This window comes from Antechinus flavipes, chromosome 4 (assembly GCF_016432865.1).
Source record: "Antechinus flavipes isolate AdamAnt ecotype Samford, QLD, Australia chromosome 4, AdamAnt_v2, whole genome shotgun sequence".
Taxonomy (NCBI): Eukaryota; Metazoa; Chordata; class Mammalia; order Dasyuromorphia; family Dasyuridae; genus Antechinus; species Antechinus flavipes.
In genome coordinates, this window is record NC_067401.1 from 395,514,615 (window position 1) to 395,802,972 (window position 288,358).

A 288,358-nucleotide genomic window follows, 5' to 3' on the forward strand; every position below is an offset into this window, starting at 1 on the left:
TGGTGATAGTGGGCAACCTTGCTTCACTCCAGATTTTATTGGGAAAGGTTCCAGTTTTTCCCCATTGCATATGATGCTTACTGACAGTTTTAAATATATGTTCCTAACTATTTTAAGGAAAAGTCCATTTATTCCTATGCTCTCAAGTGTTTTTATTAGGAATGGATGTTAGATTTTATCAAATGCTTTTTCTGCATCTATTGAGGTAATCATATGTTTTTTGTTTGTTTGGTTATTGATGTAGTCGATTATTTTAATAGTTTTCCTAATATTGAACCAGCCCTCCATTCCTGGTATGAATCCTACTTGGTCATATTGTATTATCCTGGGGATAATTTTCTGTAATCTTTTTGCTAATATTTTATTTAAGATTTTAGCATCAATATTCACTAGGGAGATTGGTCTATAATTTTCTTTTTCTGTTTTCAGCCTACCTGGTTTAGGTATCAGTACCATGTCTGTGTTGTAAAAGGAGTTTGGTAGGACTCCTTCAATCCCTATTTTTTCAAATAGTTTATATAGCATTGGAGTTAATTGTTCTTTAAATGTTTGGTAGAATTCACTTGTAAATCCATCTGGTCCTGGGGATTTTTTCTTAGGGATTTGGTTAATAGCTTGTTCTATTTCTTTTTCTGAGATGGGACTGTTTAGAATATTTACTTCTTTCTCTGTTAGTTTGAGCAAGCTATATTTTTGAAGGTATTCTTCCATTTCATTTAAGTTGTCAAATTTATTGGCATAAAGTTGTCACTTTCATTTTTTAGCCAAAATGGGGCAAGTGTTAATAAAAGAGCCCCCCTCTGAGGGAAGTATTGAAAATACTTATTTAGATAGATAAAGGAGCAAGCTTTTTTGGTGACTCAAAAGCAGATCATTGAGTTTTTGGCCATTGTGGAGTGCATGTCTCTGTGGCTCTTTGGGGAGGAGAGGTTAGAGCCAGAGATGGGAAAGGTAGTAGGAGAACAACTAACTGAATATTACAAGGCAATGGGTCCTGAATCAATCCACAGCATGCATTCTTTATACAATGTGATAAAGATGAAATTGAATTTAAAAAATCTCACATATTAGAAAAAGAAAGTTTTTAGCATAGGGTGCCCAGCAAGGAAGAACAAGAACAGGTAGGGGGATGTCCTCCACAGACCCTGGAGATACAGCATGGAGGGCAGGGCAGAGCTAAGGAATTGTTTTATAGCATCTTATTTATTCATAGTGTTTGTTACTGTGCTGGGAGGTTTGAGGGGCTTGACTCTTCTTAGTTTCTCAGCATGCCTTCATTTCCACCTAAAACTGTGCATGCATCCTTGGGGTATCCTCTGCTTCCTGATCCTCCTCCCTCAAGTCTGCCCTTGCAGGTGGGAGGAGGAGCTGGAGGGACAGTGACACTAGCAGCACTGTTTTGCCCTCATTTTGTGTCCTGATTACAAAAGGCATTAATTAAAGCAAGGGAAGAGGGATGGGATACATTTGGATTGCGATGGAAATTTGAAGATAAAATAGGAATATTTACTCCTTTTGTAGTAAAAAACAAAACAAAACAAAACCAAAAATATCAATCTGTAGGGAAGAGGCATTTTACAGTAATTTGGATTACAATTGAGTACTTCAGCTTTTTAGGCAGGGCTGCTGTTGAACACCAACCAGTCCTTGCACCTATCCTCATCCAATGGAAAGTTAATATATTGGTGTGGGTGGAACAGTGGCCCTTAACTAGTGAAAAAAACCCAGGCCTTATTAGATATACTGCAAGAGCAGCTTGACTAAGGATACCTACAACCTTCTCTAAGTCCTTGGAATTCCCCTATATTTGATATAAAAAAGAAATCTGGAAAATGAAGAATGTTTACTAATTTGAGGAAAGTGAATGAATAAATGGAAACAATGGGAACTCTTCAGTCTGGGTTTCCATCTCCTCCTCAGTTGCTTAAGGAATGGCCTCTTTGGGTTATGAACATTAAGAATTGTTTCTCCTCTATCCCTTTTGATAGGGAGGTTATAAAAAGATTTGCCTTTTCAGTGCCCAGGATTAATTTATAGATTTGAATTGACAGTTTTGCCACAGGGAATAAAAAATAGCCTTGCCATGTGTCAGATGTATGTGGCTACTGCTCCTACTCCAGTAAGAAAAGCATTTCTAAAAGTTATGATATTACATTACATGGATTATAACTTGGGGTGTGCACCTGAGGAGCAGAAGTTAGAAGCATGCATAGAAACACTAAGGAACTGCCAATTTCATATAGCCCCAGAAAAAATTCAAAAGCATGCTTCTTTTCAATATTTAGGATATGAAGTATATTCCAATATACTTACAGTACAAAAACTTTCTTTAAGAACAAAGAAGTTGAATACCTTGAATGACTTTCAGAAATTGATAGGAGATATCCAATGGATAGGTCCAGTGTGTTAGGCTTACCTACTTATCATTTAAAACCATTGTATGACATCTTAAGTGTAGACAGTGTTTTAAACTCACCATGACAGATTGCAAAAGAAGCTCAAGAGGCTCTGAGAGAGATTGAACTGGCTTTATCCAATGTCGTTGAAAGAATCACTCAAAAAACCTTTATCAATTTTTACTACAAAAGAGACAACTACAGCAGTCCTTCATCAAGAGACAGTGTGATTGAGTGGTGACCCTCCCAGCCCAAACAGACCAAAGTCTTACTCCTTACCTAGTACTTGTGGCTAGAATTCTATTAAAGGCCATTAAACGATAATACAATTATCTGGTATAGAACCTAACAAGATATACACCTTTTATAGTAACAACAAATTAATGTATGCTGTGAAACCATCCCAGAGTGGCAAATTTTATTAGCCACAGCTCCAAATTTTATCATTTTTAAAGATAGTCTGGTTAATACGTAATTGGCCGTGGATTTTTGAAGAAAAGGTTTCTAAGATTCCTCTTAAAGGACCAATTATCTATACAGATGCATCCAAACACAACACTTATGCTGTATATTCTTCTGACTTAGCTATAAAAAGAGTAGTCATAACTTCTTTTCAGTCCACTCAACAGAAGGAGTTGTATGCAATTATGCTAGCTCTTAATTATCACCCAGAAGATGTATATATAATATCTGATTCAGCTTATTCAATAGGTGGGTATAAAGAATTGCCACAGCCCAAATAAAATTTGTTTCCTCTAACATCATGTCAGCTTTTTAAGGAATTTCAGGAGCAAGTGTGAAACTGCCCAGTTAGGTATTACTTCTTGCATGTCCACTCTCATACTGGTCTTCTAGGACCTATTTTTGGTGGAAACCCAAAGGCATATCACCTTCCCACCATGTTAGCCAATAGTCCCCTATTTCAGGCTGCTCAAGAATCTCATTCTAAATATCATCAGGCTGCACAAGCTTTGCATCTGCATTTTGGAATAACAAAAGAAAAAACTAAAAGCAAAGTAAAAGCCTGGTTAGCTTGCCTCCCTTTCCATGCTCCTACATCTTGCTAGGGAAGAACTTTTAAGGTCTGAGGTCCAAGGAAATTTGGCAGATGGATGTGACCAATTATAAATCTTTTGGGTATCTGTCTTTTATCCATGTTGCCATGGATACCTTCTCAGGATTTACTTTTGTATTAGAGTATATAAGGCTGAGGGAATTTTGAATAAATAGTGTCCTACTTCACCATCTTCATGAGTTCAGCACCTTCACTCCTCACCATGATCAGGATTTGGGCTGGTACTGAAATCCTCCAGCTAGCCATTATGTGAACAGATATATGTTAGGAAATGAAATCTAGGAAATTTCTGCCAATAAACAGAACCAACTATTATGGGATATGAAGTCTGCAGACTTTTTTCTTCAAAGTGTATGCAATGCTTATAGCATTTTTTTATTGCCATGCAAAGAAAAAAAGAAAAAAGCAACATGGTGTTTTAGAAAAGTGCTAGGCTTATAACCAGATGACCCAAATATAAACCTTCTGAAGAAGTTTCTTACTACCCATGGGATTGAAGTAAAAATATTTCTATCTGGACCTCAAATAAATTATATGTTAAATGATATTAATGTTACTTGCAACCCTTTATCAGTTTCAAAAGGATTATAATCTATTTTTTTCGTAATACATTTTTTAAATAAAGAACTTTAAATGCTACAGAAAAAGATTTTATTTCCAGTGTTGCCATTAACTCTCAGCTGACATATAGCAGAACTCCTTAAAATTTTTCTATCTGTGATCCCTTTTTACCTTAGAAATTTTTATATGATTCCAGGCTTTTAGGTATATAAATAGGTATACAAATCAAACCTTTGCTGATAATAAGTCATAAAAAATTATTTTAAAACAATTTTTGCATACATATATTTTTATCATTTGTTAAAGATGAAAACAAATTTGAAAAATAATGTGATATGTTTATTTTTAAATAAAAAAATAAAACTTGTTGGAATATTTAAAAAAATATATTGAGAAGTATGCTAAATAACAATTTTTTTTGAGGTAGGGCTGATCAAATACTAAGTTGAAAAGGAATTGAAACTTTTCAGTTCAATGAAATGGTGATCCTGATGTTGGCTACAATTGCTAAATTATAATAAATGTATTCTTAGCACAATAGATTTAGAAATGGAAGTAGTCTTCAAAGTCATTTAGTCAGGACACTTCAAGGTCCAGAAATTTTTTGGCTCAAGTAATACAGTTGAGAAGTATCATCAGATCAGATTATGAACTCTATTTCTCTAACTACAAATCTGTTGTCCTGCTGAGACACAGCAAAACTTTTAGGTGTTTGGAGTTTGCATTTTATAGGAACTGAATCCAACATTTTAGAGAAAGCACATAGAAATATAGCTCACTGATATGTGAACTTCCTTGCAAAATAGCAGCATATACAAAATGTCCAATTGATCTAGAATCTCTATTGGGACCATCTTTGTCTCTTGTCAAAAGCAGTTTTTCCTAAACTTTAGATTAATCCAAGGCAAATCCTACCTGTCTTTAAGTCCTGTCATTTCCCTTCCTAAAACTCCATGACCACTAAGGAAGTTCAAGGAAGTGAATAGCTAACCTTTGTGAATGCAGTAATGCCCCTGCTGTACTATGTAAGAACATAGTCACATATTTTCTCCTTGAATGTTGCTCTTAATCACACATATTTAATTTATGTCTTTGGATGTTTTCTTCAGTTTCTGTTCATTACATCTTGTTTGGTTAAGATTCTTGTGTTTCATGTGATTCTTCTAATCATATATATTATAGGTTTAAAACAAGGGGTCCATGGATACACTTCATATAATTTCATGGAAGAATAAATTTGAATTTTTATTTTTCCTAATCTTACCTTGAAGTTTAATATCACTTTTGATTATTTTAAATTCAATTTTTAAAAAAGTCATTCTAAAAATAGATCCAAATGAGAAAGGGTCCATCTTTCTCATTATCATCAGAAATAGTTATCTGCCCCAACTGGCAGACAGATACAGAAGCCTTGGAAAGGATAACACTATTCTATATTACTAGTTCTGTTTTCAGTCTAGTCCTTATAACTATCCTTGGGGGAAAACTTTTGTGGAAGAGTTAAACATCCCAATGAGTTGTGAATCAGTTGGCTCACACAAAGCAGATAAATCAGGCTAGGTGAAGCAGTAACCTCTCCCTGTGGGAAAGAAAAGATGCAGCATATTCTAAGCAAGTAAAACTACTACCACTTTGACCACCATCTTCTCTCAGATCTTGATAGTTAGAGCCCAAGACCATGAACCCCCAAGCCTCGGGAATAGCATTGTTTTCAACTCAATGTCCTCAGCACTCACCTTGGGAGGTAACCGCTTTTGAGTTACAGTTTGACAACTGCTATGGAAGGCATTATAGGTATGCTTACTCAAGTCCCTGAAAGGAAAGTTCTTGTCCTCAAAGTCCTTGACATTGTTAAATAGTTCAAAAGCAGAAAATGATATGCTTGTATTTATGGATACAACATTAAAGAAGAAACATTAACAAGTTTTGACACAATACTCTAAGGACCATAGAATCTTTCCATCTTGCAGTTGTAACCTTCTTTATGTGTTATCAATTTTGCATTAGAAGTATGCTTGTGAAGAACTGCAAGAACAGGGACTGTCTTGCTTTTGTATTTATATCACCAGTGCTCAGCACAGTGTTTTGCATACAGTAAATGATTAATAAAAAAGTTTATTTATTCATAGGATTCATCAAAGTGCTAAAAGAGCACATGGCACCAAAAAAAGGTGTTAGCCTCTCTTCTAATGCTAGAATTAATCAGCTAGAAATTATCTGGGTGAAGTTCAATTTAAAGCATATATTAAGTTTTTTTTTTGATAGGATAAGTGGTAGCGATATGGAAACAAAAATTGTAAAACTTGCCAGAAGTTACATAGGTAGAAAATAGCACAGTCAGGATATGAAATCAGACCTTACTCTAGGTTCTGCCTGTTTTCAAAAACTACGTTACCCCATGCTATCTCTTGATTTTAAGACAATGAAATAAAAAGGGCCAAATCTGCCTATGAAGTTTCAGGTTTGGATTTAGCAGGGTAATGGATAACATTATTTTGCAAATGGGAGAGATTCTAATTACACTTTTATTCAAACTATAGACCATACTTAACTGCTGACCTATAAAGCTAGAATTGAAAGTTAATTATCTTTCTCAGAATTTATATTGTAATCATATTGTACCATGACCTCCGGTTACAACTATGCCACTCTGAGAAGTAGATCTTTAGCTGTTCTCTAGGAATTGGAGAATCTTTTTTCTTTCCCCTTATCTTTCTGGACCATGAAATTGTACAGAATTTGTTTGACCTAACAGGAATTTTGAGAGAGACAAAGAAATTAAGAATGAAGAGAAAATAAGGACATTCTTCATTTTTTTCTAACTTTTTAACCTCCCCACTCTCTATGTATTACCACTTTGTCATTTTTAAATGTATATTTCCCTGAACAGATTACACACTCCATCATTTATCCTATCTTCCTTCTCCTTATTTACTATGTAAATTAACCTGCTCCTGGTTTTCAAGTGCCTCTCCTTTGCATTTTGAGTGTTGGCAATTTTTAATTCTTCATTTAGATTTGAAGTGTTGATTAATAGCTTGTTATATTTCTTTTTTTTCTAAAATGATACTATTTAAATAATTTATTTCTTCTTCTGTTAACCTGGGCAATATATAATTTTGTAAATATTCATCCATTTCATTTAGATTATCAAATTTATTGACTTATAGTTGGGCCAAATATCTCCTAATTATTGCTCTAATTTCCTCTTCATTGGTGAAAAGTTCTCTCTTTTCATTTTTGAGACTAACAGCTGATTTTCTTCTTTCCTTTTTTCTAATCAAATTACCTAAAGGTTTACCTACTTTGTTGTTTTTTTCATAAAATCAACTCTTAATTTTATTTATTAGTTCAATAGTTTTCTTATTTTCATTTTTATTAATCTCCCCTTTTATTTTCAGAATTTTAAATTTGGTATTTGAGAATTTTTAATTTGTTCTTTTTCTAGCTTTTTTAATTGTAAGCCCAATTCATTGATCTTCTCTTTCTCTATTTTATTCAAGTAAGCATCTAGGTTAGATACAATTTCCCTTTATAACCATTTTGGCTGCATCCATCCCACAATTGTTGATATGTTATCTCATTGTTATTTTCTTGGATGAAGTTGTTGATTGTGTCTATGATTTGTTGTTTCACTCATTCATTCTTTAGGATTAGATTAATTTTTGGTCTATTTTCTCCTAGCCTTATTTTGCATGTGATTTTTATGGCATCATGATCTGAAAAAATGCATTTCCTACTTTTGCCTTTCTGAATTTGATTTTGAGGCTTGGTCAATTTTTGTGTAGATTGCAAGAACCACCAAGAAAAAAATAAACTTATTTTTATCTACATTCAATTTTCTCCAAAGGTCTAGCATACCTAAGTTTTCTAACATTCTGTTTAACTCCTTAACTTCTTTCTTATTTATTTTGTGGTTCCATTTATGCATTTCTGAGAAAGCAAAGTTGAAATCCCTCACAAGTATAGTTTTGCTGTCTATTTCTTCTTGCATCTTTTTTAACTTTTCAAGGAATTTGGATGCTATACAACTCTGTGCATATGCGTTTTGTATTTATATTGCTTCATTATCTATTATTATTCTTTAGAAAAATATAGTTTCCTTCTTTATCTCTTTTAATTAGATCTTCCTTTGCTTTTACTTGATATGAGATCAGGATCACTAGCCTTGCTTTTTTTACTTCACCTGAAGTATAATGGATTCTGATCCAACCCTTTTCCTCCATCCTATGTATCACTCTGCTTTAAATGTGTTTCTTATAAACAATATATTGTTCCATTCTGCTTTTTAATCAATCTACTATCCATTTCTATTTTAAGAGAGAGTTCATCCCATTCACATTAACAGTTAAAATAATTAATTCTGTATTTCCTGCCATCTTATTTACCCTGTTATGCTTTTTTCTTTCTCCCTTTCCTCCTCCCCAATATTTTGCTTTTGATGACCACCTCCTTCAAATAGGCCTCCCACCTTAGAGCCCTTCCCCCTTTTTTATACCTTTCACCTAATACTTCTGTTTTACCTTCTCTTAGTCCTTCCTTTCTTTTCCCCTTTTAACTCCCACTTCCCTATAAGACAAGTTTCTCTGTGAAGATACCTATGGCTGATATTCTCTCTTTGAATCAAATCTGATGAGAGTAAGATTCACACAATGCTCATCCTTCTCCCTTTTTTCCCTCAATTATAACAAGCATTCTTTACCTCTATGGGAGATGTCATTTCCCTTATTTTACCTCCTTTTTCATTTTTTTCCAGTACAATCTTCTTTCCACCTTTAGTTTCTTTTTCATATTATCATAATAAAATCAAATTATACCTGCACTCTCTAAGTATACCCATAACAGAAATATAGTTCTCAAGAGTGCTTTCCTTTTTACTTTTTTATGCTTTTCTTAAGTTCTGTGTTTGGAGATAAAATTTTTTGTTGTTGTTGTTCAGTTCCGGTCTTTTCCTTAGAAATAGGAGAAATTCAGCTATATCATTGAATTCCATATTCTCCTCTGAAAGATAATGCTCATTTTAGCTGGGCAGCTTATTTCTGCCCATTATCCAAGTTCCTTTGCTTTTTGGAATATCAGATTCAAGGCCCTTCAATCATTTTAAGGTGGAAGCTGCTAGGTCCTGGGTAATCCTAATTGTGGCTCCTAGGTTATTAAATTGTTTCTTTCTGGCTGTTTGCAGTGTCTTTTGCTTGGTGCAATAGTTCTGAAATTTAGCCATGATACTCTTTAGAGTTTTCATTTTGGGGTCTCTTTCAGAAGGTGATCAGTGAATTCTTTCAATGGCTATTTTACCTTTTGATTCTAAGACATCAAGGCTGTTTTCCTTTATGATTTCCTGTAAAATAATGTCTAGGTCATTTTTTTCATCATGGCTTTCAGGAAGTCTAATAATTCTTAGATTGTCTCTCGTAGATCTACTTTCCAGGTCAATTGTGTTTCCTATGAGGTATTTCATATTTTCTTGTATTTTTTCATTGTCTTGTTTTTGTTTGACTGATCAACTAATCTATTTCTAAGCCAATACCAGATGGTTTTGGTGACTGCTGCTTTATAATATAATTTTAGATCAGGTACAGCTAGACCACCTTCATTTGATTTTTTTTTTCATTAATTCCCTTGAGATTCTCGACTTTTTATTGTTCCATATGAATTTTGTTGTTATTTTTTCTAAATCATTAAAATATTTTCTTGGAAGTCTGATTGGTATAGCACTAAATAAATAGATTAGTTTAGGGAGTATTGTCATCTTTATTATATTTGCTCGGCCTATCCAAGAGCACTTAATATTTTTCCAATTATTTAAGTCTGACTTTATTTGTGTGAAAACTTTTTTGTAATTTTGCTCATATAATTCCTGACTTTCCTTTGGTAGGTAGATTCCCAAATATTTTATGCTATCAACAGTTATTTTGAATGGAATTTCTCTTTGTATCTCTTGCTCTTGGATTTTGTTGGTGGTGTATAAGAATGCTGAGGATTTATGGGGATTTATTTTGTATCCTGCTACTTTGCTAAAATTATGAATTATTTCTAATAGCTTTTTAGTAGAATCTCTGGGGTTTTCTAGGTATACCATCATATCATCTGCAAAGAGTGATAGTTTGGTTTCCTCATTGCCTACTCTAATTCCTTTAATCTCTTTCTCGACTCTTATTGCAGAGGCCAGTGTTTCTAATACAATATTGAATAATAATGGTGATAGTGGGCAACCTTGCTTCACTCCAGATCTTACCGGGAAAGGTTCCAGTTTTTCCCCATTGCATATGATGCTTACTGAAGGTTTAAAATATATGCTCCTAACTATTTTAAGGAAAAGTCCTTTTATTCCTATGCTCTCAAGTGTTTTTATTAGGAATGGCTGTTGGATTTTATCAAATGCTTTTTCTGCATCTATTGAAATGATCATATGGTTTTTGTTTGGTTGGTTGTTGATATAGTCAATTATGTTAATAGTTTTCCTAATATTGAACCAGCCCTGCATTCCTGGTATAAATCCTACTTGGTCATAGTGTATTATCCTGGGGATGATTTTCTGTAATCTTTTTGCTAATATTTTATTTAAGATTTTAGCATCAATATTCATTAGGGAGATTGGTCTATAATTTTCTTTCTCTGTTTTCAGCCTACCTGGTTTAGGTATCAGTACCATATCTGTGTCATAAAAGGAGTTTGGTAGGACTCCTTCAATCCCTACTTCTTCAAATAGTTTATTTAGCATTGGAGTTAATTGATCTTTAAATGTTTGATAGAATTCAGATGTAAATCCATCTGGTCCTGGGGTTTTTTTCTTAGGGAGTTGATTGATAGTTTGTTCTATTTCTTTTTCTGAGATAGGAGTGTTTAGGATATTTACTTCTTCCTCTGTTAGTTTAGGTAAGCTATATTTTTGGAGGTATTCTTCTATTTCATTTAAGTTGTCGAATTTATTGGCGTAAAGTTGGGCAAAGTAACTCCTAATTATTGCTCTAATTTCCTCTTCGTTAGTGGTGAGTTCTCCCTTTTCATTTTTAAGACTAACAATTTGATTTTCCTCTTTCCTTTTTTTAATCAGATTTACTAAGGGTTTGTCTATTTTGTTGGTTTTTTCATAGAACCAACTCTTAGTTTTATTAATCAATTCAATAGTTTTTTTACTTTCAATTTTATTGATCTCTCCTTTTATTTTTTGAATTTCAAGTTTAGTGTTTGATGGGGGTTTTTAATTTGTTCCTTTTCTAGCATTTTTAGTTGCAAGCCCAATTCATTGACCTTCTCTTTCTCTATTTTATACAAATAGGCCTCTAGAGATATGAGATTTCCCCTTATTACCGCTTTGGCTGCATCCCATACATTTTGGTATGATGTCTCATTATTATCATTTTCTTGGATGAAGTTATTAATTATGTCTATAATTTGCTGTTTCACCCAATCATTCTTTAGTATGAGATTATTTAGTTTCCAATTATTTTTTGGTCTACTTTCCTGTGGCTTTTTATTGAATGTAATTTTCAATGCATCATGGTCTGAAAAGGATGCATTCACTATTTCTGCCTTACTGCATTTGAGTTTGAGGTTTTTATGTCCTAATATATGATCAATTTTTGTATAAGTTCCATGAACTGCTGAAAAGAAGGTGTACTCCTTTCTGTCCCCATTACATTTTCTCCAGAGATCTATCATATCTAATTTTTCTAGTATTCTATTTATCTCTTTGACTTCTTTCTTATTTATTTTGTGGTTTGATTTATCTAATTCTGAGAGTGCAAGGTTGAGATCTCCCACTATTATAGTTTTACTGTCTATTTCTTCTTGCAGCTCTCTTAATTTCTCTTTTAGGAATTTAGATGCTACACTACTTGGTGCATATATATTTAATATAGATACTTCTTCATTATTCATTCTACCCTTTAGCAAGATATAGTGCCCTTCCTTATCTCTTTTGATTAGATCAATTTTTGCTTTAGCTTGATCTGAGATCAGGATGGCTACCCCTGCTTTTTTGGCTTCACCTGAAGCATAGTAGATTTTGCTCCAACCTTTTACCTTTAACCTGCATGTATCACCCTGCTTCAGGTGTGTTTCCTGTATACAACATATTGTAGGATTCTGGCTTTTAATCCATTCTGCTAACCGCTTCCTCTTTATAGAGGAGTTTACCCCGTTCACATTTATGGTTAAAATGACCAATTCTGTATTACTTGCCATCTTGTTAACCCCGGTTTATGCTTTTCTCCCTCTTACTCCCTTACCCCCTCCCTTACCCCCCTTCCCAGTATTAAGCTTGTGAGCTCCCCTTGCTTCTCACAGCCCTCCCTTTTTCAGTATCCCTCCCCCCCCGTTAGAGTTCCCCCCCCCCAACTTACCCCTTTCCCTCCCAGTTACCGTATTCCCTTCCACTTAGCTTATTCCTTCCTTTTTCACTTTTCCCTTCTCACTTTTCAATGAGGTGGGAGAAGTTTCACCATAGATTGAATATGTCTAAAATTCTTCTCTTACTGCCAATTCTGAAAGCAGTAAAATACTCACTATTTTCATTCCTCTCCATTCTTTCTCTCAGATTTACTAGGTTTTCTTTGCCTCTTCATGAAATGTAGTACCCCCACTTTCCCTTTTTTCTAGTACAATGTCCTTTCCACAACTAGTTTCTAGAACAAGGTATACATGTATTCTTTATACATCTTTACAGCCGAAATATAGTTCCCAAGATTAATCTTTACCTTTTTAGATTTCTCTTGAGTTCTGTGCTTGTAGATCAAATTTTTTGTTAAGTTCTGGCTTTTTCATCAGAAATAGATGAAATTCGCTTATTTCGTTGAATGTCCATCTTCTTCCCTGGAAAAAGATGCTCAATCTCGCTGGGTAAGTTATTTTTGGTTGCATACCAAGTTCCTTAGCCTTTCGGAATATCATATTCCAGGCCCTTCGATCCTTTAATGTGGATGCTGCCAGATCCTGGGTGATCCTTATTGTGGCTCCTTGATACTTGAATTGGGTTTTTCTAGCCGCTTGCAGTATTTTTTCCTTTGCCTGAGGGTTCTGGCATTTGGCCACTATATTCCTTGGTGTTTTGATTTTAGGATCCCTTTCAGTAGGGGATCGATGAATTCTTTCAATGTCTATTTTACCTTCTGTTTCTATGACTTCTGGGCAGTTCTCTTTGATAATTTCCTGGAAGATAGTGTTCAGGCTTTTTTTTTTCATCATACTTTTCTGGAAGTCCGATGATTCTCAGGTTGTCTCTCCTGGATCTGTTTTCCAGGTCTGTTGTCTTCCCCAGAAGGTATTTCACATCCTTTTCCATTGTTTGATTTTTTTTGGATTTGCTTGACTGATTCTTCTTGTCTCCTCGAGTCATTCAATTCCAATTGTTCGACCCTGATTTTCAGTGAGGTATTTTCTTCACTCACTTTTTTAAGATCTTTTTCTAATTGTCCAATTGAGTTCTTTTGTTCTGTGGAATTTTTTTCCATTTCGCCAATTTTGTTTTTTAGAGAGCTGTTTTCTGTTTCCAGTTCACTAATCCTATTTTTCAAGGATTTGGTTTCTTTATCCACTCTCTCTTTAACTGACTTCTCCAGGCTCTTTTGCCAAGCCTCCCTCTCCTTTTGCAGAGCCTCCCTCTCCTTTTCCCATTTTTCTTCTAGCTCCCTTGTGAGAGCCTTTTTAATTTCCTCCATGAGATTCATCTGTGCTGAGGGACATAAGGTCTCTTCCTTCGGGGATTCACCTGGGGACTGTTTGTTTTTAGTCTCCTCAGGGTTTGGAGTCTGCTCTTTATCTGTATAAAAGCTGTCCAGGGTTAAATTCTTTTTCAGTTTCTTGCTCATTCTGTCTATTTATCAAAGACAAACTATCAAAGAAACAGAAGGAAAAAAAACCCCTTGAATGGAGGCTGCTTTCTTTGGGGAGGGGCAGGGTATTCGTGAGGCACAGGTCCTACTGTGCTATGGCGCCTGCGCACTGAGATCCGAGCGCTCTGAGATCCGAGCGGGCTAAGACACTGTGGGGGAGGGGTGGCCAGGTCCCGAGAAACTCCAGCTGTTTGGGATTGTATTCTTCACCCCCGGTGTTTTTAGCTTCTCTGCTGGGCTGCTGACTTGCTCCTATAGCAAAGCTCTCACCGCAGAGACGGCTGCGATCGCGTCCTACCCCCTCTCCGCTCCACCCGGTTCTGAGCTGCTATCTGTGCTCTGGTTGCCGCTGCTGCCCGCAGACTGCTTCCAAATACCGTCCCTGCCCTCGCGCAAAAACAGACCTTTCTTGACGAGTCTCAAGGATGGTTTCTCTTGGTAAGTAATTGTATGGTTTTTTTTTTCAGTCGAGCATTAATTCAGAGGCATGAAATGAAATGAATAGTGAGAGAAAAACACGGAGATTACACAGAAGTGTATTTCCTCTCCGCCATCTTGGCCGGAAGTCCCTTTGCTTTTACTTGATATGAGATCAGGATCACTAGCCTTGCTTTTTTTACTTCACCTGAAGTATAATGGATTCTGATCCAAACCTTTTCCTCCATCCTATGTATCACTCTGCTTTAAATGTGTTTCTTATAAACAATATATTGTTCCATTCTGCTTTTTAATCAATCTACTATCCATTTCTATTTTAAGAGAGAGTTCATCCCATTCACATTAACAGTTAAAATAATTAATTCTGTATTTCCTGCCATCTTATTTACCCTGTTATGCTTTTTTCTTTCTCCCTTTCCTCCTCCCCAATATTTTGCTTTTGATGACCACCTCCTTCAAATAGGCCTCCCACCTTAGAGCCCTTCCCCCCTTTTTTATACCTTTCACCTAATACTTCTGTTTTACCTTCTCTTAGTCCTTCCTTTCTTTTCCCCTTTTAACTCCCACTTCCCTATAAGACAAGTTTCTCTGTGAAGACACATATGGCTGATATTCTCTCTTTGAATCAAATCTGATGAGAGTAAGATTCACACAATGCTCATCCTTCTCCCTTCTTTCCCTCAATTATAACAAGCATTCTTTACCTCTATGGGAGATGTCATTTCCCTTATTTTACCTCCTTTTTCATTTTTTTCCAGTACAATCTTCTTTCCACCTTTAGTTTCTTTTTCATATTATCATAATAAAATCAAATTATACCTGCACTCTCTAAGTATACCCATAACAGAAATATAGTTCTCAAGAGTGCTTTCCTTTTTACTTTTTTATGCTTTTCTTAAGTTCTGTGTTTGGAGATAAAATTTTTTGTTGTTGTTGTTCAGTTCCGGTCTTTGCCTTAGAAATAGGAGAAATTCAGCTATATCATTGAATTCCATATTCTTCTCTGAAAGATAATGCTCATTTTAGCTGGGCAGCTTATTTCTGCCCATTATCCAAGTTCCTTTGCTTTTTGGAATATCAGATTCAAGGCCCTTCAATCATTTTAAGGTGGAAGCTGCTAGGTCCTGGGTAATCCTAATTGTGGCTCCTAGGTTATTAAATTGTTTCTTTCTGGCTGTTTGCAGTGTCTTTTGCTTGGTGCAATAGTTCTGAAATTTAGCCATGATACTCTTTAGAGTTTTCATTTTGGGGTCTCTTTCAGAAGGTGATCAGTGAATTCTTTCAATGGCTATTTTACCTTTTGATTCTAAGACATCAAGGCTGTTTTCCTTTATGATTTCCTGTAAAATAATGTCTAGGTCATTTTTTTCATCATGGCTTTCAGGAAGTCTAATAATTCTTAGATTGTCTCTCGTAGATCTACTTTCCAGGTCAATTGTGTTTCCTATGAGGTATTTCATATTTTCTTGTATTTTTTCATTGTCTTGTTTTTGTTTGACTGATTCTTGAAGTCTTATTGAGTTTTTCACTTCCTTTTGTTCAATTCTAATTTTTAGAATATTATTTTCTTCAGTTATCTTTTTTAGCTCCTTTTGTATTTGGCCAATTGAATTATTTTGTTGCATTTTTTTTCATTTCACAAATTTTGCTTTTTCAATGAATTGGTATCCTTTTCATATCTATTTTGTAGGGAGTTATATGCTTTTCCCATCCCTTTTTGAAAAGATCTTATATCCTTTCCCCATTTTTCTTCTCTCTTTTAAGATGCTTAAATGAAATCTTCAAAGAAAGTCTTATAAAATAGGATCAGCTCATATTTCCCTTTGGGGCTTCATCTGGAGTTGATTTGCCTTTATGATCCTCAAAATTTGAGGTCTGTTCTTTTTTCTCTCCATAAAAGCTATCCATGGTGAAAGTTCTTTTGGGGGATTTTTTTTTTTTTTAAGGTTTGAGATCTGCTCTTGACAAAAAGGAGTGATAGCTGCTTTGGCGTGCCATGGCGCAGTTCTGCTGATTGACTTCTAGTGCTGGCTAATTCCAGGACTCAGTGCTTTACAATTTTCCTTTTATAACAAATATGCCAATCCCCTGTTTGCAAACAAGACAGAATAGCCTGAAAGGTTTACAGAAGATTCCCAGGTGTGTGGAAGCTGCAACATTCTGATTCTTTGCCCCAGCTCCTTGCTCCAGCCTCTCTGTGCTGTGGTCTAGGCATGGCAGATTTTCCCCCTGCCTATTTGAAACAGACCTGTTCTGATGTTCTTCCAAGGTCTCTTCTTCTGGGAATGTGTTGTACTCCAGATATTCATGGATTCTGTGACTCCAAAACTATTTTAGAGGCTAAATCTACTGTTAGTTTGAGAGAAAGTCAGAGGAGATGACAGAAAGTCATGTCTACTCTATGCCATCTTGATTCCTTCCCTCTCCTCAGAAAGTTCAAGTGAGAAGCCTTGGAGCTAGTTGGTTTGGTTGCAGACTCAGTAAGAACCACAGGAAATTTCACTTCCTAGACTGTTTGTGGAGTTGAGGTCTGTGTCTACAAAAACTATGGGAATCTTGGTTGAACTCTGTACTGCAGTAACCTGACCCTGGTGGAGAAGTAACCAATACACTTGTGGGTATAGAGGTAGTGGGGCAGGGACATTGCTGGCTGCAGGCACTTGCTGAAGAGTTGAGCTCTTGGTTTGGGGATCCTGATCAGAGAGGAGAGTTGAGATGAAGCCAGAGGCACCATCCCCTCACTCCATGATTCAAAGTGTTTATACTAATATCTTTATTTTAAAAATGCACCAGCAAAGAAGGAAGAACCCCACCATAGAAACATACTATGGGAACAGGGAAGACCAGGGTTCTTCTTCAGAGGAGGACACTGAAGTAAAAGAAGCTCTGCCCCAAAGAGTAATACAAAATGGCTCCCTGCCCAGCGAGAATTCATAGAAGAACTTTAAAAAAATTAAAAATCAAGTGAGGAAAAACTAAAAGTATAAATTAAAGACCATCCAAGAAAAACAATAAGATTATGAAAAAAGTTAACCAAATAAAAAAGGAGATACAGTCTCAAAAATGAATATAATTCTTTGAAAATTAAAATTGGGCAAGGGGAAGCCAATGACATATGAGAGACCAAGAAATAGTAAATAATAAATAATTTTTATTTATTTATCACATTATTTATTTAATTAAATATTTATTATATTTATTTATATATAATTATATATATTTAATTTATACATATTTATCACATTATTCATTCTTATTTTTCATTTATTTAAATATTTGTCATATTTATTTATATATAAATTATGTATATATTTAATTTATGCATAATATGATATATTACTTTAATAAACATAAATTTATATATAAATATTTATTTATTATGTATAATAAATAAATAGATAAATAAAGAACAAAGAATGAAAAAAATATACAGAATGCGAAACAGAAGAAAATCTACAGATCTACAATACAAATCAAGAAGAAAAAAAATATAAGAATAATTGGACTATCTGAAAGTTGTGACCAAAAAAAGGATCTTGACACAATAATGCAAGAAATAATCCAAGAAAATTTTCCTGGAGTGAGTCAAATAATATTGAGTAAGAAAAAAATGGATATTCAATGAATTTGCAGGTTTTCCTTACTTTCTATGAACTAAACAGAACTTAATAAAAATTAACATATAAAAGCCAATATCAAAGATCAAATGCAAGGAACTGAATATGGACTAATTTTTTTTTTTTTAACATGGAAAACAAATACCATGTTTGAGATTGATAGCAACAAAAGTGCATCTCAAAAGAAAGATTAGAGCAGAGTTTTAGGTAAAAATTGTAATCATGTCATCAAATGGGGTACAGAGGAAGAATAAGACGCGGAAGCAATAGAAGGGGGAGAAGAGCTTGTAGTTCTGAAAACCTACTCATATCGGGAATGGGTTAAATAGACAATATGACCATGCATACCATGAAGGATATAGCACTCTCTAAAATCCAAAAAGAAATAAGGGGGTAGAAAAGGCAGACTAGGAAGCAAAGGGTATGAGAAGAAGACACCCACATGACTGGGAAGATATTATGTAATTGCAAAGCAAGTTAGGAATAGAATTAAAGCAAAGAGTCAACAGAGATCAGAAAGAAGTTTGTGTGTGTGTGTGTGTGTGTGTGTGTGTATGTGTGTGTGTGTGTATGTGGATGGATATATCTACATATGTATACATAAATATATTCTTTTTTTAAAACTACTTGGGTGTGGTGGGGGATAAAAGGAGGAAAAATAATAACATTTAAAAGATGTCCAGCGGAGAACAAAGAACAATTTACCAGGAAGTAAAGAAAAGATGGATACTCATAAATATAATTTTTTCTACTAATATAAGTATCTTCTTGATCTGGTAATTTGTTGTTATATATTTTGAATGTTTCCAGAGGTTCTGCTGAGGACATGAACATGTTTTCTTTTGTTTTGTATTTTTTTTCTGTTTTTCTATTTTTATTCTGTTTTTAAAAATAAAACAAACAAATATATATATATATATGTATACATATATGTATATATGTATACATATGATTCATTTGATCCATCATTCTGTATCTTTGAAAGATCAGTATTTCAGTTAACATCTTACAATTTACATAATTGGGCAATGTGATAAATAAGACAACTACAACTTTAAGTCATTGTTATGATAATGCTGAATAGCAGATGGCCATGGATGATTTTTTGGCATCCTCCAATAGTAACTTTCCTCCAAGATGACACCACAAACACTGAATTTAACATCATTGTGATCTAAGATCTGTGCCCAATTATGTTCATAATAATATAGAGATTTTAGTATATATAAGAGTATATATACGTATAATATACAAGATTTTCAAGTGGTATAGTAAAATATCCATTACATGAATTCTTGGGCTTTATTCTGAGTGGTTTAGTAAAAGATCCATTACATGAATTCTTGGGCTTTATTTTGAACAATTAATTGAAACAACAAAAACATCAGCAAAGCACTTCATACATATTATTTCATTTCATCCTTATATCCCTGGAATATAGATGTCATTTAACAGTTTATGTCTAATATCACTATCACAACTTAAAGTACTGTATTCCCAGCTTCTATTATCAAAATGCCAATCAGGTTCAATCTAGTTTTGTTTCTAAGATAGATCACATTCAGGATAGGATGGCTGCAGACATGTTTATGATCATATTTTTGAGGTGAAGTTGAATACTGCACTTTCATTTTGCGAATTTGTACAAATGGAATGAATGTACTTTGAATTTTCTAGAAATGTCCAAAGCTGATTTACTATATCCAATCAATGGCTTTCTCAAAAGCTTTGACTTTGGACATAAGAGATCATTTTTTTTTTTTCTAAAAGCAAAGAGAATTAAACTCTATTGAATAAATTTGTTAAGAGTTGTCCCTTATTTATAGTCATTAGCTTAAGCTTGATCTTCAATCTTCATATATATATAACTCAGAGCTTTTTTTTCCTGAAATCTAATCAGCAGCAATAATCAATTTAGGAATTTCATATTAAGAATTTCCTACTAAGCAATTAATCAAATAACAATGTATTGATAAAACTCATTTTGTTAAATGATAAAATTATAATATATATTAAATATCCTTTTAAGGAAAAGACCATTTGATCTTACATTTATTTTTTTAAATTAAAATAATTAGACTGTTCAATCACCGATATTATTATATATTATTTGTTTCTCTAATTATGACTTACAATTTACATTTAAACTTTGCAATATTTTCTACTTATTAATTTGATATTTTTAATGAATTTTAAGTAAATGCATTTCTATTTTAGTGTGAATAATATACATAAAATTAAGAGCTGTGAAAAAGAATTCTTCTCCCCCATCAAATACATACATTTAATTATCAATATAATTTTGAAAAAAATAGCTGTAAATTTTCCCTTTAATAATATTTCTTGCTCATTTAATCAGGACCTTTAGCAGGAGACTAATATCATTTTTTTTTACCTGCAAGAAACCCACATTTAGTTGTTTGTCAGTCACTCCTCTCCTTGTAGGACCATCATAGAGTTAGCCAAGATATGCCACCTAGATTAGCCATAGAGCACAATAAAATGTCTGACAATGTGAGCTATTACTCAGGATTTGATTTACTTCTCCCTCTTGCCTTACAAAAGAGGAAGGCCCCAGCATCTTAAAGTTAAGCAGTTTAATTTGGAATAAAATGAAATGAACCTTTTAATAATAAATATAGTATCTCACTTGTGGAAGGTGATTTCTTTCACCCGTGCAAAAGACCTATGAATCATTGATGTCTAAAGAATGAATTATGCTTCTTTGCATGGTACTTGCAAAAGAAACACAGTATAATTTCTTCATGGTTAAGATAGCTAACTTTAAATCACAAAATCTTTAGACTTAATAAGTTCAAAGAGAAAATAAGCATGTTTAATGGAAATTAACAGTAAACAATGTATACCTGTATAACACGTGTATATGTGTATGTGTGTATATATACACACACATACATGCATTGTTTTGTAGACTAAGGAATTGTATTTTAAAACATACAAATCAGAAGAATCATTCAGGATCTGCATTGTGAAAACAAATTTGACAAAATTTTCTCTTTTTCATCACACACTTTAATGTTTTTCCCCATTATCTTATTCACTATGACTTTATTCTAATAATACTGTTATCCCATTTATTATTTATAAATTTAAAGTTTTTACTTTAAAGTATTTGTATTTAAAGTACTTGCATAAATGAAGCCTTCTCTCTTTTGCCAAAGTAAATTTTCAATTTAAAAATCTATATTTAAAAAAAAAATTAGGACACATGTTCTGAGCTTAAATGAAAGGCAAAAAAATGGAGAGATGATAAAAAAGAAATTAATATAGTATGTTACAATTCAAGATCATGGAAAGGATTCAACATCCTTTAAGTACCTACTGTATGTAAAACACTGTTCTAGATACTAGTGATAGAAAGATAATGAGGAAAAACATTCCTATTCTCCTACTGAGAACATACAGATAAATAAATACTTATCCTCCACAGATAAGTAAATACAAGAGAGTTAACCAAGCATATCATACTCTTTCAGGTAAAACTGAGAGAAAAGACCAGAATTTCAAGGAATAAGAAAAACTTTAAAAATCAGGTAAAACTTGGTGTGACAGTCATTTTAATAAATTATATAAACAACCTTTAGATTATTATATAGTAGGTAAATAAAATTATGTGATTTGTTTAGCATTAACCAATTATTTTATTTATAGTCAAGAGTTTGAACAAGAATTTTCTAAGATATTGTTAATTGGAATTTTTTTTTTGAGGGGTAAGATTGTTTCAATTTCCTCATTTCTAATCTGACTATTCCCCTAAGGTCTTTTCCACCTCTCATATTTAAGGATTTAAGATTCTTTAGCTTTATGGCATGTGTGTTCATATTTACAAATGACTGCTTGACCTTAGGTAAATAATTACCCTTCTTTGTTTCTTATTTTTCCTAGGTCCAAAATAGAGATGGGACTAAATAGTATTTAAGATCCTTTCTAAATTTTCTAATCATGTGTTTATGTATATGCCTATATCTTTCACTCTCATTAGAGTATAAATTCTTTGAGGTAAGAAATTATATGTCCCATCAGTGTCCTAAGAAACTTGAAAATTTGGAATATTTTGCAGAGTATAAAGGGAAAGAATCTTAGCTTCCAATGAACATCTTTTGTTTCAAGTTTGAGCAAGGAATTGGAGATGAAAGATTTATCATGTCAAAAATTTTATTATGTCAGAATTCTGTGGAATGTTAGGAGCCTTTCCTGGAAGTTAAAAGGAGAAGTGTAGCAAGATCATTGTAAGATTAATTTAATACTTGTACTTGGCAATACATATATTCAATACTCAATACTTGTAGATGGCAAATAAATATTTATAGAATTGAATTGATTATAAATTTAGAATTCAGATACTTTAATAATAACAATTTGATAGTTGATAATCATTAGAAGAGAAAGACCAAAAGAGTGGAAACCAACTATGATATTGTTGCCATAATCCAAATAACATATGATGAATACCTGAATTAAAGTGGTAGACATGTGAGTGTAAGAACAAGATGAATATAAAGTGCACCTCGGTAACTAGGGTTGATTTGGATATGGCACATGGCATGCAGTAGGCACTAGAGCCACTTCCAATCCATTTACTAGAGATGATTGTTAAACTTCTAGTGTGAGAATTTATACTTCAGAAACAGCTAGTCATTTCAGAAGGAAAACCCTGAGAAGCCAGTATGCTTGGGATTCAGTCCAAGGTTACTTTGTATTTAGGGTTTGGAATTGTTCTATTTGGAGACTAAATTAGAATCTAATTCCCTTCACTCCAGAGTATGAAGTGTTTTATATGGGAGAAGGTGATTCCTCTAATGTGTTGGTGAGAATGTTTTTTATGTAGAAAGCCAGAATTCTGGAGAAGTATACTTGAAAGAATTATACTTGAAACAAGATGTTAACTCAGAGAAATTAATGAGATAATGGTTATCTAGTATATATATTTAGTATTCAGCATGGTGATGTAATAGCTCTGTAGTTCACACATAATCAGTATGCTGTAATGATGTAATTGCAATAGGGTATTTCAGAAGTCAGACTGGCAGACTGGCAAACTTTTGGATGAGACTGGGTCAGACTATGACAGACACAGACTGTGGAGGAGACAATAAAGACTTTGGACTCTATTCTTGTCCATTCCCATGGTGTCTATCCTGCTGAGATCAAGGCCCTTCTGGAGGACCTCCAGAAAACTAGCCCGAGCATTATACTTTTATATTTGCTATTATACTTTTGAAATATTCTTTTATAAAAACAAACCAAATGTTATTGATTAATGGAACTAGACAAAGAGGTACCACTCTTTAATTTGGACAACATCATTAATGGTGTGTATAGCCAAAGGCAGAAAACCCAGATACTTCCAAATCCATTTAAGGCTACCAGATAATCCTAAGGAAGTAGGAAAATGTAGAACATTTGGCTTTCAGGTTTTGGAGGCCAGGGCAGTAATTGTTATACTAGATTTAACAAAGAAATGGACAATAATAATTCTAATTAAAACTATGTTGTGCATGGATGTTTTAAAAGAGATCTGGTTGCTTAACATTTTTCAACACACATAAAAGATATATGGGAGCATAAAGGAGAGTGAAGAATCAAGGATGATCAGAGATTATGAATATAAGCAGCTAGAATAATGGTAGTACTCTAGTAAAAATGTAAAAAAAATAAAAAAGGAGTGATTTTTAAGGTATAAGATATTGTGTTCTATTTTAGACATTATGAGTTTGAAAAGACTTATGGGATGAAGATGACCTTTAAAGTAATATTAGATGTCTGAAGAACCTTCAAACTCAAAATCCTATCAGTATAAAAAAGTAAAAACATCTTTTTTTTTTTTTTCTTAGCCAACTTGGAACTTAGATGAAAGAAGGAAAATACATTTTCTCACAGGGAAACATGGATTTTCAAAAAAAAAAAAAGAAGAAGAAGAAGAATAAGAAGAAAAAAAAATAAGTCCCCTAGCTTACTGAAATCTTGAGAATATCACCTGAATGCCTTTTCCCATGGCTGCACTTCCTGTAGATATTGTCATGTAGACTCCCACACAAATTACTTGATTAATTTTCTTTATATTCTGGTCATATAACTCCCTGCTTCAAAACTTAATACAGAGTCTCATGCATAAGAAATGCTTAATAAATATTTTTGACAGAATATTAGCTCACTATCCAGTTTCCATGACCTGATCTCAGGACAATCTAAATCTGAACTTGTCTAATGGCTACTTCTTTTCTGTTGTTTATCCCTTTCTTAATTCACAGACTTCACCGTTGGATTTTTCCTGTTTTTCTCAATAAGACTATCAACCCATCCGTATAGATATATCAATACAATAAATTAACATTTATACTGCATTAAGATGGCTATGAAGTATTTTAATACAATATTTATTTTTTTAAGTACATATTGTAATACACATCCTATTATTCAGTATCTCCATTCAATCCCACATAATTTGATAAGGAAGGAATTTTTTTCCCAAAAAGGGTAGAATAGAAAATCTAAAATGGATGGGATCTGGCAAAGTTAAATATTAGTATGCAAGTTTGTTCATTTTCTTTTTTTGGAAAAATCTGATCAAATTCATGAAGACAAGTCATTTCTATAAAGGATCAGCAAACAAATTGGAACAGAATGCAATGCCCAAGAAACTGAGGCAAGACAGAGATTAAAGAGTTTTTAATATTTTATTTGGATTTCTGAGAGGGAGAGATTGTGCTGGAGACATGATGCCCCAAGGGCTGATATCCAAAGGATCCAGCCCCGATTGTGAGTTCTCAATGACATATATATGCACATGTAGTTCCAAGCTGGGGTAGCTAAATAAAGGTGGGAGGGTGGAGTCCAAACTTTGGTGAGCAGGAATTTCCAGGCAGGGACCATCAATCCAGTTCTGCCAGGATGGGGGGTAGGACAATAAATTATTGATGACTTAGTAGAAGTTAGGAGCCAGGAAGTTTGAACTCTCCCTTCTCCTAAGTTTACACATTTACAATTTATAACCTTAGAGTAACTAGCCCTAAGCTATATCAGTCCTATTGATCAGGAGAGGGGTTGTAACCCAGGGGGATTAAGGCTGAACAATTCAGGGAAACTGAAGAAGAACAATTGGGGAAACTGAGGCAGAAAAATTTAGGGAAACTGAGGCAGGACAATTAGGGAAACGGAGGCAGAACAATTAGGGAAACCAAGGCAGGACAATAAAAGGGAACTATGGCACAACATTTCAGAAATTATGGACTCTAACATAACAAATTCTCTACTTCTACGTTACTTTAAGATTTTCATATTGCTTTTCTCACAATTATAGGGTTAATGAGGTAGCACAAGTTTCATCATTACCAATCTATAGATAATGAAGCTCAGGCTTAAAGTCTAAATTAATTAATTCAACCTGGTTTATTGATCTGACACTAATGGGATCAAAAACTAGAATTGGAATTTAAGTTTTCTAACCAACATTACCATTTATCCTATGTCATGATGCCAACCAAATGTGTCAGAACTTTCTTTGACCTGTAAAAAATGCAAGCAGACACATTTGTTTAAAGAGATGATCTAGCATCAATTGGAAATGTTTCTTCTTTTACCTGTTGAATTTAAGTCTGTCAGGCACTACCACCATTAATGAGAATCAGCAATTTTTGAAATCATCACTTTTATTCTTCCCCATATCCTCAATAATTACATCATTTTAAGAACAAATGCAAAAGGACTGAAAAATGGGGAGAAAAAATAGTTGGGGGTTTTTTGGTCACCAAAGCACCTGAGTCTGATAATATATGCTTTTTTTTTTTAAATCATAGTTCCCCAAACTTTCTGATGAAGGAAAGAAAATGTATTTTCTCACAAGAAAAACACTGATTTAAATAAATAAATAAGTCCCCTAGCTTACAGAAATCTTGGTAATATCTCTTGAATGCCTTTTCCCATGGTTGCCACAAATATAAAACTTTGAATCACCTCAGTTCAAATTTGTATGCATAAACTTTCATAATGATAAAACTTTGAGAGAATCAGGAGTCCCCATTTTTGAAACATCTCAGTTAAACTGACCTCCAAGGATACCTCCAACTTATTTCTGCCTTAGGGGCAAATGAACAGCACATAATAGAGCTTTTTCTTAAAAAGCCTTAAGGGACAAAAGACAAATGTTAAGAGAGACTTATAGATTCTACAAAGAGGAGTTATCATGGTTATATTTTGCTTCTAAATGCAGCAAGTCTAGAATATAATAGTCTAGAATAAAGAAGAAAAATAAACCTTTTTTTTTTCTTATTTGAATATAAGTGCTCTCTTTTTATCTAGAAGGCATAATTTTATAGTAATATATGAAATCTATTTTATTCCAAATTTCTTCTCTTCCAAATATACATGAGGAGTTCTGATTTGTGGAGCAATTTAATTTTAAAACCACTGGGAAAAGATTAAGAAAGCACATCTAGATTTAATAAATGCTAGTCTCAGAGATTGACATTATGTTGGTTATAAATATTTCCATGTTCTACAAATTTAACTCCTACATTAAATAACAATAAAATATTGAAGAGATTGAATCTATTTATTTGAATTAAGTGTCTACATTATTTAATAAATCTTAAACAGATCATTGCTAACATTTCATAAAAATTTGATTAACTTTATGAATAATACAATTTAAAATGGGTAATATTTAAAATATAATTTAACCTGGAAAAAATCACATTGGTGGAAGCTGAGAAAATCAGCAAGTAATCATTGAAGGCAAAAAAACATTTATATAATATAATATCATGCAACATTTTAAATTGCATTTTAGAGAAATGATGTTTAAATGCTTACTTCGTTCTAACCTTTTAAAATAAAAGGTTTTCCCACTAATACACCAATCAAAGCATTCAATTTTAATATCTGATAAGAATGAAGCAATTGAAATCCTGGTTTAGTTCCTTTTTTTTTTTTTTTTTTTTTTTTTTTTGGTTTGGCATTCTGTCGTTTAACCAAAATAGTTTGCTTAGGGAAATTTTAAATTTGAGGGAACATAAATGTGATCCTATACTCATTCCACAATTTTATTGTGTATAGGATTCCCAAACTTTAAAAAAGTACTGTTTGTTCCAAGGCCTCCGTGAGATATGTAGGTGACTGAATTTTCTAAAGTTATGATAATAATAATTACCATAATTATGTTTTTTCTCAGTTTTAAGGAGACAAAAAAATTTCCAGATGACTATGCTTTCCAATTCTCTTCCTTTCATGCCCTCTTTTCACTTATACCTATTCAGTAAACTGATTGGTCTTAATAGTAGTGAAAGGAGAAGGAAAAGGAAAAAAAAAAAGGAGAAAAAGGAAAAGAAGAAAAAAAAGAAGAGAACTGAGGAAATTTTTGTCCCAGTAAGTAGTTATTTCATCTTAAATACTTAATCTCTCTTGGCATTAGTTTCCATATTTATAAAATAAAAGGTTTGGATTGTAAATCACTTTGACTTTTTTAAGTTCTAAAGACTCTAAAATGTTTGATGTGTAAGGAATATTCCAGTGGCTGAGAATCTAGTCTTAATTGAAAGACTGGAAGAACAATGGTGAAGCTGGAACCAAGGCTGATAAAACCAGAAAACAGAACAAGAGATTGACAAAAATTTTTAAATGTACTCCATACTGAGCCAGTCTCTAACTTATGGCTGGCTAGATCTGAACAAAACAGATCAGAAGCAGTAGTCAGGAACCAAATAGTACTTTAATTTCAGAGTGATGAAAACAGGCTTGCATGCAAAGTCCTCCTGAGAAGAAGGGCTTAAAGTCTTATGATAAAAGTAGGATTTTTCAGCATTGAAACCAAAAAAGGCAGAAGCACAACACAGTTAAGTAAACAGTTTCCATAGCATTTGGGGGATAATAAAGGTATTATTTATTTTATAACTTAGAGACTCTCTAAATTATAAAATAATTGAGCCTTTTGATTGTCTCAAGTCATTAGGGTGATTGAAACTTGTAATTGTTCAATGGGGTACAAACTAGAGTTAGCTCAAAAGGAGCAGGATTGAAGTAATTACTTGAGTTCACTTAGCAGTTGCAAGCACAGGAGTTGTTAGCATGTCAGGAGATTTCATTGGTCACTTTCTGATCCACCATATTGGCTATAACCCCACCCTCTCTGGAAAGAGAGATTAATATGAAAGTCATAAATTACAATTCTGGGATCTTGCTGTGGCTGAAACCATTCAGAGTGCAAAGGATTGTTGTTATGCCAGACTCAGGGCACATCCTGCTTTCTGGGCCTTAGAACTGGAAAACAGCTTGTTACCTAATATTTTGACACGACCTTGCAATAAATCAAGGCTACTGGTTCACTAATCATTGAAAGAAAACATCTGGACTCTGTTCCTTTGGAAGACAAGTTTTGTTTTGTTTTAATTTAAAGAAGCACCTAATTATTTTTATTTTCTAAAAAGTACCTACATTCTTATCTAGCAGATTAAGGAATTTATAGTTCCTAAACTTGTATTTATACATGTCTTTATCGAGAAAATAATCCATCTGGCATTTTTTACAGACAAATGAAGGTTTTATTTTTAATAATATGACCATAGTTAAAATTATCAAGTTTGTGTTCAATTTCTCCACCTTCCCAGTGAAGCATTATTTTAATTTATTCTGGTTCTGCTTGTTTCAAGTATCCTTATGTTCTCATTTCTTATCAAAACTTATTATCAAAAAAGAGCATTAATATTACTTAAATAGATTACAACTCAGTGAAATTGCTCTCTCCAAAGTTAATAATGATTTCTTAGTTGCCAAACTAATGACCTTTTCTTAATCCTCATTTGTCTTGACCTCTAAGAAGTTTTGACAGTGTTGATCACTGTCTTCTGCTTGATTTTCTCTCTTGGGTTTTGAGAAATAACTCCTGATTCTCCTACTACCTATCTGACCACCTTTTTCTCTATCCCCTTTACTGTATCCTCTTCCAAATCACACTTTCTAATCATAATTATTCCTTAGGGTTCTGTCATGGATTTGCTTCCTTTCTCCCTCTATATAACTTCATTTGATGATCTCATAAGCTCCTATGGATTTAATTATCACCTCTATATTGATAATTCTCAGATATTCCTATCCTGTCCCAGACTCTCTGCTGTCCTTCCATTTCACATACCAACTGCCATTAAGACATTTTAAACTGTATGCCTAATAGGTATTTTAAATTCAACATGCTTAAAATGGAAATCATTATTTCTCTATCTTTCCCTATCAGTATAGAGGATAACATTATCCTCTCACAACACTATCCTCAGGTTCACAATTTAGGAGTTATCCTGAATTTCTCACATTTCCTCATTCTCTCTCCATATCAAATCTGTTACCAAGGTTTATATATTTGCTCTTTGCAGAATCACTTGAATGCTCCGCATTCTCTCCTCTGACCATGACACAAGCACTTATCACTTCCCATCTGGACTTTTGCAAAAACTTGCTAGTAATTTTGCCTGTTCTAAGACTCTACTTACTCCAATACATTTTCCATTGATCCACTGATGTGATTTTTCTAAAGTGCAGGTCTGATCTTATTATCCTCCTACTCAATAACCTCTACTGTCTTCCTATTGCCACTAGAAACAATTACATAATGCTCTGTTCAAAGCTTTTTATAATGTAACATTCTCTTATATTTCCTACCTTCTTACACTTTACTCCCCTATAAGCATATTTTGATTTAGTAGCACTGGCCTCCTGGCTGTTCCAAAAATAAAATATTCTAAATCTTGACTCTGAGCATTTTCTTTGATTGTCCCCATTTCCTAGAATGCTATTCTTCCTCTGCTCAGAAAAAACTGACATGCCTGTCTTTTTTTTTTTTAAGTCCCCGTTAAAATCCCTTCATTTTACAGAATGTGTCCCCTAATTCCTCAATTCTAGTGACTATCCTCTGTTAATTATTTCCTATTCATCCTATATATAGTTGCTTTACTTTGCTTTGCTTTATTTATTTGCTTTGTTTTCTCCCCTATTAGATTGTAAGTTTCTTGAGGGTAGGAACTTGCTTGTACCTCTTTTTGTATTTTTAGTAAAGGTACATTGCCTAGCACTGAGTAGGTTCTTAACACATGTTTATTGATTGAGGGCTGAATGACTGATTGAAATGACATATGATAATTTAAAGTACTGTCCAACTACCACCAAATTTAAGTATTTTGATAATGATTAAAACCTTAAAGGGGTGATTTTCTGACAAATTTTACACATCAGCAAATGATTGGGGGAATACTTGTATGAGGCAAGTGGCTCCCTAAAATCAAATCAAGCTTTTCACAAGCCTGTAAGGCAGTTTGACTATGGAGACAGAGAGCTTTTATGTATATATATATATATATAATTTGCCACCTCTTTTTAGAATGTAAGAAAATCTTTTGTCTATGGAAGGGAATTTTGTAGATTTATTAAGAATATTTATCAAGTCAACCTTTTTAGAAATTAAACAACTAAGAAATAGAGAATGTCATCTGAACACAAAGCACTTAGAGATAATAAGCAATCAGAACAAAGCAAACCTCTTAATTTTCATCCAGAATGCACCTACTAGACATGTCTCTCCTGAATCTTTCCTGGATCCTTTTCTTTTATCTTTCTGTATTGTTTCACTTGGTGATCTCATTAGCTTACATGGTTTCAGTGATCATGTCTATGTATATAATTCTCAGATCTATTTATCCAACTACATCTTTCTACTGACTTTGTCTTACATCACCAGTTATTTATTGGAAATCTTAAATTGCATGTCCTTTAGAAATCAGCAAGACCAAAAGAATTCATTATCTTTTCTCTAAAACCCTCCTTCTTTATAGTTTACTCATTATTGTCAAGGGCACAGCCATACTCCTAGTCACCCAGGTTTACAATTTGGGTATCATTTTCAATTCTTCACACTTTCTTACTCTCATCCCCACCTATCCAAAGCTCTTAATGAATCTTTTGCCAAGTTCTAGTTATTTTATCTTTGCAATATCATATGCATATCCACTACACACACAATACATATGTATACAATACATATATAAAAACACACACACATATATATCCATGCATATACATATATACAACAGTATACATACACATAACCATATTCACACATGCATAATGCACACACGTATACACATGCACATACACATATATACATGTACACATACATTCATTGTATGTACAAACACACATAAAATATCCCCTTTTTTCCTCCAACATTGCCACTTCTCTGGTTTAGGATTTCAATCCTAGCTTATTGCAATAGCCTTCTGTTTGTTTTTTCTGCCACAAATCTCTTCCTATTCCAATCTATCCTCTTCTAATAATTCAAAGTGTTTTTCCTAAAATGAAGTTCTGATCATATGACACCTTACCTTTCCCCACAGCCTCCCACTCAATTGACTCTACTGGTTCTTTGTTACCTTCAGGATCAAATATAGCACCCTCTGACATTTAAGTCACTTTAATACCTAGTCTACTTCAACCAATCCAATCTTCTTACATTTTATTCATAGCAGCATTTGCCTTTATGCTGTTCGTCACATAAAACATTCAATCTCACTACTCCAGGTCCTCTTAATGACTTCCCCCATGCCTAAAATGTTCTCATTATCAAACTTCACCTCTTGTTTTCTTTGGATGTTTTTAAAATTTCAGCTAAAGTCATATTTTTTGTAAGAATCATTTACAAGCCACTCAGTGCTTTTCCCTTCACATTAAAATTATTTTAAATTCTCTCTCTCTCTCTCTCTCTCTCTCTCTCTCTCTCTCTCTCTCTATATATATATATATATATATATATATATATATGAGTATACACACATAGAAACCTAAATATATGTATATACCTGTGTGCATATATAGATCTTATATCTTTCTTGGGTGGGTTTATGAATACATGTATTTATGTATAGGTATATATATATATATATATGTGTGTGTGTGTGTGTGTGTGTGTGTGTGTGTGTTTGTTTAATCATTTTGTCATGTTTCAATAGTTGTGACCCCATTTGGAGTTTTTGTCAGAGATACTGTAGTGGTTTGACATTTGCTTCTCCAGATCATTTTACAGATTAAAAAAAATAATAATAAAAGTAGGATGAAGTAACTTGTCCTAATAAGTCCCTAAGATTGAATTTGATGAATCTTCCTTTCTTCAATACTCTATTCACTGTATGTTGTAGCTACCCTTGTATATTTCTTTTGTATGTACCATTTAGCAGTGAACTCTGAAGGCGGAGACTTGTGCTTTATTTAGTTAGTTGTTTGTTTATTTATTTGTTTTGTTTTGGTATTCCCAGCTCTTCACAATGCCTGCCATATAATAAGAAGTTAATAAATATTTGTTGAGTGACTGACTGTGTCATATGATGCCTTGATGGAAACATTCAAGCTGGAAGGAAAAAAAGAAACAAATATGTAAAAGCTGTCCTGTAGTATCCCTGCTGATAATATCACACATTTCCTCTAAATAGTTCTTCCTGAAAATGTCTTGTATCTATTACACCTTGAGTTTCATTTACTGATTTTTGACTTAACTCTTAATTCCATATTACTCCCAGCTATTTAGCATGGTATTCTGCACAAAGTGTTTGAGATACGTTTAAGTTGAATTAACAAAAAATAGCAGACAATAATAGCTAATTCACTTACATCTGCCTGGCATTTTATTTCTATGAATAATTTATTTTCTTTACTTGACTGCACATTGCTATAGGAAAAGTGCTAGATTTTTTTTTTTTTTTTCGTTTTCTTTTTTGGTGTGTGTGTGTGTGTGTGTGTGTGTGTGTGTGTGTATGTATTCCTGACATATATACAGGTAATTCAGTGGTAGAGATGAAATAATGCTCTGCCTGGAGTCAGGAAGACCTAAATTCAAATTTAGCCTCAGACATTTATTTTCTGTGTCCTCAGGCAAGTCATTTTACAGAGACAGAGAGAATCTGTGAGGCAATCTCAAGTCATTGTGAAAGGTATGAGACACACATCTTGGCTCATCATATGGCTCAAAAGAAGTCAGAAATAGATTAGATTCCAAATCTAATCTAATTAAGAAATGAGGGTTAGAATTCAGGAACACTGGATCCAAAACTGAGGGGTTCTCATGTAGAAAAGTCTTGGGAAAAACATAAGGTGGCCTCGAATAAGGATAACTTGTTTCTGTGAAAAAATCAAACAGCATTATAGTTTTATTATACCAGTTTCTGTGTTATTCTCCCCCTGTTCTTTTTGTCTCAGATTGCCCCTGAATTCCCCTCAATGCTACACCCACATACAGCTCACTCAGCTAAATCTGATACAACCAATCTAGATAGTAGTTACTCTATAAAATATTATGAGCTGAATTAATGAATGAATTTACCATATACGAAGAATTCATTCAATTAGATGCCATTCTATGACATTTTCCAGTTCATTGGCTCTTATGTCAAATCCTTTGAAAATATCAGCTATCTGATCATTTTCTTCCTAACCTAATTTTGTCTCTACCCATCTAACTTGCTGTTAAAAAAAAAAATCTGTTTAGAGATTCTAAGCAATACTTAGTAAATCACACCTATTCAGCATGTCCTTAATTGAACAAAGGTCATAGCAACATTACAAGGTTATGCATTAACAATTTCTCATGAATGTCTTTGAGATGATTAATATAATTAGTTTGGGTAATTATGGGATTGATTCATTCACAGATTGTGCCAATTAGCCTTTTAATAGTCTAATGCCAAAGATGAAGGACTAATAAATTGCCTGACTGATCTTCATGAACTGCTTTTTTTTTTTTTTTTAAATATACTTGGGTTGATTAATAGATGGTCTTCTGCATTGGAAACCAGTTTTTTTTGTTGTTTGTTTTATTTTGTTTTCCCCAATCAATATTCAATAATCATGCTGAACTAAGGAATACTTTAAAAAAAATTCTACTTATTGTGAATTTTTGTTGTTTCAGTACTTTTCCAATTGTATTCAACCTTTACTGGCCCCTTTGAGACTTCTCATTTTCTTCTTTACTTAATTTTAGAGAATGAAGAATAGAGGTACAGGGTTAAGTGCCTTTTCCAGGCTCGCACAACTAATAAGTATCTCACTTTGGACTTGAACTCACAAAGAAGAGTCTTCCTGACTCCTGGCCCTGTATTCTACTTTATCAATAATTGAATGTATTATTTAAAATTTTAAATGTCCATGGTGTCAGCCAGCAGGAATTTTGTGTACTTTGAGACTTTGTTTATAACTATAAAAGTCCAGCAGTAATTCTGAAATTCTGGTGAATTGAACTCTAGTAATTTGACTGAATTAGTAAGCTGTGACTTTTCATAAAATTTAAATAGTTATAGGTGGCATATTATTAAAGCTAGAGCTTCTATAAACAATAGTGATGATCAGCTTTACTTGGAGGCCTACAGCTGTATTCCTTTCTGTTCTAGAGCCACAAAAAAGCAAGATGCACCAGAAGAAATCAGAAATACTAATAAACCAACAGATGAAAATGTGCCAGTGACTCTAACCCCTAAGTTAGGCAAACTACAAAAGCTCTGAAAATGGAATAAATTTTAATACTTTTATTAAATGTCAGTATTAAATAAATGGATAGATGGAAAGGTGAATGAATAAATTAGTGAATGAGAAAGCACTTACTCTGTCAAATACTTTGCTAAATGATGGAATTGCAAAAAAGGTAAGATAATTTATGTAGCCAAAAAAGTTGCATTCTAATAGAGGAATTTGAAACCAGGAGGGCAATGGTGACCAGAAAGGAATATCAAATGGTAGTGTTCTCCAAGATAGAGTTGAAAAACAAAGATAGGGCTGCCTCCACCTGAAATAAAAGTCCCTTAGGACTTCTTGGAGATGAAACTAGAAGAAGAGACCATGAAGTCTCATGGAGAGACCCCTATCTAAGGGACAACTGGTTCTCAGCTTCAATGTTTGTTTTGGCTAATTCTCTCAGCTTCTACAGCCATTTCTCCAGACCCAGGCTGTGTCTTCTGTTTAGGGCAACATCCCTCCAACTCTACTTTGCCTTCCTTTGGATATATTGCCCTTGTTCTTTTTTTTTTTTAATAATAGCTTTTTGTTTTTAAAATATATGCAAAGTATATAGGACTGCTTGCCATCTTGGGGGGGGGAGGAGGGAGGGAGGGGAAAAGATGAAACATAAGTGATTGCAAGGGATAATGCTGTGTAAAAATTATCCTGGCATGGATTCTGTCAATACAAAGTTATTATTAAATAAAATTAAATTTTCAAAAAAAAATAAAATAAAATATATGCAAAGATAGTTTTCAACATTTACTTTGCAAAAACTAGTGTTCCAAATGTATTCTCTCTCCCTTTCCCCAGCCCCTCCCTTAGATAATAAATAATCTAACATATGCTAAACATGTATTGCCCCTGATTTTAATATCGATTTGGAGCAAAAAGAAACTGGAAGCAGAGTGTCCAGAGCTTGAAATGTGGTTGTGGTTGTGTGAATGGAAGGAATTAGACATATAAGATAGTCTGGGAAGATAGAAATAATATGACTTGGCAATGGATTAGGTTTATGGGAGAGAAAATGAGGAAATGAGCATGACACTGAGTTTTTAATCCTGGGTCCTTGACTGTAATAAAGAAGTTGGAAAGATAAGAGGTTTGTTTATTTATTGTTATTTTGGAATTTTTTTTGGTTGGGGGAATATAATGAGTTCTATTTCAGTCAGGTTGACTTTGAAATTTTAAAAATGAAAATTTCTGATATATTATTTCAAGAAAATAGAATGAAATGATGTAGTGCAGCACAATGTTGGAGTTGGAAGTGTTCTGTGACAAAGCAAGCCATTGGTCACAAGGATCCGGGAGTGTCAACTACTTTGACTTGAAAATAATTTCATATAAATTCTACCTGACCTTCTGCAGCATCTGTTTTGTTCAATTCTATAGAATGCTTACAGGAGTCAATTTCCCCATCGTTCATATAATGTTTGGAGAGTGAATATTGAATTGTTGAATTCAGAAGGAATATGGACTTTTCTCATATCTTTATATTTATAAGGAAAGAAAATATTAATTTCAGTATGATTTAATGATGTTAAACAAGATAAACAAAGAGAAAACAAAGATACAACATGGCACAATAGATATATAGCTGAGTTCAAGTCAGCTAACAGCAAGATTAAAATGCCACACAGTCACATCATCTGCATGACACTAAATAAAGTCACAGATCTCAGGCAGTTCTCAAAGACTGAGTTCTGGACCAGTTACAACCAATCTGGATGAATATTTTCCTATAACAATGAAATCTCAGATCCAAAACAAAGTAATAAATTTGATAGAAACATCTGTTCTAAAGACATCTGGCTTTAATCCTTCAATTATTCTTCCTTAAGACTCACCACAGTATAAGCCTTCCTTTGTGATTATAACCCTTGGGACATTGAACTATTTAAATTCTTAATGATGAAATTATTATGTGTCAGTTGGACTCATAAAGAGTAACCTACAAACTCAAATGAGCGTTACTGAAAATTCTAAGTTTCTAGAGCACTAAACATCACTCAAGAGCACATGAAGTTTCCTCTCATTCTACATTCCACCCTGTGATCTTTGTCCCAGTTCGTTCATGTCCAGATCTTTTTCCAGTTTACAGTAACTTGGAGATCAAATCCCTTGGGGATCAACCTGGGAATTTTATGAAATTAAAATTTTTCAGTCATTCATTACATGCTACTTTTTTATAGGATAAATAAGTATCTTCAGAATTAATTTTCCCACAAATCATGGATTTTCCAGCCAATTAAGGTATTCTGCTAAACTATTTCCTTTGATAAATTTATCATTAAATACTTTGTGAGTTCATAGGTCATCCCTTCCTGACAGAAGCAAGGGGAAAAAAAATCAAACCAAACCAAACCAAAACCTAAACCAAACCAAAACAACCCAAAATAACAATAACAACAAAAATTCTGAATCTATTTATAATCCTTTTCCTTTCACCTATTAAGGGGCTTTTTTCCCTCTCTCTCTCTTTACTTTTGAGGTTGCTAATCTGTCCTTTGTAATGTTACATAGTCTCATCCTTAATTCCATCTAGTTCAATGACTTTATGCAGTCCCTAGAAAGGATGAGTAAATAAATCTTTTACATTTGAACAAACTTCCTCTTGAACCTCTGGTTTCCCAGGGTTTATTTGCATCTCTTGAACACTTGAGATGTTCTCAACTGACCTATGATGGGGTATGATACTATCTCCTTTATTTTAGATAGGGTTGAAGTCATTTGATTGATTAATTCTACCAATCTTCACCCTTACCCACTATTCATTACATAGACTATCTTTTGCATTAAATTTTCCTTAATATAGTAAATTTATTTTTCTACCTAAAAAGGAGTGAAAGAACCAAGCCTCCTTGAGCCAGAGATTAATTAGATTTTCATCCTTCTATAACCACACTTGCCTATGGTCAGATACAATCTATATTTTTACTTTCTTTATTCTTCAATTCTTTTTAGCTCTCTGCTTTCTAACTTCTGATTTCAACCTTCAGCTGAAACTGCACTCATTAAAATTATCAACTTTTTTTTGAATGGCTAACTGCATCTTTATTATGAGTATTGTTTCTGTGTTTTTGGACATTGTTTCCTCTAATACTCTAGAAACTTGCCTAGGATTTAAGTTTCTACTTTTTTTTTTTGTTGGCTTATTTGTTTTTTAGTTTCTATGATGAGATAAAGTGTGAATAAATTTTGAATTTTAACTTTCTCTTTTATCTATTTTTGTTCATTTGCTTCATATGAATAAGTGGCTTTTCTATCCCATTATATCCCAACTTTTCCAGTAGAATGACTTATTATCTCTAGTCTCACTAATCTTCAATCACTCTTTGTCTACTGCGTCTTCTTCACTGCTTATAAACCACTTATAATTCAACTGTTATATTCTTCTTTTGCAAAATTAGAAGACCTTCTTTACCATTTCTCTCCTATGCAATTTGTATGTGCTCATCTCCCTTGTTAGGTTTTCATTTACCTTTCTCTTAATTATAATTTTGATTATTGAGAGGTCATTTTGTTTCATCATTTAAAGACATATAACATTTCTCAGGACATGTTATGGAAAAAAGGATTTCTGACCAGTAAACATTTTTATATTATGTTTCTCTGTCACACCGGTAAATATGGAAATGACTCTATACGTTCATATGATAGTCCTTACTCACTACCCTTTCCTCTCTGTCTCCTTTTGTCTCAAGAAATGTAATAAGTCTGATGTCTCCTTGACATCTCTTGATGTCAGAGACTGATGTTTCTACTCTCCTCAAAATCCCTCACGTAAATATCTATACTATTATTTTCCTATAATTCTTCATGCTTTTGTGGCTCTTGAGAAGATGATTTGACAAAAAGTGCCTCCATTTTTCTCTCACTCTTTTTAACTCTTTATAATCTGATTTCTCACCTCATTATTCAGCTATCTTCCAAGACATTAATAATCTAATAATTGACAAATGAAATGGCCTTTTCCCTATTCCCATACTTCTTATCCTGTCAAGTGTACAATTCCTCACTCTCACACCCCATCCCTAGCCCTCTTCAACATGTGCTGTTCTATCTTCTGACACTACCACTATTGTCTTTGACTTTTCCTTGATATTTTCTCTTCATTAAGAGTTCATGATTACTCCCTTCTAGTTTTCCTTCCATCTGTCTGCCTGTTCCTTTTCTGTCTCCTTTGCTGGATCATCATCAAAGTCATGCTGGCTAAATGTAGGTATCTTCCAAGATTCTGTCCTGGCTTTATTCCCTTCTATATTGTTTCATTTGGTGATCTCATCAGCTCCCATGAATTCAATTGTCATCTCTTTGTATATAATTCTCAGATCTACTTATTTAGCCCTATATCTTTCTCCCAAACTCCATCCTCACAACTCCAACAGCATCTTGACTATCTCAAACTGGATCAGATATCTGAAACAACATGTCCAAAACTAAATTCATTTCCCTCATGCCTCCCACACCCCCTGAACCCTTCCCTTCTGCTAACTTTCTTAATCCTGTCAAGTGTACAATTCCTCACTCTCACACCCCATCCCTAGCCCTCTTCAACATGTGCTGTTACGTCTTCTGACACTACTATTACCTTGGTGTGCAGGTCTTCACCTTCTCACTCCTAGACTATTAGAATAGCCTTCTCATTGGTCTACCTCATTCAAGTCTTTTCCCACTCCAGCTCAACTTCCTATACCTCTCAAATTGATCTTCCTAAAACAAAATCTAATTAAGAGATCCCTCTATTCAAAATCCAGTAGCTATTACCTCTATAACCCAATATAAAATATTCCATTTCACTTTTAAAATACCTTTATAACCTGGATTCTTCCCAACTCCCCATGCTTTCTTTATTTTTCTCTCCTCCATGTATTCTGTAGTCCTCTGAAATTGGCCTACTTACCATTCCTTATACATTAAAATCCATTTTCCTCCTCCATACCTTTTCAGTAAACTGACTCTCATATCTGCCATGGTTTCTCTCCTTATGTTTACCTCTTAGCTTCCCTGACTTCCTTCAGATGTCAGCTAATTTAGTAATTTCTGCAAAATTTCTCTTCTAATCTTTGTTAATCTCATTACCTTTCTTCTGAAACTACACACAATTTATCCAATATGTTGATTGTATATAGCTGTTTGCATTCTGTCATCCATATTAGATGGTGAGCTCCTTGAGAACAAGGTCAGTTTTTGCTTCTTTTTATGATCAGTACTTAACGCTATCCCTGGAATATAGTAGGTGTTTAATAAATGCTAGTGGATAACTTTCTATCTATTGCTGATCTAAATTATTTATTGATTTTTTTCTGAATAAAGTCATCTTGAAAAATATGCAGAAATATAGATCACTGTGACAAAAGTAACATTTCTCTGACACCCTTCTTTTTTGTCACTCACAACATGAAGAGTCTTTACATTAAAGGAGATGAAACTGTCCCTGGGACTTGACTTAGATAAGTTTTTGTTTCCTAGTTGTTGCAGGACATAAAATGCTCCAGCTACATGGAGTCTCAGACTATGGGACTTAGAAATTTCCTTAATGACTGGTACAACAAGAGAAGACAAATGTCATTGTGTCCTTAATGCATATCATAGTTTTATTAAGGCAAAATAAATGCCCTTTATTAAAGATTCAATGAGCCAAGAATGCTTCTTTTCCAATATCATACCTCAAATGAATGCAGACATTAAAATCACACCTCCAATAATTCTGCCATCTATAATACTTTTTTAGATTTTTGTTTCTAGAATATTATTAACTTCTGATGAATTTTTACTATCTAAATATTCTTACTATCCCTTCATGGTTTCCTTTGATAGCTTCTAATCTTATTTTTATTTTGTAAATGTAGGCATCATCTATTTTTTTACCTTCCCCTTGGAAAATTTATTCATTCGTATTATTTGACTTATCTACAGCCCTGGAGTCATCACTATCCTAAAATAAATCACTTTTAAATCATGAATACATATATCTGCCCTTGAAAATCCAACATCACTCAACTTATCCAATATAAATACATGCAGCATAATGGCCTGCCTCTACAAGCAATGTACTTCCTTACAGAAGATTGTAAATCAAGGATTTATAAGTACTTTTCTTCTGTACTATAGAAGGAAATTTTTGCTCAGGAAAAGGTTGATCTAGATGGCCTTCTAAAATTCTGCAGCTCCATGAAATATAAAACTGAAAAATTTATCTTTCCTCCAAAAACCTTTCTTGTAGCCTTTCTTAGTTCTATTAATGACATTCACATTCTTCCAGACAAGTAGGCTCAAACACTTACTTTATTATAAGCTTTTCATAACCTTTACTTATATGAATAATTTTTGAATGATCCATTTTTTAAAAAGCCTAATTTCTGTTGAATATACTTTTGAATCATTTCTTTAAACTATCACTTACTTTCTACTTCTTTATGCCACCAATCTAGTTCCAGATTATTATTATTTATGTAATTATTGAAATGCTCTCCTGATTGGCATTCTCATCTACAATTTCACTTTATTTTCATTTGTCCTTTTCACATCTTCCTATACAATCTCTTAATTACAATGTTTTAAACGGATAATTTCAGTGCCTTCCTATTCTTTGCCAGATAAACCTCAAACATCTATCAATGGTGTCTACAACCTCTTTTTAATTCCCATATCTTGTTTATCCCATATTACTTCTTTTCTTGCATTTCATTTTTTTTATTCAGACAAACTGAACAATTCAATGTTCCCCACCCTTCTTCAATCCCTCTTAATTACCCATGTTTGCTTATATTCCTTTCCTTCTTACTCCTACGTGAATCTTTATTGAAATCCCCAATTTTGTTTAAGATTGAAATCAGATGTCACTTTTTATTTCAGTTGTCCCTGAAATTATAACACTATTAGTAATTTTTGCCTCTACACAGTATATGAATTTCTTGTTCAAAATCTTTTAGTCTACAAATAAAATTTTAGAGCAGATTGGAGATTTCAAGATTATATAGTCTAACTCAATCATTTTCTTTACAGGGAAAATGAGGTCCTAGTTTGTAGAAAATTGATTATTTGTTATAATTAGGATGTTCTCAATAGATTTTCATAAATAATATGGGAATTATGCCTGCAATATAAAATCTGAATCAGCTTCTAATATTAAAGTTTCTATAATGCTTTATTTAAAATATTTGCAAACTCTAAACAATTCTCAAACTCAAATGAATTCAGCATGTATTTTTCTTCTCACTCCCCTTCCCCCCCCTCCAGCCTTCGCCCCGGACATACTTCATAGAAAGCACAATGCTTTATAAATTCTTTTGGCCTGACCAGGTATCTCCATTTGAAAATGCCATCATGCAGAGCAAGCTAAAGTACTTTACGGCTGTTTCTGTGTATTCTTTTACCATGACATTTAAGTGTCTCTAGTAAGAAAATTCACTTTATCAACATGACAGCTTGATGGTCCATAAATACCTTGACTCTTTGACTATGATGTCAGATTTGCTGACTTTGCTATTAACATAATTCTTTATTACTCATAACAATGGCTGGTCCATGAAAAGCAAATCACTCTCTGTTACTGCACTATCATCAAATATAGTCAGCTATGAACATTGTTAGAGAACAACTATTTTTATTTTATTTTTCAAATTAGGTAGGTTTTTTTTTTTAATGGTTGAGCAACTAATATATTTACCTGACAATTCATATTATATATTTTCCATCATTCATTATGCCATTATATAAGATTTAGATTACTTACATGGATTATTTTCCTCAATCTGAATTTGTCTCCAATATGATATTTGACATGTTATTTAGAGAATTATTTTTAATTAGAAGTGTGGTTAAATTGTAAATGGCAAAATCAGAGAGATCTGTAATTTGAGAAATTTAAATTTTAAAAGTTACTTACTGTGACTATTGTTATTAAAATGCTATAAGAATGACAAAATGTGCCTTTAAAGTAAAACTAAAATATGTGAAAATCAATTTTCTTTGTGATAAGATAAGCTATCTGGCAATTCCTAGTATTCTGGAAGATATAATTTGAAAGTCTTTTATTCCCAAAGATTCTATTATTTATTTGAAATGAGCTGTCAGGAGGTAGAACTTAAACATTTGAGAGACTTATAAGAACCCAGAGATATTAGAAATATAAAATGAATATGGGAGAAAAGTGTATAGACTATTTTTGATACTTGAGAACTACTAGAAAGTAAACCTTCAGTGATTACTGGATGATAATAAAAATAAGTGTAAATCAAACAGGATATTAAATCATAAAAATAAAAAATGTAGCTACCACATAATTTATGTAAAAATATGGTTAGTTTGGAATCTTGTACATCAAGTGTTCAATAATGGTTGTTTCACAGTTTCTCCCATAAAACTATGATTAAAATTTAAATGAATTTATCTTTTTCTATTTATTTATTGAAAAAGAATTTAATAAATGAGTATTGTGATATGATAAAATCTTAAGAAAATAATATCTATACTAGACAAAAACTTATGAGAACAATAAATAAGCAATAAAGAAAATTGTAATTTTTACAAAATTTCTCATATTGATATGTTTTTTAAATGCCATAAGAAAAAATAGTCAGAGGAAAAACTAACAAACAACAAATATTAAAGCACAAATTCATGAAAAACACAAAATATTGTATGATTTTGATTTAAAAAATTATATATCCTTGTCTTTATGCATTGTCTGAAAAGTAAATAGAAAGACAAGAACACAATAAGTTGGACTAAATAGTCTTTTTCATCGAGGAGCTGTTACTTAAGTTGGGTATTAAGGATAGTTATTATTTAGGTGATTATATAAAAGAGGATAGTATAATCCGGTACAAAAAAGAGCGAAAAATATTTTCTGTCTTTTGGTTTCTAATCAATCAACAAACTAACCATTTAATTCCATAATTTTAGATCTTAATATTTAACTTCATCTATCCCTCATAAGAGAGCTGAGTTAAGAATAGTTCAGTATTACATATGGTCATGCATTGGCAGACACAGAATTAAAATCCAGATCTTACTCTAAGTCCAACAAGCTTTTTCTCCAAAATACAAAATTCCTTCTTGGATTGATATTTGTTCTCTTCATTTTTTTCATAAGATGAAATAAATAGAACCAAAATAATTATGACTAGTATAAGGCAAATTTTAAAAAAAATGAAATAGCATTGTATAATTTATAATGATTAGTCATGTCCCCAGAGAAGAGGAAATATACAATCCTCTTTTTTCGTGAGGGAGTTCTCTATTGATATAAGGTATTGAATAGATCATCTGACTTGATGATTCTGTTGAATGGTTTTGTTTAAGAGATTTTTTGTTTGTTGTTTTTGGTCCTTGCAAGGGTAGATTCAAAAGAATCTTTGAAAAAGGTGAGAAAACAGATGTTACGTTTAGAAATTATGAAAGTATAAAACAAAACAATAAATGATGAATCTATGAACTGCAAATGAATATGGAGAAAATATTATGATTGGATCAAAGACAATAAAAACTGGATAATTATATAATTAATGACCTAGAGGATATGTTTAATTAATAATAAAATAAAACAACACCCAGATTAATTGTAATGACCAATGTACCTAAATCCCTAGTGGGGAGGGAAATCAGGAAATTCAATTCCCTCAACTTAATGGAAAGTTGGGGGCCTAAAGTTGCAGAATGGCATAAGCTTTAAGATGTGTTAATTGTTTCTTTGAATTGCTAAATGTTTTTTCTTTGTTTCTTTGATTGAAAATGAAAAGCATAGAACAATGAATGGCATACATGTAGGTGTGTAGAGAGGAGATAGGAGTCAGACATGACTGCATAACATCAAAATTGTTTTAAAGATGATTTAACCATCTCATCATTTGGATAGTACAAATTTTATTATATTAATTTTTACAGATTAGAAAAATGAAGCACAGAATGGTAAAAATTGCTTGCCCTTACAATAAATTATCAATGATTGGAATCAGCATATGAACCCATGACTTTTTATAGATTACAGCTTCATTTCCAGTAAATCATGCCTCCAACATATTAATCTCACAAAAATGAATATTTCTTTTTTCTTTACATAAAACTTTATTATTGTACATTTGGCAAGGGGGATAGGTGGATAATGTGAAATCTGAGATAAACTCTTAAAAATTATTTTGGTCAACTCTCTAGAGGAACAATATAATAACTACCCCTATGTCTCCCTTTCTTTACTCTTTTCTATAATTTGTAGGTGCAGGAAAATATATTGTAGACATCAACTCTACATGAAAAAAGTTATTTATTCATAGTGAGAAGCATTTTAAATAATCTTAATGAAGTTAGCAATTTTTATGTCTTAGAAAACATACTCTGAACTCTAACCTTGTCATGTCTATAATAATTTAAAAAGAAAGATCTTACTAATTTCCCAATAAACACCAAAAAATTGTAATGATAATATTACACTCTGATATCTCTGCAAAGTGCTCTATGTTTCATGATAGAAAAACATTTTGAACTGAGATTTAAGATTTGACGATAATACCAGTCATTATAGGACAAGTGGATTTTATATAGCAAGAAAGTTATGTAAATTTAGATTATTAATGACTATATTTAACTAATATTTCAATATACCAAGTACAACTGCCTGTGTATATTAAATAGATTGAAATAGTGGATTTTTTTTTAATGTACTGTGGAAAACCTGCTATAAAATGCAGAAATCATAACCAGGTGGTAGTTTTTTTTTTTTTTCTTAACTGTTTACATCATTATTCCTTTGTTTCTTGCCTTTAGCCACTGTTTTCTACCAGATGTGCTTTTTATCTTTCCTTTTAATTAAAAAAAAATCTTAATATTATCTATATCAGAGCTGGGATTTCATGTGTCTGAGAAAAGCATCAAAGGTTTATGAACTATTTAATCATAATCTAAAATGTTGGAAAATTATGAAATAATCTTTATAAACCTTGTTAAATGTGATTAGTGTTACATGTATAAAATGTTTATCCAATAAATATCACATTATTTGTGGTATGTGCTTTTCTACAACTGTAACAATCTCTTGGTAAAAAAGAAAAAAGAACATGTGACATTTTATGGGAAAATAAAAGTTTTTTTAAGGTCAAATATCTTATTAATTTTTACTAAAATAATAATTTTGACATATGCCAACCTGACATATGCCAACACAAATAGAATAGATCTCCACGTTAAATATTTTCAGATCAATTCTATGAAATGTGAGTAAAAATATAGATTTTTTTGTATTAATAATCATGTTACTCCTGTGTTTAAAAACTCAAATCCTCCCTTAGGATCACCTACCAAGTAATAATTAAATTATTTTATAGCTATTCAGTGATATCCACGATTTAATCTTACTCTACATTTCCAATTTTTCATATACTTATAACTCTTCCTTAATTCTCTAGTCAAATTATGCTATCTGCTCTCAAAAATATATCCTTTACTCATACTTCCTAAAGTCTCCTGTTCTAATATCCTTACAATCACATTTCTTATCTATATTTACTGATCATACTGCGTCAACAGTTACAAGTAACTTTCTGTTTGTAAACAAAAGAAAACAAAAAATTTCTCCCTTTCCTTTCTTCTTCCCTTCCTTCCTTCCTCCCTCTCTTTCTTCCTTCATCCTTCCCTTTCTTTTCCCTCCCTTCCCTCGCTCTCTTTCTTGCTTCCTCACTGCCTCCTTCCCTTCCTTCTTTCCTCCCTTTCTTCCTCCTTTCATCCCTCCTTTCCTTCCTTCTTTCCTTTTTTCTTCCTTCCTTCCTTCCTTCCTTCCTTCCTTTCTTTCTTCTTTCCTTTCCTTCCTTCCTTCTCTCCCTTCTTTATCCTTTTTTCTCCCTCTCCCTTCCATCTCTATGTATATCACCCTTTTTAGTTTCTATGATTCACTTCATATTGTTATGCCACTTTTCTGATGTGATTCAGCTCCCCTCAATTCCTGGTCAAGGAGCCAAAAATGATGAGGTTTAGCCCAGAGCAGGGAGTTGTGGGAACCCCCTTCTGGTAAATGCAGGTACTTTGTAAACTGACCTGAAAAGTTAAACTGGCAAAATAAATTTATTATTATAACTGAGAAGTCAGCTTTTGCAGGCTGACTTCCTTAGTGGCAGGGTCCTGACAAAGAAGTAAAGATCTAGCAAAGAAATCCTCTAGCTGAGAAAGTTTCTAGCAGAGAAATCCTGGCAGAGAGGTGAATAATGTCCTGTTAGGGAAATAGGTGAGATAGATAAAGAGAATTGTCTTTTCAGCAGGCAGAGGGATACAGCTATGCAAAAGAGAGAGAGAGAGGTTCCTTGGCATAATTCCTGTTTTTAGGTCCTCTGCAAAGAATTGAGTTGAAGGAAGCTTGTCATATGGGTAGTACTTGGTGGGGGCTGGGAACAGTTTGAGTTGGAATCAGAATAGAGAATCTTCTAATTGAATGAGTGTCCCTGGACTAATCTCCAACTCAATATAGTTGGTCCTGGAATCAACTAGTCTCACCCTGATAACAGAATGAAACCACTTTATCTTGATTCCCTGGAACTGGTCTCTCAGAGGAGAGCTTCTCTGAGGGAGTTTCCCAAGTTTCCACCCAAAGTCCAAGAGAGAGAGTTTCAAGGCTCACCTTGTCATTACTACACATGTTCACTTCTCTTGGCATCAGAGGCACACTATTGAACATGTTCTTATTTTATGTCTTTAACTTTGTCCTTTCCTCTTTTTACTGATTCATAGTCCTATTTCCACACCTTTAATATGCATGTTTTCCAAAGATTCTTTTTTCTTTTACTTTTATCTCTGTGTGTATGTGTGTGTGTGTGTGTGTATATATATATATATATATATATATATATATATATATATATATATATATATAGAGAGAGAGAGAGAGAGAGAGAGAGAGAGAGAGAGAGAGAAAGAGAGAAAGAGAGAGAGTAATTACAAATCACTTATTTCCATTTAATAACTGGCATGATTTCCCTTGTTGCCTTAATCAGATTAGAACACCATCAAATCAACTGATAAATTTAATAATCAATGGCTCCACAGTAACTTTAAATATTCTTTGATTAATTTATATGATGTTGATAATGAAATATATTTGAATTGTTTGAAGGATTTGGTCATGTCCTGTGGAGCTCATACAATACTAAAAAACTAGTTTGAAACCAGAGATTCAAGCTTCTGGAAATGTAGTTGTTGAAGCCTTCCAAAAAAGCCCCAAATAAAGAATCACCTAAGGGACAAGGTAAGCATAGCTTGGCTTTCTTCTTCCACTTTTGAGTGCCTCGTAATCTTTGGAGTATCAGGGGACTTTTGTTCCTTCATTTAGCATCTTTAACCTAGCAACATATTCAGGATGGCTGGCTATTTATATTGGGAGCCAATGACAAACTAGACATACTATGAAAAGATAGCTCTAAGAAACTACAAAAATGTAATGGAATATTATTGTTTTATAAGAAATGAGATTAGACTGATTTCAAAAAATCATTGAAAGACTCATATGAACTGATGCTGAGTGGAGTGAGCAGAACCAAGAGAATAATGTACACAGTAATCAAAACTTTATGTGAGGATCAACTCTGATGAACTAGACTTTTAGCAATGTGATAATTCAAGACTATTCAAATATACTTGAGATGGAAAATACTATCTGCATCCAGAAAAAGAACTATGAAGACTGAATGTGGATGGAAGCATAATATTTTCACTTTTGTTCATTTGCTTGCTTTTCTTTCTCTTATTTGTTTTTTTTTTTCCCTTTTCGTTTGTTTTTTTTTTGTTTTTTTTTTTTTTTTTGGTTGTACAATATATCAGATATGGAAATATGTTTAAAAGGATTGTTCATCTTTAAACTAGATTAATTTTTTTTGTCTTGGGGATGGTGAATGTATGAGAGGGAAAGAAAAATTTTGGAACACAAAACATTTTAGAAATGAATGTTGAAAACTTAAAAAAAAGAAGTAAAAAAAAAAAAAAAGAAACTATAGGAATATCGACAGTGACATTGCATTATGCCACCATGAATATATCATGAAGAAGAGAACAGATTTCCAGAAACCAGGGAATGTACTTTGCAATATATGCTCTATAAGACTCTGTATGTATTGTTGGGGAAAAATGTGTTGTAGATTTTTGAGGGAATGTTTTGCAGCAATTGTTCTCATATCACCTTAGTAAAAAGTCCTTTCTAAAAGTTAATTACAGCTATCTGATTAGCTAATATCAACAGATATTTTGGGGGAAATATATACTCATGTGGGCTTATGAGTTATAGCATTTAAAAGTCACTTCCAACAACTCTCAAGGGATATTAAAAATGTTATTTTACATCTTGAATATAATTTATATGACTTCCAAAGTAATCTGTTTTTATATTCAGAATGTACTTTGAGTTTCACTGCTTTCATGAGTTTGAAAATACCTGGGATATTCTATTCTGTTCTTTCTCTGTTGAATTCATTGCCACCTTTTAAAATTCAAATCATTCTACCTACATATTTGATTCTTATATAATTGGGGCTAAACCTATTTTGTTTTTAAATATCATAAGGACTCTCCTCTTTTTCTTCATCTAACATAACATTATGTTAGAGCATAGTAGAGTTTTCTGTGTTTGTTTCTAATCTAACCATCACCAGAAATTTGTATTATCCTTTAGCACCTACCAAAGTGCTTTATAAACACTTTAATTTGTGTATATTATTGAAATAAATTTTGAAAAATGAAAGAAAATATCTCAAAATGGTAGCAGATAAATAAATTTTAGTGACAGATGGAAAATTGGAGCCATTAGTTCTCAAAAATATTCTCATATGACTCAGATTTTATAGACACACATATAATTCTTAACAATAAATGATAATATTCTATTATATTTCTATGCCACAATTTTCTTAGTCATTTCCCAGTTAAAGGACCCCAAACTCAATAGTCAGGTATTTACTACTTGAAAAGTGTTATCATAAATAGTTTTCATTAATTTTTTTGTTTTATTTCTTCAGTAAATAAGGAAAGTTGTTTTATCTGCATATAAAATATATTTTTAGATTAAAGAGCTATATCAGAATTTGTCATTTTCTTTCTATTCATTTCTTCTTATTGTGGTTTTTGTTTTTATTTATATTGTTTTCTTTTTTTTTTTCATAATCTGAAGGTAGACTTTGCACCAAAGGGAACATCAGTGTGGGAGATACACAGAAGGACATGAAAAGGAATTTACACTATAAGTAGTAGCAGATAAGTTGTAATATGCATCATTGGAAGTATCGACATGGATGAGATTATAGATCCATTGGAGTAGTAGCCAAATTTTAGTAAAGCTGAGGCCATTTTCTCTCTCTTCACCTTTCTCAATGAATTCTGTTTCCTTTTAATAAAATACAGACTATATATATATATATAGATATATAGATATATACATATCTATATATCTATATATATATATATATCTTCTCTTCTCTTTCTGAAGCACCGATCCTGCATCAACTTGCTTGTCATATGCACCTGAATATCTCAAAGAAGTCCCTAAAGAGGTACTCATTATTTTCTCCTCAATCTTCAACGTATATTTTTTCCTAAATCCACTATTTCTTTTGAAACTCTCATCCACCTTCTAAATATTTCAGAAATATTTTGTAATAAAAATAACTATTTTTCAAAGCAGAAGTAAATGAGTATCAGCCAATAGTATCATCAAATTTAATCAAAACAATTTTTCTCTCCAATTCTCCCTGTGCAACAGGAGAACTGTTCGATTCTGCAAATATGCATTATATCTAGGATAAACTGCAACATACTTAACATATCTAGGACTGCTTGCCATCTTGGGGGGTGGGGGTGGAGGGAGGGAGGGAAAAAAAACGAAACATAAGCGAGTGCAAGGGATAATGTTGTAAAAAATTACCCTGGCATGGATTCTGTCAATACAAAGTTATTATTAAATAAAATAAAATTTAAATTAAAAAAAAACAATTTTTCTCTAGAGGAGACTATAAAGCAACTAAGAGTTGACTCAAAAGGTTCACCATAGTGATACTTATCTGACTAAGTAAATACTTAAAAAAAATTAAAAAGCAGTAAATCATGAAAATTTGTTAATAGAAATGAATGATTTTATTGTAGGGATTCCACTTTATTGCCAATAGATTAAAGTAAGCTGGTCCTAAAGGACTCCAAATATATTGCTAGATCTATCTTAATTGAAATTATAGAATTTGATCAACATGTTAACTCAGATAACCAAAACAGCAGGTAAGGGGATATTCAAGAAGTTTTGGTGATTAGAATTTCATAACAGAAATTCACTATAATTTATAAAATAACAGATGAAAAATCCTGATGCAAATAAAACCTTTTAAATATGCTTGAAAATGCAGAAAATAAGTTGCACTGAACCAGCACACCACTATGAACAGAATTTTCCATAATTGCCTGAAAAACATCATTTTTCCATAAAAAATTGACGTTTTGAAGAGATGCAAATACCATGAACTCCATATACTAAGTATGTTAACTAGTATGTTAATTGCAAAAAAGGTAATATCAGGGTAGTAACAATAACATATTACTTCTATCTGATTCCATGAAAAAGTAAAAGAAGAATGAGATAGTATTAGTATCCCAAAATTTCCCATTGATCCTTTAAGAAGTCTACAGAAGACAGCCTTATATACCTATATTCTGTTCAGTTATAAAAAAAAACATCATCTTATTCACCTTTGCAATAGTGTAAATACAATTAAATATCAGTAAAAAGTAAATTTTTTTTTTTTTTTACTATTCAGGGCATCTAAAACAACATGAGAATAATAAGATAGCAACAGCAGCTTGTGGTCTTATCATTTAATAAAATGTAAAATTGTACATATTAGCTCATTTTCTCCCATAACAAAGCCTTGTGGGGTTGCTAATATAAATATATAAGCTCCATTTTAGAAAGGAGGAAATAAAGTCTCAAAGAATTATAGTGACTTGTTCAAGTATACATAGGAATAAGTAGCACACCTGAGATTTGAGCTTAATCTGATTTCAAATTGAGGAATCTTTTCATTTTTCTATGCAAAGTAGTAATATCGCACTGATATGCAACTTTTAATAATATAAGATCATTTACCTATAAATAATTGATATTTTACTTTCATTTTATTATTTTTCAATTTCTGTGTAATAAATCACTTATAAAACTTATATAATGGGAGTTAACTTTATACAATACTGTATATATACAATATAATATTTGAGTTACACATATTATATCATTTTATAATTATAATGAACCAGATAGGTAAGTGTTCTTATCATTCTCATTTTACAGAAAAGGAAACTGAAGCAGATAGATACGAGATGATTTATCCAGTCAGTAAGTTTCAGAGGCAATATTTGAACCATGTGGAAAAGATGAAGAACTCACAGATCAAGCACATATATTGATCAGTGACTGTTAGCTACATTAATTGAAACTTTAAGGCCTCAATTTCGGCTTTTCCAGAGTCATGTGATTTTAGATAAGGCCTGGACAATTGCCCAAAGAAGGGATTAAAAAGTATATGTGGCCAAAGAAGCTATGCAATCACCTTATCTACTGCATTCCACTTAACAAATAGGGTAATAGAGACTTATGTAACCAATCACAACATATAGAAGATGGGATTTGGGGGATTCTTTGTATGAAATATATAAAAATTGTGAGCACTCTCAAGGGAGAAATCCTCCTGTTGTGAGCATCTTTATTGTCCTTTCCAACTCACAGAACAGGATGTCTGCTTCTCAAGATTCTAATAAATTGTCTGTACTTCACTTGGAGCGACTCCTAAATAGTCCAAACAGTTTGGGAGCTTGTCCAAGATTGATGTCTTTTGGGGAGACAAGAGTGCATCTCGAGTGGAGGCGGGTACCTATGGAGGAATTTCTCCAGTGGTCTCTGAACTCAAGAGTGTACGTCTTTCCTCCCTATCAGACAATGAACCAAAGCAGGAGGACTCAGTGAGATGCAGAAACTGATGCCTTGGAAGAAACGAATGTCCTGACTGGCTGGCTCAGTTTAGAATCTACATGTGTGGCTCAGTAAGTTCTTGGAATAGTTTGGGGGGCTTATTGGCAGGGTTTTAGGGAATGCAAGGGAATAGACCTTGCTAAATTTTATTGAGTGCTGGACTGTGATTGGCCCCAGTGTTAAAGAACTGCCTAGAGAAGCTTCCATGAAACTGCTGAACTTAGTTTGGGAACTAAGTAAGGATGAGAAAGACACAGGGAATCCCAGTCGATAGGCCCTTGGGAAGTTGACTTAAGGACTGGGAGGAACTTCCCAGATATAAAGGAAAGGACAAAAGAAAGACAGTTAACTATTACTGCTTCATTTGGAGTGGCCAAAATATTGGTGGGGGATACCTTTATGCCCTTGTGGAGTGTCTCAAATATCTGGTGGTCATAGTGGACCATCTGACCTCTTGAGTGGAGGATTTTCCCCTCAAACAGACTATGGACCCTACTGTAGTGAAGGTCCTCCTTGAATAAATAATTCTGAGATATGGGATGGTGGAACACATTGATTCAGACCAGGATATACATTTTACAGCCAAACTGCTACAAGCTCTAGTTAGGGCCTTAGAAAAATCTTGGGAGTTTCATACTCCCTGGCACCCTCCTTCCTCAGGAAAAGTGGAAAGGATGAATCAGGAAATAAAAAAAAATAACTTATGATTAACATTACAAACTCAGTTACCTTGGACTGTGCCTTTCTCTTGCTTTGCTGAGAATTAGGACGAAGTCTCACAGGGACATTGGTCTCTCTCCCTATGAATTACTGTTTGGCCATGCTTACCCTGGGATAATTAATCCAGAAAAATTAGACCCAATTTTTGAGATCAAAGTCCTATTCCTTAGAAAATACATTATGATTCTGATGAAACATCTAAAAGCATTGCAACTAAAAGGTTTCATTGCTCAGACTCCCCCTAGGACTTGCAGTGCACCCATTTAAATCAGAGGACAAGCTGATTCCAAGTTGGGATGGGTCTTCCAGATCTTGTTGACTTCAGATACTGTGATACCCATTAAAGAGAAAGGTTGGACACACCACACTTGAGGCAAAGGACCTGTGGATGTGCCAAAGAAGTGGGCAGTAGAGAGTGATCAAGGAAAACTGAAAGTGTGGCTGAAATTACAGGAAGCTTAGCGAAGGCTGATGAATCGTGCATGTAAAATCCTTTTGATCTGTCTCATTTGGGGACTCTCTTGGGACTTTTCTTGTTTGTATTAGATATAATATTTTATTGGACTGTATTGTTAGGAATTAGGGATATTATATGTTATCAGGAAGAATGGGGTGTGAACCAAACCCAAAGAGTTGGAGACTGTGTCTTGTATATGCATGTGTAATTTATATGTATATGCATATGTAATGTATGTGTAATATGCATGTGGGTACACCATTTGTACTGATACATCAGAGTATCAGGGCATGAAAATACCTTTCAAACCTCCATCCAAACAATAGCCATTAGCTTTAGATTGACTGACTGTTGGATATGTGGGGGACCTGATCAACTTACCCAGTGGCCCTGGGTTCCTGTTCCTTTGTCTCCAGCTTGGATCTTGAGCAATAGGTAAGTAATACACAATGAAACAGGTTTCTGGTCAGCCAAAGAAAGGTATCACTGGACCATGACCTGTACAATGTTAGGGAAATATTGCTTAAATCAGACTGGTACAGGGCCATGGAGGGGGGAGAGTGAATGTACATGGACATTTACCCAAAGGCCGGAGAAGGGAGCTATCATAGATTGCAGTAGGTATGTGAATAGATGGAATCAAACCATTATAACTTGTTATGATGGATCAGTAGTTTGCTGTATTCAACCTTCTGATAGTAGTGAAGGGCAAGAAAATTGCCACCCACCTGTTCATTCCCTGATCTAAAGAGACCCAAGTTATGGACATGTATAACCTTGAATAGCATAGCAGCAAGTTCAACTTACCTTTCAATGGAATGGAATGGGAGAATAGAGAAGGTACTGTTAGGAAAATGTTTAACAACTTTTGGAGCCATCAGAATCTAACTGGGGAAAATGGTTGCAACTGCCAATGGGTAGTTGAAAATCATCTTTGGAGATGTAATTCTAATATGAGAGGAGGACACTTAGGTCCCTGGGATGTCAGGTATTTTCCACCTTCAAAGGGACCTTTTATATTTTGGTATGAGGATAATCCTGTCCTGAGGGTGCATTATTGGATCTGTGGTCAAATGGCTTATACCCATCTATCCAAAAATTGGACTGGGGTTTGTTATGTAGGTATAACTAGACCGATTTTTTTTTTCTTTCTTCCATCAAGCAGTGGTAGACAATTGGGGATATGATTATATGAAAATTTAGAAAGGGAAAGAAGGATAGTGGACTGCTCCCTAACCCTCATTGATACTTCTTTGACCCAGACAAATGATGCCAATGGGTGGGGAGATGCCTGGCCTCCAGAGAAAATTATAAAAGAATACGGACCAGCAACATGAGCCCAGAATGGTATTTGGGGGTACCAAACACCAATATATGTGTTAAATTGGTTGATTAGGCTACAGGCAGTTCTGGAGGTAATAACTAACCAAACCACTCAAGCCTTAGACTTACTGGCAACTCAGACAAGGGAAACAGTGTTACAACATCGGCTAGTCTTGGACTATTATAGCAAAGGAAGGAGAGGTCTGTGGGAAACTGAATTTGTCCACATGATGCATGTAGATTGATGATAATGGGCAAATTGTTTTTTTTTTTTTTATGGATGGGAATTGTTTTTTTTTATTATTATTATTATTTTTTTTTAAATTTTATTTAATAATAACTTTGTATTGACAGAATCCATGCCAGGATAATTTTTACACAGCATTATCCCTTGCAATCACTTATGTTTCGTTTTTTCCCTTCCCTCCCTCCTCCCCCCCCCAAGATGGCAAGCAGTCCTATATATGTTAAATATGTTGCAGTATATCCTAGATACAATACATATTTGCAGAACCGAACAGTTCTCCCGCTGCACAGGGAGAATTGGATTCAGAAGGTAAAAATAACTCGGGAAGAAAATCAAAAATCAAATAGTTCACATTCATTTCCCAGTATTCCTTCTTTGGGTGTAGCTGTTTCTGTCCATCATTTATCCAATGAAACTCAGTTAAGTCTCTTTGTCAGAGAAATCCACTTCCATCAGAATACATCCTCATACAATATCGTTGTCGAAGTGTATAATGATCTCCTGGTTCTGCTCATCTCACTTAGCATCAGCCCATGTAGGTCTCTCCAAGCCTCTCTGTATTCATCCTGCTGGTCATTCCTTACAGAGCAATAATGTTCCATAACATTCATATACCACAATTTACCCAGCCATTCTCCAATTGATGGGCATCCATTCATTTTCCAGTTTCTAGCCACTACAAACAGGGCTGCTACAAACATTTTGGCACATACAGGTCCCTTTCCCTTTTTTAGTATCTCTTTGGGGTATAAGCGATAATGGGCAAATTGTTAAGGAAATCATGAAAAACATGCGTAAGATTGCCTGGAAAAACTCTAGATTTTTTATTAGAATGAACAAATGTGGAATAGATTTCACTGAATAAAAAGTTCAATTGCCCAAAGAAGTGAGTAAAAAGTATACGTGGCCGAAGAAGCTATAAGATCACATTATCTACTGCATTCCACTGACCAAATATGCAAAAAAAAAAAAAAAAAAAAAAAGAACCTAAATACTTAGGGGATACACGGATAGAGAAGTGTGGAGCCTAAAAAGCGTATTAGGGTTTCAGTATTCTCCCTCTACAAGACACCAAATATTGGAGCTCAAGGATTGAAACCCCCAAATATATTGGGCATGAAGATCAGTGTGACAAGATGTGTCAAAAGAATATTTAAGCTTAGACCATATCCAAATCAAGAGGCAAAGGTTTTATTATGTTGCTGCAGTGTCCTGTTTTTGAAAAGGAAGTTTGACCCATTAACAAGAGGAAAGATGCTGCTAAGTTTCCTGAAAGAACTGGCCATTATTAAGGAAGATGACTTCATAAAGTGGGCTAAATTCCTTAAGAAATTAGTCATTGTGACATTTAGTAAGTGGAGTAAAAAGAATTGGTGAAGAAGGTTCTTTCATAGGAGAAAAATTACTTCTGGAATTAACATCATCATTTGATCTTCTAATTGTCTACAATAAATGTGGGCTCATAATTTGTCAATGCAAGGAATTCAACAAGGGCCCATTACAACAAAGGTTTACTTTTTGACAATAAAAAGTCAACAAAAGGACAACAAAGGGGCCACTTAAGGACCAAAAAAATCAATTCCTCTCCCTGCCTGTCTCTGGGGGTAGCTGTGGGTGTTCAAGTAAGTCCCATTTTGCAACAAAGACTCACTTAAATTCCACTTAAATATAATAAAAGCCTTCTCTTGTTAACACCTCTTCTTATGGCCCAACTACACAGGCTAGCAGGGACAAGGCTTTTGCTGGAGCTCTTTTAATAACCAAAAACTATTGTCCTTTATTCCTCTCTAAATTAAGTAGTTATTTACAAATAACTGACCATTAATCTAAATCTTCCTTTTATAATTTTACAATGTTTTTATTTTTAATTGAACTTTTAAAAAATATGCTAATATAGTGTTTCATAAAGAGAGTTGTTCTTGTTTCCCTTCTCTTTCCAGAAGCAAATGATAATTTTATTTTGACAGACAAATGCATTGGGAATAAGAATACATATTTGTATAATCATCAAACCATTGGAGAGTCCACAATGATAATCCAAGCACTAAACAAAAGTGAATTACATTTTGAAAATTAGTTTGATGAAACAAGATCTCCTAAGAACAAATACATTTAGATAACACTAGATATAAATTCTATTTGATTAATGTTTGTCAGATGGGAAAGGTATTTCTTTTAGGGATTTATAAAACAAAAGAACAGAGAACTGATTCCTATAAACTATTACATTTGTTAATTCAATGTGAAGAGGTCTCCAGAGTTGTTATTGAAACTGAAATGCTGACAGCTTATTACTAAATGCTGTTAAGATATAAATGTAGGCTTGAGGAATTTTATATTCAGTTTATTTATCCTCTAGAGTCAAGATGATTCATAGTTCAATTTCACAAGGCAAAAAAAAAAAAAAAAAACTCTAGATTTTTTATTAGAATGAACAAATGTGGAATAGATTTCACTGAATAAAAAGTTAAAGTCAGAATAATTTATTTTATGATTTCTGTATTAATTCAATAACATTTAAGCATTCCCACATAAAGTCAGCAAAAATGTAGAAGATATCTGGCCTTCAAGGCTTAAATTTTTATATTTCTTTTGTTCCTTAGTTTTATGAAGATAAAGGTCATTCATTCAACATTATTGAGCACCTACATAGCAAGGAACTATACAGGGAGTAAAAGGATACACAACGTAGTGCCTTCCTTGTAGAAGCTTACCATATAGTAAGAAAGATTAAAAGTTACTGTAGAATGAATGTTAATACTTTATAGAAATTAGGAAAATTAAGCTCTAATGTCCAACTTCTATTACCTTTTTTTTTTTTTTTGCTTTTGCTAATGACAAATCACTTTATCTCTTAAGATTTCAACTTCCTCATCTGTAAAATTAAGTAGGATCGTGAGGGAATGGATTAAAATGCCTCCAAAGATCCAACCTTCTAATTCTAATATTCTGTTTAATTTTCTTTGTTGGTGATAAAAAAGGGCATAAAAAAAAAAAAAAACAGAGGAGATCACTGTGTACTTGATACTCTCTCCTTTTTGGGTGGATACTTTTTTCTCTTGGTTCCCCTCTTACTTGTTAGGACATTGCTTCTTTGTTACCTTCCCTGGATCAGTACCTATATCCTGTGGAGGCACCTTCCTGATGATCCCTGTTCTCTTCCGTCTCTACCTTTTTTTCCTGTTTGTTTTGTTAGCTTCCACAAGTTTAACTATCATCTTTATGTAGTTAATTTAAAAATCTATATATCCTAATCTAGTCTCTGATTTAAAGTCCACTGACACAACCTTACCTGCCAATTAGATATTATGAACCAAATATCCATTCAGATAACAAAAACTCAATATATGTAAAGCAGAACTCACATAATACCCACTTCTTCATATCCCTTTGTCTATTGTCGATTATCTGTTTTAGCATCCAGATAAAATAAAAGTCATCTTAAACTTTTTACTCCCATATCCAGTAATTACCAAGTATGATTATTTCTACTTCTGTGATATTTCTTTCTTTCTCAGGTACTCACAATCTTAGTTGAGACTCTCACTTGATTATTATAATGATCTCCTAATTGACCTCCTTCCCTGAAGCCTATACTTTCTACAATTAATTGGTTACATAGCTGCTATATTGTTATATCTAATGCACAAGTCTGAACACATGACACTTCTACTCAAGAGACTTTAGTGGATCCCAACATTTCCCAAATGATTTTCCTCTCTGAGGTTGTGGACTACAGGAAATCTCTGTAAAAACACTTCAAAGAATCCCAGGGTAAGAACTGCTATTGTAGCCAAATTGTTCTAATTGTTGTCCTAAGTATCTCTATATATTCTGCTTCCATGTCTTTGTAAAGCCTCCCATCCTCACCCCCATTTTCTCATTGACCCATCAGACTGAGGAAACTTTATATTTATTTTGTGTGTGTTTGCAATCCAGGAATAACAGACACCAAAGTAAATAAGCAATAATTCTCTATAAAGAGACATCTAAAAAAATGAATTTTCCAGAATAGCTCAAATATGGTTTTTACATTGGGACTAATACAAAGATAAATAAGGGCCACACAAAAGAGTTCTTTTACCACCAGATTTAGTACTATCAGTTCTTTAGTAGGCAACATGGAGTGCATGTAAAATTGCTTTATTTTTTTTCTTCTGTAGCTTTCATTGTGCTTTGACATTCAAAATTAATCATTCAGAAGTTGTATGATAGACCTCTATGTATGAATTTGGCTTTTCAAGTCCATTTTGCTATGAAAGTGTTTTAACCATATAAAGGATTAAGAATTTTTTTTGCTATGTTTTTATTAAAAATTATACTTAAAAATATCACCTGTGACATAATTTTGCTACTAAGTATTCTGTGTAAAATAAATGAAATATACAAATAGTTACATAAGTATCTGGTAAGTTATACACAAATTTCATAGCAATTTAGAAAATTAAGAGGTAAAAGTAAGCTATTTTTATTGGAAATAATTGATTAATTATGAGTTGTTTGACCACAAAACCCCTTTCTATGTATAATAAATTATCAGATATAACCATACTTATTCAGCTTTAAACCTGATGAACATAAGATGAATCTGTTCAAAAAAGGATTTATATGAATGAAACCACAAGTATTTAAACTTTCTAGGACACATTGATTCATAATATCCAACAGTTTCTGTTGTTGCAGATAATCAACCCAGTTAATATATTTGAGAATATGGCCCTGTCCACACTGCCAAAATAAAACAGATGTTTGGGGAAACATTCATTTCATCTTACTGGATGCTAATGGAGCAAGCAGAGAATTAAATTCCAAACAGATGTTTCACTAGGAGCCATATCAATATAGATATGCAGTTTTCAATTATTGTAAGAAATGGCAACAAAGCACTCATTTTTACAATTTGGATAGGCCTAAAAGGAAACATCCAAAAGGACAACTGTCTGTTGTATCCCCTCACTGAAAGTTTTATGATTGTACTAATCCTGGATAATGGAGCTATTTGCCAAAAAATTGTCTATGCCTTCAGGGGAGCATACCCACATTTACTAACACTAGCATTGCAAGAATGTTCCACTTTTGGGATCAATCTTTCTGTGTAGATATGTGTATACTTTAAAATGTAGAATCTTTGAGCTAGAAGAGAATTTAGAGATAATGAAGACCAGTCCTGTTCCTGAATTTAACACAATAGAAACTGAGGTCAAAAATAAATTAAATATTTTGCTCATAATCAAAAAGCTAATCATTGAGACACAGTGTTTGAATGCTAATTCCAAGACCTCTGCTATAAATCTCTCGATAGATAAATATTCTATAAATATTCTGAATATCCACATATATATGGATATATCTATATCCACATATATGTCATGTATATGCATTATCTATATTTATGTGTATATGTATACATACATATAAATATATATATATATATATATATATATCATACACAGGAAAAATCAGAACTCTTTTTTTTTTTTATCTTAGCATAATCTATTTCCAATCATGTCTAATCCTTCTCATATCTCCAGTGAAAAATTTCTTATAATAATGAGGAAATAAATTTGTGGAACAGCAATGCAATTCCTTACTCAAAATAATTATTTAGAGATGTCTCAAAGTGAAGATAAGAATGTTTATCAGAATCTCACAAGAAGTGGGCAGTCCACTCTCAGAGAGAGGATGCTGCAGATCACAGAGTTAGAAGTGATTAAATAGTCATGGGAATGCACGACCCCCTCTCCTTATCTGGTTCATTTTCACTGCCTGCTCAGATGGAAGTATGAAAGGTTTGCTAAATTCTAGTCAAGCCAATATAATTGACTTCTTGCAGATGTATTTGTAACAATTTGACTACAGTAAACTTAGGCAATGTTTGCAAATGCTTGCTTGAGCTGATATGAACACTCTATTATAATATTTGTACAAAGAATTTCATTTTGCCCAAACCTATCATATCTTTATAAAGTAAAATTTAGGTTATAGGTTCAATCTATCTTAGTTAATGATTTTATAAGAAACTACATAATCCCTCACAATAAGGAGAGTTATTTAGAGGTGAGTAATCAATTAAGCCAGAGGGGTTAAAGGTTTCTAGAATAATTTAGGAGATTCAATTTACCTCAGGCTTTCTCAATCAACAAATAGAGATGGCTGGTTTGGAGGCTTCTGGAACATCTCCAGGCCATTAAACTATTAGTCAGGTTCTTCTCTAAGAAGTTAAGGAAAGATCAAGAGGGTTATCTCAGGTATTTCTGTTAGAAGAGCAAGTCTTTAGCTCTTCTTCCTGGAGCCTTAAAGATTAACAGATCGTTGGTGCTGAATCTTGAATTACTCAAAGTTATTATTCTGAAAAGTCCTCAGTTTCTCATTTCACTCAGAAAGAAAAAAAAAAGAAAAAATCTTAAATAAGTCAACCAAGTCTGATAGTGTCTGAAATTTCCCATAACTATGGTACAAAGAAGAGAGGTAGGTACATTTTATTATCTCTTTTCAGAGCTAAATTCATTACTGTTCTTCTTATACCAACTAATTCCCTCCTAAACTTATTTGCAAATAGAGACTGGTTGTAAATTAATAATGTATAACATATCCAACTTTTATCATACCTAAAAATAACAATTAAATGTCCAAATTTTAATTCAATGACTAATCTTGACTCCAGATAAGGAATAAGGAAAGGCATTATTAGTTGATCCTTGGAGAAGGGATAGCCTAAGTGCATAATGTTGCATTCTAAATGAAGCAAGAAGATTATATTGGTTGGATTTGTTTAACTTTTTTTTTTCTCTTTGTTATAAGACAAAGCTTATTGGTTAAGGTATGATAATGCTGAAATTTCAAATAATGTTAAAAAATCAATCACTAAAATTTCATGTTTGAAAGGGGGAAATATATATATACAATAAAATAGTGATATATCTTATGTGTGTATATATATATATGTGTGTGTGTGTGTGTGTATGTGTGTGTGTGTGTGTTGTGTCCAGTTACAATAAATTTCCCATTCTAATTCTATTTTTAAACTCTCTTAATGGACAATTGCAAAAACAGATTAAATTGTACTCTCTGTGAAATAGCTGGTTAAAATTTAATAAGAATTTTTCCCTCCTTAAATAAGTAAATAAAAAAGAAAGCATTTAAATGATACTGGTCAAAATTTTGTGGATGTAAATTATACTTTTTCTAAAAATGGGGTTTCTTTAAAAATCATTGTTTTTGGCAAAAATATTGATTACTTTTTAAACCATTTAATTATTCCCAGAAATAATCCATTTAAAAAATCATAAAGCAGTAAGTAGTTTATAAAAGATTAGAGGAGGGTTGTTAGAAAGTATAGTAGTAGCAGTAGTAGTAGTAGTAGTAGGAGTAGTAGTAGTAGTAGTAATAAAAAGAAAAAGTAGGAGGAGGAGCAAGGGTTCTAGAAAATCTTTTTCCCATGAAAAGATTTAAAAAAAAACTGTAATTGTTGTAGGGAGGATTCTAGTATTCCCTAAAATTTTGCTGAATATTATGACTACTAAGTTCAAAATCAAGAGTAATAATAACAGCACTGGGAAAAATGTCAAATAAGGACAGGGACAGGAATCAACTAAGAGATTGTGTTTCAGATCTTAAGGTTCACCAACAAAAGGCAAGAAAAGAGAAGGGATGCCTAAAAAATCATTAATGAAGATGGGTTTTTGCTTCTTTGATTTTTATTAATCATCCATTCAAGTACTTATTTATCTATTTATTCATATGCTTATTCTTTAAATTATTTAAAGAAAGGCTCATTGGGTCAATAATCTATTTTCCTTTATTCTCCTGTTTCCTTCTTTCTTTAAATTTTCTAGTTATTATACACTTCCATGATCTTTATGTATGAGAAGTGGGTCTCCATATGCTTGAGATGTAATGTCCATGGACGAGTGCTGAAACCTTTTCACTTGTATTATTTTAAACAACCTAGGGTGCATCTATGGCTCAGTGTAAGGAGTATGAGCCCTGGAGTCAAGAATATTGTTTTTCCTGAATTCAATTTTGGGCTCAAACATGTACTAACTGTGTGATCCTGAAAAAGTCACTTAACTGTTTGTCACAGTTTCTTCTTCTGCAAAATGAACTAGAGAAAGAAATGGCAAATTATTTCAAAATCTTTACTTTAGAAAATCCCAAATGAAATTTAAAAAAAGAGTAAGATATAACTGAAAATAACTGGGTAACAGAAAATAAATTTTGTGACTACAAGAAGTTAACTGCTTTTATTAAAAAAAATTGAAAATGAGGTAAAGAAAAAATGAGATGGAAGGTGAGAAATAGAGCCACAGATTTTCATATTTTAGTGATCCTGAGTAATATAAAATATTAATTGGTAGCCTAAATTTTAGAACAAAGGCAGCTTTTTAAAGACCTTTTCTTTTTTTTTTTTTTTTTCCTATTTCAACTGCTCAGTTCCATTGCCCAGAGCTCTATGACCCAGCTATGCAGTTGGTGCTAATTTGTATGCATATCAAAGGGACTTTAAAGAGGCAACTACTTAGCTTTTGGCCAAAAAATGACACCTGATGGGAAAGTAATACATTTCTTCATTGAATAATAAATATAGCTTTTTTGTATTATTCTGAACTTGATAAGCATTCTAAACATTAAACATTTCTAAACAAAAAGATCCAGAGATTTGAATATAAGTCTGCAAATCTCTATTATATTCACCTTATTTGTTTTTAAGGTACAAGTATAATAAGTTGAGATACAATAAATATTAAGACATAAATATCAAGTTAATAAATATTAAGGTATAATAAATGTGATGTTATTCTAAAAGTTGGCATGCTTCTTTGTATCTCCCTCTGAATTTCCTTCCACTCTCTTCTGTGAATTTAAGTGCTTAAATATCCTTCTTCTTCATTTATTTTCTTTCAGAAGAGGAAACTCTCTCCTAGTACTAAATTTGTCTCATTAAGCAATCAATAAGCATTTATAAGGTGTCTACCATGTGCTGCTATCTATTGTGTTCATTTCTGGCGATATAGCATGAGACAAAAGACAATTTTTTGTAATCCAATAAGAGAGAACACATGCAAATATATACAAAAAAGCAATATGTAGGATAAACAGGAAATAATAGAGGGAAGGAAGTAGAATTAAGTGTTTTTGGATAAGGCTCCACATAGAGACAGAATTTTATATGGGACTGAAAGGAATTCAGAGAAGTAGGTAGTCAGTGAAGAAGTGCTATGGGAAAGCATTCCTAAAAGTAGGTACAGCAGGAAATATTGCCCAGAGATGGAGGAGTTTGATGGTAGAATAGCAGGAAAGCCAAAGTTGCAAAAATAATTGAGAAGTAAGCCAAAAAAAAAAAAAAAGAAAAGAAAGAAAGAAAAAGAAAAAAAGGAAAAATCTAACATAACAAATAAACATAATCTAGCTGAACAAATCAACACATTAGCTTCTTCTGAAATATTTCTTTGATTCATTATCTCTTGTGCATCATCTCCCAGGACATAGGTAACATAACATACTTCATCATTGATCTGTTGGATTTATATTTAATTGTTGAAAGTCTCTTTTCTTTAGACTATTGTAGTGATTATGTATATTGTTTATCCTTGTACTTTTGGGGAAGGTAGCAATCAAGGTGGTAGATATCTCACTGTTATTACAGCCCCAAATAATCAAAAGCAGCCCATACTAGTATTGATGATGTACAAAGAATGACTTTCTAAGTATAGTTATTTCTAAGTTATTTTCATAAATATTTCATTTCATTGACAAAGACTTCTCTGATAAATGTTTTGAAAATATCTTTTCTAGTTGTGATTCAGATAACTTTATTGTACAACTCTCTAAGTCATTGATAATAATATTTCATTTTATTGGACTCTAAGTTCTATGAAGGCATTAATTGCATTTTCTTTAAACTTTTTGTCTATCTCATCACCCAGCACAATTCTCTACATGCTATAGACACAAAATCATTGCTATGTATTGAGCTCCTGTGCTTCCTTATTACGGAAAAGGATGTATAATTATATAAAAGATAATTCATATTCTTTACTTTTTTAATCATTATGAAATAAATGGCAAAATAAGGATCTTTCATTTATTCATGTAATTTGGGTAGGCATATATTTTATTGAAGTATATTCTTATTTATAAAAATCTAGTTTACAGTATTATATAAAGCAGCCCATTACTGAAGAAGCAGCAGATCTAAATCAAGGTTACTTTTTGCCACTCTGTAGCTACGTGACTTTTCCAAGTCACCTCCTTTCTCTGAGCGATACTTTCTTCATTTTTAAAACTGGGAGTCACATTAGGTGATCTTTAAAGTTTCATCTAATTTGATAAATTTTATGCTTTAATTAATAATAACCATGAATAATAATGATACATCTATTAAAATTAAAGCATTAAAATATTGGATGCACTTATTGATAGCTTTGGCTATCAATTTCTGCAAATTGGAATGTCTGAAAATTATTCAACTGATTTCATTATGTTACATTAGTGAACTCTGATTTTCCTAAATGATACACTGGACACCATTGGAATTTCATGTTCAAAGAAGTCTAAAACTCAAGTTTCATTTGGTCTGAACAGAACACTAAAAATCTTAAAAAAAAAAAAAAATCCAGTTTCTGAAACAGCATTTCAGGATTGGAGTAATTCTAGCTATTAAAGTCAAATAAAGATAATATCAATACTGGTAGACCCATTTCATCTGTAAAATTAGGTATCTGATGAAATGATGTCAAAGTCTCTTCCCACTCTTATTATGCCACAGTTCTCTTTAACTGTCTTGACTTAGTTTCCCTGCACTAGTTTTCCTTGTCTCAGTTTCTTTAACTGTTCTGTGTCAATCCCCTAAGTTATAAAAAAAAAAAACCCCTCTGGTCTGACTGAGGACCAATTGCTCTTATAAATTGTTAGCAAGATAAACAAGAGAGTAGACCTCCTGACTCTTTTCTGTGCTCAAGAATTTACAATATCCCTCTAAAATATTCCAAGATATCTCTGGGTATTCAGACCATCCTGTCTCCGGTTTTTTTTTTTAGGATTTATGGCTTCCCCCATCCTGACAGCTTCTCACCCCTTCCTTTGTTTAGAGAAAAGGTATTTAAGAAGTTGGGGTTCCTCCATTTATGGCTGAAGGCTGGCAGCTGGAGGATGGCGGCTGGTGGCTGGATGCTAGATGCTGGATTCTTTGAGATGACAGTCTCCTCCAGCCCTGGGACCAATATGGATTCTTTGGTCCCAGTATACTTATCTCTGTCTGACTGGATAATTTGAGATGAGAATCCTGTCCAGTCAATTTTACTCTCCCATTAATAAAATATTAAAAACTCTCTAATCTCTCTCCTGCCTCAGTTTCTCCGGCATTACACTCTTAACTTTTTATAATTTTTTTCAGACTATGACACCACTCCCACTCTTTCTAAAATTTTTATTTAGTTTTTTCTCCACCAAAATAAGGAACAAGAAAATAAAACTACTACATGCACTGTAAAGTGTCTACAAAATACTGTTTTAGACTCTGGTGAGTGGAAAACATCCTTGGAGAAAACTAACAACAAATACAAATATAAGTAAATATGAAATATTGAGGTAATTATCACAGGACCTATTGATTAAATACTGCTTTCAATCACTGAATTGACAATCCACATATTTTTTAAAGTTTCTATTATTATATTCAATTATATGCAATTAGTATTTAATCAGAGTTCAGGATCAAGTGATTATAAACAAATCTCAGTAAGTCCAGAGTCTCAGATTCAGCACTCATATAGAATGTAAAAAAATGTGAATTTCACAGAAAACAGGAAGGGAAGACAAAGTTATTCAATAGAAAGAGTGTGAAGATTAAAACAAACAAACAAACAAAAAAACAGCCCTGCAAGTTGGTTTGAACAGTAGCTTTTGAATTGTTTCCCACTCTTGATTGGGCAGATGATATGACCTTCTAATTCCCAAGAACAACGGGTGGAAGCTCAAAATAGAGAACTGGCAATGTTCTCCTTTTAGCATGATAGAGTAAGAAATTTAACACAGAATTTTTTCCCTAATAATTTCTCTTTTCACAGAGGCATTATAAGTAATTTATATACATACATACATATATATATTTAATTTTGTGGATTACATTGCTATTGAGTTACATACTTTCTTGCTTTCCATTGTCTAGGTTGTTCCATTGATTTACCTCTATTTTTTTTTAACTATCGCCAAATAGTTTTGATGGTTGCTACTTTAAAATATAATTAGAGATCTGGAAATGATAGTCATTCTTATCCCCATATCTTTTCATATTTTCCCTTAATATTCCACATTTTCCCAAAAATCATTTTTTATAATTTTGCTGAGTTCTACAAATTATGATTTTGATAATTTGATTGGTATACAGTAAAATGTAAACTAACTTTGGTAGTATTATCATTATATAGTCATGGTCAATGCCTAAGACTAAGAAGTTCTATATTTCTTTTAGGAGCACTTTGTTACAATATAAATATTCTGTGTATGTTGGTAGATTGATCCCTGACTATGTTTTTATATGAAATACCTATTTATTTGGAATGAGTTTTCCCTTTTTGGTAGAATTTATGATAATTATGTATACACATTATATATATATATATATATATATATATATATATATATATATATATATATATATATATATATGTAATTGGTGGACACACACATATATATATACATATAAATTACATATATGTGTGTGTAAATAATAAAACAATTATTTTTTTAATATAGTGGAATAGGGGGAAAAGATTGTAATGAAACTACAAATCTCTTATATACAACTTGCTGTTTCTTTTAAATATATTATGGGGTAACTTTATTTTTTTCCTCTTTCTTTCTCTACCCTAAAGAAAGAATACATTATACCAGGAATGCAGGGCTGGTTCAATATTAGGAAAACTATTAGCATAATTGACTATATCAATAACCAAACAGATAAAAACCATATGATCATCTCAATAGATGCAGAAAAAGCATTTGATAAAATCTAACATCCATTCCTAATAAAAACACTTGAGAGCATAGGAATAAATGGACTTTTCCTTAAAATAGTCAGGAGCATATATTTAAAACCATCAGTAAGCATCATATGCAATGGGGAAAAACTGGAACCTTTCCCAGTAAGATCTGGAGTGAAGCAAGGTTGCCCACTATCACCATTATTATTTAATATCGTATTAGAAACACTAGCCTCGGCAATAAGAGTCGAGAAAGAAATTAAAGGAATTAGAGTAGGCAATGAGGAAACCAAACTATCACTCTTTGCAGATGATATGATGGTATACCTAGAGAACCCCAGAGATTCTACTAAAAAGCTATTGGAAATAATTCATAATTTTAGCAAAGTAGCTGGCTACAAAATAAATCCCCATAAATCCTCAGCATTTTTATATATCACCAACAAAACCCAACAGCAAGAGATACAAAGAGAAATTCCATTCAGAATAACTGTTGATACCATAAAATATTTGGGAATCTATCTACCAAAGGAAAGTCAGGAATTATATGAGCAAAATTATAAAAAAGTCTCCACACAAATAAAGTCAGACTTAAATAATTGGAAAAATATTAAGTGCTCTTGGATCGGCCGAGCGAACATAATAAAGATGACAATACTCCCTAAACTAATCTATTTATTTAGTGCTATACCAATCAGACTTCCAAGAAAATATTTTATTGATCTAGAAAAAATAACAACAAAATTCATATGGAACAATAAAAAGTCGAGAATCTCAAGGGAATTAATGAAAAAAAAAATCAAACGAAGGTGGCCTAGCTGTACCTGATCTAAAATTATATTATAAAGCAGCAGTCACCAAAACCATTTGGTATTGGCTAAGAAATAGATTAGTGGATCAGTGGAAAAGGCTAGGTTCACAAGACAGAATAGTCAATTATAGCAATCTAGTGTTTGACAAACCCAAAGCCCCTAACTTCTGGGAAAAGAATTCATTATTTGATAAAAACTGCTGGGATAATTGGAAATTAGTATGGCAGAAATTAGGCATGGACCCACACTTAACACCATATACCAAGATAAGATCAAAATGGGTCTATGACCTAGGCATAAAGAACGAGATTATAAATAAATTAGAGGAACATAGAATAGTTTATCTCTCAGACTTGTGGAGGAGAAAGAAATTTGTGACCAAAGATGAACTAGAGACCATTACTGATCACAAAATAGAAAATTTCGATTACATCAAATTAAAAAGCCTTTGTACAAATAAAACTAATGCAAACAAGATTAGAAGGGAAGCAACAAACTGGGAAAACATCTTCACAGTTAAAGGTTCTGATAAAGGCCTCATTTCCAAAATATATAGAGAACTGACTCAAATTTATAAGAAATCAAGCCATTCTCCAATTGATAAATGGTCAAAGGATATGAACAGACAATTTTCAGAGGATGAAATTGAAACTATTACCACTCATATGAAAGAGTGTTCCAAATCATTATTGATCAGAGAAATGCAAATTAAGACAACTCTGAGATACCACTACACACCTGTCAGATTGGCTAAGATGACAGGAAAAAATAATGATGAATGTTGGAGGGGATGCGGGAAAACTGGGACACTATTGCATTGTTGGTGGAGTTGTGAACGAATCCAACCATTCTGGAGAGCAATCTGGAATTATGCCCAAAAAATTATCAAATTGTGCATACCCTTTGATCCAGCAGTGTTTCTATTGGGCTTATATCCCAAAGAAATACTAAAGAAGGGAAAGGGACCTGTATGTGCCAAAATGTTTGTAGCAGCCCTGTTTGTAGTGGCTAGAAACTGGAAAATGAATGGATGCCCATCAATTGGAGAATGGCTGGGTAAATTATGGTATATGAATGTTATGGAATATTATTGTTCTGTAAGAAATGACCAGCAGGATGAATACAGAGAGGACTGGCGAGACTTACATGAACTGATGCTAAGTGAAATGAGCAGAACCAGGAGATCATTATACACTTCGACAACGATATTGTATGAGGACATATTTTGATGGAAGGGGATTTCTTTGACAAAGAGATCTGAGTTTCAATTGATAAATGACGGACAAAAGCAGCTACACCCAAAGAAAGAACACTGGGAAACGAATGTGAACTATCTGCATGTTTGTTTTTCTTCCCGGGTTATTTATACCTTCTGAATCCAATTCTCCCTATGCAACAAGAGAACTGTTCGGTTCTGCAAACATATATTGTATCTAGGATATACTGCAACATATCCAACATATAAAGGACTGCTTGCCATCTAGGGGAGGGGGTGGAGGGAGGGAGGGAAAAAAAAATTGGAACAGAAACGAGTGTCAATATAAAGTAATTATTAAATTAAAAAAAAAAGAAAGAATACATATATGTGTGTATATGGTTTTACATATGTGAACACACACAGACACAGACACACACACACACATATATATGTAAAACCATTTTATATATACTTCTATATTTCAGCTCTTTCTCTTGATGCAGGTAGGGTCTTCCTTCATAGGGTCTTTATGGTTAATTTGGTTATTTATACAATGGTCAAAATTACTTCTTTGCTTAAAGTTTTTCTTAAAAGAATGTTGCTGTTACTATATACTACCTTTTCTTGCTTCCAAGCATGCTCTAAGTTATTTTCTGCAAGCCAATCCATGTTTTTCTAAGACTATAGAGATTATCATTTCTTATACCACTCTAGTATCCTGTTATTATCATATATACAACTTGTTCATCCATTCCCCAATTGATGGACATGCCCGAAATTCCCAGTTCTTTGCCACTACAAAGAGAGCTGACTAAATATTTTTGAATGTGTAAATTCTTACCTTTTCCTCCAATCATCTTGGGGAAAAGACCTAGTAGTTATATTGCTAGATCAAAGGGTATAATTAGTTTAATTTCTCTTAGGGCATAATTCCAGCTTGCTCTCCAAAATAGCTAGATCAGTTCACAGTTCCATAAGCTGTGAATTAGTGTCCCAATTCTTCCACATTTCCTGCAATATTTATTGTTTTCTCCTTTAATTATTTTAGCCCATATATTAAGTATAAAATGATCTTTCAAGGTTTTTAAATTTGCATTTGTTTAATAAATAATAGTTTAGAGAAAAATGTTCATTCATATAAGAAAGTTCATTATGTATTTTATATGGGAGCTCTATTTGAGAAATATTTCCTTCCCCCCACCTTTCTGCTTTCTTTATGATGTTGTATACATTTGTTTTATTTGTTCAAAAACTTTCAATTTAATGTAATTGAAATTATTCCCTTTCTATCTCACATTGCTCTCTATATCTTCTTTTGTTTTCCCTCAATTGTTCACTTATATATGTCTGATTGATAACATACTCTATGTGTTGTGATCTAGTTCTGATGGATCTGAATCGATCCCTGTTCAGGCGCCAAAATGTGGTGAGCTTTTTCTTCTCAAAATGCAGCCAGGTGATAAAAGTTCAGATCTTTTATTATCTCGAATATAGCCCGGTTAGCTTAGAGGCCTATCTCTCTGCTTGGTTCCAAGAGCTCTTGCCGCTTTGTCCTTTGCTTCTGCCTCTGCTTTCTTCAGCCTCCAGAGCCAGCACCACTCTTCATGTCCTTCCAGTGAAATCTCGACTTGTAGCTTCTTCACTCTGAGGAACTTCCTTGACTGGCCCATTGAAGCTCTATTTATGCTAGTGCTCTCTGGCCCAAAGAGCTTCAAGGGAGGTGTGAACTCATTGAACTCCAATGAGTAAAGGTGTGAACACAAGCCTTGTATTAATTAGTTCTACTTAGTACCTTGTTTCAGGTTCTGCCCAAAACATCTTTTTGTAAGATTAGATCAACTCTAATTAGTTAGCAGTTAGTAAGGATTCCAACATCTATGTTTTTCAAATGTATTTATAATATCTTTATATCTCAGCCATATAGCCATTTTTTTTTTTTATAATAAATTTTATTTTATTTAATAATAACTTCGCATTGACAGAATCCATGCCAGGATAATTTCTACACGACATTATCCCTTGCAATCACTTATGTTTCGTTTTTTCCCCCTCCCTCCCTCCTCCCCCCCCCCAGGATGGCAAGCAGTCCTATATATGCTAAACATGTTGCAGTATATCCTAGATACAATACATATTTGCAGAACCAAACAGTTCTCTTGTTGCACAGGGAGAATTGGATTCAGAAGGTAAAAATAACTCGGGAAGAAAATCAAAAATGCAAATAGTTCACATTCATTTCCCAGTATTCCTTCTTTGGGTGTAGCTGTTTCTGTCCATCATTTCTCCAATGAAACTCAGTTAAGTCTCTTTGTCAGAGAAATCCACTTCCATCAGAATACATCTTCATACAATATCGTTGTCGAAGTGTATAATGATCTCCTTGTTCTGCTCATCTCACTTAGCATCAGTCCATGTAGGTCTCTCCAAGCCTCTCTGTATTCATCCTGCTGGTCATTCCTTACAGAGCAATAATATTCCATAACATTCATATACCACAATTTACCCAGCCATTCTCCAATTGATGGGCATCCATTCATTTTCCAGTTTCTAGCCACTACAAACAGGGCTGCTACAAACATTTTGGCACATACAGGTCCCCTTCCCTTTTTTAGTATCTCTTTGGGGTATAAGCCCAATAGAAACACTGTTGGATCAAAGGGTATGCACAGTTTGATAACTTTTTGGGCATAATTCCAGATCGCTCTCCAGAATGGCTGGATTCGTTCACAACTCCACCAACAATGCATCAATGTCCCCGTTTTCCCGCATCCCCTCCAACATTCATCATTGTTTTTTCCTGTCATCTTAGCCAATCTGACAGGAGTGTAGTGATATCTCAGAGTTGTCTTAATTTGCATTTCTCTGATCAATAGTGATTTGGAACACTCTTTCATGTGAGTGGTAATAGTTTCAATTTCTTCATCTGAAAATTGTCTGTTCATATCCTTTGACCATTTATCAATTGGAGAATGGCTTGATTTTTTATAAATTTGAGTCAGTTCTCTATATATTTTGGAAATGAGGCCTTTATCAGAACCTTTAATTGTAAAGATGTTTTCCCAGTTAGTTACTTCCCTACTAATCTTGTTTGCATTCGTTCTGTTTGTACAAAGGCTTTTTAATTTGATATAATCAAAATTTTCTATTTTGTGATTGGTAATGGTCTCTAGTTCATCTTTGGTCACAAATTTCTTTCTCCTCCACAAGTCTGAGAGATAAACTATCCTATGTTCCTCTAATTTATTTATAGTCTCGTTCTTTATGCCTAGGTCATGGACCCATTTTGATCTTATCTTGGTATGTGGTGTTAAGTGTGGGTCCTTGCCTAATTTCTGCCATACTAATTTCCAGTTATCCCAGCAGTTTTTATCAAATAATGAAATCTTATCCCAAAATTTAGAATCTTTGGGTTTGTCAAACACTAGATTGCTATAGTTGACTATTCTGTCTTGTGAACCTAACCTTTTCCACTGATCAACTAATCTATTTCTAAGCCAATACCAGATGGTTTTGGTGACTGCTGCTTTATAATATAATTTTAGATCAGGTACAGCTAGACCACCTTCATTTGATTTTTTTTTCATTAATTCCCTTGAGATTCTCGACTTTTTATTGTTCCATATGAATTTTGTTGTTATTTTTTCTAAATCATTAAAATATTTTCTTGGAAGTCTGATTGGTATAGCACTAAATAAATAGATTAGTTTAGGGAGTATTGTCATCTTTATTATATTTGCTCGGCCTATCCAAGAGCACTTAATATTTTTCCAATTATTTAAGTCTGACTTTATTTGTGTGAAAACTTTTTTGTAATTTTGCTCATATAATTCCTGACTTTCCTTTGGTAGGTAGATTCCCAAATATTTTATGCTATCAACAGTTATTTTGAATGGAATTTCTCTTTGTATCTCTTGCTCTTGGATTTTGTTGGTGGTGTATAAGAATGCTGAGGATTTATGGGGATTTATTTTGTATCCTGCTACTTTGCTAAAATTATGAATTATTTCTAATAGCTTTTTAGTAGAATCTCTGGGGTTTTCTAGGTATACCATCATATCATCTGCAAAGAGTGATAGTTTGGTTTCCTCATTGCCTACTCTAATTCCTTTAATCTCTTTCTCGACTCTTATTGCAGAGGCCAGTGTTTCTAATACAATATTGAATAATAATGGTGATAGTGGGCAACCTTGCTTCACTCCAGATCTTACCGGGAAAGGTTCCAGTTTTTCCCCATTGCATATGATGCTTACTGAAGGTTTAAAATATATGCTCCTAACTATTTTAAGGAAAAGTCCTTTTATTCCTATGCTCTCAAGTGTTTTTATTAGGAATGGCTGTTGGATTTTATCAAATGCTTTTTCTGCATCTATTGAAATGATCATATGGTTTTTGTTTGGTTGGTTGTTGATATAGTCAGTTATGTTAATAGTTTTCCTAATATTGAACCAGCCCTGCATTCCTGGTATAAATCCTACTTGGTCATAGTGTATTATCCTGGGGATGATTTTCTGTAATCTTTTTGCTAATATTTTATTTAAGATTTTAGCATCAATATTCATTAGGGAGATTGGTCTATAATTTTCTTTCTCTGTTTTCAGCCTACCTGGTTTAGGTATCAGTACCATATCTGTGTCATAAAAGGAGTTTGGTAGGACTCCTTCAATCCCTACTTCTTCAAATAGTTTATTTAGCATTGGAGTTAATTGATCTTTAAATGTTTGATAGAATTCAGATGTAAATCCATCTGGTCCTGGGGTTTTTTTCTTAGGGAGTTGATTGATAGTTTGTTCTATTTCTTTTTCTGAAATAGGAGTGTTTAGGATATTTACTTCTTCCTCTGTTAGTTTAGGTAAGCTATATTTTTGGAGGTATTCTTCTATTTCATTTAAGTTTTCGAATTTATTGGCGTAAAGTTGGGCAAAGTAACTCCTAATTATTGCTCTAATTTCCTCTTCGTTAGTGGTGAGTTCTCCCTTTTCATTTTTAAGACTAACAATTTGATTTTCCTCTTTCCTTTTTTTAATCAGATTTACTAAGGGTTTGTCTATTTTGTTGGTTTTTTCATAGAACCAACTCTTAGTTTTATTAATCAATTCAATAGTTTTTTTACTTTCAATTTTATTGATCTCTCCTTTTATTTTTTGAATTTCAAGTTTAGTGTTTGATTGGGGGTTTTTAATTTGTTCCTTTTCTAGCATTTTTAGTTGCAAGCCCAATTCATTGACCTTCTCTTTCTCTATTTTATACAAATAGGCCTCTAGAGATATGAGATTTCCCCTTATTACCGCTTTGGCTGCATCCCATACATTTTGGTATGATGTCTCATTATTATCATTTTCTTGGATGAAGTTATTAATTATGTCTATAATTTGCTGTTTCACCCAATCATTCTTTAGTATGAGATTATTTAGTTTCCAATTATTTTTTGGTCTACTTTCCTGTGGCTTTTTATTGAATGTAATTTTCAATGCATCATGGTCTGAAAAGGATGCATTCACTATTTCTGCCTTACTGCATTTGAGTTTGAGGTTTTTATGTCCTAATATATGATCAATTTTTGTATAAGTTCCATGAACTGCTGAAAAGAAGGTGTACTCCTTTCTGTCCCCATTACATTTTCTCCAGAGATCTATCATATCTAATTTTTCTAGTATTCTATTTATCTCTTTGACTTCTTTCTTATTTATTTTGTGGTTTGATTTATCTAATTCTGAGAGTGCAAGGTTGAGATCTCCCACTATTAAAGTTTTACTGTCTATTTCTTCTTGCAGCTCTCTTAATTTCTCTTTTAGGAATTTAGATGCTACACTACTTGGTGCATATATATTTAATATAGATACTTCTTCATTATTCATTCTACCCTTTAGCAAGATATAGTGCCCTTCCTTATCTCTTTTGATTAGATCAATTTTTGCTTTAGCTTGATCTGAGATCAGGATGGCTACCCCTGCTTTTTTGGCTTCACCTGAAGCATAGTAGATTTTGCTCCAACCTTTTACCTTTAACCTGCATGTATCACCCCGCTTCAGGTGTGTTTCCTGTATACAACATATTGTAGGATTCTGGCTTTTAATCCATTCTGCTAACCGCTTCCTCTTTATAGAGGAGTTTACCCCGTTCACATTTATGGTTAAAATGACCAATTCTGTATTACTTGCCATCTTGTTAACCCCGGTTTATGCTTTTCTCCCTTCTTACTCCCTTACCCCCTCCCTTACCCCCCTTCCCAGTATTAAGCTTGTGAGCTCCCCTTGCTTCTCACAGCCCTCCCTTTTTCAGTATCCCTCCCCCCCCTTAGAGTTCCCCCCCCCAACTTACCCCTTTCCCTCCCAGTTACCGTATTCCCTTCCACTTAGCTTATTCCTTCCTTTTTCACTTCTCCCTTCTCACTTTTCAATGAGGTGGGAGAAGTTTCACCATAGAATGAATATGTCTAAAATTCTTCTCTTACTGCCAATTCTGAAAGCAGTAAAATACTCACTATTTTCATTCCTCTCCATTCTTTCTCTCAGATTTACTAGGTTTTCTTTGCCTCTTCATGAAATGTAGTACCCCCACTTTCCCTTTTTTCTAGTACAATGTCCTTTCCACAACTAGTTTCTAGAACAAGGTATACATGTATTCTTTATACATCTTTACAGCCGAAATATAGTTCCCAAGATTAATCTTTACCTTTTTAGATTTCTCTTGAGTTCTGTGCTTGTAGATCAAATTTTTTGTTAAGTTCTGGCTTTTTCATCAGAAATAGATGAAATTCGCTTATTTCGTTGAATGTCCATCTTCTTCCCTGGAAAAAGATGCTCAATCTCGCTGGGTAAGTTATTTTTGGTTGCATACCAAGTTCCTTAGCCTTTCGGAATATCATATTCCAGGCCCTTCGATCCTTTAATGTGGATGCTGCCAGATCCTGGGTGATCCTTATTGTGGCTCCTTGATACTTGAATTGGGTTTTTCTAGCCGCTTGCAGTATTTTTTCCTTTGCCTGAGGGTTCTGGCATTTGGCCACTATATTCCTTGGTGTTTTGATTTTAGGATCCCTTTCAGTAGGGGATCGATGAATTCTTTCAATGTCTATTTTACCTTCTGTTTCTATGACTTCTGGGCAGTTCTCTTTGATAATTTCCTGGAAGATAGTGTTCAGGCTTTTTTTTTCATCATACTTTTCTGGAAGTCCGATGATTCTCAGGTTGTCTCTCCTGGATCTGTTTTCCAGGTCTGTTGTCTTCCCCAGAAGGTATTTCACATCCTTTTCCATTGTTTGATTTTTTTGGATTTGCTTGACTGATTCTTCTTGTCTCCTCGAGTCATTCAATTCCAATTGTTCGACCCTGATTTTCAGTGAGGTATTTTCTTCACTCACTTTTTTAAGATCTTTTTCTAATTGTCCAATTGAGTTCTTTTGTTCTGTGGAATTTTTTTCCATTTCGCCAATTTTGTTTTTTAGAGAGCTGTTTTCTGTTTCCAGTTCACTAATCCTATTTTTCAAGGATTTGGTTTCTTTATCCACTCTCTCTTTAACTGACTTCTCCAGGCTCTTTTGCCAAGCCTCCCTCTCCTTTTTCAGAGCCTCCCTCTCCTTTTCCCATTTTTCTTCTAGCTCCCTTGTGAGAGCCTTTTTAATTTCCTCCATGAGATTCATCTGTGCTGAGGGACATAAGGTCTCTTCCTTCGGGGATTCACCTGGGGACTGTTTGTTTTTAGTCTCCTCAGGGTTTGGAGTCTGCTCTTTATCTGTATAAAAGCTGTCCAGGGTTAAATTCTTTTTCAGTTTCTTGCTCATTCTGTCTATTTATCAAAGACAAACTATCAAAGAAACAGAAGGAAAAAAAAAACCCCTTGAATGGAGGCTGCTTTCTTTGGGGGAGGGGCAGGGTATTTGTGAGGCACAGGTCCTACTGTGCTATGGCGCCTGCGCACTGAGATCCGAGCGCTCTGAGATCCGAGCGGGTTAAGACACTGTGGGGGAGGGGTGGCCAGGACCCGAGAAACTCCAGCTGTCCGGGATTGTATTCTTCACCCCCGGTGTTTTTAGCTTCTCTGCTGGGCTGCTGACTTGCTCCTATAGCAAAGCTCTCACCACAGAGACGGCTGCGATCGCGTCCTACCACCTCTCCGCTCCACCCGGTTCTGAGCTGCTATCTGTGCTTTGGTTGCCGCTGCTGCCCGCAGACTGCTTCCAAATACCGTCCCCGCCCTCGCGCAAAAACAGACCTTTCTTGACGAGTCTCAAGGATGGTTTCTCTTGGTAAGTAATTGTATGGTTTTTTTTCAGTCGAGCATTAATTCAGAGGCATGAAATGAAATGAATAGTGAGAGAAAAACACGGAGATTACACAGAAGTGTATTTCCTCTCCGCCATCTTGGCCGGAAGTCCATATAGCCATTTTTAATGTATTTTTTAAAAATAATATAAGATTTTTGGTCTATATCCAATTTCTGCTAGACTACTTTCTATCTTTCCCAACAATTTTTAGCAAATAAATGAATTCTTATCCAAAAACTTTATCTTTACATTTTTTTTTTACAAAATTACTATTGTTATTTGCTGCTCTAAATTATGTCTACTCTGTTCCATTTATCTACCTGTCTATTTCTTAGACAGTGCAAGATAATTTAGATAATTACTGCCACACATATGCAGACACACACATAAATATATATGTAGATAGATGGATTATAGATATATAGAAATTCATATGTACATGTGCGTGTATGTGCATGCACACATGTAATGTACATATGTATAGATATACATGCACATGTCTGTGTGTGCATATATACATGTATACACACATGTGTGTATGTATATATTTTATCTATCACACACACACACACACATATATATATATACACATACATACACACACACACATATCTGGGGGAGAGAAAGAAAGAAGGAGGAATATTTTGAGTATTTATTTTTTGGCCTGTGACTTGAAGAAATTATATCAGTATTTTTTATGGAATTTTTTGCTAGAATTTTCTATGTAGACTGTATCATTAGCAGGTAGATGTTATTTTTATCTCCTATTTACCTACCTTACATTTCATTTGTTATCATCATTAGAATTTTCAGAACTATTTAATATGAAGAAAATGAAATCTTTGCTTTATTTTTTTTATTTATTAGAGAAATTTCTAGTGTATTCCCATTGAATATGACACTTGATTTTTAAGTAGAAAGATTTTGTGATATTAAAAGGTCCCTCTTTATCTATATTTTGTATCTTTAGCATAACAGAGATGTGCATTTTGAACCTAGTTTTTTTTCCCCATCTACTGAAATAATTGTATACTTTAGATGTTTTTGTTTTTATTATTATTGATTATGTTGATGGTTTTCTTAATGTGGCACCATGTCTGCATCTCTGGTATAAATATAAATTGATCAAAAAGAATGATTTTTTGAATGAATTACTATAGTCTATTTGACAGAATTTTATTCAAAATGTTTGAATTGATATTTAATAATGATGTTAGTCCCTAGTTCTCTTTCTGTGCTTTAATCTTTTCTCATTAAGACAGCTGGAGGGCACAGTAAATAAATCAATAGATGCAGAATGAGAAGGACTTGAGGTGGCCTGTCTCAATTGCTCCATAGTCATATATGATCTGAGCAAGTCGATTAACTTCTCAGTTTCAATTTTATCTGTAAAATGGAAATAACAAGAATACATACTGCTAGGATCAAATGATTTAGCATATGTAAAAGTATTTACAAACTTAAAAGTGCCATAAATGCTAATTAAAATATCTAATATAAAGAATCTGATAGGTATGTTTTCACTTTTTTGAGAATAATTTGTGTTATATTGATAGTAATGGTTGTTTAAAAGTTAAATGGAATTTTTATATGAATATATCTCATTTGGTCAGTTCTTTTAATTCCATTTTTCTTTTTCTTTTTCTTTTTTTTTTTTTTGGAGATTGGATTGCTTGGATCACTGTGTTACTATAATATATGTGTTTTATGATATATGTGTGTAGTATGTGTGTGATATATGTGTTATAGCTAAATCACTCACAGTTCTTTACTGGATAATATTGTTACTATTTATAATGTACTCCTACTCCTGCTCACTTCACTTTGCATTAGATAATGTAAGTCCTTCCAGAATTTTCTGAAATCATCCAGTCTGTCATTTGTAATAGTAAAACAATATTTTATCACAATCCTATACCACAATTTGTTAAGATATTTCCCAATTGATGGACATCCCCTCAATTTCCAATTCTTAGCCACCATCACACAAAAAAGCTTATATAAATCTTTTTCTACAAATTTGCCTTTTCCCCTACCCATTCCCCCATGTTTTTTTGATCTATTAGGATACAGGGTTAATAGTTATATTTCTTTCTTTCTTTCCTTCCTGATTTTCTCATATGTTCTCCAATAATTGATACGTTCCTCTTTTGTCATATTAGGTTATAGGATAGTTTTGAAATTGTGCCTCAGATAAGGCAAAAAAAAAAGTCTTAATTTGCACTTCTCTAATCAATAGTGATTTAAAGCATTTTTATATGACTAGATATCATCTTTCATTTCTTTATATGAAAACTACTTGTTTATACACTTTGAACACTTAGCAATTGAAGAATGATTTGTATTCTTACAAATTTAACTCCGTTCTCTATATAGTTGAAAAGTGAAGCCTTTTTCAGAATTACCATGGCAAGACACACACACACACACACACAAACACTTCCCCCAGCTGTCTGTTTCACTTTTAATTTTGTTTTGCTTTTGTTTCACAAAAACTTTTAAATTTTATATAATTAAAATTATCTATTTTATATTTCATCATGCTTTCAATATCTTGTGTGGTCTTTTTTTTTTTTTTTCTTATTTTTTTTAACATGGATCTAAAGGTATCTTAATTTGCTTATATCACCTTTTATAAGCAAATCACATATGCATCTTGACCTTATCAGTGTAAGTCATACTTTTTTCCTTTCCCAACAGTTTTTGTCACATACTGAATTTTGGATCTTCAGTTTTATTATATACCAGATTAATATGGTCAGTTACTATAATACATTATGTACCTAATTTATTTCACTGATTACCACTTTATTTTTTAGCCAGTACCATATTGTTTTGTTGTGTGAAAAGCTGTGATGACCACGCTAGCACTCTGGATACCTTAGAATCAGCCAGAGTTAGGATAAGCAAAAGTCCCTAGTCTTTATTCTTGGTCTTTAGATGCAGGATTGAATTGGATGGAAGTAGAATCTCCGCAACCTCCTTCTTCCTCGTCTACCACCAAAGTGACTCTGGCTAGTCTTACTCCACTCCCTAATCCCTCAGTATATACCAATCACTGAGCCAGCACAGGAGAGTGGGAAGGGCCATTTTCCGAGCATATGCCCATAGAGTATTGTCCAATCAGTAGTTAGCCTCAAGTGCTCAGCTGTCCTGACCTCAGTGCATCGACTCAAGAGTTTCAGCCTTCTACAAAAAGTGTTTTCTAATTGTGTTTATATAGTTCTGTGATTTGTCTTATTAGATATGCTCCCAAGTAGTTTTTATTATTTACTGTAATTTTAAATGGACTTTGTCATTTTATTTCTTTTTTTCCTGAACTTTGTTGGTAAACCTCCATTCCCAATTGAAACAGACCTTTTCTGGAGATCTTCCAAATTTTCTTCTGCTGGAAATTTGTTATACTCCAAATATTTGTGGGCTCTATCACTCCAAAAACAGACTGAATTTGCTGTTAATTTGAGGGACATGGGGAGAGCTCAGAAAAAAGACATGGTTCCTTTCTGTCATCTTGGCTGCTTCCCCTTCCCCTCCAAGGACATTTATTATTAATAATATTATTTAATATTGAACTAAAATTGTTAGCATTAACAATAATAGAAGGAAAATAAATTGAAGGAATTTGATTAGATAATGAGGAAACAAAACTATTACCTTTCCCAGATGATATGATGGTATACTTACAGAGACCTACTCAATTACCTAAAAAAAAAAAAAAAAAAAAAAAAAAAAAAAAACTATTTGAAATAATTAACAACTTTAGCAAAGTTGCAGTATACAAAGGAAACACACATAAATCATCAGTATTTTGATATATTACCAACAAAGTTCAGGAAAAAAAAAAGAAATGAAATGACAAATTCCATTTAAAATTACTGTAAATAATAAAAACTACTTTGGAGCGTATCTAATAAGACAAATCACAGAACTATATAAACACAATTAGAAAACACTTTTTATAGAGGACTGAAACTCGATGAGTTGATGCACTGAGGTCAGGACAGCTGAGCACTTGAGGCTAACTATCTAATGGGGACAAATTAGAACCATACACAATTAGATCAGGGAAAAACAAAGTTGTCCACTATTATCATTTTCATTCAATATTTTGTTAGAAATGTTAGCTTTGGCAATAAGAAGAAAAAGTGATAAAAGGCATTATAGTAGGTAATAAAGAAACTAAATTATCACCCTTTGTAGATGATATGATGGTGTATTTAGAGAACCCTAGAGAATCAACTTAAAAATTATTAGAAACAATTAACAACTTTAGCAAAGTTTCAGGATACAAAATAAATCCACAAAAATCGTCAGCATTTTTATATATTACATATATTTATATATTACCAACAAAGTCCAGCAGCAAAAGATACAAATAAGATTTCCATTTGAAATGACTTTCAATAGTATAAAATATTTGGAAATCTATCTGCAAGTGGAAGTCAGACTTTATATAAATACAACTCCAAAAAACTTTCCACAAAAATAAAGTCAGATATAATCAATTGGAAAAATATCAAGTGCTCATGGGTAGGCTAAACAAATATAGTAAAAATGACAATACGAATTAAATTACTTTATTTATTTAGTGCATACCAATCAAACTCCCAAGAAATTATTTTGTATATCTCAAAAAAAAAATAACAAAGTTCATCTGGAAGAACAAAAGGCCAAGAATTTCAAGGGTTCATGGTTTAGATATAAAGAGTGATATTATAAGCATATTAGAAGAACATAGAATAGTTTACTTCTCAGATCTATGGAGAATGAAGAAATTTGTGACCAAAGAGGAACTGGAGCTCATTATTGAACACCAAATAGATCGTTTTGATTATATTAAGTTAAAAAGTTTTAGTTCAAACTAAACTAATGCAGACAAGATTAGAAGGGAAGCAATAAACTGGGAAAACAGTTTTACATTCAAGGGTTCTGGTAAAGGCCTCATTTCTAAAATATATAAAGAATTGACTCCAATTTATAAGTATCATTTTCCAATTGATAGTCATAGGATATGAACAATTTTTAGATGAAAAAAATTAACCATTTCTAGTCATATGAAAAGGTGCTTTAAATCACTATTGTTCTAATAAATGCAAATTAAGACAACTTTGAGATACCAGGACATACCTCTCAGATTGGCTAAGATGACAGGAAAAGAAAATGATGCATGTTCGAGGGGACATGGGAAAACTGGGACACATACATTGCTGATGGAATTGTGAATAAATCCAATCTGGAGAGCAAGTTGGAAATATGTTCAAAAGGTTATCAAACTTATCCCAAAGAGATCCTAAAGGAGAAAAAGGGACCCACATGTGCAAAAAATGTTTGTGGCAGCAGCCCTTTTCATATGGGAAAAACCTGGGAACTTAGTGGATGCCCATCAGTTGGAGAATGGCTGAATAAGTTATGTTATATGAATGATATGGCATATTATTGTTGTATAAAAACAATCAGCAGGATAATTTTAGAAGGGTCTGGAGAGACTTACATGAATTGATGTTAAATGAAGTGAGCAGAACCAGGAGATTATTGTACACAGCACAGCAACAGCAAGAGAGCAAGATTATGCAATGATTAATTCTAATGGATAAGGCTCTTTTTGACAATAAGATGATTCAGAATAGTTCCAGCGATCTTATGATGATGAGGGCATTCTACAAACAGAGAGAAGTCTGTGAGAACTGGGTGTGGATAATAACACAGAATTTTCACTTCTTTTGTTGTTTGCTTGAAATTTATTTTCTTTCTCATTTTTTTTCCCTTTATGAACCGATTTTTCTTGTGCAGTAAGATAATTAAATAAATATGTATACCTATTTTTAAAAAATGGTTATCCTGGTTTCATACCTGATTTTATTTGAAAGGTTTCTAGCTTATCCCCATTACTTATAATGTTTGTTGCTAGTTTAGATAGTACTTTTCATTTTAAGGAAAGCTTCATTTATTCCTATGTTGTTTGTTTTTTATACAGGAATGGATGCTGTATTTTGTAAAAAGCTTTTTCAGCTACTAAAAAAGGGAAAGGGACCTGTATGTGCCAAAATGTTTGTGGCAGCCCTGTTTGTAGTGGCTAGAAACTGGAAAATGAATGGATGCCCATCAATTGGAGAATGGATGGGTAAATTGTGGTATATGAATGTTATGGAATATTATTGCTCTGTAAGGAATGACCAGCAGGATGAATACAGAGAGGCTTGGAGAGACCTACATAGACTGATGCTAAGTGAGATGAGCAGAACCAGGAGATCATTATACACTTCGATAACGATATTGTATGAGGATGTATTCTGATGGAAGTGGATTTCTATGACAAAGAGACCTAACTGAGTTTCAATGGATAAATGATGGACAGAAATAGCTACACCCAAAGAAGGAACATTGGGAAACGAATGTGAACTATTTGCATTTTTGTTTTTCTTCCCGAGTTATTTTTACCTTCTGAATCCAATTCTCCCTGTGCAACAGGAGAACTGTTCGGTTCTGCAAATATGTATTGTATCTAGGATATACTGCAACATATTTAACATATATAGGACTGCTTGCCATCTGGGGGGGGGGGTGGAGGGAGGGAAGGGAAAAAAACGAAACATAAGCAAGTGCAAGGGATAATGTTGTAAAAAATTACCCTGGCATGGATTCTGTCAATACAAAGTTATTATTAAATAAAATAAAATTAAAATTAAAAAAAAAAAACTTAAAAAATTAAATAAATAAATGAATGAATAAATAAATAAATAAATAAATGAAATTTAAAAAAGCTTTTTCAGCTTTTATTGAGATAATCAATTGGGTTCTTTTGATTTTGTTGATGATGTGGTCAGTTATTTGTTCAAAATTTTCCTAATATCAAACCACCCCTGCATTCTTGGTATAAATTCCAACTGATCACAATATGTGATCTTTGTAACATATGGCTGTAATCTCCTGGGTAGTGTTTTATTTAAAATTTTTTCCAATATTCATTAGGAAAATTGTCTATATTTTTTTCTCTGTTTTGGCTCCTCCAAGTTAGGTAGCAACACTATATATGTTTCATTTTGTTTATATACTTATGTATTCCTTATCTATTTTAAAAATGTTCCTTTGTTTATCTTAAGTTTATTTGTTATCTTTCTAAGTTTTAAATTTAATTTTCTCTTTATTGATCCCATTATATTTTATTAATACATAGTTTTAAAGATACCTTTTTTACCTACTTTAGCTTCATCCTAGAAATATTAATCTCTTGTTTCATCATTATCAAATTTTTTTTCAAAAAATGTTAATTGGCTTTATGATTTATCCTTTGACCATTTAGTTATTTTGAATTTAATTATTTAGTCTCCATGTGTTTGTGTGTATATGTGCATAATTGATTAAAATTTTTTATTATCTATTGACATACAAATGAAGCATATCATTTCAGCCTTTTACAATTGCTTGAACATTACTGTGCCCTAATACAATGTCTGTTTCTTTCAATGTATCATATTATCTTGGTAATCTTGTTAAAAGAGACTTTCAGTCTTTTACCTTCAGTTTCTCCAGCAATTCTATATCTTTCATTTTGTTTACCAATATTTTAGATGTATCCAGAGTCATACAAGGGACATTAAAATTCCCTGCCACTATAAAACAGGAGTTACCCAAACCATTTGATATTGGCTAAGAAATAGACTCATTGATCAGTGGAAAAGGTTAGGTTCAAAGGACAAAACGGTCAATACCTTTAATACTCTAGTGTTTGACAAACCCAAAGACCCCAGCATTGTGGATACAAACTCATTGTTTGACAAAAATTGCTGGGAAAATTGGAAACTAGTATGGCAGAAACTAGGCATTGGCCCACACTTAACACTGTACACCAAGATAAAATCAAAATGGGTTCATGACCTAAGCATAAAGAATGAGATTATAAATAAATTAGAGGAACACAGGATAATTTCCCTCTCAGACCTGTGAAAGAGGAAGAAATTTATGACCAAAGAAGATACTAGAGATCATTACTGATCACAAAATAGAAAATTTTGATTATATCAAATTGAAAAGGTTTTGAACAAACAAAACTAATGCAGATAAGATTAGAAGGGAAGAAATAAACCGGGAAAACATTTTTGCAGTCAAAGGTTCTGATAAAGTCCTCATTTCTAAAATATATAGAAAATTGACTCTAATTTATAAGAAATCAAGCCATTCTCCAATTGATAAATGGTCAAAGGATATGAACAGACAATTCTCAGATGAAGAAAATGAAACTATTTCTAGCCATATGAAAAGATGCTCCAGGTCATGAGAAATGCAAATTAAGACAACTCTGAGATACCACTACACACTTATCAGATTGGCTAAAATGACAGAGAAAGATAATGTGGAATGTTGGAAGGGATGTGGGAAAACAGGGACACTAATACATTGTTGGTGGAATTGTGAATACATTCAGCCATTCTAGAGAGCAATTTGGAGCTATGCTCAAAAAGTTATCAAACTGTGTATATTCTTTGATCCAGCAGTGTTACTACTGGGCTTATATCCCAAAGAGATCTTAAAGAAGGGAAAGGGACCTGTATTTGCAAAAATGTTTGTGGCAGCCCTCTTTGTATTGGCCAGAAACTGGAAACGGAGTAAATGCCCATCAATTGGAGAATGGATAAATAAATTGTGTATATTAATATTGTGGAATATTATTGTTTGGTAGGAAATGACCAACAGGATGATTTCAGAAAGACCTGGAGAGACTTACATGAACTGATGCTGAGTGAAATGAGTAGGACCAGGAGATCATTATATACTTCAACAACAATACTAAATGATGATCAATTCTGATGGACCTGGCCATCTCCAGCAATGAGATGAACCAAATCGATTCCAATGGAGCAGTAATAAATTGAACCAGCTACACCCAGTGAAAGAACTCTGGGGGATGACTAAAAACCATTACATAAAATTCCCAATTCCTATATTTTTGTCTGCTTGTATTTTTTATTTCCTTCACAGACTAATTGTACACTATTTCAGAGGCCAATTCTTTTTTGTACAGCAAAATAACTGTTTGGACATGTATACTTATTTTGTATTTAATTTAGTTTAACATATTTAACATGTATTGGTCAACTTGCCAATAGGGGAGGGGATGGGGGGAAGGAGGGGAAAAATTGGAACAAAAGGTTTGGCAATTGTCAATGCTGTAAAATTATCCATACATATAACTAGTATATAAAAAGCTATTAAAAAAAATTCCTTGCCGCTACCATTTATGTCTCCTTATATTTAATAGTTTTCCATTTTTGAATTTAGTTGCTAATGGATTAAGAACATAAATATTTAATATAATTATTCATTTATGGTTTGTTTATCTCTGTCATGTTTATCTCTTTTATTATGAATCTTCTTTTTGCTCTAATGGCTTTATTGAAACTTCTGTTTTGAAGGGGGTTCATCTGATGCACAATAAATTTATACTAATCTCTCAGTTATATTCTTGCTTATTCTAATTTTTTTCTTTAAATCAAAACAAAGCAGAATGTATGGTTTGTTTTCCTATACAATTTGTCCCTCATTTTCATTTTGTTAGATTACTTAATTAGTTCTCATTTATACTTATATTTTTTTCATTTCTCTTATTCGTGTATTATTTATATCTTCCGATGTAAAAAGAATATTTTATCACTTCAAGTCTTCAGTTTAATCTAGTTAACACAACTATATTCCAGCTGTGTCATATCCCTTCATACTTGTCTTCCAACTTACTCCTCCAAAATTTTATTACTTCTTTCTTAATTTTGAAGTTTTGTTTAACTTGTTAGTTCTACTTTCTTTCTTCCTAAAATTAAAATTTCTCTTTCTCACCTCAAGTAATCAAGTAATATCTTCTTTTCATTCCCCTTTTCAGATTGTTTTGTCTTTTCTGCTCCTTTTTAAAAAGAGAAATTAATCTCTATTCTCTTCTTTATTTAATTTTCCTTTCTAGTCTAGAATTGTTATTCTGTTTTATTACCTTTTTACTCATTTATTCCTTTTTTGATCTGTATTTCTCATAAAATTAAAGCTTTTCAAGTACCTATTTTTGAGTTCCCTCTATTAAACGTTATTGCCTTGTAGACTTAGGTTTATCCTTTTTTCTACCGTGTCTTGCTTTTAGAAATATCAGTTCCTGTAGATGACAGAAGATTGTCTATCACAGGATTTTTCTTATCTTTATTATGCAATTTGCAATTCATTATCAAGTTTTGTCCTCCCTCGAGATTATTTCTACAATTTTTCATGAAATCTCCTCTCTGAGTTCATGTCCTTCAATTCCAAGTACCAATGGGTCCCAGGGGCTTTGATTCTTCTACTGGGGCAGGATGATTAATATCTCTAAACACCAAATCCCCATAGTTTACATTAATTGTAAAATTTTCATCTACATTGAAGATCTTTTCTCTCATGGAAGCATTTTCAGTAGTAATCCCTGAAGCAGGATTTCTTGTTTTTCTTCTATTTCATTCCCTCCATTTTCCTCATTATTAATTTTCCTACAGATTATTTTCCTGAGAGAATACATTTTTTCTTCATTGTTAACTCTTGAATTGATTATAGTATATTACATATTCACTTTATCATCTTCCTCCTTTTTTCTCTTTTATGTGCTTTCCCATTCTGAAATTTAGTGTCACAATACAACATGAATATATGCACTCACACACAGATCAAGAATGATTCATCTGCAAAAGCAGGGATGTTAATGGGGTTTAGTCCATAATGTTTAAGCCCCATTTCTTTGTCATCTCTTCTATTGGCTGTCACTTTTGACTCCTTGTATACCTTTGGAAGAAATATCTTAATTATATCTGCATTATTGTATTGTTGTCTATATGATTGCTCTCTATATTAGATTAAAAGAAATCTTTCTCTTTTATATTTTCACCTGGGTATATTTTTATTTTTTTTATATTTTATCTGGGTAATTTATTTTATTATCTATGCAAAAAAAACAACAGCTTAGTATCTATATATTTTTTTCATTAATGCTTACATTCAGGTTTTTTTTTTTTTTTAAGATGTATCACTAGAGGTTGTAACTTAAGCTCCTCCCCTCTTTGGAATAGATAATCTCATGTCTTCCTAGGGTTTTTGGTGGGTGAAAAATAGTTTTATGTTGCTGGAATTTCCTTTCCCTTAAATTTAATATTATTCCTCCTCTTCACTTGAAGAACTTTTTTGTTTGTTAATGGAATTTTTCAATATTAACCACTGTTTCTCTTAAATTTTACAGCATAGATTTGTTTTTTTTTTTTTGTTTTTTTTGAAAGTGATCTGTAGATTCTTTCAATAGGTATTTTGTTATTTGTGTTCAAAAATTCTGGAAAATTTTCTTTTATTATTGATTGCATTATAATGTTGAAGTTATTTAACCTGCTTTCTTCTGAGAGACTCATAATCTTTAAGTTGTCTTTACACATACTCTATTCAATAACAATATGATTTCTTTACAGAGATTATGGATTGTTTTTGTTTCTTTTCTTTCATATTGAACTTCACCTATGTATCTTTGTGTTCTTTGTTAATTGTAGTCTGTATTGTTTCTTTTGTGAAGTTTTGCCACTATACATTCAAGTTCTATCTCTTTAGAAGATTAGTTCTCATGTGTAACTCATGAGTTCTGCTTTGTTATTTCTTCTTTCTCACTTAAATCATTCACAAATACTTCTCTGTGTTTCTGTATTCTGTTGGGAATGTATAATGTCCTTTGGTGCAATAAGTACTGATTCATTTTCCTATGTTTTATAATATTTGTTAACATATTTCTAGATTATTTAGTTCATCTGGAGGCTACATTCCTTTTCGTAATTAATATCTTTCTGATTTTCTTATTTACTTATGTTGAATGTCTTGAACTGAGTTTTCTTCCTCTTGAGACCTGTGTTAATCACAGTCTTCCTTTCCATGATCACCCTGGTATTTCTTTACCACTCACTTTCTGATTATTTCCCTTTTGATGATAGTTACTCTGGGGTTTAGATGTGATGTTTTGTTAATCTTCTGTAATTATGAATAATTATTTTTTTACCAACCTTAGTTTCTATTCTAAGTGACTCCTTAATGAGATGCAATTGGCTCTAACAAGGTGCCAGTCACCTTTGCTGTGGGCCTGATGAACCAATAACAACCTAATTCTTTCTATTCCTTTGAGCCCTACATTAGTTCTGTTATTGAACACAATATTGCTGTTTATAAATTCCCAGTGAAACAGGGCAGGAAGAATAAGATGCAGAATTTAGTTCTATTGCAAACACATAGGTCAGCTTGTACAATCCTGTCAGAATGTTATTTTCTTATGGGAAAGAGAGTGCTAAGTGATAGACTTCTCAGTGGTAATTCCATTAGATTTTTACTTAGTTAGTGTTCTTTGTGTTTTAGATCAGGACAACAACTAAAATTGCTTTACTTCTTGAACATTATTCCTATTTTTGAGAGGTCAGAGGTAGTAATGATTAGAAAAGGGCTTTAGTTCACTATTTTGTGGATTGCTTGGTCCAGAGGTTTACATATCAAGTAGTCTTAAAGCCATAGTCAATTATAGCAATTCAGCCAGTGTAAGGAGGCTTCTTCTAATCAACAAACTAGATCAAATTCATATGCTAGTCTTGTCTCTAAGGCAAGTTTTTCAGCAGCTTCCATGTGGTTGATGTAATTTTAGGTGGTCTGGGCAACTTTCCATTTTATTAGCCTTATTCAGTCAGACTTATTGCACAGATTACTGGTAAAGCAGTCAGATGACATCTTGGAGAGTACACTTGACATGGAGTCAGGCAATAGATTTAGAATCTTAACTCAGATTTCCCAAGTTATGTATCTTAGATAAGTCACCAAAACAACAAAACTTTATGTGCCTCATTTTCTTCATCTATAAAATTAGGATAATTAATAATAGTATTAAACTCACAGTGTTTTGAGAATGAAATGAGAATATTGGTAAAGTGCCTAGCAAAACTTAGAGTGCTATATAAATTTTAGGTTTTGGTGATGATGGTGATGGTAGTAAGTAATAGTAGCAATAGTTACAGGAGTAGAAAGAGGAAGGGTAATAATGGTGGTGTTGCATACTCCTGAGGACCTATATCAAAGTCCTTTGTTTGGTAATTTATTCTTCCCCTCAGTATCTTATAGCTTATTTTTAATATTGTTTAATTATTTTTTAGGTTTTATGCAGTTGTAAATAATTATACATATCTTTTAGATTTACAAATCTATTGACAGTTATAGTCATTATTTCTTTTATTCCTCCCACTCACCCCATTTCTGATTTTGGTGATTTGGGTCTGATATAGTTTTCTTTTCTGTGTGTTTTTTTTTTTTTTTTTTTAAGATTTATTTTTATTTATTTATTTTTGCTGAGGGATTTGAGATTAAGTGACTTGCCTAAGGTCTTACAGCTAGGAAGTGTTAACAGTCTGAGGACAGATTGGAACTCAGGTCTTCCAGACTTCAGAGGTGGTGCTCAATCCATTGTGTCACCTAGCTGCCCCTCCTTTCTGTTGTTCTATATATATATAATTTATTGTTTCCAATTTCATTAGCCTTAAAAACAGAACTTGTGATTTGGTTTTTCAATTGTTTTCTTATTTTGAATTGTATTAATCTCTGCTCTGATCTCTACTATTTCTCTCCTGCTGTTTTCTGCTATTCTCTTTGTTCCTTTTTTAGCCTTTTTTTAAAAATAAAAAAGAAAAAGATTTTTAAAAACATAAATAGGTCCTCATGGACCTATTATATATGCATGCATCATGAAATTTAAGTTTGTTACCTAATATTCTATTGTGTTGATACCATTTCAATAATTTTTGAGAGAAAAAATAATCTAAAGCTAACTTTTTATACATGTATAAAATCCTTCTAGGATATTTTTGTATCATCAAATAAATACATTTTATCCTAAATGATAATTTGAGTAGTAAAACATTTTTAAATGAGCTAATTCTTTGAATAATGAAAATCTTTGGGAAATATTAGCACAAATATTTAATTAAGCAGTTAACCAATCCCTTAATGACAAGCAATACAAAATTTAATCAATTAAATTTGTACTATATGGTTGCTGCAATTTCCTAATGATACTACAAAAATATTATATTGTAATTTTTGTTTTTCTTTCTTTTTTAAAAGAAACCTTTTTGATATTTACCTAAAGTATAATTACTAAATTAAGTTGATAAGCAAAATAAATTTAAATTTTAGCTTCAGACCTCTTGTTACCATGTGAATATTTTTCTTCTATTCTAATTGCTTCAGGCCTGCATTGAAGAGAACTTAAAAAAAAAAGATCCTAAAGGAATTATAAACAACTTGTACCTTTTTCAAAGACGTATTCAAGTGTTTAATCTGCCATGCCTTTGATCATGTAAACATGGATAGGGATTTTTATATGTATTTATGCAAATACTGCCCTTGATGAAAATACCAAAGTTTGAATCACCTTTACAAATTTGACCTTCTTTGAATTCACATATAACTGTGTAGTAGACATACACAGAAATACTCAGAGTAAAAGTACATGACAAAGAAAAGAATATTTCTCAAATGATAAGCAATGATAAAATCTAATTTGATCATGGCCTACTGATTTTGAAATTTAATTCTCCAGAAATAAATCCTTGAAATCAAAGAATCTCAAAGTATGATCAGACTTCAAGGGTCATCTATATAAGATATTCCATATAAATGTGTATCCATTATGTTTAAAACAGTCATCTAAAGATATGTTAGATTACCTTATCAATTTTTTTGAATTATATTTAATGAGTGCTATATAGAATGCTCAGAGATGATTAACACCCATGGTATGAGAGTTTGCTAAGTCCTTTTCAGAGTTGCTCATCCATTTTTGGTGTTTAACTGTGACCCAACTTATACCCATGGCTCTAGGAAGATGTAGCATGGGTACTGAACACATCCCACTTAAAAAATATAAATTTGGGCAGATCAGCTAAATGAGGTTGAAGGCAACTGAGAGACCTCACACAGCTTGTTGTATTAGGGGATATCTACTTCAAGCATGTGATGCCATTCTTTCCTAGAATGGACCAATGAAAACAATTTGTTCAAAAGGCAATGAAGGTTGCTAAATCATGTGCTATAGATCACATAGAACTTGGTCACATGTCAGGATACCAAGATCTTCCACTACATCCTGGATCACTACAAATCATCTTGGTTTTTGTCTTGAATTATACTTCAACATCTCTAGAAGTGAGTGTGAAACTGAAAACTTTGCACAACTCGGTCTCACATCCAGTTCAAGTCAAGTCAAGTCATCACCTATAATGTCATTGGTCTTCTTTGAAAATGAAGAAACAACATTTTGATTGTGTTTTCTTTATTGTACTATGCAATTGTTCCTAATGGAGAGAAAATTGAAATTAGTCAAATGAAGCAAATAAAAGAACTTGGTAATCTAGATTTTTCTCCTTGGTAATTTCTAAGCAATAGTCAAATCTTAACCACTTTTTAATGTGGTAGGATCTTGAATAGAATGAATAATAGAATATATTTTGAATGTTCTCTTAGCTTATCTTGATATTTTCAGAAATATTAAAAATCTGTAATGGAAACTAATTTATATAGTCTTTTAGGCATAATATTTCATTTAATTATCAAGTAGATTTTGAATCAGGCTTTTGGCTCAGTGCCATTAAGTCTACCAAATTTAATGAATGACACATTTCTGAATTTGTAAAGCTTATATGTATCTGTAATATAGCTCATATTTCTATTGGATTTAATTGTAAAATTGAGCATTTATCCCAATTATATTAAAGTCTTATAATAACACAAAACATATTTAAGAGATCAAAGTCACCATCAAAGAAGAGAATTGCTTTGCTAAGTATGAGATACGGAAGTTTAGAAAATATAGGTTAGATTGAGTAAAATGAGTTTTTTAAGAAGGTAGGAGTAGAAGCTAGATAAAAAAGGAAACCTGCAGATATAGCAAAGGTCAGGAAAATCAAAGAAAACCCAATCAAGTCAGAAGCAGAACAATCAAATGAAAGAGATTTTATTTGATTGTCTTTATTGATTGTTCATTATTGATGTTCATTATATACATGTGCTAACCTTAGCCATTCTGCTTATTGAAATATCAAACTGTTTTCTACCCCTACACCAAGCCACCCTCCAAACCCTTACAAATTCACTCACTCCTATCTCTAATCCTGTTGGGGTCCCTAGCTAGTGCAGACCTGCTGACACCAGCTGGAGTCTGGGCACTTACCCAATTATTGTCGCCTCTATGACCTTCGGAGACAGACATCTCTGTCTCCAGTTATGACAAAGCAGTTCTGACACCCTTTTGCAGTTAAAGGAGCTTTATTGCTTGGTTACATCATCTTGTCTCTCCTCCTGCTTTCTCTCTCTCCTGCTTCCCTGCATCCCTGCTCCCCTGCTTCCCTGCTTCCTTCATCCTTACTTCCTTGCTTACCTCTTCTTTACATCCTTGCTTCCCTCTCTGTCTCTCTCCCTCTACTGTCCTGTTCTTACACCCCTCTCATCTCCCTTGCCAATATGCCCCAACAACAAGTATGTGTATAGCTTGTGTATCCAGGAGCCCAACTCTTGAGACAGTGGGGGCGATCTCGATTTGGTGCTTGTTCGATGCCTGTCCTGGCGTGTCTACAGGATGTGCCCCGGACCTGTAGCCAGTGAGGCAGAACTCACACCGAAGCCTCAACATCCATTCCCAAGTGTGAGCAGACTGAAATCCAACCAGCCAAAGACCACAAGGGTCAAGTTTACACAAGACTTGTCTTTGCACAGACTTGTTGCCTATGCAAATGGCACATTGTGTGCAAGGTACATGATGAAGGGTTGCAAGATTAATGCAGACTCTTGTTATTCTGTTCCCTAGCACTCTTGTTGCTAGGTACTCTAACATAATCCATTGCTATCCATATCTGTAGTAATCTTTAAAATAATCTAAGTTCCTAGACTACTAAAAGTTTAAAATTCTCTTCAATATTGTTGCAATAATTTTGAGTTCCTGCTTCCTACTGTCCATGTAAGCCAACAAAGAATATAGGTAAACTTCAGTTTATTCAGTTATCACTATATAACACTTTTATATATACCATTAATAAGTGATGGATATGTGTGTCTCAAAATTCTGCAAATAATGTTTGTATACATGATACACACATGTATATAATCACACATATACATATATCTATATATAACATATGTACATAGTTCCTATATAGAGCAGAATGCATGTACATATACACATAAATATGTACATTTGCATCATTGTACATATAGAAATCAATGAAGCAAAAAAGAAATTTCTGATCATGAAATAAAATTGAAGTTTTGAAGTACCAATTACTCATGCCAATATCCACTATTTTATTTATTCTTTTCACTTTACCTCCAAAAAAATTACAATTACTTGATAGTTTTGATCAAGTCAAAAATCTTGCGCACACACATACATTTATATATATATACATATATATATATGTATATATATATATGTATATGTACGTATATATATTATATAGGTATATGTGTATACATACATATATCTGTATGGATATATGCTTATATTCTCTCTTCTTTCCAACATATTCTATCCTAGAAAGCGATAAAAGAGAAAGGGCATGCTTTTTACAAAGACATTTTAATAAGAAGGGATAAAACAAGCAGATTTAATTGGTTGTACTTAGCCAGAGAAATCTAAGTCAGAGGAAGTGATGATACCAGAAATTTGCCATATTTAAATAGCAAAAAGTACCAGTGTTTTGAGCACACGAGGGACTAACATAGAAACTGGAACAGTTCTATATAATTGTTGATCCTTAGTTCATGGAGTTAGGGCCTTATACAACTTAGTCCTACTGCATCTAGAGTAGAAAATACATCCTTGCTTGATAATAAGGGATATAAATCCTAATATACTAATTAGACAATTCTAGTCTACCAGAAGAAAATCCAGATAGTTAAGGAACTGAGCTGTTTCAACTATCAAAAAACTAGAATTCAAAATTTAGAAAACCAACAAGTGTGCCAATTTGGCTAGAATACAGAGGGCCTGGGAAAGGATAAAGTGCAATAAATCTGTAAATGTATATAGATTGGAACTATACTATAGGAATTTTAAATGGCAACCTAAAAATGTCCAAATTATAATAGAGGCCACTAGTAATATTCTTGATCCTTTGGAATGCATGGTTAGACTTTTGCTTTTAAGGTGATTATTTATTTATTTATGTGGAGAATAGGTGGGAGAAATCAAAAGAAATCACCAATAATCAGAAAAATGCAAAATTTAAAAAAAAAAGAGCTTCTAACATCTATCCAGACTGGTAAAGAAAACAAGGAAAATAACAACTATTAGAGTGTTTGTATAGAAAACAAAACAAAATGATACTGCCGATTAAGCTGTCAATTCGACCAATAATTCTGGAAAGCAAATTAGTTTTAAGATCAGAAAGGTACCAAACTCTGCATGGCTATATCAGAGCTAAACCCCTATCATGAAGGAAGTAAAAAAAAAAAATGAAAAAATAATTCTACATATATTTACATAATAGTTCTTTTTGTGATTAGCAGAAAAACAATAAATTAAAAGGGATGTATTATTAACCAAATAATATTGTTTTGGAAGATTTTATAATTTTTACCAAGATAATGATAAACTACAAATTAGAATAAAGATGAAACATGATGGACAGCTTCTGACAGAATAGCAATAAAATTAAAATTCATAGAGACAAACTTTTTGGAGGGAATGATTAATTTGGCAATTTGTTTTGCTAAATTGTGCACTTAAGTATGGAGGGCCTTATTTTCTGAGATTCTCCTCCCCCATCCCAGTTTACTCCTTAATGTGAAAATGTCCATGGATTAGTTTGAAAGTACAGTTTTCTTTAGTCTTAAGACTATATCAGAGAAACTAGAAAGATTTGGGTTTTATCTGTAAGACACAAATTAGTCTCCATCTAGAAAACAAACAAATGTCAAATAAAAGTAATCAGTTGTATCACAATAAAATAAAATAGAAAAGTACTAAGTACACATGCTTTCTCTCCTTTTCACATTTTCCTTGATCATAGCTGTCTTCTTTCTATAGAGACTGTTTTTCCCCCTTCTCTTCCCCTGCAATTTTCATATTCAATCTTCCTTCTATCTGTCTACTCAATTTCTTTAACTGCCTTCTTGGATTTATCTCAGTTCAATTTTCTTTCATCCTTGCTTATGGACCTTGGCTTTTAATAAGAAGTCAGTACTCCACTACAGTTACTTTAAAGGAACATGCGCAGGAGGTATTGAATTCTTCCCATTAAAAAAAAATGGAGTTTTCAATGAGAAATTTCAAATCTTCACAAATTCGAAGTGCACCACAATTATAACGTTTTATCGCTGCTTGCCATGTTTTTTTGCCTGCATAGCTCAGTCTGAATGCTGAGTAAATCTCTGGTCTTCCTTATTAGAATTCCAGTGGTAGGATCAATAGATGTTCATTTTTGTCACTTAAAATATTCAGCATTTTTTACATGAGGAAAACAAAGACTATACTCAAGAGATCAGTTCTCAACTTTTATTTCATCCATACTTCTCAGCTTATTTATTCTATTTAATTTTAACTTCTGATGTCAGAAGCAAAGGAAAAATCAGAATTAGGGCACATAAAAACAACTCAACTATTCTAAAAAGTAGTAAAAAATAAAGCAAGGTTCATATCATTTTTATAAGTGAAAAAGTACAGTTTAGATTGTGGGAGTTATACCATTACTTTATGAAGCATTATAGCATTTGTCAGCATCCTAGACTGACAGACTTTCAATACAAAAGAAAGAGTTGGATCCTTTAAGTTTTAAAGGCAAAAGGGCACCACATTGAGTGACATCAAATGCAGAATATAGGAAACTGGATCTGGCATGTCAGGGGCTTCCTAGGAACATAAGAATGTTACAAAGGCTTGTAATTCAAGTGATACATTTTGAAAAGTCCCAGAATTTTCAAATACCCTGCAGGACAATTGCAGCAGGAAGTTCTGTTAAAATTATGTTTCAGATCCAGCCCAGAGCTGGTCTCTGAACTGAGCCCACTAAGCATATTCCCTAGGGAAAGAGCATTGTGCATTAGAACTTAGACAAATGATATATACATTAGCAGATTCATGACTAGAAGGCTGCCCCTTCTTCTGACATATTGGATGTTTTCATAGGGGTAATGCATACCCTGGAGGAGCTATTCTAGCAGCTATGGACCCTCCCTCAGAAAATAAATGCTCAGCAAGAAGTCCTTATACTAGTTTCTTTGACATTTCCTCCTGAAATAATCACTATCTCCACAATTTTTATGTATTTTTCTTCTCTTCCTTCTTTCCTACTTTCATTCCTTTCTTCCTTTCCTCTTTTCTTCCTTCTTTTGTTCCTTCCTTTCTTCCTTCTTTTGTTCCTTCCTTTCTTTTCTTTCTTCTTTCCTTCCTTCCTTTCTTTAAAAAAAAAAATGGGACAAAGCCAATCAGTTCAATTTTTCAAGGCTAACAGATAAACCTTGCAGGAAATGCTGAAATAATATTTTATGAGTATATTGAAAAAGAGTTTTTCTTTAATTAACAGTGATCTTGGGAAAGCCTAACCTTTTGTATTTACCTTTAAGGAGAAAAGAGACTACACTTTTGCCCATATGAGCTTCATTACTCAAGTCAGAGAAGAGACTTTAGGTTTGTTACATGGAATACAAATGGCAGTTACAGAGTAAAATTATATACAAAATATAGGATCAAGAATTAATCTTTATACTATATCAATTATACATTTATCCACATTTAAAAACACTTGAAAGTACAAAGATTACAAAGTTCACAGAGATAACTAAACAAAGTGGCCCTTGGGGCAACTTGGTCCTTTGAGAGAAGAGCAGAAGAAAACCCAAGACTTGGTGGGCTCTTATTAGTAAAAAAGAAGCATCTTCTTTTTGTTAAACTGGCTCTTTAATGATGAGATAGAGGGAGAGAGGTTCTTTCTTTAGGAGAGGAAGGGCATCTAAGTGATTTAGTGAATAGGGTCCTGCATATAATAATGACCTGAGTTTAAATTCTACCTCAGAAACAGGTGCAGTTCTGGAAAATCTCTTTTAACTTCAGCTAACGCTGAGTTGGGCTCCCAGATTGGGCAGTCCTTAAGTTTATTCTTTAATGCTTGAGGCATCAGTACTATACCTATTTCAGATCTGAACTCTGGAAAACCAGAATGTAGAGAGAGCTTTCACCCCCATCATATTTTGATGACATCAGTCCTGCATGGGTTATAGATACAAACTTTGTAATAAGGATATGTTGGACATTTTAAGCTTAAAAAGGGGTAGAGCTAATCTTTCCTTGTCATTGAGTGTCCTCCTATTATTCCCCCTAAGACTATTGAGGTAAAGAAGAAATCCTGAAGCTGACAAATCTTTCTGAGTAACTCCGAAACCCCCAAAACTCTTTTTAGCCAAATGGTGAGATGAATAAAAAGAGTTATAAAATATCAGGACAGTCAGGTAGTATAGTAAATAAAGTATATGGACCTGGAGTCAGGAAGGCCTGATTTCAAATTTTACCTCAGACATTTACCAACTCTGTGATCCTGAGCAAGTTACTTAGCTGCTTTGTCTGATTTTCCTCATCTGAAAATGAAAATAAGGGTAGGATTTCCTTTTCAGGCTAGTTGTAAAAAGCAAATGAGATAATTCCTGTTAAACTAGCACCTAAATATTTCAAGTTATTTTACTGGCTTACCTTTTTAAATCAAGTCTGTCTATTGTGTTGGGATTTCAAAAAAAACTCTAATTTTTATTTTCTCAAAAAGCAATACCTAGAAATCATGATGTTGTTCAATTATGTTCAACTTTTTGAGACCCCATTTGGGGCTTTTCTTGGCAGAGAAAATAGAGTGGTTTTTCATTTCCTACTCCAGTTTATTTTACAAATGAGAAATTGAGGGAAACAGGGTTAAGGGCCTTGACCAGGATCATACAGCTAGTAAATGTCTAAGGCTGATTTGAACTCATGAAGATGTACTCCAGGCCCAGCACTCTATATACTATGCCATCTACCAGACCTAGAAATTCCCCTAAGGTTTCCCTGAAATGATATGTGTTTTCCTGTTGAATTATACACAGCTATACAAAAAGTTATCCCGAAGTACAAAATATTTTTATTTGTTTAAAAAAAAAAAAAAACATTTTACATACATACATATATATTCAGGGAATTTTATTTTATAATATGTTACAAATGTCAGTGTGGATTTCTGCAGCCTGCCATTTTTACTGAGGATGATTCTTCAGTGGAGGCATGGAAAAAGAATTAGCATTAGAATAGTGTCTGTTATGTGCCCAATACCATGCTAAATGCTTTACAAATATCTCATTTTGAAGAGGGCTGAAATTCCAAAAAGGTGTGCTTGAATCAGACAACTGAGCACTTAAGGCTAATTACCTATTAAATGTGAGATAATGACTCTATTAGTTGGTGCTTGCTGAATGTTTGGTGTTAAGATAATCATAGGCAAGGATTGGAGACAGAGGGAGAGAGACCAGAGTCACTTGGCTGCAAGACAAGGAGGAGAGAAGTTGATGACTTTGGACTCAAGAATCCAGGATACATCTTTGGTGAGTCTTGCAGCAGTTTGTCTGCTTCTTTCACTTCTTCCTCTAAAGATGGAGGACTTTTACTTATCCTGACTCTGGCTGATCCTGAAGTCTCCAGAGAGCTAGCCCATACTTTATATTTGGCGCCCAACATGTGGATCAAGAACTCTAATTTCATTGAAGAAGTTCCTATGATCAGAAAATAAGGTAAGTATTGAAATAGACAAACAGGGAACTTACTTTGTTAAGGACTAAGCTAGTAATTTTCCTTTTCTAGCTGAAAGGGGGCAGATATTAGGAAAAGATTCTCCCCCACCCCAGGGAGCTCTATAGAAAGCATACTTCGACTTATAAAGAGGCAAGGTTTGCTTGTAACATGGGAGCAGATTGGTGGACTCTTGGATACATTAGAATGCACATCTCTTTGGTTCTTCATGGAAGAAGAAATAGAGGCAAATAATTGGAAACTAGTAGGTGATCAGCTATGTGAATATTATAATGATAAAGGTCCTGATTCAATTTCTAAGGAAACATTTTATACATATATATATACATATATACATATATATGTATATATATGTATATATATATATATATATATATATATATATATATATACACACACACACATATAAAACATATAACATACAATTGGCCTTAAAGAATCCCGCAAGTTCTAGTAAAAAGAAAAGTTTTAAGAACAGTCAGATGAGGAAGTATGAGGAGAAAGAGGAAGAGGAGGAGGAGGGTAACAAAAATATCGATGAAAGGCATGGGGAACTTGAAGGACATGGTGATTCTCACTCTCAGAGCTCAGCTTCAACTCTGCCTACACCCAAGCAGACTTTTGACCCTCTCCCATCAATTCCATTGTCTTCCAATTTGGATATCACTGTCTTAGAGAATATGGATGGATTCATTTTTGTCTTTTATATTTCTTATACTATAGAGTAACATACTATCCCATATCACCATTAATAAAGTGCCACACAGTTCCATTTCAGAGATATTTGTAGAACTTAAATGAATTGACAATTCTGACTGTTATGTACTACTCAAATGCTAAAAAGTGACAGGTATCAGATGTCAGAAAGATGAGATAATGCCCACTGGGGCCTGCATTTGATTTGTTGCAAAAGTTTAAAATGGAAAGCCCATCTGTTATGATATGAAAATGCTTGAAGACAGGAAAATCACTTCATGGATATGTGAAGTGCTAGGAAGCTGGACATCAAGTTGCTATATCTAGCCCAAGAGAAAATAAAAAAAAAGTTTTCAATTTTATACCAAAGTTAGAAAAGGTAACTTAGAACACAGTGTTTAAAGACATGGTGACTTTATGGTACACAAAGTACATAGTGCTCTCAAATCCTTTCAGGGATCACAGATGATAAACTGTTATTGTGGTAACTGTGGCTCTTTGAAAAGCAGGATTGGCCTCTAAGTTAGTCATGCCTGATAAAATTGCTCAGAAAAAAAAGAAACATATGCCAAATGAAACAGTTATTTTAAGAGAAAAAAGTTAAGTGAACAAGTTTTGATAGTATAGAAATCCAAAATTTGGAGGTTTTTTGGAGATCACTGTTCAATTGCTCATTTCTGCCAGACCCAAAGAGTTTCATTTCAGAAGGTACAAGAAATCTATGTAGGCTACTTAACAGAAAGTTCTGGATAGTATTTTATTATTTTATTTATTTGTTGATTATTTATTTTATTATTTCAGATTCACCATTAATACATAAAAAATATGCTACTCATGGGGGGTGGGAAGAAAAGGATGGGTGGAAAGTGGATAGTGAAGTTAGAATTTGATTAGATATTCTTTGAATTCTTTTATGACTTCAAAATTCTATATCTCTACACAAAAATTTCAAGATCTTCATAGAATCACTGATATAGAGCCAGAAGGGATTTTAGAGGTAGTCTAATCAAATCTCTTAATTTAATAGGTGTAGAAAATGAGACCAAGAGAGAAATGCAGTGATTTGTTCAAGTCTATGTAGCTAGTAAGTTGCAGAACTTGATCTTGAAGTCAAATCTTGAGATTCCACATTTTTCTATTTTCTTTTTTCTATACTAGATCACATCACTAAAAGAGGAAATTACTTTGAAATGCACAAGGCATTTTTGTGGGAGAATGGGGATACTCCTTCTGAAGTAATCTATTCACCCTAAAAATGCAGTATGATATAATTCAAAATTGTATACTTCTAGCATATAATGGCTATCCTGAGCAAATCCATTATGCTTTGCAGATCCCTTTTGCAAATGATATGCAGAATAGGTGCTGACTCCTTGAAGGCATGTTGCTTTGAGTTCCTTATACTAGTGGAATCACAGTTCAGGACAAAGGAGAACAATAATCTGAATCCAACAATTTGAAGTGTTATTCTTGTTTTAATTGATCATAGAAATTTTACTGAAATAATAATTCTCAAGGAGAAAATTTCTTCCACCAGTGCAAGTGTATGCTTCTGTGATTCACATTTCTTCTAGCTCTAAATCTGTGATGCTTGAAACTTATTTTTTTTCTAAAATATAAAATAAACAAGCACTAGATTCTTTGTCAGTTTTGTCTCACAATATATAAAAAGATATCTCAAAATGCTTCAAGATAGGATAGGCCTGATATGATAATAGAATGTTGTTATGAAGTACATACTCTAGAAAAATCAAAGGTTTGAAGTTGAAGTTGTAACATCACATCTAAAGCAGGATGGTGTAAATTATGATTAAAGTTCTACTTTCTGAAAGTTTGGGAGCTGTGGGTTGTTGAGTAGCATAATAAGTGATCATCCAGATGGCACATCATAGGAGGTATGGGAATTGTGGACAACTGAGATTTTTTGGAGGTACAACAGTAACTTAGAAGGAGTAATGGATTCCAGCTGACTACAAAAGAAGAGAACAGCCTGACTATTAACACTAAATATATGTAAATGTTGTTTCAACTTTTCCATACAAAATGTAGTCTTGACACTCTTAATGTTTATTTGAATTCTCAACATTTATTTTCCATCACTTTCCTAAATATTGAGAAACAAAACAAAAAGTCAAGCTTTGTTTTATGGGATTTATCAGTTTCCTGGTTGTAAATGCTCACATTGCAAACTTAACTATGAGCTCTTTAAAGCTAGTTTGAGCTGACTCCAGCATACTCCAGATAACAGACACTTTAGCTACACTTCTTCATTTTACCCAAAGAGTTTAGATAGCTTCTCTAAAACCACTCAAGTAATTCATGGAAAAGCTAGTATTTGAACCTGACTAGTGATTCTAAAGTCACGTCTCATTCCTTTGCATTATACTCTCTGAGCTATAACTTATACCTCCTTGAGAAGTGACATGGAGTATTCTGCTTTCAGAACCAGAAAGACTTTATTCAAGTCCCAATTCATATATATATACACACACACACACACACACACACACACACACACACACTGTTTGATGATAAACTGAAACCTACTACTCACCCTGATATTCTCTTTCACTGTAATAGCTTTTTCACACTTCTTTTATGTGAGATAATTTGTTCTATTCTAGCTCCCCTTTCCCTTTTTTCTAGTTCTTTTTAACCCCTTATTTTTTTAGATCACACTGTCAAAGCATATGTCTTTTAAATGTCTTTATGGTAATAAAGTTTTTTAAGAGTTACAAATATCATCTTTCCATGTAGAAATATGAAAAACTGTTTGAATCTCTTATATTTTTTATTCTTCATTCTTCCCTACTTCCCTCTCTCCCTCCTTCTCTTCCTTTTTCTTTCTTCTCTTTCTACTTTCCTTTTTCCCTTCCTCCTTCTCCTTGCCTACTCCTTCCCTCCCTCCCTCCTTCTCTACTTCTTTCCTTCTCTCTACCCTCCCTTCCTTCCTTCCTTTCTTCCTTCTTTCCTTTTTTCTTCCTTCCTTCCTTCCTTCCTTCCTCTTACATTATTCTAATTTCTTTTCCCATTTTTTTCTTCTACTTCTCTAATGTACTTTTTAAAACCCCTTTAAAACTTTTAGGTGTTCTTTCCGGGCCTGAGACAAATTTTCATTTTTCTTTGTGCATTTGTATATAAACATTTTGGCACTATTGTCCTTTTCTAAGTTTATTCTTTCATCTTCTCATAATAACTATCTATAGTCAAAAATTTATTACTCATTTCTCATTGTTGCTTATTTGTTTTTTTTTTTTTCCATTTTTTTTCCTGCAAATTTTGTGACTATGCTTTCATGTGACAATTGAGCTTTGCTCATTGTCCCAAGCTTCCTGAACAAAGCCTTAGAACCTAACCAGTGCTTTACACTAAAGGGGGAACTAACTGTTGCTCATAGTTGGGCCTTCCTGTTGATCTGTCCTGAGTGTGGGGTCTTATTGTCAGATTGATCTGGATTAGGGTCTTGCTGTTGGTCAGCAATCGGAGTGGAGCTTCTCTTCTGGTCTTCATTAAGGGGTTGAGCCTTGTTATACTGCTGGTCTGAAACTACTGGGTCACTGATGGTGGATTTCTCTGAAGCTCAAAACTTTCTTGCAGGCCCCCTGCTTTTGGTGTTTTGTTTTGTTTTGTTTTAAATCAGGCTCCCCTCTTTCTCCAGTGAGATAGAACTTTTCTACTCTACCACTAACTTGCTTTACTACTCTTAAGCTTCTGAGGCATTTTAAAAGGTTTTTCAGTAAAAAATTTTGGAGGGATACTGAGAATTCCTTTCTTCACTACATCAGCTTGGCACAAAAAGGTCAATAAATTCTTCAAGAGAATAATTATTTCCCAATCCTCTAAGAAGATAAAAAAATTAATTTGGCCTTCTCTTAGAAATAAAGTATGGCCATTGCTTTGGAAGGTTATTATTTTTATCAGTGCTCCATTTTATCTCACTTTTTGTATTATTGTTTATAATTTCAATTGATCAAAATTAAATTTAAAACATTATGTTATTAATAAATACTAATGTATTCTGGAAGTGAAATAAAATAATAAATTCAAATCAAGATATAGTTTACTTATTAAAAATAATTTTGTATCCTTGGACAAGCAATTTTAAAGACAACTTCACAAAAAACAGTAATTAAATAGCTAAATAAATAACAATTGTTTCTATCAGTGACGTGCATATCTGAAAACTTTGAAGGTAGAGAAAAATTTATGCTATGTATCTGAATTTTATGAACAATCAGAAGTCATTTGTTATCAGTATATAGAGTAAATCCTTTTCCTATTTTGAATATTTTAAATTATTTACATGAAATAATTGTTTTGTGCATAATACATTTTGAGAAATGGGAAATAAAAGAAGGTGATGGCAGTGAAATGGAATACTTTGACTAGAGTGAAAATGATAAATATTTATTAACCTTACATTTATGTAAGTTTACATTTTTTATTTTGTATATTATAATTTTATATTTTGTATAACTACATTTTAATGCAACAAAAGATAAACTCTAAAAATCTCAGGCTGCTTTTTAAAATGTCACTGTTGAATTTATGTCATTGTTCTCTGTGTGATTCTCTGTTTCTATCTTTCTCTCATTGTGTGTGCTTGTGCTTCTGTGTGTATGCTTATATGTTTATACATGTGAGTATATATGTTTAAGCATTACTTTATTTTAGGTGTTATCTCTATTAGAATGTAAACTTTTTCAGTGTAGAAATAGTCTTTAAAATTATATCTTCAGTACATAGTTAATGCTTAGAATATAATAAGCATTTAATAAATGGGCCTCAAATCACATGGCTATTCTGCAAATATTCAACAATCTTAATTATTAATATTTTCTTCATCACTTTCTTAAGTCTGATATTATATGGGGAAGGTTTCATATATGACATCTAATTCAAAAATATCTATAAACATCATCAAACAGTTTTGAGATATCATCTAAATTAACTGAATTCAGTTAAATTCAATAGCTATTAAGTACCTCCTCTGGCTCAAACAGTGGGACTACAAAGACTCTACAATAAAGTCCTTGGTCTCAAATAGCTTATATCCAAAAAGCAAAAGAGATATATGTGCCCTTGCAAACATAGTCCCCCACTGATTCTTTGGCCGTTGTCACTTGTATTGACTTTGTCTAGGAGCAAGACAAAAGTGAGGCTGATGGTTTTGTACAGTTTTCCCTAACTTGAATCTAATTCACATGCAGGTCAAGGCATCACTCCTATGATATCATTAGTCCTCTTTGAGAATAAAGGACAAACAGCATCAACAACACATACCTCATTTGATCTTCATAACCACCCTGGGTGGTAGGTGCTATTCTCACCCTCATTTTATAGTTGAGGAAACTGAAACAAATAGAGGTTAAATGAATTGCCCACTTAGTAAATATGTCAAGCTCATTTTGAATTCAGATCTTCCTAACTCAAGAATCATATGCTTTACCATGATGTCACCTTGTTGTTTTAGAAAAATACAGCTTACAGTAATAGGGAGATGATAGTCTGCTTTAATCAGACCACATCTATAGTAGTGTATTCAGCACTTGGTGAAGGACAGTTCTAAATAGGAGGGCATTCAGAAGAGTTGAACCAGGATGGATAAGAACCTTGAGATCATATCATGTGAGATTCAAATAAATTTGGTGCTATTTAGTCAGAGAAGAGAGGACTTAATGATACAAATTCACTGCATTAAATTATCTGAATCATTGTAATGTGGAAGAGGATTTAGACTTTACTACTGATGCTGGAGAAGAAGTTTAAAAGGATTGGGTAGGTATTTAAAGGTTGGAAATTCAATCTCAATGTAAAGAAAACTTTCTAAAAATAAGCAGTATCCCAAAATAGAATGGGCTGCCCAAGAAGTAGAAATGATTATTCTCTATTTGGAAATTAACTATTTGTCCAATGTATTACACTGGAATTGATTTTAAGAGTATAGGTTAGTCCCTGAGATTACTTTAAATTCTGAAAATGTGTAAATAATTTTGCATCTGCTTTGGCTGTGCCTTGATCTAAATTGAGGAGATTTTCAGTTTGACTCAGCTACTCATCTCCACAGGCCCAACTACTTAGATACTGTTTTGCATTTCTCTGACAAAGATAGAGAGACTCCCTGCTTGTCTCTGCTTTCAATTTGCTTTTTGTCGTTTTCCTTTTAAGTCTCTTTGGATTTTATTTCCTTCCTATCTCTGGCACCAGTGGAGTGCAAGCTCTGACAAGCCCTACTAAACAGAAAAGACTTTGATTATAATTCTAGTAGTAGATTGTCTGTCATTCTAGGAAACAGCCTAGCTAACAGCACTATAAGTAAAGGTTGGCCATTCATTTATCTATTTGCCTACATTCTTTCCTCTCTCTTTCCTCCTTCCTTCTCTTCCTTCTTATTTCCTTCTTTTTTCTTTTGATATTATATATGTTTTCATTCTGAACATTCCATTTTTAAATTTTTATTTCCAAATTCTCTCCTTTCCACTAGGTTTTTCCCCACCTATTGAGAAAGGAGTATAATATCCATTATGTCAAACAATATAATTTTCATATCAGCCAAGTTTATTTTGTAAAGCAAGAAATATAAAGAAAATGGAAAATGTCTTCAATCTGAAGTAAGACTTTATTAGTTCTCTTTCTGGTAGCATTTTTTTATCAGCAACCTTTTGGAAGCTTCATGAACTATTGTATTGATGAGAGTAGCTAAGTCTTCAATTGATTAGATTTACAATATTGCTATTGCTGTATGCAACATTCTGGTTCCACTGACTTCACTTTGCATCAGTTCACATGTCTTTCCAGATTTTTCTGAAACTATTCCCTTCATCATTTTTTAAGCACAATACTATTCCATCAGAATCATATACTACAACTTGTTGAGCCATTCCCTAATCTTTCCTTTAAAAAAAATCATTAAAAAGAATGGCTTTCTAAGAAGAGAAAAGGGGAAATTATCCTGCTACCACTCCTTTTGAAAATATCTCAATAATTAATTTCCCTCAGGATCAAGTGCCAATATCTTGTTGTTATAATTGTTCAGTCATTTTGAGTCATTTCCAACTTTTAATGACATATTTGAGATTTTCTTGGCAAATATATTGGAGTGGTTTGCTATTTTCTTCTTCAGGTCATTTTACAGATGAGGTAATAGAAACAAACAGGATTAAGTGACTTGCTCAGGTTCACACAGATAAGTATCTGAGACCAAATTTGAACTCATGAAGATTAATATTTTTGACTTCAGGCCTAGCCCTCTATTTACTGTGTCATCTAGATATGTTATATGTCACTAAATGAATTTGATGATTCATCCTCATAATACCTAACTATAATCTACTATGAAATCCTCCATCTATAATACATTTATTCATTCTTTAATGCCTATTGATAGTCCATGTCATGCTGTTTTCATCATAACAATCGCCTTCTTATTTCCTCTTTAACTGTTCCATGTAGATTTTTTGGTTTGTATTTTATTTTCCTCCAATTTAATTTAAAAACAATTTTTAACAATAATTTTCAAAACTTTGACTTTTAGTTCTCTCCCTTCTTCCCTCCCACTCCCCTCATTGAGAAGGTGAGTATTTTGGTATAAATTGTTCATGTATAATCATTCAAAACATTATCACATTATTGTGAGAGAAAACACAGACACACAAAAAAAGATGCTTCAATATGTATTCAGACACCATTAGCTTCCTGTCTAAGAATGGATATCTTTTTTCTATCACAAGTCCTTCTGAATTGTCTTGGAATGTTTTACTGCTGAGAATAGCTAAATCATTCACAGATGATCATCTTACATTATTATTATTATTTTTAGATGACATATTTTACTTTTGCATCTGCTCATGCAAGTTTTTACAGTTTTTCAAAGAGCATACTGTTCATTGTTTTTATACAAAGATAATATTTCATCACAATCCCATAGCACAATTTGTTCAGCCATTCCTCAATTGATAGATATTCTATCAATGTCCACTTCTTTGCCAACAATAAAAAATATATAAATAGTTTTGTATACATAAATCTCTCTTTTTTTTTTTTAATACAGACCTAGTAATAGTATTTCAAGTAATCCAATAATCTTTAAATTATCTCCTCAGGATCTATTTTCCAGATTAATTGCTTTTCCAGGGAGATATTTCATACTCTTTTCCCTCACTATTCTTTTTGCTTGTTTTATTGTTTCTTGATTTCTCAAAAAGTCATTAGCTTTTGTTTGTTCAAAACTAATTTTTTAAAAAGTACTATTTTTTTTTCAGTGAGCTATTGTGCCTCCTTTTCCATTTGGCTAATTCTGTTTTTTAAGGCACACTTATCCTCTTTGGCTTTTTGTACCTTCTTTATCATTTAGGTTACTTTGTTAAAGTATCATCTTCTTAAGTATTTTTTATGTGTTTCCTTTAATAAGCTGTTGACTCTTTTTTCATGATTTTTTTCAAATCACTCATATTTCTCTTCCCAATTTTTCTTCTACTTCACTTTGATTTCAAAATTCTTTTTAAAATTCTTCCATAATCTTAGAACAATTTGTATTTTTCTTGAAGACTTTGGATGTAAGAGTTTTGAATTTGTTAGCCTCTTTTGAATTTGTGCTTTGATTTGAATTTGTGCTTTTTCTTATTCCACAGTAATGTTTTATGTTAATTTTTTTCTGTTCCTTCCTTTTGCCCCAATCTATTGCTTAATTTTTAAATTTTTATTAAAGTAGGGTTCTGATTTTAAGATAGTGAGGCTAATGTCCCAAGCTTTATGGATTTTATGCAGCTGTTTTCAGAGGTATTTCTGGGAATATATAAGTTTTCAGTTCTTCCAAGATGGTATGCTCTAAGGAGAGTTTTATTTACTATTGTCCTGTTCTATGCTCTGGTCAGTAAGTGACCACAAGCACTTTTTTTCTGCCTTGGAAACTACCACTGGATCTTTAAGCTCAGTTTGTGCTAGAGATTCTCCTCACCCTGGGACTGCCAACCAGGATTGCAGCCCAGATCTGAGAATGGTAAAAGCAAGAGAACCATGTTTTAGTGCCAGCAAAGAGACCCTTATAACTTCCTTACATTCAGAACTTTATAATCAAGTTGTTTAACTTCCTTATTATTCATGGACAGAAAGATCTGAAAGGCACTGCTACTGCAATTGATTCAGAAGCTCCCAGGATCTGCTCTTGGTTTTCTGGGTCATGGGCTACACTAGCTTAGTCTGTGCTAAACTCTGCTCCATTCTTACCCAGGTATGACACACTTTTGCTACTCACCTTCTAAGTTGTCTTTGGGTGGAAAATTATTTTATCCTGTCCTTTTGTAGGCTCTGCTGCAAAAGTTTTGGGGGCTCTATGACAATAGCTTTATTTTGTCCTGTTTTTTTTTTTTTAAATACAATACTGCAATACTAGAAAAGACCTATGATTTTGCTTGTATGTATTCTCTCTACATGGATGAAGAGTCATACTTTGCTAATTTACACATTTCAAAAGTAGATTGGGACTCTGAATTTCAACTTAAACCAAACAAAATCACCCAGTGCATTGGCAAAATTTTTGAGGATAAGCCTTTCTGAATTTTTTTAGGCTGGTTCACAAACAATAAATATAAATTTTATTCCTGTGTCTTTTTATAGCTTGATAAAATCCTTCAGAGCATGTTCTGATTTGACATGCCCTTAAGAACTCAGGATTATAGTCAATACATAGTGAGTCATAGGAGAAGGACTTCAGTGAGGATTTCTAGTTTAACGGTTTTAAAGAGGGAAAAAAAAAAAGTTTATTAAATCTATATGCAATCATAGCTTGAGGGCTGTACACAATAGTCTTAGGAAGCTAACCTACCATTTTCATTAATTCTTCCAAACAGCACGTAATCTCAGTATTTTGGCAAGTTTGGCATTTTTTCAAAACATGTCTATTTCTACAGATGTATTTGTAATCTATTGTCCTACTTTGAATGTCTTAATAGTTTCGAAGTTTTAATTGATGTTCCTTGTCTTGTAATGCTGGAGAAACAGAGGCAAGATAGAGACTAGAGAGTTTTTAATAATTTATTGGAAAAGGAGAGATTTATTGGGACCAAATGGATCCATGATTTGGTCCCAGGATTGAATGAGACTATTTATTGTCTCCAATAAGCCAGCATCCAGCAGCACAGTAGCTAAACAAAGTTGGGGGAGAGGGGAAAGAGGGAGGGGGCAAATTCTGTTGACAGAAATCTCCAGGCAGGAACCATTAATCTGGTTTTGACAGGTTGGGGGGTAGGACCATAAATTCTAACTAACTGGGAGGTAAGAAAGTGTCTTGCTAGAGACAGAAAGTTTGGACTCCCCCTTTTTGAATTTACACATTGACAATTTATAAGCTCTGAGTTATACAGTCTTAATGAACTGGAGTGGGGAGTGGGTTTGCAACTAAGGGAATTGAGGCAGAATAATTTAGGGAAAGTGAAACAGAACAATGAGGGAAACTGAATTAGATCAATAAAAGGGAACTGTGGCACAACAGTCTAATTTGCCTGAAATTTAGACCTAGGATTATTGGCAGAAATTTGCCCTTTATCTTTATCTTTTTTAAAAAAAGATACTAATTAAATGGAGTTCTTAAGAGAAATCATGATTATGATATGGAATTACACAAAAGCAAGGCATAGTGAAAGCTTTTGACTTTCCATAATATGTGTTTCAAGTAACTTTTGACTAAATCTGTTATAAGAAAAAAATAAATATAAGAAATCAACAAAATTTAAAGAAAGACTGAATGTACATTTAAATTGCCAAATTAAATGAGATCTATTGGGCATTATATCATAATTACCAGTCATCTCTGTTATCCTTAAAGTTTAACGTGAAATTTCAAATTAATAAGTAGAATCATTTTATGTCAATGCAATGTAATATTTCACATAATATAATTTAACATAACATCTCAGCCAGAACTTCCATAGGCAGGAATAGGTATTTTCCAGTAATTCAAAAGAATTTAGACTAAATAGCTATGAAGTAATTGTTTTTGTTTGTTTATTTGTTTTTTAAGTTATCTGGTATTCAGTGATTAAATGGAATATGGGTATTATTCATAACTTCCCAAAAAGGAACAATGTAGCTGGTGAAGTCTTGAGCCAATAGTAGAGAAAAGACACTTCCAAAACTTCTCAGGATAAAGAAGAGATCTGAAAGAACTGAAGGGATCATATATGGCCTGCCTGTCTCTGAGAGTGAGACCAATGTCCTTCTTACATTGTAATCCTAAATTCCATTAGAATATTCAAGTCAAGGGGGATAATCATTACATGTTAATTTGCATCTCTCTGATTATCTGTAATTTTGAATACTTTTCAGGTGATTTTGGGTAGTTTGCATTTTCTTTTTTCTTTAGATATTCAGCCACTGAGTTACTCAAACACAGACTATAAGATTTGGATGGATATTGTATGATAGACTTAGAAAAGATGTTTGTCCTCCAAGTTAGATTCTCAGCAGGAACAGCAAAAAAAAAAAAAAAAAAAAAAAAAAAAAAAAAAAGTCCCTCATCTCAAAGACCTCATGTTCTAATAAGAAATATAACAGGAAACAACTAAGTACATAAATAAATATATGGTAAATTAAGGGAAATTTTAGAATGATAATCATTTATACATCATTTATTTATTTATTTTAAAAAATTAATAATAAAGCTAAACATTTGCCAATAAATCCCATTACCTAATTCCACAGTAATTAATGGCAAGAATGATTTCCAGAGATTATTTTTTTATAATAGAAAAGGATAATATAAAAATAGGAAACTTGTTTTGAACTTAATTCAATAAGAAAAGACAGGTTGTTTGACTAATTTATTTTTCCCAGTCTTTCTTAACTGTTGGTAACATCCAGCTTTCAATGTAAGATTATTCCAGAAGTCCCACAGGGGATACCTTTTGTAACCAGAAAGATGACTTTAGAGGGGAACTTGAGATTTTTAGTTAGCATTTCATCCCTATTTTCTAGGTGCCAATATTCCATTATTCAATTTAGACTTAACCTCTAGCTCAAGGGGGAGGGGAAAAGAGCTTGTCCATTAAGATTGGAACTTAACTTTTTGTCACCCTTTTCTCCAATATCTAACTAGAAGGAGGAACTTAGTCTTTATTCAACTTTCTCTTTTCATCTTCTAAAAAGAAAAATTTAGTCTTTCAGAAGTCTTACAATCATATTATTATTGTATTTCTACAAAAGTATTTATCTTATTTTAAATTATCTACTCCCAAGTAATCATCTTATCAACATATCTATACACTAAATTTATAAATGACCCAAACTTAAGAGGGTATCTGTGTTAGTTTGGCTTAGTGGCAGAGCTAACTTTTCTTAATAAGAGAGCTTAATCTTATCATCAAACAAAACATAAATCAAAGTAATTAATACTAATTGATTCCTTTTTTTATTACAAAGTCAAAATGAAAAAAACAAGCTCCATTTTCAAGGACTTTACAAACTATAATGCAGATAATGACATTTAAACATGTTAATATGTAAGGATATTTTATTATTCTCCATTTTATTGAAAAGAACATATTTTTATTATTATTGCTGCTGCAATAATAATGGTAATTATAACAATATAATTATTATAATGGTAATAATAATAATAATAATATTAGATCTTTAAAGTCAGGTGGAAAAGTGGATAAAGAGCACAAGACTTCAAATCAGGCAGACCTGAGTTCAAATTTGACTTCAGACTTTTGTTAACTATAAAGAGCAGATTGCTTATTTGCTGATTTGCCTACATTTTAAAAAATCTATAATATTAATAACACTTGCTTCCCCAGGTAAAATTTTAGTTTGCTTTAAAAGTTACTTATTTATTTGTTGGTTAGATAATTAATTAATTTGTTTTTAACTGTTCAGTAAAATTTCTACTATCTTCTGATCTCATGGAGTTCACAATCTAATGAAGGAAAAAACTTGCAAATAGTTTTGTACAAATAAGATATATACAGGACAAATAAGTAATTATTAACAGAGGCAAGGCATAAGAATTAAAAGACAAAGAAATGTTTCCTGAGCAGATGGATTTTTTCTTTGTTTGCCTGTTTTTTTTTTTTTTTTTTTTTTTTTCCCCAGTGATTTTAAGAAAGTCAGAAGGTAGACAGAGGGAAGAGATTTACAGTAAAAATACCTGGGGTGGAAAGATGTGTTATGCCTCAGTTCTCTTTTATTGTCCTGACTCAATTTCTCCAATTATCCTGACTCAGTTTCTCTGCTTCTCAGTCCTGCAAAATGTCCCCTCCTTCTTTATCGGAATATTTGATAAGGATAAAAGATCTTATGTTTTAGAAGATCAGAAGGCCTCTTCCCATTCCAAGCAATCGGAATGTCAGATATCACCTTATCAAGATGCCTCTCCCCATGTCTGGGCTGCCTCCCCCTATTATGTCATCTCATCTCCAGAGGCCCACTCCACCCTGTGAGACTCCCATTCTTACTCTCAGCACCCTGACTCTGTCCCTGCCTCAGTCTATCCCCTGAGTCTGAGCCATGTGTATATAGGTCATTGAGAACTCTCATTGTTGGCTGGATTCTTAGAGACCACCGTCTCATTCAGCCTTGGGACCAAACCATGGATCCATTTGGTCCCAGTAAATATCTCCCTTTAAATAAATTATTAAATACTCTCTAATCTCTATCTTGCCTCAATTTCTCTGGCATTACAGATGGAGTGTTATTATTTTTTTTTTTTTTGTAACAGCAGCAAGGCAAGGATCACTAAATTGAAAAATATATTAGGAAAAGAAGTTATGATGTATAAAAAGACTGAAAATGTGGGAGGAGAGCTTTAGGAAGGGCTTTGAAAACTAGAGGATTTTATATTTAATTCTGGAGATGATATGAAGCTACTAGAATTTAGGGAGTAGATGATGTAACAAAGTTAGTTCTCTGTTTTAGGAAAATCATTATGCCAACTGAATAAACTTAAAGAATGTAATGAAATGGGGAGAAACTTGTGGATATCAGACCAACCAATAGACTATTGTGATAATATAGGAGTGAAGTGATAAGTGTCTGGACCAGGGTAGTATCAGTATCATGGAGAAGTGGGTTAATTCAAGAAATGTTGCAATGATGAAACCAACAAGCCTTGGCAAAAGATTGAATAGGGTGGTGAGATAGAGTGAGAGATGGTGAGATGTCTGATATCACCTAAGTGACAAGCCTGAGGGGGACTGCAAGAGAGAGGCCTTTGGTAATAATAGGGGAATTAGAGCAGAGAGGAGAAATAAGCTCTGGTTTTGGAAAGGCTGAGTTTGAGATTCCTGCAAGACATATAATTGAAAGTGTCTAATTCCTGGTTAAAAAGTGAGACTGGAAATTGTGAAACAGGTTAGGATTGAATAAGTAGATTTGAAAATATTTAACAGAGATGGTCATTAAATATATGGAAAGTATTAAAAAAGGGAAGCAATATAGAGAGAGATGAGAACCTCTTCCCAGAATAGAATTCTATGGTACATAATAATTGAATCACTCACTTTTACTTCAGAAATTCAAAAGACCCATTTTTCTAAACTGGATTTAATCAAGATTTATGATCTTAGGAGAATCTACCAACCAATAGACTATTGTGATATTCTAGGAGTGAAGTGATAAGTATCTGGACCAGGATAGTATCAGTATCATGGAGAAGTGGGTTAATTCAAGAAATGTTGCAATGATGAAACCAACAAGCCTTGGCAAAAGATTGAATAGGGTGGTGAGATAGAGTGAGAGATGGTGAGATGTCTGATATCACCTAAGTGACAAGCCTGAGGGGGACTGCAAGAGAGAGGCCCTTGGTAATAATAGGGGAATTAGAGCAGAGAGGAGAAATAAGATCTGGTTTTGGAAAGGCTGAGTTTGAGATTCCTGCAAGACATATAATTGAAAGTGTCTAATTCCTGGTTAAAAAGTGAGACTGGAAATTGTGAAACAGGTTAGGATTGAATAAGTAGATTTGAAAATATTTAACAGAGATGGTCATTAAATATATGGAAAGTATTAAAAAAGGGAAGCAATATAGAGAGAGATGAGAAACTCTTCCCAGAATAGAATTCTATGGTACATAATAATTGAATCACTCACTTTTACTTCAGAAATTCAAAAGACCCATTTTTTTAAACTGGATTTAATCAAGATTTATGATCTTAGGAGAATTAGGGCCACAGAAAAATGGAAGATTATCTTCCACAGTAGATTTTCATAATATTCTTAAAAAGATTATGCCAGTAACAATCCAGATAAACTAATATTATCACTGAGATTGTGGATTAATTACCCATTATGTACTATTATGAAACTTTGATACTGTTATTCCATTAGCAGGTATATTCCTCCCATATTAGGAAAATGTTAACCTACTTAAAGCACTATGATTTGCAAATTAGTCTTTTATCAGACAGCACACTTGGTAGGGCATTGGAACTGGAGTCTTGGAAAATACCAGTTCAAATCCAACTTCAGACAATTTACTAAGTGTGTGACTTTGGGAAAGTACTTAATTTTTCTCTGACTCAGTTTCCTCAATTGTAAAATGGAAATGATAACAATAGTACCTACCTTGCAGGATTGCTTTGAGGATCGAATGACACAATAATGGTCAAGTGCCTAAGATACCTGACACATGAAAGATCTATTACAAGTACTTATTTCCTTCCTTCCCATTCCAAATATCCCTTGGGTAACAACCATGGAAAAAGATAACCTACAAATAAATACATGTTATGGGAAGATTATATGAGAATGAATTACAAAACCTAGAATGAAAGCCTTTCAATTGTTTTCCTCAGAATTATAAGTTTCTATAAGCAGTTCATTCTGGGTTATGGTTGTCAAAGTCCTAACTTAGATATTTATTTTATTTAAGGAACTTCTTTTTATCAAGGATTAAAACAAGAATGCGTATTTTAGTCTTCAAAACAGGAGGCTATGGTAGCCAAATTATTACAGTATGAAACTCTTGGAACCATTTATGTGTTTTGTTTTATTTTTGTAGACACTTAAAAAAAACTTTTTAGGTAAATTGCAGACCTACAACTAGAAACAAAAGGACTGCCCAATGCCAATTGTTTTGGCCCATTAACAACCATTAGTAGCTGTAATCTGTCTTTGACTCAGGCATACAATCACTGCTTCCAAAGAATGCATAAGCAAGAAAGAAATTCCAAAATCCTAGGGATATAACCTATCAGCCAAGTAAATGTCCAGGAAACAGAAAAAGGGATGAGAACAGATTTTTCTGAGCTGCAGACAAGGAGAGGCATTTTGAATGTTCTTGCTAAGAGTATCTTGTGATAAGTACTCAGCTTTCCAGCAAGCATCAGCTTTCACTGCTACCATATGTGTATGTGTATGTGTTTGTGTATATATGTAAGCATGTGTGTAATTCTTCTCCCCCCACCATACCAGACAATTATACATTCATGCACAATAAACAGAGAACCTTATTTTCCTTTTTTCTTTCTTTCCTTTTTTTGGGAGTATTCTTAGCACTTAGAACATTGCTTTGCAAATAGCTAAGCACTTCATAAATATTTGTCGAATGTTGATTGGCTGACAGACTCAATTAACTAGGTTAAGTGTGTAAATTTAGTTTTAAAAAAGAGTCCCCAGAACAACATTTATTAGAGCAAATTGAAAGGGTATGTTGTCAGTTGTTAGTAAATATTTGAGTTTCCATACAAATAAAGGTTTCTTGGTCAATATGCTAGTATTCTCTTTGTAGATGCCTTTTTAAAAAATTAGAATAATCTGGTGCTATTGTCTCCTTGTGGTTAATTTAGGCACAGTGTCAACATTATTGTTTTTATAGGCAGGAAGACTTGGATTAAAATTCTCCTTCCGGTAGTGTTATGCCACAGTTCCCTTTTAAAGTCCTGATCCAGTTTCTCTAATTGTCCTATTTAGTTACTCTGCCTCAGATTATAATCTTTCCCTCTTAATATTTAATGAGATAAAGGTTTTATATCTTTAGGCTATAATCATTCCTTATTAATGTTTGACAGGATAAAAGTCTATGCATTTTAGACATCATTAGAATACCAGTAACTTCTCCAGTACATTCCTACATTATGTCATCCTAGGTTCCTCCCCCCATTAGGTTATCCCCATCTAGGTACTCCCCCCACTTTTTCTCCCCCCCTCCCCGATTATGTCATTGTTCTTGTTATCCTATAAAAGAGTCTTGATGTCCAACATTCAGGGCTAGATTCTTTGAGACAATAGTCTGGTTCAGCCCTGGGACCAAACATGAATCATTTGGTCCCAGTAAATCTCTCCATTTAATAAACTATTAAATTGTCCTCTAATCTCTGTCTTGCTCAGTTTCTCCAGCATTACAGTAGTTACCATCATCTTGGGAAAATGTTGCATGTTTTGTGAGATTCATGATATATACAATGTAAGGATAGTGGATGACTGAGAGAGAAGACTCTGGGTAGCTTATAGCAATATGATTAATTTCAATTTGATTGAATGAATATTAATTAATACTTACTAATTGCAATTAATACTCCCAAGTATCACAAGGGAACTAATCACATTCCATGTGTGTTGCTGAATATCAGCAAAGTATTTTTTATAAATATCCAAATAATTTTTTAAATGAACATTTATAAAAGCAATGTAGAAATACATGGTAGGTGTGAGTAGGAAGCAATATATAAACAATGAAGAATATAAGCATAAGATATCATCAAAGAAATTTTAGAAGTAAAAGATGGGCAGGTTATTTGGGAAAGTGTATGAGAGTGTTTCACTAGTGCACTAGTAGCCTTCAAATGTCAGGAAAAAATCAAGGATTGCTTTCAACTTGTTACATCGACCTCTAATGGCTAGACATTTGGAAGCACACAGAAAAGTTATACAATGGTTTGCAATATGTATCATGAAAGGGATTTTCAAGATTTATGAGATCACAGATCTATTTGAATACATTGTAATATTCAATTACAACTGAGCAACTGAGAAACTGAGCAAGATAGAGATTAGAGAGTATTTAATAATTTATTAAATGGGAGAGATTTACTGGGAACAAATGGATCCATGGTTTGGTCCCAGGGCTGAATGAGACTATCATTTCAAAGAATCCAGCAGCAAATGTCGGATACAAGATTCTTTTATAGGGTAACAAGAACGATGACATAATAGAGGAAGTACCTAGATGGGGATGACCTAATTGGGGGAGGCTCCGAGGAGGACGTAGGGAGGCACCTAAGATGACATAATGGGAGGTACTAGAGAGGTTCCTGATATTCTATTGATATCTAAAATGGATAAAGAACTTTATCCCATCAAACATTAAGAGGGAATGGTTATTATCTGAGGCAGAGTAACTGAATAGGACAATTAGGGAAACTGGGTTAGGACATTAAAAGGGAACTGTGGCACAACAATATCAGTATAAGACACTGCTAAATACTGGAAACAAAAAGATATGAATAAAATAAAAGCAATCCTTGTCCTTGGTTATTTTTAACTGAGAGGACATAATATACACACAAATATAGTATAAGGAGAAGCATTATGCTTCTCTTGTGCAGGAAGAAGAGACTAACAATTTGAAGGATCAGGAGCAGCTTTTTGGAAGAACTGCCTGCTGAGTTAATTTTGAAAGATGATGAGACACATAAAGGGCAGAGATTAAAAAAAAAAAAAGGCAATGAATTCCAGCTTTAGATAATGACTTCTATAAGTACAGAGAGGCAGGAAATGTAGTATCTAATTCTGGCTAGTTTAATTGGAATGAAGAATTGACACAGGAGAATAGTTTGAAATAAAATTTGAAAGATAGGTGATTGTGGTGTTCTGGTCTTCCTGTTTCTTCACTGTTTATTGAATGTGGCCTGCACCACTTCTGTTTGAAGAAGAACAATCAGGAACTTATAAGTCAGGCCAGTATTCTTTAGTATCTGTGAATGGATCTGGGGTAGGGTCACATTTGTTTTGTAATCTATGCATCGGTATACCAATCAATATCAGTCAAGTCCACTACTATATGAAATGTGTTATATCCATAGTTGAATTTCCTCTGAAAAGTAGGGAGGGAATTGTATTCTCATAGTCATTCTTCAGTGTGAAAATTGGTCATTAAATGTTACATAGCATTCCCTTTCAATTTTATTCTTTTCATTTACATTGTGGTGGTAATTGTATATATCATTTTCTAAATTCTATTAACTTAATTTTATATCAGTTCATATAAATTTCACTATGTGTTATTTCTCCTCATAATTTCTCATATCACCATAACATTGCATTGCATTTATATACCAAAATTTGTTTAGACATTCCCTAAACAATGGATATCTACTTTCTTTTTTCCTGGCCTTTAAAATTACCAAAATAAATAAAGAAAAAAAAAGAAAACTTTATTGTATATGATTTGATTTACCTAAGGATTGGTTATCAGTGGAATCTTTGGATAAAAAGTTCTGATGAGGTCCTGGGTAGCCAGATAACATTAGGAAAGAAAACCTGAATTACTGTAAACAATCTGAAAGTTTAGTTACTCCCTAAAACAAATAGGGAGGAGCACTGATAAGATCATCTTAACCTTAAGTGGGTCTTTTGTTCAAATGGATTTTTGATTACTTTTCCACTTCAGGTGGAGGTCTCTGTTAACCCAATGTTAGTGGATTCACTCAGAAAGACAAATTATGATGTCAAATCCCCAAGGTTTTTACCCTATTAAAAAACCATACTCATTCTTGCTAAACCATTTTTGGGATTAGTCTGCTTGCTAAGTGTCATAATAATTAACTTCTCTGTGATAAAAAATTAAAGACAAGCTAATTTTAGAAAAATCTCGAAAGATTTACATGAATTAATGCTGAGCAAACACGGAGAACCAGTAATACATTGTACACAATAACAACAAGAGAATGTATGATGATCATCTATGAAACACTTGGTTCTTCTTCGTGGTTTAGTGATCCAAAGCAATCCCAATAGACTTTGGACAGAAAATGCCATCTGCATCCAGAAAAAGAACTAAGGAAACTGATAGTAAATCAACACGTGCTATGTTTACTTTTTTTTCCTGTTTTTTATCTCTCCCATGGTTTTTCCCTTTGTTCTGATTTTTCTCTCCCAACATGATTCATAAAGCAATGTTTATTAAAGATTGATAAATTCATTAGAAAACAAAACAAAAATACCTTTTCTAAGAATTTAGCCTACTATGATATATTCCTTCTTATAATTAGCTTCTTTTTGGGTTAGCCTGCCATAATCCCATTTTATAGCATCTTTCTCTTTGTTATGATTAATTATTTTCAGATGCTAAATCCCTTTCAGAGTTACTTATCAGGTAATGGCATAACCCCACCTTATGGTGCCTTCCTCTTAAAGGTATCTTACTCCTGGTTAATGCTAGGGAAGTTGTCTTCCCCCTTGTTAATTACTAAAAACCCCTTTCCTTACTAAAAATCCTTATGGATTTAGCCTGATATTAGCAATATAATAAAATTTTTGGACCTCATTTGAAGGAACTCTAAGGCTACAAATTCTTTTTAGATAACCCATAACAGATCAGTGCTGGGAAACAGAGCCAAGATGGCAGAATAAAGGCAAGAATTCACCCAGAATCTCTTCCAAACTACTCCAAATTCTTTTAAATAATGACTAAACAAATTATAGAGCATCAGAACATCCAAAAAAGATGGAATAGAACATAGAGCAACTTACAAGGTCAGCAGAAAAGATTTGTGACACAAGGGTGAGTGTCAAGCAAGCAGTCCAGATGCAGGTCATGCCAGAACAGCCCCAGCCCTAGTCTCAGCTCCAACCATGTATCTGAATTTGGCCCCAGGCAGATTTCTGAAGCAGTGGGAGGATTAGTGGCTTTCAGATCTCTCAGACTAGAGACACCAAAGAGGACTTGGAAAATCAGCAGAAAATGTCTGTGGAATCAAAGTGGGAACCCAATGTAAAATCGCAGTGCAAGTTCCATCTGTACTGCCCTGTACCTCCCCAAACCCAGACCCAACCTGGGCCCCAGTGTCAGCAAGGTGAGAAGCTCTAAATAGGCAGCAGTGCTGGAGGTTTCTGGACCTCTCAGCCTGAAGACAATAGGGGGGAATTGAAAGACCAGAGGAAAGGGTCTGTGACACCAGAATGGGAATCCAGTGTGTAGTCCTGTAGAAGCCATGCCAGTGCAGTCCTGACCCTAGTGCCAGCTAAGCAGGACTCTTTAGCAATTAGATCTTACAGTTACAGTGGGGCAGAGGCACTCTTAACAGCTCCAGGGCAGAAAAGAGAGCTTGTGGTCAAATCCCTTGTAGGATCTCTGAAAACAGCTGCACAAACCCCTGAAACTTGAGACCCTCCTACTCTAGAACAGAGCCCTACTTTAACAAAGAGTCAAAAGCAGAGTAATAAGCTAAGAAAATGAGCAGAAAACAAAAAAAAAGTTTCTTGTGGTGTTTTTCTTCTTTAAAATAATAATGGTTCTCTCTGGGAGCAGGTTTCTTGGGGAGGTTTTCTGGAGGCAGCCTTAGTTTCAGTTAAAAGTAATAATCACCCAAATGCAGCCAGGTGTTAAAAGTTCTGATCTTTTATTGTCTCCAATATAGCCCTGTTAGTTTTCTTGGTGGCCTATCTCTCTGCTTGGTTCCAAGAACTCCCTCTGAATGTCTCCAAATCCAAAGGTTTGTCCTTTAGCCTCCAGCCAGCCAGGTGGAAAATGGAATGAATCTCTCTTGCCTCCTTCACTTGGGGCTCGGCTAGAGCCTTTCAGACCAGCTTGGTCTCACTGGGGGAAGGCAAGAGCCCAGCCACACCACAGTGGTGTGAGATGAAGTGAATCTGGTTGCGCCTCCAAAAGAAGGCTTCTCCTGAAATGACTTGACACTCCCCTCTCAAGTCTTTTCAGCTGAACTCCCCGAGAGAGCCTCTGTCTGTTTCTTATATATGATCTCCTCTGAGAGAGAGTGGGATTTTGGGTTTCTCCCAGAGTGCTCTCTGGCCCTGAGAGCTTCAAAGGAGGTGTGAATTCGGATATCTCATACTAAACCCTGAAATCTCCCAAACGTGTGAACTCCAATGTGTAAAGGTGTGAACACAAGCATTGTTTCTCAGTTCCACTTAGTACCTTGTTTCTTCTGGCCCATAATATCTCCTTGTAAGATCAGATCAATCATTTGATTTTCTTCCTGAGTTATTTTTACCTTCTGAATCCAATTCTCCCTGTGCAGCGGGAGAACTGTTCGGTTCTGCAAATATGTATTGTATCTAGGATATACTGCAACATATTTAACATATATAGGACTGCTTGTCATCTTTGGGGGGGGGAGGAGGGAGGGAGGGGAAAAAACAAAACATAAGTGATTGCAAGGGATAATGCTGTGTAAAAATTATCCTGGAATGGATTCTGTCAATACAAAGTTATTATTAAATAAAATTAAATTAAAAAAAAAAAAGATCAGATCAATCATACTAAATTAGATAATTATTGTCTCTATCAACTCTAATGACTTAACAATTTGTAAAGATTCCAACAGTTTCTGACCATTGAAAGTTATTATGGTGACAAGGAATATCAAAACACACATTCAGAAGATCATCACAAAGTCAAAGCTCCTACATCTAAAGCTTCCAAGAAAAATAAGAATTTGGCTCAGGTCATGGAAGAACTCAAAGAAGATTTTGAAAATCAAGTAAGAGAGATAAAGGACAAACTAGGAAAAGAATTGTAAGTGGTACAAAAAGAAATACAAAAAGATAATAAGGAGAATAATACTTTAAAAAAGCAAAAATGGCCAATAGGGAAAGAAGGTACAAAAACTCACTGAGGAAAATAATTCCTTAAAAATTTGAATTGAGCAAATAGAAATTAATGACTTTATAAGAAATCAAGATACAATAAAACAAAACAAAAAAATGAAAAAAAAATAGAAAAAATAGAAATATCTCATTAAAAAAAATTGACCTAGAAAATAGAACCAGGACAGGTAATTTAAAAATTATTGGTATACCTGAAAGAGCCTGGACATCAATTTTCTTTTATTTTTCTTTTTTTATTGTTATTATAGCTTTTTATTAACAAAACATATGCATGGGCAATTTTTCAACATTGACCCTTGCAAAAACTTCTGTTCCAACTTTTCCCTTTCTTCCCTACCTCCTTACCTAGATGACAGGTAGTTCCATACATGTTAAATATATTAAAGTATATGTTAAATACAATAAATGTATATATATTTATACAGTTATCTTGTTACATAAGAAAAATCAGATTTAGAAAGAAGGTAAAAATAGCCTGGGAAGAAAAATAAAAATGCAAGCAAACAATAACAGAAAGAATATAAATACTATGTTGTGGTCCACATTCATTTCCCAGTGTTCTTTCACTGGGTGTAGCTGGTTCTATTCATTACAGATCAATTGGAACAGATTTGGATCTTCTCATTGTTGAAGATAGCCACTTCCATAAGAATTGATCCTCATATAGTATTGTTATTGAAGATGGACATCAACTTTCTTTTTTTTTTTTAAACTTTTTATTGACAGAACCCATGCCAGGGTGATTTTTTTACAGCATTATCACTTGCACTCACTTCTGTTCTGATTTTTCCCCTCCCTCCTTCCACCCTTTCCCCCAGATGTCAAGCAGTCCTTTACATGTTAAATAGGTTACAGTATATCCTAGATACAATATATGTGTGCAGAACCAAACAGTTCTCTTGTTGCATAGGGAGAATTGGATTCAGAAGGTATAAATAACTGGGGAAGAAAAACAAAAATGCAAGCAGTTTATATTCATTTCCCCGTGTTCTTTCTTTGGGTGTAGCTGCTTCTGTCCATCCTTGATCAATTGAAACTGAATTAGCTCTCTTTATTGAAGAGATCCACTTCCATCAGAATACATCCTCAAACAATATCATTGTTGAGGTATATAATGATCTCTTGGTTCTGCTCATTTCACTTAGCATCAGTTCATGTAAGTCTTACCAGTCCTCTCTGTATTCATCCTGCTGGTCATTCCTTATAGAACAATAATATTCCATAACGTTCATATACCACAATTTACTCAATCATTCTCTAATTGATGGGCATCCTTTCATTTTTCAGCTTCTAACCACTACAAACAGGGCTGCTACAAACATTTTGGCACATACAGGTCCCTTTCCCTTCTTTAGTATCTCTTTGGGGTATAAGCCCAGTAGAAACACTGCTGGATCAAAGGGTATGCACAGTTTGATAACTTTTTGAGCATGGTTCCAAATTGCTCTCCAGAATGGCTGGATGTGTTCACAATTCCACCAACAATGTATCAGTTGGACATCAACTTTCAAAGAATTATCAAAGACCAGAAAGTAAAACAGAAATTCAAAGAATCCATTGATCACCTCCCAAAATGAAAATTCCCAGATATATTATAGCCAAATTCTGGAACTCCCAGGTCAAGAAGAAAATACTGCAAGCATCCAGAAAGAGATAACCCATGCCATTGGCCCCAGTATAACCCCATTATATTTTGGAGGTCCAAAATGCCCAAACCACATATATAATGAGAGAATGTGACTGCATCCTATAACTTCAACAGTTCCAGACATTTCAGTTTCTATTTCCAAATTGCTTCTTAGAATATTTGCATCAATATGCAGTTTCTCCCACAGTGTATTAGTGTGCCAATCTTTCTGCAACAGTGACCATTTTCATTCTCTGTAATCTCAGCTAATTTTCTGGATGTGAGGTAAAACCTCAGAGAGGTTTTAATTTGCATTTCCCATATTGTTTAGTGATTTAGAGCAATTGTGGCATCTTCCTATTAAACGTAATTTAATATTAATCACACTTCCCTATAACAGTGAAGAGAGTATCTATCAAGTAATTGTTGGCATTTTCAGCATGGGATTTGGTAACAATGTTGAGATTTTTGTTTTGTTTTGTTTTGTTTTGTTTTGTTTTTTGATACTGCAACTAGTTGTTTTAGACACAATTATTGCTTTCTTTCAGATGGGAATCAGAAAGCATTGTAGACAGAGGATGTCATTGCATTCTCTTTGGCATGAAAACCAGATGATCACTAGAGTTCAAGATAAAATTATATATATATTTTTTTCCTTTTCATTTCTTCCCAGCTAAACTCCCACCTTCTCCAAATTTATTTTTTAATTATTTACAGGATTTTTCTTAGTATCTTTAAAAAATAATACACAGCCTTTTTGAGGATGTAATTATCAATCTAGATTTATATATGTCTATACATTTCATTACAAATAAGCTTTCTTCACTTGCCCTTAAGAATTTTTATTTAATTTGTAGTTATTTTGAATCATGAGTCTTTTATATCTGAAATAATTCTTTTGTTATCTTAAGCAAGGATACTCCATTCCCTCATTGCACTTGATATTGCCCCTGTTATAGGAGCAAAGTGCTTCTCCTCCTAGTAGTGTAACCATTGAAACCAATATAGACCACATGGAACAGAACGTTCAGTATATGATAAAACTTCAGTGAAAACAGTATGCTTTGTGAAAGGTGCAATATAACCAGTATTTAACTTTCCATTTTTGTAGAGGCTCTGATTGTAAGAGGGACAAAATCTTAGACTTAAAAATCAGAAAAGACTTGAATTCTAACTCGGATCCTTATATAACTATGTAACCTTGGGCATGTCCCTTAGCTTTCCTTCAATTTTTTGACCCATAAAATAAGAATCAAACTATTTTTGATATTAATCCTTCAGAGATTTAAAAAAATATAAACATTCAAATACTTTGTAAATGTCAAAAATCCTTATAATCATCCAAAACCAAAGAACTCAAATAAGTTTTGGGTCTCTACAGAAAAAAAAAATGCTTCGTTGAAATAGCATTTAAGGTTTTCCATTTAGTTTCTATAGTGATTGTGCATTTTAATAGCATTTCTTGTTTTTGTCAAACTATGAGAACTCATTGGGGAAGACTCTGATGCTGGGAAAAATTAAAGGGAAGAGAAAAAGGGAATGTCAGAGGATGAGATAGATAGATAGTATCATGTAAGCAAAAAATATGAGCTGGGACAGATTTAGGGAGATGATAGAGGATAAAAGAGCTTGGTGTACTATAGTTCATGGGTTCATGAAGAGTTAGATATAATTGAATGACTAAGCAACAAGTTATCTAATTTCTATCTAATGTCCTTTATACACACACACACACACACACCCACATACACATGCACACACACACTCATAAAGACACACATATGTATGTATTACCTTCTTCCTTAAATATAGTTTTCTCTTCAAATGAACACATTTATTCAATTTTGTCTGAAATAAATAGTATGCAATTCCCAAATATTCTCCTTTTTGCTTTATTTTCTCCCTTAGCTATCATTTAATTGAGCCAAAAGAGAAAGAATGCTAGATAGGACTTTTGAGTAAAATGGAACTTTTTAATATTACCTAATAATAATGATAACTAACAATTAGATAACATTTAAGTGCTTCTAAAGTACTTTACAAAAATTGTCTCATTTTATCATGACAATAACACTAGGAGTAGGTACTTTTATTATCCTTATTTTGCAGATGAGGAAAATGAGACAGAGAAGGTAAATGATTTGCTAATAGTCACCTAGCTAGTATCTATATGAAGCTACAATTGAACAGTCTTCCTTTAGGTCCAACATTTTTTTAACTGTGCAATGTAATTGTCACTTCGTTTTACAGATGGAAAAAGTAAAGCATTGAGTGTCAAGTTACAGAGACTTATTTGTGAGAGAAATATCTTCCAGAATGGACACATATTAGTTCTGACCAAGAAAAAGTCCAAAAGACATAGTTTCTGTGAAATTTATTTTAAAAAAAATAATTAGAGTAGCTAATAATCAATAAACTGATAGTCAATGGTCTCTCACAGTGACCAAAAATAAATTATGGAGATCATCCAATACTTAAATACTTTTGGAAAAGTGGATGCCCTCAACAGATGGATATCAACCATATTCCCATGATAAGGAATAATCAATGAAGGAATAAACTTTTAAATGAGGAGTTAGGCTGAAAGTCTCTGGTCTTCCTGCTTGTTGATAGTGAAACTCAGCTACCTCCAGATATCTGGACAAAATTAGCCATCTTTGCCTAGACCATTTAAATTGAATAATGAGGGATATCAAGGCACGAATAAGAACTTTTAGATTAAATTCAACTGGATTAATTCTCTTTTAATCTAATCAGAAATAAGTTCTCCAAGTTTGATGAGGTCTCCCCCAACAGGGAGAAGGATATTTCAGACAGACCAATCTCCTCATCAGCCCTGTTTGTCAGAGACTGATTGATCTATAAAGATTGATTTACAAGAGCTGATCCCTAATCAAGAAAGGAAAAAAAGGAAAAAAAATCCTGGATCACAATTAATAATAAATGGTTATTAATAAGAGAGTAAAATGATCACTTCTCATATATACTTCTCTCAAGTATAACATCCAGAAGATTATAAACTTGAAAAATCACCAAGGTTAATCTCATCATGGATGCTTTTTTAAAATCAAATGCCATGGCCAAAGTTAGCTTTCTCCACTTTCATGGGCACCAGGTAATTTATATCTTGACTTCCTTTAAATGATCTTCTCCTTCATTTTCTTAATTATTCTTTGACATATATTCAGTCTACTAAGTCAACTCAAAATCTTTGGAAAGTAGGCAGATGACTGTCAGGAAAAATACAAGGGATCAGTTAAGAGACTATTTGGTGTAAACACAACTTCTGCTTAATAAACTGGGGCAAGAGAGTTGCTGAGATAGAGAGTGAATAGACTTGTCCATAGTCATAAAGCTAATAAGTGTGAGAGTCAGGATTTGAAGACAATTCTCCTTGATTCCAGCCCCGTAATTTATCCATTATCCATACTGTTTCTAGACATGGTACTGATTCTAAATATCATTTTGTTTCACATAGTCATAAGGAACAGTTTTAGCCCAATGAACTTTGATGCAAAACTGTGACAGATATTAATACCATAGCTTTTTTTTTTTTTATCCTTGGGTAAACGTCATATTATTTGTCATTCTTTTACAGATACAAAGAATTCACTTGGAGCCATTTTGTTGATACCATGCTGACTTTAAAAACTTCAATTAAGTTGCCACCAGTCTATTTCCTCTGAGAATGAGCTAAATTTCCTTCATTTTTCTTCATAATTCACATCTCTGAGATGTAGGAACATATTGGTAGGATTCATTTTGTATCCCAGCAGGAGCAATTATATCTTTTCTCATGTGACCAATACTGCATGCAAGAGCCTTAGTGAGCAGTAAGCAGTGTCTTGAAATTCCTTTAATTTGTTTATATTCATCTGGGATATAACCCAGAAGCCTATTGGCTTCAATATAGTAGTTGATATCTAGAAGGTGAAGAAGAGTTTTTAATGTTTCCAGATTTTTGTCTATAGCAACACCTTTTCCTTGGAATGATATTTCTACTTACTCTATTATTCTCAAGAAATTCAATATTCTGCAGTCATCACCACTGATATCACATATTTCCCCAGAAACCTGCCCTTTTAATGAAATTGGGTTATAAGTTCAAGCAATTTGTTTTCCTTTTTGAATAAACAGATTTGAATGGGAACTTTAATTAGAATCTTCTAAAAGAGCAAAATTTGCTAAAAGGCCATATTTTGGAAACACAGTTTTCAGTTTCTACAAAACACAATTTCTTATGTTATTGATGTCATTCTTATCAGAATATCTGCTATAATTAAAGTTTAGAGATGATATATTAAAATTTCCACCATGTATTTCCATCCAGAAGCCTGATTAACAGGTCAATATTATTTCCATGTCATATAGTGGCATACTATGAAGCTTTTTTATGCCTACTGGGTGTTGAATTATGTTCGTAGTAGGTGAGAGCTGAAAATAATTTGAATTCCAATAAATAGGAGGCCATGAGCTCCAAAAATAAAGACATTCTTTTGTGTACAAGAAAAATGAATTATAAAATGGGATTGGGGAAGGAGAAGAACTGAGATCTATATGCATTTCTCTTCATCTTCCTCTAAGAAAGCATGCTGAAAAACAATCTGAATGAACCAGTGTTTGTTGTTCAACAGTTTTTCAGTTGTGCCTAACTTTTCCTGACCCTTTTGAGCTTTTTTTTTGGGCAAAGATAGAAGAATGCTTACCTTTCCTTCTCCAGATTATTTTATGTATGAGGAATCTGAGGCAAACAGTATTAAGTACTTGCCAAGGGTTGTACACATAATAAATGTCTGTGGCTAGATTTGAATTTAGGAAGTTGAGTCTTTTTGATTCCAGGCCTGGTACTCTACCAATGTACCATGTAGCTATCTTGGTGCATATAATTATGGTTTAATCTTAGACCTATCACTTACTTTCTTTGTGATTTTTGACAAGTCATTTAATTTTTCTATATTGCAGTTTTATGAACTGATTAGAGAAAAAATGAAGATCATTATAATTACCTTTACAACTCTGTGAAATCATAGGATATTCAGCTTTAAAACTGGAAAATCCCTCAGAAGCCATGCAATCAAGTATCTCATTTTATAGATGTGTAAACAATGGCTAGAGAAATTAAATACGTTAATGTAAAATTCTGTAAATATTGGATAGAATATTACACATGGAGTCAAGACAATATGAGTTCATATTCAGCTTTTGTCACTAGCTGTGTGAACCTGGACAACAGTTAAAGTTTGCGAACTTCAGTTTCCTTATTTTCAAAGCAAAAAATATAAAATCATGATCATGATCATGATCATCATCATCATCATCTTTTATTCTTCCTTCTTGGTCTTCTCCTTTTCTTTCTTTTCCTTTTCTTCCTTGTTTTCTTCCTCTCAGGAATTTTTTTCTGCTAAATGGAATTTAAAATTTTAAATGCTGTATAAAATGCAGCTTATCATAGTAGTATCAAACGCTCAGTGGATAAACCATTAGTCCTGTAGTTATCTACTTAAGGGCAAATCACTTAACCTCTCTTTGCCTTGAAGGCTGAAACATTAAGTGGCTAGAGTTCTGGGTCCACAATAAAAAAAAAAAATTCAGTTCAAATCTGGCCTCAGACATTTATTAGTTGAGTAACACTAGTCAAGTCACTTTGTCTCTGTTTTCCTTAACCCACTGAAGAAGGAAATTACAAACTACTCTAGTGCTTTTGCCAAGAAAATCTCATGGATAGTAAGAGATCTATGATCTATGCTAGTAACTGAACAACAATGAGTGCAGTCTCAAAGCCAAGATTTAAATCTAGGTTTGTTGTTTCCAAATTCAGTTTTGAGCTTTTTCAGAGAAGCAAATCAAATATTGCATGTAAAATTACTTTGTAAACCGAAAGCTCTATTCAAATAAACAATAAAAGTTAACATTTACATAGTACCTTATATGTATCAGGGACCCTACAAAAAATTTTACAATTGTTAACTTATTTGATCCTCCCTATCACCTTTGGAACTGTCATTAAAAAGGCCTCTTTGCTATCTAGAAGGATTGAGGGATAAACCCAGGACAAGCTGCCATTGCCAACTGCTTCCACATTTGAAAGCCAATTCAGGTGCAGTGTTACAACCAAAGTTGTTTTAGAGGGAGAGAACAATCCTTTTATTCAGCAATTCTCATGAAAAGTAGGTGTGCTCACAGGTGAGAAACACACCAACTACAGAAGCTCGAGCAATCTTTATACTGTCAGTTCAGTTCTTCCAACATTTAGATTGATTGGATTTATTTATATTGAACCAGCTCTGCATTCCTGCTATAAATCCAACTTGGTCATGGTGCATTATCCTGGGCATGATTTTCTGAAATCTCTTTGTTAATATTTTATTTAAGATTTTTACATCAATATTCATATTAGGAAGACTGGTATGTAATTTTCTCTATTTTTGTCCTATTTGGTTTAAATATCAGCACCATGTCTGTGTCATAAAGGAATTTGATAGGAGTCTTTCATTCCCTATTTTTTGAAATAGTGTATATAGTATTGGAGTTAATTATTCTTTACATGTTTACGTTCACATGTAAATCTATTTGGTCCTGGGGAGTTTTTCTTAGGGAGTTGATTAATAGCTTGTTTTATTTCTTTTTCTAAGATGGGACTATTTAAGTAGTTCATTTCCTCTTCTGTTAATCTGGGCAATCTATATTTTTAGATATTCCTCCATTTAATTTAGCTTATCAAATTTATTGGCAAAAAGTTGGGCCAAGTAACTGCTAATTATTGCTCTAATCTCCTCTTCATTGGTGGAAAGTTCTCCCTTTTTCATTTTTGAGACAAACAATTTGATTTTCCTCTTTCCTTTTTCTTAATCAAATTAACTAAAGGTTTATTTATTTTGTTGGCTTTTTCATAAAACCAACTCTTATTTATTAATTCAAGAGGTTTTTTTTTTTAAACTTTCAATTTTATTGATTTCTCCTTTTGTTTTTAGAATTTCAAATTTCATATTTGATTGGGGGGGTTTAATTTGTTCTTTTTCTAACTTTTTTAGTTGCAAGCCTGATTCATTGATTTTCTCTTTCTCTATTCTATGCAAATAAGCATCTAGAGATATCAAATTTCCCATTATTACCGCTTTAGCTGCATTCCACAAATTTTGGCATGTTGTCTCATCATTGTCATTCTCTTGGATGAAATTATTAATTGTGTCTATGATTTGCTGTTTCATCCATTCGTTCTTTAGGCTGAGATTATTTAGTTTCCAATTACTTTTTGGTCTATTTTTTTTTCCTGGCCTTATATTACATGTGATTTTTATTTCATCATGATCTGAAAATAATGACTTTACTATTTCTGACTTTCTTCATTTGATTTTGAGATTTCTGTGCCCTGACACATGTTCAATTTTTGTATAAATTTCATGAACCACTGAGAAAAAAGTAAACTCCTTTCTGTCTTCACTTAATTTTCTCCAAAGATCTATCATACCTGACTTTTTTTTTTTAACATTTTGTTTACCTCCTTAATTTCTTTTTTATTTATTTTGTAGTTCGATTTATCTAGTTCTGAGACAAGATTGAGATCTCCCACTAGTACAGTTTTGCTGATTATTTCTTCTTGCATCTCTCTTAACTTCTTCTCTAGGAATCCCCATCCTAAACCACTTGGTGCATATATGTTTAGTATTGATATTTGTGGTATTTTTCTTCTTTATAATAATAATGATTCTCTCTGGGAGCAGGTTTTTTTGGGGAGGTTTTCTAGAGGCAGCCTTAGTTTCAGTTACAAGTAATAATCACCCAAATGCAGCCAGGTGCTAAAAGTTCAGATCTTTTATTGCTTCCTCCAAAATAGCCCGGTTACTTTTTCTTAGAGGCCTATCTCTCTACTTGGTTCCAACAACTCTTGTTGCTAACCCTTTGCTTCTACCTCAGCCTCAACTCAGACTCATGGCAATCTTCCAACTGACGCTCCTCCACTCTGAATCTTTTCAACTGAACTCCCTTGACTGGGTCACTGAAGCTCTATTTATGCTCCTTTTCTGAGAAAGGGATTGTGGGATATAAGAGAGTGGGATTATGGGTTTCCTCCCAAAGTGCTCTCTGGCCCTAAGAGCTTCAAGGGAGGTGTGAACTCACAAAGTTACACAGTCAACTTTGTGAATTTCCCATACTTGTGAATTCCAATGAGTACTTAAATACTTCTTGCTTATATGAGCTCTCTAAAGGTATGAACACAAGCATTATTGTCTATTAGTTCTACTTAGTACCTTGTTTCTTCTGGCCCATAACATCTCCTTGTAGGATCAGATCAATCATACTGAACCATGCTAAATTAGATAATTATTGTCTCTATCAACTCTAATGACTTTACACTTTGTAAAGATTCCAACAGATATTGCTTCATTATCTATGGTACCCTTAAATAAGATATACTTTCCTTCCTTATCTCTTTTAATTAGATCTATCTTTGCTTTTACTTGATCTGAAAGCAGGATTGCTTCCCCTGCTTTTTATTTCTTCACCTGAAGCATCATATATTATGCTCCATTCCTTGACTCTCACTCTGTATGTATCACTATGCTTTAAATGTATTTTGTGCAAACGACATATCAAAGGATTCTGGCTTTTAATCCAGTCTGCTATCTGCTTCTGTTTTATGGGGGAGTTCATCCCATTCACATTCACAGTTAAAATAACTAATTCTGTATTTCCTGCCATCTTTTTTACCTTGGGTTATACTTTTTTCTTTCCTATCCCCCTTTCCTATTCCCCAGTATTTTGCTTTTGATGACCACCTCCCTCAAACAGTCCTCCCCCTTTAGAGCCCCTCCCCCTTTTTATAGCTTTCCCCTAATTCTTCTGCTTTCCCTTCTATTAGTCTTCCCCTTTTCTCTCCCCTTTCCATCCTACTTCCCTATAAGGTGAGATAAGTTTATTTGTGATACCAAATATGTCTGATATTCTCTCAGAGCTAAATCTGATGAGAGTAAGATTCATATAATGCTCATCCCCTTCCCTTCTTCCCCTCAATTATAACAAATTTTCTTTGCCTCTTTGTGAGATGTAATTTCCCTTATTTTACCTCCTTTTTCCTCTTCTTTCAGTATGATCCCCTATCCACCTCTAGTCTTTTGTTTTTTATATTATCACAATAAAATCAAATTATATCTGCACTCTCTAAGTATACCCATAACAGAAATATAGTTCTCAAGAGTTCTTTCCTTTTTACCTTGTTATGCTTCTCTTGAGTTCTGTGTTTGGAGATCAATTTTTTTGTTCAATTCTGTTCTTTTTATTAGAAATAGGTGAAATTCATCTATATCATTGGATGTCCATCTTCTTGCCTGAAAGATAATGCTCCTTTTAGCTAGATAGCTTATTTTTGCCTGTAATCCCAGTTCCTTTGCCTTTCAGAATATCAGATTCCAGGCCCTTCAATCCTTTAAGGTGGAAGCTGCTAGGTTTGGGGTAATCCTAATTGTGCCTCCTGGGTATTTAAACTGTTTCTTTCTAGTTGCTTGCAACATATTTTCCTTGGTATGATAGTTCTGAAATTTAGCCATGATATTACTAGGGGATTAAATTTTGGGGTCTCTTTCAGAAAGTGATTGGTGGATTCGTTCAATAGCTATTTTACCTTCTGATTTTAAAATATCAGGGTGGTTTTCTTTTATTATTTCCTGTAAGATATGCCTAGGTTCTTTTTTTCATCATGGCTTTCAGGAAGCCCAATAATCCTTACATCATCTCTCCTAGATCTATTTTCCAAGTCAGTTGTTTTCCAGGAGATATTTCATATTTTCTTCTATTTTTTTTCATTTTTTTTTGGTTTTGTTTGATTGATTCTTTAAGTCATATTAAATCATTCTCTTCCATTTTCAATTCTAATTTTCAGTGTATTATTTTCTTCAGTTACCTTTTTTAGCTCCTTTTGCAATTGGCCATTTTTTTTTTTGTTCATTGCATTGTTTTTCCATTTTTTCCATTCCTTCTTGCAATAATCTCATTTCATTTCCCCATTTTCCTTCTAACTCTCTTTTGAGATCCTTTGTGCAATCTTTGAAGAAAGCCTTGTGAAATGGTGACCAGCTCATGTCTCTTTTGGGGGCTTATTCTGGAGTTGTTTTGCCTTTAGGAGCCTCAGGTTTTGAGGTCTGTTCTCTCTCTACATAAAAACTGTCTATGGTGAGAGTTCTTTTTTGTTTATTTGTCTTTTAGTCACGTTTTTTTTTTTTAAGACGAGGTCTGTTCAATGCAAAAGAACAACAACTGCTTTAATTTGCTCTGGGGCAGTTCTGCTGATTGATTTCCAGTGATGGGTAATGGCATCTAGGTCCTGCGTTCTTCTGGGGCTCAATGTTTTACAAAGTGTCTTTTACAAAAAATCTACTGGAACTATCCTCAAAGTTATCAAACTGTGCATACCCTTTGATTCAACAGTGTTTCTACTGGGCTTATACCCCAAAAAGATACTAAAGAAAGGAAAGGGACCTGTATGTGCCAAAAATGTTTGTGGCAGCCCTGTTTGTAGTGGCTAGAAGCTGGAAAATGAAAGGATGCCCATCAATTGGAGAATGGTTGAATAAATTGTGGTATATGAATGTTATGGAATATTATTGTTCTGTAAGGAATGACCAGCAGTATGAATACAGAGAGGACTGGTGAGACTTACATGAACTGATGCTAAGTGAAATGAGCAGAACCAGGAGATCATTATATATCTCAACAACGATACTGTTTGAGGATGTATTCTGATGGAAGTGGATCTCTTCGTTACAGAGAGCTTTAATTGATCAAAGATGGACAGAAGCAGCTGCACCCAAAGAAAGAACACTGGGAAATGAATATAAACTGCTTGCATTTTTGTTTTTCTTCCCCAGTTATTTATACCTTCTGACTTCAATTCTCCCTGTGCAACAAGAAAACTGTTCGGTTCTGCACATATATATTGTATCTAGGATATATTGTAACTTATTCAACATGTAAAGTACTACTTGCCATCTGGGGGAGGGGGTGGAGGGAGGGAGGGGAAAAATCGGAACAGAAGTGAATGCAAGGGAAAATGCTGTAAAAATTACCCTGGCATGGGTTCTATCAATAAAAAGTTATTTAAAAAAAAAAAAGGCAAATCTACCAAACCATCTGTTTGCAACCCAGACAGAGTGGCCTAAGAGGCTCACAGAGGATTCCCAGGTGCATGGAAGCTACAAAGCTCTGGCTCCCCATCCCAGCTCCTTGCCCTGTCTTCCTGTGCTGTTGTCCCGGCTCAGTGGATTATCCCGCTGTTCTGAAGTTCTTCCAAGGTATCTTCTTCTAGAAATGTGTTGTGCTCCAAATATTTGTGGATTTTTTTACTTCAAAACCAATTTAGAGACTTAATCTGCTCTTGGTTTGAGAGAAGGTCAGAGGAAGCCATAGAGAGTCATATTCTGCTCTCTGCCATCTTGGCTCCACCCCCATTGATTAGATTTACAATCAGAGTTAGTTATAATTGATCAAATTTACAATCCAATTTATAATTGGTTGGATTTATAATCAGAGTTATTGGTCAGATTTATAATCCTAGTAACAATGCTCCTTAGCACTCTGTCATTGACCCCAGCTGATTTGGACCAGTTTAGACCTGGCCCCTTTATCAGGCTTTGTAGTTTAATCAGTTCCTTGAAGCATAAGATGATTGGTTGGAAATATTTTAAGAAGGTACTTTAACCCTCCCTTTATCCTGTTTTGGTTACTTCTATAGAAAGCTAACTTTTCATACTCCTCACAGATGTTAAGTGTTTATATTAATAATATTGTTTAATATAATTTAATCTGCTATTATCCCTATAAATTGTTATTCTTATTTAAAGATGAGGGAAATATGACAAACAGAGGTCACTTATTACTTTTTGTCTTAAGTTCACATTTGCATTCAAGTTTTTCCAACTCCAAGCCCAAGTGCACCACCTAGCTATGAGTCATAAGCATTATTATTATCTTAATCACTGGTTCAGTAATATCCAATATTCTTTCTGGTAAATCAAATAAATCTGGTATGTTGTTATTCCACCAGATGTGAAGCTATATGCAGAAGTAGTAGAAAGTGATTGAGTACCTTCAGAAATAGTAGAAAGTGATTGAGTACCTTTAGAAGTAGTAGAAAGTGATTGAGTACCTTTTGCTTGGCTGGGTATGAAAATTCTTCACCATCAAATTTGCTATTTTTTTATTTGTGATGGCCTTCATTTGAACTTCCTTACAACACAACAATCAAAATTGGCATGAGCTTTTGAATCTGATTATGTAGAGTCAGAGTGCAAGACTCCTGTCACTTTTTGTGATCTCACCATTGAATAGAAAAATATATATTCTTCAGGCTAGCTTTGCTTCTTATACTGCCTTTCTTTGCAGCTGAGCTTGAGCATTGAACTTTCATTGACTTCAAAGGGTGCCCCAGGCTTCTACTAGCCTAGTTGGAGTTTTAAGAAAGACAGGGAAATGGCCCATAAAATATAGACTGTAATAACCTAAAGGACTTAGGAAAGTTGTTTCTTTAGGGAATAGGGAGCTTTCATTCACAAACAAAAATATTTACTTTCTCAGTAAAGTTACTAGCTATTGTTGTTGATATAATTTAATACATCCAAACACTGAGTGTAGTTTTAGCAATTATATCAAATGAGTTCATATATAAAGTAGGAGTATTTCTATTTTTAATTGTAATGCATGCAATGGAAAACAATATTGGGTGTTTAAGTACAACCCTTGTGTTGGAATGGGGATAATAGACAAGTGTTTTAGATTTTTTATTATTATTGTTTTGAGTTTGTTTTTATTTTTTGTTTTTTCTTAACATTACAGAAGCATCCATTCAAAACAACAACAACAACAACAACAACAACAACAACAACAACAACAACTTGGGATCATTTGCATAATAGACATCCCAGAATACTAGTAGTATTATCCTTGTAATTCCAAAACATTTAGTTTGAGAATTGTCATTTAAAAAGGCAATGGAAATAATATATGGCACTTGGAAAGGAAGAGGATCTCGCTTTGCATCTAACGTCTAATATCTCAATAGCTATGTGACCTTGCATAAATCATTTAGTCTCCCTGAATTTCATTTTCCTCATCTAAAAAAATGGCAATAATAATGTCTATAATACTTGCTTACACATTTTTATGAAGATTAAAATATAGATTGTGTGTAAAATGTTTCCTAACTTATAAGTTAGTTATTTACTTTCAGTATACTGAATTTGAATACTGTGGGGAAATGACATCAAAGGACAAGCTCCTACCTCTTAAAATTTTGATGTGACATTTTAGGAAAACATCATATGGCAAAGTAGGATTTCTGCAAGTACTAATATCTATCTAAGAGTATATTTATTTGTACATCTTATTGATAAAATTTGATCATAAAAATGTATTTATCTCTCCCCTTTATTCCTTTCTTCCATCTCCCCCCCCCTTTCATTTCTCTCACAGTGTTAAACTTAATGAATTGACTCTATAGGGATATAGAGATTTTTAACATTTATTTTACTCTTCAGGTTATAATATATACTCTTCAAAAAGACTGCATTTAATTTTCTATGGATTCAAGATAATCAGGAACATCTTGAATGCAAGCTGTGGTGTGACTATTATTCTCAACAATCTTTCATTGAATTTAAAGAGGTCCTGGTACTACAAAACAAAATAGCTTTCAGAACAATCTAAGTATGAATATGGTTGTTTTGCATCTTAAAGAAAAAAAGGCAAATTACTTTATTACTGAATTAAGTGCTTTTTTATAAAACATATTTTGAGTATCTTTAAAATATAATAAATGATTTCATTGTTTATTAAATATATTCAATTAGTCATTGAGATAACCCCAAAATGCTACATAACACATTTTGCTATTCATTTTTTTAATCTAGTTGGTATAGATCTGATCTGGATAGAGCAAGGTATTTTAAATACTTTTCCCTAAATGATTTTAGCAAATAAATGTTAGGAAGGGTCACCGTATATTCAAAAGTTAACCAAGAGAAATGCACTTTGGAAGGACTGGAATCTTCATCAACTCATGGTGGAATTGAATATTGTGGTGTGAAGCTTGGGGAGTGGACAGTCAGTAAGTGCTAAAAACAATAAAGAATTCATCAACCACTCAAACTAGGGGTGGCAAGAAAAAGAGAGAGAACAATAGAGAGAATTAAAGACAGATAGAGACAGACAGATAGAGGAAGACAAAAAGATAGAAAAATAGAGACTGAAAATTTCAGAAACTATCTGGTCATGATAGATGAAATATGTCTGTGACAAGTTTGTGAGTTCCATTTGGAACTCGTTTTTCTTTTCATTCTTCTGCCTGGGTAGTCAGAAAAATTCTATTACCACAAGCTCACTTATATTTCTTTTTCACAGATACTCATTTAAATAACAATTCACTTTCTGCCAATCTTTCCTGTGTTTTGTATATTTCCTCTCATGAATTTATTTGTCACATGTTTCTTTATAACTCTTTTTATCTAATCTTGTTTTTTTAAAAACTATAACAAACATATGAATATTTGTATATATATGCATACATATATATTAATATACCCATGCATATATATGTATACATATGTATACACACATAGATTGAATTTCCATGTGACTGATTTTGTTTGTAGACCTATGCATTTAAAATTTTTTACTCTGAGTAGGAGTTAATATGCTTTATCACGTTGTCAAAGAGGTCCATGACACAAATAAGTTAAGAACTTCAGCCCTCCTGTGACCAGACTAAGCTTCAGAATTTATAGAGTCACCTATTCATATTATCTTGTCATATCATATGCCTTTGCTGCTGTTGTCTAGATTCTCCACGTGTGGACAAAATTTGCTCTCCAGACCTAAAAAATCCATGGGAAAGTTAGCCCTTCTCCTCTTTTAACTCCAACCATAGAGTTTAAGTGTATTAAATGAGTGTAAGAATGGCTAGATCACTCTATCAGGTCCTAGATGGAACAATTAGCAAATATTTAACAAGTCTTTATCCCATTCTAGTCACTGTGCCAAGATGTAGATATTTAAAGAAAAGCAAAAAACCATCTCTACAGTTATAAATGATTCTAATGAAGACTACAATAATGTGCATTTAATGTGTATTTTGGTACAATCCCAGACAATCTAAAATAGAAGTACCTATGTAGGCCATACCACAGACCTGTGGTATCTAAGAAAATACATTCTGCATTTACCTACTACATGGGTAGGAAAGGTTTCTTTTCCATTGGTTGCATAAACAGAATTATCTGGGTCTTTAAATCTATTGACCAAGATAGCTTCACTTTCTTTTCAACAGCATTCAGGAGTGCTTGAACAAGAAGTTCTTGTTTACCTATTGCATGACTGGATTGTACTAAACTGAATAAATGAAGGGATGCTTTTTTCTAATCCTTAAACCCTGTGCCCCTGGATAATGAGCTCAGAAATTTTGGTTTTTTAGTTTTATTTTCTTCAATTTCTAGGTGTAGAGAAGTGAATCTCAAACCTCAGAATGCAAGCCCAATAGAATTTGGAACCAGGATTCCATGTCAGCTGCTTCTGACTACTTATCAGGGAAACCCTGAAATTCTAGCACTGCAAGGAATGAAAGGCCAAAGACAAACTTTTAGATTTGAAATTTGGTGCAATTGATGTTATGTTGAAGCTAAGTGAAGTTATAAACCTGATCATCCTTACCCCAAGGACTGAGAGAGTTTGGAAGGAATTACTTCTTCCACTTACCCCACTATTTGTGGTGGGAGTTTTTATGTTTGTTCCTAATATGATTTTAAAATAACCACTCCTTACTAAAAGTAATCTGTGAAGTGGCACTGGGATATTAAGGACTTCTAAAATAAAGGTAACACAAATAGAGTTGTGTGGGACAGTAGCAATCACTAAAACAATCAGAAGTCTGAGTATTAGTGTAAGAAAAAGTTTATTTCTTTCTCATGAGAATCAGGGGGATCAGTGTACAAATTCTCACTCAGTTCCCAGGCAAAGTAAATTCGAGAGTGCTGCCTCCACAGTACCATCTAAGGTTGGGATATGCTCATCCCTGAGAAATTGCCAGAGCTTTCAGACTTGGTTCCATGCCATAATAATCCTTAGATTTTGGAGTCTTTCATCCTGCTATGACAGGCAAACTGATTGATCTCCAGAGCTAAGGGGTTGGTATTGCCTGGATTATTCCATAAGGGAAAGTTAGAACAAAGCATTGTAATTCTCCTCAGGAATATTATTTTGGGAAACCAAAGGATCCTATACTTGAATTCATTATCATGGTTTTTGTTTTTTTGTTTTTTAATATCCAAAAGTAATGGTATTATCTGGGCATGGGGCAACCAGTAGCACATACATAAAAATTGCTTTTCATTCTGTTGTGCCAGTTTCCTTTTATTGTTTTGCCCCAGTTCCTTGAATTGTTCTGCCTCAGTTCCCCTAGTGGCAACCTCCCTCCCCCATACTTCCTATTAGAATTGATATAATTTAGGATACTATACTCTACATTTATAAATTGTAAATGTTTAATCTCAGATAAGGGAAAGATCTTCTAGTTCAGACATCCTGGCTCCTAAATCCTCCTAAGTTATCAGAATATATGGTCCTTACCCCACATCCTGTCAGAATCAGATTGATGGTCTGTTCCTGGAAATTCCCATTTCATCAGTGCTCAGACTCCACCCCTTGTCTTTGTGTCCCCTGATCTTAGAACCATATGTAACTCATTTGAATCTCACATTTGATGCTGGATTCTTTGAGACAAAAGATTCTGCTCTGCCTCCAGACTATCTCTCCCTCTCAGAAATCCAAATAAAATTTTAAAAACTCTCTAATCTCTATCTTGCCTCAGTTTCTCTGGCATTACAATTCAGACTCTTTGCAGAGTACTTTACCAATTCTACCCAGACATTGAGATCTATCACTTTCTTTAAGTCCTTGACTTGATTCCAAATTTTCCTAAGAGATCTATACGTATTCTATCTATTCCCAACTTATCCTTTTGATCTGCATTTTCTAAATGTCCAGCCTTTGTACTAACCAAACATTATTCCAAATTGAACTGGCAGTTCCACAAAATCCTTTCTCTATCAGGACACAAATGCTTATTGTAACTACCTTTCTACAATTAGTCAAGTCTCTATAATTCTATAATCTGACAAGCATCAAACTGAATTATTGGTAGGATATCTTTCTCAATAATACTAAACCAAATCTTAATCCAATGTTCCCATTCTAAATTCCAAATAATATTAATGCTACTCCCCTTCTGCAATAGTATCTAATATCTCCCTTTCATGAGATTAATGAACTCCTTACTAGGGATTCACTTAGACACAGAATAGCTTGGGATTCATTACTAACCAGGTTCAGTTCATTCCCAAACTAGTGGGGCCCAAAGTCCTTTGAAGTATGGGGGAGGGGGTCCATCTCATCTTCTGAAATTACTTCTTGCTGAGAATGGGCATTGAGCTAGGTCATCCTACAGAGTCCCATTTGGAAGGGTTTGAACTGGTTGAAAATTTAGTGGGTTAAGTCAGATCACTGAAGCTGGTCAATACAACTGTCTACTTCTGGATGTTTAAAGGTGAATTGCTCAAAGAGGGAAATAAATTTAAGAAAACTAGAGAGAAAGAGAGTATGAGCACTAAGAGCAGAACCTTTATTCTGGGAGGTGTGTTTACATCCTCCCTAAAGATTCTGTAAAAAACAAGTTAAACATAATTTCTTTTAAAAGAGACTACATTATAGCTCAAAGGCAATTTTGAGAAAAGAGGGAATCCCATCAGAATAACAGAGGTATTCACAAAATCCTTGACAGTTCTCATTTATCTGTCTAAGGATATTGAGAAGGAGATTAGCCCAAACTTCTACTTATGCAACGCCTCTCTGCCAGTATTTTTGAGACAAATATCCCTCTTGTTAACAGGTTTCAGGAGGAAGGGGTTCATTGCCACTTTCAGAAGTCACTTGGGCTTCAATCCTATAACCAATGAAAATGGATTCCACAAGAGCCTTTGGAGCCTGTTGTAGGCCTAAGAGAAGTTCCAATATCTTGATTCTGGAATTAGAAGCTGGCCAGAAGGAGTTTAAAAACTATTCAGACCTCTACATTGCACAGCAGCTTTTAATATCAACTAAGTTATTTAAAAAAAAACATATTTGTGCTACAGGACAGACACAGAGCAAACATGCTAATCCCACATTAGTAACAACTTTAAAAAATGACTTTGCCATTGATGCAACAAAATATTCCATGTTATATCTTTCTTAAGAAAACTTGATTACACTAAAAGCCTCTTCTCCAAACCATATGAAGAATGTTTCCATTTTAGATTCGATAATCAATAAAATAAAAGGACCACAGACAGTTATATCAATTACTTTTACATTATTTTGAAAGCTTTTTAAGGACCTTATTTCATACAGATATACATTTAGTAACAGATAGATGACTAGGTCAAATGCTCATTTTCCTAATAAAGACTTAATTGAAAACAGCAAGATATTACATACTTGAATTGTGCTTATGGTTTCTATTGACCACTTAATCTGATTATATAAATTTGCTATAAGAGGAAAAAGCAGGGGCATGATTATATCATCAAAACTGATCCTTCAGCCTTCAGCCTGAGAGCAAATGATAGTCAGTTGACAACCAGTCATATAGTAACAATTCCACCTGATAGACAACTATTTCACTCAAATGATGTTACTAATTTAATTTAGATAGTCATCCCCAAATTCAAAACTCAAAACAATGACAGTTATAATACCAAAATATTTCATTTCCATAGCAAGGTTTTAGATCCTAACCTACCTATCCCATGTGCCCACAGTCAAAGCCTAGATATAGAACTGTCAGGTTAGAATCCTACTCTAGGTACTTCAAAAATATCATATTTGCTATCACATTCATTAAACAATGAAACCATGATGCACTTAAATATTAGATGATGTGTTGAATGGGTTTTGAAATAACTATTTTCAGAGAATTTGCAGTTACTCAAAAATTTAACAAACTTCTCTTAGAAGTTCCTTATATTCTAGCCATATGAAAAGATGCTCCAAGTCATTATTAATCAGAGAAATGCAATTAAGACAACTCTGAGATACCACTACACACCTGTCAGATTGGCTAGAATGACAGGGAAAGATAATGCAGAATGTTGGAGGGGATGTGGGAAAACAGGGACACTGATACATTGTTGGTGGAATTGTGAATACATACCACCGTTCTGGAGAGCAATTTGGAACTATGCTCAAAAAGTTATCAAACTGTGCATACCCTTTGATCCAGCAGTGTTTCTATTGGGCTTATACCCTAAAGAGATCTTAAAGAAGGAAAAAGGATCTGTATGTGCCAAAATGTTTGTGGCAGCCCTGTTTGTAATGGCTAGAAGCTGGAAAATGAATGGATGCCCATCAATTGGAGAATGGTTGGGTAAATTGTGGTATATGAATGTTATGTAATATTATTGTTCTGTAAAAAATGACCAGCAGGATGAATACAGAGAGGACTGGTGAGATTTACATGAACTGATGCTAAGTGAAATGAGCAGAACCAGGAGATCATTATATACCTCAACAACAATACTAAATAATGATCAATTCTGATGGACGTGACCCTCTTCAACAATTAGATGAACCAAATCAGTTCCAATAGAGCGGTAATGAACTGAACCAGTTACATGCAGCAAAAGAACTATGGGAGATGACTATGAACCATTATATAGAATTCCTAATCCCTATATTTTTGTCCGCCTGCATTTTTGATTTCCTTCACAGACTAATTGTACACTATTTCAAAGTCTAATTCTTTTTGTACAGCAAAATAACTGTTAGGACATGTGTGCTTATATTGTATTTAATTTATACTTTAACAATACTTAACATGTATTGGTCAACCTGCCATGGGGGGGAGGGGGAGAGGAGATAAGGGAAAGGAGAGGAAAAATTGGAACAAAAGGTTTGGCAATTGTCAATGCTATAAAATTATCCATGCATATAACTTGTAAATAAAAAGCTATAATAATAAATTTAAAAAAATACTGGTGGGAAGGGATCAAGCCTTGGATATAAGGCTTGAGGTCTTACTCCCCCCAATAATGAACAGCAACAACAAAAAAAAAGTTCCTTACATTGCTAAGCAGTAGAATTGATGCAATAGGACTCTGTGTTCCTCTGATTTTTATGGGGAGATGGGTCTGGGTTAAAAAAAAAAAACCTGAATCTCAACCCCTCCCAGCCTCAGGAAAAATTCCTAAAATGATCTCCACCCTCCCATGGGAAACTTCCATCTTCAATTGATCTGGATATTAATCTGACCTGAGAAACAATCACCACCCTTTATTGATTTAGAAAATTAGTGCCTCAAATAGCTTTCTAGTCCCAAGCTACAGAAACCTAAATAAAATCAAAACTCTATACCCCAATCTTTGCTGCCTTCTTAATCAGAAAGGGGCCCACTGAGAGAAAGAGCTTCTTAATGAAAATAAACTTATTTTTGCCAAACCTTGCTTGGAGATTGGGACTGCAAATTCACAAAAACCTGTGACACTGACCTGGGACCCCATCACTATTAGGGTATCTCATTCCTCAACAGAATCTTGATAAGGCATCTCATCTAAGCAATTTTTTCCAATGCAAAAATGATTTTGCTCTTAAAACAACCAGTACAGACTTTAAAAATAAAAAAAACATTTGGTTAATAACACCTTGTAAACATAGGCTGAAAGGGAGTTTTAAAAATATACCAAGTGCCCCCTTTTCTAGGCAGATAGTTTGGTGGAAAGCTAATACTATCTTCTACAAAATAGATTGAAAGTTAAAGAAATTTCATCTAATCATCAGTGGGGAGAGGTGAAGTGCCCAGAGAAGGGCTGAGTAAGATTTTTTTCCGCTTTCCCCAATAATCAGTAAAGAAGAGTAAGGGCTCAGGCCAGGCCACACCTAAGGAGAGAAGAATGAATTATATCCTCATGGAAACTACAATACAGTTTTCCATCCTAAATTTCAGATTACAGCCAAAAATATTTAAGAATTATTATTTTTTTAATGATAGCTAAATTATCACCTGTATTTTTTTTTCTTGTAGGGTAATTTCTTATTCTATAGCAAGATCATTTCCTAGAGCTGATGGCCTTGCTAGCAAGAATGATTCTATGAGTCATTTCCAAATTCACAAAAGTCAGGAAAAGTGTCAAGTTCCCATCTCAAGAATGTAGGCCTTTTTACCTTGAGGTTGTCACCACCCCACAAACTTGACCCAATACAAGCTTCTTATTGACCTTTTAATCTTAATTGCTTTTGCAATCAACCTATCTCATTCCTTATGTTTTTTTTTAACTCCCTCCTTTTTTTTAAACTTTCTATAACATTTTATAAGCTCTATCCATTAAGTATATTCTTTTATTAAAGGGAGAAAGACAAATCTTAAGATTCAGAATATAGGTAATATCTAAATTACTTTGGACCAAATTTCACAAAATTTATATCATATGTCCAGCAGAGCTGACAAAGTATTAAAACATAGGCCAGGCCATAAGATTTTTTAAAAAAGTGTTCAATGTACAATTTAGAAAGCAACATAGCATTTTAAATATATTTCATCTAATTAGAAGATTAAAAAAAGTGACCTTTTTAGGCAAGTTACCAAAGAGCTGTTTTAATACCCACTTTTTTAAACTTAAAATTAAATCAAATACAGATTTAAATTTCTAATATTAATACTTCAATATTAATGCACACATATTTCTAAAATTTCATTCCCAAATGCGTCAATTGAAAGTAATTCCATCATATACAATTTAAATTCTAATACACACAAAAATTTAGATCACATTTTGGGGAAAAAACTCTTTCCCCTTAAAAACTCCAGTCATCTACACTGTGAAATCTTTGAAATGGCACTGAATTATGAGATCTGAGATGGAAACACAGGCACCTAGGAGCAAAATAGCAATGACTCTTATTTACTATTAAATTCTGTATTTTTTCCTAAACTCATATGGACTTCTGTGTAGGGAAAGGGAAAAAGACTGGATTTCCCTAGATTTCTCCAAGCACATAGAGATAGACCACACCATTTTGCAGAGTTCCCTGAGAAGAGTTTTGGGACTCTGGGATATTGGGAGACCTAGGGACCCATCTAGAGAGAAGTTAGTGTAAATCAAGATGCTTGACAGGCAAACAGAGACTTAAAACAGAGACACAAAATAAGCCCTTTTTAATCTTAAAATGACCAATTATTTTCCTTTGTATTTCATCTGAGAGAAATATAGACTAAACACACACATACACACACACACACACACACACACACACACACACAAATTGCTTTTAAATTCCTTTTATTTCTGTCTAGTTTATGGAGAAGCTCTTCTCTTTGAACACACCTCAATGAAACAGTAGGGTCTAGAGAATCACTATTATACCCGTATAGATATTCATTGGAAACTGCTAGTTGTCTCAGAAAGTGAGTCAGGAGACTACTTTTCACATTCTATTCAGGCCATTTTGTCATCCCATAAGCTGATGCAGGAGTACTTTTCTTTATTTGCCTCACTTTCTACCTTGAAGTCGAGAGCAGTAATCAAATTTGTAGTGCTGATGTAAAGGGGACAGCAGTGACTTTGAAGCCCTTTGACCTAAGAGTGTTTTTGTTCTAATAATCCTGTCAATAATTGCAGAAGAATATAATAATATTTCTTCTCTTAGATTTTAGGCAAGATATATTAGTGATCCTGAGACTCTAACCTTAGAGTACTATTGTTCTGACAATCTACTTGTCAATAATTGTAAAAAAATCCTCTGGCGTAGCAATGTAATAATATTTCTTCTTTTAGATTTTAGGGAAGATATTTTAGTGATCCTGAAGCCCTCTGAACAATCTGTCAATGATTTCAAAGTCTTCTGGCCTTAGACTAGAGACTAGTCTTACAAACACTACTATGAGATAAATAATCTATTGGTCAGTGATAACCAAATTCCAGAGACAATAATGAATAGTGAATAGACCACCCCTCAAACCTACTTGTACATAATAAAATTACCAATAAGTAATATGTATTAATCTATCATCTTTCCCTCAATCACTTGCTAATCATTTCTGGCATCTAGCCAGCTGACAGGGTAATAAACTTTGCCCCTTGACTAGGAAATGGAATCAAGGCTGCAAATTCTTTTGAAACACCTCGCTACACCGAACTCTTGGGGTCCCCCTTCCAACCTCAACAGTTCTATTATTTTCAGAATGAGCCTGTCAATGGGCATGACTGAGACTCCCCAGATCAAAATTCTCTTCTTGTCACTACTACTCTTTGTATATTGCACTCTCTGTTATAATAAAACTGCTTAAGATAAGGAATTCTCTCTGTCTCTGTCTCTGTCTCTCACTCACAAACACAGAGATGCACACAGACACACACTCTTAAAGTTTATACATTTTAATTTCTATTTATAGCAAACTTTATCACATTTTCAAGTTAGGTAGACCACATCCTGCCTCTGACATTTATTATTAATGGTGGAAAACTAAAGTTGTTATGATAGAGGACAGCTAGGAACTCTGAGGAAGAGGATGAGTTTCCTTGTATAATAATAATAAAAATGATGATGATGATGATGATGATACTGATCTTGATGTTGATAACTAATATTTATAAAGCACTTATTGTGTGTCAAGAATCCTGCTAGCACTTAATAATTATTGCCTCGTTTATTTCTCAAAATAGCCTAAAAGATAGGTGCTATTATAATTTCCATTTTACAGAAGAGAAAACTGAGGCAAACGGGTTAAATGAATTGCCCAGGATCACACAGTTATTAGATAAGTAAGACCATATTTGAACTCAGGTTTTCCTAACTGAGTTTCTTAGAAGTCTGGCTAATTGCTCAGGTGATTTAGATTTGTGAATAGAATATTCTTATTTTAATGCCCAATACCTATTTGTTGATAGGAGGAATTCTTATTCAGTAATCCAGTTTTTACCTACTTCCATCCCCTTTTTTTCTTTCTTTTCTTTTATCTTTTCTTCTCTCATTGCCAATCAATTGTCAGATTTTGCCTATTTTCATCTTATCTTTCCACATTCCTATTAATTTTAATTTCCTTCTTCCCAATTTCTCTACCTAATAATTCTGCTCTCTTGCAAAAACATTATTTGGTATCCATTCCCATACTTTACCTATTCTCTAATCTATATGTTTTTTATCCTTTCACTGGAAAGAATATTGTGCTTTCTGTATCCAAATGAAAAATCATAATTTTCATTTTTTATTGGCCTTTTATCAACAAATCATCTAAGACATAGTCAGTCTCTATGCTATCCAAAAGGCATAAATAACTCAGTCTAATTTTTATGTAGCTATTGAGAAATACAAGATATCTGCCTTATAAATTAAATATAAAATAAATAAACAAAAAAATAAAAATATAAAGATTCATTATCTGATTTGGCTTTTTAGGTAATTTGACAATACTTGCTAATGAATTACTAATGTTTCTGTGAATCATGGGAACAGTGAAAGGCTATTCAGACAAATCTTATATCAGAGTGAGAGATCAATATTATACAATTGTATTAATAACTAATTATTATTTTGTAATCCATAATTTTCTTCCTCTTTCTGTTAAGGTCCAAATCTTGAAAAGTCAGAGTTATCCTCTGAAGGGCATGACTGCCTGTGATTACTTCTAGCCCTTAAGGCACATGCTCCTAAATTAAATCAGGACTATCCCTACTCCCCCAATTGTGAGATCTAATTTCTGTTTAGATTATAAGCAGAATCTATTCTAGATGAGCCTTTACCTGGAGAAGAAACCTCCAGTCCTTCATCCCTTCCATTAGAGTTTAAAATAACCTAGTTCATAAAGAATAAAACTAGCCAGGGATGTTCAGATGGAAATGGCTTCACTTGCCTAGATACTTTGAGAATGCTGAGTCTCATGAGGTAGACACATTCTTAGCAGGAGGAATTGAAGATTGTTAATGTGCTTTTTCAATAAATATTCACCAATCAGGATTGATTTTTACTAGTCAGGGAGGTTCCCTTTCATAAGAAATTTAAGGCATTTCAAAGTCTCCCTTGGCATCTTTGGGGATGAATAGGGAGAAATCATTAACCATCAATTTATTGATTCCTAGCTAGTCTAATTTATAAACTGATTATTAATTATCTAGTAGCTCTGTTCTTCTGGGTTTTCATTCATTACATGTGTGAGCCTAAAGAGATCAATGAACCTGAAATTAGATATACTTAGCTGAAAACAAAGAGACAGTTCAATGATCAACTTAATCTTCTCCTGAGAACATTAAAAAAGAAGAGAAATATATACTTGACCGATTCAGGGAGATATTTACAGAAACAATGTGAAGATACATTGCCAAGTCACAACTTCATGTAAAACTAAATCTTTTCTGGAGTGAAAAAGTGATTGAGTTTCAATCAAAACAACAAGTCAAAAATCAATCAATAAATATTTATCAAGTGCCTAGTGTGTGTGTGTATCAAACACTATGAATAGTAACAGAGGATCCTGAAGCAAAAGTGAAGTACATCCTGCTTTCAAGACTATATTCCCCTTGATAACACAATATCTTAAGCATATAGTTTCATTAAAAAATTCATTACAAATTATCTACAAACTGATATGGTGGTAGTGCTGCAGCTGGTAGCAAGATTAGGAATGACATTATATAGAAGAATTGTCTCATTTCAGCTGATTCTTGAAAGAAACTAGGTATTCTAAGAGGTGGGAACAGAATATATTCCAGAAATCAAGAATGGAGGATCTACAGTTCAAAGGCAGGAAACAGAGTATAGTCTAAAAGGGTAGATATTTCTGTCATAGAGTTTGTTTCTTTTAGGAGAGAGGGGAATAATGTATAGTAAATATGGAAACATAAGTTAAAGCCATGTTGTAGAAGGCTTTATAAGTCAAAAAAAGAGTAATATATATATTCTTAGATGTTTTGGCTGAAAATTTATTGATAAAACTGAAATGGTTGGATTTAAGTAATCATTTATTTTTCTTTGTGGTGGTAGAAACATCAAAATGTGTAAGTGATTATGTGTGTAGCATAAGTGAGATCAAAGAATTAAAGATGACACTTATCAAGGTTTTGAGCCTGGATGGCTAGATCGATGCTAGTTCTATTAATAGTAATATTGAAGTTTAAAAAATAGTTTGTGATGAGAGATATTTAGTTTAAAACATTTTTAGTTTAAACCTAAATATGTTTTTTTTTAATCCAATCTTTTTGACTCAGAAGGTTGTGAGATGCTAAAGAAATTCATACCTTAGCATCATTTTAAACTCTATCTCATAACATATGTCTAGTCTAATTCTGAACTTTTTCCCCCATGTTAATAACATCTATTCTGTAAGTACCTTTTGCTCCTTTACAACCTTAGTTCAGGCTCTTGTTACCTCTAACCTAGGCCACTGAAATAACCTTTTAATTAGTCTCCCTGTATCAAGTCTTTCTGCAATCCAATCAAATGTCCATTAGCTACCTAAATGTGTGTAAATATATGAATATACATATGTATAAATATATGTGCATATATATATATACATAGACACACATATATATATGTATACACACACACACACACACACAAACACACACACACATACTATATACTTTTTTTTCTTAAAGCATAAATATGATCATGTCTCCTCTTTCTTCTTTCCTCTTCCTCCATCGAGTGAGCATTTTGGCTTCCCATCACATGTATACAGTCATTTATTTAACTTTTAAAACACTTCAAACCCATTCTACATCTTCTATATCTTTCCAGTCTTTGCACATCTTATGCCCTCTATCTGCTTCTTGATCCAGTGAACAGGGCCCTCTTTGTCACTCTCTGAAAAATCCATTACATTTTCTCTAGCTGTCCTCCATGTTTTCCTTGCACAGCTTTGAGTACTGACTTGCTTGCCTTTCTTCAAGTCCTAACTAAGATCTTGCCTTCTGCAATTTCTTAATTCCTCTTAGTACTAAAGCCTTCCATGGTGTTCTCCAATTAATCTTTCTATATCTTATTTGAACATTTTTATCTCCCCCATTAGAGTGTGAGAAATTTAAAAGCAGTATCATTTTTTTTTTTGTATCCCTAGAACTTGGCATAGTGCCTGACACATAGTAGCTACTTGATATTTTTTTTTTGTCTTGAATTGAAATATAATTGGATGCTTTAAATATATCTTATATTACCAAGGTCACTAATGGAGTTAACACATAAGATATAGAAATAGGATCAAGTTTTGCAGAGAATCAATATGGAGAGATTATTAAAAGATACATTGAAGCAATAAGTGATACAGTGGATAGAGTGCCCTGGAAGTAGGAGGATCTGATTTCAAATTCAAGGTCAGACACTTGACACTTACTTTGTGACTCTATGCAAATCACTTAACCACAACTGCCTCACCAAGAAAAAAAAGACACTAATTATAATAACTAGCATTTATATGGAACTCTTGGCTTAAACAGTCTATTGAATGGACCTCTTTTCTCATTAGTTGAAAATTGATTACTCAAATGTAGGACAGACACAGTTATTGACTGTGATAGAATTCTTCTGACTTAAAATGTTGAGAGAGAAGATGTGCAATTTCAACATCTCTTCATGTCATGTAAGAAGGAGAAAGAACCTGTAAAGAAATCTATATGAGAGAAACTGGCAGTCTGCCATGTTCCCATCTGAAACATGGGTATTTTTCCTTCAGTGGGATCCTAGTTCTCTGACTTTCTCTCTTTCTCTCTCTCTCTCTTTCTCTCTCTCTCTCTTTCTCTCTCTCTCTCTCTCTCTCTTTCTCTCTCTCTCTTTCTCTCTCTCTCTCTCTCTCTCTCTCTCTCTCTTTCTCTCTCTCTCTCTTTCTCTCTCTTTCTTTCTCTCTCTCTCTTTCTCTGTCTTTGTCTCTCTTGTGCTCTGATCCTCTTTCCAGGGAGGAATCAAAATCTATTTTGGAGAAAGGAGAGGAGGAGGAGGAGATAAAAGAAATGCCAATTTTTGGCTCTCTTTGAGCTACTTCTAGACAGACCCATGTGGACCCAAATAACTAACATGGGCAACAATAGCTCACCACATACAATCTTACTTAGATAATAGTTTATGTGTATTCTATCATTTGCTTCTCAAAATTATCCTCTTAGGTAAGTATAATTAACCTCACTTTATGAAATATGAAACTGAGGTTTTGAGAGTTTAAGTGACTTTAAAAGTGACAATTAATAGGTGTTAAGAAGAAAATTATAACACAGTTGTCTCTCAGGAATGCCCATAATACTTTTCATTCTATCAAAGTGACTTTCAAGGTAAGATTGTGGTTGGGATTAGGAAAGAAGATCTATAGAAACATGTGATATTTTTAAAAATGTGTAATAAAGCAGAGAAAAATGCAAAAACTGTCTCGTTATATAATAATGATGAATTCTCCAAGATTACTTGGGAAATATAAAAAGTACATAAATATTCTACTAAGAAAAATTGAGTTTAAAATTGTTGTTTGTCTCATCTCCGTTGATGACATAGAAGTTAGTGATGCCCAGGAATTAACTATCCCAGAAAAAAAATGCTTAATGACCACTAAATGGATTTGTATTTTTTAGGGAGCTGAGGGGCTTATGAAGTCATCATCAATAGGAGTCTAAAATCACTCAGAAATTATACCCAATAGTTTTATGATAAATTCTTTGATGTGCTTTGTATCTATCCCCTGATTCTCATGTTATTCTTAAAGAATTTTTCCATCTGTTCTACATAGTTGTGAAAAGAATATTTTCAGCCTATCTTTATTTTCCCCCATATATTCATCATTTCAAAAACCAGAGCATATGAAATCGCTCAGTACAAAAACCCTCATTACATGTCACCAACAGTGTGGAAAATATAAATTCTTTCAGTAAACACTGAATGGTAGGCCGTTCAGTCACTGAACCATAGATCAAGTACTATTGTAAATAGACACAGTATTCCTCCCTCTAACAATATGTACTGATTATAAAAATCTTCAAAGAGTTTAAGTAACTTTTTTCTAGTGATTACAGTAGCATGTCTTGAAGTTTCGAATGCAAATTTCATTTTCTTGCAACAAAAAGACAGGTACAAAATAAGTAGCTGTAAGAATTCACCTTATATCAACTTTAGCCTTCCCCATGGTTAATTCCAATTAGTTCAGGGAAGAATATAAATTATCAAAAAAAATGTAGTTGGCTAAATGGGAAAGTAAAAATGTCATTTATTCTATCAATATCACCTTTTAATATACACTATGAAATAATAAAGGAAGAGTGGGGGAGTCAAAATGACTGAGAGAAACCAAGAAGTTGCCTGAGCTCTCCCCAATCAGAAACAACATTAAAGAAAGCTTCAAATAGAATGCTGGAGTAACAGAATCCAGAAAAAGATGCAACAAAACAATCTTCCAGTCCAAGACAATTTAGAAAAAACATCAGGAAGGGTCTATCTCACTTAGGTAAAGTGGAAGTGCAGTCCAGCAAGGAAGGGTATGTAAGGAAGATAGTAAGAGACTTTCAGCACTGATTGCTAATCAAAGCTCTCAAGTTCTGGCTCAGCAGCCTAATGTTACAGTAGGCCAGATGTGAGACCTTCAACTTCAAAGCAAAAGGCAAACTTTAGTCCCATAACCCAAGGCAGAACAGGTGCAACTAGAATGGATCATCCTAGGCGAGTGAGCAAGCCACTAATACCAAAGGCCCAAGAAGAAAGACAGTGATCAGGTCCCTGACCTCCAGTGCAAGAAGTTTGGGACAATTTTTTTTTTTTGGTTGTTGTTGTTGTTCTCTGGATATAGAGTTCTGTTTTGGTGGGGGAAAAAAGAGCAACAAACAAAAAGCCTGGACTATTGAAAAAACAAAACAAAACAAAAACAAACAGAATAATGACAACAAAATTAGTACACCAATAAAAATGAAAACATACACTCAGAAGAAAACAAGTAATGCCTACATGTAAAGCTCAAAGGGGAATACATATTGGTCCAAATGTCCTCTTGGAAGAGTTCAAAAATGATTTTAAATTTAAAGTAAGAGAGATAGAAGAAAAATTGGGAAATAAGAGTTATGCAGGAGAATTATGGGGGAAAAATCAACAATTTGACAAAAGAGCAAAAAAAAAAAGATTGAAGTTTAAACATCTTAAAAATAGAATGTCAAATAGAGGAAAAAAAATTGCACTGAATAAAACAACCCCATTAAAAATAGATTTGACCATACTAAAAGGAGGTACAAAAGCTAACTGAAGAAAATAATTCCTTAAAAATTAGAATTGGGTAAGTGGAAACTAAAGAGTCCATGAAAAATCAAGAATTGCTAAGCTATGGGACTCTACCAAGAAGGAGTACCAAGACTATATTGGCCTTTGGTACACAATAAGTTTTTTGCTACATTGTAGAAATGTCCTTGTTGAGCAAGAAGGGATGATTTGTGATTAAGGGAAGGAGTGTGAGCCTGAGGGTCACAGTCAGTGGCTCATTATCAGGAATGGTTTGACAGGATCTCTCACCTATGAGTGAGTTGCTGAATTGCTGAATTGCTGGCTTTCCTCCCATTGGCAGACACCTTTTATACACAAAGCCCACAATCTGTTTCTCTGAATGGTGATTGGGGATTGCTTACTGTTCACATGCTGATCACACTTGTCAAAAATGTATATCAGCAAGGCTGTAAAGCATAATAAACTGGAACTCTTTTCACCCTTTATGAGTCTCCAGCCTCATTCATCTCACCTCTGAGATCAAAGGGCTCATAGACTTTGAGTTCTTAAGACAGCCACCTCAAAGAATCTACCAAGAAAAATAAAAAGAATGAAAAGAAATGGGAGAAAATATAAAATACTTTGTTGGAAAAATGACTGGCTAGGAAAGTAGATACAATAGAAAGAATTGGAGAATTATAGGACTTCTTGAAGGCCATAATGAAAACAAACAAAAACCAGAACAAAACCAAAAACAACAAACAACAAACAAAAGCACCACCACCAAACAAACAGAAAAAATCCTAAAACCAGAATATAAAATAGCAATAGAAAGAATCCATTGATCACCACCTGAAAGAGATCACAAAATGAAAACTCTAAGGAATATTGTAGCCAAATTTCAGAACTATTTGGTCAAGAAGAAAATAATACATGCAAGCAGTCAGAAAGAAATAATTCAAATATCAAGGAACCACAGTCAGGATTACCCAGAACTCATCAGTTTACACATTAAAGGATTAGAACATTTGAAATTTGATATTCTGGAAGCTAGAGAAGCTTGCATTACAATCAAGAATCAACTATCCAGGAGAACTAAGCATAGTAGTCTTTAGGGGAAAAAATTAATATTGAATAAAATAAGAGGCTTTCAAACTTCCTTGATGAAAAGAAAAGAATAGAAGAGAAAATATAAGACTCAAGAGTAAATATAAAAGGTAAATAGGAGTAAAAATATTGGTATTCAATAAGCTATTTACATCCCTAGATAGGAAGATGATACTTGTAACTCTTAGAAACTGTATCTCTATTAAGGTAGTTACAGGAGTATATTTAGAGAATGTGAACATAAGTTGAATTTGATATGATAGTTTTTTTTTTTAAAATAATGAAGGGTTTAAAAAAAAGATTATATTGGGAGAGAAAGAAGAGAGAGTGAAGCATTGTTTGAATGTTAGTCTCATCAAATTTGGCTCAAGGAGGGCATAACATATACATTCATCTGGGTAGAGAAGTATGTCTTACCTGATAAGGAAGTAGGAGGGAGAAGGAGGGAGAAAAGGGAAGGAAAAGTTAGAAGGGAGGACAGAAGCAGGAGGGAAAGAGGAAAGCAAAGGGAGGAAAGACTGATACAAGTGAGGGAAGATTGAGCAATGTGATGGTCAAAAGCAAAACTGAAAGGAAAAGGGTGAAAGGAGAAAGAAAAACCATCTAAAAGGGGTGCAGCTAGATAGGATAGAAGGAAATCAAAGTGAGTAATCATAACTCTGAATGTGAATGGGATAAATTCTCTCAAAATTAAAGTCAAGTATTAAAAACCAGAAGCCTACAAAATGTCATTTACAACACATTTTAAGCAGAGACACGCAGAATAAAGATAAAAGGTTAGAGCAGAATACATGTTTCAGGTGAAATTGAAAAGGCACAGAAGGAAATCCTTCTAATAGGTCTAAGGAAAGAAAAAAAGGAGAAAAAATTATTTTGCTAAATAGTACCATAGACAATGAAATAGTATCAAAACTAAACATAAATCATTAAGTGGCATAAGCTTCAAAATTCTTAGAGGATAGGTCAAGATACAGGAAGATACAGAGAACAAACCTATTCTAATGAGGAACCTCAACCTACCACTCTTGGAATCAGATAAATCTTATGACAAAACAAACAAGAAAGAAGTGAAAGAGGCAAATAGAAATTTATAACTTTTGATATAATAGGCCTCTGGAGAAAATTGAATGGGGATAGAAAGGAACATATCTTTTTCTCAGCAGTACATATCACCACAATAGAAATTGACCATGCATTAGAGCATTAAAAAAAAAAATCACAATCAAATGTAGAAATGCTTACATATTAAGTGCATTCTTTTCAAATCATGATGCAATAGAAATTATATATAATAAAAGATTATGAAACATGGAAAAATGCACTGAATCACTACTGATTAGAGAAATACAAATTAAAACAGCTCTGATATACCACCTCACACTTCTCAGATTGGCAAAAATGACAGAAAAAGATAATGACAAATGTTGCAGAAGATGTAGGAAAAGTGGGATAGTAATGTACTGTTGGTGAAGTTATGAAATGACACAACCATTCTGGAGAACAATTTGAAATTGTGCCCAAAGCATTGACCCACACTTAACACCGTACACCAAGATAAGGTTCAAATGGGTTCATGATATAGGCATAAAGAATGGGATTATAAATAAATTAGATTAACAGAGGATAGTTTATTTCTCAGACCTGTGGAAGAGGAAGGAATTTATGACCAAAGAAGAACTAGAGATCATTACTGATCACAAAATAGAAAATTTTGATTATATCAAATTGAAAAGTGTTTGAACAAACAAAACCAATGCAGGCAAGATTAGAAGGGAAACAATAAACTGGGAAAACATTTTTAAAGTCAAAGGTTCTGATAAGGGCCTCATTTCCAAAATATATAGAGAATTGACTCTAATTTATAAGAAATCAAGCCATTCTCCAATTGATAAATGGTCAAAGGATATGCACAGACAATTCTCAGATGAAGAAATTGAAACTATGTTTAGCCATATGAAAAGATGCTCCAAGTCATTATTAATCAGAGAAATGCAAATTAAGACAACTCTGATACACCAGTACACACTTGTCAGACTGGCTAGAATGACAGGGAAAGATAATGTGGAATGTTGGAGGGGATGTGGGAAAACAGGGACACTAATACATTGTTGGTGGAATTGTGAATACATCCAACCATTCTGGAAAGCAATTTGGAACTATGCTCAAAAAGTTTTCAAACTGTGTACACCCTTTGATCCAGCAGTGTTACTACTGGGCTTATATCCTAAAGAGATCTTAAAGAAAGGAAAGGGACCTGTATATGCAAGAATGTTTGTGGCAGCCCTCTCTGTAGTGATCAGAAACTGGAAACTGAGTAGATGACCATCAATTGGAGAATGCCTGAATAAATTGTGATATATGAATATTATGGGATATTATTGTTTGGTAAGAAATGACCAACAGGATGATTTCAGAAAGGCTTGGAGAGACTTAGACGAACTGATGCTGAGTGAAATGAGCAGGACCAGGAGATCATTATATACTTCAACAACAATACTATATGATGATCAATTCTGATGGACCTGGCCATCTTCAGCAATGAGATGAATCAAATCAGTTCTAATGAAGCAGTAATGAACTGAACCAGCTACACCCAGCGAAAGAACTCTGGGAGATGATTAAGAACCATTACATTGAATCCCCAATGCCTATATTTTTGCCCACCTGCATTTTTTGATTTTCTTCACAGGCTAATTGTATACTATTTCAGAGTTTGATTCTTTTTGTACAGTAAAATAACAGTTTGGACATGTATACTTATTTTGTATTTAATTTATACTTTAATATATTTAACATGTATTGGTCATCCTGCCATCTAGGAGAGGGGGTGGGGAGAAAGAGGGGAAAAGTTGCAACAAAAGGTTTGGCAATTATCAATGCTGTAAAGTTACCCATGCATAAAACTTGTAAATAAAATGCTATTAAAAATTAACAAAAGAAGAAATTGTGCCCAAAGGATTATAAAATTTTATTTCAGAAAAGCCTGGAAATAATTACATGAATTGATGTCAAGTGAAGTGAGCAGAACCAAAAGAATTTTGTACACAGTAACAAAAATATTATGTGATGATCAAATGTGATGGACTTGGTTCTTTTGAACAATGAGGTGACCAAGACAATTCTAATAGACTTATGATGGAAAGTGCCCTCCAAGTCCAGTTACAGAATTATAGAGGCTGATTGTGGATAAAAGCACAGAATTTTCACCTTCTTTGGGCTGCTGTTTGTTTGCTTGCTTGTGCTTTTTTCTCATCTTTTTCTCATTTTTATTTGATTTTTTTTGGTACAGCATGATGAATATGGAAATATATTTAGAAGAATTGCACATAATGTATAGATTGATATTATGGGGAGGGACAAAGGAGGGAAAAGGAAGAAAAGTGGTTCAACACAAGGTTTTGCTAAGGTGAATGTTGAAAACTATTTTTATATGTATTTTGAAAAATAAAATACTATAAAAATAATAAAATGTCAAGAAAATCAAGGGAATTCATGAAAAAAAAGAGGAAGGCAATCTAAGTAAGCCATATCAAAATCATATTATAAAGCAGCAGTCACCAAAACTATTTGGTACTAGTTAAGAAATAGAATGGTAAAATAGTAAAATATATTAGGTACATAAGATTTCAGTAGTTAATTATTATAGGGATTTACCATTTGATAAATTCAGACTCCAGCTTCTGGGATAAGAACTCACTATTTGACAAAACTTCTGGGAAAACTTTAAAATAATATGGCAATGATTAGACACTGATCTGCATCTCAAACTATATTCCAAGATAGGGCCAACATAAGTACATGATTTAGACATAAAGCAAATTAGGAGAACAAGAATTAGTTTGCCTGTTATATCTATGGAGAAAGGAAGAATTTATGAACAAACAAGACAGAAAATTGTGAAGTGCAAAATGAGTATTTTTTGATTATATTAAATTTATTTTTTTCACAAACAGCCAATGTTACCAAGATTCTAAGGAAATCAAAAGGATGGGGGGTGGGGAGGAGGAATCAACAGTCTTTTGATAAAGGCCTTATTTCTCAAATAAACAGAGAACTAAGTCAAATTTATAAAAAAAAAAAAAACAAGTCATCTCACAATTGATAAATGGTCAGAGATGTTATGAACAGTTAGTTTTCAGCTGAAGAAATTAAATCTATAATCATATAGTCATATTTTTAAATGCTCCAAATCACTTTTGATTTAAAAAATTCAAATTAAAACAACTCTGAGCTACTACTTCATACCTGTTGTAAATACATGGGAGCCACCTGACAGTGTCTGCTGGAGATCCAAACCAGTCTGAGAGGCCATTGCCTTGTCTGACCTCCCTCCTCTTCCTTCTGCCTCGAATTTATCTCATTCCCAATCCACAACACCTGTATCAGCAAAGGCTTCCTTGCAACTCTTTCAGATATTATGTTTCACAGCTGTGGAGGCTCTTGGAAAATTGACCTGTCCCTTAACAATTGCCCATTTTTTTGTTGTTTTTGTTTTTTGCTGTCATTTCCCTCCCACAGCATGGTCTGCACTATCACTTCTGGAAGTTTGTAGCAGCTGTTAATCTTATCATGGAGGCAAACTTTCAAATGGAGAAGAGGACTGTAGTCAGAACAGGCATTTAAGTCTCTCATCAGTCTCTCATCTTTGATGTATTGACCCATTTGATTACCCCCAACTAAAAAAGTCTTACCGGGGCTGTTCTTCCTTTCCTTCTCCGCAAGTTACCAAAGGAACTCTGGAATGATCCTTCTCATGAACAACTCTGGAACGCTGCTGCTTCTGGAATGCTGTTGCTTCTGGAATGCTGCTGTTTCTTCTTGTAATTCTTGTACTTCTTATGGCCCACATTGGGCACCGTATGTTGTAATGCGCGAGCCACCTGATGATGGCTGCTGGAGATCCAACCCAGATCTTCAGAAGGGATCTCCTGGTGTGAGAGGGTGATCCAAGGAGACAGGTCAATTCTCCAACACCCTCTACAGCTGTGAATCTTAACATCTGAAGGAGTTGTAAGGCAGCCACCATGAGGCTGGTCAAAGATAGAATATCTAACTTCAAGTTCTTCTTAGTCCTTGTATACCTTATTATAATTACATCATTACAGCATACTGATTATGTGTAAACTTAGAGAACCATTATATCACCATAAGTACTAAGGATATACGTGAAGTAGAGAATTATTATCTCATCAATTCCACTGAGTTAACACCTTGTTTCAAGTATTCTTCTCCAGAGTTCCAGCCCTCTATACATACCTATCAAATTGATATTATAGAAAAGAAAAATGATAAATTTTGGAGATGTGGGAAAATTGGAACACCACAGCAATGTTGGTGAATTTCTGAACTGATCCAACTTTTCTGGAAAAAAATTGGGAACTATGTCCAAAGGGCAATCAAACTGTGCATACCCTTTGATTCAACACCACAGTTGCTAGATCTGTTTCCCAAAGACATCATAAAAAACAGAAAAGGACCTACATGTTTAAAAAAATATTTATAGTCACTCTTTTTGTGGTGGCAAATAATAGAATACTATTGTGCTATAAGAAATGACAACTAGTCAGATTTTAGAAAAACCTGCTAAGACTTACATGAACTGATGCTGAGTAAATTGAACAGAGCCAGAACATCATACTCAATGATAACAACAGTATGCAATGATCAACTATGGTAGACTTAACTCTTCTCAGCAGTAAAATGATCCAAAACAATTCTAAAAGACTCATAATAGAAAAATCTCTCCACATCTAGAGAAAGAACCAAGCAGTTTTAATGTAGAGTAAAGGATATTTTTCACTTTTTGGTGACTTTCCTCTTTTGTTCTGTTTCTTCTTTATTAACATCACTAATGTAGAAATATACTTCCATGATTTCACATGCATAACCTATATCAGATTTTTGCCATTTTAGAGAGGGGAATGGGAGAAAAGGAGGGAGAAAAAATTAAATTCAAAATCCCATAAAAATGAACATTGAAAACTATCTATGCATGTAATTGGAAAAAAAATAAATACTATTTGGAAAAAAAATAAGCATAAGCTCACATATGTTAGATAAATTTCCATCTTTATTGTTGCAATGTGTAATAAGAATCTCATTAAATTGATGTAGTTTAAGTACCCCTTTCATGTACAGCATCAATACTAATGCTACAGGTTAAAGGAAAGTTTCCTTTGGTCCAGGGAAATCTGTTCTCAGTCTTGCATAGAATCCTGGCTTAGTATACAGATTTGGAATGAAGTGTACATGGGTTCAAATGCCATCTAAGGCATATTGTATGATCCTAGGTATGTTTCTTAATTTCTGTAATTCTTAATGAATTCATATATAAAATAGGAATAATTATAATCTATTTCAAAAGGTTTTTTGAAGATAAAGTTAAGTATTATTTATAAAGTGTTGCTTAAACCTTAATTCAAGGAAATTCTTGAATGACTGAAATTAGAAATGGAATCCATAATAGAAGAAATTGTTATGCCACAGTTCTCTTTTATTGTCCTGACTCAGTTTCCCTAATTATCCTGACTCAGTCCTGCCTCAGTTTCCCTGCTTCTCAGTTCTGCATAACCTCCCCTCCCTCTTTATCAGATAAGGATAAAAGATTTTAGCTTTTAGAGTATCAGAATGCCTCTCCCCATCTGAAGCTATTGGAATGTCAGATACTGTTTTATCAAGATGCCTCTCCCCAGGTCCGGGATGCCTCCCCCCTGATTATGTCATCTCATCTCCAGAGGCTCACCCTATCCTGTCAGAGTCCTGTTCTTGCTCTCAGCACTCTGACGCTGCTCCTGACTCAGTCTACCCCCTGTGTCTGAGCCATGCATATATATGCCTTTGAGAACTCCCATTGTTTGCTGGATTCTTGGAGACAATGGTTTTATTCAGCCCTGGGACCAAACCATAGATCCATTTGATCCCAGTATGTCTCTCCATTTCATAAACTATTAAATACTCTCTAATCTCTATCTTGCTCAGTTTCTCCAGCATTACAAAATTAGGAATGGAAAAATATATTCTTAAACAGTGAATAACTCAGCAGCTTTCTGATAAAATCTTTTTTTGCCTCTCCTTAAAGAAGCAGCAATTGTTCTCATTAAGATCTGAGTTCAGAAATAAACTTTCCTCAAAGGAACTTAAGAATTAAAGAAACTTCCAAACTGTTGGCAACTTATCAAATCCAGTGAGATCTAAGTACCACAACTTCTAAGCTCTTTGTCTTTAAAACATCTGTATGTACTCCTTTCCCTTTTCACTAAATTCCTACATTCAAAGAGAATTCATATGGCCTGGAGACTTACCTCATCTTTCTGACAGGTTACTGTCTCTGTTGCATCTCTGGTAGTTTCATAGCATCCTGACAGAAGTAGCCTCTTCGCAGCTTCTATAATGCTTCCTCAAACTCTAGTTGTCAGCAGGGAGAAGAGAGATGCACTCCTATATCAGTGGAAGCACAGCTTCCCACTTAAATCTTCACATCATCCACTCATTGCCATGTCATTTCATTCTTCTCTGTCTCTTTGGCCAGACTTCTGGGCAAGATGCCATGGAGCTGTCCAATCTTTTTTTTTTTTAAACTTTGCAACAATTCTAACATAGTTTTCTCGGTTTTATGTACTTCCCCTCTAGATCCTATTTCTGGTTCCCAGTGCATGGTATTTAAATAGTAACTAGGAAAATTCAAAGAAATTAAATCTGTATTGATCAAGACTACAAATAAATTCTTAAAAATGGGGAGCCATTAAGATGGAAATTTGTCAAATTCTTAACTATGGCATCTACTATATGATTTCAGACAAATAATATCTCTGTTAAGAAATATAGTGTTCTGTTGAGTGTTGAGTTTCTCCCTCTACCAAAAGATCTTTCATCTGCTGAGTCATTTTCATGGGTTGTCCACCATTCCTAGAATTCTCTCTCATCTTTGAATCCTGATTTCCCTGACTTGCCTCAAGTGCCAACTAAAATCCCACCTAAGCATTTCAAATGTAGCTTAATTCTAACTCCTTCTCTCTGTTGACTATTTTTAATTTATCTTTTATACATTTCATAGGCATAGTTCCTATATATATATAGTTGTTTACATCTATGTACTACTTCTATGTACTACTCTGAGCCCCAAAGGAGAAATAACTCTCTGTTGTCTTTTCTGAAATCTGAGTATTTAGTAAAATGCTAGCACACCAAAAGACGTTAATAAACATTTATTGAGTTATTGACTGATCTCTTTCACTCAACTCCCTCATCTGAAATCTGGATATTGTAATATTATTATTATCTCCTTTCCAAGCTTGCTGTACAGAATTAAATAAAATCTTATGTGCTAAGTATTTTATTATCCTAGGAGAAAAATCATTACATTTTTGATTGGAAAAGGATGAAGGTCTGTCATATAGTAAAGCAAGAAATAACTGATGGACAGTTTTTATTGATTCACACAATATGAAAAGACCTAGATGAAAATCTGATATCAGATCAATCTTCTATATAATATCTGGGAAAAAATGAAAATATTTTCATGACTTAAAAGAATAACATAAATTAGATACATAGATATGAGGAATTTTGAATTAATAAAATGAATCCCATATTGATGGAAACAAATCTTTTAAAGTATTAAACCATTGGTAATATATAATAAATATAGTGATGATAATAATGATACTTAATATTAATAGAAGGGTTTTTTTGGAAATTTTTTATGGAAAGGTTTACCTAGTAGAACACAAGGCTGTACTTACAATGTACTGTTTGGTCCTGGATTTTCCAACAAATATTCTTGGTTATCTAAAAGTATAAAAAGTCCCAGTGAAATGGAGCCTAGACCTCTTGACACTGAGGTATATCTGAAGACCATACATGTTACCACATCTTTTTTAATGTCCTGCCCTGATGACAAGATATATTTCCATATGGAAACAAGGAATAGTTCTAACAGAAATGATAAATACTACTGTATTCTTTGTGAATATCTTTGCCTTTCTAAGACAAATTAAACCTCAATTTATTAATTATTCAATGATTTCTGAGCGCCTCATTTGATCTCAACATCAAACCTGAACTAAGAGAATGCTGGTGTTAGAATTGCTTTCAAAGCCTATCAAGGGTCATACAAACAGTGATTTTTAGAAATACAATCCAAATCTATGGCTTCCTGACTCCTAATCTGACACACCATGCTACTCAGTTACCTCTCTAATACAAATGTATATTATTATTATAGCTATTTTTAGAAGTACACTGACCCATAGAGATATATGGGATATTAGTAAGTTGGCAATGATAATAGGTGAATTGGGGAAGCAGGAATGGTAGATTCAAGATTAAAAAATTAACAATGTTGAAATCTTCTGAGTCAAGTAAAACTTTATATTTGTTTGTGGGTGGGTGTATACTGCTGATCATTTCAAAATAATATTAATAATTCAGGAAATGAAGTGAATAAATCAACAGATTATAGAGATATTAGATTAAAAAGTAGTCATTATTTCAGAAGGTTTAAGATAACTTAAAAAAAAAAAATACAAGGATAAATCTCCAGGACCAGATGGCATTCACCTGAGAGTACTGAAAGAACTCAAGGATGAAATTGGGGAAGTGTTTGACCAGAGTCTATAAGTTGTCATTACAAATGACCATAGTACTTTAGGGTTGACAGATTGCAAATGTGACCCTTGTATCTTAATAGAGTTCCCTAGGAATTGAAGCAAATTGTAGCCTAATGAGTCTTACTTACCTCAATACAATCTGAACTGACTGTCTATAATAAATGGATTGAAGACTACCAAACTGTTGGAATCCTTACTAACTGCTAAGTAATTAGAGTTGATCTAATCTTACAAGAAGTTGTTTTGGCCAGAACCTGAAACAAGGTACTAAGTAGAACTAATTAAGACAAGGCTTGTGTTCACACCTTTACTCACTGGAGTCCACAAGTATGCTAGCTTCACAAAGTACACTTTCTACACCTCCCTTAAAGCTCATTGGGCCAGAGAGCACTATGGGAGAAAACCCATAATCCCATTCTCTCAGAAGAGGCATATAAAAGGCCAGCGATGAGGGATCTATGGCAGAATACATTTTTTCCTCTTGGCTGGCTGATCGCGCTGGACTCGAGAGGAACGACTCTTGTGCAGAGAACACTTTGACGGATTTCAGTGGAGCTACACCAGAAGCCCTCTCTCCGCGGCAAGTTGGTGGCTGGGCTCCCCAGAAGGAGATAAGAGAGACCTTCCATCTCTGTCTTGGTTGGAGGCAGAAGAAAGCAGAGTCAGAGGCTGAAGGACAGAACCTTTGGATTTGGAGACATCCGAAGGGCTCCAAGCCTCTAAACCGGCTGTGCTTTGAGAAGAACAAACTCCAACATTTGAACTCTAACACCAAACAATTAAACAAATAGTTAAATTTTGAGTGAAAGAACAAAAGGGTTTTGTCAAGAGGAAATTTTTTCTGGTAAAATCCTTTAACATTTTTGAGAAGGTAATGGTTGGGAAATAAACAAGTAGATTCAGGAAATAATGCGAAATTATTATTTTAGAGTTTCAAAAAATCTTTGACAGTTCCTCAGCAATGGTTATTTTAAAAGAATGAGTGATGAAAAAATGAATGATGGGGGAAATCAACTATGTTGTGTTATCTAGTAAACTAATTTAAATTTGAGTAAAGATATGGAATGACTATGTGACTTTACCCATTTAAGACATTACTAGGTGAAGAAATTCCTTCAGCCAATGGAGGGAAGCACTTTCTATACAATTTAGTTTTACAGAGTGGTCTAGAAACAGAGAATTTAGAAGGCTTGTCCAGAGTCATATATGCAGCAAGCATCAAAGTTGGGACCAAAACCTAGCACTTCCTAGTTCTAAAGCTAGTTTTCTATCCATGAGACAAGAACCAGCATAAATATATATTCTTTTCAGGAACAGATATGTTTTGATACAGGCAAGTATGTTTAGATTTATAGATTACAATATAGAAATTAAGTGACAAACTCATATTATTATGTATTAATAAATTGTTCCTTAGGAATATCAATTTAATATGTTCCTGAGGCTTAAATGCCAGCAAACTATTGGTCTTCATAAAGAATAATGTTGTAAAATAAAAGGGAAGATAATATTGACCCTTTGGATAAAAGGCTCATCTTGTTCTGTTCTCTATGAAAGATTTAGAGGAGAAACATATACACACAGGATCACACACACACACACACACGCATATATGTGTGTATGTATGTATGTTTATGTGTGTGTATGAATGCTTTCTACAATGGAAAAAATAACAGCCTATTCAATTCATACACCCACACACAAAGACATTGTAGAATGTATTCACACTGACAAAACTGGGGATCCAGTGAAATGTTTCAATAGTTAGTTAATAAGTATTTATTAAGTGCCTATTTTGTTTCAACAGCTATGCTAGGTGCTGTTTCTTTGCTTTTCCATGACTACATATTATTCAGATTGTCATACCCCAGTGGGGGAAAACATACTGGGATTACAAATAACAACAGAGATTACCATAGGAATAGAAAGGTAGAATGCCATATATTTATATACACCAAAGGTCAGCATTATTCAATCTAAAGTAGTAAAGGACATAGAAATGAAAAAAAAAAAACATTCTATAAAGTGATGGACAGCATGACTAAAACGAACATTTACCCTGTTGAGGAAATGTTGAAATATGAGGGGGAAGAAAAGAACAGAATGCCAGTGCTGTAAAGAACCTCAGAGGACATCTTAGTCTAATATGAATTGCAAATTCATAATTTAATTTAAAAACCCTTACATTCCTATTCAGCAGCATTTTCTTTTAGAGTTTGGTCTTTCAATCAAACCTATTTTTTTAATATTAGAATTTTTTTAGAGTTATGGAAATATCTGCACATGTCCATCACTATCATTTTATTTTTATGAAATTTAAGATGAAATAATATGTTTCTCCAAAGGTTTTATGGCATCCATAATGCCAATTAATTCCAATTCTCTTGCTAAGAAATAAACAGGTACCATCAGTTTTCTTCTTTGCTTGTATATTCTCTGATTTGACATTATAAGAAAGGATGTCAAGAATTTAGCAGAATAAGACTTCTAATAGATGTTTGGATAGATTAATTCATTGTTAGTATATCTTCCCTCTATCAATTTTTAAATCTGTATTTATAAATTAAAAAAATAGTATGGAAGACAAAGAGAAAGCATGGGCAGGGGAGATGGGGTTACTATGTACCAGACACTGTACTGTGTTAGAAATGCTCTCTGGCTCTCGTCTCTGTCTCTCTCTGTTTCTCTTGTTCTCATTCTCAGTCTCTCTTTCTCTGTCTCTATGTCAATCTCTCTCTCTCTCTCTCTCTCTCTCTCTCTCTCTCTCTCTCTCTGTCTCTGTCTCTGTCTCTCTCTTTCTTTCTCTCTCTGTCTCTCTGTCTTTCTGTGTCTCTCCCTTTCTCTGTCTCTCTCCATCTTTCTCTCTTGCTCTGTCTCTCCCCACATTCATATATGTTTAAGCATAATACACATATGCATATTTAAATGCATACATAAATATATGTTGTCAACCTATAATCACACTTCAAAAGATTTGAGTAGCAACCTATTTTATTACAAGAGAAAACAGAAGATATGCATGTTGGATATTCTTTATACAAAGTACAAAGGAGTTCAACAGTGTAGGCAGAGGTTTGGATATTTATGTGTTACAGCACAAATGGCAGGCTACAACGCAGTGGGGGAGGAGCAGAGAAAGGCAATAAACAGTCTCCTCCTAGATGGGAAATTACAAAGTAGGAAAAGGGGCAGGAGGAAGAGGATGAGCATCCCTTTGTGGGAACTGCCAGACAAAGGAGGTAGGATGTCCTTGCTTATCTGACAAGTCCCTACTGCACAATCAGTTTTTCAATCAGTTTATCAATCTGATGCAGACTGACTAGAGCCTGTCTTGTAACTGACTAAGCTTTAAAGATACTGAGAGTTCAGTTATAGTTGAGAATTGCAAAGGATCACTATTATGTCAGTTCAGGTGAACTGAACTCATGTTAGTGAGCTTCCCATAATAGTTTAATTCTGGACCAATACAAAAGCAGTATTTCAGATATATCCTCAATAATTCTCCATATATCAAGGAAATCTTTGCTGTACTTTCATAATTAAGTAACTTTTGTTTCTCTCTTCATTAATTGTCATAAAAATTCTCTATCATGATTATATGAACATATTTTTTTATATCTTGTGTATATGTATATATTTGCTTCAGGGAAGATAGGTAGAATGGTGAAACCTTAAATCAGAATGAGCTGATTTCAAACACAATCTCAAACATTTGCTAGCTATATGAACCTGGGTGAGTCATTTAATCTCTGTTTCCTTATTTTCCTCATCTGTAAAATGACAATAATATCCCCTACCTGCAGAGTTATGAAAATTAAATGAGATAATATGTTTAAGTTGGTTACTATTGTATAGTATTAGAATTAGTATAAAAGCTATATCAATGTTTATTTCTTTCCCTCCTTTCAAAAAAATGGTATCCTCCTTCCCCCTTCTTTTGATTACAAGATGATTTTCTGTGATTATAGTAATGACTCTGCTCCCACAAAATATCAGTAAGATTGTATAATTCTTATGGGCTAAAATTGAAATATATTGGCATTAGTTATAGTATAGATATTTTAAATTTTAAAAATTATTGCAAATTTAACCCTTTTTAAAGATGAAGATAAAAGAATTAAAAGCAAAATTATAATTCAAAATAGACCATTGCACACTAACTCCTGGCCATGTAAATATTTCTGTATTATAGTATTGTCAGAGTCCTATGCTCTTCATTCCTAGTCTTCACATAGGCCATTTGCTAACTTTAGCTTGGAAAATAGTAACAACAATATTAGTCATTCTGGGAAAGAATATGCCAACCAGTTGCCCCTCTCAAGCCTCCTAATCTCCATTTCCATGTAAGTGTTAGTTTTTCCTATTAGAATTTAAGCTCCTTGGAGGTATATATAGTCTTTTTTGCTTGAATTGTTTTCCCCAACTCTTAGGACAAAATTTAACCCATGGTAAATGCTTATATAAATGCTTTCATTCATTCATTCACTCATTCATACATAGTTTTCTGACCAAAAAAATACAACTTCATGGAATATTGGGAATATTTTGTTTATGAAAGAACTTTGGGGGATTAATATAAATACTTTTGGAGCTGAGTTAACTTTCACACTAATTTAACTCTTCATTTGAAGAACAAATATCACATTTGTGAATTATCTAAGTCTCATGTTTCTCCTACTTTTCTTCCTTGCTTGTTATCTTTTGATCACTTCTTTGATCATAAGTACCATCCAGGGGAAGGACAAAGAAATAAGATTTTTAACTATGAAAGTTATCCCAATCAATAATTTCTTGAGGGAGAAAATTCAAACTAGTTCAAAATAATAATTGTATTCTAGTTAGCCATATTATTCCTCTTCCTTCTTACTACACATTGAATAAAAGTTTAGAAATACAAGAAAAATTAGCAATATTTAGTACTAGAAACTTGGACTTTTCTGAATATTCAAATAGTTCTTTGAAAAAAGGTTAATAGCAACCATCAGAATAATAACAGCAACAGTAACAGCAACAGGAATGAAGAGGATGTATCACTCTTACAAAGAATTTTACATAATTCAATTGATTTGTTATTTAAAACAACTCTTTCAGTCATGCAAGGCAGGGCATGCTGTTTCTATTTTTCAGATCAGGTTCAGATAAATTGATTCAATGGTCAAATTTTATATAGCCAGCTAGTGACAGCCTTGAAACTGAAGTTCAGTCTTCTGAACCTTCTTCTGATATGCTGTTTCTTTGGTATAATAAAAACATTTTCTTACTGGTTACCAAGATACATTCTTTGTCTTTGCTCCCTTTAAAACACTAAATGTATTCCATTTTACAGAGACTTTCTAATCCAATTCCCTTATCTTCTTGTCTTACTTTGCCTAACATTTGACAAGTGAAACAATGGCTGACAAGACATTTGTTGGTATTATGGAAGATTGGTAGCTGCTCCTTTATAATGAATCCTCACTCAGGCTCTGTTATAGTTTGAAGAGGGGATAAGACCTAGTATGTTACAGAGATCAAACCTGAAAAAAAAAATCGTGTCAGTTTATGTCTACTATCTTTCTAGCACATCAGCTGGAGAGTTAGCGAGTAGGCAGAGCACTAATCCTAGAATTACTAAGATTTGACTTATACTCCAGACTCAGACACTTAATAACTGTGTGACCTTGGAAAGTTATTTCAACTCTGTTTGCCTAAGTTTCTTCCATTGATAAATGGGAGGTGATAATAGTACCTCTCTCTCAGCATTGTGAGAATCAAATGAGATAATACTTATAAGTGCTTAGAACAATACTGAGCATGCAATAGGTTCCCTAGAAATGCTAGCTATTATTATTATAACATTGTGAGTTTTAAAATTTTCCTTACTTAGGTTTTTAAAATTTCATTGTAGTAACTTGGCTCACCAAGAAAGTCCAGACAAAGAAGGAATGCAGAGACATCTGGGAATGATGGAATAAATAAGGTACTAGTTATGGGGATGAATCCTGAAACTATGTCCCCTTTAATCTGTAAAAGAAGGAACATTGGGGTCTCAGACTCTCTCCTGGAAAAAGCCTACCTTCCCAATTATCTGGCCACAGATGTGGTTGCATCCTCTATTGAGTTGAAGATTAGCCTGGGACCACTGCCAGTAGCTTAAACTCACAATTAAGTGGTCTCATTCAGTTGGAGATCTTGGCCTGATATTCCTATTGAGTGGCTCGAAATTTCAAGATAAGTAATCTGTTTTAAACTGGAAATCTAAGCTCTGGGTGGGGATGGGGGTAAAACATTGAAGTGATCTCATTCAGTTTTGAATGGAAATCCAAGCTTCAGATGGCTAATAAAAGACATTTCTGAACTCCAAATCTCTGCAGAAGTCCAAATCAGAATTATGCTTGCCAAAGAAGCTCTCTTCTTGGCAAAGCTGCCTGTCAGGACTCTTGCTCACTGTGAAGATATTCTCTTCTCTTTGTTAACCTTTGTTGTTTCTCTGATAGGACCTTACCCACTGAGAGGTCTGTCTTCCTAGCAAAGCATGCTTCTCACTGCCAATAAAATTCCCTTTGTCCTCAGATTTTCAGGTTTGTAAATTCATTCACATTGGACCTGAGTCTTCAAACAGAGGGGATTAGCCACCTCAATTCTCACATCTCTTCACTACCCACTAGCATTGCATCAAGACTTATTTTCCAGTCTTGGACATATGACTAAACTATTAATTTATCTTGACTGCTTTTTAAAAAAAGCCTCCATATATATATAAAGAGAGACAGAGACAGAGAGTGAGAGAGAGAGAGAGAGAGAGAGAGAGAGAGAGAGAGAGAGAGAGAGAGAGAGAGAGAGAGAGAGAAACAATATTTATTTTTTGGTTATTCATGTAAATTCTTTTTAATTTTTGTAAAATATTTCTTTATGAATCATGCTGGGAGAGAAAATAATCAAAACAAAAAGGAAGAAATTATGGGAAGAAAAAAAACAGAAAGAAAAAAGTAAACATAGCATGTATTAATTTACATCCAGTTTCTGTAATTCTCTCTCTGTATTTGGATGGCAGTTTTCATCCAAAGTTGATTGGGACTGCCTTGGATCAGTGTACTATTAAGAAGAAGCAAGTCTGTCATAGTTGATCATTGCATAATCTTGCTGTTGCTGTGTACAATATTTTTCTGGTTTTCTTTGTTTCACTTAGCATTAATTCATGTAAATCTTTTCAGGTTTTTCTAAAATCAGCCTGTTCTTCTTTTTTTATAGACCAATAATATTTTAGTACTTTTATAACTTATTCAGAAATACCCCAACTGATGGTCCTCTACTGATTTTCCAATTCTTTGCCACCGCAAAAAAGCTGCTATAAATATTTTTTCATGTGTGGGACTTTTCCCCTGTTTTTTTATTTTTTTATTTTTTTAGAATACAGACCTATCACTGTTGAGTCAAAACATATGCAGTTTTCTAGCATTTTGGGCATAGTTCCAAATTAATTTCTCTTCAGAATGGCTGGATCATTTCATAGCTCCACCAACAATGCATTAATGTTCCAGTTTTCCCTATGTTGTCTCCAACATTTATCATTATCTTTTCCTGTAATCTTAACCAATTTGAGAGGTGTGAGGTGATATCTTAGAGTTGTTTGAATTTGAATTTCTCTAATAAATAGTGACAGGATATTTTTTCATATGACTCTAGATAACTTTAATTTTTTTTATTTGAAAATTGTCTGTTCATAACTTTTGACCATTTATCAATTTAGGATTGACTTGTTTTGTACATGTGACTCAGTTTTTTGTATATTTTAAAAATGAGGCCTTTATCAGAAACACTGTATGTAATTTCCTCACCAGCTTTCTACTTCCCTTCTAATCTTGGCTGTGTTGGTTTTGTCTGTGCAAAAACTTTTTAATTTGATGAAAGCAAAATTTGGACTTCTTTTTCTGCATTCATATCATCATCCATATTAATAATATAAAATAACTGATCAAGAGAAGTGATACCTCAGAATTTGTGAACTTTTTTAAAAAATAAATCTCTTTTAATATAATCAGTATCATTTGGAATCCTCTGTATTTTAACCATTATTCTAAGAAAGGGTCCTCTGACTTCCCTGGGATGCCAAATGGATTCATGATTCAAAAAAGGTTGAGATCCCCTGGCATAGAAAATCTTAAGTTCCCTTCTAGCTCTAACATTTGAGTATTTTAGGATAGCTGTGAGGAAGAGACACCTGGTAGCAGTTATGAGTAGTATACTTGTGAATACTTCAATTTAGAAGCATCCTTTCAGTGCTAATTAACAAAGTTTGGCATGAGATAGCAGGTGTGAAAGCTGTTATAATTTTAGATGTTGGGATGTGTTGCCTTAAATAAATGGTGTTACTAGCTTACAGAGGATAAAACTGGTTGTTTTGAAGTCATAGTCCTCTGTTCTGAAAAGACAGAGAGATGAAAATTCATCTTAATAGGGATGAGATGAACTCGGGTCCAATATGCATTATTGTACCTAATGTCCCTCTTCTCTGTGTTTGTTATTTAACATAATTATTATGGGAAATCTTCAGCATGCTTTCTAATTCCACTTCAGATACACTTGAACAAATTTCATTAACCTCATTGTTCTCACTCATATCTCAGGGCAGGATTTGTTCTTCTTTTCCTGTGTTTTTATAGGTGTTATAAAAGCTATAATCCCACTCTTTTCAAAAATAAATTTAATCATAAGGTTTCTAATAACAAAACATATTTAAATTTCTAAAATACATATTTGCATGTTTTCTTTCCAGAGATTCTATTGACATTCACTCATATTATGCTGATCTCACTTTATTAGAGGGAAGAAATGTTTGAGGATGACTAGTTCCCATATATTCCCTATGAGACAGCAACTAACTCTATCTAAGACATTGCCATTGGCCAAGTACTTCTTCCAAACATGAGTTCATTATTATTCCATCTTTAATCTCTCTTTTTTTTTTTTTTACTTTTTGGCAAAGTTTGATATTCTTGTTTCTATATTTGCTTGAATCAACCTTTTTTTTTCTGTTGTATTGAAAGAGGGCTGGGGAAATAAGAAAAGACAATGAGATTAAATATGTATCAAATCAAGTCAGCAAATCTTTATTGAGCACCTACAAAGTATAAGGACCTGAAACAAGCCCAGATGATTTCAAATGTGATTGGGAGATCATTTTTGTCCTCAAACACTGACAAGATAATGGAGGTAGAAGGTATGTGCAAAATAGGGCATGTATTGCTATATAAAGTCATATAATGAAAACACAAGACTTTATGAAAATTGAGAGGGAGGAAAGATGCTTTTGGCTTAACAGGATCAATTTTCAGTCAGAAAGACTTTGTTTTTAATCATGCCTCAGACACCTGCAAGTAGTGTGAACCTTGGCAAATCATTTAATCTTATTGAGCCCCTGTTCCCTCCTTTACAAAATGAGTCATCACCATTGTATAATGGAAAGAGCAATGTACTGAGAATCAGAAAAATGAAGTCCAAATCCAATCTCTGTTAGTTACCACGTATATAACAAAGTATAAATCATTTTTCAAGGTCCTTCTTCACCTGTAAAAATTAAAGGAACAGATTAAATGGTCTTAAATGAAGTTTTTAACTTTAGATCTATGATTCCATGACTAAATAATTTCTTTAGGCTTTTTAATTGCTTGTGTGTTTAAGACAAAAAGACAGCTTTCTAAAACATTTTATATAAAAGTACCATAAAATTTTACCTAGTGGTGGTGTTATTATTATACATATTATTTTCTTTATTTTGTGGTGATGGGATCTGTATAGAAAAAATCAGAGGACCAGTAACAGGTGAGGGTTTTGCTATTTCTTGCTATTGTTCCAAGGCTGCTTTTGTTGCTGCTATGGTTGATGTCATCATTATTGTTGTTTTCATTTAGAGTAACAGAAAGAAAACTGGCTTTGGAGGCAAGAAATTTGGTTACAGTTCTCACTTGTTAAATTCACTGGTTATGTGACCATAAGAAAATGATTTAAACTTTCAGTGGTCTGCCAAATTTCAGTCTAAATTTATATGTTGGGAGGGAAAGTGTCTAACTGAATAGGTAGAATTTCCTGAAGCAGAAATTCTCTCTATCAACAAACTCACAAGCCTTTATATTTGATGGGGTTCAAATAGACTGGCCTGAGGACAAATCTCTATCTCTTTCTGTCTCTCTCTGTGTCTGTGACTCTCCCTTCTACCTCTCTCTCTCGCTCTCTTTTTCTCTCTTTCTTGCTCTCTCACTCTTTCTCCTGTCTCTGCCTGTCTTTCTGTCTGTTTCTGTCTCTCTGTCTCGGAGTGTCTCTCTGTCTCTGTCTCTCTTTGTCTATTTCTTTGTCTTTCTCTCTCTTTAATATTCTATGGATGGATTGAGCACAAATAAATCAGAAACTGATTATTATTACTGAATAAAATAATTGGGTTATGGCTTAACTTCTGTAAATACTCAGAATAGGCATAAAACAACCTTGCTGAAGACGGCAGAACAGAGATGACATACACCTTTCCACTTTCCCATATTTCTTCCACTAAGCATCTACATTTTTTTTCAGGTTGCTATCTTCATCTTCATTTATTTATTTATTTATTTATTTACTTATTTATTCAGTTACTTACTTGCTTACTTATTCATTCATTTGTTTATTTTTGCCTTTAACATATATTTTTTTAAAAAAGCTTTTTATCTTCATAACACATGTATAGATAGTCGTCTATATTCACCCTTGTAAAATCTTATGTTCCAAATGTTTTTCTATTTCCCTTTCCTCAACTCCCTCCCCTACATGACAAGCAATCCAAGGTATGTTAAACAATTTTCATGCTGCACAGGAAAATTCAAATCAAAAAGGGAAAAAAAATAGAAAGAAAAAACTGCAATCAAATAGCAACAACAACAAAAAGTGAAAAATACTGTGTTGTGGTTCACACTCACTCCCCACAGTCCTTTCTCTGAATGCAGATGGCTCTCTCCATCACAAGACCATTGGAACTGGCCTATATCACCACTGTCTTGAAAAGAGCCATGTCCATCAGATTTGATCATCATATAATCTTGTTGTTGCTATGTACAATTTTCTTTTGTTTCTACTCACTTCACCTAAACACCAATTCATATAAATTTCTCCAATCCTTTCTGAAATTATTGTGCTGATAATTTCTCATAGAACAATAATACTCCATAACATTCACATACCATAACTAATTCAATCTTTCTCCAACTGATGAGCATCTACTCAGTTTCCGGTTTTTTGCCATTGCAAAAAGGGCTGACACAAACATTTTTGCACATACAGGTCCCTTAGCCTTCTTTAAGATCTCTTTGGTATTATAAGCCCAGTAGTAATACTGCTGGATTAAAGGGTATTTACAGTTTGATAACTTTTTGAGCATAGTTCCAAATTGCTCTCCAGAATTATTGGATTCCTTTTTAATTCCATCAACAATGCATCAGTGTCCCAGTTTTCCCACATCCCCTCCAACATTCAGCATTATTTTTTTCCTGTCATCCTAGCCAATCTGACAGGAGTGTAGTGGTATCTCAGAGTTGTCTTAATTTGCATTTCTCTGATCTATAGTGATTTCCAACATTTTTTCATATGACTAGAAATGGTTTCAATTTCTTCACCTGGAAATTGTCTATTTATATCCTTTGACTTATTTATCAATTGGAAAATGACTTGTATTCTATTCTTATAATTGGAGTCAATTCTTTCCATAATTTTGAAATGAGGCCTTTATCAGAACACTTGCATGTAATTTTCTTCCCTAATTTATTGCTTCTCTTTTAATCTTTTCTGCATTTGCTTTGTTTGTACAATTTTTTTAAAAATTTAATATAATTAAAAATAGTCATTTTGCATTCCATAACAAATTCCAATTCTTCTTTACACACACATCCATTCCCTTTTCACTGATCTGAGAGGTAGAACATCTTTTGTCCTTCTAATATGTTTATGCTATTCTTTTATGTCTAAATCATGAACCCATTTCAACCTTATCTTGGTGTGGAGTGTTAAGTGTGGCTCAATGCCTAGTTTCAGCCATACTAATTTCTAATTTTCTAAGCAATTTTTGTTAAATAGTGAGTTCTTATTCTGGTAACTGGAGTCTTTGGGTTTTTCAAACACTGGATTATTTTAGTCATTGACTATTGTGTCTCGTGAGCTTAACCTATTCCATTGATTGACAACTCTTTCTTAACCAGTACCAAATTGTGGCTTTGATGACTGCTGCTTTATAATATAATTTTAAAACTGACACAGCTAGGCTAACTTCATTTGCATTTTTCATTAATTTCCTTGAAATTCTTCATTTTTTCTTATTCTAGATGAACTTTGTTACTATTTGTTTAGCTTGATAAAATCATTTCTTGAGAGTCTGATTAGCATGGCACTGAATAAGTAGATTAATTGAGGTAGAATTGTCATTTTTGTTATATTAGCTTGTCCTACCTATGAGCACCTGATATTTTTCTAATTGATTAGATCTGACTTTATTTGTATGGAAAATGTTTTGTAATTAAGCCTCTATATTTTTAAAGCTATGCTTTTCATTGATTTCAGAGGCTAGACATAATAGGTATGCTATTTAAAATATTCCCCAGTTTTTTTCAGATCCATGGTCTATTTTTGTAGTTTTGAGTAAAATTTCTGAGCATGGTAATGCTTCAGTTGCGGCATTTTTTATGCTGTCTTCTCAAGGATATTTGGAAATTTTATTTATAGCACAAGGATATATTGTTTGTGATGTTATTATAAAGAATAGAAAGCATATGCTATACAACTCTCACTGTGTGACCTCATCTTTCTATATATATAGTAGATGAAAATTTTAGGAAGTTACAGTTAGCAGTTATACTGTTTCTAACATTTCATTTCATATTTTGTAACCCTTAAAAATCTAGGCTCTTTAAGGAAAATTTTCTGTAATTTATGACAAAATATCAAGCCTCATGAGATACTTTAGTTTTACTTCATCTTCTTAAATATAAACTCATTACAGAGAACAAAACACTTTCAGTTACATTTGAGTTTTACATTTATCATTTATTTGCATTTATATTGCATTTTATCAAAATTGTATTTTGATATTGTTGGAAAAATTTATATCAAAGGGAATAGTTTTAATTTTTTTTCCCAGTGGAGCCATATAATCTGATGCCATTCAAATTTACTCAGGGATTGGTACATTTTGATATTAGTACTTTTTTAACCTTGAAATCAATACTCCCCCCCACCCCAGGAGTTATGTAATAAACAGAATTATAGTAAGCTTAAACTATCTCTTTACAAAATGCTGCATTTTATATAAGTTGTTCCTGATGGTATTTTTGGTGGTGTGTGTTAAAGAATAATTATTCACATGGACATACAATACTTTAAATTTCATTCAAGGCTTACATTAATTGTATGAGTAAACCAAAAAACAAGGGTCATTATGGTCTTATTCAGTTTTGTCACTCCCCAGTTTTGCAGAGAATGTAGCATTTTAGTTACTTTCTTTAATATATGTATTTCACCATCTATCACATTAATGATATACCAGCTTATTATGTATGTGTTTGGTGCAATTTCTGGACTTTTTTGTTTATTTTAGCTTATTGTTGTTGTATTGGACTTATTGTGATCACATTTGTGGTTCAGTCATTTAATCACAGACCAAGGGTAAGGAAGTTCCAAGTTCAAGTTTGTTGTTTTCATGAGATTATCAATCTCATCCTTGCCCATCTCTTTTTCCTTTTACTTTCCATGTTTTCCAATATCAGCATTTCCAATGAATCCTATCTTTTCATTATGTGGCCAAAGTATTTAAATTTTAGCTTCAGTATTTGAGCTTTCAGTAAATAGTCTGAATTAATTATTTCAAGTTTTGCCTGATTTGGTCTTTTTGCTATCCAAAGGGATGAAATATATTGACTACAAGAATTACTCCTACTTTTTTAGGGGTTGTATTGTCAAGTCTCTATACTATCATTTGTTATTGATGTTGAAGTCTTTATTTTGTTCTTTCTGGTGCTGTGTATTGATTTAATCTTATGACTTTCACTTTAAATTTAAATTGTGTATCAAAAATTTGAATTTTTAAAAAATTTTTTGGATGCCAGTTCAAAAGTTGCTTTTTATTTGTCTTTAATCTTCCAATATGATGTTTAAGTTTTCTACTAAGCAAATCAGACCAATATTGATATATTGTTTCATTCTCTTCCTTCAGATATTTTTCCTCAGTCAATTATTTGATGCTTGTCTTCAAGAGTACTTATGGATAGCTCCACCTTTTTTCACATTGTCTTTACTATGGCAACAAGCATTTTAGATACTGTGGCTTTTAGTCTTCTCAAATAAATTTATATTCTTTTTTCCCAATGTAGTGGGGAATTTGTTTGCTCATGAGTATTACAACAGACACAAACCATTTTTTCATTAATTCTTTTTCTGGTATAATATGTTCCTTGGACTTGTGTCTTCAAAAATAAATAGGTTTTTCAAAGTACTATTTTAAGAATGCTCAATGTTTTTTAAAAATATTTTGAGAAATTTTCCTTTTTTCTATTTTTCCATAATTATAGTTTCTAAACTTAATGTTCTTCATAATTTCCTGTTTAATTTTAATTAATTATTATTTTATATGCATATATGTATGCATATGTATTTATCTATTTATTATATAACTTTTAAAATCATTTCATTGCATTGATCTGAGAGAAAATATTCTAAAACTTGGTATTGAAGCTGTAATGACAGAAAACCAGTATGGTGTCCTTGCATCTATTCCTAATGTTATTGTGATGTAGAATTGGAACATAATAAAAATATTTATATCTTCAATCTATGCCATGTTCCATTTTGATTTGGGATTACTTGCTTTAGTGATCAGCACCATTTGTACTGAAACATTTCTAGTAGCAGTGATATCAGCATTACTGATTTATTCCCATTCAATCTTGCCTTCCTGTTATACTAAAACAAGAAGAAGCACCAATTGTCTTATTTTATTTTATTTTTTTTACATATCAAGCAATTAATGATTTGGAATAGTGCCTACTTGAAATTCTTGGCATGTATTTATGCATGTATGCATGTATATATGAATGTATGTATATTTCTGTCTATTTTTCTATCTATTCATAAAGCAATTAAAACAAAATGGTATGTGAAAACCTAATAAGTGGTATTGCAGGAACTCAACTGACTAATGACTCTGTTTTCTGCACAAATGTTCCCTATTTGGATATTAGCAGGTTGATGAACTTCCACATATGTCCTGCATCTTGAAAATACAGCAGGAAATAATAACAATGCTGTGTTGGTAATAGAAAGAAGACAATTTTAGTTAAGATTCTGCTACTGACTAATTGCTAATTTGGATATACTCCTAATTTACTGAGGCTTAGTTTCCTCATCTATAAAATTAAGTGATCCAATTCTATGATCTTTATGATTCCTTTTAGTGCTTGAATTCTATGACTTACTATTATAAAGGATGAGCTGCCATATTCTGCTTCATATGGCTAACACTCTGTGTCAAAGGACTCTAATTGACATTGAAAAACTAGAAATGTATTACACAAAGGGAAAAAAAAAGCTCTAGAAAAATTTTAGTATTTATATAGGTGACTGGAGTTAGTGGATGAGATAAAAAGATGAGGTAAAGGAAAAACAAAAATAAAAAAAAAGAAAAGGAAATTAATTCAACAGCATTATATACAAAAACATTTCAGTAAAGATAACATATTTTCCCATTTTAAAACTTCAATCCTGAACTGTTTAGTATTACTTTGCTATTTTTAATTCTATACAGAATGAATGCAAAACTGTTACACATTTGTATATAAAAGCATTCTATACTTAATCCTATATCTCATGAATAAATCCTTCAAAGCTAGATTAATTTTATTTCATGCAAAGTATTATTCTGTCAAATATGCTATTAATATAGCATATGGAAACATCTTTGGAGCTTCATTTGAGTAATGATTAACTATGCAATGACAAATCATAGATTGACCTAGTACTACTTTCAGGACCATGTAAAGATATGAATACTTTATTATTTAACATTTTAGTTAATCCTAGTGCTCTGCTTCCCCTTTATTTACTAAAGAAATTAGCCAGTGAAAAATATAGGAATTATCTAAATATTTATGAATGGTTATTATTATATAATAAACCTACTTTCCCACACTCTAAGGATTAGGAATTGAAAGTCCCTCAGGTTTTTCAGTACCTTCAGTATCTTACCTTATCTTACAAGATAAGTATGAATTTGATAGGGAATATTTACATTTACTATAACTAATACTATAACTAATATAGTATATATTATAACTATAACTATAACTAATATCTAATAATGTGTCAAACTGCCACAACTCAATTATCATGTGGAAAAGAACCTTTGAACTGAAAAACATCAAAGTTCAGCTTATTTTGCTTAACTGTAGCATTTAATGACATTCCTCCTTTTGGTCACTTAAAGTAAGACATATTTAAGAATCATAATTATTTCATATTAATTCAACAGCATTATATACAAAAACATTTCAGTAAAGATAACATATTTTCCCATTTTAAAACTTCAATCCTGAACTGTTTAGTATTACTTTGCTATTTTTAATTCTATACAGAATGAATGCAAAACTGTTACACATTTGTATGTGTTATATACACATAATTATTTTATAATTTTGCATTTATTATGAGATATAATGAAGCTATCTTACACATATGCATTGTTGTTTTGATTGTCAAGGTAAATTTCAAGTTACTTAACTTCATGTATGTTACTGGCTGACTCAAATTTACTAAACAATTAATGAATGTGGAACAATTGTATTGCTGTTATATAACCTATATAACCTATCTCTGAAGCATTTATTAGAAAAATCCAATATAAATAAATCATCAGTATCATGATTATTATTAGTAACCATTTTATGTTTTCTGGAGATTTTATTATCTGTGGATTTAAGAATTCCAAACCAAGTCTGAATGAAACAATAATAAAAGAAAAGAAAAGAAAAGAAAAGAAAAACTTCTATGGAGCTGCCCTGGGACAACTCAGCAATGAGGGAGATACTGATACTCTGAAGTGCTTATTCATATAATTGACTGTCTACCATGGCATTAGTTTTAGAAACTTATGAATTACCACTAATTCCCTATCAAGAGAAACAATTTTTTTCTGGATATTGTTCTTAATATGATTTTTATTTTTCATTGATAATACAATAGATTAAAACTAGAAATAAAGGGAAATAAAGATAAATCAAGGCATGTTTCACCTACATTATTTCCTATGGAATTAAAAAAAGAAGAATTGTACTTTTTTTTTAGATCCATCATATGAAAATCATTTTTATTATTATTCATTAATGTTATTCATAAAAAGAATAATAATTTCCTGAATGAAATTATATTTTTCCTTTAAGTAACCTTCAAACACAAATGGAATATAAAATTGTGATGAATCTTTATTTATTAAATCATTTTAACAGTGCCACTGCCCTCTCCATTGAAAGAATTGGGATATGATAGGGTTCAGGGCCAACAGAGTTCAGACCAGAGTTTAGAATATATGTGTAAATAGCTGACAGTCTACTCAATTAGCAATTAGGAAACTTGATAGCAACCTTGAATTCACAAATACTTGTTATATTTCAATTTAAGAACTGAATGAGTTGGTCAATATAGATTTGAGAAGAAACATGCCCACAACTAACCCTAAAGAAAATGTTTTTGAACTTAGGAAAAATATTCCTGAACTTAGAAGATCAATAATTGTCATAGTTTTGAGAAAATACACTTTTATGATCAGTGGAAAACGGTAATCAGATAAATTAAAGTTAGTAAGATTACATTTCCTGTATTTTCATATTCTTGATAAAATGGTAAAATATAAAATTTATTCAAACTCCAATAAATTTTAATGACCAACTCCCCCAAAAGAGAAATTATGTGCCAGGTATAATAGTTTATATCTGAATTCCACTCACAAGAAAACAACAAATCCCATGAGATAACATCCATATGAATTAATAGTTCAAGATACTATTCCTTAGCTGATCCATAAAACATCTCTCTACCACCAATCTTTATGCTTCAACTGGTTGCGCTTTTTGATCCATAGACCCACTGCGATTAGAACACATAAATAATCCACATGTGCTATAATGATTCAGCCAATAGATCTCATACTTTGTTCAGTCCTCACCTAACTGTAGCAATTAATAGATTTAGATTTTGATTGGTGGTATTAGAAGAAAAATATTAGAGGAGAGAAGATTAAGGTTTTGTTCTAAATTGCCTGGATTCTAGGTAAGGGATCACAAAAATTATAGAGATTCTCCGTAATGCACCCACCTCATTTTTACCAAACCTGTTTGAAATAAAGAAAGATAAAAAAGGAAAGAAAGAAGGAAGGAAAGGAGGGAAGAAAAGAAGGAAGGAAGGAAAAGAAGGAGGGAGGAAGGGAGGGAGGAAAAGAGGAAGGAAGGAAGGTAGGGAGGAAGGGAGGGAGGGAGGGAGGGAGGGAGGGAGGGAAAAAGCACAACAGGAAAAAAGGGAAAACATAATAGGATATATAGTATTAAGTCTATGAGTTTTTGCTTTGTAAAGGAGCTAAAACTTGGGAAATTCAGGAACTTTAATTCCTTGAGAAAATATATAAAATATTTAAGCATTTTCTGTTATCTATCTCATTATTTATATCTATTATTAACTATACATGCATATAGATAATTTAATAATTAAATTTGATACAAGGAGAGGTAGAAAAAGAGGAGGGAGAGAGAAAGAGGCAAATATTTAGAAAACTTTCTCTAATAAAGTTTCCATTTCCAAGATACATAAAAAACAACATTCAAATATATGAGAATAAGAACCATTCTCTAATTGATAAAAACTTGAAGGATGTTAAAGAATTGTTCTCAAAGAAAGAAATTCTATCTATCCATAATCACATATAAAATCATTCTGAATAAATAAAAAATAGAGAAATATAAATTAAAGTGATTTTGATGTTTCACCTCTTATTTCTAATACTTGCTAAAATAACAAAAGGACAATGACAAATGTGGTAGGAGCTGTGAGAAAACAAGTACACTTGAACACTATTGTAAAGCTGTGAATTGACCTATCTATTCTGGAAAGCAATTTGTAACTATTTGCATCATGCAGTAAAATTATACATATTATTTGACTCAAATACATAACTTCTAACTTATGAAAAAGGAGGTTAAATATGTTATGTATTTTTTATGAGTTTGTTTAGTGGTCTTTTAATAGCAGCCCCAAATTGGAGAATATGAAAATGTAGCCTATTGAAAAATAACTAAATAATAACATAAATGTGATGTATATTGTATTAGGGATATATTATGCCATATGGAATTGTTACAGTGGAACACTGTGTCACAAAAAGGATGAAATGACCTACTACAGATGAATTTCAGAAATCTTTTTAAGAATTTTTATACATAAAAGTGAGAAGAACTTGGGGGAAAACTTCTAGGATGATAACATTGTAGACAAAAACAACTTTGTATAAATTTAGAGGTCTGATTAATACCATGTAGTATGAAAGAATGAAGATTAGACATGTTATTCATCTCCTGATAAAGATATGATGAATTTAAAATGCAGAATGAATTTATGTTGGACATGAGTAAAAGCGGGGATTTATTTTGCTAGCCAATATAAATAAGCATTAAAGGATTTTTTATTTTCACATGTTTTCTTGTTTTTATTTTTAATTTATGTAATGAAGGAAATGACAGGTATAGGTTAAGATAAAATATTTCTTACTTGAAGAAGTAAAAGAAGAATTTGTGTGTGTGTGCAAAAAATAATCAGAATATAAGAGCATAAAGAGAAGGAAGAAAATTAATGAAGATAACAAAGCAAATAAATTCTCTTAAAATGGTGCAAAAATTGCAAGTGTTGTTCAACATTAGCAAAATAATATAATCTATCACAATAAAAACAAAAAAAAATATGATTAGATTATATAAGCAGAAAAATTACTTGACACAGTCTAACATCAGTTATGCTAAAAAAGAAAAAAAAAACAGCTGTTTGACATATAGGTATAAAGAGATGAATACATACATACATACATACATACATATATGCATATATATTAATAAAATAAGGTAGAAAATTTGTATTATATGTAATGGAGAATTTTCATAAATATTACAGCAATAAACTCAGTAAAAGCAATAGAATATTTTACAAAATACTATCAAAATTTGGCATATATTGATAGAAAAAGAAGTGTCACTAAAAATATGACAAAATAGATAAAATGTTAAATACTCAAATTACCTAAGAGCATCTAGTGCTTATGAAAATAAAGTTACAAATGTTCCTTAAATTAAAAAATAATAATAGTTGGGAAAATATCTAATACTTGTGATGAGTGAGTAACTTAAAAAAAAAGTCTACATGTTATCAATTAATTTCCATGCATAATACTATTCTGAGTAAAGTACCAAAGAAATACTTTTGCTACCCTACTTCCCCTGCACAATTGCAGAGATGAAAGCTCATTTCTCTAGAACACAACATATAGCATCAAATTTTATCCCCCACTCCATTCATTGATTGATTTTGCTGATTCTTTTTTCTCTTATCTAAAAAAAAATGTTTTATAAAAGGTATGGCTCTTTGACAAAAGAAGGGAAAGGTAGAAGCATAGAAGCAGAAATGTAAATAATATCAAAACATAGTGTATATATACAATCTAGTTTTTTTTAAAGATGTAATTGACTTTAATACTTTGAAAAGGAATTCAGTTATATGAGTATTCTATCTTCAGATTTAGATTATAAGAGCTCAGAAAATAAATATGAAGTCATGAATTCAAAACACCAAGTGCACAGAAGCAGAATGGAAAATCTGTACATATATAATCTGGGGAAAAAAAAACAGCAATTAGGGAAAAAAAAAACATGCTTTGGGCAGACATTAAGTTCAACATCAGTTAGCAATTATGTCATTCCTTAAAAGCTATTGACATCTTAGATTTTATAGCAAGAAATAGAATTCATATTTAGGGAGTTAACAATCATGGCAAGTTGCGTAGTGACCAGAGGAAGGTGAATCAATATGGTAAGCAAACTATGATAGATAAGAATAAGTTAATGAAACTAAAATGTTTAGGCTAAAGAAGAAAACATTTACAAGTATCATAGGTATAAAGTATTTACAAGGCATTTTCAAATGTTTAAAGGACTCTAAGATAAACTATAGATTAGATTCATCCAAAAGTTAAAAAAAAAAAAACCTAAAGAAATATGTTATTAGATCTTGGTTGAGTGAATTGTGGTATACAAATGTTATGGAATATTATTTTTCTGTAAGAAATGACCAGCAGGATGAATATAGAGAAGACTGGCAAGACTTACATGAACTGATGCTAAGTGAAATGAACAGAACCAGGAGATCATTATATATCTCAACAACGATACTGTATGAGGATGTATTCTGATGGAAGTGGATTTCTTCGACAAAGAGAGCTAACTTAGTTTCAATTGATCAAGGATGGACAGAAGCAGTTACACCCAAATAAAGGACACTGGGAAATGAATATAAACTGCTTGCATTTTTGTTTTTTTTCCCGGGTTATTTCTACCTTCTGAATCCAATTCTCCCTGTGCAACAAGAGAACTGTTTGGTTTTGCACACATATATTGTATCCAGGATATACTGTAGCCTATTTAATATGTATAGGACTGCTTGCCATCTGAGGGAGGGGGTGGAGGGAGGGAAGGGAAAAATCAGAACAGAAGAGAGTGCAAGGGATAATGCTGTAAAAAATTACCCTGGCATGGGTTCTGTCAATAAAAAGTTATTTTAAAAAATAACTTATTAGATCTGAGTTTTATATAAGGAAAACACAATATTAAGGGTATCCAATAACTAGAAATTAGTATGGCAGAAATTAGGCATGGACCGATATTTAACACCATCTACCAAGATAAGATCAAAATGGGTCCATGATTTAAGCATAAAGAATGAGATTATAAATAAATTAGAGGGACATAGAATAGTTTATCTCTCAGACTTGTGGAGGAGGAAGAAATTTGTGACCAAAGATGAACTAGAGACAAAATAGAAATTTTTGATTACATCGAATTAAAAAGCCTTTGTACAAACAAAGCTAATGCAAACAAGATTAGAAGGGAAGCAACAAACTGGGAAAACATCTTCACAGTTAAAGGTTCTGATAAAAGCCTCATTTCCAAAACATATAGGGAATTGACTCTAATTTATAAGAAATCAAGCCATTCTCCTATTGATAAATGGTCAAAGGATATGAACAGACAATTTTCAGATGACGAAATTGAAACTATTTCCACTCATATGAAAGAGTGTTCCAAATTACTCTTGATCAGAGAAATGCAAATTAAGACAACTCTGAGATACTACTACACACCTGTCAGATTGGCTAAGATGACAGGAAAAAATAATGATGAATGTTGGAGGGGATGTGGGAAAACTGGGACATTGATGCATTGTTGGTGGAGTTGTGAACGAATCCAACCATTCTGGAGAGCAATCTGGAATTATGCCCCAAAAGTTATCAAATTGTGCATACCCTTTGATCCAGCAGTGTTTCTATTGGACTTATATCCCAAAGAAATACTAAAGAAGGGAAAGGGACCTGTATGTGCCAAAATGTTTGTGGCAGCCCTGTTTGTAGTGGCTAGAAACTGGAAAATGAATGGATGCCCATCAATTGGAGGATGGTTGGGTAAATTGTGGTATATGAATGTTATGGAATATTATTGTTCTGTAAGAAATGACCAGCAGAATAAATACAGAGAGGCTTGGAGAGACATGAACTGATGTTGAGTGAAATGAGCAGAACCAGGAGATTGTTATATACTTCAACAACGATACTGTATGAAGATGTATTCTGATGGAAGTGGATTTCTTTGACAAAAAGAAGATCTAACTCAGTTTCAATTGATAAATGATGGACAGAAGCAGCTACACCCAAAGAAAGAATACTGGGAAATGAATGTAAACTGTTTGCATTTTTATTTTTCTTCCTGGGTTATTTCTACCTTCTGAATCCAATTCTCCCTGTGCAACAAGAGAACTGTTTGGTTCTGCACGCATATATTGTATTTAGGATACACTGCGACCTATTTAACATGTATAGGACTGCTTGCCATCTAGGGGAGGTGGTGGAGGGAGGGAGGAGAAAAATCGGAACAGAAGTGAGTGCAAGGGATAATGTTGTAAAAAATTACCCTGGTATGTTTTCTGTCAATAAAAAGTTATTTTAAAAAAAAAAGGTATCCAAAAGTGGAATGGTAGGTTGGGAGACAGCAAAATGTAAATCATTCTTGTTCTTTTACCAGTGACAGAATGACCATATAAATGGTTCATATGGATGAGTTCTATGTTTTGGAATGTGCAGCTAATATAGTGAAGTACAGGAAGTAACCCAACTAAAACTTTCCCAATATTCTCTTTGAAATAACTTTTAAATAACTCTTCAAATTAAACAGATGGAGCTAGTAAAAAGTTAGAATAAACATTTTTTTTCCAGTCTCAGAAAACTTAGGAGTTAGTTAGAGAACTCTACCAAAGCAGGGTAGGTTTGGCCCAGAGCCAAAGTCTCTTTGCTTTGAAATGGTGTCAAACTCAAAAGGCTCTCTTGGAAGAATGTTTGATATCTCCCTAACTTCTCAAGGAGGTGAGAACCTCAAAAAGGAGGTGATCACACCTTTCTTGAGTCCTCAAAAAGGATTGAAAACACCAAAAAAGGAGGTGATCACGCCCTCCCTGATGTCTCAGGAAGGGAGATGAAAACACCAAAGAAAATAGGGGAATCAAACCAGATTAGGGGGGTTTCTGAAGAATCTCATTTAGAACAGGTATACATAAATCCATATATAAATCCATAAACATGGGAGATATTACATAACAAACAACATGAATCAACATGAAGAATTATGCATGTCCATAAGTCCTAGAAATAGTCCAAAACCAATCTACTGTCCATTACTTCATGTGTCAGGGAATCCAATGATTTCTACAAATTTGGAAGTTCTTCAATAGTCTTATCAACAATTTTTCATCTCAGGGAATCCAATGATTCCTGCAGATTTTGAAGTCTTGTATCAGTCCTATCATGTCTCAGGGAATCCAATGATCCCTGCTGGTTTTAAAATCCTGAAACAGTCTCATTATCAGCCATTCTTCTTCAGTGTCAGATGTTTCTTAGGTTTTCTCCTTTATTTTGAGGTTTTTTTTTTTTTTTTTCTGTTTTTCTGTCTCTCTCCAATGGATAAGGCAAATACAGCTCATTTGCACCCATCTGATCCTTTCTCCATCTGTAGAGATAGAAGTAAGTTAATCTACCTAGTCCCTTCCATTCACCACTTTCTGGATCTCTTCTCATCACCTGGCAATTACATTAGTGTTGCTTGCACTGGACTCTGCCCTTCTGTCGGGTTAAAAAGCCTATATTCTCCCCAAATGTAATCCCTTTCTCCCATCTAATTGCTTTTCTGCCGATTGATCATATCAGAGCCCTGAACTTCTAAAGACTCTCTGGGTGTAAATCTGTTGCCATCAGGTCCCATCTGTTTTTTGTTTGAAGTTTTGGAGCTGGGCCTCAACTCTCATTTCCCTGGGTCAAGCTATATTCTGAGGCCCAGTGGAAGCCCTTGTTGCATTTTAGACATAGGGTTTGGGATTTTGTTCTCTCACCCTGTTTTCTTAGTCAAAGTTGGCATTGAGATTTCAGATGCCCTACTTTATTATAATGAAAGCATTGACAAATCTCTCTGGAAGTCCCTTGCCAAGAGGGACCCTGTCTTCCCATATTATGCTTCATAGTCTGGGCATAAAAGTCATTTGTGTCCACTGTGGCACAGCGTACTATGATCTTTAAAGGAGCATCTTTGTGTAATTCCAATATAATTCTTCTACAAACCTCATAAGTATTTTCTGTAGCAAGTTGTTTGATCACTATTCCTGTAGCTGCATTACCTCCAATCTTTCTTGTGACAGCTGTTTGCAGAAGTCCTACACAATCAACAAAGGGTTCATTTGGACCTTGATCTATTTTCATGAAGTCTTCCTGTCCATCTTGTTTTCCTGGGAGGGAGCCCCATGCTTTGATATCAGCAGCAGCTATTTGCTCAAATGCTATCATAGGGTAATTAATCTGTACTGAAGTGTCTACATACTGACCTTTACCTACTAATTGGTCAAAGATGATTTGTATATTAACTTCAGTTTGCCTATTTCTTGGGCTTGTATTTTCCATAGTTCACTATACTCTGAAATCTACAACAAGTTTTGTCCAGGTTCTAAACATTTCCTTGATATGTATTTCCAATCTCTAGGGGTTAAGATTTCATAGGCCAAATTCTCTAATACCATCTTCACATAAGACGATGTAGCTCCATAAAGAGTACAACCCTTTTTCAAATCTTTGATATTTTTCAGATCAAAAAGAATGTATCTTCTCCTGGCTTGACCTAAAGAATCAAATCCTTCAATCACAGGATATGTTTTTTATTAAATCAGACATATCTTGTCCTTCTTTTTTAACGTTAACTAGTGCTTTTTTGTAATCTTGTCATAGGAGGTAGACAAAACTCCTGCATGGGTGGTGCTGATGGTGTCCCTGCCCCTCCCCTTCCACCCATGAAGGGTTAATTGGGGCAAGGGGGAGATAGTTCAGGGGATGGGGAATGTTCTAATGGCACCTGCTGTGAAGCACTACATTCCTTAATTTCATCAGAATTGTACTTAACTCCTTTCTTGTCTAATTCTTCACCCTTTTCACCTGGTTTTTCAGTATCCTCCCCTCCTGCACTTTCTTCTTTTTTCTTATTCTAATACTTACATAATTCCTAAGAGCCAGTTATATTAAGTTATATGTATAAACTGTTTCTTTGGGAATTGAATCAGGGTCATTATCACTATAATATTCACATAGTTGCTCTCCTACTAATTCCCGCTCACCTGGATCTAATTATTTTTCCTTAGAGAACCAAGGAGATGTGTATTTTAACATTTTGAGGATTTCAATGATCTGTATCCAAGTTACAATCAAACCTTGGTTTTTTATGAGTTTAACTAAACTTTTGACACATTTTCCTTGAGGTGGAACAGATTCCTTTCTAAACATTTGTCCCATTTCAGCTGAAACACTACTTTAATCCTTAACAAAGTTTCCTTTTTGTCCATTGTTGTACTCACTCTAATTTCTGGGTCATAGATGTAGGTCCTTAGCCCCACGTTGTTGAAGATGGAATGAATCTATCTCTAAGTCTCAGGTGGCTGTTATACACTCCATTATAATTACATTATAATAGGTGTGAATCTTGTGGAACTATATTGAGTACTACATGCATGTACTGACCTAAAGAACTATTAAGCACCATGCTAAACTAGATAACCATTGTATTTATCAATTCCACTGACTTAATACCTTGTAAGAATCCTTTTTTCAGAATTCTGGCCCATAACAGTGCAACCTAATAATTGTGGAAAGATATATAGAAGAATTGCACATGCTTAGCATATATTGGATTACTTGCCTTCTAGATAAGGGAGTGGAATGAAGGGAGGGGGAAAGAAATTTGGAACATAAGATTTTTCAACTGTGAATATTGACAACTATATGCACACATGTTTTGATAAAAAAAGGTAAAAAAATAAAAATTCCTAGAAACAATTAACAAACAGCATTTTCAAGTTATAAAATAAACCCTCATAAATCATCATTTCTACATGTTACCAATAAAGTTAAGCAGTTAGAGATAGAAGACAAAATTTCATTTAATGTAACTGCAAATAATTAAAAAAATAATAATAATTGGTAGTATACCTGCCAAAACAAAGCCTGGAACTACATGAGCAAAATTACCAAACACTTTTCATAAAATTTAAGTTAGGTCTAAACAAATGGAAGAATATCAAGTCCCCATGGGTAGGCCAAGCTAACACAATTCTTCCTAAATTAATTTAATTATTCAGTATCATATCAATCAAACTGCAAAGAAATTGCTTTATGGAGCTAGAAAATAGCAAAATTCATCTGGAAGAACAAAATGTCAAGAATTTCAAAGGAATTCAAAGGAAAATAATGCATGTAATGGTGGCCTAGCTATACCAGATTTAAAATTATAGTGTAAAGCAGTGGTTGTTCGAGCTATTTGGTACTTGCTAAGAAATAGAGTGGTGGGTAAGTGGAATAGGTTAGATTCCCAAGACCCAAGTCAATGAGTATATTAAACTAATGTTTGATAAAATAAACACTCCACCATCTGGGATAACATCTCAGCACTTGACAAAAAATGCTGAGAAAACTGGAAAATTGTATGGCAGAAACTAGGTATTGTCCAACACTTAACACCCTTTATCATGATAAGCTCAAAATGGGTTCATGATTTAGACATAAAGGGTGATCCCATAAGCAAATAAGGAGAATAAGGCATAGTCTGTTTTTCAGATCTGGGTTGAAGGAAAGAATTTACGAACAAAACTAGAGAAGATGGTGGAGTAAAGTTAGGAAGCTGCTCAAGCTCTTCCAGTTTCCCTTGAAAAGTACATGAAACTAAGCCCCAAACAGAGTCTGCCAGAATAATACCACTTTCCAGCTCAAGATAGACTGAAAAAATGTCAAGAAAACTCAGTAATACAGGAGTGAAAAGGATGTTAGCCCAGCTTAAATAGATTTTGGAAAAGCATGTGAGAGGTATTAATCATTGCAAATCAGCAGCTAAGACCCTCAGTCATGATTCAGTAGAGGATCAAATCAGTGGGGCAGCTTTCAGTGCCAATTGAGAAGCAAACTCTGGGAAACCAGTCTGTTTCCTAAAAAGAACAAGCAAAGCTACCCCCTGCAAACACAAAGTCCCCTGTGTTCAAAACCAAGGCTGAGAGCTCCACAGGAAGCTTGAGACAATGACTCCTTTACCCCAGAATCAGGGTTCAACCATAAAAGCAAAAAAAGAGGAAATAGCAAAATAAAAGGAAAGAAAATGATCAAGAAACAGAAAATTATCCTTGACCATAGAAAGCTATTGTGGTGACAAGGCAGACCAAAACAAAAACTCAGATGAGAACATAATGCACCAGAGGAAATCTCGAAGAAATATAAATTGGTATCAAGTCCAAAGAGGATTCTTAAAATTGCTCATAAAAAACTTTAGAAGGCAAATAGGAGAGGTAGAAGAAAAAATGAGAAAGGAAATGAGAGACATGCATGGGAGAGTCAACAGCTTGGAAAAGGAAGGAAAAATTGTCTGAAGAAAACAACTCCTTAAATAGTAGAATTAACCAAATGAAAAAAAAGAGATACAAAAGATAACTCAACAAAATCACACATTAGAAACCAGAACAGGGCAAATGGAAACTAATGACTTTGTGAAATAGCAAGAATCAGTCAAGTAAACTAAAAAAATGAAAAAAAATGGAAGGAAACATATAATTGGAAAAACAGCTGACTTAGAAAATAGATTCAAAAAAGACAATTTAACAATTATTAGCCTAATTGAAGGTTATGAGCAAAAAAAGAAAAAAGGAAAAACAGACCTTAAGGAACATTCTACAAGAAACCATTAAGGAAAATTGTCCTCATATTCTAGAAACACAGGGGCAAAAAATTGTTTGAAAGAATCCATCAATCACTTTCATAAAGAGATCCCACAAGGAAAACTTCAAGGAATATTGTTGCAAAACTCCAAAACTCAAAACTACAATCAAAAGGAAAAAAAAATACTGCAAGCTGCTAAACAAAAACATTTCAAATATCAAGAAGCAAGAGTCAGGATTCCTCAGGATCTGGCAGTTTTGTGGAATTGTGGGACCTGGAATACATTATACTGAAAGGCAAAAGATCTGGGATTACAATAAAAAAAATTAATTATATAGGAGAGGCAATGGGTTTCAATGAAGTAAGAGACTTTCAATATTTTTTATTGAAAAACCAGGACTAAACAGAAAATGTAATCTACAAACACAAGAGTCCAGAGAATCATAGAATGGTAAACAGGGGGAAAATATATTATTATGTAAAGGTTAAGTCATTTACATTCCTAAATGGAAAAATGACAACCCATCCTTAGATGGGATAACTGTTGAGAAGGGTATCTGTTACTGGAGTAGGAAAAGGGGGCACTACATGCACTGAGGGTGTGATTGTAAATGGACTCTGATATGATGACATCAAAGAAAAAAGACATTAAATGGAGAAAATAATCTGTCCTGGAAAAAGAAGAAAGGGAATGTATAAAGGGAAATCTAGTTCATATGAAGTAGTGCAAAAAGACCTATTACATTCTAGGGAAAGAAAAGAAGGAGCTGAGCATTGTGCGAAGTTGATCTCATCAGTTTTGCCTCTAAGAGGGAATGACTTAATCATTCAGTTGGGTATAGAAATTTATCTAACTGTATAAAAGAAGTAGGAGGAGAAAAGAGAAAAAGAAAAGGAAGGGAGAATATAGAAAGGAGGGCAGAAACACTAGGAAAAGGGTAATAGAAGGGGGAGAAGTAATAGAGGATGTGGTCATGGTTGGAGCCGGTTTTAAAAAAAAATTACTAAAAGAAGGAGGAAGAGATGATCGAAGATAAGGTAGTAGGTGGAAGGGTATAAAAATGATTAAGGACAGAGTGGAAAGAAATAACAAAAGTATATACAGGGGAGAAAATAGGATGGAGGGAAATACAAAGCTGGTTATCATAGCTGTAAATGTGAATGGGATTAACTCTCCCATAAAATGGAAGTGATTAGCAGAGTGAATTAAAAAAATAGAATTTTACAATATGTTGTTTAACAGAATCACATGTGACACTGAGAAATACATACAGAGCAAAGGTTAATGGCTGGAATACAATTTATTATGTTTAAGCTGAAGTAAAAAAAAAACAAAAAAGCAGGAGTAACAATTCAAATCTCAGATAAAGCAAAAGTAAAAATAGATCTTATTAGAAGAGGTAAAGAAGGAAAGTACATTTTGATAAAGGGTATTGTAAATAATGAGGTAGTAATGATACTAAATATGTATGCACTAAGTGCTAGAGTGTGAAAATTCCTAGAGAATTTTATAAGCCAATTACAAAAAGAAATAGAAAAAAATTATTTTAGTAGGGGACCTCAACCATTCCCTCTCAAGGATAAAACTACTCAAACCACAAAACAAACAAGAAGGAAACTAGGGAGGTTAATAGGATCCCAGAAAACTGAGATATGATGAATCTCCAGAGAAAACTGAATAGGGACAGAAAGGAATACATCTTTTTTCGGCAGTGCATGATACTCATCATATTAACCATATGTTATGGCATAAAAATCTCACAATCAAATGCACAAAGATAGAAATAATAAATGCTTCCTTTTTCAGACCACAATGCAATAAAAATTACATTCAATAAAGGGCCAGGAAAAGATAGACTAAAAAAAAATTGGAAATCAAATAATCTAATTCTAAAGAATGACTGGGTCAAACAAATATCACAGAAAGAACCCATAATTTCAGAGAAGAACAATAATGAGACAGCATACCAAAACCTATGAAGTGCAGCCAAAGTTTTACATCTCTAAATACCTACATAGATAAAATAGAGAAAGAAAAGATTGATGAATTAGTCATGCAACTGAAAAAGCTAGAAAAAGAACAAATTAAAACACCCAATTTATTATTATTATTATTAGAAATTAGAAATTCTAAGTCTCAAAGGAGAGATTAATAAAATATAAATGAAGAAAACTATTGCTCTAATAAATAAAATAATTGGTTTCATAAAAAAAAAACTAACAAAATAGATAAACCTTTGATTAATTTGATCAGAAAAAGAAAAAAAATCACCAGCATCAATAATGAAAAGGGTGAACTTACCACCAATTACAAAGAAATTAAGACAGTAATTAAAAGTTATTTTGCCGAACTTTATGTCAGCAAATCTGACAATCGAAGTGAAATGGATGAATATTTACAAAAATATAAATTGCCCAAGTTAACAGAAGAGGAAATATATTACTTAAATAGTAACATTTTAGAAAAATAAATTGAACAAATCATTAATGAACTCCCTAAGAAAAGCCAGATGAATTCACAAATGAATTCTATCAGATCTTTAAAGAACGATTTATTCCAATACTATGTAAACTATTTGGAAAAATAGATAGAGAGTTCTGCAAAATTCCTTCCATGACACAAATATGACACTGATACCTAAAACAGGAAGAGCTAAAACAGAAAAAGAAAATTACAGAGCAATCTCCTTAATGAGTAGTGATTAAAAAATTTACAAAGAAAATTAGCAAAGTGATTACAGCAATTTATCAGCAATATAATACAATATGGCCAAATCAGATTTACAGTAGGAATGCAGAGCTCCCATATCAGGGAAACTATTACTATAATTGGCTACATCAAGAACTAAATCAATAGAACTTATATGATAATCTCTATAGAACCAGAAAAAGAGAGGATGTGGGAAAATTGGGACACTAATACATTGTTGTCGAATTTGTGAAATGATACAATCATTCTGGGGAGCAATTTGGAACTAAGTCCAAAGGGTTATAAAACTGTGCATAACCTTTGACACAGCAGTTCACTATTGGGTTTGTATCCCAAGGAAATCATAAAGGAGATAAAAGAACGCACATGTGCAAAAATGTTTGCAGCAGCTTTTTTTGTGTGTTAGCATAGAAAATGAGTAGATGCATATCAACTGGAGAATAGCTGAAGAAATTGTGATATATGAAGCTGATGGACAATTACTGTTCTATTGAAATGGTGAACAAGGAGATTTTAGAAAGGTCTGGAATGATTTACATGAACTGCTGCAGAGTGAAACAAGCAGAACTAGGAATACATTATACATAATAAAACCAAGAATGGGAGATGATCAACTATGAAAGATGTGGTTCTTCTCAGCAGTTTAGTGATCCAAAGAAATCCCAATAGACTTTGAACTGAGAATGCCATCTGCATCCAGAAAAAAAAAAGGCAATATATATCAACACTTTTTTTTATCTCTTCTGTGGTTTTTCCTTTTTGCTTTGATTTTTGTCTCTCAACATGATTCATAAAGCAATGTATGTTAACAATATTTTTAAAAGAAAAAAAAAAGAACTAGAGAATGATATGAAATGCAAAATGAGGGACTTCCGGTTAAGATGGCGGAGAGGAGGCTCACAGTTGCATAAGCTCCGCGCTTTCTCTCACTATCCACTTCATTACAAGCCTCTGAATCAATGCTTGACTGAAAAAAACCCACAAATAGTTACCAAGAGAAGCCATCCTTGAGATCCGCCAAGAAAGGTCTGTCTTTACTGGAGGGCTGGGGCGGTTTTAGATCGGGCACAGGCTGAGGGCAGCGGCAGTGAGAGCACGGGAGCAGACTGGAGAGGGGGTGGAGAGTGATCGTAGCCGTTTCTGCGGGGAGAGCTTTGCTACAGGTTTGGAACCTGCAGCAAGTCAACAGCCCAGCAGAGAAGCTAAAAACACCGGGGCTGAAGAATACAACCGCAAACAGCTGAAGTCTCTCAGGACCGGGCCCCCCCCCCCCTTCCCCCCCCTCAGTGACTCAGCACGCTCTGGGATCTCAGAGCGCAGGCGCAGCACAGTCCTGCTAGTGCCTCACTGCTGCCACCTGCAGTCTGTAGAGGAAGCTCGATAACACACCCAGCCCCTCCCCCAAAGAAAGACTCCAGTTTTTTTCTGTTTTTCTTTGGTAGTTTATCTCTGATTAATAGACAGAATGAGCAAGAAGCTGAAGAGGACTTTAACCCTTGACAGCTTCTACACAGATAGAGAGCAGACTCTAAATCCTGAGGAGACTAAAAACAGGCAGTCCCCAGGTGATTCCCCAAAGGAGGAGATCGTCTGTTCCTCAGCACAGATGAACCTCATAGAAGTGATTAAAAAGGCTCTCACAAGGGAGCTAGAAGAAAAATGGGAAAAGAGTCTGGAGAAAGTTAAAGAGAGAGTGGATAAAGAAGTAAAATCCTTGAAAAATAGGATTAGTGAACTGGAAACAGAAAACAGCTCTCTAAAAAACAAAATTGGCGAAATGGAAAAAAATTCCACAGAACAAAAGAACTCAATTGGACAATTAGAGAAAGATTTTAAAAAAGTGAGTGAAGAGAATACTTCACTGAAAATCAGAATTGAACAAGTGGAATTGAATGACTCGAGGAGACAAGAAGAATCAGTCAAGCAAATCCAAAAAAATCAAACAATGGAGAAAAATGTGAAATACCTTCTGGGGAAGACAACAGACCTGGAAAACAGATCCAGGAGAGACAATCTGAGAATCATTGGACTCCCAGAAAAACATGATGAAAAAAAAAGCCTGGACACTGTCTTCCAGGAAATTATCAAAGAGAATTGCCCAGAAGTCATAGGAACAGAGGAAAAAATAAACATTGAAAGGATTCATCGATCACCCACTGAAAGGGATCCTAAAATCAAAACACCAAGGAATATAGTGGCCAAATGCCAGAACCCTCAGGTGAAAGAAAAAATATTGCAAGCGGCTAGAAAAACCCAATTCAAGTATCAAGGAGCCACAATAAGGATCACCCAGGATCTGGCAGCATCCACATTAAAAGATCGAAGGGCCTGGAATATGATATTCCGAAAAGCTAAGGAACTTGGTATGCAACCAAAAATAACTTACCCAGCGAGAATGAGCATCTTTTTCCAGGGAAGAAGATGGACATTCAACGAAGTAAGCGAATTTCATCTATTTCTGATGAAAAAACCAGAACTTAACAAAAAGTTTGATCTACAAATATAGAACTCAAGAGAAATCTAAAAAGGTAAAGATTAATCTTGGGAACTATATTTTGACTATATAGATGTATAAAGAATACATGTATACCTTGTTCTAGAAATTGATGTGGAAAGGACATTGTACCAGAAAAAGGGTAAAGTGGGGGTAGTACATCTCATGAAGAGGCATAGGAAACCTATTATATCTGAGAGAAAGAATGGAGGGGGATGAATATAGTGGGTATCTTACTGCCTTCAGAATTGGCTTTAAGTGAAAAATCTTAAGACATATTCAATCTATGGTGAAACTTCTCCCATCTCATTGAAAAGTGAGAAGGGAAAAGTGGAAAGGGAAGGAATAAGCTAAGGGAAGGGAATACGGGAACTGGGAGGGAAAGGGGTAAGATAGGGGGAGGAACTCTAAGGAGGGGGGAGGGATACTAAAAAGGGAGGGCTGTGAGAAGCAAGGGGTGCTCACAAGCTTAATACTTGGAAGGGGGGGAAAGGGGAAAGAAGGGAGGAAAGCATAAACCGGGGTTAACAAGATGGCAAGTAATACAGAATTGGTCATTCTAACCATAAACGTGAACGGGGTAAACTCCCCCATAAAGAGAAAGCGGTTAGCAGAATGGATTAAAAGCCAGAATCCTACAATATGTTGTTTACAGGAAACACACCTGAAGCGGGGAGATACATGCAGGTTAAAGGTAAAAGGTTGGAGCAAAATCTACTATGCTTCAGGTGAAGTCAAAAAAGCAGGGGTAGCCATCCTGATCTCAGATCAAGCTAAAGCAAAAATTGACCTAATTAAAAGAGATAAGGAAGGACACTATATCTTGCTAAAGGGTAGCATGGATAATGAAGCACTATCTATATTAAACATATATGCACCAAGTGGGGTAGCATCTAAATTCTTAAAAGAGAAACTAATAGAGCTGCAAGAAGAAATAGACAGTAAAACTATAATAGTGGGAGATCTTAACCTTGCACTCTCAGAATTAGATAAATCAAACCAGAAAATAAATAAGAAAGAAGTCAAAGAGGTAAACAGAATACTAGAAAAGCTAGATATGATAGATCTCTGGAGAAAATGTAATGGAGACAGAAAGGAATACACTTTCTTTTCAGCAGTTCATGGAACCTATACAAAAATTGACCATATATTAGGACATAAAAACCTCAAACTCAAATGTAGTAAGGCAGAAATAGTAAATGCATCCTTTTCAGACCACGATGCAATGAAAATTACATTCAACAAAAAAGCAGGGGGAAGTAGACCAAAAAATAATTGGAAACTAAATAATCTCATACTAAAGAATGATTGGGTAAAACAGCAAATCATAGACATAATTAATAACTTCACCCAAGAAAACGACAATAATGAGACATCATACCAAAATGTATGGGATGCAGCCAAAGCGGTAATAAGGGGAAATTTCATATCTCTAGAGGCCTATTTGTATAAAATAGAGAAAGAGAAGGTCAATGAATTGGGTTTGCAATTAAAAATGCTAGAAAAGGAACAAATTAAAAACCCCAGTCAAACACTAAACTTGAAATTCTAAAAGTAAAAGGTGAGATCAATAAAATTGAAAGTAAAAAAACTATTGAATTGATTAATAAAACTAAGAGTTGGTTCTATGAAAAAACCAACAAAATAGACAAACCCTTAGTAAATCTGATTAAAAAAAGGAAAGAGGAAAATCAAATTGTTAGTCTTAAAAATGAAAAGGGAGAACTCACCACTAACGAAGAGGAAATTAGAGCAATAATTAGGAGTTACTTTGCCCAACTTTATGCCAATAAATTCGACAACTTAAATGAAATAGAAAAATACCTCCAAAAATACAGCTTGCCCAAACTAACAGAGGAAGAAGTAAATATCCTAAACAGTCCCATCTCAGAAAAAGAAATAGAACAAACTATCAATCAACTCCCTAAGAAAAAATCCCCAGGACCAGATGGATTTACATGTGAATTCTACCAAACATTTAAAGAACAATTAACTCCAATGTTATATAAACTATTTGAAAAAATAGGGATTGAAGGAGTCCTACCAAACTCCTTTTATGACACAGATATGGTACTGATACCTAAACCAGGTAGGCTGAAAACAGAGAAAGAAAATTATAGACCAATCTCCCTAATGAATATTGATGCTAAAATCTTAAATAAAATATTAGCAAAAAGATTACAGAAAATTGTCACCAGGATAATACACTATGACCAAGTAGGATTTATACCAGGAATGCAGGGCTGGTTCAATATTAGGAAAACTATTAACATAATTGACTATATCAATAACCAAACAAACAAAAACCACATGATCATCTCAATAGATGCAGAAAAAGCATTTGATAAAATCCAACATCCATTCCTAATAAAAACACTTGAGAGCATAGGAATAAATGGACTTTTCCTTAAAATAGTCAGGAGCATATATCTAAAACCATCAGTAAGCATCATATGCAATGGGGAAAAACTGGAACCTTTCCCAGTAAGATCTGGAGTGAAGCAAGGTTGCCCACTATCACCATTATTATTTAATATCGTATTAGAAACACTAGCCTCGGCAATAAGAGTCGAGAAAGATATAAAAGGAATTAGAGTAGGCAATGAGGAAACCAAACTATCACTCTTTGCAGATGATATGATGGTATACCTAGAGAACCCCAGAGATTCTACCAAAAAGCTATTGGAAATAATTCATAATTTTAGCAAAGTAGCTGGCTACAAAATAAATCCCCATAAATCCTCAGCATTTTTATACATCACCAACAAAACCCAACAGCAAGAGATACAAAGAGAAATTCCATTCAGAATAACTGTTGATACCATAAAATATTTGGGAATCTATCTACCAAAGGAAAGTCAGGAATTATATGAGCAAAATTATAAAAAAGTCTCCACACAAATAAAGTCAGACTTAAATAATTGGAAAAATATTAAGTGCTCTTGGATCGGCCGAGCGAACATAATAAAGATGACAATACTCCCTAAACTAATCTATTTATTTAGTGCTATACCAATCAGACTTCCAAGAAAATATTTTATTGATCTAGAAAAAATAACAACAAAATTCATATGGAACAATAAAAAGTCGAGAATCTCAAGGGAATTAATGAAAAAAAAATCAAATGAAGGTGGCCTAGCTGTACCTGATCTAAAATTATATTATAAAGCAGCAGTCACCAAAACCATTTGGTATTGGCTAAGAAATAGATTAGTGGATCAGTGGAAAAGGCTAGGCTCACAAGACAGAATAGTCAACTATAGCAATCTAGTGTTTGACAAACCCAAAGCCCCTAACTTCTGGGAAAAGAATTCATTATTTGATAAAAACTGCTGGGATAATTGGAAATTAGTATGGCAGAAATTAGGCATGGACCCACACTTAACACCATATACCAAGATAAGATCAAAATGGGTCTATGACCTAGGCATAAAGAACGAGACTATAAATAAATTAGAGGAACATAGAATAGCTTATCTCTCAGACTTGTGGAGGAGAAAGAAATTTGTGACCAAAGATGAACTAGAGACCATTACTGATCACAGAATAGAAAATTTCGATTACATCAAATTAAAAAGCCTTTGTACAAATAAAACTAATGCAAACAAGATTAGAAGGGAAGCGACAAACTGGGAAAACATTTTCACAGTTAAAGGTTCTGATAAAGGCCTCATTTCCAAAATATATAGAGAACTGACTCAAATTTATAAGAAATCAAGCCATTCTCCAATTGATAAATGGTCAAAGGATATGAACAGACAATTTTCAGAGGATGAGATTGAAACTATTACCACTCATATGAAAGAGTGTTCCAAATCATTATTGATCAGAGAAATGCAAATTAAGACAACTCTGAGATACCACTACACACCTGTCAGATTGGCTAAGATGACAGGAAAAAATAATGATGAATGTTGGAGGGGATGCGGGAAAACTGGGACACTAATGCATTGTTGGTGGAGTTGTGAACGAATCCAACCATTCTGGAGAGCAATCTGGAATTATGCCCAAAAAATTATCAAAATGTGCATATCCTTTGATCCAGCAGTGTTTCTATTGGGCTTATATCCCAAAGAAATACTAAAGAAGGGAAAGGGACCTGTATGTGCCAAAATGTTTGTAGCAGCCCTGTTTGTAGTGGCTAGAAACTGGAAAATGAATGGATGCCCATCAATTGGAGAATGGCTGGGTAAATTGTGGTATATGAATGTTATGGAATATTATTGTTCTGTAAGAAATGACCAGCAGGATGAATACAGAGAGGCTTGGAGAGACCTACATGAACTGATGCTAAGTGAAATGAGCAGAACCAGGAGATCATTATACACTTCGACAACGATATTGTATGAGGACATATTTTGATGGAAGTGGATTTCTTTGACAAAGAGACTTGAGTTTCAATTGATAAATGACGGACAAAAGCAGCTACACCCAAAGAAAGAACACTGGGAAACGAATGTGAACTATCTGCATTTTTGTTTCTCTTCCCGGATTATTTATACCTTCTGAATCCAATTCTCCCTATGCAACAAGAGAACTGTTCGGTTCTGCAAACATATATTGTATCTAGGATATACTGCAACATATCCAACATATAAAGGACTGCTTGCCATCTAGGGGAGGGGGTGGAGGGAGGGAGGGGAAAAAAAATCGGAACAGAAATGAGTGTAAATATAATGTAATTATTAAATAAAAAAATTAAAAAAAAAAAAAAAAAAAAAGAAATGCAAAATGAATAAGTTTATATTATATTAAACTAAAAAGTTTTTATACAGGCAAAACCAATGAAGCCAAGATTAGAAGGGAAGCAAAAAACTGGGTGGTGGTGGTGGAGATGTACATTCTAGAGTTCTGATAAAGGTCTCATTTTAAAAATATATAGAGAATTGACTGAAATTTATAAGAATATAATACATTCTCCAATTGATCAACAGTCACAAATATGAATAGACAATTTTCAGTTGAAGAAATTAAAGCCATTTCCAGTCATTTGAAAAAATACTCCAAATCACTATTAGAGAAATGCAAATTAAAATTACTCTAAGGTGTCACTCTCTACCTCTCAAATTAGCTAACATGACAGGAAAAGGTAATAATAAATGTCTGAGGGGATGTGAGACTGGGACACTAATATATTGTCAATAGAGTTGTGAACTGATTCAACCATTCTGGAGAGCAATTTGGCCCAAAGGACTATCAAACTGCGTATACCCTTTGATCTAATAATGTTTCTATTGGTTCTGTATCCCAAAGAGATCATACAAAAGAGAAAAGACCCACATGTGCAAAAATGTTTGTAGCAGTCCTTTTTTTGTTGTGGTAAGCAACCGGAAACTGAGTGGATACCCATCAGTCAGGGAATGGCTGAATAAGGTATGCTATATGAATGTTATGGAATATTATTTTTCTATAAGAAATGATCATCAGGATGATATCAAAAAGGCCTGGAGAGATTTACATGAATAATGTTAAGTGAATGAGTAGAACCAAGAGAAGAATCTACACAACAACAGCAAAATTATGTGATGATCAACTATGACAGACTAGGCATTTTTCAATTCAATGAGCTGATTCAGGCCAATGCTAATGGACATGTAATGGAGAGATTCATCTGTATCCAGAAAGAGGACTGTGTGCACTGAATGTGGACCACAAGATATTATTTTCACCTTTTGTTATTTACTTGCTAGTTTTTTTTTCCCTTTTTAATCTGTTTTTTTTTTTTTTTTTGTCTGTGTGTAGTAGGATACATGTGGAAATATGTTTAGAAGAATTGCACATGTTTAACCTATATTTGCTTATTTTCTGTCTAGGAGAGGGTTGAGAGAGTAAAAAAAAATTGAAACACAAGATTTTTCAAGAATGGATGTTGAAAATTATCTTTGCACGTGTTTAGAAAAATAAAAAGCTATCATAAAACAAAGCAAGTATCCATATCTTTTGACTTAGATATACTATTAATAAATCTGTACTCCAAAGAGATCAAAGGAAAAAACACCTACATATACAAAAATATAGCAAATGCTTTTTTTTTAATGACAAAGAATTGGAAATTGAAGGGATATTCAATAACTGAGTAAGACAATTTGTGGTATTTGATTGTGATAGAGTACTATTGGACTATAAGAAATGATGAAAGGGACAGTTTATGAAAAAAAAAGACAAGACCTCCATGAAGTGATAGAAATCAAAAAAAAAAAAAAAACACTTGAAAATTTATGTGAACACTAATAACAACATTTCAATGAGGATTACTTGTGTGAAACAGTTTGATACTTTGATCAATACAATAATCCAGGCTAATTCCAAAGATCTTGTGGTGAAAAAAATTCATTCCATTTCCACAGAGAGAACTGATCATAACTTTTGAATGTAAATTGAAGTATAATTTTCTAATTATATAAATAATTATATACATATATATGCACAATAATTTTTTTAATTTGATTTGATTTTTCTCTTTTTAGTGAGTACTATTATGAAAATTCATTTTGTATGATTTAACAAGTATAATTGATATCATTTTACTGCCTTTTTCAGTGAGTGAAGAAGAATTAAGAGAGAGGGAGAACACTGAAATTAAAATTAATATAAAAATAGAGTTAAAAATAAATTAATTTTAAAAGATTTCCACATTCTGGCTACTGATTCAGCACAAGATGGATTCTGAGATCCCAACCAAAAATATTTTTTTTTCAGTTTTGAGAGGTGGGATAAGGCAGGTATCAAAGTTACACTACAACTTTTATAAGTCCTTCTACTCCCCTTCCCCTAATATTCATAAAACAGCAATTATTTTCTATTTCAGAATATCTATTCTAAATGAAAAATTATGGAGAGTAAAGATATAAAGACCATTTCTTATGTTTATATAAATTATAATTTTATTTCAATTACTTTTACTATTTCTTCTTTCCCTGGACCATTTCTGTAAATGTGATAGGAAAATATGAAATAACAACCCTTTTCCCCCCAAAAAAACTCCCCAAACTCAAAGGACCAGAACAACTAAAAGAGTCTGAACCAATAGGGAAAAAAAAAACAATCACTTATCTATTAACATAATTTTAAATATATTAGAAAATTATTTTGAATTTGAATGGTTATATATCATTTGCTTATTCATTAAATTAAGTGCATATCAATAATAAGATTTTAGAACTTCTATGGGTATTGCAGTTAACAGAAATATACTATATGGTATCTATCCCATTTTTAAAATTTTGTTATTGGTAGTTTTGAATTCCAATATAAGAAATTTGGATTTTAGCCTATAGGTAATATGAAACCAATAGAAGATTTTTAATGAGAAAAATACATAAGCAATATAGAGTAATTGGAAAATACACACAAAATTAAATACAATAGAACTTGGTATAGACTCTTATATATGTCCCAACATTATTTTTTAAAAATTAAAAATTTTGTGTAATATTAGGTAAGCAAGGATTTCAAAACATTTATTTGGTTGTACTGTATAAGTTTAGTGAGGAAAAAGAGATACAGAAGGCATATAGATGAGTTAGACCTATTTTATGACTTAAACAATAGAATAGTAAGTTTCTTGGATAATAGCAATGGGAAAAAAAAGGAAAAAGGTTTGTGCAAGAAATATTAGTATGGAGAAATCAACAGGGACACGATTTATACACTTTCATGTATAAAACTTATGAATCTATGAAATGTGTTAAAATGGCCTTAATAATTGTTTTAAGATGAAATTTTAGCAATTTTAGTTTCCAAGGAGATAAAACTTCTAGCCAGAACAATCTCAGGGTTTCAAAATCATCTGATTTTACTTGCTCTGTTTTTTTTTCCCCCCAACTAGTTTTCATTTTGTAGGAACCTGTAATATATCTGAATCCACTGAGTTCATCTTCTAAGTTGCTGCTTTCTTTGGTGTGTTTCTTTTTCTTTGTGTAGTTTGCTTCCTTTTTTAAAATTATTGATTGTTATGAACCAGAACTCTACTTGAAACAAGGATTCTTACAAGGTACTAAGTGAAATTGATAAGACAATGGTTACTTAGTTTAGCATGGTGATTAATAGTTCTCTAGTTCAGTATGATTGATTTAATCTTAGAACAAATAATGGTTCCCTAGTGATATAATGATTGGTTTATACTCAGTATACTGTAAATGATCTAATTATAATAGAGTATATAACAGTCAGCAGGGACTGAGAGACACATTAATTCAATTGTCCACTTTTGTGGTAACTGGAGGCTGAAGCACAAGCCCTTTCACATCCTGTGGTGGCTGGCCTCCTGCACTTCCCCCACTGAGACCAAGGCCAGTCTGAAAGGCTCTCCAGAAAGTTGCCCAGCCCCAGGCAAGGAGACAATAAAGAATTTGGACTTTATTCCTGGCTATTACTCTGCTGAAATGAAGGCTGGTCCCAAGACCTCCAGAAAACCAAGCAGAACACTACAACTGATCATTTTTTTCCTTTCAATATAGACATTTTAAAAATACACATGAATCTAAGAATATTGTATCTGACATATTTTCAGTTTCATCTTATAAGCAGTAAGGATGCTGAGAAATTTCCATAGAAGAAGGTTTTATTTTCCCTTTTATTTTATTTAAAAACATGATGAGGGGAGACATATTTTCAAGAACGGTGATTTTGTTTAATTGGTTGTGGCCAATGCATTCATTTTTCACTTGTCTACTGAAGTCTGGTCCAGTGAGAATCACTAAATCTCTTGAGTCCTATGGAATTTTCTAATATGCCCAAAGGCGAAAACAAAAAAGCAAACAAGCAAAGCAGTTGGCAAATGTTTGTGCCTTACTATTGATTTTCCAAGAAGTGTTTAAAAATAAAGGACATTTTTCTTTCTTTTTATAGGATATAAAGAAGGGAGTCTTTGTCATTTACCATTTTAACAGATGCAGTGAAGGTCTTTACATATTATATCACCCTAGATGGGTTATCTCAATATATATACATTTGCATTATTAGCAACAAAGCCATATGGCATGTTGGAAAATAAAGCATCTCCTTACCTAAGGGCAACTGATTTAAATGAAGACATACAAAAAAATCATCATCATTATAATTTCTGTCATTTTACTTTTTGTTAATTTTAGAATTTCTAATATTGAAACATTTAATTTTTGGACCTTGGGTGATAATTATTCACTTGCATTAATATATAACTCTTATAAACAAATCAATCATTGCCCACTGATCAGTTGCCCTCCCAGCACAAAAAACAAAACCAAAAAAAAAAAAAAAGCAGGCTATACTCATACACTGTAATATTACAAATCTCTAGAGATTCTGACTTTTTAATTTCTTTATCCTACTGTACATATGTTTGTATGATATCACAAGGGAAGTCTTTAATTGCTTTCCTCAAAAGTAAGCACTGGTCATCAGAAATGTTATTCTTGCTGACCCTACCAATTAAATCTCCTGTGGATTGTTAAAAAAAAAAAAGTGACTTAATGAAGTTCCATTTGTAATAATCTCAACCTATGGGAAACTGATGAAAGGTGATATGGAGGCAGGGTGAGGAAAAGAAAAAAAAAAGCTTGTAGTTTTAGATCTAAAAATAGGGAGATTTGAAGGTGCATTTATTCTGTTTTAATATAATTGATTGTGAAGAGGAAGCAGATAACAGTTTTGGAATTTAAAAGAATGACTGACCAACAAATTTTCACAGCAATTTGAATGACTACATACCTGAGTTAAACCTTTAAAAATATATGCAAATGAAGATTATATTAAACCATTCATCCAATTATTAATAATAAGTTACATCAATGATATTTAAATATATTGTATTTTATTAAATATTTCCCAATTACATGAACAATAATGAACAATATTAAAAACCTCTTTTTTTTTAAATTTTGAGTTAAAAATACTTTATCCTTTGGGTCCTTCCCTTCTTGATGAGAAGGCAAGCAATTTATTTAGACTGCAGTTGCAAAGAGATGCAAAACATTTCCAGATTAGCAGCTCTGCAAAGGAAAATACTAATAAATTAAACTAAAAACAAAAGAGAAATTTTTTTTAATTTTTTTTAAAGAGCATGCTTTAATCTGCATGTCTCTCTCTGGAAAAGAATAACTCTTTTTTTCAATGGTTCTTTGGAATTGTATTATTGTCTTGATCAGAATAATTAAATCTTTCACAATTGTATACCCTATATCATTGCTGTTCTTATCTACAACAAAGCATCTTAAATTAATTTGTAGTCCCATATGGAGTCGTATAACTGACAGTGGGGTCATGGAATTATAATTAATTATAAAATTATAATAAGTAAATATTTGATTTGTATATTTAGTTTATATACCTATATAGCCAGGGTCATGCAAAAAAAATTCTCTGCTGTAACAAACTTGTTTAAATCCTGACTTTATTGGGAAAGCTTCAAGATTATTTCCATTACAGATAATTCTTGTTGATGGTTTTAGATAGCTAGTAATTATCATTTTAAAGAAAGCTTCATTTATTCTTATGCTTTCTGTTTTTTTTTTTTTTAATTAGGAATGGATATTGAATTTTGTCAAACTCTTCTGCTGAATCTATTGAAATAATCAGTTTTTTTTCTCTTATTGTTATTGATCTGGTCAATTAGGCTGATAGTTTTTCTAATATTGAACCAATACTGTATTTATAGCATAAATCCCACCAAATTATAATGTGAGACCTCTGTTATATGTTTCTATATCTCTTTGGTAGTGTTTTACATATATAAAAAATTCATTGATATTCATTAAGGAAATTGTCTGTAGTTTTCTTTATTTCTTTTCTTTTTTCCTCTTCCTGATTTAGGTGTCAACAGCATATTTGTTTCGTAAGGGAAATTTGTAGGACTTTTTTTCCCTACAATTTTTTTTTCAAATTTATATACTACTTGGATGAATTTTTCCTTAAGTAATTTGTATAAATCTCATCTAAATTCATCTGACCATGAATAATTTTTTTTCTTAAGGATCTGATTAAAGAGATTTAATTTATTCAATTTATTTGTATAAGGTAGGGTTTTTAAGTATTATGTTTCCTATTCTGTTAATCTGGACATATATATTTTTTATAAATATTCTTCCATTTAACTTAGATTGTCAGTTTATTAGCACTAAATTGGACCAAATAACTCAATATTTGCTTTAATTTTACCTTCACTGGATGTGAGATTAAAATATAGAACATACTCCCCCATTTTTCCCTTTACTATAAAAACTTTTATGTGAGATGAATCTCTATCTTCTCCTTCAACCCTTCTTCCTAGGAGATCTCTCTTTATCACCTATTTTTGTATATCATTCCAGTGGAGCTTATTCATTCCCACACCTTTATCTAATGATAATCCTTCTAACTGCCAAAGTAATGATAAGATTTTAGAAGATACATGTAGGATTTTCCCACATAGAAATGTAAACAGCTAACCTTACTGAATCTTTTACAATTTTTAAATGTTTCTTTTAAATCTTATATTTGAAAATTAAATTTTCTTGTCAGTTTTTTTTTATCAGAAATTCTTAAATGTCCATTGTTCATTAAATGTCCATCTTTAAAGGATTATGCACCATTTTGCTAAGTACATAGATATTTGTTATTATAATCTCAGGTGCTTTGTATTTTAGAATATCATATTCTAAACCCTTTGCTATATTAATGTGATAGCTATTAAATCTTGTATGATCATGATGGTAGTACAAGTATTTGAATGTTTTATTCATGGATGCAAAAAAATATTTTCTCTTTGAGCGGGAAACTCTAGAGTTTGACTATAACATACCTAAGAGTTTTTCAGAAAGTGAATAGTGGATTTTTTCCAATTTAATAAAAATAAAATAGAAAAAAAATGTTTTGAATGTAACTGGAGAAAATATTAAATAAAAACATAATTGAGCAAATTAAAATAGAGGTACAAAAATTCAGTTAAAATAATTGCTTAAAAAAGCAGAATTGGCCAATTGGGAAAAGATTTTTAAAAAAGTGTCTTGGTATTCATGTCCAGTACTGGTGTTGTTAGGTCAAAGGATATGAATGAATTTATAGACTTATGGTTACAGATTTTGATAATTTATTAATTGGGACAAGGTTCTTTTTTTTTTTTTTAATATAATTTTGACTCAGAAAGGATTGAATGGCCTAGAATCTGATATTCCAAAAGGCAAAAGAACTTGGAGTGAAGCCAAGAATCAACTGTTCAGCAAAACTGATCATTATCTTTCAGGGAAGAAGATGGACATTCGATGATACAGGTGAATTTCATTTATTTCCGATGAAAAGACTAGAGCTAAAAATATAGAACTCCAATATAGAACCAAATATAGAATTCAAGAGAAGCATAAAAAGATAAAAAGAATTCATAAGAACTATATCTCTGTTTTGGGTATACATAGAAAGTACAGGCATAATTTGATTTTATTGTGATAATATAAAAAAGAAAGTAAAGGTAAAAAGGGGGTTGTACTGGAAAAAGAGGAATATGGAGGTAAAAAGAAGGAGATTACATCTCATGAAGAGGCAAAGAAGATATACCATGATTAAGGGAAAAATGGGAGGGGGATGAATAGTGTGTGAATCTTTTTTTTAAAGATGTTTATTAAATTATTTAATTAAAGTTGAAATATGTATTTGTTGTTTAGTCATTTCCGTTGTGTCTGACTTCACAGCCATACTTTAAAAATTTTTATTATTATTATTATTATTATTTTATTACAGCTTTTTATTTAAAAGATATATGCATGGATAATTTTTCAGCATTGACCCTTGCAAAACCTTCTTTATCAACTTTTCCCCTCCTTCCTCCCACCTCCTTCCCTAGATGGCAAATAGACCCATACATGTTAAATATGTTAAAGTATATGTTAAATACAATGTATGTATACATATCCATAAAGTTATTTTGCTGCACAAGAAAAATCAGACTTAAACATAAGGTAAAAATAACCTGAGAAGGAAATCAAAAATGCAAGCAGACAAAAACAGAGGTAGTGGAAATGCTATGTTGTGGTTTGTATACATTTTTCATAGTTCTTTTGCTGGGTGTAACTGGTTCTCTTCATTGTTGAATGAATGGAACTGATTTGGTTCATCTCATTGTTGAAGAGCGCCATGTCCATCAGAATTGATCATTATATAGTATTGTTTTTGTTGTTATTGTTGTTGTTGCTGTTGTTTTTTAAGAGGTGGAGCAGACAGATATAATTCCAGTCTGGTATTCCTTTCTCTCAAAGGATAATAAAGCAGTCTGTCTTATGGCCCCTTCTCCTGCTTCCTTTCTTTCTTTTTTTTTTCCTTTTTTTTTTTTTTATAATAACTTTTTATTGACAGAACCCATGTCAGGGTAATTTTTTTTTATATATATAACATTATCCCTTGCACTCGCTTCTGTTCCGATTTTTCCCCTTCTTCCCTCCACTCCCTCTCCTAGATGGCAAGCAGTCCTATATATGTTAAATATGTTGCAGTATATCCTAGATAAATATATGTTTGCAGAACCGAACAGTTCTCTTGTTGCCCAGGGAGAATTGGATTCAGAAGGTAAAAATAACCCGGAAAGAAAAACAAAAATGCAAACAGTTTACATTCATTTTCCAGTGTTCTTTCTTTGGGTGTAGCTGCTTCTGTCCATCATTTATCAATTGAAACTGATTTAGGTCTCTTTGTCAAAGAAATCCACTTCCATCAGAATACATGCTCATACAATATCGTTGTCGAAGTGTATAATGATCTTCTGGTTCTGCTCATTTCACTCAGCATCAGTTCATGCAAATCTCTCCAAGCCTCTCTGTATTCATCTTGCTGGTCATTTCTTACAGAACAATAATAATATTTCAGAACATTCATATACCACAATTTATTCAGCCATTCTCCAATTGATGGGCATCCATTCAATTTCCAGTTTCTAGGCACTACAAAAAAAGGCTGCCACAAACATTTTTGCACATATGGGTCCCTTTTCCTTCTTTAAAATCTCTTTGGTATTATAAGCCCAGTAGTAACACTGCTGGGTTAAAGGGAATGTACAGTTTGATAACTTTTTGAGCATACTCCCAAATTGCTCTCCAGAATTATTGGATTACTTCTTAATTCCACCAACAATGCATCAGTGTCCCAATTTTCCCATATCCCCTCCAACATTCAGCATCATCTTTTCCTGTCATCCTAGCCAATTGGACAGGAGTGTAGTGGTATCTTAGAGTTCTCTTAATTTGCATTTCTCTGATTAATAGTGACTTGCAATACTCTTTCATATGAGTAGAGTTTCAATTTCATCATCTGAAAATTGTCTGTCCATATACTTTGACCATTTATCAATTGGAGAATGGCTTGATTTCTTATAAATTAGAGTAAATGCTCTACATATTTTGGAAATGAGGCTTTTATCAGAACCTTTGACTGTAAAAATGTTTTCCCTCTTTTTTGCTTCACTTCTAATCTTGTCTGCATTAGTTTTGTTTTTACAAAAGGTTTTTAGTTTGATATAACTAAATTCTTATTTAATGATCAATTGTGATGACCGTGTATTTTAAAATCAGCCAGAGTCAGGAATTCAGGTTAAGGGAAAAATCTTCAATCTTTATTCTTTGTGGAGGTAAAGGGGGATCATGATAGCAATGTGAGCAGCTGCTACAGGAACCAGCCAGCAGTCTCTTTCCCCTCTCTCTCTGCGCCTCTGCCTCCACCCATCAAAATCGTCATTTCCTATACAATACATCAGGACTTGCACAAAGAGTGGGCAGGGGCCATTCTTTCGCCAAGCATATATATTAATAGAGTATGGTCCAATTACTATTTAGCCTCATGTGCTTGGGACCTCAAGGTATCAACTCTAGCTTCAGCCCATTACAACTCTTGCCAGTGCAGCTTTATCAAAAAATTAAAAAAAAATAATAGTATATAGAGCTCAATTTAAAAGTTCTCTAAGGTTAACTATGGCTCCTCCATTTTTTGGTTTTTGGAGGAAAATCTTGATGTCTCTGTTTCTTCTCTCTAATATTGCCTGTCCTTGAAGATTAAAAGGTATGCCAGTGGTGTGTAAAATCTGATACTGTGCACAAAACTGTGCAAAAAGTTTAGAAGAATATCCAGGTCCATTATCTGTTTTTCTTGCTTGTGGCACACTCATAATGGCAAATGCTTGTGTGAGGAATTCAGTGACCACTCGGGCTGTCTCTTTTGCTTCTGGTATTGCAAAAGTGAATTCTGAAAAGGTATTTACCACAATGTGGATAAAAGACAGATGATCAAAAGATTTATAATGGATCACATCCATTTGCCAGATTTTATTGGGTCTCAAACCACAAGCATTCTTCCCTGGAGGCAGTGTAAGAGCGTGGAAAGGAAGGCAAGCCGTACAGGCTTTTACTATGCTCCTAGCTTCCTCTCTTGTTATTCCAAATTGTAAACATAAAGCTCGAGCAGCCTGATAATATTTATAATGAGATGCCTGGGCTTCTTGAATAAAGGAGTATTGACCAACATAGTTAGAAGGATATCTGCCTTTGAATTACCATCAAAAATGGGACCTAGAAGTCCACTATGAGAGTGGATATGCAAAATATAAATCTTTACTTTCTCACTTGCTCTTGAAGTTTCTTAAAGAGCTAAGATATATTAGAGGATACAAATTTTATTTGGGCTGTGGAAATTCTTTGTACCACACCTACTGAATAGGCTGAATCAGATATTATCTTTATGTCTCCTGGATAATAAGTAAGAGCTAGAATGATCGCATACAATTCATTCTGCTGAGTGGATTGAAAAGGAGTTCTGACTACTCTCTTTATAGTTAAGTCATGAGAGTATATAGCACATTATGTTTGGATGCATCTGTAAAGATAGTTGGTCCTTTAAGAGGGACTTTAAAAACTTTTTCTTCAAGAATCCATCACCAATTATGTAATAGTCTGGTTATCTTTAATGGAGACTCATGTGTAAAATTTGGAGCCATGGCTAATAAAATTTGCCATTCTGGGATGGTCTCACAGCACACATCAATTTGTGTATTGGTATTAAAGGTGTATATCTTGTCAGGTCTTGTCCCAGATAATTGTACTACTTGCTTAATGGCCTTTAATAAAATTCTAGCCCAAGCACTGAGTAAGGAGTAAGGCTTTGTTCTGGTTGTGCCGGGAGATTCACCCACTCTATCACACTGTCTCCTTGATGAAGGATTGCTGTGGGTGCCTCTTGTGTGGCAAAAAAAACTGATATTTCCAAGGGTTTTTGAGTGACTCTTTCAACCACATTGGATAAAGCCAGTTCAACTTTTCTCAAAGCCTCTTGAGCTTCTTTTATAAGCTGCCGTGGTAAATTTAAAGCACTGTATCCCCTATATATATATAGGTTGTAACTGATAAAGAGTCAGGACTAGCACTGGTTGCATCCATTGGATATCTCGTATCAATTTCTGAAAATCATTTAGGGTGTTTAGCTTCTCTGTTCTTAAGGACAATTTTTGTATTGTAAACACCTTAAAGTATACTTCATATCCTAAATATTGAAAAGAAGCATGTCTTTGAATTTTTTCTGGAGCTATGTATAATTTGTAATTCCTTAGTGTTTCTATGGTCTTTTGTAGACATGCTTCTAACATTTGTTCCTCAGGTGCACATCCCAATATATCATCCATACAATGTAATAGCATAACTTTTGGAAATGCTTTTCTTACTGGAGCAAGAGCAGCAGCAACATACATTTGACACATAGTGGGGCTGTTTTTCATTCCCTGTGGCAAAACTGTCCATTCATAGCTTTTATAAGGCTCAACTAAGTTAACGCTGGGTACTGAAAAGGCAAATCTTTTCATATCCTTCTTATCCAGAGGGATAGAATAGAAACAATCCTTAATTTATATGACCCAAAGAGGCTATTCTCTAGACAATTGAGTAGGAGATGGAAGTCCAAGCTGAAAAGTTCCCATAGTTTCCATCTGTTCATTATCCTTTCTTAAATCAGTCAACATCCTCCATTTTCCAGATTTCTTTTTAACAAATACTGGGGAATTCCAAGGACTTAGAGAAGGTTGTAAGTGGTCTTAGTCAAGTTGCTCCTGTACTATATCTAATAAGGCCTAAATTTTATCGCTACCTAAGGGCTACTGTTCTATCCACACTAGTGTATCAGTTTTTTCCATTGGCTAGGAATAGGTGAAAGTGTTAAACAGCAGCCCTGTTTAAAACACCAAAGTACTCATTTTTAACCCTAATTGCTGTAAAACATCTCTTATCCACAGATTGATAGGGATTTTTTCAACTATAAAAGGAGTAAACACTCCTGTTTTGCCTTCAAAAGTCCATCTTGTAGGGGCAGCACTAACTTTAGCTGCTATTGATCCTCCTACTCCAGACATGTAGGTGTCTGCCTTAATCTTTGGCCAGTGACTGGACCAAATGGCACCTCTAATGACTGTACGATCTGCACCTGTGTCTACCAATCCTTCTAATGGTAGGTCATTTATATAGATTGTGAGCATAGGTCGGTCAGCTGTCACAGCTGCTGTCCAGTATATTCCTGGATTTTGTGGCCTGGAATCCGAATCTGGGTGACTATCACTCGGTTGCTTATTAGGATTCCGTATGAGTAAACCTGATGCTACTACTTCTCCTGGTTGATAAGTCACACATTGTCTACCTGTATTACTGACTGGGATATTATCTACACATTTCCCAGTTTCCCACATCAGTGTGTGGATGGACACTGATTTGTACATACAAAAAGGAGGTGAAATGGTCAAGCCTGCTATGCCTGGAGGCAAGGAATCCATAGGCTGGAGAGGAACAGATTTCACCTCTCCAGGGGGTATCTCAGTTGTCCCAGCTGCATACAACTCTATTCTCCCCAATTGTAATCCCTTTCTCCCATCAGGTTGCTTCCCGGCTGATTGATTGTGTAATCCCCTTCTCCCATCAGATGGCTTCCTGGCTGATTGGTCATGTCTGGGTACTGGACTTGTAGGCGTTCTCTGGGTGCACCTTTGGCTGCCATCATGCCCTAAGTGTTTTTTGCCTTGGCCCTGGGGCTGGGCCCCTCATCCTGTTTCCCTGAATCTGTCTGCATTCTGAGGCCCAATGGAAGCCTCTGTTGCATTTTGGACATGGGGTATTGGGTCTTGTTCTCCCACCCTGTTCTATATACCAACATTGAACTTTCAGATGCCCTGCTTTACCACACTGAAAGCATTAATGAGTCTTTCTGGAAGTCCCTTGCCAGAAGGGACCCTGTCTTCCCATGTTGGGATCTTGGGAAGTCTGCATCATAGCCTGACTATAAAAAGCATTTGTGCCCCTTGTGGCATAGCATTTTATGAGCTCTTCTAAAGGAGCATCCTTGCTCAGTCCTAGTATAATTCTTCTGAAAACTTCATTAGCAGCTTCCTTAGCAAGTTGCCTTATCAAAATGTCTGTTACTGCATTTTCACTATTAGTTCTTGTGATAGCTGTCTGCAAACATCCCAAAAAGTCAGTAAAGGGCTCATTTGGCCCTTGTGTTATTTTTGTGAAGGCCACACCCTTGTCATCTTTATTGTGGAGAGAAGCCCATGCTTTGATAGTATTAGCAACAATTTGCTTATATGCTGCTATGGCATAATTAATCTGTACTGCAACAGCTGCATAGGAACCTACACCTGTTAGTAAGTCACAGATGATTGCAGCATGACCTCCACTTTGACTATTTTGTTGGTCCTGTATCCTACAGAGCTCACTATATTCAGAAAGCTACAAGTAGTTTTGTCCAGGTTCTAGGCATACCCTTGCTATAGATTCCCAGTCATTAGGGGTCAAGATTTCAAAAGCCAAATTCTGTAATAACATCTTAACATAAGCTGATGTAACCCCATAAAGAGTTCAAGCCTTTTTCAGGTCTTTGAGGATTTCTATATCAAAAGGAGTGTATCTTTTACTTTCTTGACCTGAAGAGTTAAACTGTTGAATCACAGGAAAAATGTGAGCTTGGAGTTCAGTTACATTTCTCCCTTCCGCCTTGGCTTTAATTAGTCCCTTTTGCAATCTAGTTATAGGAGTGGTTGGACATTGGTGGGGAGGTGCTGGGGCAATGACAGCTACCCCTTCTCCCTCCAGCAGCTGAGACAGGAACCATCCCCTCTCTCTCTGCCCCTCTGCCTCCACCCACCAAAATCATCATTTTCTATATAACACATCAGGACTTGCACAAAGAGTGGGCGGGGGCCATTCTTTCTCCAAGCATATATATTAATAGAGTATGGTCCAATTACTATTTAGCCTCATGTGCTTGGGACTTTAGTGCATCTGCTGGAGCTTCAGCCCATTACAATCAATAGTGATCTCTAGTTCTTCATTGGTCACAAATTCCTTCCTCTTCCACATATCTGAGAGGTAAACTATCCTATGTTCTTCTAATTTATTTATAATCTCATTCTTTATGCCTAGATCATGAACCCATTGTGACCTTATCTTGGTGTACAGTGTTAAGTGTGGGTCAATGGCTAGTTTCTGCCATACTAATTTCCTATTTTCCCAGCAATTTTTGTCATACAATGGATTCTTATCCCAAAAGCTGGGGTCTTTGGGTTTGTCACTAGATTATTAAAGTTACTATTTTGTCCTGTGAACCTAACTTATTCCACTAATCAACTAGTCCATTTCTTAGTCAATACCAAATGGTTTTGGTAATCTCTGCTTTATAATATAGTTTTAGATCTAGTACAGCTAGGCCACTTTCATTTGATTTTTTTTTTCATTAGTTCCCTTGAAAGTATTGACTTTTTGTTGTTCCAGATTAATTTTGTTGTTATTTTTTCTAGGTCATTAAAATAGTTTTTTTGAGAGTCTGATTGATATAGCACTAAATCAATAGATTAGCTTAGTTGTACTGTCATCTTTATTATATTCGCTCAGCCTATTCAAGAACAATTAATATTTTTCTAATAGGTTAGATCTGACTTTATTTGTGTGGAAACTTTTGTAGTTTTGCTCATATAGTTCCTGACTTTCCCTTGGCGGAAAGATTGCAAAATATTTTATACTATTGGCAGTTACTTTAAATGTAATTTCTCTTTGTTTCTCTAACTGTTGGAGTTTGTTAGTGATATATAAGAATGCTGATGATTTATGTGGGCATTGTATGAATCTTACTCTTACTAAGATTTTGCTCAAAGAGAGAATACCAGATATATTTGGCTTCACACAGAAACTTGTCTCACCTTATAGGGAAGTGGGAAGGGACAGGGGAAAAAAAAGGGGAAGTGTAATGGAAGGGAAAACAGTACTTGAGGAAAGGTGTAAGAAAGGGGGAGGAGTTGAAGGCTGTTTGAGGAAAATGGTGCTCAGAAGCAAAATACTGGGGAGGAGGGAAATGGGGAAAGGAAAAAGAAAAGCATAACAGGCTAAATAAGATGACAGGAAATAGAGAATTAGTCCTTTTAATTGTGAATGTGTATGAGATGAAATCTCCCATAAAATGGAGGCAGATAGCAGACTGGATTAAAATCCAGAAAAAAAAAAAAAAAAGCAGGGGTAACAATTGTGATTTCAGATCAAGCAAAAGCAAAACCACATCTAATTAAAAGACATAAGGAAGGAAACTATATCTTGCTGATGCGTACCATAGATAATGAAGTAATAACAATATCAACATGAAGTAATATCAATATCAATGTTTAGACATTTATATACCAAGTAGTATAGCATCCAGATTCCTAAAAGGGAAGTTAAGAGAACTGCAAGAAGAAATAGACAGCAAGACTATAATAGTGGGAGATCTCAACCTTGCTGTCTCAGAAGTAGATAAATCAAACCATGAAATAAACAAGAAAGAAGTTATGGAGAGGTAAATAGAATTTTAGCAAAGTTAGGCATGATAGATCTTTAAAGAAAATTGAAAGGAGACAGAAAGGAGTATACTTTTTTCTCAGTTGTTCATGGAATTTCTTTAAAGATTGATCATATTTAGGGCATAAACACCTCAAAATAAAATATGAAAAGGCAGAAATAGTAAATACACTCTTTTCAGATCACAATGCAATAAGAAGCATATATGATAAAGAGAAATAGAACAAAAATTAATTGGAAACCAAATTATCTTCTCTTAAAGAATGAATGTGTGAAACAACAAATCATAGACACAATCAATACTTTCATCCAAAAGAATGATAATAATGAGACAACATACAAAAATGTATGGGGTGCAATCAAAGTAGTTCTTGGGGGATATTTTACATCTGTAGATGCTTACTTGCATAAAATAGAGAAAGAGAAGATCATTGAATTGGGCATACAACTAAAAAAGCTAGAAGAATAAAAAAAAAAGTAAATAGCAAATTTGAAATTCTGAAAATAAAAGAGAAAATCAATAAGATTTAAAAGTAAAAAAAAAAACCTATAGAACTAATAAACAACACTAAGACCTGATTTTATGAATAAACCAACAAAATTGATAAATCTTTAGTTCATTTGGTCAGAAAAAGGAAAGAAGAAAATCAAATTGTTAGTATAAAAAATGAAAAGGAAGAAAAAGGAGAATTTCCATTAATAAAGAGGAAATTGAAGTAATAATTAGGAAATATTTTGTTCAAATATGTGACAATAAGTGTGATGCTCTAAGTGAAGTGGATGAATCTTTACAAAAAATATAGATTGCCCAGATGAAAGGGAAGGAAACACGTTACTTAAATAGTCCCATTTTAGAAAAAGAAGTGAACAAGCTGTTAATGAACACCCTAAGAAAAAATCTCCAAGTTCAGATTCATTTACATTTGAATTCTGCCAAACATTTAAAGAAAAATTAAGTCCAATATTATGCAAATTCTTTGGAAAAATAGGGAAAGAAGGAATCCTATCAAATTATTTTCATGACACAGATATGGCTGATACCTATTTTAGGTAGGGTGAAAACAAAAAAAGGAAAATTATAGACCCATTTCCCTAATGAATATTTATGGAAAAAATATTACCAAAGAGACTACAGCAAGTTTTTTCCACGATAATACACCATGACCAAGTAGGATTTATACCAGGAATGGCTCAATCTTAGGAAAACTATTAGTATAATTGACTATATCAATAACCAACCAAACAAAAATCATATGATTATCTCAATAAATGCAGAAAAAGTATTTGACAAAATCCAGTAGAAAAAAACCCATTTTTATCAAAAACACTAGAGAGTATTGGAATAAATTGAGTTTTCCTTAAAATGACCAGTAGCATGTATTTAAAGCCATCAGCAAGCATCAGATGGAGTTGGGATAAAGTAGAACCATTCTTCACAAGATCAGGGGTGAAACAATGTTGCCTTTTTTAACCATTACTAGAAATGGTAGCTTTGGCAATAAGAGAAGAAAAAGAGATTAAAGCAATTACAATAAGTAAGAAAGAAACCAAATTATCACTCTTTGCATATGATATGATTGTATACTTAGAGACTCTTAGAGAATCATCTAAAAAACTATTACAAACAATTCACAACTTTAGCAAGGTTTCAGAATACAAACTAAATCTTCATAAATCATAAATATTTTAATATTTTACCAACAGTGTCCAGCAGCAAGAGATACAAAGAAAAATTCCATTTAAAATAACTGCATTTTACTATTTGACAAAAATTGCTGGGAAAATTGGAAATTAGTATGGCAGAAACTAGGCATTGACCCACACTTAACACCATACATCAAAATAAGGTCAAAATGGGTTCATGACCTAGGCATAAAGAATGAGATTATAAATAAATTGGAAGAGCATAGGATAGTTTACCTCTCAGACCTGTGGAAGAGGGAGGAATTTATGACCAAAGAAGAACTAGAGATCAGTATTGACCACAAAATAGAAAATTTTGATTATATCAAATTGAAAAGTTTTTGTACAAACAAAACAAATGCAGACAAGATTAGAAGGGAAACAATAAACTGGGAAAACATTTTTACAATCAAAGGTTCTGATAAAGGCCTCATTTCCAAAATATATAGAGAATTGACTCTAACTTATAAGAAATCAAACCATTCTCCAATTGATAAATGGTCAAAGGATATGAACAGACAATTCTCAGACGAAGAAATTGAAACTATTTATAGATATATGAAAATATGCTCCAAATCATTATTAATCAGAGAAATGCAAATTAAGACAACTCTGAGATACCACTACACACCTGTCAGATTGGCTAGAGTGACAGGGAAAGATAATGTGGAATGTTGGAGGGGATATGGGAAAAGAGGGACACTGATACATTGTTGGTGGATTTGTGAACACATCCAGCCATTCTGGAGAGCAATTTGGAACTATGCTCAAAAAGTTTTCAGACTGTGCATACCCTTTGATCCAGCAGTGTTTCTACTGGGCTTATACCCCAAAGAGATACTAAAGAAGGGAAAGGGACCTGTATGTGCCAAAATGTTTGTGGCGGCCCTGTTTGTAGTGGCTAGAAGCTGGAAAATGAATGGATGCCCATCAATTGGAGAATGGTTGAGTAAATTCTGGTATATGAACATTATGGAATATTATTGTTCTGTAAGGAATGACCAGCAGGATGAATACAGAGAAGCTTGGAGAGACTTACATGAACTGATGCTAAGTGAAATGAACAGAACCAGGAGATCATTATATACCTCAACAATGATACTGTCTGAGGATGTATTCTGATGGAAGTGGATCTCTGCGAGAAAGAGAGCTAATTCAGTTTCAATTGATCAAAGATGAGCAGAAGCAGCTACACCCAAAGAAAGAACACTGGGAGATGATTATAAACTGCTTGCATTTTTGTTTTTCTTCCTGGATTATTTATACCTTCTGAATTCAATTCTCCCTGTGCAACAAGAAAACTGTTCGGTTCTGCACACGTATATTGTATCCAGGATATACTGTAACCTATTCAACATGTAAAGGACTGCTTGCCATCTGGGGGGAGGGGGTGGAGGGAGGGAGAGGAAAAATCGGAACAGAAGTGAATGCAAGGGATAATGCTGTAAAAAATTACCCTGGCATGAGTTTAATAATAAAAAGTTATTAAAAAAAAAAAAAGAAACCAACCAGAGTGATCAAGATGGAGATGGATTCCTTTATCCAGATTACTGGAGGTGGCTGAGTATCTTGAACAAACCACTTTCTCAGTAGGAGTTGCTGAGGACTTATTTTGCTCATATTTTCATTAATTGTTCACCAAACAGCACCGAGTCATCTGTCAGGAGCACTCCCTTTTCTAAAGGTATTTAAAGTATTCAGTATCTTTTCTTTGGTCATGGAGAGAAACCATCAATTACCAATTTACTGATTATTGCCTAGTCTAATTAATAAATTAATTATTAGTTACCCAGAAAAAAATAAAATAAAATAACTGCATTTTAAATTCCATTTAAAATAAAATAAATATGAAATATTTGGGAGTTTATCTGTCAAGGCAAAGTCATGAACTATATGAATACAATAACAAAACATTTTCCCACAAAGAAAGTTAGAGTTAATCTCTTGGAAAAAATATCAATTGCTCATGGGTAGGCCAAGCTAATATAATAAAAATGACAATGCTAACTAAATTTATCTACTTACTTGGCACCACACCAATCAAATTTCCAAGAAATTACTTCACAGAGCGGGAAAAACAATGACAAAAATTCATCTGGATGCTCAAAAGATCAAAAATTTCAAGGAAATTAATTAAAAAATGCAAATGATGGGGGGCTACTTCTACTAGACCTAAAACTATATTATAAAGCACTGTTCATCAAAACAATTTATTACTGTCTAAAAAAATAAAGTAGTTGTTCATTGTAATAGGTTAAGTTCACAGGACAAAATAGTCCATGACTTTAGTTAATCTAATGTTGATATATCCAAAGACCCCAGCTTTTGGAATAAGAATTCACTATTTGACAAAAATTGCTGGGAAAATTAGACATTAATGTGGCAGAAACTAGAGATTTGACCTACAACTAACATCCTGTACCAAGATAAAATTGATATGTGTTCATGATTTAGATATAAAGTATGATATTATAAGCAAGTTAGAAGAACAAAGAATAGTTTACCTCTCAGATATGTGGAGAAGGAAGAAATTTGTTACCAAAGAACAACTGGAGTGCATTATTGAATTAAAAAAGGGATGGTTTTGATTACCTTAAGTTAAAAAGGTTTTGTACAAACAAAACTAATGCAGACAAGATTAGAAAGGAAGCAATAAGCTGGGGGGAAAGTTTACATTTAAGGGTTCTAATAAAGGCCTCATATCTATAATACATAGAGAACTGGCTCAAATTTATAAGAATTCAAACTATTCTCCAATCAATAAATAGTCAAGGGATATGAGCAGACAGTTTTCAGATGAAAAAACAGAAACCATTTCTAATCATATGAAAAGGCATTCTAAATCACTCTATCAGAGAAACATAAATTAAGGCATCTTTGAGGTACGACTCTATACCTCTCAGATTAACTAAGATGGCAGGAAAAGAAAATGATGAAAGTTGGCGGGGATGTAGAAAAACTGCACTAATACATTGTTGGTAGAGTTGTAAAGTGATCCAACTATTCTGGAGAGCAATCTAAAACTATGCCCAAAGACTATCAAACTGTGCATACTTTTTGATCCAGTAGTGTTTGCACTGGGTTTGTATTTCAAAGATATCATAAAGAAGGGAAAGGGATCCACGTGTGCAACAATGTTTGTGGCAGTCCTTTTTGTAGTGGCAAGAAACTGGAAACTGAATGGTTGCCCGTTAGTTGGAGAATGGCTGAATAAGTTATGCTATATGAATATTATGGAATATTATTGTTCTGTAAGAGAAGACCAACAGGATGATTTCAGAGGCCTAAAGAGACTTACATTCAGAGCAGAATTAGAAAATCATTGTACATGGCAACAACAAGACTATACAATGATCAATTCTGATGGATGTGGCTCTTTTTAACAGTGATATGATCCAGGCCAGTTCCAAAGATTTTGTGATGAAGAGTACCATCTACACCCACAGAGAGGATTGTGGGAACTAAGTGTGGATCATAACATAACATTTTCACTATTTTTGCTGTTATTTCCTTGCATTTTACTTTCTTTTTCATTCTTTTTTCCTTTTTGATCTGATTTTTCTTGTGTTGAAAGATAATTGTATATATGCATGCATATATTCGATCTAACACATAATTCTACTTTGTTTAATATATATTGTATTACTTGCCATCTAGGGGAGGAGGTGGAGGAAAGGGAAGTTGAAAAAATTTCTATACCCCTATTATATATGTTTATTAGGTATGTTAGAACATAAATCTCATTACCTTGCAGGAAAATAGGAGAAGAATGGGATATGGGAAAGAGGGGGTAAAGTGATAAAAGAGAGGGCATACTGGTGAGGGAGTTGTTAGTAGCAAACATTTTTTTTTTATTAAAGCTTTTTAATTTTCAAAATATATGGATAACTTTTCAAAATTAAATCTTGAAAAACCTTGTGTTCCAATTTTTCCCTTCCTTCTCTCTACCTCCTCCCTAGATGGCAAACACGCAGGAATTTTGATAATTTTTTGAAAAATGATGTTCAGGCTCTTTTAGTTAGGGGTGAGTGAAAATAAAATTATTCTTACCCAAGTTCATAGACCCTTGGAAATATATCCTAGAAATTAGTGGACTCCTAATTAAGAAGTCCTAGATTAAGTCCTAAAAATTAAATATATATATATATATATATATATATATATATATATATATATATATATATAACCACTAATATTCCTGTGTGTTTGTCATTACACGAACACATGTGTGTGCACACACACATATTTGAGGAATTTTTATTTTTAAAAATACCTACACACTTATGTGGTGTTTTCTTGTTGTTCTTTAAAGTAATGTAATGGTTTTCTCTGGGGGAGAGCAGGTTTCTCGGGGAGGTTTTCTGGAGGCAGCCTTAGTATCAGTTCAAAGATAATAATCACCCAAATGCAGCCAGCTGGTAAAAATGCACACATTTATTTTCTCCTTCCAAAGTAGCCCAATTAGTTTTTCTAGAGGCTTCTTGGTTCTAAGAGCTCTTGCAGCTTTGTCCTTTGCTTCTGCCTCTGCTTTCTTCAGCCTCCAATTCAGCTCCACTCTCCATGTAATTCAGCTGAGTTCTCTCTGAGAGCCTCTGTCTGTTTCTTATATATGAGAGAGAGGAATTGTGGGATATCTCCCAGCATGCTCTCTGGCCTTAAGAGCTTCAAGGGAGGTGTGAATTCACAAAGTTACATAGTTAAATTTGTGAATCTCCCATACTTGTGAATTCCAATGAGTAAAAGTGTAAACATGAGCATTGTATCAATTAGTTCTACTTAGTACCTTGTTTCAGGTTCTGGCCCAAAATATCTCAACTCTAATGACTTAACAGTATGTAAAGATTCCAACATCTCCTGCTTTCTTTTTTTTTAGAACATAGGTGGTCATGACCTCCTTGACTTCTCAAGAATGTGAGAACCCCCCAAAAAAAGGTGATCATGCCTTCCCTGACTGGTCAAAAAGGGAGTGAAAACACCATGAAAAGAATGTGATCACACCCTCCCTCACATCTCAGGAAGGGAGATGAAAACACCAAAGGAAATAGGAAATCAAACCAGATTAGCGCATTTCTGGAGGGGCTCACTTGAAACAGGTACACATAAATCCATCAATATGGGAGACATTACACATAATTTACATAAGCACATAGCAATATAACACAGGCTAGTAGTAATGTAACAAATGACATGAATCAACATGAAAATTTAAATACTGCAATAGTCTCATCAACAATTTTTCATCTCAAGAAATCCAATGATTCTTGCGATTACATAAAATACATAAGCACATAACAATACACACAGGCTAGTAGTAATGTAACAAATAACATGAACCAACCTAAGAATTTACACATGTCCATAAGTCCTAGAAATAGTCCAAAAAGAATCCATTGTCCATTAGTTCATGTGCCAGGAATCCAATAATTCCTGTAATCTTTGAAGTACTAAAATAGTCTCTTCAACAATTTTTCATCTCAAGGAATCCAATGATTCTTACCAGTTTTTCAAGAACTAAAAAAATCTCATCTTGTGTTAGGAAATCCAATGATTCCTGAAGATTTTAAAGTTCTTTTAACAGTCTCATTGTCAGCCATGCTCTTTCGGTGTCAGAATCTTCTTAAATCTTAAATCTTCTCCTTTGTTTTGAGGTTTTTCTCTTTTTCTGTTTCTCTCTGATGGACCAGGTGAATGCGGCTCATTGGCACCCATCTGATTTGTTCTCCATCTGTATCCTTCTCTGTCTGTAAAAATACAAGCAAACCCTTTCTCCCAAGCAGTTAACCTATCTAATTCCCTTCTATTTACCACTTTGGGGATTTCTCCTCATCATCTGGCAATTACATTGGAGCTGTTTGCACTGGACACTGTCCAGTTAGTTTAAAAGGCCTGTATTCTCCCCAACTGTAATCCTGATTGCTTTTCTGTTGGTTGATGACATCAGAGTCCTGAATTTCTAAAGTCTTTCTGGGTGTAACCTCAGTTGCTATCATGCCTTGCGGTGATCTTTTTCTTCTAGCCCGATTAGCTTAGAGGCCTATCTCTCTGCTTGGTTCCAAGAGCTCTTGCCACTTTGTCCTTTGCTTCTGCCTCTGCTTTCTTCAGCCTCCAAAGCCAGCACCACTCTTCATGTCATCCCGCTGAAATCTGACCGAGAGCCTCTGTCTGTTTCTTTTATCCAAGAGGGAGGAATTGTGGGATACGAGAGAGAGGGATTATGGGTTTTCTCCCATAGTGCTCTCTGGACCAAAGAGCTTCAAGGGAGGTGTGAACTCACAAAGGTACAAAGTTTACTAGTTCTACTTAGTACCTTGTTTCAGGTTCTGGCCAAAATCTTCTTGTAAGATTAGCAGTTAGTAAGGATTCCAACAATGCCTCACCTATCTTTTGATTGATATTTTGGAGCTGGGCCCTGTCTCTCATTCCTCTGGGTCAATCTACATTCAGAGACCCAGTGAAAGCCTCGGTTACATTTTGGACATGGGGTTTTGGATTTTCTCTCACCCTGTCTTCTCATTCTATCTCCATTTCTACAATGAGCTCTCAAATGTCCAACTTTTCCACACTGAAAACATTGACGAGTTTCTCTAGAATTCCTCTGCCAAGAAGGACCCTGTCTTCCCATGTTCATCATAGTTTGGGTATAATAAGCATTTGTGCCCACTGTGGCACAGTGTCTTATGATCTCCTCTAAAGGAACATCTTTGTCTAGTCCCTAGATAATTCTTTTGCAAACCTCATTGGCATTTTCCTTAGCCAAATGTCTAGTCATTATTTCTGTTGCTGCATTGTCTCCAATGGTTCTTATTACAGCTGTTTGCAAATGTCCCACAAAATCAGAAAAAAGGTTCATTAGGACCTTGTTCTATTTTTGTGAAAGCTTTATTTCCATCTTTCTGTCCAGGGAGAGAATTCCAAGCTTTTATTGCAGCCTTAGAAATTTGCTCATACACTGTTATGGGATAATGAATCTGTTCTGAATTCTCTGCATACTGACCTTGCCCAGCTAGTTGGTCAAAAGTGATTTGTCCAATAGCTCCTGTTTGCCTGTTGCATTGGGCTTGAATCCTACATAATTCATGATACTCTGAAAGCCACAATAAATTTTGTCCAGGTTCTAGACATGTTCTAGCTATGGAATTCTAGTAATTTGGGGTTAAGATTTCATAAGAGAAATTATCTAGTAACATTTTAACATAAGAGGATGTAGCCCCATGAAGAATGCACCCTTTTTTTAAATCTTTAATTTTTTCCAAATTAAAAGGAATGTATTTTCTCTCTTTTTGACCTGAAGAGTCAAGCTCTTCAATCACAGCATATGCAATTAGAAAATCAGATATATCTTCTCCCTCATTTTTTTGCTTTAATTAATGCCTCTTCTAATCTTGTCATATTCTGCTTCACAGGAGATGCTCATTGTGTTTTTGCCTTTCTCCCACCCCCTTCTTCCTCCACCCAGGAAGGGTTCATTGAGGGGGGAGGGTCATGAGATGTGGAATGATCTAATTTCTCTTGTTGCCACGTATCACACTCAGAATTGTAATTAACTCCATTCTCATCTGATTCGTCCTCCTTTTCACCTTGTGAAGTTGGCACTTCTTCCTCTTGCACTTTCTTTTTCTTCATTCTAACACTTAAATAACCTCTTATAGCCAATTGTATTAAATTATATGTATTAAGTATGTCTTTAGAAATTGAGTTAAGTTCATTTTTATTATAGAATTGACAAAGATCCTCTCTTACCAATTTTCACTCGTTTAGATCCAATTCCTTTTCCAGAGAGAAACAAGGACATATGCACTTTACAGTTTGTAAAAGTTCAGTGATCTGCTGTAAAATTATAATTAAATCTTGGCTTTCCATAACTTTGACAATGCTCTCTAAACATTTTCCTTGAACAGAAACAGAAGGCTGTTGTCTAAACATCTGTGCCATCTTAGATGAAATTCTACTTTAACTCCTTTAACAAAATTTCTTTGTTGAACTCACCCTAATTTCTGGGTTGAGGAGACTTTTCCACTGGATCAGAATCAGAGGCTTTCCACTGGATCAGGATCTGGATCAGTCCCATGTTCAGGGTGCCAAAATGTGGTGTTTTCTTGTTCTTCTTTAAAATAATATAATGGTTTTCTCTGGAGGAGAGCAGATTTCTCAGGGAGGTTTTCTGGAGGCAGCCTTAGTATCAGTTTAAAAGTAATAATCACCCAAATGCAGCCAGCTGGTAAAAATGCAAGCATTTATTTTCTCCTTCCAAAGTAGCCCAGTTAGTTTTTCTAGATACTTCTCTCTCTTCTTGGTTCTAAGAGCTCTTGCAGCTTTGTCCTTTGCTTCTGCCTCTGCTTTCTTTAACCTCCAATTTAGCTCCACTCTCCATGTAATTCAGCTGAATTCTCTCCAAGAGCTTCTGTTTGTTTGTTATATATGAGAGAGAGGAATTGTGGGATATCTCCCCCTCCCTGTCCCCGCCCCTCGTGCTCTCTGGCCCTAAGAGCTTCAAGGGAGGTGTGAATTCAGATCTCATAGTAAACCCTGAAATCTCCCAAACATGTGAACTGCAATGAGTAAAGGTGTAAGCACGAATATTGTATCAATTAGTTCTACTTAGTACCTTGTTTCAGGTTCTGGCCCAAAACATCTCAACTCTAATGACTTAACAATTTGTAAAGATTCCAACACACTTACATGCACACATATTTATTTATTTATTGAGAAAGGAGACTAGCTACATTCAACAACCAAAAAACACCCACATCAAACTATTTTCAAAACAAATTTAGTAAGTATTTAATGGTTAATAGCTGCATATTAGTTTGGTAGCTCAGGTTCAGAAGTTTGTCATTGCAGAGAACTCTCAGTGTGTAATTTAGTAATTCTTCTGTACCTTATAGTCATAGAGATGCTGAGGTACTGAGAAGCTGTTTGCCATCTTGTAGATTATCTTTCAGAGATTGGGTTTGAATCTGATTCTGACTACCAGAGCAACCAAATAGCCACTGTCTTTATATATCTCTGAAAATAATTGAATATAATTTTGAAATTAATTGAATTCATAGCTTTTTTCAAACTGATTTTTCCATAAGAGTAGCAAGAAATAGACTTTTTCCCTTACTCCCCAAAAATACATACTATTAGTACGTGTCAAGTATGATTTTCCTAATTGTGCTTTTTCTAAGACAAATCCTCCCCTTTCTCCATTTCAATCTGTTTCTTTAATAAAGAGATTACTTTCCTTCCATTAAAAGTCAAATGCTATGCATTTACCCCATATGTATTTTTTTCTAATTATGTTATTTTCCCAACTATGATGTCATATAGATAAATTAGATATCCAAATACTTAATGAAGCCATTGGTTATTTTACTGTGTCTGACCTTATACCTTTCTGCAGCATTGTTGGGATTATAATAATGAAAGTTCAAAATCACCAGTCACTTAGGATTATATTTAAATCTGTTGGTTTTGTTTGTTATTGATAAGTCTCTATACCCACAAAAGCTATTTAGGATTGAAAGTGATTAGAAACCTATATAAAGAGGTAGACTTTTTGTGTACCATAAATATTTCCAATATAGGTTTTTTTTTTAAACATGCTGTTTTCCATTTTCTTCCTTAATGACTTTTTGAAACTTTGATGAATTAGCAATATTAGTATTGTGAAATCTACCTCAAACAAGGTCCATCATAATCCAAATATGACTTTTTAATCTGTTTCTTCCTTTAAGTTATTCAAATGGGGTCCATTAATATGCCTAATATCTTTTTACAATTCTCTTGATATAACTTGGTTATCAATAGCATATGTGGCCCTTCCAATATTTATTTTTAAATTTCACTATGTAATTGGTCTTTATTTTCTAGTCATATTCATCTTAGATGACATCTTTTAATCCCAATTCTCCTGCTTCTTTATTGGTAATATATTGTGGCCTACTCATTCATACCATATTCCTCCTGTAGCCTTTGAGATGACACACCACTTTTCAGCCCTCAGACTTTGATATTCCATGATTCAACCACTGATTCTCATAAGAGCAGCCATGTTAAAACGATTGACCTTACTTAAGGGAGAAACTTGAGTTGATTAAAAGCACTGTAAATCCAAAATGACATCCAATTTGCTCTCTTTCTCCTGCACACTTCTGTATACAATTCACTATTCATCAAAAATTTCTAGCAAAGGTAAAGCTACTAAAGGAGCAGTTATATGAACTATTCATCAAAATGTATATCTTTGTCAGTAGATAGTGTTCATTCACTTTTTACTTCCGTATGTGTGTGCACATGTATGTATTTTGGTCTCAATTAGGAGTCTGGAACCTAATAGCCTCAGCACAATCTTTCTTTGAAGGACTTTATTTTCCCAGAGCAATTTCTCTCCCATTTGTACTATGTGCTGTGTACCTTCCGTGGAAGTTGAAAATATTTTGATAACCCCTTGTACCTTATTTATGCCTTTCTTCTGAGTTCAAAGATCCTCTTATAACAATACCCTTTTTTATACTTTGCCATCCTTTAATATCTATCTTGCTGCTGTTCTCTTAACCTACAGACAATGGCCCAGAAGCTTTAAGACTTTTAGTTCTGGAATTTTGGGCATGAGAATTGCTTTGTTATGATTGGTAACTGCTTCCTTTGACCCATTATATCCAGATCTCTCCATCCATGCTAAATTTTGTATACACACACTCACAGAACTTTTTCATTAGACATCTTGCGCATACACACACACACACACACACACACACACACACACACACGAATATATCTTCAAGCTCTCCCCAAACTCAAGAATTATTTTTTTAAAAAATCAAAAGCTACTGCTACTTAAAAGAACACACAAATCCTTTCATATGGCTCCCCTTCACTCATTGTCCCAATGACCTTCCAGAACAAAATGTTTTCCTCTGGACTATTCCTTATTGTCTTAGAACCTGTTCTGTTACTCCTCTGTGAGCAGACAACTCTCTATTTTGTGTCTGATTTGATATTTCCTTATAAAGTTGCTATATAAATTTTTTTTTGATCACTGTATCTTCTGAAGTATTACAACAAATGCCTATAAAATACCAAGTTAGGAATTTTAAATGAATGTTTTCTTTTACTAAATTAAATACAATGTAAAAATATAATAATCAGTTGGGAATGTTGTGGGATCCTGAATTTTCTATACCTATCAATTCTATGATTAAAGAAATGAAAGTTTAGAATATGATTCTTTATGTTAATCAGGGTAAAAGAAAGAAAAAAAAATGTTAAGGTTTTAGCTTGTCTAAGGGATTCTAAGGAAGGAAAAAATAAGACTCCTGTTTGTCAAACCAATGAAGAAGGAATGGGAATAGCAAGAACACAAAACCCACTGATGAGCTAAATGTCATACAGTCCCAACCAGGGGCCATTGGAGAGTAGGCTAATGGGGCCGGGCATGGAGAACAAATGCCTTCAAGGAGCTTATATTCCAATGGAGAAAGGCAAAACACAAAAGAGTAAAAAAAAAAAAAATGGAGTAAGAAAGTTAAATGTACTCAGGGCTGGAAACTACTTTTGAAATCTAAAAATATCTGGGATCCAGCAACATCATTAAGAGAAAAAATAAAGAAGGCCTGCCCTGCCTTGATAAAATGATTTTAGGAGGATCTTATTAATGGAAGAAGGAGGCTGACCTTACAAATGGGGATGGTCCATGTTGTAAAAGAAATAGGTTTGTTATCCATTCCAGGGCAAGGGGACCCAAGCTGCTGAGGAAAGTTCCAGGATAGAGATAGTATATTTAGGACCTGATGAGGCCAGAAAGGGGACTAATGACAAATTCCTGAGGTTTATTCATGGATATGGCTTAAATGAAGAATCAGAAATGAAGACAACATTGTACTGTCCTTTTTCTTTCAATTACTCTTAAAACAATATCTCATATTGACCAATATTTTAATTAATTCTGAAGGAGTAGGAATGATTTGCTATGTGAAACAGTGTAGTTTCTTTCCTTGGAGATCTTTGATGTAAAAGCAATGCATTTCTTAAAAGGAACAATTTAAAGTGAGAATGTCTTTCAGGTAGAAGCCTAGATTTAATAAATTGTAAAAATCCTACATAATACAAGAATTCTAGAATTTTTAGTTAACATTTCTTCTAATTTTCATCAGACCTATGTTTGAAACATTTATAGTTTGATGGGACTTCCTAGAGCAGTGGTGTTAAACTCAGATACAAACAGGAGTCACTAAACCATCCATAAGGATCCCTGAGGACTATCTTAGTTTTATTTTTTATTATTATTTTTAATCGAGTTTCTTTTTTATTAAATGAGGAAATAACAATTCAGGAAAATGATGCACAGCAAATACAGGATATTTTAACTTTCTTAAGCTTGACTCATCTACATTTATTTAAGACAGTTTTCGAAGACAATTAAATGTTGTAATCAGTAACTTTTTTATTATAGCCTTTTATTTACAAGATATATGCATGGGTAATTTTTCATAATTTTTCAGCACACAATTGCAATACCTTTTGTTCTAACTTTTTCCCTTCTTCCCCCCATGCCTTCCCCCAGATGGCAGGTTGACCAATACATGTTAAATATGTTAGAGTATAAGTTAAATGCAATATATGTATACATGTCCATACAGTAATTTTGCTGTTCAAAAATAATCAGACTTTGAAATAGTATACAATTAGCCTTTGAAGAAAACCAAAAATGCAGGCAGATAAAGATAAAAAGATTGGGAATTCTATTTAGTGGTTCATAGTCACCTCCCAGAGTTCTTTTGCTGGGTGTTGCTGGTTCAATTCATTACTGTTCTATTGGAATTGATTTGGTTCACCTCATTGTTGAAGAGGACCATGTCCATCAGAATTGATCATCATATAGTATGAGCATCTTAGTTTTAAAAGGTAACATTATCCATGTGCATTTATGCAGTTAAATATTTTTAATCTGACTTGAGTTAATGGGCCACTTATTTGATATTTCTGTGATAAAGTATACACTTTAGTATTAAAATCTTTGAGAATTCAGGAGAATTCCCAGGTGTAATGGATGGATGAGAACACTTTGTTCTAATGGCCATGAAGGTGATTAAAGCGGATACTGTGGAGCATTTAGAACTTGGTCAGACATTGAAGATGCCAGGTTCATATATGCTGCATCCAAAACCACTGCCATTAATTCTGGCTTTTATTTTGCTACTGAATTTCAAAGACTTAGGGAAGGAGAGGGATGCTAATGAGTTTGCTCAAATTTGCCTCACTTAAATCCAATTCATCTCAAATTCAAACATCACTTATAATGTTATTAATATTCCTTAAAAAAGAAAGAAAAACACAAAATAACCTTTTTTAGTGACAATATCCATCAAAATAATTGTCAGTATGTATGAAGACAGATTAGAATGGGATTTGATAGGTAGAATACTTCTATAAACAAAGTCAAAAATCTTTGAAGCATCTGTATACACAATTGCCTATTCTTTCAAATAAATCTAGTATTATTTTTCTGTTATTGATTAGAATGGATATATCTTTCTTTTCCTCTTTTTTAAACATTTTACTTATTTGTTTGTTTATATTTATTAAACTACTTTTTATTTTCAAAATGTACACATAGATAATGTTCACCCTTGCAAAACCTTGTGTTTCAATTTTTTTCTCCCTCCCTTCCCATCATTCTCTTCCCTATATGGCAAGTAATCCAATATGTGTTAAACATGTGTGGTTCTTAATTATATATTATCACAGTTATCATGCTGCACAAGAAAAATCCAAACAAAAAGGAAAGAAAATGAGTAAGAAAACAAAGTGCAAGCAAACAGCATCAAAAAGAGTGAAAATAATATGTTGTGATCCACATTCAGTTCCCATAATCTTTTCTTTGGATGCAGATGGCTCTTTCCATTACAGTTTCTTTTGGAACTGGTGTGAATCACCTCACTGTTGACAAGAGCCATGTCTGTCAGAATTGATTATCATATAATCTTGTTTCTGTGTACAATGTTCTCCTGGTTCTACTCACTTCTCTTAGTATCCATTCATGCAAGTCTCTTCGGGCATCTCTGAAATTATCCTGCTGAGCATTTCTTATAGAACAATAATATTCCATCACATTTATATACCATAACTTATTCAGCCATTCTCCAACTCATGGGGATCCACTCAGTTTCCAGTTTCTTGCCACTACAAAAAGGGCTGTCACAACCATTTTTGCACATGTGGGTCCTTTCCCCCCCTTTTTTTGTAATCTCTTTGACATATAAGCCAGTAGAGATACTGCTGAATCAAAGGGTCCGCAGAGTTTGATAGCCCTTTGTGCATAGTTCCAAATTTCTCTCCAGAATGACTGAATCCTACTAATAATGTATTAGTATCCAAGTATTTCCATATCCCCTCCAACATTCATCATTATCTTTTCCTGTCATCTTAACCAATCTGAGAGGTATGTAGTAGTACTTCAGAATTATCTGAATTTGCATTTCTCTTACCAATGGTAATTTACAGCATTTTTTCGTATGACTAGAAACAATGTTTATTTTTCAACTGAAAATTATTTGTTCATGGATTTTTTTTTCTTTCTATTCTCATCTTCTAATGCCTTAGTGATGGGTAAAATTTTAAGCATTTTAAATAATGAAAAGTAAAAGGAAATAGATAAAAGAAGATTCTGGTAAACTGTACAACAGGAGAATCTGACCTTTTAATGAATGTATTCTGCTTGTTTACTCAAGAGACTGCTATAATGAGTTACTAATTCTTTTCTATTATCTATCACAATCAGAATAGAGCTAGTCAATTCTCTATCACATTCTTTTTTTTTTTTCCTTGTGGTAATAAAAGACTGAGATTCTTAAGGTCAAATTCTTTAAAAACATTGTAACCAAACTACCTGCAAAATATGATTATAAACCCATTTTCATTCACCAAACAGATATTTATGAAATATCAACCATGTGGGGCAGCTTAGGGCACAGTGAATAGAATACCAGCCCTGAAGTCAGGAGGACCTGAGATCAAAACTGGCTTCAGACCATTTAGCACTTCCTAGCTATGTGACTCTGGACAAGTCACTTAACCCCAATTCCCTCAGGAAAATAAAAAGAAATATCAATCATGTGAATGACCCTATTCTTCCTTTTATTTCAGTGGGGAAGATGATGGAAACAGGAATAGCTAGAATACAAGGCAGTCAATAATAGGTGTATTCAGATCTAGGATCATTAAAAATGGCCTTCATAACTAAAATCCAGGTATTCTTGGGAGTTACATAGTATTACATAAGTAGTTATCCTGGAACATTTTCTTTATCTCACAAATGAATGAACCTCATTCTAAGCCTCATGGCCTAAATTTTATGCACAAATTTCAAGTTCATTTAAGAAAACTAAGCAGGCTTTCTATTTTAACCCAGATATTATAAATGTTCTTAGATCTAATGTTCTGCAGAATAGAAAAAGTTGAGGCACCAGCCGATAATGTCTTATATGTATTAAGTTGAAATCTACATAGAATTTTTTCCACTTTCTTAAATATTTTCTTTTTAACTACCCTCTGAAATAGGTTTCATATCATTTGAGAGTTGGAAGATGATAGAAACATTGGATTCCATCCATAACATATAAGTTAGCACTTTCATCTTCTTCTAATTGTGGGTTGCAAATAAGTTTCTAGAGGGGAATACTGTTAACCTGGGTTGTCATATTTGTGATCAGTCTTCACAGTCACAGAATAACTACATGTGTTCCATATGTAATTAATAACTAGTACCTGTAGTTCTCCCTGAAGAAAATTTCTTCTTTCAAAGCTCTACTTTTGTCTCTTTTAGGGAGTTCTTGCAAGGTCTTATATCTGGAGAGAAAAAAAAAAGTTATATTTAAATTTCATCTCCCACAGAATTCTAATTTACCACTTTAAGTGACTGGTTTCCTTTTTTTTTTTTTTTTTTTTTTATTGTGAGTCTTGATGGGACAAATGAGGTGTTCCAGGAGGATTAGTATTTCTGGTGTGAAAACTTGCTAAGTCCCTTTCAGGTCTGTTTATCCACCTTTGATATTCATTTGCCACTCATCTCATTGATATTTAGGTATAGATCTCAAGCTCGCTCTCTCTCTCTCTCTCTCTCTCTCTCTCTCTCTCTCCTTCTCTCTCTCTCTATAATAAAGTGAGACATTCAGGCAACCTCACTAAAGCCAGTGATAGATATCACAGAAAAACAGATTTCAATTGGGATATAGGAAAAGAAGGTGTAACAATTGTTGGGAAACCTTAGGATTGGCTGCCCTATACGAAACTGTTGATCTTCAAATTTAATTTATTGTGCCCCTTTTTGACAATTAAATTTTCTAGCTAAACTCTCTTTTCCAAGATGTTTTTCCCAAACCTATTTAATTCTGGATCCATCTTTTTATTGATTACTTAAAATTTAACCTGTATATAATTAAGACATAAATAGTTATTTATATTCTATCTTCCTATTAGACTGTGAAGTCCTTGAGAATAGAGACTTTTTGTCTTTATCTTTTTTTTTGTCTTTTATCTTATCTCTAGGACTTAGCATAGTATCTTGCCTATAGCAAGCACCTAATAAATGTTTACAGACTGAATGATTTTTTTTCACTTTCATTCTGACACTATGGTCTTTTTCAATTTTCACATTTATTGAAACGCCATAGTATCAAATTACTATGTGACAAGGAATGACTTCATGTTTTCTACACAACTTTTGCTATTTGTTTAAATAGTTTCTTCCAAATCACTTTAGGGGCCATGCATAAAAATAAAAGACAATATTACTTATATGCTGTTTTCATTTTTAAATCTAGGACTATGAGTATTCAATGGAAAATTTCTGAATAACTCATTTGAGTCTCATGGTAGAATATATTTGACTGTTTTATCCTTTGAGTAGTTCAGACTTTCATTATATTTTGTTAGAACAGAACATTAAATTTAATGTAACAAACATTTTATGTATGCCATGAATATTTATCTGAGAAAGCTTAGCTGCTGAGTACATCAGAGTATTTTTTAAATTGCTCTGATTTTCTTTGACTATTAATACAGTAAAACAAAGCTTAGAGATTAAACTGCCCCAGGAAGATAATATATATCCTCCTTTGTCCCATGCATATTCTGCCATATTATAAGAAAAGAGGATAACCTCAATGAAATTTGATATAAAACAATGAGTTTGAATATATTGCTTTCACTTTATAAAAGGACACGTGTAAATGTAAATAAACTAAGAATAAAGAACAGTCAATTTAATAATTCATATTCATTCTGAAGCTTATTCAAGAGTATAGGTAGCTAAGTTGAGCAGATAAGGGAAAAATAGCTCATTTTTATTGATGGAGGAGAAAGGCTAAGTGAACATTTGATGGAAAAAAGCAAAGAAATAGGTCAAGAGCTTTGTTACAATTTCATTTATAAGTAGCCTTAGAATTCAAAATGGAAAATCCCATAAACCAGAATAAATTAAGAATTGTCATTTCTTTGTTGACATTAAATATAATTGAAACCTAAATTGACAATGAAAAGATATGTCTGAAAAAAAAATTAAGAGATACACTTAAATCACTTTAGTGACTGTTGAAAAGCAGAACTAATACCTAACTTACAGATTAACCATGTGTTATAATCCTTTTACCACTTGTAGGTAATATGTATTGGTGGATAAGATTTAACTTGTGGTATATATCTAAATATGAGGAGTCAAGTATATCGTATTATGGTGTAATAAAGTTTGTAATTCACTTGCATGCAGGGCAACTAGTAAGCAAAGAAAAAGACTGAGGTAATTATCTAAATAATTAAAGTGGGAAAAGTCACTTTTCCTGCAATTATTTGGATATCTCATGCAAAAGGATTCTTTTGGCCTGAATTATCCAAATAATTGCCTTAATTTTCCACTTCACTTTGCCTGTGAGTGACTAATGGTAGATTGCAGTCAGAATTGAAAATGCCAATTCCTTTTTGTAATGGACAGAAACTCTTTCAGAGTGAGAAAGGATGACTAATTTTTTTTTCTTTTCAAATCAATATGAATTGTGGTGAGAGAAGCCAAGTTCTTTCCTTCAAACTATATCCCATTATTCTATGCCAATAAAGTACTTTTAATTTAAAATCTAAATAGTAAACTAAATACTGTGGATGAATAACTTTTAGAAACTTTTTTCTTAGTGTTTAAATGTTTGACCTTGCTTGGAAATGTGTCTGGATAGATAATTAATTGAGATCTTAATTATCTGGCTTTGCTCCCTATGTAGTGGTTTTATCTGAAGTGAATGGCCCATGAAATACAAAAAGTATTACTGGAGCTCCTCTTCTTTGCCCAATACTGTCAGTTTGGAGAACACTGTCCTCAAGTACCTTACAGTTTACAAAATGAAAAGGAATTGCACAAGGTAAAAGGTGATGAGATTGAATTGGGATTTGAATTCATCCACTTTGATTCACAGAATATCTAGACTCTTCATGATCATCCATATGTCAAAGCATACTACACTCTTCTATCCTTCAGTCTGTCAAAGTCTTCCCATATCCATATTCATTGTTTATATGACACAATCTGTCTATCCCTAGAATACAACAATATCTAGGTAGCAGGACATGTATCATGCCTAGAACATTAAAAAGTTGAGTGACTTACCCAAATGACATAACCTAGCATGAGTCTCGGTCAGGAATTGGGAGGCCTGTTTATCTTGACTCCAGGGAAATCTCTGTCATCTACCAAACACTATAAAACTAAAAGTAGTATCTTTATCAAAAGTAATAACTTATATTTAAATAATGGTGGAATCATATTGCAAATCAACAATAAAGAGGATGATGGTTTTTGAGGGAGGGGGAAAATTCCATTAAAGGAAATCCTCTCCTTGTATAAGTAAAGAAATTGAGAAATGGAGAGTTTTAATGGTTTGTCTTTATTTATATGAATTGTACATAGCAGTACTAAGACTAAAATCAGAAGTGTGCTGATAAATATTTAACAACTGCTCCTCTAAAAAAAGAGGAAGTGTCACATCTGAATAATTAATATTTTCCATCTCTTTCTTAACTCTGGATAACCAATAAAATAATATTTAAAGCCCCAATTTATAGCATTTCTAATTTCTAAAACTTATATATCCATACCAAAAAATTATCAATCTCTAACACACTAGTTTAAGCTAGATGCATCACACTTCTGATTAAAATACTAGTACACAGACTCCAAATTCAGAACCCTCTTTATTATATTAAAAATCATTTTCAAATGAAATATGTGGGAAGAAACAGAAGGAATATTGTAGAAGAAACATCAATGGTCCCATAAAAAAGAGGAATGGAAAGATGAGTTCCAGATAAATAGAGTGGATATTGAAACAAGATACAGTAATTAGAAAGGATATGTATCAATTGCAGGACTCTCATCAAAAAAAAGCAGAGAACTTGAGAATGATTGATTAGCCTTATTGATAATTCATTCCTGTTAGTGTGTGTCAACAGAATTGAATAGAACAATGTTCTGGGTCCAATTTTGGATCCAGGATTTGGATAACTAAGCAAAAATTCCTTTCCAATAATGAGAAATAAACAAGAAATAGAAAAATACTTCATTCTTTAGAAGAGTGGGTTCTAGAATATAGTCACAGAAGGATATAGGCTTCTTGAGGCAAAGGATTGTAGTTTTAATCTCTGCACCATTAGCACTGCTTATAGCATGCATTTAATAAATGTTGAATAAAATTAATTAAGTAAAACAATAGGGAGTATTACATGATCTTATAATTTTTCTCAAGAAGTTATACAAAGATTTTATATTTTTTTCTGAACGAGTCTCTCTCATCTAACATGTTTGAACTTTATTTTTTTGAATCTTATTTTGTGGGTTCATAATTATTCTGTCACACAATTATTCTGGCATAGTTATCATCTAGTAAAACTAAAACAATAATAACAGCATAACAAAGCCAATTCAGATAAATAATTCAGCTAAAATAAACAGATAAACAATTTTGACTTAAAATGTTATTGGTGTCATAGAGAGGTTAAGGTTGTACAGTGAATATTTATCAGAAATGATACTTCAATATACATCTTTTGATTTTTCCAGTTTTGTGGTAAAAAATGGTAAACCTGTTTTTCTATTAAGATTATATTTACTGATTTTAAATTTTATCTCATTTGATTCCATTCTTTGTTTTAGCATTTTAAGGTCATTTTATTCTTCTGACTCTGACACCCTATATCTTGGTAATTCTTTCAGCTCTATGCCATCTAGAAATCTGCCTTCATTCAAATCACCGATTTAAATATTCAGTGGTACAAGGTCAACCACAGGATATGTGGGTTTCTGATAGAAACTTTCCTTAAAGTAGACATTGAATTATCAACATGTACTCTTTAGGATCAGTTAACTAGTTCTATAATTGCCCAGTTGTACAATTGTTAAGCCTGAATATGTCCATCTATATAATAAAAATCACATAAAAGTTTGTTTCAAATACTTTAATAAAATATGAATAACTGTTTATACAGCATTTTTCTACCAGTTGAACCACTCTTTCAAAAAATGAAATGAGGTTGGTTTGTTTTGATTTTCTTTTTGATGATTCCTATTAGGTAATAATGCCTAATGAGGGAATTATGTCTCTCCCTCCAAAATATGAGATTAAATAGAATCAAACTAAATGACAAAATTCAATGTAGATAAAAAATAAAGGTTTACTCTCATTCAATTAATTTTTTAACATAAATACAATATTGATAAGATAGGGCTAAACAATAATTTGTTTCATATAAACGTAAATTTTAGTAAACCCAAAACTCAAATATAAGTCAATAGTGTTACATTACAGCCAAAAACAAAAGAAAAACAATATAATCTTAAACTTCATTAAATATAACATAACATCTTGTATATATGAGATTATAGTCCCATTATTTTCTGCCCTGAAAAGACTACACATGGAGTATGTTCAATTTGGTGCCAAATGTTAGAGGACAAAAAAGTGAGCTGTGTTCAGAGGATAGCAAACATGAATTGACTAGATAGCATGACATCCCATTTATATAAATTCTACCAAGATTTTTTTGAACTTATAAAAAGTGGTTGAAAGAATTAGGAATGTTTATTTTGAAGAAGGAAAGAATGGTTGGAGATGGGACGGTGATGCACAGGATAACATGGATATTTCTTTTTTTTTAATAACTTTTTTATTGATAGAACTCATGCCAGGGTAATTTTTTACAACATTATCCCTTGCATTCACTTCTGTTCCGATTTTTCCCCTCCCTCCCTCCACCCCCTCCTCCAGATGGCAAGCAATCCTTTACATAACATGGATATTTCAATTATATCTTTCTTTTTCTTTTGTAGTAAGTATTCTCTGAATATGTTCTCCTAGGACAAGGCTGGTTACATCTGCCCTTCAGGATTCAAAGATTCAGAGAATATCTTGTCTAAGATTGAGCTCCCATTTTGTTTTATTTTGTTTTCTCATCATTAGCCATAAGTGACTAGAACCTCATTTCCATTTAACCAGTTAATATTAATTAGCTCTTATAAAAGGGCATTTACTTTGAAGATATAATAGAAACAGAATAATTTATATTTATACCCTCCCCTAATACTTTGGTGGTCCATTCTCCCCTATATCACCTTGGTTCCCACAGGATAGTAGGATAAAATTAAAGCAATTTCTTGATAGCATTGGTTCATTAAGTTCATGTCTATCTATGTCAGATAATTCCTTGTCTCTATTCTTGCTTAACTAGGTCCTAAAGCTCACTCCTTGCCTTTCAGGCTTCAATCCTAGATTGGTTAGCTAAAAATGTAAGGATTACATTTTCAAACCTCTAGAGAGATTGCTTTACTGATGTTTTTAAGTTCACCCAGTTATAGCCTTCAATTTCCTTCATGTAAAATAAAATTTAAAAAAATGCCAAGGCAATGAACAAAGACTTATTTATAATCATTGACTACATATTAGTCACAGATATAGAGTGTCCAAGAACTTTCTCCCTTATAATATTTCCTTTTCTCTAATTTAAAGGTCATATTGTAAGAAGTCGACTAAAAAAAGCAAATAGTAAGGTTAAATGATCAATGAGATCATTCCTCACTTATATTCACTCTGCACCTCTCAGTAATAAGCATGGGAAGGGAGAACCTCATCATATGGTTTGAAGACCAGAATCAATTATAATATTCTCTAAACTTTTCTAAGAGACTGTCCTTACATGTCATTGTGAGTTATTCTGAAGCAGACATTCCAGCCACTTCAAAATGGTAGATTATATTAGTGACATTGCACATTCTCGTAAGAAATGGGATTATTATTTTTTTTTTTAGATTGATAAAAGAGGTTTATTATTGGGTAAGCAAAATTAAAGTATAGGGGAAGATAGAGATAAAGAGGGCACTGGACAGAGGGTCCAGTGGACAGAGGGTCCTCACATGGTAGCCATGTTTGGAATCTCTGCAAAGAGGGGTTCCCAGCATGGCCTTTTTATAATAGGAGACTTAGCTCGAGGGGCTTTCGGATGTAGCCCCAAAGTTGGCTCATATCCGGGTGGGGCTGGGAACAGGTTGGCCCGGAGAGCTAGATTGATAAAAGAGGTTTATTATTGGGTAAGCAAAGTTAAAGTATAGGGGAAGATAGAGATAAAGAGGGCACTGGACAGAGGGTCCAGTGGACAGAGGGTCCTCACATGGTAGCCATGTTTGGAATCTCTGCCAAGAAATGGGATTATTGACTAGTACCAAAATGCATTTAAGTTGTGTTTACTGGGGTGAGGTTGGGAACCTTATGAAGATATTAATTTAGTTCCTGGAGTTTTAGTTTATTCACTCTGTCTGAAAGTGGTAGAACATTTTAATTGTTTTCATTAATTTTATATTATATCTACAAATCAACTTACTGGGAAAGAAGATAGATCAAGAGGTTAGTTTGTCTATGTGATATCAAAATTGCTTAGCAGACATTATTCTGCGACTATAATTTCATAAATACAAAATCAAGCAAAAGTGATTAGTTTGAAGTTTATCTGCAAGGAATTTTTGGGTGTTAGTAACCTGTGAATATAACATAAGTCAATGGTTTAGTCTGTGGCTAAATTAAAAAAAGGAATGGCACATATGTCTAGAGGATTCCTACTCCTCCTGTATTGTTCCTTGATCACAGTATTTCTTTAGCTTTGCACTAACTTCAAATACTATATTTTAGAATACTCCATGCACAATTTTATGATAAGTTCAAAAACATACAAGCTTAATGTACATCTTTCTAACTTAACACCAGTTCTCTCTGTTTGTCGACAGGAGAATGAAAGGCCTCCAAATTTTTCTATATGTTCTTGTTATTATTAAGTCATTTCAGTTGTATTTCAGTCATTTGAGCCTCTTTGTGACCCAATTTCTTGCCAAAGACACTGCAGTTGTTTATCATTTCCTTCTCCAGCTCACTTTACTAATGAGGAAACTGAGGCAATTAAAGTTAAGTGACTTGCCCAAGTTGACATAGTAGTAAGTGAGCTGAAGTCAAATTGGAATTCAGAAAGACGTCTTCCTGATTCCAAATCCAGTAATTTATCTCCTGTGCTACTTAGCTTGCCCTCTTTCTATATGAATGCTAATTAAATATACGGGTAATTTGAACTTCAAGAAGAGAGAGATATGGAACTTTTATTGAAGAATATGAAAGTTTTTTAAGCATATTTCAAATGCTTTCATGTTACAGGATCTATTAGATTGCTTCCTCCCCAGTTACATGGTGGGTATAAGTACATATACTGGGTAGGTATGGAAACAGATTTAATCTCTATATTAGGTATAGATCACCTTTTGGAATTTGACTAAAATGCTTGGACATAAAACAAAAGATCAGTAAAGGTCTTCCCATCAGTCACCTGAAGCTCAGTCCTTTCAAATTTAACATTGAGATAAAAATCAATCAATAATTATTTATTAAGCACTTACTATGTACTACACATGTGCTCCTTATTAAGGAACTCAGAATCAAAGGGGAGAAAAAAAGGAAATAAATATATACAAAAACCAATATGAAGGATAGAGAGTAAATGATGAAGAGAGTGAAGTAATTAGAATCAAAATTGGTTGGTAAAAACTTCTAATAAAATATGGGATTTTATTTTTTTAAATAACTTTTTTATTGACAGAACCTATGCCAGGGTAAGATTTTTTTTTTTTTTTTTTACATTATCTCTTGCACTCATTTCTGTTCCGATTTTTCCCCTCTCCTTTCAACCCCTCCCCCAGATGGCAAGCAGTCCTATACATGTTAAATAGGTTACTGTATATCCTAGATACAATATATGTGTGCAGAACTGAACAGTTCTCTTGTTGCACAGGGAGAATTGGATTCAGAAGGTATAAATAACCAGGGAAGAAAAACAAAAATGCAAGTTGTTTGCATTCACTTCCCAGTGTTCTTTTTTTTGGTGTAGCTGCATCTGTCCATCATTGATCAATTGAAACTGAGTTAGATCTTTCTTTGTCGAAGAAATCCGCTTCCATGAGAATACATCCTCATACAATATCGTTGTTGACGTGTATAATGATCTCCTGGTTCTGCTCATTTCACTTAGCATCAGTTCATGTAAGTCTTGCCAGTCCTCTCTGTATTCATCCTGCTGGTCATTCCTTACAGTACAATAATATTCCATAATGTTCATATACTGCAATTTACTCAACCATTCTCCAATTGATGGTCATCCATTCATTTTCTAGCTTCTAGCCACTACAAACAGGGCTGCCATAAACATTTTGGCACATACAGGTCCCTTTCTCTTCTTTAGTATCTCTTTGGGGTATACGCCCAGTAGAAACACTGCTGGATCAAAGGGTATGCACAGTTTGATAACTTTTTGAGCATAGTTCCAAATTGCTCTCCAGAATGGCTGGATGTGTTCACAATACCACCAACAATGCATCAGTGTCCTTGTTTTCCCACATCCCCTCCAACATTCTGCATTGTCTTTCCCTGTCACTCTAGCCAATCTGACAGGTGTGTAGTGGTATCTCAGAGTTGTCTTAATTTGCATTTCTCTGATTAATAATGATTTGGAGCAAATTTTCAAATGACTATATAGTTTCAATTTCATCATCTGAGAATTGTCTGTTCATATCCTTTGACCATTTATCAATTGGAGAATGGTTGATTTCTTATAAATTAGAATCAGATTTTGGAAATGAGGCCTTTATCAGAACCTTTGACTGTAAAAAATATTTTCCCAGTGTATTGTTTCCCTTCTAATCTTGTCTGCATTTGCTTTGTTTGTACAAAAACTTTTCAATTTGATATAATCAAAATTTTCTATTTTGTGGTCAATAGTGATCTCTAGTTTTTTTCTTTGGTCATAAATTCCTCCCTCTTCCACAGGTCTGGGAGGTAAACTATCCTATGCTCTTCCAATTTATTTATAATCTCATTTTTTATGCCTAGGTCATGAACCCATTCACCTTATCTTGGTGTACAGTGTTAAGTGTGGGTCAATGCCTAGTTTCTACCATACTAATTTCCAATTTTCCCAGCAATTTTTGTCAAATAATGCATTCTTATCCCAAAAACTGGGGTCTTTGGGTTTAAATATGGAATTTTAATTGTGAATTAAAGGAAGTCAGGGAAGTCAGCAGGCAGATCTGAGAAGGGAGAACATTCCAGACTTGCAAAACAGGCAGAGAAATGGAGAGAGATGGAACCTTATTCATGAAAAGAAAAAGCAAAGAGGCTAATGTCATTGAATCAATGTGTAGTATATGTATATATATATATATATATATATATATATATATATGTCAAGAGTAAGATGTTAAAAGATGACAAGGGTAGAAAAGGGCTAGTTTATGAAGCTTTGAATGTCAAACAGAGCATTTTGTAATTGATACTGAAGGCAATTGGAAGCCATTGGAATTTATTGAATGTGAGGAATCAGGTGAGTGGATGTAATTAGAGCAGCATTTTTGGAAAATCATGTTGGTGGTTGGACAATGAATTAGAATTGGGCAGAGACTTGAGGCAGGTGTGAAGTGGTGACAGTTTTCACTAGAGTGGTGGCAATATTAAGAGAGAAGAGTGCATCTATTGGAGAGTTGTTGCAAAAATGAAATTGATGGGCTTTTAGCAGTAGATTGAATATGAGGGAAGTGGTGAGATTTAGTGAGATGTTGAAGATGATATCTAGTTTTGAGCATGGAGGTTTGGGAGAATGTGTTGCCCTCTACAGTAATAGACAAGGAGCAGAAGAAGAGGGAGTCTACAGGGGAAAATATGACATAATATTGATGAGAAAACCACCAAAGAGGACTAAGAAGGAGTGATTGGATAAGTAAGAGAAGAAAGAGGAGAGAGTGGTGTCCACCTGTATATTTAATTCACTGACGGGAATGATAATTTAATTGGGCATTATTGGTGTTATGTTTTCACATGAAAATCTTTAATATTTTTGTCCTGTTTATTATAATAAGATGAATATTATAACATTATTCACATGATAAAATTGATAAATCAATCTCTTGGTATCTTTTGGAGACGTATCACCAGGGTAGTAGTAGTCATGATGAAATATGTTTTCTGGTTTTAAGGAACTTGTCTAGAAGAGACAAAGTTCACAAAATAGAAAGCACTAGAGGATATTTCAGTCTTTGAGCAATTATTAAGTTCTGTGGTCCAAGGTATAAATGTTATAATAGTCCAAAACTTATAAATTACTGTGGGAATATTAGTCAGATGTCTGAGCTTCATGACAGTTGTATCCTCAAAAAAAAGAAAAGAAAAGAAAAGAAAAAGAAAAAATAATATATAAAGGCTTCTTAAAGAATGTGTGCTATTTAGTGACAAAACATTATTAGAATGTGCCACGGAAGGGAGTAATGTCAATAATGAATGAAACAAATATGTTTTAATAGACAGAATAAAATAAATATTAATTTTAAAATGTTCTTACCTTTGACACTGTTTAAGTTCTCTTTCCCTCCTCTCTCTCTCTCTCTCTCTCTCTCTCTCTCTCTCTCTCTCTTTCTCTCTCTCTCTTTCTCTTTGTCTCTCTCTCTCTCTGCCTTCTGTCTCTGTCTCTCAAACACACACACACACACACACAACACACACACACACACACACACACGATGTATGAATAAATGGGCACATATGGAAAAATTTCAATGAATAGCAAGGATTCGGGATCATATGGAAGATTGAACTCTAGTGGTCTATGAGGGCACTTGCTCCTAACATTGAGGAAGAGAGTATTGATTTTTAACATTTCATCAAGAAGTGAGTTAGTCATTTTCCATTAAATTATTAGAAATATCACTTATGAATATTTGTTCCCCAGTGATATTGTCTTCCTTCCTCCTTCTCTTCCTCCCTCCCTCCCTCCCTCCCTTCCTTCCTTCCTTCTTTCATTCCTTCTTTCCTTCTTTTTTTCTTTCCATCCTTCTTTTCAAAAATATAACCTAGAAATAATATATGTACATACATACAGATCCACATAGACATGTATGCATACATGTGAGCATACAGCTTTTCACAGTACAGTGAAAAGAGAATTGGACCAGGAATCTGAGAAATATTTTATCAAAACTCATCTTGGGCACTTTTAAGTTCTATGCTCCTAGGCAAGTCACTTATACTTTGTCTGCCTTCCTTTCTTCAACCATAAAATTGAAAGAATGACAGCATCTCTCTCCCAAGTTTGTTATGAGGCTAAAATGAGATCATATATTTGAAAAGTACTTTGCAAACCTTAAGGTTTTGTATAAATTCTACTTATGTATGGCTATAGATTTGCCTACTTTTTAAGAAGGTAAAATACTTTGGATATGGATGATTGATTATATTTCATTTCTATCATGCACATGTCCAAACATACTTAGGAGCCAGGCTTCCATTGGAGCCACCCCTTTTCAAGGAATGAGTGCTGTTTTGTGATGAAACATCAGTAGAATGTGCCACTTAAAAGAGTAATGTAAATAATGAATGAAACAAAATGGAACAAATGTGTTTTAATAGACAGAATAAAATAAATATTAATTTAAAATGCTCTTACCTTTGGCATTGTTTAAATTCTTTCTCCCTCCTCTCTTTCTCTCTGTCTATGTCTCTATCTCTGTCTCTGTCTCTCTCTGTCTCTCTGTCTCTCTCCTCTCTCTTTCTCTTCTCTCTTTCTTTTCTCTCTCTCTCTCTGTCTCTGTGTCTGTCTCTGTCTCTCTCTTATACACACACACATGATGCATGAATGAATAGACATATATGGGAAAATTTCAATGAATAGCGAGACTTTGGGATCATAGGGAAGACTCAACACTAATTGTCTGTGAGGACACTTGCTCTTAACATTGAGAATGAAAGCATTGATTTTTAGCATTACATTAAGAAGTAAGTTAGTTAGTTTCCATTACATTATCAGAAATATCAGTTATGAATACTTTGTTCCCCAGTGGCATTTTCCAGAGCATAAGAGATCAAAATATATGCTTTTGAAGATTCACATTGTCAGCTGCAGTGATTTCCTGCACAATTAACAACTATTAATTAATGTTCTTTTAGACCTCATGATTTATGCTGCCATATTATCCAGAGATAAATTTTACTATTTCCAGCTGCAGTCTCAATAATTACTCAGGATTTCCTTAAGGTTTTCAGAAGTTTTCATCTGTCTCCCATCAACACTAGCACTGAAATTTAATATGAAATTTTGATTGGCCCATGAGGAAAGTTCAATCAAGGATTCTCTGCCTCCCCTTCCAGCCCCAATTTAATAGTATTTCCCTCCAATTAAATGAAAGGATAGATTTCAATATTTACTTTTTATAATTTTTTTTGTTCCAAATTTTTTTCCTCCCTCTGAACTCTCCCTCTTATTCAAGACTGCAAGCACTCTGATATTGGTTATGCATGTACAATCATATTTCCACATTAGTCATGTAAAAAAAGAATCAGGACAAAAGGGAAAAGGCACATGAAAAAAAAAAACATACAAAAAAGTGAGAATTGTATGCTTCAATCTTTATTCAGACTCCATAGTTCTTTCTTTGGATGTAGTTGGACATCACAAGTCTTTTGCTGTTGTCTTGGATCATTACTTTGCTGGAAGGAGCTAAAGCTATCATAGTTGATCATCACATAATGTTGTTGTTATATACAATGTCTCCTGGTTCTGCTCACTTTTAGTCATCATCAGTTTATGTAAGTCTTTCCAGGATTTTCTGAAATCTCTGCTCATCATTTCTTACAGAATACTAATAGTTCAATCACAGTGTGTTCAACTGTTCAATTGATGGGCATCCCTTTGATTTCCAGTTCTCAAAAGAGATGTTATAAATATTTTTGTCTGTGTGGATCCTTTTCCTTTTTTATTATTTCTCCAGTCAATTATGCCTAGTCAATCTCTTTTCCCCTTTCCCTATAGTTTGTACCTTTTTATGACCAATTGACAAAGAATTATTGTATGACTTAATGGTTTTTGTCTACTGTATGATAATCATTACCCATATTCATAATGAAAGAATTTTGTGTTGGATTTTCAGTCAGAGTATGAATCCTTTGTAACTTTGAAGTAGTCATTGAATTCAGAGGTGTTAAAATTTCCTTGCCAGACACATGTAACAGATAGCATTTTTATCAAAACCAAATTGAAATATAATTGGAAAACATCTTCCAAAATGAATAAAATACAATACAACCTAGATAATGTTACTTTGCAATATTCTAAATCAATATTGCTGCATGTATATGTCTTTTTTTTTTTTTTTTTTTTTTTTTTGCTGTGGCATTTGGGGCTAAGTGACTTGCCCAGGGTCACACAGCTAGGAAGTGTTAAGTGCCAGATTTGAACTCAGGTCCTCCTGACTTCTGGGCTGATGCTCTATCCACTGTGCCACCTCGCTGCCCCTGCATGTATATATTTCTATTTGAATTTGATACCACTTCATTGATTGACCTAAAACGTAATTCCAGTAAAATAATGGAGTTGTACAAGATAATGTGTAAGAATAATTTAAGTTTTAAAATAGACCAATGTAAAAGCATACTCTGTTTTTTATTGTTATTGTATTTCTTTTATTATTTTCTCTTCTATGTGCTTTTAAGAAGCCAAAGAATATATCTGAATAAAAAGAACATTTTTAGCTTTATAAATATATTACAGTCTACAACATGCTGGGTTTAAAGCTTTTTTAGGGTTTTATATGGTTTTCATCACCTTAGAGAGGGAGTGTGGCCGAATTTTGGATTTTGGAGCATCTCATTGGATTAAATCCTGGTTTGTGTTAATTCCTCATGGTCCCAAAGTAACTCTTGAAGATTGTAAATTAATGATAATCTGTGATGAAATAATTTCCACAATGTGACTTCCCTATGCTAATGAAATCATAGCTCTATGTTGAAAACAGCAACAGCAGAAGCAACATCAACAAACATGCCTCTCCTCCATCCCAATTAAACAAAATCCTTAATAATCACATATTATTTTAAGGTTTACAAACCATTTTCCTCACAATCCTTTTAGTTAATTAATATAGGCATTATCCTTTTTAAAAAATATATAATAGGAAAATGAGGCTTTGCAAAGGAAATAACTTAACTACAAATCACAAAAACCAGTGCTGAAGTGGAGGTAAACCCAGGTTTTGTGGTCTGGGAGTGTATAATCTACATTATCTTCACAGCTAATACACATAGTTTTATATCTATGTATATCTACATAACTATATGTTAATTTCTTGATAAAAGATAATTTTAAAAGATTTTTCTTCAGGCCTAATATGAAAGACAATTTTAATAAACACAAATAGAAACAGGGGCCACTAAACTATGCATAAGAATCTCTTTGATTACCACAAATTTTCCTTTTCTATATTATATTGTAATTTTATTAAATATTTCCAATTTATGTTTTAATGTGGATTAGGTTATATCAGGAGTGTTTCTGTAATTGTACATGAGTGTATTGTGTCTTAGTCATAAGAAAATATTTAATAGTTTCTGAATGACACAGACACAGAGACATACAAACATACAAATACATATAGGACTATTATATTTGGTGTAAGAGAATGTTTAAATGTCTGAATGTCACATGCACATATCTTCTATGATATCTAACATAAATACGATGATGCCAAAATGGGAAATCTGGGGTTTTTTAAATTGTCTAAAAAAATTAAGAAAATAATAAGAGGATGAGGCTTTGGAGGCTTTTCCACATTTAAATATAGTTATTGCATAGCTGATATCAGTCCACATAATGTAGGTGAGTATATAACCTAAAGGAAACAAACATATAAATAAAATCAATAGCGACAACAATCTGTTTAGGTTGCTGATGTTCCCTTGACTAGTAAAAAGTTAATCTGTCCTGAACAAAGTGAATATTTTTCTATTAGTGTAATGCTGGAGAAACTGAGGCAGGATAGAGATTTGAGAGTTTTTAATATTTTATTAATTGGAGAGCATAATTGACTGGAGAGGACTCTTATCTCAAAGTATCCAATAATGAATGGGAGAATCCCAAATCCTTATATACCTTTTACAAACAAAGAAGGGAACAGAAGCGGGAAATTTCTTCACAGACCCATTTGGTTCTGTCAGGATGGGGGAGGAGGCTTTAAATTCTTACTGAAAGTCAGAGTCAGGATGTCTGAATAAACAGAAGTAAAGATGTCAATGAAGTATCTGGGATAGTCTTATCTTTTGGAATATTTTAGAGGGATAGTGTCATAAATTCTTGAGGACAGAAGGAGTTAGGAGTCAGGAAGTCTGATATCCCCCTCATCTTGAGTCTCACATTGACAATTTGTAACCTTAGAGCAAATGGTCTTCAGTCTTAATGGACCAGAAGGGACTGAGGAAGAACGGTTAAGGAAACTGAGATAGAACAATTCAGGGAAACTCAGTCAGGACAATTAGGGAAACTAGTGCAGGGAAACTGAGGTAGAACAGTTCAAAGAGACTGTGCCTTAACATTAGTGTTCCTTTGATGAGGACCCTAAAGCATGGGGTTCTGCATGCGTTAAAAAAATTCTCTAAAAATATTCTCATAAAAATCTCCTAATAAGAAAAGATTTTCAAATAATCTGATGCTGGCTAAGCCTAATTATTTTTAAATTTATACCTGAATGACAGCTATGAAATAATAAAATTGTCATGTTTTTAAAATATGATATGGTGTTATGAAAATCAAATAATTCCCAGCAAAGTTCCACATTGATTACAGCAGTATGTAGCATTGAATTTTCCCCCAAGAGGAGTTACTTCATCTTTTGAAATATTGATCTATTACATAATAATATATGACTATACTTCACATTTGAGCTATTGTCTTGCCCCAGAGCTTGGAAGGTTGGTAAAGACTAAAAGTTGTTTTAAAACCTCAAGCCACCTAGTAGCTGTTAGGAAATGCATTTTCTCAGTCATCTCTGAAAAGATGAAGAAATAATTCCATCCCAATGTTACATAATGCATTTGCACATTTAATTTCCAAGAAAGGTTAATTACATTGCACTATTAATATGACCCTGAATGCATCCTGAAGCCAGAAAGCATAAATGATTTTTGAGTACACATTGAAGTAGACTTTCCTCCTTAGGGCTGTTCTTAAGTTGTTTGTGCTCAGCTAAGCAAGAAGAGATATGCATATCTCTTCTGTGATTGTGCTTAGGATCCCTGAAGTTTAAGCCTGGAGGAATATGAGGCAAAAATTCAATAGCAATTTTTTTTATGCCAGCATCTAAACAAAAAGGAAACATCATCACTTCCTCCCACCCCAAATGTATTGGGAAAAAAAGAAACAAAACAAAAACTGCAACCTCAACAAATTTTGAAAAAAAAAAAAAAACAAACTAGCTAAAGATTGGCTTCCTCTTACTCTCCTTGAATTCATTAATCTCAGAGTTATCTGAAAAAGTTCCAATGATCATTTTTCATTGTGCAACTCAATAGTCATTATATAAGTCTGGAGGCAATAAATTTCTCCTTATCATAAAATATTAACATATATGTATGTATATGTATGTATATGTATGTATGTGTGTATGTATATGTATATATATTTATATGTGTGTGGGTATGAAGAGACAGAGAGAGAGAGTTATAGACAGGGACAGAGAGGGACAGAGACAGAGACAGAGACAGAGAAACAACTTAATAAATAATATATGCCAGGCATTCACTGTGCTGATCAGTAGAGACACATGTGAAAAGCAACAAGACAGACTGTCCTTTCATTAAGCTTACATTGTAATGGGAGATGACTACACATAAAAAGAAAACTTAAAAGAGGTCAAGAATACAGCCACGTGATGTATATAGGATGAGAAAGTGAGGTGAATGAACTAGGAGGTTTGTAGCAAGATAAAGGGAAAATTTACTCATGAAAGCTCAATTTTTTAGGAACATATTCCAATGTTCATTTGAGAAGTTGAAAGACACTAGAGATAGACATTTTAATTTAGCAGAGGTAGCATGTTGTGGAGATATCCAAAAATCTTCCTATCTATATCATTTTCCCATTAATCCTAGATATGCTCTTTAGAGCAAATGAAAATAAATCTATTCTGTGGTGAGCTACTTTTTTTTTTTCCTTTTTTTTTCTTTTTTTCTTTCCTTGTCTCCCTCCTCCCATTTAACCTGTTTTAAAAAGATGATTGTAGATAGAGCACACATATGCACTGGGAACATCTAAATATAAAGTCCCATCTTTGGCTTATGGAAGGTGATATTTCTCATGATTAGTGAAATATATTGACAGCCTCTGACTCAGAATAATACCACTGAAGTTTTTATAAAGAGGAGATAGTATGACTGTTGGGAAGGTGTTTGGTTATGCAAAAAGTTGGAAGAAATTCTTTTGGTGGAAAATACTGGGTGTCAAAGATAAACATAGCATAGATTGTGGTTACTGAATTTTTCATGGGGTCAACAAGACCTGGACTAGAAAATTTATCAGGTGATATAATTTTTTTTTTTTTTTTGCTATTACCCATGTTTTATTTTTTTTCTTCTTTTTTTAAAATAACTTTTTATTGACAGAACCCATGCCCAGGTAATTTTTTACAGCATTACCCCTTGCACTCACTTCTGTTCTGATTTTTACCCTTCCTCCCTCCACCCTCCTTCCCAAGATGGCAAAGCAGTCCTATACATGTTAAATATGTTACAGTATATCCTAGACACAATATATGTGTGCAGAATCGAACAGTTCTCTTGTTGCACAGGGAGAATTGGATTCAGAAGGTAAAAATAACCTGGGAAGAAAAACAAAAATGCAAACAGTTTACATTCATTTCTAGGTGTTCTTTCTTTGTGTGTAGCTGCATTTGTCCATCATTGATCAATTGAAACTGAGTTAGATCTTCTCTTTGTCAAAGAAATTCACTTCCATCAGAAAACATCCTCATACAGTGTCGTTGTTGATGTATATAATGATCTCCTGGTTGTGCTCATTTCACTCAGCATCAGTTCATGTAAGTCTCTCCAAGCCTCTCTGTATTCATCCTGCTGGTCATTTCTTACAGAACAATAATATTCCATTATATATGTGAACACTTACATATCCATACATGCACATACATATAGTTATTTAAAGGGTGGTAGAGACTTGTTGTGATGTTAGTGGAACTAAATTTAGAACAGATAAACAAACAGCTTTTGTTCAATATTGTGACCCTCAAATACTCTGCTAAACAAATTTAAGTAAAATTAAAGATATTAGGTATGTGAAGGCAACAAAAATAAATTTGCTAATAAGGTCAAAATTTGGGGATAAAAATAATTTGACTATGTAGTTTTTCTCCTATGTTTTTCATAATGTTCCAAATTGTATTCTGGCACAATATAATGCTTTGATGTTGGTGTAATTATGATGAATATCCCTAAATACATATGATTTTCTTTTAAATAAATAATAAACATTGAAAACCAAATAAACATAGATAGATAATCTTCTTTAATACATGAGTATCGTTTTATTTGACTTAGCTCATTATTAGAATCATTATAGTTAGCCAATGTATTTCACATAATATAATCTGCTATAATAATTTTATATACAATAAAGCTAATATGAAAAGAAAATTCTCCTTTGCATGCCAAACCAGTCCAAATGAACCACTGGTGATTTCTTTGTTATTATTGATAAGGATCATTGCATGCAGCGTGAGAGATATGGGAATAAAATTCTTTAAACAGATCCTGGATTAGATGAAATATATGGCTCATTGATAAAAAGTAATAATTTAATTTACAGGTCTTATGTGAATACACATATTCTTTAACTGTTATCTTTTCATTATTCAAAGTTATGTAAATATTCTATTGACAAGTAAAAGTTGCCCTTTTAAATTTAATTTGAAGTCTCAATCAAAATTTCTGAGAAAGATAATAAGGACCACCTGAATATTGCGCTGTTGGAAAGAGATATTTTAAATGTTTTTTTTTTTTTTAAATAAAAAGAAAATGCAAAATTTAACAACAATATAAATTATACCATATTTTTCTATAGTCTTCAAATGCAACCTATTGGAGCCCAGATGGTAGAGTAAAAGCAGGATTTTGCCTGAACTCTCCCAAAGTTTCCTCCAAAAAATGCTACTATAATGTCTCAAAATGAATTCTGACATGGCACAACCAAAAAAAAAAAAAAAAAGAATGAAGTAAAACAATTTTCAGCACAATACAATTTAGAAGATTCACAGGAACATTTTGTTTAACCAACATAAAAGTAAAGCACATTCCAGTACAGGCTATACCATCTCAAACAACATATGTCTCCAGGATAGATGATCCCAACAGTTACTGTTATTGAAAGAAATAACTAATCACCTCCTGAAAGAGATCCCAAAATGAAAATCATATCCATTATATCCAAATTGTAGACTTATCAGGTCAAGTGAATGTACACTAAGTAGCCAGAAAGAAATATTTCAAATACCAAAGTGGCACAGTCAGAAATACTCATGCTGTATCATCTTCTACATTAAAAGATCAGAGGGCCTGGAATTGGAATATGACATTCGGGCCTGGAATTGGAATATGACATTCCAGAAGGCAAATGAGCTTGGATTACAAGTAAGAATCAATTATATGGCAAAAATTGAACATAATCTTTCAGGAGAAGAGGTGGACATTCAATGAAATAGGATGGCTTCAATAATTTCTGATGAAATGATTAGAACTAAACAGAAAATTTCATCTTCAAATATAATATTCAAGAGAAGTCTTTAAAAGTAAAAAGGAAATAAAATCAATAACAACAATATGTCATTCAAAGCTTAAAAAGTTTACATCCCTATATGGGAAGAGGATACTAATAACTCTTGAGAACTGCATTTTTATAAGAGTAGTTTGGAGGGCTGTATATAGATAGAAGGTATGGGTATAATGTGGCTTTGATGTGATAATACAAAAATATTAAGGGTGGGAAAAGAATTAAGGAGTGGAAAAAGAGGAGGCAAAATCAGATGAAGTAAATCACATAAAGTGGAACAAAAGACAACTACAGTGTAGGAAAAGAAGAGAGGAGACCAAGCATTGTTTGAACCTTAACTGGTTGGATTTGACTCAAAGAGGAAATAACATGCTCAGTTGTTATAGAAATTTATCTTATCCTATAGGAAAGAGGGGAAAGGGGAAAGAAATGTGAGGAGCAGATAGAAAGGAGAGCAGATTGAGGGAGGAAATGTGCAGAAGCAAACCACTGGTGAGGAGAAACAAGGTCAAAAGAGAAGAAAACTATAAATGGGGGGAAAGGATATAGGAAAATCCACAGATGGTAATAATAACTATGAATGTAAATGGTATGAATTTTCCCATAAAATGGAAGTGAAAAGTAGAGTGGATTAAAAATATATCTATCTATCTATCTATCTATATATGTACATTCCTAAAATATGTTGTTTATAACACCAAGAGCAGAGAAATATGTTTAGTCTAAAGTTAAAAGAGTAGAGTGCTTTAGCTGAAGAAGAAAAAAACAGGGTTAGCATTCCTGATCTCAGGCAAAACAAAAGGAAAAAAAAAATAGATTTAAGTGAAAGAAATAAGGAAGGAAATTATATGTGACTAAAAGGTATCATAGGCAATGAAGTAACATCATTGATAAATATATATGTATCAATTAGTATAGCAACTAAATTTCTAGAAGAAAAGTGAGTAATAGGAAAAAAATAGACAGTAAAACCATACTGGTGAGGAACCTCAACGTCCCCCTTTCAAAACTAGATAAATCTAATGACAAAATAACCAGGAAAGAATTTAAAGAAGTGAATAGAATTTTGGAAAAGTTTGATATGATAGAATGCTGGAGCAAATTGAATGGGGATAGAAAAGAAAATACTTCATTCTCATTAAAACAACTATAATAGCAAAGGGGCAGGGAAGGATACAGAACCCAACCATAAGAAGTTGCTATGGGAATAGGGAAGACCAGGGCTCATCTTCAGAGAAGGATATTGAAGTAAAAATTAAAAAATAAACAAAGAGTAATATTACCTGCCTTAATAGAATTCACTAAAAGAAATTGTAAAAGACATTAAAAGTCAAATAAGGTAAGCTGATGAAAAACTTTTAAAAAGAAGATAATAATTGAGAAAAAAACAAGAAGATTAGTAAAAGATAATCATGTAATTAGAAAAGTAATATCAAAGTCTTAAGAAAGAAAATTACCTTTTGATAATTAGAATTGGGGAAGGGGAAGTCAGTGAAGTTATAAGAGAACAAGATATAACAAAACAAAATGTAAAGAAAAAATAGAAGAGAACATGAGACATTTCATCAGAAAAATAACAGATCTGATGAACAGATCAAGGGAAAATTATAAGACTAATTGGACTACCTGAAAGCTATGACCAAAAACCAAAACCCAAAAAAACCCATAAATAAACAAAAAGCCCTTTGGTTGTGGGAGGCCATATTGCCTCACTAATCTGTTCAGATACTTTTACTTGGTGGAAATAATGTGCAGTATACAGGCATGAAGAGAAAAAGTTGAGTTACTAATGGTATTCATGTCTGCTTTTTTTGTCTTCTTCCTCAGTCTGTGCTAATGAGTGGCAGTATTTAGTTGTGGCAAAGTGTCATAGCCAATTTGACAATTCATTAATTACAAAATAACAACAAGTCTCTATGTTTTATACTTTCAAATAAGAGAGAAAATCCCTTTGATATAATAATACAAGAAAGTAGAAAAATCCACACATCACCACCCTGAAAGAGATCCTAAATAGAAAATATATAGGAATATCACGGCTAAATTTGGAATCTCCCAGATCAAAGAAAAATTTTACACACAACAACAGCAATAATTCATATATGCTTGAGCTACAATTAGAATTTCACAAGACCTATCAATGTCTATATTAAAAGATCATAGGTCCTGGAATATTATATATCAATATTTATCAATTAAAGGAACTAGGAATTCAACTGAAAATACTATATACAGCAAAATTAAGTATGAATTTAAAATTCCATCAAAAATAGAAATTCAATGAACTGTTAGCTTTTCAGGATTTTGTCCTGAACTCATTAGAAAATTTGACATATAAAAACCAGCATTAAAAACGAACTTTGAAGGATTCAGTAAGAATAGGCTGTTTATGTTTTATACATGAAAATGTAAAGCCCCAGTCTAAGATTATCATTAATAATTGGATAATCACAACAAAAGTTGGGAGATATAGCTTGTGGTGATCTTCTTCCCAAATGCAGCCAGGTGATAAAAGTTCAGATCTTTTATTATCTCCAATATAGCCCGGTTAGCTTAGAGGCCTATCTCTCTGCTTGGTTCCAAGAGCTCTCTCCGAATGTTTCCAAATCCAAAGGTCTGGTCCTTCAGCCTTTGCCTCTGCTTTCTTCAGCCTCCAGCCAGCTCCACTCTTCATGTCATTCCAGTGAAATCTCGACTTGTAGCTTCTTCACTCTGAAGAACTTCTTTGACTGGCCCATTGAAGCTCTATTTATGCTCCTTCAAGAGAGGGATTGTGGGTTTTCTCCTATAGTGCTCTCTGGCCCAAAGAGCTTCAAGGGAGGTGTGAACTCATTGAATTCCAATGAGTAAAGGTGTGAACACAAGCCTTGTATTAATTAGTTCTACTTAGTACCTTGTTTCAGGTTCTGCCCAAAACATCTTCTTGTAAGATTAGATCAACTCTAATTAGTTAGCAGTTAGTAAGGATTCCAACAATAGCTGAGTATGATGTGACACTAAAAAGCAAAACCATGTAAGATCTTTTGGGATTCTTTGCAGGGATCTGCAAAGGGATAGCAAAAGTGCTGTCTGTTCACCACCCAAGACTATAAGGTAGAGACTGGAGAGCTAATGAATTGTCTAACAGTCACCCCCAAAAAGCCCCTGAGTAAGTAATCAATATTAAATCACTCATAAAATCATAATGGAGTGTCTTGACTCTTTTTTTTTTTTTTTTAGTACAGTTAGGTTGCCCCTTTTTGGAGGGTGAGAGAGAAGGTTTGAGTCCCTTTGGTTTGGGAATTCTATTATGCAATGTAGTTTTAAAAATGTTAGCATTAGCCACAAAAGCAAGAGGAAGAACAAAACAAAACATTGAAGCAATTGGAATAGGAAGTTAGGAAATAAAGGCATCATTTTTTGCAGACGGTATTATGATATACTTAGAAAATGCTAGAGAAACACGTAATGCTTATTTGAAATAACAACTTTAACAAAGTTGCAAGATATAAAATAAATTTACATAAATCATCTACTATATATCATCAGCAAAGCTCAGCAGGAAGAGATAGAAAGAAAAATGCCATTTAAAATGACTATAGACAATATAAAATAAAAATTACTTGCTATGAGAACTTCAGGAATCATATAAACAGAATTACAAAACACTTTACATGTGAATAAAATTACATCTAAACAATTGGGAAAAAAATCAGTTGCTCATGTTCAGTTAATACAATAAAAATGACAATTCTACCTAAATTAATTAATTTATTTAATGTCATATAAAAGTATCAAAAATTATTTGATGTATCTAGAAAATAATAGGAAAATCAATCTGAAAGAACAAAAAAGATCAAGACTATTAAGGGAAGAGATGAAAAATAGTAAATGAAGGTGGTCTAGCTATACTATGTCTAAAACTATATATTAAAGTGGCAGTCATCAAAACAAATTGGTACTGGCTAAGAAATAGAATGGTGAATCAGTATAATAGTTCAGGTACAGGATATAATAGTAAAAGCCAGCAAATATAGTAATCTACTATTTTTAAAATCCAAGGACTCCAGATTCTGGCTTAAGAATTCATTATTTTACCAAAATTGCTGGAAAATTGGAAAATAGTATGATGGAACCAAAGCATAGATCAACATCTCACAGTGTCTATCAAGATAAGATCAAAATGGATACATAATTTAAACATATATAGTGATGCCAAAAGCAAATTAGGAAAGCAAAAAATAGTTTACCTGTAAGATTTATGGAGAAGAGAAGAATTTATGACTAAACAAGAGATAAAGAAAACAACAAGATGTAACATGGATCATTTTGATTACACTAAATTAAAAAGATTTTGCACAAATGAAGCCAATTCAATCAAGATAAGAAGGAAAGCAGAAAGCTTAGGAACATTTTTTTAATAACCAAGGGTTCTGAGAAAGACTTAATTCTTCAAATATAGAGAGAATCAGATTTATGAGAATACAAACCATTTCCAAGTTGCCAAATCACCACAGCTAATTAACAGAGATTTTAGGTGAAGAAATTCAAGCTATCTTTAATTATATTAAAATCACTATTGATTAGAGAAACATAAGCTAAAAGAACTCTGAGATACCACCTCATACCTACCAATTTGGCTAATATAAAAGAAAATAAAAATTTTATTGAAACTGTGCGAAATTGGGACATTAATCTTCTTGATGGAATTATAAACTGATCCAACCTTTCTTGAAAGCAATTTGGCATAATGTCCAAAGGGTTATAATACTTTCCCCTTTTTACCTAGACTGACCACTACTAGATCTGTGTCCAAAAAAGATCAAGAAAAAAGAAAAAATGATTCATGTATGCAAAAGTATTATTAGCAGTTATTTTAGTATTAGCAAAGAGTTAGAAATTGAGGCATAGACTAGAACCAGGAGAACATTGTACACAGTAACAAAAGTCTTGTACAATAATCAACTGTAAATAATTTATTTATTCTCAATAATACAATGATCTAAGACAATTTTAAAAGCCTTATGATGAAAAAATGCTATCTGCATCCAGAGAAAAATTTGTTGAAATCTGAATACAGATTGAAACTTACTTTTTTTCATGTTTATTTTTCTTGGCTTTATTTTTTTCTTGGTCTGTGTTTGCTTCCACAGTATGACTAATATGGAAATGTATTTTGCAAGACTGAACATGTATAACTTATATAAAATTGCTTGCATTTTTGATGAGAGGAAAGGAAAAAGAGTAAGAGCGATATTTTTGAATTCACAATTTTAAAAGTCTGAATGTAAAATCGTTTTTATATGTAGTTATAAAATATTAAAGTAAATAAAAAGACAACCATTGTTATTTCCATATTCAAATATGTGAATGCGATTTTCAGGCATATTATGAAGTGTAAGCAAAAAAGCTTTCATTTATATAATAACATTTTAGCACTTGAAAAATCTTCTAAATACCTTAAGTTACTGGAATCTTGTAATAATTCTGTGAATTAAGTTTTATTAACCTTATCTGACAGAAGTCAGCTGAGGATCAGAGATGATAATATTTATCAGTTGTTGATCAGCAAACATTTAAGTTACTCCTATGTGATAGATGCTGCACTAAGAACTAGCAGTACAGAGAAAAGTAAATTATATATATATATATATTGTTCTAGCATTCAATTATTGACAACCTGATGAATTGTATAAAGTAGAATACACACAGGGATCTATCTATCTATCTATCCATCTATCTATCTATCTATGTATCTATCTGAAAATACCTAACAAAGAAGGGAAGACAATAGATATACTCTTCATCCATACATTGAAGGCAATATTTGAAAACAAAACCTTATTCATACATTTTTTGTATCTTTTTGTCATTGTTGTTGATGATGAGAACATTGGAAATAAAATAAAAATACTAAAAAGTTCCTAAATATTTGAATGAAAATTTATTTTAATGCATATACATGTATAATAGAATGGAAGAAAGGTGAATGAAATGCATTAGAAAGTTTAAAATAATCAACACATCTTGTAATTTGATGCTTTCAGTTTAAATATAAGGAAGTGAGGGCAAGGACACAAACTGCAGAAACAGCAAAGCTGGGGTGCACAAAAAAAATAAGCTTTTTATCACTTAATGGATTATGCTCTTTTCTATGTGTCTTAATGTTCTGTATCCATTAAAAAAAAACATTCCCAGGGTTCACAAATATCTCATCTATTGGATTTCTCTAAAGAACATATAAAGCTCTACCTCAGAGGAAATGTTTAATGAGGATCATTTCTTAGGTCTAATTCATTATTTCCTAAAATGTTGAATGCACAGTTAGCAGGCATCAACTGCATGACAGCTTGTGTGGTTCAACAAACTATGAAAAAAAGCTGTTTTTAAAAAACAGGTAGTGGAATGTTTTTATATTAATAGAAAATCATGTAATTAAACTTTAAAATTATATATACACATACTTATATATATATGTGTGTTATATATAGATATATACGTGCATACATATATATTCATATATACACACACACACACACACACACACATATATGTATATATATATATATATATATATATATATATATATATATATACATAAGTTAAAACTTTCAAATAAACTCTATAACAATAAAATATTTGGTTTTACCTTCAATATCTGAGACTTCAAAGTGCTGTCCATTTATGAAAACCATTACAAAGATTTAAGATAAATTAATTTTTTGATAAAATAGACTATTTGAAATAAACTAAACTGTTATTTATCATAAAGAATGTATATATTTTCTTACTTGGTGAATAATTCAAGATTTATAAACAATAATGACAGTGATCTTCTTTTAATTAACTTTAAAAAAGAAATCAGAAGGGCAGCTAGGTGTGCATTGGTTAGAGGACCATCCCTGAAGTCAAAGGGACCTGAGTTCAAATTTGGTCTCAGACACTTAACATTTCCTAGCTATGTGACTCTAGGCAAGTCACTTAACTCCAATTGCCTCAGCAAAAAAGAAAAAAAAAAAAGAAGCTGAAAGACATTGTCATATTGAGTGTGAAAATGGGGAATCTGAGGGTTATAAGCTTATTAATCAAAATTTCTGGCACAACTTTTTATCAATACATACTCTAAGCAATAAGATTATCTTCCCATTTATGGTAATTAAATTCATTTCAACTAATATTTGCTAAGTATCTATTAGGCATAAATCACTGTGGTAAATGGTTTTAAAGAGTCCTCAAACAATCAGGATAAGGGCTTTCACATTTTTTACTCAAGAACTCTTGGAAATTCGCTCAGTATTCCACATCACACATTAATATTCCATTTATCCACAAACAATACGCATGTTCTGTATTCCATCAATGGTCCATTACCCCCCATCCCACCCTTAAATTATAATAGGTTTTTGGGAGTACATTTTTCTTTCAATGAGCCTATCTTTTTGTTGCTTTAAAATCCTCCATTCCAATATCTTCTCTTCTTTATGCTAGAATCTTATAGGTCTTTTGCCATTAAGAGCATATTTCCTTGGTATATAAACTGTTTCATTTTTTATGTTTGTAACTTTTTTTTTCTTTAATGTAGTAGCTTTATATTTGGGTTATGCTATTCCAGGGACTTTCCTTTTGGCTGTATTTTTGAGAAGGTTATTAACAGATTCTTCCTAACAAAAGGAAGCACATTTAACCCTATAGCAATTATGGAAAATTGGTGAGATAAAATTCTGTATTGAATTGTGTCTCTGAATAGCCACTATAACTTATTCATAATAATCAGGAAAATAAAATAAAAGGAATGAAGAAGTGTATTGTAAAGATGTACTCATTTGAGGAAAATTGAAAACCAAAGAGAAGCAGCATAATATTTGACTGAACATCAATACAGACAAAAATGGAAGTGTTATTGTTATCAGAGTATATCACAAACCACTTATATAGAGTAAATATAATTTAGGTAAGGAAACAAATGATTGAAATATGACAAAAGCACAATAAAGTAATGAATTTAAGTCCCTTGAGAACAAGGACTGACTCTTTTTTTTTTTTTTAATTTATATTCCTTTGGTGTTTGATATAGAAAAAAATAGGCTAGTTGATCAATGGAATAAGTTAGCTCACTGAACAAAATAGCCAGTGACTATAATAATCTAATATTTGACAAACCAAAAATCCCCACCTTTTGGGATAAGAATTCACTATTTGACAAAAACTCCTATATAATTGGAAACAAGTATGGCAGATAGTAGGCATAGATCCACACCAAGATAAGGTCAAAATGAATTTATGATCTAGACATAAAGAATGATTTTATATGAGAGGATCCAAATCAGTTCCAGTTGATCTATAATGAATAGAACCAGCTACACCCAGAGAAAGAACACTGGGAAATGAGTATGGACCACAACATAACATTTCCACTCTCTGTTACTGTTAGCTTGCATTTTTGTTTTTTTCTTCTCAGGTTATTTTTACCTTCTTTCTAAATCTGATTTTTCCTGTGCAACAAGATAACTTTAAATATGTATACATATATTGTATTTAACATATACTTTAACATATTTCACATGTATAGGTCTACCTACCATCTACGGGAGAGGGTGGGGGGAAGGAGGGAAAAAGTTGGAACAGAAGATTTTGCAAGGGTCAATGTTGAAAAATTACCCATGCATATGTTTTGTATATAAAAAGTATAATAAAAATAAAATTTTAAAAATGTAATTAGGAAATATTTAAGTAAATAATAACACAAAGGAAAAAAAAAAGAATGATTTTATAAACAAATTAGAAGACATAGGATAGTTTACCTCTCAGATTTGTGGAGGAGGAAGGAATTTATGTCCAAAGAAAAACTAGAGATCAGTATTCATTAAGGTCTGTGGTGAGCTTTTTCTTCTCAAAACGCAGCCAGGTGATAAAAGTTCAGATCTTTTATTATCTCCAATATAGCCTGGTTAGCTTAGAGGCCTATCTCTCTGCTTGGTTCCAAGAGTTCTTGCCGCTTTGTCCTTTGCTTCTGCCTCTGCTTTCTTCTGCCTCCAGAGCCAGCACCACTCTTCATGTTCTAAGAGAAAATTTAAACATGGCTTCTGTTTCTAATGGAATCCAAATGACAGAAAACTATAGTTGGAAACCATTTTCCCATCTTTTTATTCCATTTTACAGATGAAAACAAAAAACAAAAAACAGATTCCAAGAAAGCAAGAGATTTGACCATGATTAATTAACTTGCTAAAAACAGAAGCAAACTTAAAACCTAGCAACCTCTAATCCCAGGTCAGTGAGCTTTCTATTGTCTTGTATTTAATTCCATAGACCTTTGTACAAGATCTTCAAGTTAGTTAGATTTTCACATTTGCATATGGATTATCTTGTTCTTCATCTTCTGATTCATTTAAATCAATGTCAAAATCTAATTCATCACTGGTCTGTTCTTCAAACCTTTTTCTTCTCTTGTAGTTACATATTTCATCACTTTTAACATTGTCTATCTTCTCTAGCTTGTTACTGATCGGAATAACAATTTCTTCTTTCTTTCCACATTTAGCACAAACTTCAAGTTCACAAGCACATGGTCTACAGATCGTGTGATAAGAATCCTTCACTGTCTTTTGTAAACATTTAATACATTTTTTAGGTTTTGATAGTGGTTTGTACTTGCTGTATTTTACTCGCCACTCCAGAACTCCTTTACAATGCTGACACACTCCATCATGAAGCTTTGCATTTATTCTTTTCTGTGTTTTTCCCCTAAACTCCGAGGACTAATCCTGCTTTCCAAACATTTTGAACACTTTTGTGCACAGTATAAGATTTTACACACTACTGGCATACCCTTTAATCCTCAAAGTCAAGCAATAGTAGAAAGAAGAGAAATTTTGTTAGAAGAGTTAAAGATTAGGTTAACTGCTTGGGGAAGAGGATCTGCTTATATTTCCACAGATGGAGAAAGAATCAGATAGCTGACAATGAGACTGTTAAAAGAACTTTTTAAAATCCCAGGAATCATTGGATTTCCTAAGACAAGATGAGACTGTTTCAGTTCTTGAAAAAACAGCAAGAATCATTGGATTCCTTAAGATGAAAAATTGTTGATGAGACTTTTTGCAGTACTTCAGAGCTTACAGGAATTATTAGATTCCTGGCACATGAACTAATGGACAATGGATTCCTTATGGACTATTTCTAGGACTTATGGACATGTGTAAAATTTCAGGTTGATTCATGTATGTTACATTAATACTAGCCTGTGTTATATTGCTATGTGCTTATGTAAATTATGTATAATGCCTCCCATATTGATGGATTTATGTATACCATGTATATCGGTTACAAAGTTCTGGCCCAAAGAGCTTCAAGGGAGGTGTGAACTCATAAAGGTACAAAGTTTACTTTGTAAAGCTGGCATACTTGTGAACTCCAATGAGTAAAGGTGTGAACACAAGCCTTGTATTATTTAGTTCTACTTAGTACCTTGTTTCAGGTTCTGCCCAAAACGTCTTCTTGTAAGATTAGATCAACTCTAATTAGTTAGCAGTTTGTAAAGATTCCAACAAAGGTCAAAATGAATTTATGATCTAGACATAAAGAATGATTTTATAAACAAATTAGAAGACATAGGATAGTTTACCTCTCAGATTTGTGGAGGAGGAAGGAATTTATGTCCAAAGAAAAAGTAGAGATCAGTATTCATTACAAAATAGGTAGTTTTGATTATATTAAGTTAAAAAGATTTTGTATACAAAACTAATGCAGACAAGATTAGAAGGGAAGCAGTAAACTGGGAAAACATTTTTTACACCCTAAGGATCTGATAAAGTTTTCATTTCTAAAATATATAGAGAATTGCCTCAAATTTATGAGAATTCAAACCATTCTCCAATTGATAAATGGCCAAAAGATATGAACAGATATTTTTCAGATGAAGAAATTGAAACTATTTGTAGCCACATGAAAAGGTCCCCCAAATCACTATTGATCAGAGAAATGCAAATCAAGATAGCTCTGAGATATCACTACACACCTGTCAGATTGGCTGAGATAACAGGAAAAGATAGTGACGAATGTTGGAGGGGATGTGGGAAAACTGGGACATTGATACATTGTTGTTGGAACTATGAACAGATCCACCCATTCTGGAGAGAATTTTGTAACTATGCTCAAAAAGTTATCAAACTGTGCATACCTCTTGATCCAGCAATGTTTCTATTGGGATTATATCCCAAAGAGATCTTAGAAGAAGTAAAAGGACCCACATGTGCAAAAATGTTTATGGCAGCCCTTTTTGTAGTGGCAAGGAACTGGAAACTGAATGAATGCTCATCAATTGGAGAATGACTGAATAAATTATGGTATATGAATGTTATAGAATACTATTGTTCTGTGAGAAACAACCTGCAGGATAATTTCAGAGAGGCTTAGAGAGACCTACATGAACTGATGCAAAGTAAAATGAGCAGAACCAGGAGATCATTATATACAGCAACAACAAGACTATATGATGATCAATTCTCTTTTTTTAATATATTTTTTTCAAGTTATATGGATGGGTAATTTTACAGCATTGACAGTTGCCAAACCTTTTGTTCCAATTTTTCCTCTCCTTTTCCCAACCCCCTCCCCTAGATGGCAGGTTGACCAATACATGTTAAATATATTAAAATATAAATTAAATACAAAATGTGTATGCAGGCCAAACAGTTATTTTGCTGTATGAAGGAATCAGACTCTGAAATGGTGTACAATTACCCTGTGAAAGAAATTAAAATGCAGGCAGACAATATGATGATCAATTCTGACGGACATGGCTCTTTTCAACATTGAGATGATTTGGACTAGTTCCACTTGTGCAGTGATGAAGAGAACCATCTACACCCAGAGAGAGAACCATTAGAACAGAGGGTGGAACATAGCATATCATCCTCACTCTCTGTTATTTTTTGCTTACATTTTGCTTACATTTCTTTCTTTTTTCTCAGTTTTTCTTGTTCTTCCTTCTTGACTTGATTTTTCTTGTGCAAACAGATGGTTTTGTGAATCTGTAGACATATATTGGATCTGGCATGTATTTTTGGCATATTTGGCATTTATTGGACTGCCTGCCAGGTTGGGGAGGGGATGGGAGGTAGAAGGGAAAAAAAAAACAAAACAAATTAACAGGGGTTTTATGAAAAAAAAACAAACTAGATCAAACGTTAGTTAATTTGATTACAAAAAGGGAAGAAGCAAATCAAATTGTTGATTGCTCAAATGAAAATGGTAAACTTTCCACCAATGAAGAGGAAATCAAAGCAATAATTAGAGCTATTTTGCCTGATTATATGCCAATAAATCTGATAATCTAAGTGAAATGGATGAATATTTACAAAAATATAGATTGCTCAGATTACCAGATAAGGAAATAAATTACTTAAATAGTCCTATTTTAGAAAAAGAAACAATCCAGCTATTATTGAACTTCCTAAAAAATATTCTCCAGGACCAGATATATTTTAATTCTACCAAACATTTAAAGAATAATTAATTCCAATACTATGTAAAGTATTTGGGAAAAATAGGGAAAGAAGAAATTCTATCAAATTGTTTATATGACACAGGCATGATGCTTATCCAGAAATCAGGTACAGTGCAAATAGAAAAAGAGAACAATTTCTCTAATAAGTATTGACACAAAAATTTTAAATAAAATATTAGCAAAGAGATTAGAACAAGTTATTTCCAGGAAAATATACCATGACCAAGTAGGATTTATACCAAAATTTGTAGGGCACGAGACTGTTAGCATGATTGACTATATCGATAACTAACCAAACAAATCTCAATAGATGTAGAAGGGGATGGAGCCAAGATGGTGGAGCAGGCACACACGACTCTCTAAGCTCCTCTCATTCCCCTCATAACCAACTATTTAATGCAGCCTCAAAAATAACTCTTCACTACTTAAATTCATGAAGATTAGAAGCACTACAATTTACCAGCCGATCTGGAAGATCGCCAGGAAAGGTTTGTCCTGAGGGGCCAGAACAGACTAGCACAGTCAGGGAGAGGCTAGCGTACTGAGCAAACCAGGGGCGGGGGTGATCTCTGTGGCTAAAATTATAGAGACGACTCTGATATAGGCTAACTGCTCTGCCTTGATTACAAAGCAGTAAACTGGCAGAGAAATTAAAGCCTAAAACAGAGGGTCCTCTAAAAAAACGCCAGAACCTAACGAGATCTGACTGTAACACCTCAAACCCTGAAGTGACTCAGGCAGACTTTACTGCAGCCCTGCGGCCACATCCGGCAGTTCAGAGCTTTTGCTGGGGCAGTTACTAATCTGCATGGCAGTGGGGCACAGCCTGGGCAGCCTCTGATCAGCAGAGTGTGGGGCTCAGCTTGGGCAATAAACCTCCCCAGCTGATTGCTCTTCTCTGGCAGACAATTTCAGTCCCAGCAAATCCATTCACTGCTCAACTGCTAACACCCATGGCCCCAGGGCAGGATTTGCCTTGGGAAGTGAAACTCTCACAGCTCAGTGTCTAGCCCCAGGGCTGTCGTTATCTCACACATCAGGGGTTCTTTGAAGGGCACTTTACCAGCCGGGCCCTGCAGGCCTGATTTATTTTCGGGTGGGGAACTCTTTTCCAGAGCACTGAAGTATCTCACTGCTTTTTGTAGATGGTTGGCAGGACAGCTACCCATCCATTTACCTTTCACTGCTCTGCAGAGGAAGCTGGTAACCTCCTGGCTCTGAAGGCAGACCTTACAGGCTTTAACAAAATGAGTAAAAAAATCAAAAGAACGATTGATAGTTTCTACACAGAAAGAGAACAGCTTTTCAATCCTGAAGAAACTACTAGCAGACAGTCTCCAGACAATTGTTGGTCTCCAATACAAAAGGCTCTCCTAGAAGAGACTATCAAAAACCTTAAAAGAGAGCTAGAAGAGAAATGGGGAAAGGCACATAACTCACTAAAAGAAAAATTTTTCCACAAGTGGAAAAAGAAAACAACTTCCTGAAATGTGAATTGGAAAAGGTAAAAAACTCCCAAGAAGTGCAGGGAAACAGAGTTTGCGAATTGGAAAAAGAAAATAACTCACTAAAAAAAAAAAAAAAAAAAAAAAATAGTGAAATGGAAAAAAATTCCATAGAGCAAAGCAACTCAATTGGACACATACAAAAAGAAGTAAAAAAAGCTAATGAAGAAAATAACTCACTAAAAATCAGAAGTTAACAAATACAAATGACTGATTCATTGAGACATCAAGAATCAGTCCAGCAAAACCAAAAAAATGAAAGATTGAAAAAAAATGTCAAATATTTACTTGGAAAAACAACAGACCTGGAAAATAGATCTAGGAGAGATAACCTGAGGATCATCGGACTACCAGAAAATTATGATGAAACAAAGAGCCTAGATACTATTTTACAGGAAATCATCAAAGAGAACTGCCCAGAAGTAATACAACTGGAAGGGAAAATAGGCATTGAAAGAATTCATCGAACACCTTCTGAAAAAGAGCCTAAAATAAAGACTCCAAGGAATATTGTGGCCAAACTTCAGAATTTTCAGATTAAAGAAAAAAATTTATTTATTTATTTTTTAAAATAACTTTTTATTGATAGAACCCATGACAGGGTAATTTTTTTTTTTTTTTAACAGCATTATCCCTTGTATTCACTTAAAGAAAAAATTTTACAAGCAGCCAGGAAAAAACAGTTCAAATATGGAGATGCCACAATAAGGGTCACACAAGATCTGGCTGCCTCAACATTAAAGGATGGAAGGGTGTGGAATCCAATATTCTGAAAGGCAAAAGAACTTGGAATGCAGCCAAGAATAAACTACCCAGCTAAGCTGAGTATTTTTTTTTTTCATGGAAGAAGATGGACATTTAATGAAATAGAGGAATTCCATCTGTTTCTAAGGAAAAAACCAGACTTAAACAAAAAAACAGGAATCAAAAAAAGTAGAAAAAGGTAAAAGGAACTCTTGAGAACTGTATTTCTGTTGTGGATATACATAAAAACCATATATATAATTTGGTTTTACCGATATAACATAAAAAAGGGAAGTAGAAATGGAAAGGGGATAGTGTCAGAAAAAGGGAAGAGGGGAGATAAAAAGAGGGAAAATACATGTGACAGTGAGGCAAAGGAAACCTATCATATATGAGGGAACTCAGAGAGGGGGAGGAACATTGTGTGAATCCTACTCTCATCAGAGTTGGCTCAAAGAGGAAACAATTTACATTTTGTTTTACAGAGATTCTTCTCTCACTTCATTAAAAAGTGGGAGAGGAAAAGGGAGAAGGAAAAAGAGTAATAAGGGAAGGGTACAAGAAAGGAGAAGGGATTCAAAGGGAGGAGGGAGGGATACTAAAGAGGGAGAGCTGCGTGACATTAGTGGGACCAATAAGTTTAATACTAGGGGAGAAGGGAAGGAGGGCAAGAAAAAGAAAAGTATAATCTGGGGATATTAGGATGGCAGGAAATAGAGAATTGGTTATTTTAACCGCAAATGGGAATGGGATGAACTCTCCCATAAAGAGGAGGTGGATAGCAGACTGGATCAAAAGTCAGAACCCTACAATCTGTTGTTTACAGGAAACACATTTAAAACAGGGAGATACATACAGAGTAAAGGTAAAAGACTGGAGTAGAATCTATTTTGCTTCAGGTGAAGTCAAAAAAGCAGGGATAGCCATCCTTATCTCAGATCAAACAAAAGCAAAGATTGATCTAATTAAAAGAGATAAGGAAGGAAACTATATCTTGAGGGTACTATAGACAATGAAGCAATATCAGTATTAAACATATATGCACCAAGTGGTATAGCATCTAACTCCCTTAAAGAGAAGCTAAGAGAGTTGCGAGAAGAAATAAACAGCAAAACTATAATAGTGGGAGATCTCAATTTTGCACTCTCAGATTTAGATAAATCAAATCACAAAACAAATAAGAAAGAAATTAAAGAGGTAAGTAGAATATTATAAAAATTAGGTATGATAGATCTCTGGAGAAAACTGAATGGTGACAGAAAGGAGTATACTTTCTTCTCAGCAGTTCATGGAACCTACACAAAAATTGACCATATATTAGGACATAAAGACCTCAAAATTAAATGCAGGAAGGCAGAAATAGTAAATGCTTTCTTTTCAGATCACAATGCAATAAAAACTACATTCAACAAAAAGTTAGGTGTAAATAGACCAAAAAGTAATTGGAAACTAAATAATCTCATCTTAAAGAATGATTGGGTGAAACAGCAAATTATAGACACAATTAATAATTTCACTCAAGATAATGACAACAGTGAGACATCATATAAAAATTTATGGGATGCAACCAAAGCAGTAATAAGGGGAAATTTTATATACTTAGAGGCTTACTTGAATAAAATAGAAAAAGAGAAGATCAATGAATTGGGCCTGCAACTTAAAAAGTTAGAAAAAGACCAAATTAAAAACCCCCAATCAATTACTAAACTTGAAATTCTAAAATTAAAAGGAGAAATTAATAATATAGAAAGTAAAAATACTATTGAACTAATAAATAAAACTAAGAGTTGGTTTTATGAAAAAAACCAATAAAACCGATAAACCTTTGGTAAATCTGATTAGAAAAAGGAGAGAGGCAAATCAAATTAGCAGTCTTAAAAATGAAAAAGGAGAAATTTCCACTGATGAAGAAGAAATAAAAGAAATCATAAGGGGTTACTTTGCCCAACTTTATGCCAATAAATGTGATAACCTAAACGAAATGGATAACTACCTCCAAAAATACAGGCTTCCCAGATTATCAGAGGAGGAAGTAAATTGCTTAAATAGTATCATTTCAGCAAAAGAAATAGAACAAGCTATTAATCAATTCCCTAAAAAAAAAAAAAAATCCCCGGGACCAGATGGATTTAAATGTGAATTCTACCAAACATTCAAAGAACAATTAGCCGCAATGCTTTATAAAACTATTTGAAAAAATAGGGAATGAAGGAGTCCTACCAAATTCCTTTTATGACACAGACATGGTACTGATACCTAAACTAGGTAGGTTGAAAACAGAGAAAGAAAATTATAGACCAATCTCCCTAATGAATATTGATGCTAAAATCTTAAATAAGATATTAGCAAAAAGACTATAGAAAATCATTCCCAGGATAATACACCACAATGAAGTAGGATTTACACCAGGAATGCAGGGCTGGTTCAATATTAGGAAAACTATCAGTATAATTGGCCATATTAATGGTCAAATTAACAAAAACCATATGATCATCTCCATAGATGCAGAAAAAGCATTTGATAAAATCCAACATCCATTCCTATTAAAAACTCTTGAGAGTATAGGAATAAATGGACTTTTCCTTAAAATAATCCGTAGCATCTATTTAAAACCAACAGTAAGCATCATATGCAATGGGGACAAACTACAACCATTCCCAATAAGATCAGGAGTGAAACAAGATTGCCCACTATCACCATTACTATTTAATATTGTATTAGAAATGCTAGCTTTGGCAATAAGAGTTGAGAAAGAGATTAAAGGAATAAGAATAGGCAATGAGGAAACCAAATTATCACTCTTTGCTGATGATATGATGGTATACTAAGACAACCCCAGAGACTCTACTAAAAAGTTATTAGAAACAATCCACACCTTCAGCAAAGTTGCAGGGTATAAAATAAACCCACATAAGTCATCAGCATTCTTATATATCACTAACAAAACACAACAGTTAGAGATACAAAAAGAAATTCCATTTAAAGTAAGTACTGATTGTATAAAATATTTAAGATCTATCTGCCAAGGGAAAATCAGAAACTTTATGAGCAAAACTACAAAACACTTTCCACACAAATTAAGTCTGATCTAACCAACTGGAAAAATATTAAATGCTCTTGGATTGGGTGAGCAAATATAATAAAGATGACAATACTACCTAAATTAATCTATTTATTTAGCGCTATACCAATCAGACTCCCAAAAAACTACTTTGATGAACTAGAAAAAATAACAACAAAGTTCATATGGAAAAACAAAAGATCAAGAATTTCAAGGGAATTAATGAGAAAAAAAAATCAAATGAAGGTGGCCTAGCTGTACCAGATCTAAAATTTTATTATAAAGCAACAGTTACTTAAATCATCTGCTAACGCAAGGGATAATGCTGTAAAAAATTACCCCGGCATGCATTCTATCAATAAAAAAGTTATTTAAAAAAAATAAAATAAAATCATCTGCTATTGGCTAAGAAATAGACTAGTTGATCAATGGAATAGGTTAGGTTCAAAGGACAAAACAGCCAATAACTTTAATAATCTAGTGTTTGACAAACCCAAACACCCCAGTTTCTGGGATAAGAATGTACTATTTGACAAAAATTGCTGGGAAAATTGAAAATAAGTATGGCAGAAACTAGGCATAGACCCACACTTAACACTGTACACCAAGATAAGGTCAAAATGGGTTCATGACCTAGGCATAAAGAATGAGATTATAAATAAATTGGAAAAGCATAGGATAATTTACCTCTCAGACCTGTGGAAGAGGGAGGAATTTATGACCAAAGAAGAACTAGAGATCACTATTGACCACAAAATGGAAAATTTTGATTATATCAAATTGAAAAGTTTTTATACAAACAAAACAAATGCAGACAAGATTAGAAGGGAAACACTAAACTGGGAAAACATTTTTACAATTAAAGCTTCTGATAAAGGCCTTATTTCCAAAATATATAGAGAATTGAGTCTAATTTATAAGAAATCAAACCATTCTCCAATTGATAAATGGTCAAAGGACATGAACAGACAATTCTCAGATGAAGAAATTGAAACTATTTATAGACATATGAAAATATGCTCCAAATCATTATTAATCAGAGAAATGCAAATTAAGACAACTCTGAGATACCACTACACACCTGTCAGATTGGCTAGAGTGACAGAGAAAGATAATGTGGAATGCTGGAGGGGATGTGGGAAAACAGGGACACTGATCCATTGTTGGTGGAATTGTGAACACATCCAGCCATTCTGGAGAGCAATTTGGAACTATGCTCAAAAAGTTATCAAACGGTGCATACCCTTTGATCCAACAGTGTTTCTACTGGGCTTATACCCCAAAGAGATACTAAAGAAAGGAAAGGGACCTGTATGTGCCAAAATGTTTGTGGCAGCCCTGTTTGTAGTGTCTAGAAGCTGGAAAATGAATGGATGACCATCAATTGGAGAATGGTTGAATAAATTGTTGTATATGAACGTTATGGAATATTATTGTTCTGTAAGGAATGACCAGCAGGATGAATACAGAGAGGACTGCTGAGATTTACATGATCTGATGCTAAGTGAAATGAGCAGAACCAGGAGATCATTTATACCTCAACTGTAATGGGCTGAGGCTTGAGTTGATGCACTGAGGTCCCAAGCACATGAGGCTAAATAGTAATTGGACCATACTCTATTAATATATAATCTTGGAGAAAGAATGGCCCCCGCCCACTCTTTGTGCAAATCCTGATGTGTTGTATAGGAAATGACGATTTTGGTGGGTGAAGGCAGGGGAGTGGAAAAGGAAGGGGAGGAGAGACTGCTTGGGAGCCATCTTTACTACCTTTTTCTGTTTGTTTCTCTTCTTCTTTTTGCTTTTTGCTGAGGCAGTTGGAGTTAAGTGACTTGCCCATGGTCACACAACCAGAAATTGTTAAGTGTCTGAGGGTGGATTTGAACTCAAGTCCTCCTGATTTCAGGGCTGGTTCTCTACCCACTGAGCCAAGCAGTCTCTCCTCCCCTTCCTTTTCCACTCCCCTGCCTCCACCCACCAAAATCGTCATTTCCTATACAACACATCAGGATTTGCACAAAGAGTGGGCGGGGGCCATTCTTTCTCCAAGATTATATATTAATAGAGTATGGTCCAATTACTATTTAGCCTCATGTGCTTGGGACCTCAGTGCATCAACTCAAGCCTCAGCCCATTACACTCAACAATGATACTGTTTGAGGATGTATTCTGATGGAAGTGGATCTCTTCGATAAAGAGAGCTAATTCAGTTTCAATTGATCAAAGATGGGCAAAAGCAGCTACACCCAAAGAAAGAACACTGGGAGATGAATATAAACTGCTTGCATTTTTGTTTTTCCTCCCAGATTATTTATACCTTCTGAATTCAATTCTCCCTGTGCAACAAGAAAACTGTTTGGTTCTACACACGTATATTGTATCCAGGATATACTGTAACCTATTCAACATGTAAAGGATTGCTTGCCATCTGGAGGAGGGGGTGGAGGGAGGGAGGGGAAAAATCAGAACAGAAGTGAATGCAAGGGATAATGTTGTAAAAAATTACCCTGGCATGAGTTCTATCAATAAAAAGTTATTAAAAAATAAAAAAAATAGATGTAGAAAAAGTATTTGACAAAATCTAACACCCATTCTTATTTTAAAAAAAAATTAGAGAGTATGTGAATAAATGTAATTTTACTTAAAATGATCAATAATATCTATATAAAACCATCAGCAAGCAACATATATAATGGTGATAAACTAGTATCATACTCAATAAAATCAGGAGTAAAACAATATTTCTACTATCACCATTACTATTCAATATTGTATTAGAAATGCTGGAAATTGGAAATGAGAAGAAAAAAAAATAAAGCAATTACAGTAGGAAATGAGAAAACCAAATCATTATTCTTTGCAGATGATATGACAGTATACTTCGAGTATCCTAGATAATTAACTAAAAAACTACTGGAAACAATTCACAACTTTAGCAAAGTTGCAGGATACAAAATATATACCCATAAACCATCAGAATTTTTTTATATAACCAACAAAGTTCAGCAGCAAGAGATACAAAGAGAAATTTCATTTAAAATAATTGTAGATAACATAAGATATTTGAAAGACTATCTGCCAAGGCAAAGTCAGGAACTAAATGAACACAATTGCAAAACACATTTCATACAAATAAAATGATATCTAATCAATTGAGAAAAATCAAGTTTCATTGGTAGGCCAAGTGAATGTAATAAAATTGATAATACTATCTAAATGTATCTACTTATTCAGTGCCATGTCAGTACTCAAGAAATTATTTTACAGAGCTAAAAATATTAAAGTTCTTCTGAAAGAACAAAAATTCAAGTATTTGAAGGGAATCAATGGAGAAATTAATGAAAAAAAGGCAAATGAAGGTGGCCTACCAGTACTAGATCTTAAAGCAACAGTCATCAAACCCATTTGGTACTGGCTAAGAAATAGAGTAGGTGATCAGTGGATTAAGTTAGGTTCACAAGACACAAATCAATGACTATAGTAATCTAGTATTTGATACTTCCAGAGACCCCAGCTTCTGGGATAAGAAATCAATATTTGACAAAAAATTTCTTGAAAAACTGTAAAATAGTATGGCAGAAACCAGACATAGACCCACACTCAATACCCTATACAAAGGTAAAGTTGAAATGAATACATGATTTAGACATGAAGAGTGATATTGGAAGCAAATTAGAAGAACAAAAGATAGTCTACCTCTCAGATTTGTGGAGAAGGAAAGAATTTGTGCCTAAAGAAGAACTAGAGTACATTATTGAAAGCAGAATCAACAATTTTGGTTTTATTAAGTTGAGGTGTTTGTACTAGCAAAACCAATGCAGACAAGATTAGAAGGGAAGCAAAAAACTGGGGAAAGATTTTTTAAATATAAATGTTCTGTTAAAGATCTCATTTCTAAAGTATATAGAGAATTTACTCAAATTTATAAAAATTTAATTGATAAATGGTCAAAAGATATGAACCGATCATTTTCAGATGAAGAAATTGAAGCTATTTCTAAGTCATATGAAAAGGTGCTCTAAATCACTATTGATTAGAGAAATACAAATTAACACAACTCTGAGATACCACTACACATCTCTCAGATTGGGTAAGATGAAAAGATAATGACAAATGTTGGAGGATATATATAACAAAACCATGACACTAATACATTAGTAGTGGAGCTGTGAACTTTTTCAACCATTCTGGAGAGTAATTTGGAGATATGGTCAAAGGATTATCAAACTGTGCATACCCCTTGATCCAGCAGTATCTCTCTACTGGGTTTATATCCCAAAGAGATGATAAAAGAGGGAAAGGGACCAACCAGTCCAAAAATGTTTGTGGCAGTCCTTTTTGTAGTGGGAAGAAATTAGAAATTGAATGGATACCATCAGTTAGAGAATGGCTAAATAAGTTATGGTACTTGTATGTTATGGAATACTATTTTTCTGTAAGAAATGATCAGCAGGATGATTTCAGAAAGGCCTGAAGAGACTTGCATGAAATGATGCTGAATAGAACCTTTGTTCTAGTAGATGTAGTATATCATTGTACATGGCAACAACAAGATTATATGATTAACAATTCTTAGGGATGTAGCTTTTTTCAACAATAAGATGATTCAGGCCAGTTCCAATGCTTTTGTGTAGGAGAGAGCCACTTGCACTGAGAGAGATGACTGTGGGAACTGAGTATGAATCACGACATAATATTGTCACTCTTTGTATTGTTGCTGCTGGATTGCATTTTGTATTCTTTCTCATTTTTTTTTAATTTTTGATCTCATTTTTTCTTGTCCACCATGGTAAATGGGGGAAATAGATATAGCAGAATTGCACATGTTTAACATATATTGAATTGCTTGCCATCTAGCAGAGGGAGTAGGGTTAAGAAAAGGGAAAAAAAATGTAACACAAAGTTTATCAAAGCTGAATGTTGAAAATTATTAATACATATGTTTTGAAAATAAAAAGCTTTAATAAAAAAGAGATCACAGAAAAAAACAAAGTAAGAAAAAAATAGAAATGTGTAATGATGAACTGATTTTTTATGGTAAATATTATTCCTTGTACAAAAGTATCTTTAATAAAACATATCCAAAAAAACCAGAATTATACAATGTTGTTTAGAAAGAATACATTTGAAACAGAGAGCTGATAAATCCAAAAACCCCAGCTTCTGGGATTAAAAAGTCAGTATTTTACAAAAATTGTTGGGAAAATTGGAAATTAGTATTTCAGAAACTAGACATAAACCCACACCTAACCCTCCATACTAGGTAAGATCAAAATGGATTCATGATTTAACATGGCAGAGTGAAGGTAAAAAGCTGGAGCAGAATTTATTATGCCTCAACTTAAGCAAAAAATGCAGGGATAGCAATTCTGATCTCAGATAAAAGAAAAGTAAAAATTGCTATAATTAAAAGAGAAAAGAAAGGAAAGTACAGTGTGTCATAAACAATGAAGTATTATCCCTACTAAATATCTGCCACTGAGGGATAGTGCAGCCAAATTCCTAGAGAAGATTTCAAGGCAGTTACAGGAAGAAACAGACAGCAAAGCTAAACTAGTGGGGGACTTCAATCTTCCCCTCACAGAATCAGGCAAATCTAACCACAAAATAAACAAAAACAAAACTAGTTAATAGAATCCTAAAAAAAAAAAAAAGAAAAGAAAAAAAAAGAAAAAAGAAAATGGTAGATTATTAGAGAAAATTGAATGGGTACAGAAAGGAATTTACCTTTTTTTTTTTTTTTGGCAGTACATGGCACTTACACAAAAATCGACAATGCATTAGGGCATCAAAATCAAAAGCAGAAAGGCTGACATACTAAATGCTTCCTTTTAAGACAATGAGGAAATAAAAAAATTGTATTCAATAAAGGAACAGGCAAAGATAGACTAAAGAAAAATTAGAAATTATATAATCTAATTCTAAAGAATGAATGGGTCAAATAACAAATCACAGAAACAATCCATAATTTCATCCAAGAAAAAGACAATGAGACAACATACCAAAACCTATGAAATGCAGTGAAAGCAGTTATTACAGGAAATTTTATACCTCTAAATAGTTACATGAATAAAATAGAGAAAGAGGAGGTCAATAGATTAGTCATGCAAATAAAAAAGCTAGGAAAAAAGTAAATTAAAAACTTAAATATCAAATTAGAAATTCTGAAATTCAAAGGAGATTAATAATATTGACTTAATCAATAAAACTATGAGCTTATTGTATGGGGAAAAAACCAATAAAATAAATAAACCTTTAGTTAATTTGATTAGAAAAAGGAAGGGAAAAAAACTAATGAACAGTATCAAAAATGAAAATGGTGAATTTACCCCTAATGAAAAAGAAATTAAAACAATAATTAGAAGCTGTTTTACTCAACTGTATGGCTGCCAGTTTGACAATGCAATTGAAACAAATCATTATTTACAAAAATATAAATTGCTCAGATTAACAGAAGAGGAAATAAAATACTTATTTACCATGTTTCCTCGATAATAAGACACTGTCTTATTAATTTTTTGGACAGAAAAACACCAGAGGGCTTATTTTCAGGGAAGAGCTTATTTTAATGAACATTGACAGCAATTTTAATAAACAGGTAAATGTGAACAAAAAAAAAAAGTACCTTTATTCAATAATAATAATGTCATCTTCTTAACAATATCATCATAAGTGTCCATACCCTGAATTCCGTCCTGGATGTCTTAAGCCTCTATTTCCTTCAGAAGAAGTGGACCCAATCTGTCATGTCCAGCAATATAGCTCCCTTTAAATGAACATGTCTTGTCCAGGTAACCTGCTCGTAGTGCCTTGGCGACACAGCTGTCAGTAATTTTATCCCATGACTTCTTCACCCAAGTCACGACTTCTTGCAGACAGGGCTTCACAAAGTTTCCATGCTGATTTCTTTCCATTCTATTTTCTATGTAGTCATTGATTTCCATGCGCAAATGGTCCTTGAATGGCTTGTTTATTGCAATATCAAGGGTCTGGAGATAAGCAGTCACTCCTGCAGGAATCATTACTTGATCTATTCTTCTCTCTGCAAGGAAGTTCTTCATTTCTTTAGTGCGGTAAGTGCTGGCTGAATCCCAGATTATCAGACCTCTTTGGTTACCTCGCATAACAAGTGGCAGCATTAAATCAACCCACTTTCTTATAACGGCTTGTGTACACCAGCCTTTTTCAGTTTCAAGAACGTAAATGCCTGCTACATGTTCAATCTTATCTTTCTTGCCTTACTGATGATTAGAGGTGTGGCTTTCTTTCCATCCAAACGAATTGCCAAAACACAGGTGACCCATGCAGACAGAATAATAAAATTATGACTGTCAGTCCTTCTTTTCACTCCATCATGCCCCTCAATAATGTTTTAACCCCATCATGCTCCCTGAGTGCTCCTTCTATCCTCCATGATGCCCCCTGAGTTCTTCTTTTATCCTCCATCATGCCCCCTGAGTTCTTCTTTTATCCTCCATCATGCCCCCTCACTCCCGCTTACATACCGGGTTTTTATGTTGTCCTGCCTCAGCTCTCCTCCGCGGCACTGCTCTCAATGGCACCAGCAAGCAAATCACTGGGGAAGAACAGGATGACGCACTCACTCCTGCAGCTCTGATTGGATGCAGCTCGGAGCGCAGCATGCGTTTCACCGGGGTGGGGGTGGGGGAGCGGTGCATACAGAGGGTACTGTAATGTAGCGTGTAGTGCAGGGGATCACCTTCACTACAGTAGCAATCTCAATAGGGCTTATATTTGGGGGAGGGCTTATTTTAGAGGAATCTTACACAGTAAGGGGAGGGCTTATTTTTGGGATAGGTCTTATTTTTGGGGAAACACGGTCATCCAATTCTAGAAAAAGCAATTGAACAAGACATCAATGTACTCCCTAAGGGAAAAATCTCTAGGACCTGATGGGGTTTTAGGTGAATTCTACCAAACATTTAAAGAACAATTAATTCCAAAACTGTTTAAACTATTTTTAAAAATATAGGTACAAAAGGAGTTTTGCCAAATTCCTTTTATGACACAAATATGCTTTTGATACCCAAACAAGGAAGAGCCCAAATAGAGAAATGAAATTACAGACCAATCACCTTAATGAATATTAATGTAAAATTTTTGAATAAAATATTAGCAAAGAAATTACAGCAATCTATCAGCAGGATCATACACTATGACCAAATGGGATTTTTACCAGGAATGTAGGGTTTGTTTACTACCAGGAAAACTATTACCATAATGACCATATTGAGAATAAAACCATCAGACATTATATAATAATCTCAATAAATACCGAAAAAACTTTAGACAAAATCCAGCACCAATTCCTATTAAAAACCATGAGAGAGCATAGGGATAAAGGGATAGATCTTTCCTTAAAATAACAAGTAATATCTATTTGAAGCCAATGGCAAGTATTATTTTTTATGGTGAGAACCTGGACACATTCACAATAAGAACAAGATTGAAACAAGAATGCCCATTATCACTAATATCATTATTTTATTAGAAATGTTAGCTTTAGCAATAAAAAAGAAAAAGAAATTAGAATACACAATGAGAAGATAAAATGATTACTGTGTCAATTTATAAGAATACAAGTCATTCTCCAATTGATAAATGGTCAAAGGGCATGAATAGACAATTTTCAGATGACAAAATTAAAGCCATATATAATCATATTTTTAAAAATCCTCTAAATCACTTTTGATTAGAGAAATATGAATTAAAACAACTGAAGTATCACCTAACACCTCTCAGATCAGCTAAGTTGAGAGGAAAAAATAATGGTAAATATCAGAGGGGTGGTGGGGAAACAGAGACACAAATGCATTATTAGTGGAGTTGTGAACTGATCCAAGCATTCTGGAAAGTAATCTGGAACTATGCCCAATATTGCCTATCTTTTGATCCAGAAATGCCAGTGCTGGATCAGTATCCCAGGAAATCAAAAAGGAGGGAAAAGGACTCACATGAGCAAAAATATTTGTAGTAGCTCTTTTTTTGATAGCAAAAAAATTAGACAATGAGTAGATGCTCATCAATTGAGGAATGGCTGAACTACTTGTGGTATATGAAGGTGATGGAATATTATTGTTCTATAAAAATGATATACAAGCTGATTTTAGAAAGACTAAAGAAAGATTTACATGAACTGATGCTGAGAGAAATAAGCAGAACCAGAAATACATTGTGTACAGGAACAGGAGGATTGTGCAACGATCAACTATGAAAGACCTGGATCTTCTCAGTGATTCAGTGATTGAAATCAATACCAATAAACTTTGGATAGAAAATGACATCTGCATCTAGAAAGAGAACTATGGAGTTTGAATGTAAATCAACAAATGCTGTGTTCACTTTTTTTTGTTTGTTTGTTTTTCTCTTCTGTGTTTTTTTTCCCTTTTGTTCTGATTTTTCTCTCTCAACATGATTCATAAAGAAATATATATTTAAAAAGTTAATATACATGTAAAAACAGAAAAAAATAAATCTTAAAAATGGAAATTATGTGAAATAAATTTGAAAAGGTAGGATGGAACCAGATTTGGCTTCAAGTAAACATCTAGGGAATTTATCCTAAAATGAATATATAGCTATTAAAGTTTTCTGAAGATTATAGTAGAATAATCACACTCATGCAGTCAGTTCTTAAACAATGTTTGGAAATCCTCTATTGCATTAAAATTTATTTCTCATATTCTTTTCCACCCCAAAAAATCCAATTCCTAGGTTGAAATTTAGTTTGGCTGGATAGGTGATTTTGGCTGTTTGCTTTTATCTTTTGTTTTTTATAATATAATTCTTGAATCTTCCTTAAACCTTCTAGGTAAATTTCAAGTTTTGTGTGAACCTTGTTGTTGTTACACTTCAGTATTGAATTTGTTTTTCTATGAGGACGTTTCATATTTTGTCTTTGACTTGCAATCTGTGTGTGTGTCTTGCTGTTGTTTGGGCTTTCATTTCTGTTGAAACCTTCATGAACCCCTGAACTATAAAATAATAGGGCCTTCTATCCTCCATTATGCCTTAAAATCAATCTGACTTCATGTTTAGTCTTTTTGATGATTTTATCTATCCATCTCATACTAGACAATCTTATTTTCCTTTTGCTTTCAGTCTTCTCAACATAAATGTCTTTTCCAAGGAGTGGCATCTTCTCATTATATGACCAAAATATTTAAGCTTTGGCTTTAGTATTTAATCTTCTATTGAGTTTCCTGAATTAATTTATTTAAGCATTGACTCTTTTGATTTCTTTGCTATGGAAGGGACTCTCAAGTCTTCTCCAGTACAATTTGAAAGTGTGAATTATATAGCACTCAGATTTCCTTTTACCCCAACTCTCAAAGCTAAACATTGCTATTGGAAATAAACAAGCAAAGAAGAACAACATAGCTTTGACTATAAAGACCTTTGTAAATAAGATGATTTCTCTGCTTTTTAGAATGCTGTCCAGATTTGCTCTAACTTTCCTTCTAAGAGCAAAACAGCTTTTAATTTCATGGCTACAATCACTATCCATAGTGATCTTTACACGCAAGTATAGAAAATTTTGCCCTGCTTCTTTTTCTTTGTCCTCTCTGTGCCAGAAAATAATGGGACTAGTTGCCAAGATATCATTTTTGTTTGTTTCTTTAGACATTAAACTTCAAATCTGATTTTAAACTTTCCTTTTTTATCTTCATCAAGAAACTTCTTAGTTCCTTTTCCCTTTCTGCCATGAGAGCTGTATTGTCTGCATATCTGAGGCTGTTGCTATTTCTCCTGATAACCTTAATTCTAGCTTTTGATCTGGCCAGTCTGATATTATGCATAGA